This window comes from Poecilia reticulata, chromosome 22, assembly GCF_904066995.2.
Source record: "Poecilia reticulata chromosome 22, P_reticulata-male-v2, whole genome shotgun sequence".
Taxonomy (NCBI): Eukaryota; Metazoa; Chordata; class Actinopteri; order Cyprinodontiformes; family Poeciliidae; genus Poecilia; species Poecilia reticulata.
The window spans coordinates 5,916,337-6,179,495 of record NC_088851.1 but is presented as its reverse complement, the minus strand read 5'-3'; the positions used below and the strand labels follow the sequence as shown (position 1 = coordinate 6,179,495).

Below are 263,159 nucleotides of genomic sequence, written 5' to 3'. Positions count from 1 at the left end.
AACTTGATAACTACAAAAATTGTAGCTAAATTGTTAACCAGTTTCACAAAACTGCTGCTATCATATGCTAACTTAATCACCTGTTCATCCTCTTAGAGGCTAAAGCTAGCAGCTAGCCTGAGACCAAAACCAAAGGGCGGCTGAGATTGCCTTCAAACAATCATTAAACCTCCATCATGGATATATAAGATAATTTATAAAGAAGCAGGTAATTATTTCATAGGTTGATGTTACAGCACAAAAACTTAAAACAGACTTCCTATATCTGCTATAAGTTGAAAGAAACCTGATAGGCTGATCAACTTTCCCCAAACCAAAGAATGACTGAACAAAAACAGCTTATGTTGGGGTAAAAAGGGGACATTATTTCCTTCAACACCAAAGCTTGCCGTCAACAAATCAGAATGAAAAATACAAAAATGAAATGCTTAAAGAAAAAAACCTTCACACCGGATGCCGAAACTGGTTTAACGACAACTATGAAACTAAATCATGAAATAAAAAGCAAATTTCTGACCAGTCGGCAGCGGCAGATCTTCAAACACAGGCTGACCCCCCGCGGTGTGAGTGTGACAGCTATTGACTTTATTCAATAGATGTTTCCCATTGTAACCCAAGTACAGAGGCTAAATGTCACAGCAGCAGGATACTGGCCTATTATAGAGCATTATACGTCCCTGAAAGGGGATGAGAGCCCAAAGTTTAACCTCACAGTCGCTCGGCCATTGTCTCTGCTCTCAAAGACGGATGATAATACACTGAGGGGTCTCTGCAGCTGCCAGCTTCTCTTGACTCAACCACATCCTGCGCAGCTTCTTCTTCTTCTTCTTCTTTTTCTATTCTCAATGTGGGCGCGGCCTCGCCACCAGGCGGCGCCGCCATTGGCTCCGGCAGAGCGTCAGTCAGCGACGCAGCCTTCAGCCTGGCTTTTAAATGAAAGTGCAGCGACACTGAACCTGTGGAAACCGCGATGAACAGCTGATCCTCCCGCAGTGGATGAAGCCTCCCGCCGCGGTCTGTCTCCGGCCGGTCATGATGTCCGCTCCTGCGCACGGCACTATGTGAATAAGCTGTTGGACAGACAAAGCAAGGAAGTTATTACAAGAAGAAAAGAGTGAAGATATATGCACATGCATATGTGTGTTTGGGATCTCAAATTAATAATAACGTCTTAGATTTGTGGGGTTTTTTTTTTCTTCCCGGATTGGAGATACTGCGCGCTTCTCGGTGCGCCACCGGCTCTCCGTCATGCTTTTGCCAAGCGCCGTTTTCCCTTTTTCTTGCTTTTTGGCCCCGTTGCTCCTCTGCTACCTGCCTCAAGTCTCAGCACAGAAGCCCGGATCGCGGGTGAGTGGACCCACGCGTGTCTCTGCACTCTTTCAGAAAAAAAAAGTTCACACACACAGAGCCGCCCGCGCGTAAAATAGTTTATTGAATCTGGTATCTGTTTTAAATAGACATGTTTTTATTTTTATTTTTTTTTTACTTGCGGGTTAATTGAGAACACAGGTTTTTTCTTCTTACTCAGAAAATGTAATTTGAAACATACAAAGCAGATAAATAATTGATTCCCTTGCTAATAATGTGTACAAACGCCTTACAGTAAATGAAACTTTTATTGTTGTTTTTCGTCAAAAACGAGTAAAAATCCCCCATTTTAAAAAAACTTTATGTTCATTAAATACCAAATTTTGTTGTATAGTTTTCAATCAAATCTCTGTTAACACAAAACATTTCCTGTCTTCTCCGGTAACAAGCACTTCAGCTCACCCCACTGGTTTTCCAATTATTATTGATCAATTTTGTGTCTGATTAATCATCTTCCTGTTGATTTAGCAGAGTAGAAAAACTCGTTACAGATAGAATCCACCTTATTTCTATATAAAAAAACCCTCTTTGGATCGTAACAGAGTGACGTCCACTCTAACAATTTTCCCAAACCCTCTAAATTCACTTCAATTCACAGTGCTAATTTACAATGAATGTCTCCCCACTACACTTTACGACAGAAGTATGTAGAATCTAATTATTATTTCTTTTTATTTTGTAAGAGTTTGTGGCTCTAGTGGCATTTATTCAAAGTAATCAGGCAGGAAATGGAAAACATGCAGCAGCAGCAGCTCCGGATGTTGGGAATTAAAACCCTGGAGGACCAAAAAAGTCACCGACTGTGACTGGCTGCTTCGTTCAAGTTCAATCCCAGGAATAAAGCAAAGTTAATTCAGTTCATAAAATGATCCATCCAAGCATCAAGTTGCCATCGCCTGGTCAAACATTTAGGTGGTTTATTGCATTGAGTTATAAAACTGAAGTAGAAAGAATCCCACAGCATCACAGATTCATCCCCTGTTTCTTGTAGATGCGGTGCTCGTTGCCAAGGCGACCCCACCTCAGTTTCATCTGGGCCAAAGCAGATGAATCAACATGTTTACATTTGTTGCTTAATGATGTATAAAATGAGTTTCCTCTACATTGTTTCTGCACTAAATAACTTTAAGACTCTTACTACATCAACTACCAATAAACGTTTGTATTTTACTGTATTTCTTTTTCTTTCTGTTGGCTAGATGATGCATTATTCATTTGCAATCATCTAGGAGTCAGCAGTGTTTTAGTTGCTTTTGTAATCTGGAGATTTTTGCAACTGTCTATAGAATCGGCACCTGGCAATAAATCCAAGGTCTGTCCAACTTCAGTCATAACATTTTTGCGAGGTTCAGACAAACGCTGATGGCCTTGTCAGGTACCAAAAAAAAAACAAAGAAACACTCTAGGATCCAGATGCACTTTAGAGGACTTGATTTTTTTTCTTCTCTTTTTTGCTTCAGTTTTTCTGAACCTGTTCTACTCACAAGCTTTGTGTGTGTGTGTGTGTGTGTGTGTGTGTGTGTGTGTGTGTGTGTGTTATTTAAACGTTATTTTGGAAGAGAGCAGGACTCCATACTGCACCGCTGTCCCGCAGTTGGCTTTAATCGTGAGGCTCGCTCCAAAAGTGGTGTAATCCATCTAAGTGAGTAATGAGAAACAGCAACCCCAGACCCGATCCGTCTCCAACCAGGTGGATTATGAGCAGCTCAAACCCAGGAAACACTTCTCTTTTCTGTGTTTTATATACGTGGTTTTAGAGCCTACATGTCAGTGCAGTCAGGGAAAACCGAAGCGTAGTTTGTCCAGATATTTCCCCACTTCCCACAGCATCCCTGCTCCCGTTCCCTCCTCCTGTTCTCAGACAGATCTTTGTCACTGTTGTGTCTCCTGGTCCCGTTTATTCCCCCCCCCTCTCCCTCTCTCCCTTCTCCTCCCACACACTACTCTGCTTGTTCCCCCCCCCCCCCCACTTCTTGTGCTCTTTAGTTCCTTTCCAAATACCCGTGGCACCGCTGAAGGCGAAGAGGGGAAATGAGCGATGCGAACCGGAGAGGACCGGTATTGTTTCGGTTTGCTGATGCGCCGTGATATTTGCGGCTGTGTGTGTGTGTGTGTGTGGGGGGTGGGAGATGACTCACGGCAGGGGGTGAATATGTAATGCCCTCTCACATACGGGAACCGTTTCACAATGTCTTTGAAACCTTCTCAAATACAAAACGTGGTGAGGTCTGTGGGGACAGAGGCGCAGCGGATTTTGTGCTGTCTCTATCCGTTGTTTTCCTCCTGGTGAAAATAGTCCAACCGGGAGGGGGGGAGGGTTATGGTTGACTCAGGTGCAAAAAAAAAAAAAACCCAAAAGCTTTGGTTGCCTTTGGCGTTTTCCATTTTGGAATTCACTTGGAAAGTTTCACCCCAAATCTCACGCGACTGACAACCTGACCAGTTCTTCTTCTGATGAGCTGAACCGTCGTGTCGTCAGGAGGAGAGATTCTTTTGTGCCCGGTTTTAGGCAAACTTCTCCAAACCGTACTGCAATCAGTTCGACAACAACAAAGAGAAACGCAGTAAAAAGCGAGGGGCTGTACGTCTGTTCGGTGTCACTTTGTACAAGTTCCAGTCAGGAATGGTAGGAATCACCTCCCAACACATGAACTCTGCATCCATTTCGTCCTCTTGCAGCTCACTGACCACCAGCATCCACAAAGTGGAAACTTTCACCGTCATTTGTTTTCACCTGAGCTTTGAACCCGTTCCTTCTCGTTAACCTGGAGGTTCAAGAACATGCAGAAACCGAGTCTGTAATACTTCAGCAGCTAGTAGTGGTACTTACTACTTGGTATAAGGTACTCTGCCTGTTCAGTAGAGGCACAAGCACTTGATTATATTTACATATAGTTTGAACGTGATTTCTTCCTTCCTTTCTCTACAAGGCCGATCTCTCCCCTCTTCCCGCTTCTTAAAGAAGTCGTCTCTGAAAACAGCGCCAATCGGAGCACAGGAGGAACGGCTAAATTATTTTACTGTTGTAGACAAAACAACGCAGCGAAGCCTAACTCTACATACAGCTTAGTCATGACTGAAGCCACACTAAACTGCTATGAAAAGATAAAAACAAAACATGAGCAGTGATAAGTACAAAAGCAATCAAAGATGTGAGAAGTTATAACATATTCCACTTGTTTTCATCAACAGTTCTAATTGGTTTTAGAAATCATCAACTCAATTCATTTTTTAACAATTAATCATGATTAAATCTCAGCAGTCCTGATTAAAAATGGCAATTGTTTAACAACCCTTATATTTGTAAGCTATATACATATATTGATCTTTCTTGTAAACTAATGGTTAGTGTACTAACTAGAGATGTGCCGATCAGGTTTTTTCCTGCCGACACCGATACCGATCACCCATGAGGGCCGATCACCAATACCGATCACATAATTTTTTTTTAATTTTTTTTATCATAAACACTACCGGTTACATTATGTGGAAAATTGAACCATAAATTCACCTTAATTTAGACAAAAACCTGTTTTTAATAACTTTTTCCAACAAGAAAACTAAACAAAACAGGCATTTTGCAAATTGTACTGCTATCAGTAATACTATCTTTAACAGACTGAAAACATATGAAGGCTCTGAAGAGGCTAAATAATGCAAAGAGCCAAAATAAAACCTCTCAACATTGCCAAAAAAATTCAAGTATAAAACTTAACATTCAAAGGCAAATACAGGTTTCATTACAATAAACAATCCTGAGTTACTGAATGAAAACTTCCTGATAGCATGGCGGCTAGCTGATTACTGCTAGTTCTGAGTGGCTGTTTCTGACTGAGTGGAGTAATTATGCAGAGCTGGGAGAAGATCGATTCTTTTTTCAGAGATTATCTGTCTCATGTTAGGACAGCGAAAGTTTTAATACGTATGTAAAATGTATTTTTTTAGGTTAGATGCTGCAGCTTTAAACAGAGGTCCGGTGTGAGAGTCACTACCAGGTGGAGCAGAAGCGGCGCTTCGTCTGTGAAATATTACTACCTGTAGCGCGTAGCAGCGATTCAACAGCGAGAGCAGAACCAGCGTCTTACATCGCAGCTCGAAGACTTAAATAATTTTGCGGGTTATTTGTTTAGCTTTCTGACCGTCATGCTAATCCGGGTGAGTGTTTGTAGCTGTGCGCTGCTTTACCTGCTATCTGATCCTCCATATGTCATTTTTACTGCAGTGAGCCTCGATGTAGCCAAACTCCGTCAAGTATGGCATCGTTTTTATGTCGTATTAGATTCGTTGTGTTGATGCATTTTGACGTGCTTCAATTTTCCGCCGCAACACGCAAACTTCCCCATTCACTCAGTGTGTTATAGTTCCACATCGCTTAGGATTTGTTGCTGCGCGTTTGCGCAGTGTGAAGGAAAGAGGAGACCAGCTGCACAGGCAGGCTGAGAAATGAGATGCAGGTGATCGGTATCGGCAACAAAAGCCAATGATCGCCGATCACCAATCATGCACTTTTTCACGAAAATCGGCCGATTATGATCGGTGACCGATCGATCGGCACACCTCTAGTACTAACACATAAGTATATAGGTCTAGTATTCACCTTTCAGTCAGCTGACCAGCAGTGCAGAGAATTTAAAGGCTTTGTATTGCATACAGTCACTTTCTTTAGCATATGCTAAAGGACTTTAAATAGTATGACGCAAAATACTTTGGTTTTTTAAACTGTAGCTATTTACAGTCTGGTACATCAGATAGTATACAGTAGGTTTATGTTTACCTACAAAGTCAACAATAACTAATTTATTCAAAAGTAAGACATTTATGTTCATGTTTGGCAAAAGAAACCAACCAATCAGAGCATGATTCTGAAATCTGAGAATGAAACATAAACAGCTGAATTTGCTAAATCTGATATGTACGAAAAATTTCATTAAGAAACCAACTTTTTCCAACATGCATTGTTTACCCCATAATTCTCTTTAATTGTATTAAAATTAAAGACAATTAAAAACTCTGATGTTGAAGGCAGAGGAAGGAGGTGGAACTGACCCTAGTTGTACCTGTGGTCACTTCAAGGTGTTCTGTAATTGTTTTTTCCCCGTGTTCATAAACGTGGAGGTGGGAGGGGGTGAAGGGGGATGAGAGCACGGTGAGGTCGACGATAAATTTTGAAGTTAAACTTACCATGTCCTACGAGTAGATTTTAAGCACATTTTTTAAACCTTATTAACCGAGGGGGAGGATTTGCACACTAACGAGACAGATGGCGGACAGGCGCCGCGTCCGCAAATATCTTTGTCATGAATTCAGCTTGATGAGGATGTCCTACGTAGCCAAGCATCCTTAATCCTCCTCATCAAATCAACCTGGTAGTGCTCGCCGAGGGATGCAACAAATGGTCGGCGTGCATACTTTGCTGACGGCATCAGCGAGGACTCATAAACTCACCGAGCAGCACAGATGAAGAGCCAGGCCTGGGTGGCGGGGTTGGCCAGGAATGCATGCCTTCATGTTGGGAGAGAAAAAGCCACACGGTTCAGCAGGAAAGCAGGTTTTTTATTGCTGTGATGTAGATCGCAGCCTTTGCTGCAGGTGTTAGTGGTCTGCATCTGTGCGCCGATGGATGCAACGTGCATGGGTACGGCCGGCCGGTGGCTCTAATTAAGCTCGCAGCACGTAGGTCTCGGGTTTTATTGAAAGAAAGAAAAGATGTGTGAACGCTGAAGTCGATCTGAAAGTAAAAGCAGGTGTCAATGCTATTTAGACAGCTGTTATCTTATGAGAAGCACCTTTTTACTCAATTTGGCTGCGGATGTCCCTTTGCATTTCTTGATTTTGAATATGTTCAACCATCCTACCATTATCTTTCCCCAGAGGAAGGTCTGGGGAAAGATCCAGACCTTCCTCTCTTTAGCCATTTATTCCAGTTCCTTCAGAGGAATCCCCAAGGCATTCCCAGATTAGCTGAGAAACATAGTTCTTCCAACGTGTTCTGGGTCTTCCTCTGAGTTTTCCTCTGGGACTTCGCAAGTATGGAACATGCCGGAGTTCTCTTGATGTAGATTCAATAATGATATCCTACTGGATGACTGAACTTCTCACCCCATTTCCAAGGGAAACCTTTCGTATGAAACCCGTTTCAGGCTTTTGTATCTGCAATTTTGTTCTTTTGGCTTGTGACCAAAAGAAAGCAAAGGAACAGAGGGACAAACTGGTAAATCGAGAGCTTCCCCTTTCGGTTTAGCTCTCTCATCACAATGACAGACCCACATCACTTAGATGCCACACCACTACCCTTATTGATGTCCCACTCCAGTCATGAACTAGAGCCATATATACATGAACTCCTCCATTTGGGGAAAGACCGGCAGTTCAGACCAAGCTCTGGTCATGTAATGACAGTCCGTGTCAAGGGAGCCTGGTACCCCATCATCTCAAAGTTCTCCACACAAGACTTCCAATGAGACACAGTCCAACGCTTTCTCCAAGTCTAAAAAAATGTTTAGGCTAATGGTCATGTCACCCTCCAGAGCCCTGCTGCGGGTGTAGAGTTGGTCCGGTGTTGCATGGCGGGGGCAAAAACGACACTGCTCTTGTAAATGTCAAAGATTTTTTATACGTCAGAAATTGAATATCTTTTTCTTGTAATATCTGGTTACATGAGGCTCAGGTTAGATTTCCTTTCAGAATGTTAGACGGTTGTATTCATAAAGTAATAATAATAGTAAAAGAGCACATGATGCATTAAAATTAGAAAGTATTGAAAATATAGGCTGACATTTCAGGCAGAGCAATCGTGGTCTTACTCAAATTTGTCACTTTTGTGTCATCAGAGACTCTAAACATGCTCAACAAGCTGGGTAGCCCAGAGAAGTAAACTTTGTTTTATTGCTCTATCATGCTGCATGTTTGGTCATTTAGACCCAAATCTAGAAGGTCAGGGTCTCCAGCTGAGATGTTTAGACCCTCTGAAGTGAGCGGTGTGGTTGTCCAACGATAACAAACAGCAAGGAGAACAGCAAAACAAATGCAGGGGAGTTTGTGGGAATTTTGTGGGTTTGTGTTAGCCGCACTCTGATGATTTAGAGAAAGAAAAAGCAGGAAAAGTCGAGGCTTTCAAGGAATGACAGCTTGAAGAAGTCATATTTCTCAAAACAAAGATCAACAATTGGAGAGTTGAGGCACATTTCTGATCTCTGGTTTATTTAAACCTGAAGTCCGCTGACACCGGTTTTAGTAGATTGCAATTTGGTTTTTTGAAATGTTGTGAAAAGACTGTTTATCAATTATTTATATCAAAGTCCTGCAGTGTGAATAAGAGAGCATTGGCTCTGACATAAGGCTATCAGAAACTGAAAAGACAAAGTCATTTCAGTTTCCGACTTTAGCTTTTCATATTAGCCACATTAGCGTAGTTAGCATTGCTAGCTGTAAACAACAGTCTCTCTCTCTCTGTGTGTGTGTGTTGACCAGAGAATGCAGACCTTCACATCAACACAGAGTCTCCCAAAAAGCTGCCAACATTTCTAACATGTTTCAAGATGGAACTAAAAAGTAAACATAGGAACTTTGCATTCCTGGTTTCTACTGAAATCAACTCCAGGTCGATTCCCCCAACAACAGAAAGATTCAGATTTAGTGCTCTGTGGCAGGCGGTTCATTTTTGTATTTGGTTTCTGTTGCAAAAGTCTAAATGAACACCTGATGTACCTCTGTGGAAAATACAGATTATGTTCTACTTTGATTGCTTACAATAGTTATTGTGAAGGGTATAAAGAATTCTTCATTAAAATGTAAAAAAACAACTTTTTTTATTAAATGCATGCCAGTTCCCTTTGACATATCATCTTTTGAGAGATGTTTGTCTCTTCTCTTAAAAGACGATTTATTATTATCCAATCAGAAAACAAAATTCTTGATGAAATGTAAATCCTTTTAAATCTAAATCTGCCAGATGGGGAAAAAAAGCAAAGATCTTGGACAAATTTAAGTGGATTGTGATTTAACCAAAACTCACTTAAGAATCATCGTAAACCAACAGGAAGAGGAAAAGCAAAACACAGAAAAAAAATGCTTAGGATGATTGCACAGTTTCTTATTTTTTTCTTTTATAAAACATTATGTTTTTAATTTAAAAAAAACCCCAAAAGATAAAAAAAACAACAACTTAGAAATCGTTCCAGACACCAGGACTCCACTTTTATTGTATTGGACTCTAACAAATGCCTTGAACGGTCACTACACCTCTGACCAGTCATATAGCTTGCGTATGTTGATTCCCTCAGATAAGTGCATGATTAGGAAAATTCATTTCATGCTCAATTTCAGGACTTCGTAATCAGGTTAATGGAAAGCAGCCATCCTACATGAGTCAGGCCGGGAGTTCCCGTCAGGAATCGTCACGATTTTACTCAACCTTTTCTTCTCTCTGTAGATCCTGCTGATAGGTTGGGGGCGGGGGTTTGCCAGTATTTACATTTTTGTTTTAATTTTTTCCCCCTATAAATGTGAATTTGAAGTCAAGGAAACTCACGTGACGCATGTTGAATGAGTTACGGCTCTCTTTAATCCTCGAAACGGCTGCGACGTTTCCGCCTCTTTATCGGGCTCCCTCTGCAGATTTAGCCTCTGCTTCTGGCTCATATTTTTTTTTTGGTTCGCTTTGATTCGAGCAAGTGTGTGGTCCAGAGCGAACAACAGGGACTTCTAATCCGGCTGTAGTACATGATGGACGCACACACTTCTACCCTGGGCGTTTCTTCCCAGGCCGGCGGACACGGGCCGACTGTTCTGCAGCCAGGATGGAGCATTAGTGACAGAGAACGCTGTTAATCAGATTTAAAGTCATATCCGAAGAGGAAGAACATGTCTCCTTATCCCAGCATCAGCTTTGGATTTATATTTCTTCTCACCACTTCAAAAGATGCCGAGGACGTTATCCAGATCATTAATCCTGTCTTCGGTCTCGAGCGCGGATCTGTTTTTATTGTGGCCCAGCAGCGACGCAAGTCGGGATTCTTCGCCTTACATTGGATCAAAATGAAATTGGCTAGGATAATTGTTCACAACAATAGACTAAAGTGATTGCAAATGTGGCCAAAGTAGAGATTTTCTTGGTCATACTAGAGGAAGCAAAGGGACATTTCTAAAGTAATTTGTAACCAGCTGGGAAAATTGATGGGGTCAATTAAAAATAAAGGAAAAACTCCACAGATGGTAGGACAAACGGACAGTTTCTAAGAAAGTAAGGAATAACTTTTAACAATTTCCTTATCGACTCTCTGTAAATCAGTGCCTATGGTTTTCCAGCCAGCAACAAATCTAAATATTGTTCCAAAAAAATATGACAAGACCAGTTTTTAGCTCAGGAACTGTCACAGAACTTGAACTTTTAAAACTTAAAAAAAAAACAACATAAAATCACTCAACTCATTCACAACAAATAAAGTAATTGGTTTCTAGTAACAAAAAGTCCTCTATAATTAAAATTCTCGGGCAATGTTCCCTAAGCATCAAAGTCAGCTTAGAGAATGCTGATCTGAAAAAGTGGAGAACCTTTATTCGTTTGAAATCACAGGCCTCTCAACATGCTACCAGAAATGTCTAAATTTGCAGAGAAACTCATAACTCAACATATAATCGCCTATCTGAACACATACACAGCTTCCTTTCACCAAATCTGGTTTCAAAGTTCTATAGAAAATGACAAATGTTCCCTCACAGAAAATGTCAAAATATCTGCTGGACAAAGGTGTTGTGGTTTGTGCTTTTTTTCTTGATCTCAAGAAGGCATTTGAAGCCATTAAACATGACATATTACTGACCGAGCAAAGTGGATTTCATTTTTCACCTTAAAACTCATTGACTTTTATTCATGTAATGGATATGAGACAGCCAGAATCAATTTGTCCTGAGGTGTCTCGCAGGGATCCACTCTTGGGCCATTAGTGTTTTTCTCTTTACATCAATGATCTTCCATCTCAATGTCAAACATCCAACATTCGAATGTATGCAGAGGACACACTAATATACATGTATGATAAAAACGTTAACTCAAATGCCAGAAACCTAAAGTTCCTGGACCAAGAGAAAAAACGTTAACTCAAATGCCAGAAACTATATTTAATTAACATTAGTTAACATTTAATTAACATTCAACAATTGTTGAATGAATCCTGCTGAAACCTCAATGTGGCCAAAATAGTCGCTGGGTTCCACACTGGATCAAACAGATCCAATGTGGAACCTAAAGTTCCTGGACCAAGAGAAAGAATACAAGCTGTAACAGAATAATAAAAAAAAAAAAAACCTCTGATAGAATCTAAATTAACTTTTAAATCCCAGATGAAAATGGTCTTTTGAGTCAAATTCAACATTGTCAATTTACTTTCATAAGGTCACACTTATATGTAAATACAGGCCAGTGAAATATGTATAAAATGCTATGGTCATGTCACAAATCAGCTACTGTTTAGCATTAAATAGAGCCTGCAGCCTTATGAGACCTACTCATAATACATATTAAAAAACTATTGATAGTCAGATAAGCCAAGACAAATATTATGTTTTTTTTCCTATTGCTCTGACTTTATGAGCTTCTCCTCCTACTTCAGTTTCTGCTTTTCTCTCGTCTGAAAAAATATTTAGATGTTTGATTATCTTAACTGGCAGTTTTTTTTTTGTTTATTAGTATATTATCTAGTAGCTGATTATTGTAGCTCGTCTTTTCTGTGCATTCTGTACATTCTGTTCTATAGTGTAAATGCTGTTTTTGGAAACTTGTAAAGACCAGAAACCTGCAGGTGTTTACACTTTACCTACAACATTAAAGCAGTAAGTGTCTAGGTATTCACATTACAGAATTCCTGATAACTCCACTAATTAATGGATACGAAGGAAAACCCTCAGTCACAAAGGTTCAACGTCAGCCCAGACGGCGGAGGACAAACTTTCATTGGTTTGTTGTTCCTCAGTGGTGGGCTCGTAATTTAAAGAGTCCTATAAACAGTCGGAGATTATTGACAAAAGGAAGCATTTAATGGACATGTAGAAGAATGCGCGTTGTTGCACCGCTTGTTGTTGCCGTCTCACCACGATAATGAGCCTGTCGCACAATAGCGGAGATCTTGGCGCACGATTCCGACTTTCTGCAAACAGACGCACAGTCAGTGAACTTGAACGGCCCGTAATCTGCCTGAGAATAGAAACACTTCTTCCCAGCAATAGTCAAGTCAGGGTGAGACCAGCAATTTTTTATTTTTTATTTTTGCCGTAATGATGAGAGCCTGTTTTGTTCTGCTTCAGAATCATAGAGAGCAGAAAGGGGGTTCGTTAAATCATGTTTTTCTCCATACCGCCTTTGATATAGAAGATGTGAATTTGGTACTTTATGTTGGAAAATGTAGATCCTTCGGGGTGAAAAGAGACCGCAGTGATGCATCATGGCCTTTGCCAAGTTTAGTGTTGCCGTAGCACACGTGTACTGGATTCACTTTTTCCACTTTTTATTATAGTGGACACTTCTTGTTGTTGTTGTTAAAAAGTTTCCTCTCACAGTTTGTGGAAAGAATTTGTGGGAAATCTTTTGTATACAGGGGCCTGTCAGGATAACAGATTTTGCTGGATGATAAATTGCCCCAGAAGTTATTGCGATAAACGATATCGTTATTTTGAGACCGTTTTCAAGTGATACAAATGGTAGTGGCGTAGTAATGCAAGGACGCATTCTTAAATACCAAAAATCTTTAAATTTTAACAAACATTTAACGCTGGAATGGGAAGACATTTTAAATACACATAATGAACAACAGAAATAACAAATAAAATTAATTTTGAAGTCTCTGTACACAAAATAGTCCTTAAAAAAGGTCTAGTTGAGACCAAAGCACCAGACGGAAAACTTTTATCAACCAGTTTTTGGTGGAAAGAGAAAAACGATAAATCATGCAAATAGAAATGATTGAGCTCATTTTAATTTATCATGTGATTAATCGATTCATTGCTTATTGTGACAGGCCTATTTGAATATTTAATAAAATGAAGAAAAAAAATCCACAAAAAAATAAATAAAATCATTGTCCTTAACTAAGAACATTTTGGGGCACTTTGGCTGCAATCACAGCCCCTCGTCTTCTTATATCTCTACAAGCTCAACACTTTATTTTCTCCCATTCTTCTCTGCTGACCGTTTCACACTCAGATAGACTGGATCTACAGCGCCCACTAGGGAGCCATTGCTTATGATTCCAGAAATTTTCACTTATATTCAAATCCAGGACCAGCTCCAAGGTTCTTTGCTTTATTGCTGCGGGTAAATTTAGAGTCGTCCAGGTGAAGTGACTGAAGAAAAGGAATTTCTTGTTCAAGGACTCTGGTACAAAGATTGATAACTTCTGTCTCGTCTGAATTTAAAAACAACCAAGCGCAGTCATCCAGTAGTCTGCTGTGTTTTTGAGTTAAAAAAAACATTTAAAGTTGACAGTAAATTTGAAAGTATGACTAAACGATTACGTATTATTGGATGACACTATTAACAATGCCTTAACATCAACTATAAAGTCTTAAAAAAGGCAAATATAAAAAAAGTACAATTAAAATATACATATTTTTTACACTCCAGTTGCTTCATCCTATTTAAAGAGTTCTTTTTGATTTTTTACCTGTGACTTTTCACTTTATTCGCCGACATTGCTAGCATGTCGTAAGTGGTTACGGAGCTCCAGTGAATAAAAAATGTCCTCAGACTTCCTGTGCTGACCATAATGATGTCATTGTGCTTCCATCTGCTTCACCAAAGAGACTCTTTAACACACATTTGTTATCACTGTTACTGGCAGGGGTGAAAGTAGTTTTAAATTCTTGGGGGTACTATGACAAAAAAAAAAAAAAAAATATATATATATATATATATATGTGTGTGTGTGTGTGTGTATAAATAAAAGCTGGGTAGCACTTGAATTGCTACAAAATAAAGCTGTATTTCCTTCAGCACACTGGCTGCAATGTTGACACCTTGAGATGCCATGAGACCTAAATCCTTGACATCATGGCATGGAGTGCATCCCAGTTTTCCATGTCTGGTTTATAACCATTCATTTTAGCTTTTAAACTGGTTATATTGATCCTGTGTCCAGACAGAGGGATAATCAGTAGCCCAGCATCATGACCTGTTTGTTCTGAAGATCCTGCAGCTTCCACTTCTCTTCCTAACATGGCGCCTCCTCACCCTGACTCTCGTACTGATAGGAGGAACCACAGAGCTCTGTTAGGTTAAAGCTCATTTTCTTAAGTTGGGATATTTTCCTCCAACAGGTTCCAGAGGAATCACCTCAAACCAGATGTTGGACTGGATTTTATTTCAATGTCATTTGTGAATGTTAGAGCCTCATTTTCAACAGTGGAGCTATAAAGGTTGGAAAAGGTTATTATTTTGGAGAAAATATCATCAACATAAATATTTCCACTAAATAAGAGGCAAAAAAAGTGTTTGATAAAGGAAAAGCCTCTCAGACTCTAAGCCTGACAGCACCAAACATTTTTTTAATATTAGACAATTCATTTAATTTCACGTAATTATTGCGGTAGAAGCCATTTGTTTGTTAAATACTTAATGAAACTTATTTACCGTGTTTGATGTTTGTTGTGGTTGACATATACTCACAAAGAACGAGGTAATTAGTCCAAGTTTGTCGTTTATTGAACGTTCAGAAATTACAGCGGCTGTGATGCACCTAAACAAAAGTAAAACAACCTGAACAAGTGATCAACTCGAAACCACTCGCACATTTTTATTCTCAGTCTTTCTGTGATTTAAGCACACCCGTTGCCATGGCAACCTCCTGCGCTCCACAAGCCGACCAGAGATTATGTTAACAACATAACATTTAGTCCGTTAAAATATTAGGTTTGCAGGTTTGATATTTATTTTGCGATCATTAATAAGCCTCTCATGAACACAGCGGTGGTTGATTAGTTAATTTTAACCTCCTGCTTTGCTGGTTATTTTGATAATGGAACCGAAACGCACAGAATTGCGCAACACCTTGTTGAAACAATAATCACTGAGATTATTATTGCTGTTGGGTCATTAATTTGAACACGTTATGTTGACTTTTTGTTGTTGTTCTTTAATAAGGTTTCTAACGTTTTAAGCGAGCCATAGGAGGACGTGCTGCTCTCAGCCTGCTGGCGGCGTTCAGTTTGCCACTTAATGCCGAGATCGACTCAAAACCTTCCGCGATCGACGTGTTGCACTGCTGCTCTAGCAAAGCACGAACAGTTCAGAAACAATATGCAATGAGAAAAAAAGGTAGTCATTAACTGATTAAGTCGTGTTTTAAATTGTTCTTGAAAAACTAATCAGTCACGGTTAATTAGTGGGTGCACTCACGGCTGCACAGTGAACCCATTGATTCTTTACAGCAGACAGCCGCTCCTCTCTTGCAGGTACTGTGTATCCCTGCTAAATCTTTTAGGGGTACACAGTACCCTGCCGTACCCCCTTACTTTCACCCCTGGTTACTGGTATATAAAAAATACCTATAACATACAAACCGGATTCCAAAAAAATTGGGTCACTAAACAAATTGTGAATAAAAACTGAATGCAATGATGTGGAGATGGGAAATGTCAATATTTTATTCGTAATAGAACATAGATGGCAGATCAAAAGTTTAATCTGGGTAAATGTAACATTTTAAACGAAAAATATGTTGATTCAAAATTTCACAGTGTCTGCAAATTCCAAAAAAGTTGGGACAAGTAGCAATAAGTGGCTGGAAAAAGGAAATTGAAACAACTGGAAGACCAATTAACACTATTTAGGTCAATTGACAACATGATTGGGTATAAAAAGAGCTTCTCAGAGTCTCAGTGTCTCTCTGAAGCCAAGTTGGTAAGAGCATCACCAATTCCACCCTTGTTGTGCAGAAAGATAGTGCAGCAATACCAGAATGGTGTTACCAAGCATAAAATAGCAAAAACTTTTAAGTTATCATCATCAACCGTGCATAACATCATCAAAAGATTCAGGGAATTTGGAACAATCGCTGTGCGTAAGGGTCAAGGCTGTAAAACTCTACTGGATGCTCGTGATCTCTGGGCCCTTAAACGTCACTGGACCTCAAACAGGAATGCCACTGTCAAGGAAATAACAGCATGAGCTCAGGAATACTTCCAGAAAGCATCGTCAGTGAACACAATCCACCCTGCCATCCGCCGCTGCCAGCTGAAACTCTACAGTGCAAAGAGGAAACCATTTCTAAGCTCCACAAGCTCAGCCGTTTGCACTGGCCAGGAGTCATTTAAAATGGAGTGAGGCAAAATGGACGACTGTTCTGTGGTCAGATGAGTCACGATTTGAAGTTCTCTATGGAACACTGGGACGCCATGTCATCCGGACCAGAGAGGACAAGGATAACCCAAGTTGTTATCAACGCTCCGTTCAGAAGCTGCATCACTGATGGTCTGGGGTTGCATGAGTGCTGGTGGCCTGGGCAGCTTGCATGCTGGAAAGGCTCCATTAATGTAGAGAACTATGTTCAGGTTCTAGAACAACATATGCTCCCTTCTAGACGTCATCATCTCTTTCAGGGAAGATCCTGCATTTTTCAACAAGATAATGCCAGACCGCATTCTGCAGCAATCACAACATTATGGCTATGTAGGAGAATGATCCGGGTCCTGAAATGTCCAGATCTTTCACCTATAGAGAACATTTGGCGCATTACAAAGAGGAAGGTGCGACAAAGAAGGCCCAAGATGATTGAACAGTTAGAGGCCTGATGGGAGAGCAGTCCTATTTCTAAACCTGAGAAACTGGTCTCCTCTGTCCCCAGACGTCTGTTGAGTGTTGTAAGAAGAAGGGGAGATGCCACGCAGTGGTAAAAATGGCCTTGTCCCAATTTTTTGGGGATTTGTTGACGTCATGAAATTTTGAAACAACATATTTTTCCCTTAAAATGATACATTCTCACAGTTTAAACTTTTTTTTATCAGTGATTTGTGTTCTATTGTGAATAAAATATTAGATGTTGGCACCTCCACATCATTGCATTCAGTTTTTATTCACAATTTGTTTAGGGTCCCAACTTTTTTGGAATCCGGTTGGTATAAACAAAGAATACTTAGTCTGGTGGGGCAGCAAGTAAAGCCTGGTGGCCCACCAGGCTTACATTACAATAGTGGAAACAACACTATCCATGTGTTTGACTGGCCTAGTCAAAGTCCAGACATAAATCCAGTTGAAAATCTGTGGCAAGACATGATGTTCATACATGCTCGGCACGTACTCCAAGGATCTTACAGCTGAAAATTCTCTGAAAGGTGTTTGTATCTGAAAGTGTAAAAAAGAGCAAGACGTATTAATATTTTTCTTACTGGATCATAACCATGTGGCCTAATGTTCGTCAGTACTGTCCAGTGTTTCTGGGACGTACATCAGCACACATGCTAAATAACAGTCTTTTATTTGGGCGCCACCTGATAGGTGTGATAAATCTAAAATTGGGATCAGCAGTTTATTATGTGTTTATATGATTGTTTTATTACTCAGACTCCATCCAGAAGTGGAATATACTCCAAACTAATAAAGAAAGTTGGAAGGTGTGAGATTTAGATCCACTGTAGAAGGTGAAATTTGCAGGTTTTCTTACTGCCTGGCTAAAATAGCTCGTTTTTCTTACCCTTAGACTTTAACGGAGGCGTATAAAAATTATTATTTTTATAATGATATTTGCTTATCTTGTTTGAGTGCCAAAATCCAGGCTGGAACAAATTCCCTGCCAATGATGGCAAAGTTTTTTTTTTTTTGTTTAGTTTTTTTTTTTGTGAAGCTGTAATGGTTGCTCAACAGGGGTTGCGTTTCACTTATTTTATGAGTGTTGCAGAGAGAACTCAGGGGTCCGTGTTTTTCTGGCTCGAACGTGTGGGATACTGTGCATGCTGGGGGAATTTGGCTTGTTAAATGTGAGAATCTCATTGCTCATTGTTTCCCGGCCGAAACCAACCGAAACACACCATCTTGATTTGACGGAAAGAAAAGGTGACTATCAAATCATGACAGTGTCGGGAAATGCTAACGCTCTCTCTCTCTTTCCCCATTAATACGTTGTTTGTTGTTAGAAGGTACTGAGAGGGATGTATTTAATACTCTAATTTATCTTTTATCTCTTGTTTGGCTGAGCGTCACGTCAAACTTGGCCTCATTACGGTCAGTTTAACAAGTTCGGGTATCTGTGATGTTTTCCTGGCGTGTTCCAATAATTGCTCCCGTTGCATTTTGCCGTGTTCAGTCCGAATATGTTTGGTTTTGATTATGAGATTCCGGGTGGGTCTGAACCACAGTTATTGTTGGCAGAACCGGGAAGGAGCTGTTTTCTCTCAGTAGATAATAACACGTTATGTCACCTATGCTACAGCGGGCGATTGCTGCCAAACGGAAAAGGCCAAGAATTTAGCTGAAAATAACAACTTTAAGCTCCCTAATTTGCTAGGCAGGTGGAGTTTTACCACATCAGGACCTTCTGGAGAGGATTTGGTGATCCGGGAAGGAAGAAATGTTCACACTTTGAAGTCTTACCTTTTTTTAAATTTACCTTTGGAAAACAAAGGGTTTTAGTTACATGTAAATACCATTAATGATACCCTTTGATAGTCAGTCTTGCCTCCTCAGTTCGGCGGGTTCCAGTCTTTGATAATCGGTGTGAGGAAGGTTTGCCTTACTCCTCACTCTTGGCTTGAGATGTTTTACGGATGTCTTTGTGTGTACGTCCCGTTTCTAGTCATCCTACAGTATCTTAATGAGAATCAGAGCTGATCTTTGACGTTGGCCGTGACTCTCTGTTTCTTGGCTAATGCATTCCTTAAGCCAGTCCTCAGATTTACTGGCATGTTTTGGGGTCATGGACATGTTGCAAGGTCCTGTTTTGCTTTCACTTTAATGGTCTTTTACACATGATGATCTCATGTTTTCTCCCGCCGCTCTTTGATCCACGACTTAAACTCACGGTGGAGTTGATGAAGACGAGTTGGTCAGGTGCTGATGCAGCAAAGGATCCAAAACCCAAATCAGGAAACTTCCAGTTCTGTGCTGAGCAGGTGGAATACCACTCTTTTTCTTGAATATTGTGTTTGGTTTCGGCCAATTTTTTACTCCACGTAGTTGGCCCTGTCACAGTAACAAACGCTGTTAGACGATAAATTGTCCCAGAGGTTATCGCGATAAAAAAAACTATTGTTGCTTTCAAGTAATACAATGACATTAATGGCATAATAATGAAATAACACATTCTCAAAGTTCAGTAAACTTTAAATACTAATGAACATTTAACACTGGAGCTGGAATATACTTTAAATATACAAAATAAATGAACAAAACAACAAATAAAATGAATTATGAAGTCCCCATAAACAAAACTTCTTCAAAAAAAGAAAAGTGGCTAGTTGATACCAAAATACCAAACTGAAGATTTTTATCATCCAGTTTTTGGTATAGAGAGAAAAGAGAAAAACGATAAATCATGCAAATTAAAGTAATCAAGTTTGTTCTAATTTATCAGTCGATTAATTGATTTAGTGCTTATTGCAACAGGCCTACATATAGCATATATTCACTTTTAATTGTTTAATTGTTTTTGTTAGGTTACAAAGATTTACTCCTTGTACACCTCCCATGACTGTTAAACCTTTACCATCTCTCACATTTTTAAAGGTTTTTGTGACACGAGGGCCACAAAAGCCAAAAGAGAGAAGGGGAAAACATGCAGAAAATGGCCTGGGGCTGGAACTGGTACTGGGGCACGACTGTGTTGAGGATTGTAGCCTCAGCATATGACGCACTTGGTACACCCATCTCTTCCTGGTTGTATGCTTCCCTCCCAAAAATGTGCTAGTATTGACATTTCCTGAGAATTCTTTTAGCACCTTGCGGTCTGCTTTCAGGTTGAACTGGCAGCTTTGAATGTCCTCTACTTCTAGTGTATTTTCTATAAAGTCTTATTTTCTATAAGACCTGTTCCTTCACTCAGTCTTGCTGCAATCTTTCAAAGGTGCTACGGTTGTAATGTTTAGTTATGCTAGTTGAATTTCAGATTATCTTTAAAATTCATATTGAAACTCTTATGTGAATCTTTGTATGAACTAAAGAGACTAAAAAGCCAAACCTCCCCTTTCTGATTGTTTCTGCCAGTTAAAGATTATTTTCTTAATATTATTAGGAGCTACGTTTAGGTCAAAGCCATTGCAAGTGAACCTTACTCTGACAGTGTTCAAATATGAACTATGTTTCTTTGATACCAGAAGGGAAAATGATGTAAAACAGTAGTTTAGAGAGAAATGTGATAAGACGGCTGAATCTTGGCGTTGATGCAGGACAGTATCTGAGTCAGAAACACAGACCCGATAACATAAGGCTTTGCTTCGGTTGCCTTTGCTGCTCCTCTTGTACTCTGCAGGGAAATAAATTGCATAATTCACTCTGACACATTTCTATAAAAGCAACCTTCCTGCAACCGAATGAGAGATTTAGTTTGGTTCCATAGCAACCAACGGGACGAATTTACTCCCATCTCACACTGGATGAGAAACATGACGCCTCACAGTTTAGCTCTGATGTTGGTGTTTTCTTATGTTTGTCAGCTCAAATTCAATTCAAAAGTGGTAAATAAACAAGACAGTGAGTCAATAGATTTTAGTGGGGTGTTAAATGTTTTTGAATGTTAGCAACTAAGTCACCTAATTACGTTGGGGCGCCATGACGTTACGTTGGAAGTGAGGGACGGGAGTGTTGAGATTGTTTTTCTCGAGTTGTTTTTTGCCAACGTAACCATGGTTTCCACTTGTTCAAGTCGAGCTAATTTGTTTGTGTTAGTAGCACACCTAGTTCTCTTTCATAGACAGAGCCATTTCTGAAAGTTGGAAATAGCTAGGTTGGAAATTGATCCATGGCTTCCTGACGCGTCTGTTAATTTGATCAAATCACAGATTTTGGCAGAATTCATGCCACATGATTCCTACCACTTGAAAGTATGCAAAAGTCTAGGTGCTCCAAAGCTTTTTTCCCCATACACGGTACGCTTCGTTACTAATAACGCAGGTCAACAGCCAAAGAAGTTGTCTGGGGTTTTTCACGTGTTTGAGGGTAATTTTGATGAGCTGAATCCAAACATCATTTTGGTTTTGCTCAATCAGGTCAACTTTCTGAACTATGGAGCAACATCAGCATCAAAATGCATGATTTGTTCTCACATCTGGATTGGTCTCCTGACAATCTGGGATCAATGAGTGATGAGCAGGAGGAGAGATGAACTTACCCTCACATGTACTTACCCTTATCAGTGTTTACTATTCAATTTACAGAAATCCAAGTTTGTGACATTTAATTAAAACTATTATTTTTTCTCTTAAAGCCTTTCTCTGATGAGAAAATTTTAACGGAAACTAACCGATAATGTCACAAAAATTTCATCAATTATTTCAGACGCTTGGATTTCTCTAAATCAAATTAGAATAAAAACCTGACCTGATTGAGAAAAAAGGATATTATTTTTGGATTAAGTGGTGCAAAATAGACCTAATTCAGTTGAAAAAAAACAGATAACTTCCAAAAAATATTAGTTTTTTGTAAACCAGCGTAATTAGACACATACCTGCCACATAATGCAATACTGCTAATGTTACTTACCATTTTTACACTGAAATCAACTAAATAAAAGCGATTAGTCTACCAAATGTCTGCTTTTTGACAAGTTTAACAAGTTGTTATGACGTCAATCGTGGCAGAGTGGGTTGCTCTCTCAATAGCATAACATCAAATGCAAACAATCAATTATCTTGGTATGTGTCATAGGATAAAAATAACTACTTATTAAAAGGTAAGAATCATGTATTAGTAATGTTAATTCAAACCACAAAAGACATGACTCAATTTTAATTTGTGACCCTCTTCAAAACACCCAACAGTCATATTTGGTGTAAGGGAAATAGGTGTGGGCTGCATTTAGCACTGGATTTGAAGCCGTGTGGATTTTGGGTCAGATGGCGGCGTCCGTTTTAAAGCTTGGCCTGCTTTTCCCATTTCAAACCAGCTTTAATATGTTTGGGAATACCGTCCTTGTGGAACACCCAGTTGCGTCCGAGGTTCAACCACAAACCCAAACTATCCCCTAAGTTGAAAACAAAATGGTCAGAATGAGCAGAATTAGCCCAGGAGAAACTGGAACCTTCTGGAACATCGGTGAGTCTGTCCTGAGTGGGGACAGTTTCACATGGCCAAGGACTCAGAGGGTGCAGATGAAAGAAGAATCTCTGATCCAAAAACACCTTCAATTTTGTCAATATGAATGTTCTAGAGAAAAGCTACTGTATTTTTTGGATTATAAACCGCTAACCCCCCCTTGAATCATGGGGTCTATAGCCTGGTGTGGCTTTTCTGTGGATTTTTCTTCAGCCACCAGGGGGCGCTTTAGCAGGAAGTGAATCATTGGAAGTCAAAATTTGAAATCAAAGAAGAAAGTGATGATTTTCATTGAGAACAAACACATGCTAGCAGCATTCATGACGGAGAAATGTTTTCAAACTCATATGATGCAGCTTTTAAATTGAAGGCTATCAATCTGGCAGTAAAGGCCGATAGTCGCTGCACATAAGCGCGGCGTGAACGAATCCATGGTTCTGCGCTGGAGACGCAGGGCTGCGTCCTTAATAGCAGATGTAGAAAACCGAGAGCGGCGGAGATACCAACGGCTTATAGCCTTATATAGGTACGTTTCCAGTTTTTTTTTGTTTTTTTTACTTTGTGGATGCGGCTTATAGTGAGGTGCGCTCTATAGTCCAGAAAATACGGTTCATGTTCAGAGGAGGGAATGACGTTTAGTCTCAAGAACAGCTACCAGCTAAAAGTCCTGGTGCTGGAAGCGTCATGTTGTGGGTTCATTGATGCAGAGGAATAATAAAGAAATAAAATTACCTTCTATCTCTTCAAGTTCACATCAACAGCCAGGCGGGTGATGAATTTAAATACGTCGGGACCTAAAATCTGTGGTTTACAGAGTTCATATATTTGACACCATGTGAACCGGAGAAGCTTCTGTAATAAATTCAGACTTGCAGCTCCAGTTCAAATCTGAAGCTGTGAAGTGTTCTGTGCCATTACTACACAGAACACTTCACATTAATCGTTTAAAACTGAGATATATAGCTTTAATGAAAAATATATTTACATATTTGTTAAAATTACATATTTTTTTTGTGACTATGAGACAGACGAAAAGAAATCGAGCTCCTCCATCTCCTCCCAGTGCTGCTACTTGAGTCTGAAGAAATTCACCGCTCTGGATCAGAAACAACCAATCAGAGGCAGGAGGAAGGTCTTAGCGCCGTCCATCAAGCTCGTGTACGTGTTGCTAAACGTGCTAATGGCGTAGAAACAACTTACCATTTCTGGTTCTGCTTGGTTGTTCTGCTCTCATTTGGCTCGATATTTTTTCCCCCACAAAATAAAAAGTTTCGTACCCCAGCCAGCTTTAACGTTCACAATGTGAACTTTGACAAGAAGTGACTGAGCGAGCAAATGAAACATCCTAAGTGTCTTTCTCGAGTGCAAGAACACATTTGCTACTTTATATTTAGAATTTTGCACGCGAGAACTCTGCATTCCGCTGAATAAAGCTCCCATCCACACCCAAACTCTTACGCCATCGGACGGCCGTCATCTAAACAGTGAGTCAAAACGCGTTGCTCAACACCGGGACTCGCTTCTTCTTTCCCCCCTCCTAAGCCCTTTGATCTTACAATTTAAAAGACTAAAATTTTAATTTGTATTAAAGAACTCCAACTCGTGAAGTGAAGAAAAAAAAAACAAACAGCTTTTCCCCTCCGCCCCAGGCTCTGGTTTCACCTTTACAGGCAGCGAGTCTGTGGGTGGGACGGTGTGAGTCAGAAATGTGGGAGACTCGGTGAGAGGGGTTTATTTCAGCTCAACAGATAATGCCGCCTCTAAATGTCACCCGGCGCTTTGTTGTGATGAGAAAAGAGGCTGCATCCATTACGTGAGTCAGGAGCGCGGCGGACAGGTCAGCCTGTGGGAGGAGGACAGACGCCAGAGTCCTAAATCTGGACTTCTTGTCGTTTTGTTCGCATGCTTTGGACATTATTTGACCCGTTTAATATTTAATCATATACACAAACTGCTCTGCTGTCGTCTGGATCCCCAACAGGCCAATATTTTATTTATTATTTTTACCCCTGTCTGCTGTGGAAGGGATAGGTTTTAATTTTTTGGTACTCTTAAACGAATCTTTTAAAATCTGATAAATGGCAGATGCGTTCTTTTTTTTTTTCTTTTCCAGCTGGATTACATTCGTCCTCCGGTGGAGCCAAGAGGAAGAAGCACAAGTCAAAAATGAAATGCTCTGCTTTGTTTCTCCCCCGTCCGCACTTACTCACCTCGAACAGATCATATTTTAGTTTCACTCTCAGCCGTTTGACAAGAGCTTCTCGTCCTCTCCCGAATGCCAGGGCTGGAATCCTCCTTAAAACTCTGGCTTGTTCTGGGCGTACTGTTCTGGCAACTGATCCCGTCTGAAATTTTCCTTCATTTTTCTTTTTCTAAACGTATCTATAATCGAAGAACTAACTCTGGCCAAAAGGAGTTGAAAATAGGCAGAAATTTGTGGTGGAGCTGTAAAGAGCCGTAACCTTTTATCTCATCTTGCCCCCCACCCCCCTGGCCCCCCTCAGCCACCATGCTTCGCTATCGCTCGATTTAATCTGGCAGATGCTGCACCTCTTGTATCTTCTCTTTATTTCACAAAGAATCTTATCTGTGTTTCAGCTCTTTAAAGTCATTGCACGCAGATTTCTTCCCAGCAAAAACACAAACAAAACTGTGCCGTGCCACCAGCGCCTGGTAGAGTCTCGCTTTTAAGACGCGGTAAAAGACGCAGCAAAGAAGTAATTTTTAAAACAAATTTTTTTATCTCTTCCAGACATGATAAACTGTTTGGCTTCAAATGACGGCTGATCCGTTTGCCGTTAAAAAGTCATTTCTCTGTAAACCTGAGGACAGTTTGGCTGTGGCGTTTGAGAGAGTTTACTCTGTTGTTGAGGGATTTAGGCTGACGACTCTTTGCTTTGTTTTTGTCATTTTTTATTTAAATCGGTTTAATTCCACCACTTTGAAAGGGTTTGGGAGCGTAGCACAACATCTGAATCAGATTTACGTCTAGACCTTGACTAGACCACTCTAAAATCTTCTGACTTTAAATGTTAGCATTTTTTTAATTGAGGAAGCGTTAAATCCAGGGACACAGAAATATTTTTGTTATGAATTATAGAAGCAACAAAATTTGCCTCAGTGTTGTATAATATAAATGGCAATAATTTTTTTTTTTTTACTGGAACACTGTAACCTAGAAACACTGAAATACGATTCCACATGTAGACATGGCTATCTGAATATATCTTGCTAGTTTGTTGATTAATTATGAATTATTTCTGAATTTATTCATTTTTTTTGGTTCTGCGTATGATTCCATGTATACATGAGAATATTTTTGTCCTTTTTTTATTTTATGAATTAAGAATTTTTTATTAATTTATCAGCTTAGCTTAGGTCCATGTGGAATACAATTACAGTTAAATATTTATTGAAAATTATTGAATCTCTGATAAAACAATGTTGTTCCACATGTTGAAATGATGAGAATATTTGTGGTAATTTTTTGATGAATTATAGATTTTTTTTTAGTTTTTACACTTTAACCTCTTTGGTTCATCGTGGTATAAAGTGGAAGTTATTTTATTTTTACAGAGGAAAAAACCCATTAATTTATGAACATGGTAAAATTTTGATGCAATTCTACATCTACATACGACTGGCAATGTTTAGGTAATTTCTTAACGAATCAAACTTTTCAGAAATATTTTACATTTATGTCTGCATTGTTAAAAGTGTTGGTTAACATTTGTAAAAAAAAAAATTTCATGGAATATGGATTTTATATCATTTTTAAAAAATTATTTGGGTATGTAATGCCATTATTGCTTAAAACAGATACTGTTTTCATAAAGTCTAATCTAGGTACATGTAAATATTGTAGAAAGTAGTTGATACAGTCATCTGAGTATATTTTGTAGTTTTTATAATAAACTATAGATCTAAAAATAGTTTTCAATTTGGTTCTGTGTTAGAAAAATAACTCAAATGACATTTTGCAGAGTTTTTGACGTATGTTCTCTGTTACTGGTTTAAATAATTGGGTTTTTCATGTGGTTGATCACAATTAACTCAAGATTTAAGTGAGAGGTGATGTCAATGTGAAGGGTCAAGTTGGTTTTAATAGTTTTTTTTAATTGTAATACATTAAATATTTTTTTTTAAACTGCTTTTTTCATTTATCCATGTCAGTTTTCAGTGTGACAAAACAGCAAAATGAGAACTTGGTGTCATAAAGACCGCGTACTCTGAGGTCACTTCAGCTGGATTACCGACCACTTATGAAAACTTGGTGTGTTTCTGATCAACTCGGACAGAAATGTAAAAACTCGTGTTTATAGTTGCCATAATTTTCGCTGCTGACGGGAACAGTTTGACAAATGTAAAATAACGAAAAAGTCCCCTGCAAAAGAAACGATCTGTCCTGGTGCTTGCCCAGTTTTCTTACCACATTCTGGCGTTTTGCTGCATCATAAAACAACTGTTACAGTTTCCAGATAGAAACAAACGGTGAAGTTGGTCTCATGTCTGATTTCGGCTCCGTCCTTCAGCATCAGCGGGTTCCTCTTGGACGTCTCTGGGTTCCTCAGCAGGTCATCGACCAGACATCCAGGTTCTGTTACCAGACAAAAACAACATTCTGTCAATAATGGGACATTGTAGTAACATGTACTGCTTTTGCTTCAACAATGCCGCCGTGTGTCAACTCAGGCTTTGCTTCTTGTCTGCAGTCTGTTTCCCACGTGTGAAACCTTAAAGTTACGAATTCAAAAGCTTTGCTGCTTAAATGTCTCAAAAGCTCTTGAGAAATACCTTTGCAAAAGTGTTTTTCACCCTTTAAGCTACTTTTTTTTTTTTTTACATTTTGATGCATCATAGCCACAATCATCAGAATATTTTGTATTCTTTGTGACAAACACAGCGTCCACAGGACTTCAAAAAAGATGTTTTCTTTCTTTTGAAAAAATTTGGCTCACATCAGCTCCACCGTATTCAACTTGATCTGACAAAAAAACCTACAAGGCAGTCGATAACCAGAGACTGATTTCATCTGAGATTGGTAAGAGCAGCAGCAGAGAGGGCGACGATAACTCGGCAACAGGAGGAATTTGTTGGTGTGAGAACTATTTGTTGACCCGAATCTGGTCTTCATGGACCGACGGCAAACAGAACATGCAAAGAAAAGCTGCGTGGGATTGAAATGGACACTTCCAGATCACAATTAAGCCGTCATAAAATAAGTGGAACAAGGTGGTGGGAGCGGGGCTGATCAGAGCTGATGGGATGATTTTCCTTCCATCTGACTTGGTGCTGCTCTTTCACATTAGATGAAATGGTAAAACATCTTTTCTCTTCCGTTCCTCAGCGCGTACGAACTGTAGTTCTGTTCTCTGTATGTAAAACATTAAAGGGGCGCATTCTGCAAAATTCACATTTTACACAATTTTGTACTTCCATTTGAGTTTCCAGTGCGTCTAAAACAAAACAGTCTTAAACAGCACTTAAAAAACCCCCCCAAAAAAAAAACACCCAGACATTTTTTGGGAATAAGTTTATGTTTCTTGGTGTCTGGAAAATGAGCCGTTTCAAAAACCTTCTGGAATGAAACGTCACAAATCAGCAGAAACTGCCCCTCACCCAGCAACCCAAGTTGAGCACCAATATGTTTAGCCAGCTGGTTTTATTGCTGTACAATCGCTGCTTTAACAGACAAGGGTTCTGTTGTGGACTTACTATTTTGAAACCACTTGCTGCCTTCTTGTTGGCTGCGCAGGAGGCTCCGCGTCTGCTTTTCAAAGATGTACGGTTGTGTAATCGCGCAGCCATTTTCACGTGCGAGTGTCAAAACTGAGCTAGGGGCGTGGCTACAAAGTGGATTTAAAGTGACAAGAGACCCTAAAATGGCTCGTTCTGAAAGGCAGAACTGAGTAGACTGAAACCTCATCATTGAAGAATGATTCTGTGAAAAACATTTATAAAACGAGCATATTTTGTGTAGCCCATAGACCTACTCTATCTTAAAACTACGATGCAGACTGAACGGCGCTCCTACTGAATCAGCTCGTAACTTTCACACTGCTGAACCGCGATGTAATGGTTTTCACACAAATTCATGATCTGACGGATCGAATACATCAAAATTGGGTGAAACTGCAAACAGACAGAAATCAGCTGCGATGGCTGAACGGAGCGGATCATCTTTAGGAACCGCTTGCTGCGAACTCGGAGCGCAGACCAGAGCACGTCTGAAGACTCGTTGGAAATCGCTTGTGTATGAATTCCCCGTCGTGCGCCAACTCATTCGTGACATCTGTGGTTTGGCATCATTTCGATCTAAACCGTCTGATATCTCTTTTACATGTTCAGAGAAAATCCGTCTCCCAGCAACAATTTCAGATGTTTTTCCAAAACACAGCGTCTTGTGTTTGTTTGGAGCTCGGGCACCGAAGCAGCGGGAACGTCTGACAGCCAGAGCAGAGGCAGAACCTTCACATGCGCTCCTATAGCACATCGTTTCTTTCTTCTTCTTCTTCTTTTTTTTTGCAAGTGTCTTCAGATTATCTGATAAGATAAGAATGTTACCCTTTTCTTTTTTTTCTTCTTCTGCCTTTCATCTCTTTGACATCTTATTTTTCATCACCTTCTTCCCTCAGTACCTGCCCTTTATAAGATCCATTGTCAGATCCAACCAGCGCAGCCGCATGCAAATTCATACAGAGGTTTTCAAATGCAACATTTTCCCACGGGAAAACACCCCCCCCCCACCCCCCCAACAAAAAAGCCTTGTTTTTTTAATTGCGCATTATGAAACAAGGACTTGAGATTGTTTCAACATTGCTTCCAAGCAAGATGTGACAGATTAACGTCTGAAACCTAGTGAAGAAAAGCACAACACAACTCTTTGGGGGAATGCTGATGTGCTGCTACCATCGTTTGAGTCTGCCTGTCAAGGTTTTTCACTCTTCCAAAATCTTTTAGATTTGAAATATCTGGTGACTGCTTGGAGGGTTGAAACTTTTTGTTCTGGCAGAAGGAAAGCTGTCCTCCTATCGATAGATCACGAGTACCGAGAGAGGGAAAGAAGAGATTCCTACCAATCAGTTTGGCTCATCAAAGTTGAACCTGTCCTCATCAAACCAAAAGATAAATTGGCCTTAAGCTTGATCCCCCTTACTTTCCTTAAATCCCTTTTTTCTTTTTGTAGTGGCCAAAACAAAGAAAAGCAGCGGCTGACAAGTGTTGAAGGAATGCGGGACAAGTCGAGGCAGTAGTCTCGGGAGACGAGACCGTGGAGCCGCCGGAAAGCAGAGCGTCGCTGTGCTAACCTTGTTGCTTTCTCTGTGGAAAACAGTGGCTGATCGGAGAGAGAGACAACCACTGCGGGTCCGTCTGCCTGCGGACGCTCGGGAAGCCGGTGTGCGGCTCGGACGGGCGGACCTACGAGACAAACTGTGAGCTGCAGAGGGCCCGATGCAGGGACAAAACGCTGACGATGGCGCATCGGGGACGGTGTCGAGGTGAGGACAGCAAAAAAAAACAAAACAAATAAATAAATATATATTTATATTAAAAAAAGCTGCGCCGGCTGGGTTGCATCGACACAAGAACACCTTTCTGTTCCAGGGTTTTGTGTTTTAGGACATTATAAAAAGTCTTTTACGAGATTGAAATCTGAGCGCGAATCTACGGGGATGCCGCATTCAATGCTGTCATTAAGCAGCATAAAGGTAAAAACCAAAACGGAAAAACAAAGTATACACCATCAGTCAATAGCCTGCAGATCCAACATTAGCCAAATTAACTGGAGGAAATTTTACTGTTTGGCTTTATTAGTCTCTTGTGTCGCGTCACTGGTGAAGGATTTTCTTCCAGTCTTTATTGCAGCATTGCTTTGGTTCATTGAGGTTTTGCACAGCTAAATGGACTTCCAAGGTTTATCGCGATATTTTGCTGCAATATTGTGGTTACGGGAACAGTTTGACAAATGTAAAATAACGAAAAAGTCCCCTGCAAAAGAAACAATCTGTCCTGGTTATTCCATAACATTTTAATCAGTTTCTCCCCTTTTATTCTTGTTTTTGTTTAATGAATAAAAACAGTACGTAATCTGTTTTACGCTTTCGGACAATCGAAGTTAAACAAAATAATTTAAAAACTGATAATGATCAAATCATTGTTATTGCTTCTCTAATTTGCTGCAAAACGCACATTGTGACATTTAATTTATGTTTTTAGACTTTAATCAACTGCTTCTTTTCCGTTTTAGGTTATTTAAACTTAGGCATTGAATGTTACTCAATGTCATCTATGAATAAATCAGAGCTAACGCACAGGGCTAAAGGTTTGAAGGGAATTTTTAACTCGATTTTGGTGAAGATGTAAAGATGACTCCACAATGCAAACATGTTTATCGTAATCTGCAGAAATAATTAATTAATGCTAATGTGCTATATCTTTTAAATTATTGTGGTTCTCAAACTTTTTGCATGCAAATAAAGCTCTTTTCAGTTTAAACTAATTTATTTATTAATAGAGCATTCATTTCTCAAACAGTGTATCTACATATTTTTCTAAAATAATGACCAGATTTACCTTCAGTTGGTATATTCATGGTTTCTTTTTTGCTTCTGACACAAAAACTGCATTTTTTGCACTGATCACGCATTGCATTGCATTGCATGTAAAGGATTCTTTTGTCTTTCAGTGAAGTTTACGCTGCCGGTGGCTCCAGCACCAACGGCCACATCTGATGGGAGAGAGCCAGAGTCGAAGGGTAGGAACTGATGAGACACTTCAGTCTTTAGAAGCTGTGAAATTCACCCCATGCAGGGAATTGGTTCATTTGGAGGACTGCAAAGAAATGTCTTAATGAGTCAAAGGTCATAATACAGTTATAGTCAAAACGCCTCAATCATCCAAGGGCTCAAAAAGTAACATGATGAGTTAAAATCAAATAAAAACAGGAAGAATATATCCCAAAAGCAGAATTCTTTGGTGAACAGATTTGGATGTAGATGTAACAAAAATCCTTCTTGCAGCTTTAATGTGATCTATATGCATTTACTTTTCTTGCATGTATGCTTGAGAAATCCTTTAATCTCCATGGCAACCATTCAGCTGTGCATAACGCCTGGGTGAACTGAGCACCTTCTTCAAGATGCAGCTTCCACGCTTTCCCCTCACAGACCAACTCTCCTCTGTGACTCCTGCACTCCTTCAGACTAGCCAGCAGCAAATTAGCAAACACCTGGTGGAGCTGCGCGTCAGCTGAGCTTATTATACGAGCTACTTTTCAGTATAGCGCTGGTAAAAATGTTGCTAAAGGATTAATACAGGACGGACGTAATGACTTCCTGAAGGCGGAGTTTCAGAAAGAGTAGCGGTTTTTAAAGAGACAGAGGTCCAATTTCAAGGTGTTAAATTACAAAATCAAACTTCTTTTTAGTCATATTTGATATATGTAGCATTTTTATAACAACTGAAAGCAACAGTTATTTTATTGTGCTATAAAGTGGAACTTATGTGGCTGGAAAATACATAATATTGGCCCTTAACACGTCCAATCCATCACCTGGTGGTCTCCCTGCATTGCTTTGCCATGGAAACGCAGATAAGGTGAAAAGACAGAATCACATCTTGGGGGGCCAAGTTGGATCGAATGCGGACCACCTATTGAAAGTCACCTGTATCCCCTTTCACAGCACGGTTTTGTAATCAACACGCAACCAGGAATCCCTCATTAAAGATCACTTTGTCCTTTTATCACTTTGTCTTCAAAGTGACGAAGAGCGTCTGACCTTCAGGGTCATGCAGCTGCGATTATAGAAACAAATGAGCGTCGCTTCCGGCTCAGCTTCCAACTCGCCCGTCTCCGTGTGTTGGCCTTTCAGCTAAGACACTGGTGGACCGGCTAAACGTGACATCAACGCTAGCTTAAAACGCTCTTCTTGGTCTCCTGTCTTCATTTTCCCTTTGACGATATAAACTGCGAATGTGGAAAGCAATAAAACGCATTTATTTTAAAGATCACAAAGTTGCAGCTTTGAGCCGTAAAACCTTAAGGGGAAAATGGAAACTGGGGTTTGGGGTAGAAGATGTTTTTGATTTCCCAGCTCTCTGTGGGCGTGTAAGTTTTTACAGACCATGATCACAGGCTGCCCTCGACTCTGGAGTCGAGGTGTGAACCTGGCATTGGCTCCCTCGTTTCAAAGCCTGTTTATACGTCAGGAAAACTGCAGCCCGATTCCTGCAGCCCGATTCCTGCAGCCCGATTCCTGCAGCCCGATTCCTGTCTCCTCTGTTTCAGATGGGTGAATTTGATGGATTGCATTGATACATGTGTAACTGTTGGATACAGATGAGTTTGTGGATGGATGAATGGATGGATGGATGATATTGATGGACTCATTGATGGATTTGAATATTACAACTGGAACAGCCCTCCATACTTGGCTACTCACTTTGACTTTCTGCCCCTCCGTTTTGTAATGCTTGAGTTTATTTCACAATAAAAGTCCTGCGCCGCGTAAAGAAAAAGCTGGGAGAAGCTTAAATTGTCTTAGCACAGGTTTTTTTTTTTTTTGTTTTAAAACACAAAAAACAATGGGTGAGCCATAGCGATATGGACTTAAAGTTTTATCACAATATTTTACGGTGCTATTGTGATAACAATAAAAGTGACAATGAGAATGATTTATTACTTCTTTTTCCGGTAACTGTATGACCTGTGTGTTATGCTAATTATACCATTCCCATTTATAATACATTTCTTTGTATCACTAAATCGCACATGGTAACTGCATTTTTAAATTTATTGGCCATTTTTATGTTTCTGCTGAACAAACAGTGAAGAAAATAAGAAAAACTATCAATCCTGACAATAAGGAGAGTAAAGAATAAATTACTACTATTATTATTATAATAGTTATTACTATTATAAATAAATTATAATAGCAATAACAAAAAAGTTCAAGCCCATAAAAAAAAAAGACTACCCAGCTGTCTTTTGGCAACCAGTAAACATTTTTTGGCGTCTGGGAAATGAAACTGTATCAAAAACCTCCAATGTAATGTCACAAATCCCCAGAGACAGCCCCGTCACCTAGCAACCATGGCAGCGCAGCGCCAGTCACCTAGTAACCCCAGCTGAGCCCCAACACGTTTTAGTCACCACGTTTTACTGCTGTTCAATTACTGCTGGAAAAGTGTTTTGTTGCTGCATTCTTGTTGGTTGCGTAGGAGGTTCCACTTCTGCTTTTCAAAGATGAAAGGCGCTACGATCTTGCATCGGTTTGCAGCCATTTTCACATTTGAGTGAACCCATTGAGTTGAGTGGTGTGGCTAGCAGCAGCTTCTTTTGATTTAAAGTGAGAGGAGGCCCTAAAACAGCTCATTCTGAAAGCTCAAAATAGGCGGAGCTCACTAAAAATCTCATCTAAGAAGGATTTTGTGCACACAATGTAATGAAGATGTTTATTACAGCCAGTAGCACCTATAGCAACCAGTTCAAGGAAGCACAAGAGGTCAGAGAGTTGACTATGTTCACATAAGACCAAAATAAGAAAAAAATAACCACTTTTTTTGACAATAATTTATTTTTTGGTGACTGGAAAAACCTTCTGAATGTAACGTCACCAAATAAATATAAAATGTAAATTCATAGTCCATTTTTCTACATTTTACGTTTGACATCACAGTCCTGTTTTAGTTCCGACCTTATTTTCCAGACTGTCTTCTCCGGGGTTGCTTTTTATGAACTTTCACTCATCCGCTGAAGTGAAGGGTTCAGGCCACTCTGTTCTGCACCCTGCTGAGACTATATTTACAAGAACAGCAAGCATGAAGTTCAACCCCACAGGTGAACGCTGTAAAAGACAAAAAGGAAAAAAAAAAAAAAACCCAAACACATCTTGATGGGATTTTCAAACTTTAAATATGAAACCTCCTCTGTTCTTTTTTCCCCCACAATCTCAGAAATATCGCTTCACAGTAAAACTACAGAGAGCTCGGTGCTTCGCCTTGTTATGTCACATTGGAGATGTGTCAGAACCGAATCAATAAGTCGGTTCCAATTCCTCGAAATATTCTTTAATTGATTGTACATTTCACCCTCCCGTCTTTCAGTGTTCAAACCGCAGTGGGCAGCCTGCAGGTGCAACAGGGGTCTTATTGTTATTTTTTTTCTGTCTTTCCACAGACGCAGGTCAGTCGAAGTGCCACGTCGAGAGGAACCAGGCCCTGGAACAGGCGCGGAGGCCTCAGGAGTCCACGTTCGTCCCGGAATGCAACGAGGATGGAACGTTCGCCCAGGTGTGTGCTTTACTCCTCACCTTCTTTTTTATTTTCCACTAGCGTACTCAAATAAATGCAGCTGTAATAAAAGATATGTTTGCATCTGTATGTGTTTGTCAGGTCCAGTGCCACACTTTGACAGGTTACTGCTGGTGCGTCACCGTGGATGGCAAGCCAGTGAGCGGCTCCTCTGTGCACAACAGGAAGCCTGTGTGTTCAGGTACTTTGACTGGGCGGGGCGGTCTTCATCAGCCACTGTGTGGAGGAAATGTACTCGGCTTTTGCCGACTCATCCTGGTGTCCTTAGTAATCATTAAAAAAAAAACAGCAGATTATTTGGACACGTAAAAGATTTGGCAGCTTTAGCGTCACTAATACATTCGGGACATTTGGCACGATATGGAATTATGTCTCCAAAGTTGGTGTCAAACATGTTTTAGGTGGCAGCCCAAAAATGTGCCACCGCTTTTTTGTGGCGGTAGTAATTGAATCAAGGTTGAATCGAACCCCCAGACCAACAGGCTCTGCACCAGCTCTGCCACTCTGCCATGCTCTGGTTGGTCCTTAAATGTGGAAAATAAATAAAGCAAAGCTCAAAAGTCTCGGGCAAACCAACCTGACCTTTCGAAGCGAAACATTGCGAATATAAACCAATGACTGCTATCCACATATACTTTTGCAAAAACGGGGGCCCGTCCACAATCTACAAAGCCGTGGCGAAGCTCGGCTCTCCACAAATTGTGTTTTGTTTCCTTGCACAAGACCACAAACATACTCTTCCCATTAGCGCTCCTCTAATTAGACGTCTCTTTAAAGCTCCAGAACTGTTAACTCATTGGTGTTAATGTCTGGCATTAGCAAAACAGACAATTGGGAATTGCATTGGCAGCTGTTCTCGCTTGACCTGACCGCAAAACGTTTTGGACGGTCAAGTCTTGGATTGAATTTAGTTGCGATTCATGGCAGGGCAGATATGCAAGAATTAGCACAGGAGCTATGTTTCATCCTTTGTCCTCAAACGTAGATGTTTTGGCTTTTTTTTAAATTTTATTTTTTAAAGTAAATCATACTCATCAACTTGTTCTCAGATTTGAATTGTTCAGTTCCAAGAATAAAGGAAGAAGTCTTTGAACAGAGTCCCAGACTAGACTCTGGTACATGTGTAATGACATGCTACGTGTTGTCAGGTGCAGGTGCCAGGTCAACAAGAAGGCCAATAGTGGCTGGATCATGCAGGGGCCTCTCTGGTGATCTAACTGCTTTCAGCGGGACTCTGGCCGCTCGTCCTGGATGGGAACACTTTCTGATAATCGCCCTCATTTTCCTCTGAGAGATAACACTCGGGCCTTTGCCAGGACTGGATTGCACAGTCACCGGAGCAAATGGTGCAAATTTCGTTTTGGATTGTCTGGTTAAACTGTTCACATGTGCCTTTGGAGTTGTTCACGCTCCCTGTTGGCACATAGAGCAGAGATTTAACCAAGATTTGCTTACGCGGGTTTAATACAGCTTATCAAAACTTAGGGATTTCCTATCCTGAGTCTAATCAACTTCTACTTTTGTGTTCAACTGACTAATTAAAAATTGATGCAAAAATAATTTAATCAAAGCTGATAGTCACTAGAGGTGGAAAGCTCGATCCACAATATCGATTAAAAAAAAGTTGGTTTCAGTATCAGATCAATACTTTAGTTTCAGATTCCCTCTTGAAATGTTTTTTTTTTTTTGTAGTTTCTCAACTCTACATCAAAACAGATTTTATTTTGATTTGCTCTCGAATGGCATATATATATATTTTTTACTTTATTTAGAAAAAATGCAGACTAATTTGTTTTGGTTGCCTGTAGTTACTGTTTGTCAGGTCAATGTTAGGGGTGGGCATGTATTGTATCATTTATCGTGAAATTTATTTTATCGTGGTATAAATCTCAACTTATGGATGTCTCGATACATTCCAGTTATTGAAGGTAAATAAAAAAAAACTGAGATTATGATTGGAAGTATTAGTTCCACGAGAGTTTCAGTAAATATCAATAAAAGAAAAGTATGATTAGGTGCAGCTGCTGTGTGCAGTTTAGTGATAGAAATCTCACTTTATTTTAAGTAAGTGGTGTCCTAAAGAAGCCCGTTTCAAATAGAAATTATTTTCAAGAACATTATTTGTGTTTATGGCACAATGAATGCTGAACCATGCAGTCAGTCAAAGTTACCTAAAAAATAAAAGCTTTAAAAAAAACAATCTTCGTCGTTTTCAGAATATTACCACAAAATATTGCCATAAAACTGTTAGTTTGCATTGCCCACGCATGGTTAATATGTTCTAAAAGTTTGTTTTAGATACTTATAAACTTCTTCCAAATGTTGTGTGAGGTTCAAACAAAATAATTTAAAGGAAAAACTACAAAAAACACATAAGATCAGAAGTTTGACACATCAAATTAAAATAAAAAGTATCAATATAAGTATCGGTATTGGCAATACGAGCCCTCTTTTTATTTAGTATCAGATCGATATAAAAAAAATACAGAATCGCACCCTTGTATTAATCACACTGTTTTTGTAATTAAGAATTTATTCTAGCTCAAGCTTGCCAAGCAATCGAACCTAGCCGCTCAGTTTGACCAAAGTCCAGCAAATGAAATATGTGACAAAACTCCTTTGCCTAATTATCGCCTCTGACAAACAACGTCCTGGAAAACTATTCGTATTTTCTCTATGTTTCATTTGGATTACACAAAGTGGAGTCAAATGAAAGTGATACAAATAAAAACAAAAAGTCTTTACTCATAAAATTCTGAGACATCTGGCATTCATCAGCCCCGTCTAACTTGATACTCCTAAAAAAAATCCAGGGCAACTAATTGACTTCATAAGTACCCAATTAAATAAAAAAAATAATAAAAAAACGAGTCCTTCTGTGCATAATATGATCTCAGGATGCATGCAAGCTTTTTTTTGTAAACGTGTCCGACGTGTGCTAAAGAACAAAATTCATCTTGAAGACCAAGAAACGCAGCAGATCGGTCAGGCATCAGGTTGTGGAGAAGTTTAAAACAGAGCTACGAAACGATATCCAGAGTTTTTAACATTTTATTCAGCACATTGGCAACATCATGCTGTGAAATAAACAATTTCTTATTTCAACAAGAACGAGGAAGCCGGAAACACAAGGAAATGCTTTAAGAAATCCCGTTTGGCAAATGTTTACCATCTTACGTTGTCAATGGCCCTGAAGATACAGCCGGAACTACAACGGAGCGGTTTACGACCCAGTCAAAGTCTAGATCTACATCCACCTGATAACTCGTTTTAAGACTTGGATCTTAACATTTATTTCCATTCCCATTCGAGAATGGAAGTCTTTACGTTTGGAAAAAACTGGCAGAGACGTTCGCAAAAATACTTCCAGCTGCGGTCGCTGACGATGGAGGTTCTTCTGAGCACTGACTCAAGAGAGCTGAATACAAAAACACAAAGACACTGTGAAAAGTGATTTTTTTTTACCAGGTACTGTGTCTAAATCCTACAAGCCTTTGTTGACATAAATGGTTTCTTTTTTTTTTTGTAAAAGTGGTTGAAATCATTGGGGGAAAAATGTCTGAAAACCCAAATTTCTCTGCTCTTCAACCGGACACATGATCTCGATGTCCATCTTGAATAACTCTAAAACTCAGTCATCGTCACCAGCCTCCTTTCTGCCCGGCATGAGGTCCGATATCTTCATGGTTTCTTGCAAAGGTATGTATGATGGTGGGAGCAGAATCTGGGCGTAGCAAACCTGATCCTGCTCAACCGCTGCATCCGAAACACGACGCCCTCGTTTTTTTTGTTTAGTTTTTGTTTTTCCCTTCTCGATATAACTAGACCTGCTGGACTCGAACTTGACTCGATCACCCGAGTAAATCATCTCACATACGTTTGCAGGAAACTTCAGTGAAAATATGGGAACTGATGCTGGAAGGAGTGGATTCTCAGTTAGTAAGTTTTTCTTCCAGTTGCTTTCACTCAAAATTCTGCCCTTTGACCTTCTGTTGTGATTGGTTGGATCATTTGATGCATTTTCTCCGAGAGCATCCATGCATGAAACTGACTCCCTGCATGCGCCGGACCAATGCAGTGAAATTAAAATACATTTTTAACATTTTTGCCAGTAATTTTCCAGAAAATTGGTCTCTGTTGGTGTGAGGCTGATGAAACGGGTGAAATGTCTCCAATAGGATACAATCAAGTACTAACATAGGGTTTCCTCTGCAGCAAGATGTTGAACACTAGCTGCGTTTCCATTGACCATGTCATCGCGCAATCTGGCATTTCGAAAGTAATTTTGCTTAGTGGCAAAAATATAACAAAAAAACCTTGTTTTAGTGCTAAAGTGGCTGTAACAAAATTGGTTTATTTCGCAAAACTGCAATGGAAACACTTTTTTCGCATCGCACCAGTCACTCGATCGACAACCGGATGTTGCCGAAGAAGAAGACGACAGGAAGTAGTTGGAGGATGACTTATCGAGTCGAACAAACGTATTCACATGTGACTTTAATTACGATTCTTACTGAATGGAAACACAGCAGTTGCTGAAGTTGCGTTTTCTTCCGACGTCAGCAGAATATCGACAGTTTGTAATGGAAGCGCAGCTGGTGTCGTGTTTCTTCGTCCTGCGTCGACCGACAAGCTTAGAGACAATCAGAAGAATAACGAAATCCAATTGAAATATTTTAAAGTGAAGGTCCTCAGAAGAACTGTCTGTTTCCACCGTTGGAAGCGTTGCTCACTCTCTGTTGTGTCTCCAACCCCCCTCCCCCACCCCCTCCCTCCAAATGTCGCAGGGTCAGTAACCGACCGACCGCCTGGGCCCCCGAACGCGGGTAGAAAAGGTGAGCTGAGATCTGTTGCATGTCCTCTGTTTGTTTCTCTGCGTGTTGGGATAAAGCAGCTCAAAAGGTCTTTTGACCCAGTTTTGCTCTGCCTAACATGCACAAAGTCCATATTTGCACAAGTAAAAGGTGCCGCAACGGGAAGCCGTGAATCTTCACAGTTAGGATTGGTGAAAGCATGCAAAAAAAAATTAATAAATAAATGACATTTTGTACAGAAGAACAAAAGTTTTTACAGTTGATGGCTATTCTGAAGAATTAAAATCAACTGTTAGTAATTATTCATGAATGCATTTGAGCAGATTTTTTTGCTTTTCTTTTTAGAGTACAATGTAAATGAATGAAAAAAAAATCACAAAGAAATATATTTTAACTTGTCTAATTTGTGTTTTGAAGTTCCACTTGAAAGTCCTGTTGATCTAGTGTTTCTTTTGTATATTATTAGAAAGTAAACTTCTATTAACAGAAAATAAATTGAGACCTATTTTTGCCAATTTAACTTCTTTCTAAACAGGAAGACACTGTTCAAGGCTGCTATTAAGAGTTATACATTAAAATATGTATTTTAATTGTTTAAAATATTATTTAATCAGTAAAAACCCATTTCTTTTAGTATGTGAAAACCTTGACAGTTCATAACTTCTCAAAAACTGGAGGGAAGAACCAACAAATAGAAGATTTTGAGTATTTTCTTTAGTAGTTTGTAAATTATTTGAATGTGTTGACACTTGATCTCACTTTGAAGGTTTCCGCTGTGATGTTGAAACGTTTTCTGTTGTATGCTTTTGACATAATTATTTCCCAAGGAATGTTCCAGATGCTGCGAAACCGCAAACAGGGTGAGTAAACTAGGCAGATTAATTCACAGTTAAATATGATTCAGCCTGGACCAGGACTCTGCCAGCATGTCTAAATATTGATTTTAGCTCGCAGCATTATGTCAAATTACATTGCTATGCTTCTCTAAGATCAATGGTAAAGCGCCAATGAGGAAATTTGCATGAAATTATCAAGGGTATGAATGTTGTATTTAATAAGGGGGCTGTGAGGACACAATTAAACTCTTCGTTTCTCATTGTTAAATGGTGACACGACAAAAACGCTTCTAGAATTTATGGCGCAATCTTTTATAGATTCAAAATGAAATAAAACAAGCCTCTAAAAATGGTTGAATGAAGCATCTTTAGTGAACGTGAGCGAAACAACATTTCCTAACGTAATCCTGTCTGGATATTTGATCACTTTTCTTGATTTATTTTCTGATGTGCATAGCAGAGAGCAAGGCATGGGGAAAGGGTGTGTGAGCAGCGTGTACACGAGCCCGATTGACAGCCCTACAAAAAAAATATAATATAATTTTTTTAAGTTGCTGACTGTAGCTTTAAGGTGCTGGAATAACTCAAACCTCAGGCCTGCAGAAAAGTACCAATCAGTTTTAATCCAGTGAGCGTGAAACCCCGCAACAACTTGCAGCTGTAAAGTTGTTCAGATGGAATCATTCAACCCCTGAAAATTTCTGATCCCTGAATTATAGTTTTAGAAATAAGAAATACTCACGGCTCTGTGGTGAATATTTCTGTGGTGACCACAGTTTAGAGCCGTGGTCACCACGTTCTCCTGGAGATCTGATTCTCCAGGAGAACGTGTAAATATTTATTTCAAATTTGAAAAATGTATTTTTTTTTCAATTTTTTATCATTATTTTTGCTACGAAGAAAAGTTTGCTAATGTCGACGTTTGATGTGGACGGCTGTCTTTGTATCACACAGTCATGGATGCGATAACCCCATAATATTTAGCCACGACTAAATATTATGACTATACTTGGTGCTTAAGTGTAACATTTATACTACATAAGCTATGTTATTACTATTTATAACACATACATTTTCATAACTCTCGCAAATATCAAAAGAGCTGATCTGCAGTAAAAGAGAAGCTTTAACTTGGACACCAAAAAGGTCTTTGGCGCAATAACCTGATGTTTAGCTCATCACCAGTTACTCTAAATAACCTCATGTGCACAAAGACCACATTACTTCTGAAACTGAGCGCAGCCTCAGTGCCTGCTCAGCTCTAGTGTTTCGAGTCAACCAACCATCAACTGATTCCCTCGCTGTGACGATGGAAGTCGTTTGAATTACCTGCAGCTGAACGTGGATATTGAGTGGAGGTTTGAGGCCGCCCGCTGAACGCGCAGCCCGATCATGTTGTGAGTGATTTATAGACGCGGGCTTCCACAGGCACCCACGGGTGGGTGGTTGTCTTGTGATTTGTCTGTCATTCCTTCTCTCAGTCTGTCTGTTTTTCTTTCTTTCTCTCTCTCTCCGTCTGTCTCTCTCTCTCTTGGCCGGGCCATGTGCAAATCCCAACCATTCAACAGTTCTGGAGAGTAGATTGTATTAATCTCAATAATGGTAGTCTCCTTCCGTTTCTTTCTCACTCTCAACCCAGACGACGGCTCCAAGCCCACCCCCACCATGGAGACCCACATCCCCCCTGAGGGCGAAGGTAAGCTTTCCCTTACAGCTCTTCCGCCGTTACAGTACGGTCGAGACGGTCGCCTCGACGACTAAATGCGCATACCACAGACCCGTGATGGCTCTCCAGGGTCAATCGCGGCTCGCATAATTGCTCCTTTGTGAGCTCAGGCTCATCGTATTCCAGCAAATTGCAGCAGCCGTACTTTGTCAACAAGTTCATTTCCAAACCTAAGATCTATTCTCTTCAAAAACATAATAAAAGAAAAACGCCAATGGAAATATCCAGATGTCAAAAATTGCATTTCATATTTGATGTCTTTTGACTTTTAATGCTGTTTTAAGTTTGGTTTTGTGAGCAAAAGCCAGACTGCTGAATAAGTTAGACATTATATTAAAGTAAATACCTCTATTTGTGAATGCTATTGACCTCTCCTCTGTCATGCTGCCACCGCAGAGATAACTGCTCCGACACTATGGATAAAACATCTGGGCTACATGGAGAATAAGCAGAACGGCTCCACTTCCAGAAGGCAAGGTGAGACTAGAAAACACCCTCTGACAACGTCAGCACGCTCCCTTCTGTTCAGATTAGATTATTTTTATAGTATTTATCGACAATTATTGACTTAAAACAAGCTCCTACATCTTGCTGAAAAGTTACTTGTGAGTTTGTTTTCTTATTTCAAGTGCGCCAAGATATTTGCACTAGAAACCAAAACAAAACACTTGAGTGTTTTTGCATTGTTCCTACCGTGTGTGATGTGTTAAGAGTGATCTGGTTCGTTCCGATCTGAAATTGTGCATGTTGGACTGTCGATGTTCGCCAAAGACAAACTACAGCACAGCCTGTTGAATGTGATGTGTAGCCAATCATAAAGCGAGGTGGCGGAAAAACGAAGGGGGAATCTAAAATATACAGAAGACAAAACACCTGCCTTAGCACCGCAGAGAGTCAAGTGGACGTTGGAAACATCTTCGTTTTGCCTTTTCTCTGTTAAACGTAGTCCACAAACTTTCGCCATTGCTTCTTCCCAGTCTGCCATGTTCGTTTCCTGTGACCTCACATTTGTTCTCGAGAGATTTTGCGAGATTTCCTATCTGAAATCTGCATGTTGGTGGCGAGTGAAATCGGTTTGTGTGTGTTGTGTTGCTCCTGCCGTGCGACCAAATCTGACGGGTTTTGAAAATCGGCCGACAATTTTAAAATCTTGCCGTGTGAACCAGGTATTACTTTCTCACAACTTAACGGTTACTTTCCAGTAATGTCTATGAAACTTCATTCATACTTACCAGATACTCTCTGGGACCTCTTATGGAGCTTCCCAGGTACTTTCCAAAATGTGTTAGTTTTTCTATGGAAGTAATTTCTAATTGTGAAAAATTAATCTCTAGATTTTCTTAAGACTCTTTTTGAGTCCAAGAAAGTTCCGGAAAGTACCAGGTAAGTTCTGGGGAAAAAACTTTTACGAGAAACACCTGAAAAGTTTAAGAAAGTTCTGGAGAGTTTTGGAAAGTACCAGTTAAGTTCACCAAAAGTAACATTGACTTTGTGGAAAACTAAGGGCTGAATTAGTGATTGCTACTGACAGTTTCCTTTAGTCTGTTTCAAAATAGGCAAATCAAAGCAGACAAACAACAACTAATAGTTAAAATGTTACAAATTTTAAGTAACATAATATGTGGAAAACAGAGTTATATTTCAGTTGAATATCGCAGTTGACCTTTATATTCCTCACTCCTCTCTTTCTTTTCCAACATCAGCTTAATGACCTGTTTAGCATCTCAGCCACAAAGTGAAGTCAGATGTGATCAACAGGGACAGATTTTGAGATTGACTCTGATTTCAATATACATTCACTCTATCTCTGATCCACATGGTCCATTGTCAATCTGCTTGTTTACTTCCCTTCACGCAACGGATATTTTGAATTCATGATGCTGCTTTACATCTACACACATCACCTCACCCGTCTTATTTCCTTCCTGAACTCAGTTTTCATATTTCATCTCGCATTTCATGCTTCATTGCAAACAGCAGAAGACCCCAGTGATTGCGCCCTGTGTTTCTGTAAGTACTTTTGACTGATGGCAACGCAGCAAAGGAAGCTGCGGTCTGGCGCTCGGTGAAGACCTAGAGTTTCTCAGAGATATTTGCAGTGGCAGCTCTTTGAAAGCTCGGTGGAAACTCCGGCTTCCTGTTTCCAGTTAGCATCTGAAGACCTCAAAAGGACAAACGGACAAAGCCAGCTCGAGGGGGAGCTGTCATCACGTCTGAGACGCGAGCGAAGTGTGCGTCCGCATCTGTAACTCCACACTGCGCTTTGTTTCTGTTTCTTGAGTTGAAGAAGTGTGCAAAGAAGCAGCAGACGCCAAGTACGTTCGGCCACCAGGGGGGAAACATGCCAAGCGCATGGACAATTAGTGAATTTCGAAAAGTAGCGGATGGTTTAGTGATTCAGAAATTGTGCTTTGTTGAACTCAACCCATTAGCTTCTTATCGAGGTGGATATTCTTGAAATGCTTTTTTTTTTTTATCATAAGCGCTTCTGTTTATGGAATGGAAAGTAATTACTCTCAGATTATTAGATGTTAGGATGTTTTTATGAATTACCAGTAGCAGACACAGGAAGGAGAGAACATATTAGCAACAGTAAAGCTCCATGTTCAATCCTTGGTAAGTTAAGTTAGCTTAACTTACCTAAAGTAGCATCTGTAAAGATGCTGTAGTCAATATTTCTTTGATAAAGAGGTGACGCAAAAAATCTGAAATCTTGCTGTGTTTTCTTTATTTAATTTCTTTATTTGTAATTAAATTGATAAATTAATTAAATTATTACGTTTTTAAAAATATATATATAAAGAAAACATCTGCAATTTATTTTTTTTCTCCAATTTTTGCGCTGCCATATGTTATGGTATATTGGGACATTTGCTTTTTTTTCCCAGTCCCCGAACAACCTAAAAATTGTAAAATAACCACAACTTACAGTTTGCATACTTTTTTAAATCTGTTTTTCAATTGTTTAAGTTCTTAGCCAACTCTTCAGACCTTCAGATGTATTTTTAGGTATCTCCAAGCAGAAAAGGATTCGTAAACTTGAAGTCACTTGAGCTGCACTATGTTTCTGTTTACCTTTAGCTAAATAAGCGCTTTAGCTACCAGCTCGCTAGTCGCTGTGTGTGACTTGTGTTTTCATGGGAAGCTTCTTCCTGCCAGTGTTTGAGGCCAGAGCGGCTTAAAAGGGTAGACAGTCATCTGTAACGATGCTTTGCTTTCTTTGCACGGTGGAAGAATCCTCCCCGTTTCAAAGTCTTCACAGCTTTTCCCCTTTTCCTGGAAAAGCCTGAGTCTTAACCAACCAGTCAAGAGCGGCGACGTCCGTGTCTGTGGATAATCCCTCCACTGTGACGGACGGCGGAGCGGAGTAAATGTTTGCGAAGAGTGTTTGCTTAGGCAAACCGACGCAAAGTCCGTTTTTTCCCCTCCAACAGATGCGTCGCTGCCAGAATCTGATGACGCGTTCAAAGTCTGGAAAGCGCTCCGTCATTTAGGGAACCGCGCTCGCTAGCCGTGGACTTTCCCCGTCTGAGACTCGTCTTTTTCGTCTTTTGATCCAACCGTTTTTGTCTCGGGGCGGTGCCGGGGCGTTCACATCTGTTTGAGTTTTCGGCACAAAAAGCGAAGACTGAGAGACGGGGTCGGGGGGAAATAATGAACGACGTGTTGAAAAGCTGCGAAAGGAGCTGAAATTTTCCGTGACCGAACCCTTCATCGTCTCGACGCATGCACCTACAAGCCTTCCTCCGCACGGTTTTCCCCGACTGTATTTCAGCCGCTGCTGGAGGCTTCCTAGAAACAATATTGCAACGATTAGCCCACAGCTGAAAGCCATTGGAGCGGAGAGGAGAAAGTGACTGGATGGAGGGAGGAGAGCAGGTTTAAAGAGACGGGATGGAGGGAAGTGGAGGACAGAATACAAAAAAGGAAAAAGGAAGGAAGACACGATTTGTAAATAGTCTCACCTGAATGACGACCAGAGTGGGATGAATAAAACGAGCTCATTAAATGTACTTTAGATGGTCATTTTCTGCCTATTATCAACCAAAACTATGGAGCAAATTGCCCCAGTCTGTGTAAGTTTTCCTTTTTAGGATATTTACTTCCAGAGGGTTTGTATTCTCTCTTCCAGTCCCTGCTGACAAAAGAAAAACTAGAAATTGACAAAACAAGGAAAAAAATGATTGGAAATAAAGAATTTCATGACAGGCAGGGAGGATGGATATTTCCAATCCGCACAAACCCGAAGGATTTCCAGCATGAACCGTTTTTCATTTGTAAAATATGTACAGAATCTTTTAATTTTTTTTTGGCTCCAGCATAAAACTCTGTATAATAAAGTGTTTTAATTCATTACTTTGAGAATGGGGGTGTTTGACATGAGAGGCTCAACAGAACACATTCAGTTCTGTGTTGGTATCTCGCTTGGCAGCTGGGATTAGAACCGCCGCTGGACGTGACTCAAGCCTTTCCATTGCAACACTGTCTGTACAACGTCTCAGATAATAAAAGGTGGTGAAAAAGCCTAGTATTCCTTGTCGGTAATTTCAGAAAGTGAAATATAACATATTTAATTTTGATGATTGTGGCTTGTAGATAATGAAACCCCAAAATTCAGTGTTTCCAGAAAGCAGAATATAGTTAAAATGGTGTGTTAGTGCTAAAAGAGAAAACAGTATTTCTCTATAAATTGCCTTAGTTTGAAAAGTGAAAAGTCAGTTTATAGGTTGTCAGATATTTTTTGGGAAAAAAACAAACATTTCTTAGACGTCGAAAGTTTTTGGCTTTTGTGAATTCTCTGAAAAGTCGTAAACTTTTTACCTTGAAACTTAGAAATGTTCATGTCTTTTCTAGAAAATTTATTAGATTACTCAAAAAAATTCAGATTTTTTTTCTAGCAGTTTTTTTACTTTTCAAACTCAGACAATGTCTGTTTTGGCAGACATTTTCTTTTTTAATCATCAATGGCTCTAATTTGCCATCGTAGATCTATTCTAATTTCAAAAGACACTCAATTTTCATTATTTTTAAACCATGAACATACTAGATCCACTGGCAGATTATTTTACTCTTAACATGTGAAAAATATTTTGTTAAAAGTGAAATAATCTAATCTGCCAGTGGAACTAGTACTTTTTTAAAACCAATATTAAGGAATTGGTGACTTAATATAACAAGCTCCTATATTTAGCTGAAAAATTACATACAAGTTAGTTTTGACTCATTTCAAGCATGCTAAGATATTTTCACTAGAAACTAGACCAGAAATCTTTGGTAAGATTTCATGTTTTTGCATTTTATTGACCAACCTTGTTTCTCTGTTTTTCTGCTGTAACTCGTTTTCCAGAAAAGGTTCCGTCTTGTGACCAGGAGAGACAGAACGCCCTGAACGAGGCTCAGCAGAGTTCTCGGGAGTCCATTATCATTCCGGACTGTGGGTCCGGAGGTCTTTACAAACCAGTCCAGTGCCATCAGCACACTGGTTACTGCTGGTGTGTTTTAGTGGACACAGGACGGCCCATCCCCGGAACCTCAACCTTGTAAGATCTTTCAGCAAAAAGACACCGAAGAGAACAACTGGTTTGGTCTTTATTAGTTTACTGATGATAACTGTATAATTCACTGGTAAGAATCACCTGCCTGGTGTTGTGAAAGTTAAATTATGCTGTCAGCTTCAAAGCTTAAGCTAGGTAAAACAACTTTTAAGCTAAATTACTCCAACTAAACCAAAACAATTAGATTAACTGCTGAGTGAAACATGATTCACAGGAAATGATTCCCCTAAAGCCTCAGATACAAACCATCAGCAAAACACTTTTTAGATTTCACAACTAGAAAAAGAATGATAAATGTGTTGGATGGATACACTATGAGGTGGAAGCTAAGGGTTCAAAGCGCATGCGTGTTCTGTGACATGCTGAAATCACAGCGCCATCTAGTGGTCTGGAACGACGACTACAGCTGAGTCAAGGTGTCCTGGCGGTGCCGTCTAAACGTGAAACTTCTTCCCCATTCAACATTGGAAAATACAGCCAGGACAGCGGTCTTGTTTAAACATAGCCTGATAACACTATACCATGCAGATGCTCTGCCTGCACTGATGAATATTTACTCATATTGGAATGAAAATTACTCAAAGTGTCTCAAAATAATTGCAGGCGCCCCTCATTTCTGATCGACTCCCTTTTAGGTACTTAAAATTGACAATTTGTTTTTAATCCCAGGAACTTTACTTTAGCGTTGCTATTATTTTGAGAGTTTTTTCACTATGAAGCCCAAAACACTTTCACCCACTGTCAGTTTTGACTGATTTTCACTCAGTGTCTCAGTGTGGGAGCAAAGCTTCAGTTCAAAGCTGTGAATTTTGGGAATAGGACGCAAGAAAACTATCAAAATACCCTAGTTCCCGGAAGAAATTCCTGTAGTCATGGAAACATCAAGCATTGAACTTTCATCCCGAGGCAGTACTACAAAAAGTCTGAAGTAATTGACCCGTCCAGGCAGGTAGCATAAATGACACTAATTCACCCTTCATCCCAACACGCATGCACTGTTCAAAATGGCGGTAAGCATTGCCTTCTTCTCCGTTTCGACCCACATGTCGCATCTTTCAACGCGCCGACCTGTGTGAGCTGTTTTCAAAGAATCTCTTTATCAAATCTTGCTGTTTGTCATGAAAGAAAAAAATAAAAATAAACACTCCAACTTTTAGACCCAGGCCTCTCTTAAATGTTTACTTAGCAAAGTGAATAATTTCAAGCAATGATGTCAGTATTGGTTAGCTAGCTGTAAACACTCAGCCTGTGAAAGGGCCTGTGTTTTCAGTTCAGCCTCTGGTGTTTACTTTGCTTTTAGCCGTTGGCAGCGACCTATATTTATATTTTGTGTTGGTCTTTGTTAGAGGGATCTCCAAAACCAGAAATATGACGAATAATGATGCTTTAAACTAATGTTTGCATAAGCAGTGTCTTGTTCAGTTTGTGTTGAGAACAAGGATATCGGACCTCAAACGAGAAAACGAGACAAATAGATGTTTGGACAACCGTAGACGCGTGTGAGCGCACGGACACAGAGGACGGCTTGTGTTTTACAGGATAAAATAAAATGTCAAATTATACAAAAAGTAAATATTTTCCGTTTTAATACACAACGTGTCAAAGTTGTGAATCCATCTGATGCCTTTTTAGTGTCAAATGAATCTCGTGTGTCATAACTCGGACCAACGGGGCTGAATTCTTACTTTCATTTCAAGAAAACAGGAAAGAAAACTCTCCTGAGGGGATTGTTTCTGTATCTAAAGGTGCAATGCTCCCACTTCTCTTTTACTTCCTCGGTTTCTTTTCTCCGGACAGCAGTGTCCAGGGTTTGGTCGCGGGCTGTGCAGACAGTAGAAAACAGACATGACAACTCGCTGTTGATTTGAGAAAGTAAAAATGAGGCACACATGCTCCACTTCTCGTTGCATTCAAAGAAGCACTGAAAGAACAGCCAGGAAAAAACGAGTCATACCAGACTGAAAGCCAAATAGTTTGTTATGCTTCTTTAAAAAAAAAAAAAAAAAGGCTCGAGTATATTATTAAAAAAAAAAGATTTAATAAGAGGCAAGGTTAATCTTTGTCAGTTAATCCATGAGGGCATTTTAAAACATTTATTTATGTGTGCAGAACAAAGTGCAGCAAAATGAATGAGTGAGAATTATATCACGCTCGTTTAGTTTTTTTTTTTCCTTTTTGATCTGTGAGTTATGTTAAATCACTCTTATTTAATGTGTCTGTGTGAATCTATCCCCTGGATGCTTCCTTTTCTTTTTCAGTCTCTGATAAAACCCGTCTTTGTCTCTCTGTAAAAGGTTCAAGACGCCGGAGTGTGACGAAGACGCGCGGTCTTACGTGGCGGATCCGGAGGACCCGTTCCACGTCAGGCCCCTGCAAGGTTCCCTTCCTCTTTCACGCCACGTTGATTCGCTTTGGAGAAATTTCACTTCCTGACTTTTTCGACCAGATATGGAGACAAAATAATTAAGTGAAAAATTGTATTGGCACGCAAACGTATTCAAATATTTTGAACATTTTAAAGGGGCAGTATTATGTAAAAATCAACTTCATTTCAGCTTTACGTTCTGTTAAAATGTTAATCCCTCATCAAAAACGTAGCTGGAGTTTTGCTTTGATTATTTCATGCATGTTTGAGAAATCTTTGAATCTCCCGTGGCAACCATTCAGCTGTGCAGAACGCCTGGGGGGACTTTGCTCCGCCTTCAAGGACGAAGCTCCTCCTTGGACCTGCAGTTTCAAAGCTTCAGTCTCACAAAGCAGCAACTCCCCCACTCAGATCCTTCAGACTAGCCAGGCGAAATTGGCAAACAGCTGGTGGAACTTAGCATCAGCTGAGCTTGTTGTACCAGCTACTTCCCAATGAAACGATGGTAAAAACGTTGCTCAACGGTTTATAGAGGAGCCATGTTGTGAAGAAAAAACAGGAGCTTCTTAAAGAAACAGAGGACCAATTTCAAAGCTTTAAATTACACAGTCAAATTTCTTTTAAGTCATATTTTATGTATACAGAATTTTATTAACAACTTAAGGTAACATAGTTACTTGTGCTATAAAATGGCACTATTTGCCTGGAAAACACACAATGCCGCCCCGTTAAAAACATTAGCGATTCTTTTGGGCTTTCCCGAAACCATTTTATCCACCTTGGCCAGTTTCTGCGTGCTTTGCCACTACTCTCAGCGGTTTATGTGCTGTGTTTTTCCTCTAAAACAGTGAAATCTGATCAAAGCAGCATTAATCTCGTTAACCAATTTCAAAGTGGTTCACTCAAAAACAATTGTGCTGGTCTCGACTTCCAACAGCAGGAGACGGGAGGAGTAACTAGGGTCAGATTAGGATTTTGACCGACTTATTGAAAAGCATTATAAATGCTCTAAACGTAAATTAAAATATGTTTTTAGTTTAGGAGAAGTTTGTGATAATTCACAAACCTTTAATGATTAAAACCTGCAAAAAATAACCCTGCAGCTGCTGTGGTTGTCACTCTGGTGTTCAGTTGTGACCGAGGTCTTCAAAGAACAACAGGATTTATCCTGACATTAAATTACACACAGAAGGAGGTACAATGGGTAGCAGAGTAAAAGCGGACTGAATACATGTGCACACCACACTTTTTAGATCCTTTCGGGTAACCAAACCAATTCAAGAACCACGGATCGTTTTCCTTCCACTTCACAGTGATTTTCTACTTTGCGTTAATCTGTCATAAAAATAAAATTAGAAAAAGTTGAAGTGGCATGAATACTTTTGCAACATATTGATAAGTGAATTCTATGAAAAATAATAATAAAAAATGGATTTCTGGAGAGAAAAAGTCTGTAAAAAATAGGAACTTGTAACTTGCCGTCATCATCGCTGAGCTAACTCTGTTTCGCCATCGCGTAAAGCTTCTTTGGATCTCGTATTTAAATCCCCATCTGGTGGGTCTACAGAGCGGAGCAGGCTCCTGACTGTGCAGCAGATGTGTGGCAGGTTTTATGGGAGGTGGGGGTGTTGAGTTGGTAGGGGCTGCAGGGCGAAGGGGGGCGGCTGGGGGTGTTGGGGACATTTTTATGTACTGCAGAAGGATGTTATGAAGCATCACAACAAACCCAAACACACTGCTCTGCATCACCGCTCAAACCTTTATCTGATTTTAATCACCTCACAGCCACAAGCTACAATGTGTTTTATGAGTTTAGGTTTCATTTTACTGTTGAATTATGAAAATTGCACCTTCTATAAAGTCACAGTAGGGTGATATTATGCTGTGGCAGGGAAGGAAAAGTTGGTAAAAGTTCACATGAGAAGTCATTAAAAACCATGGTAGCTATGGATGTAAACAGCTACATGAACTACATTCATCCATCAGAAGAGACATCAGCGTCTTACTCAACCGTTGGAGCCGCTATACTCGAGAACATATGCGGCGTTGTGTAGTCGGCGACTTTACGCAACAGATTCGGGTTCAACATGTTTGAATGACAGACAACTTTATTATGAACGGTGGGGTCCTGTGAGAGATGGAGCCAGCTGCACACTGTTCAAAAGAGAAAAAAAAAACACAAAAAGAAAATACAAAATGACTGTCGTCTTCGTGGTTTTCACCAGTAGTAACGTCTGGCTATTGATCACCAGACTCGTGCGATGTCGATATTCATATATTTTGATTCGGCTGATAAACCACCTCATCCCAACGCAGCAACTTAACAACCACGAGTTTAATCTTTTCCATAATTGTCATGCTTCCAGAAAGGAAATTTATCTTCGCAATTTCAAGTTGCGCAGTTTTGTGATTAATGGGAAACGCAGCTACTGATGTATTTTTACATTCTTACAACACATGGCCACAGGACCTCATCTCCTGCGACTAAGGGTTTCCATTTGTCAACTTTAGTCAGTTAGTCACACATTAAGCCTCATTAAAAAAAACTCAAAAGGAGAATAGTTAAATCTACATTGAAGCAAGAAACGCTTGATTAAATCAAAAAACGATGACACGGTGAGACCTGACGTGAGAGCACCACTCAAGTGTTTTAGATACTTCCGCCAGGACTTTACCGCCCATACGCCACCCTGTGTGGCAAAGTCCTTGACATTTTGTTGCTAGTTTGTGCAACAACCTAATTTTACACTTGGATGAAGGCACAGCAAGGTACAGTGCCTCCTCAAGCTTGTTCTCTCGCGCGAAATGCTAATTGGAATCACCTGGCGGATGAACATCCTGAGCCAGAGAGAGAAACAGACAAGAGCAATCGTGGATGGTAAAAAAGATGTAGCCTTAAAAAATAAAGATAAAAAGCTTCGTACCAAGACAGATAAGAAAGAACAACACGACTAAAAATAGAGCATTATTTTTACAGTGACGCTGCGACGCTACAAAAGACAATTAGGAGGAAAAATTTTGCCCCGGTTAGGCATGCCCTTAAAAAGCATACATCTGGGTAATTAAAAGGAACTACCCGAGGTGTTTGGAATTATGTCATAAAAGTTAACGGGTCTGCGCCGCTTGACAAAAAGCTCCCACTTCCCTCCATGTGACTCGGCTCTGTTCTCTTACGAAAACAACCGGACCGTCACCTGCATTTAGCACGTGAACCTTTATTTACCTTGAGCTAACAGACGGTCTCTGTTTGGGTATCCGTCCTCCTGGTGTCGAGGTGCTTCAGCCTCACTGTGCCATAATGACCCAAATTAGCGGCGGAAGGTAATTTTAGCGTATATCTTTTTTTTTTTTTGTCTTTGATTTGTATCAGGCTGCCCGGAGGGAAAGAAGGGGGAATTCATTACAAGCTTGTTAGACGCTCTCACAACCGACATGGTGCAAGCCATAAACTCACCGGCCCCCTCTAGTGGCGGGAGGTAAGACTGAATAAAGAGCAACATAAAGATGCTAATCCTTTGCCTCGGTGTGTGTGTAGCCCTTTCACATATCTGCCTCTAATCCCCGTTAGGTTTGTTGAACCTGATCCCAGTCACACTCTGGAGGAAAGAGTGGTGCATTGGTACTTTGCCCAGCTGGATAACAATGGCAGCAATGACATCAACAAGAAGGAACTCAAACCTTTCAAGAGGTACCTGAAGAAGAAAGCTAAACCTAAGAAATGTGCCCGCAAGTTCACCGACTACTGTGATCTGAATAAGGACAAGGCTATTTCGCTGCAGGAGCTGAAAGGCTGCCTCGGTGTCAGCAAAGACGGTAAGGGAAGAAGAAGTTTCTTCCGAGAATTGGTATATATATATATATATATATTTTTTTTTTTTTATAAAACACATTGTTGGACTTCAGTATCTTATTTATATTTTACTGGTATAGATCTGTAAAGTGTGAAATAGAACTGTAGTTCTATTTTTATGGAGCTAAATTGGAGCCATAAGGTTCCAATTTTGTTCAAAAGAAAAAAAATTGAAACTAAAAATTTTGTTTGAAATCAGCTTAAAATCTTTTTCAATTTAAAATTTCTTTTTGGTTTCAAACTTTTTTTCAGTTTCAAAATAATTTTTCAGTTTCAAATCTTTTTTTTTTTCAGTTTCAAATATTTTTAACTTCATGGCCCTAAATTAGCTCAAAATATATTCGGAGGCATAATCTAAAGAAAAAAGAAACTATAAAAACAAAAAAAACATTTAGTGAAATTAGTGTTTGCTCACTTTTTACTTGAACCTTTTACCCAATAGGGGTTTAGTTTGCCTTCTCTTTTATTGCAACTGTCCCGTCACAATAAGCAATAAATCAACGTATCAATTAATCACATGATGAATTAAAATGAGCTCTATAATTTCCATTTGCATGATTTATTGTTTTTCTCTTTTTGCCAAAAAGTGGACAACAAAAGTCTTAAGTCTGGTGCTTTGGCCTCAACTAGGCCCTCTTTTTTTTCTTGAAGGACAATTTTATATCAAGTTTATAACTAATTTTATTTGTTATTCCAGCTGTTTTGTTTATTTACTTGGAGTATTTAAAATGTATTCCAGTTCCAGTTTTATATGTTTATTAGAATTGAAAGTTTATTGATCTGCGATAATGTGTTCTTGCATAATGATGCCATTATCGTTATATTACTAGAAAGTAGTTTCAGAACAGCAACATTATGTTTTATAGCAACAACAAACTATCTTATGTCTTCAAAGTCGGAGGAAGTTTGTAACATTCAGTTCAATATATAAAGATTGAGTTGTGTCCCAAACGAGCATTAACTACATGAATGCCCTGCCATAAGAGGTTTTCGTATTTATTTTTCATTTCTATCCAACTACTAACACGCTACTTAAATGAGGAATTTACTCATATTTTTAGCCACTGACAGATGTCAACAGATGTCAGCAATTTAACAATTAAAGCCGACGAGAGTTTTTGACTGTTTTAAACTGAAATGACTGAATTATAATGTTGAAAAAAATAACAACCACCACAGAAAAATGCCCTGTTCTGGTTGTGAAAACACAACCAGAATGTTCTTTGATTGTAAAAAGATTCTGCTTTATAACTCAAACTCAGTCTTAATCTGTCATCACCATGGCAACGCTTCCAGTTAAAGTTTCAGCAATATATATCATAAATCCCACATTTATCTTTGTGATGGTAGGACAAATCAAAGGCTTTTCTTTCCAATCAATTAGCTGGAATGAGGATAACGTAATAGTTTTTATTGAGACTTATGTGTTTTATTTAAATAACATGCCCTTTTTGTCTTTCCCATTCTAAAATAAATATCTGGGGAAACAAGATGACCCTCTGATGAAGCTGAAAAAAATTATTTAAAAAATCCTAATCCAAAGTTTGAATAATAACAAAAAATATTCCAGGTAGTTTTTATTTCACAGGCATTGATAGGCTGACTGGTTCTACACTAACAAATTAAAGAACAAATGTCATAAATTTGATATCCAACTTCAGGCACCACTAAAAATGCAAGTTATAATCTAAACTTTTAATATAAAAATTTAGGGGTGCACCGATTTATCGGTGCCGATTTCTTTAATTTTGGGAGATTGGTGATCGGCTGATTTTTACACATGAAGCTGATCTTATCCACCTTTTCACCTTATCTAGCTTGGCAAAAGTCTAAGAATCAACCACAGTCCTCTTTTGCTCTCCAGTGACAAAGGTTTGACTGACAGACCGGTAGTGATCCCAGTGTTGCCAACTCAACAACTTTCTTGCTGCATTGAACAACATTTCAGACAAAAAAAATGGTATTGGCCAAATTGGAATTGGCAGGTTAAGCTTTTTAAAAGATCGGTAATCGGCCAGAAAACTGCAATCGGTGCACCCCTATAAACATCTATTTGTACGAAATACGACATTCTGAGCTGTAAATGGTCATTTTAGTGGTATATTTCTCCAGTCCAGTTGCTAAAGTTACTGAACATCCTTAAGTCATTAGTTAAACTAAAAAAAAAGTTTGGAATGTTTCAAAATTATATAATGCAGCTATGTGTGCAGCGCTGCTGAATTTGTTAGCAATAATTCCTTAAGATTTAATGTGGTCCCACTAAATACACACCCTCAAATTAAAGGGATGGTTTTATAGGATGACGCTATTGCAATGACAGTTATTTTAAGACTAGCGCGTTTTTGTCAGGAGTGCAGTAACTACTGAGAGTCCTGTGTATTGTTTCAGACTGTCGGGGATTTAACCAGATAAATCAATGAGACAGGTGCCCATCGAGTTTGATTCCTTTCGTTTTCCTCTTCTTTGCAGGAAGCTCGTTGACAAGCGGCAGTCAAGGAACAAGGCAAGGGACAAAACTGTTCAGTAAGCACTGCTCTCACCAACACTGCTTAAAGCTTTAAACACATTTATACCATGTATTAAAACTGTCACTTAGCCACTGTTCATCTTTAGCTGCAAGATTATCCATCATGGAAGGACAGGGAACCCTTATTTCATAGATACATTGGTGTTTCTTTAAGTAATCAAAAGTATTCTTTGTTCTTCCAGTTCTTTGTTACAAATTAAAACTGTTTGCTACTGAATTTTGATTACTTGCGTAAAGTGCAGAAGGTTACATGCTACTTTGCCTTTAAACAGTTTGGGAAAGCACAGATGATGACGCCGTAGTTTTGTAATCTTCCGGTGGACGCCCTTCTGTTTGTGGTTCAGTTTCTCCATATTTGTGTATTTTTTTCTTTGCGGGACGAGATTCCAAATTATTTGCAAAAAATTTGCCAATTCGCAGATTTTTTTTCCATCGAGCAGATCTAAAAATAAAAATGTAAAAAATACAGCTGGGGAAGATGAAATACTTTGGCACAATGCTGCTTGACTCACTATTGGCTGGTGTTTGCAAAGCAGCCGTTCCAGAAGCACCATTCCCCTAAGAGCAGAAATAAGGAATATTGTTAGCTTCTGCCGTATTACTAAGACGGTTTCCACTGTGATTATTAATGCACATTAAGATATCTTTGAACTATTAAAATGGGCAGTATTACATGTTTTTAGAGGAAGTCTAATGTATTAATGCCACTGTTCACGGGCTTGTGGGAGCCCACAAAGACCAGGGATGAACTGTAAAGGCAAATACGGATATGTTTGAAGGAAAAACCTCTTACACTCACAAGGTTAATGTTTTGGTCAGAGCTAGAAAGATGCGCGTGAGCAAGGCATCTCACAGTCCTGACTCAGTTACAAGAGTTTTGTCAGGAGGAAATCTCCAGCAATATGTTGCCATAAATTTGTGGAGAAACTCCTAATGTTAGAAAAATGACCAAAATGACCCAAGTTAACTTGTTTGATAAGTATCTCCAGAAAAGTGCAAAACAAATGAACCGTCGAATGTTTACTTTTTAGTCTGGCATTTAGCAAATACAGTAGAATGACTTTCGGTCATTGTAACAAAGTATTGTGTTTTTTTTAGATTCTGTGTAAATGTGTATATATTTCTAGCTTCAAGTGTAAATTTTATACTCAAAGAGATTGTGATGTATTTTAGATACTTTTTATCATCACTTTTCTTGTCATGGCAGTGAACGCCACAATATATTTTGACAAAACAGAAACACAAGTCAAGTTCTTTAACAATTAGGTTAATTATTTGTTCAATTATTGACTCATTATCCCGTTATTAGCTGCTCTAACATCTCTGTAAACTTTCTGTTTCCATGTTATACTGTTGCTGATTTGACCTTGAGATGGTAGAAGTATTGAGAAAAGAGCAAACCCTGAAACTAAGAATCACCAAAGTCTTTTTTCTTGTTCCCCCCGCCACCACCACCACCACCACCACCACCTTTCCTTTTCCAAGTCATCTTCCTTAATCTCTCAATTATTCACTCCGCTTGGATTCCCTGGAATTCACATGCTGATTATTATTCCCTCCGGTGCTGCAGAGCCTGGCTACCGGGTCCGCTCAGCGCCACACAACACTGAAGTCATGTGTTTACCCTGGGCTTGGCGCGGACGGCGGCGGCGGCGAACAGCGGTTCTAAACAGGCATAACGTCAGGGTGGCTCACGAGTCGCCAGAATAAACAGCCCCAGGAGTGGAGCGGAGGAGGAGGAGGCTTGTTTTTACTACAGTCACTGAATCTATCACCTGCATGTTTAGGAGCGGGAGGTGAGCAGCCTGACGTCTTTATGTGGCTCTTATGGTACCACTCAGGCACACGGAGCCGGTGAAGGCTGTGGAGAGAGTGAGTTATGAAATAAGCAAAGGAGACGCGGAAAGCTCGCGTGGAAGAACCGGGAACATATGGCGTCCGCTCGAGGTTGACTAAGATAGACAACCTTTGTGTTCAGGTATGCTTTGCTGCTCCTCAATGGCCTGGATCGCTTTAAGTCAAGCTGCTTTTACCAGGCCGTAAATCGTGTCGTGTCGTGTCCTGTCCTGTCGCAGCTCCTGAGAGTCACGGCAACGCTGTTTGCGTGAATATTCACGACTACGTTACAGAACGTGCCTTTTCCTCGGCGTTGTGATCGTTTGAGACGCGTTATTTGTACGAACCCCATCACTCTTCGCTCGCTGGCACCAGCGAAGAAACCGATCTGAACACCGTGTGTGAGAGAGTGAGAGGTGCCTGAGAAAGTGACAGTCGACTTTCAGCAGACAGAAATCTTTATATTTTCTCTTGTGAACCTTGTGATTGTAATCAAGGAAGCAAGTACTTGGAGCGATTATTACCTGGTTGAAATTGTTGTAGAACTACCGAATACAGCTTGTAATTCCCTAGAAGTTATAGGTTACCTTACACAACTGGCCAGGACATTCCTGAAACTTTCCTGGGACTTATCAAGTGTTTCCTTGGTACTTACATGACAGTTCCTGGATATTTTCTTAAAACTTTCCTGCTATATTCCAGATTCTTTCACATCTAGCTGGTTGCTTTCTAGAATTTACCAGGTAATTTCCTGGAGCTTTCCTCGACCTTACCAGCTACATTACCAGAATCTAGAGGATTGTTTCTGGTAGGCCTCTTGCAAAAAACAATAAATCAATTAATCACATGATACATTTAAACGAGCTCGGTGATTTATTGTTTTTTCCTTTCTACCAAAACTGGTCTTCAATCTGGCCGCTTTTTTTAAGAATAATTTTGCTTGCAGAGACTTTATAATTCAGTTTATTTGTTATTTCTGTTTTAAACACATTTGAGATTCTGTTCTTGCATTATTATGCAATTACACTAACATAACTTGAAAATGGTCTCAAATTAACAATATCATCATTTATCGCAATAACTTCTGGGACAACTTATCATTCAGCAAAATTTGTTGCTACTTTCTGGATCTTAGTAGATTCTTTCCTGGAACTTTTATGGCACTTAGCAGGTATGTAGAGTTATTTTCATGAGACAGGTACTTTCCATGAACTTTCATTGTACTTGCTAGCTCCTTTCAAATAACTTGGCAGGTATTTTTCCATATCTTAAACTTTCCTAAACTTGTCTGATACTTTCCGGAACTTTCCATGTATTTTCCTGAGACTGTTCGGGAAAGTAACCAGTAAGGTCCATGAAAGTTCAAGGTAAGCTTCAGGAAATCAGCCAAAAGACTCAATGAAAGTTTTGCTAAAGTACTTGTATGTAGTAGAAGACATTCGCTAAGTTCTGTAATCCAACATCTGAAAACTAATTACCAATCCTTTTCGTATACTGGGCTTTAAGGGTAACCATTTCATGGCTCCTGAATTATTTATTTTTAATAAGAGTCATTGATTTGTAAGTATGTAGAAGTATCTGCTCAGCAGCCTTGGTGATTGGGGTTGTCAGGAGAGATGCAGAACAAACTTAGGAGACAGTGAAAATGTTTCTTTCAGCAGGTCTGAGTGTGTCTTGTATTTTCTGGCTCTATCTGGAAGGTGGAACTGTAACGACCGTGTTATTAAGTAGGTCTGGGACCAGAGCTCCGAGCCCGGAGTCTTGTCCTCCTGGAGTCAAACGAATTACTCTGCATCACTTAACGCTTCAGCTCAGTTTGACACTCTAACAGGATGAACAGGAACAGAAGTTGTCAGAGGTGAGTTTGATAAAGACAAACACTTTCTTCTTAAGATCACTGCCTGGAATCTAAATCAATCTGATTAAAAAAAAAAAACCCTAAAAATCCCCTCATCATTAGTTGGTCCTCGCCTCCATGTACTGATGCAGCACATTTCCCAGCTCTCAAGCCGAGCGTTTTTATCGGCCGGTCCCAGGTGAAGTGAGACGATTTAGCGCTAGACAGGATCTGCTTTCAGGTCTTTATCACAAGTGGGGCCAAGGTGTCCAGAGAGAGGCAGGGGAGCTTTGTGTTGTTAATGGCAGAGACAGTCTCCTCAGTGAGCGGGCAGAGAGGAGAGGGAGAGACGTTAAGCGCTCTGGAGCCTGGTAATTGCGTGGCCAATTCCTGGACACTAATGTCACTCGGCTCTGAACAACGGAGACATTTATCTGAGCTAAAGAAGGAAAGCATGACTTCAGGGGAAGACAATGTCAGAAATGTTTGCGTTTGCAGCTATGGCGTACGTGTTGCCGAGGTAAAAAGATCGCATGTTGACTTTTTTTATTTTTCAAACCACTGATCACATTGAAACTCTTTGAAAAATCTAAGCAGAACTGTTTGGGCAGCAAAACGTTTTTGTTTGTGCCGCTATCATTTTAAGGATATGAATAAATGTTTCCAGAGGTCACGAAAAGGTCAACCAGCCACTGTACCTTCTTAAAACCAAACAAAATTGGTGTCAATCAACTCTATCTCTGTGTTCGTGAAATTTTTTTAATATTTATTGCATTAATAAATATGAAAATGCAATTTCTGTGTGCAGTTTTGTGGTACAAATCAGACTTCTTTGTGCAACTGCTGAACTAAAGAAGCCTATTACAAATGGAAATACTTTTCAAGAGCATTATTTGTGTTTGTGGAGGTATAAATGCTAAGCGCAGCCATACAGTTACCTAATAAATGAAGTGGTAAATAGTTCTTATCGTCGCCTTTATCACAAAATAATGATAAAACTTATAAGTCTATATCGCCCACTCATACTTCCCTCCACAGAATATTTCCCAAAACTCTTAGGGATCATAAAGTTGTTTTTTTCCCTGCAAATATTTTGATGTTACATTCCACAGGAAAATCTGTAAACACTGAACCTTGAATAAGTAGATGGGGGTAAAAAGTGGCATATTGCTGAAAAAACTGTTGCAAAAAAACAAAAACCAAAAAAAACGCCGGTAACATAGTTGTGGCGTTTTGATCTGGAGAATCGGCATGATTTGTTTTTATGAGCAAATAGTTTGTGAGCTCGGAGGAATAAAAACTGTTATGTAAAACAGAAATGCGCACAAAATAAAATTTAGCGCTCTGGATGGAGACGCTCTCTCCTCTTGAAGTGGCTGCGCTGTTGTTCCCACTACAGGATCTGCTCCCATGGAATGCAGCCTGTGATTTACTGCGTGTGGGATGAGTTGTGATGCATTCAAGTTTAAACAGCAAGCCGAGTAGTAAATACTTCATAAAAAGTCTGGAGAAGCCCTGGGAGTGAAATCAGCTGGACTTGTAATTTACTGCGTACACGGTCAACAGTGACAGGAAGTGCACCTGCGTGACCCCCCCCCCCACCGCCCCCCACCTCAGACGCCCTCCACCCACACAAAAACGCAGTTTGATGTGTGCCGTAAGGTCGGACCAGCATAAAAAAAAGAAATGCCGAGTCGTCCTTCGCTGGCCTGATCCGACGTTAAGATGTAGTTTGATTGTAGAAATGTGCGGCCCAGAACAAATCGGAGGCCTAACATGGTCCCGTTTGACAGATGGGACATCTGCAAGCAATCTGCGCTCCGTGCCCATCTTCTTCTCTCACAAGCCTCTCCATCATTCTTTCTTCCTCTCGCTTTTTTTTTTCTTTTTTTGTACCCCTCCCCCCAACATTTCTGACTGACGGATGAGCCGGAGACGCTCCTGGGCAGTTTGAGCACTATTGCACAACAGAGCAGGGCTTGAGAGGCTCGTGAACACATGAAGGATTCACCCTTCAAAAGTGTTCATATGTCTTTAAATCTCTCATTTTATGCACAAACGTAAATGGATGCCAGACAAACTAAAGAGCTCATAACAGTGATTTTCTTGTTGTTGTTTTGCACAAATGAAAACCTTCTTATTCAACCCCATTTAATCTGATACCCCTGAAATGAAATTCAAAGCAACCAGTCCCTTTCTGAAGCCACCTAATTATGAGAATACGTCCATGTTTTATTTATTCTGAGTGTAAATCCAATGTTCTGTAAAATTCACACAGAGAGACATGGGGGATTCTTTATGCTTTTCTTCAGCAGGACCAGAGAAATATCGAGCATTTGAGAATAAAAAGCTGTTGGCTGACATGAACTGATACCAGGCTGGAGGTTCAGCTTCCAACAGGACAGTTATATGCTGTTAAATCCACAGTGGAGTGGTTTAGATGATGGGCTTATTCACTTGTCAAAATGCCCAAGTCAAAGTCTGGACTTGAATCCAATTTAGAATCTGTGGCACTACTTGGAAGTTGTTGGTCAAAGACGATCTCCATCCAGCTGCACCGAGAATCGGCAACATAGAATGTGTAAAAGTTTCATTCTCTAGATGTGTAAGGCATATCTGGAGGCATATTTCTTTTGAGTGAGGCTAAATATAAAAGCACTACGCACTTTTCAGGTTTTTATCTGTAAAAAGTCATAAAAAAAACTACTTGTTTTCTTTACTCTTACAATTAAGCACTCTTGTTTCTGTTCTGTCAAAACAAAATGTAATAAAACATTAAAGTTTTGATTTTTATATGGCAAACTGTAAAAGAGTCAAAGGGGTGTGAATACTTTTTGAAGGTCCTGTATATAAACGCAGCGTGTTGACGCTCTCATGTCGTACTCACCTCCTGAATTTTAAGTTGAATAACTTTGGTTCTAAACGGACTTTTCTTTTTTTTCACACAGCTGACCTGATGAAACACACATTTCACTTCTGTGTGTATCGTTTAAAGCAAACATGTGTCTGCTGCTCCAGGTCATGTCGATGTGACACCGTATCAGGGTTGTAAATTTGCTCCAAAAGGAGGAAGAAAAAAAAAAAAAAGAAATTTCGGAGTCTCAAAAGTCGAAAGTTTTTGATTTTTGGATATTATGAGTTTTTTGATGGAAATTTAATCTGAAATCAATTTAATTAATAAATTTAAAATCTACATTGGCCCTATTTCGCCGTTGTACGTCAACTCATGTAAAACCAACATACAGACAAAATCCAAAAAGCTGAGTCACACATGTTCTCTCTCCAACGCTCCGTCTCTGTGTCTGTCCTTCCAGTCGGCCGTCTGGCGTGAGGAGAGAACGGACGAGAAGCTGAAGACGAGAGCGGAGGAGACGCGTCTGCACGCTTCCTGACGGGAACTTAAAGACGGAGCAGAGAAATCAAGAAGTTTCTGAATCGACAAAAAAGAAAGAACAAGAGAGAGAGAGAGAAAAAAAAGCAACAAAGCGGCGCCAAAATAATTGCACTTTTTCCTCCCTATGTCTGACATATTAACTGCTTTTTTTGTTTGTTTTTTTGTTTTGTTTTTTATCTTGAAGTGACTGAGAATTCACAAAGTAAAACATGAGAATATATTTGTAAAGAGTTGACAGGCTCACCACTGGAAGAGCGTGTATGTGTATGTAACCACTCCCCTCCCCTGCTGTACGTTCAGCCTGCTGTGTTGATTTGTTCAGTCCACATGTTTCAATCCCAGGCCTGTCCAATAAAACGTTACACCACCCGACCCCCATCCTCCCCCCACCACCGTCAGACATGCTGCAGCAGCAGACAGCTCAGCAACAGACAACAATCAATCAAAAATAAAGTAAATCAGTGTGACTTACACCTGATTGGTCAGCATGAAACAATGAACCCTATGCATTCCCTTGCTCTGGCTACAGATCCGTTCTCGTAAAAAAACAACAAAAAAACCCCCAGATGTTTGTGTCGTAAACAAAAGAAAACAAAAACTAGCTGTAAGTACTTGGCTGTGCCGCCCCAAACCGATGCGAGACGGCACTAAAGAAAAGAAAAACAAAACATAAAAAAAAAAGGCAATAAAAAGCGGTGAAGTAGTTCAGGTGATACCTGCAGTGGCGTAATGCATCTCTTCTTCAGAACCCAGCGGGTGATTGGCCGGCAGCACAGCCGTCAGTCGAGCTCCACTGCTAAGCGCCGCTAACGCTCTTCGATAAACCGGCACATCCGAATATCTAAAGACACGCAGTGTGGATGTTTGTATCCTAAAAGATGAGCCTTTAAATAACAAACCTATGAATGAGGAAAATATCTTCAACAAAAGATTATTGTAATTGATCAGTTACGAACGGCAGGTCATGTGACAGGCTCTACATGGTAAGAAGTAGAAGGAAAACGATGACATGGTTTTCAATTTGTCCTCGGAAAGTGCGCGCGCCTGTTCAGTCGTCCTGGATTTAATACTTCCTCAAACAACACGTTTGTTTCTACCAGCTTTGAGCATCTAAAGATTGGACATTTTCATACAAGATTAAATTGTGAACATCTCTATCAATTTTCAAGTCTTGCCCCTTATTCTACTTTTTTTTTTCTGTCTGGCGTTACACATGAATATTATTTGATTGTATCTTGGGCTGTTTGTTTCGTGTTGCCCTGTTGGAAGGTGAGCCTACTGGCTAGATGTAAAGTGGCTCCATCAATTCGACCAGTCCCAGATCCCCACAGCATGATGCTGCCGCCACCACGATGCTGCAAACCTCAGGTCTTCAGCTGGATTCATAAATTGTGCGCAGAAAGACTTTATTCACTAAGCAGGCGACTTCTAAACTCAGTCGAATGCGCTGGATTTTTATTTGAGAGTATTGGAGCAAAGAGGGGCTGGATACAAAAAAGCACGCCACACTTTTCAGATTTTTACCTGTAAAACATTTGAAAACCATGTATTCTTATTTTTTTACTTCCACTTAACAGTGAGTCAATACTTTGAGAAGCCTGAAATTAGTGGATGTAAAGTGAAATTATGTGATTAATATCAAGCCATTTAAATGCTTACATGCAATTGTAATTTCCAAAAATGACCAATAGGGACAGTATTATGTAAGAAAATAGCCATAGCTTCATCAGGTAGCATGATGGTGGATTAACAGTCATCTGCAGAGCTAAACATCAAAACGGCTTTTAAAGATGATGAGGGAGAACAAAGATTACAGTTTGTTGTTTGCTGTTGATTTGGTTAATTATCTGGAGTCTCTTTCAACGAACGAAGATTCTGGTTTTAAACGCAGGAAAAAAATAATAATTCAAACAAAATGTGGCACAAATTAAAATTTCATAAAACAGACGTTTTCTGAGCATCCATGCCGTTACCGTTTGTTCCTCCGATGCCTCATGTCGGCGTTCATCTCTGAAACAATCGACAACGTCCACCTCAAACTCGCCCCACTTCATCTGATCCCGCTCTAGACGCAAAAACACAAAGCCAAAGAGCAACGAGCGAAGAAATATTAAATCTTGCAGGAATGTCAAGTATAAAAATTCCTCCCCACATTTGGGAACAATTGGGTTTCAAAGTAGGAGAAACAAGCTTTCGCTGCTGGAGCCTGGACACTCATGTATGTGTGTTTGGAGTTTTTTTTTTTCCCCCACCACAAATATCTGCAGCGGCTCATGGACACGAAATGCTTTTTGTTGTAAATATGTACGATAACCTTTTTGTTTGACGGTTTTACTAAATCCCACTACAGTGGCATGATTTTAAATGTACTTCACTGTCAGCGTAGCTTCTTGTAAAACACATTCCCTGTTCTTCTTCTTCTTCTGTTTACCAAGTGTCAAACATTTTGACTTGTTGAGAAACACATTCACGCTTAAATCTGTAGACTGGGCTGTTTATTTTTTATTTTATTTTATTTTTTTATTCCGTGCTCTGCTTCAGTTTGTGTCTGCCTTCATCACTGAACACCAGCAGGAATGTAACACAGCGTCTGGTGCTTACAATCAGAAAGTCCGGTTATTTCTATTCTAACTTAAACTGAACATTTGTGCCAAGAACGAGAGAATAATCCCATCCTTCCTCGAGTCCTGTGCAGTTTCTCCTCCTGAGTGAACTTCACTTTTTTTTTTTTTTTTTCCCCATCCAGGTTAGAAACACAAAGCTTTTGTGTGTCTGCCGAAGTGCTTCCAGACGCAGGCGAGCTGCAGATTGTTCGGAAACATCTTAAAAACGAGCCAACAGGCTGACAATCAGCACAGATGGCGATGGGATGTGTGTGTGTGCGTGTGTGTGTGTGTGTGTGTAGAGGGGGGTGCTGCAGCTGGCTGTCACTCTGACTCCAACTGTGTTTCAAAAGTGATTTTTTTTTTTTAACTAAAATTTGAAGAATGAGATCCGACTCAAACCCAAGGCAATTCTTGATAATTGCCTTGGGTTTTTTTTATCTTGATAAAATGAGGCTCAAAAATAATATGTTCTACTTATCATAATGTAGCAAAAAAATTATAATGATAAAGAAAAAGAACAAAATGATCTTATAAAGTGAATCCTGTCATTAGGCAGGAACATATAAAACTCATTTCAAGAGCTTTGTTTCTTTCCTGAATGTGCTTTTATGAAGAAGAAGAAAAAAAGTTTTGGCCTTAAATTTAGAAAACAAACATCTGAACAGGTGTGGCATCCTTAACTTATGACAAAAACTGTAATAATACAATGTTGTTCATAACATCTGTTCAAACCGACTAGTTGAAAGATTCTCACAGTGGAGAGAAGGAGTTTTACACTGCCCCCACATGGTGAAGATGGGTAACTGCATTCATAAAACAATTCAAACAGTAAAACTGGCAATTTGCTTCTTGTTGTGTGAAGTCTAAACCGTATGTCTTTATGTAATACACATCAGAATTATGGTAAACATCCAAAAGTCTAATGTATGAAAATATACCTACTCAAAATAAAGCAAGAATTTAACCATTACTGAATATTTAATTTACACACTAATCTGCTTGATTAAAATTTCAATACATTTCTCGACTATGTTCCTCAATATTAATTTGTGTAGCGTATAGCACTATATTCCTTTTTTGTGATTTTTTTTGTCAAACGTTTTTTAAATATCACAAAATATTTTTAGAAAATATGGGGAAAAAACCCCATTGGGTAGCACTGAAACGAAAGATTTTTAGAGGCAATTCAAGCTTTATATTATAAAACACTTTGTATTTACATCATATTTATAAGAAATAATGTAAAATGGCCAGCTGCTCCAAGGCTGACGGTACTAATGAAGTAAAAGAAATGCCACAAAAAATTTCACATGTCATCCGTATATGAATACAAAAAATAAATGAATGAATAACCCAGACTCTTATGATTTAGTTTAAATTAATTGGTGCAATATGATGATAAACATAGAAAGCCCCTAACGACTCATTGCAAAAAAACAAGTTGTTTTTTTTTCTTTTTGACCAGATTGTTTGTTCATCTGATTTAGTGATGAGACTTCAAAGGTGCGGATGTTGTCTGTGCGTGATGGAGCTGAGGTTGCTGAAGAGGGCCAGTGTGTGTGTGTGTGTGTGTGTGTGTGTGGGTGGAGGGATCGTAGATGAAACCAGAGCCAGGAGGCAGCTGCAGTACATCTGTCTTGCTCTAACACATGTGGCATTTGACTTCTAGTGTGAAGTTCAAAAGAGCTTTATAATGACGCAGCTGCTTTAGGATCTGTGTGTGTCGGGCTGGGGCTGTGTGTTCTTATTCGTTACCGTTTGGGTTGAGGGTAGGCAGGTTGTGGAGGGCCTTCAGAGCTGACTGGTGAATTTGGAGCATCAATAGTGATGTATTGGCAGTGCAGGTCAGCATGATGGCTCACACACACTGACCGTGTCACATCAGCAGGTTTTGGAGCAAAAACCTGTTTGCTAAAACAACAACAGCAAACGTCAAACACACCGTGTACGCATTGATACACACCCTGTACGCATCGATACACACCGTGCACGCATCGATACACACCCTGTACACATCGATACACACCGTGTACCGCATCGATACATACCATGTACTTATCGATACACACCGTGTACCGCATCGATACATACCATGTACTTATCGATACGCACCGTGTACTTATCGATACACACCGTGTACGCATTGATACACACCGTGTACCGCATCGATACATACCATGTACTTATCGATACGCACCGTGTACTTATCGATACACACCGTGTACGCATCGATACACACCGTGTACGCATCGATACACACCGTGTACGCATCGATACACACCGTGTACGCATCGATACAGAAGTTGTATGTTGGCCTGTCATAATAACAAAGTTTGCCGGGTGATAAATTGTGCAAATAATTATTTTGACAAATGATATTATTGTCGTCAAGAGACCATTTTCAGGTAATAAATGGTTTATTATACTGATAACAGTAAAATCATGCCAGCACACCAATAAATTGAATTTTGTAAAGAACACTTAACACTGGAACTGGGAGATATTTTAAATATCTGAAGAACCAAAAACAAGAAATTAAACGGAAATAATTAAAAAAACAACAAATAAAACCAAAAAATATAATGGATTATGATTATCAAAATTACATATTATGAATCATGAGTAAAAATGATCAAGCTCAGTTTAATCTGTCACGTGTTTAATAGCTTATTGTGGCAGATTTTGCTGTATGCCGTTTGCTCTACTTGCTGTAACCTGAGAAACTTTTCACTTTTTTTCACTTCGCCACCACAAACTTTAATGTAGTTTATTGAGATATTATGGAACAGACCTGCACTAAGTAGTGCTGGATTTTGAAGTGGAAAAAACTGGCAAAGAGTCTTCAAGTTCTCATGACAAATACAAACCTGATGAGTGTGAACTGGGATGAAGAATGTTTTTAAAAGCAGCGTAAGGTTACAGAACAATATTTGAAGCTTTGACAACTTTTTTAATCCTTAAAATGTAGCGTATGGAACAACCATTGGAGAGATTTGGCAAGAAACGCTGCCAAAAAGAGACTCTGTTGACAAGACAACGGTGATCCAACGAGACCAAAACAACATTTTTGACCTGCTTATGACAGGCTGTACATGATGGAAAGCAAAACATCACCTGTATTGCTGCATATCCACAGTGAAACACGGTGGAGGCAGCATCATGTAGCATCAGCAGGGACAAGGAAACTGATCAGAGTCGATGCTCAAACAAATCGAGTTAAATCCACAAAAATTCTAGAGGAAAACCAGTCAAAAAACCTCAGACATCGAGCATCATGACGTCTGGGGACGGTCGTTGCAAATTAGCCGTTGCTATAAGTGCTAATGCATATAAAATGTTAAATACATGTTTGTCACTACCAAGAAAGAAAAGTCCCAACTCTTTAGATGTATAAAACAGGTTAGAATATACTCTCAATAACTGGTATTGAAATAAAAAATCAAATTGAACAAAAATCTGAAGTCAAAGGAGCTGAATAGTGAAGTGTGCCACACTTTCCAGTTTTTCTTCAGTAAAGATAAAAAAAAGAAGAAAAAAAACCATTCACTTCACAGTGAGGCGCCATGCAAATGTTAGGCTGTAAAGCTGCAAAATGACTCATGAATACTTTAGCAAAGCATGTGTGACCGGACAAGCCTCAATAACCTAATTGGGAATTTAAAAAAGAAAAAAAAAAATGACATGGCAACTATAAAAATAACTCGGCAAACGGCGTGTATAAAAACACAAGGTTTTATGTTACACCAGAAGTGTAACATAAAACTAGAAGTGCGTTTCAGCTCATCTGTTTAGAATTTAGTTTTAATTAAACGCAACGTTCACCGACTCTCCAGATGTTCTTGTGGTGATGAGCAAAATTGCTTCATAATTTCCTGAGTTTTTTTTTTTTTAATCTTTAGGGTGCATTGAAACACTTAGGAACAGATCAGGAACCCCATTACAGGTAATTTGAAGAGAGCCATTAGTCTGTGCTGAGGTGGGAGTATGAGGGGGGAGGGAGAGGGGGTGTGCTAGCTATGCACTGCTCACCATTTGTGTCTGGTGCCCTCTGTGCCCCCCTCCCCCCACCCTCCCCGGCGGCAGCACCTGCCCAGCTGTCGGAGCTCGGTGGGGGTCACAGGGGGTCAGGGGGCTCGAAGGGTCACATTCCAGACAGGCGTATCCAGACCCTGATTAAGAACTCAGCTGCAGGATCAGAGCCTGCAGGTGGATGGTGCATTAAACCTCCTAAAGCAAACTACTCTTCTTCTTTTCTCTCTTTCTTTTTGTCATGTGAAACTCAAATGATGTGTATATGTACATCGTCTCTTTCGTTCTTCTGCCGGTTTTGTGCCAAACGTGGATTACTGTGCTGAACTCGCGTGTAAAAAAGTTAGTTCAAAGTGAAAGAATTTCAAAAGGCAAAACAAATTTTCCTGTGTCAAGTTCTGAACTGTATTTCCTTTAGTCATAACATTGTAATATTGATGTTTTCGAACTGTGTGGCTCACCTGTTAAAGCTACTCATGTCTTTGAGTTTGAATAAAGTCAGAAATGGTTAATGATGTCACGTCCTTCACTCTCCTAAATGAGACTAAAAGTGTCCAAGTTTCAAGAATATGAGAAGACCCATTCATGAAAACATGTATGAAATATATTAACGCCAAGAAAACATGTTGTTTACATCTTAATCAGAAAAATAAATAGGGAGCCTGTCGTTTTCACTGACTTCCAGCCACATGGTGCCGTTTTACAGCACAATCAAGTAGCTATGTTAACTCCAGTTGTTAGAAGAATGCTGCATATATCAAATGTGAGTGAAAAGAAATTTTACTTCACAATTTAATGCATTAAAATTGGGTCTCTGTGTCATTAAAAACAGCTGCTCTTTCTGAAACTCTGCCTTCAATAAGTCATCACAACATGGCTCCTCTATTAACCCTTTAACAAAGTTTTTACCAGTTTCCCTGAGAAGTAGCTCCTATAATGAGCTCAGCAGATGCTCAGTTCCAGAAGGTGTTTGCTAATTGCTGCTTGCTAGTCTGAAGGAGCTGAGTGGAGGAATTGTAGAGTAGCTGTGCTCTGCGAAATGGAAGCTGCAGCTCAGAGGAGGAGCTTTGTCCTGAAAGGCGGAGCTAGGTCCACCCAGGCGTTTCGCACAGCAGAATGGTTGCCATGAGAGATTAAAGGATTTTTCAAACATGCATGAAAGAAACAAGGCAACTCTCCAGGTATGTTTTTGATGAGGAGGTAGCATCATGATATGATGTAAAGCTCACAAAAGACTTCATATTAACTCAAACACTTCACCGTTCCAGTTTACTTCATGTTGTCAGAAAGACTCTACTGTGGCCATCAGTTCCCAAAAGTACGTGACCTTGTAAAAGCGCACGTGGAGTCAGTACAACCCCGCCGGACCTCGCTCAGGGTAAAAAGCTCACGTGCTACAATGGAGCACCGTCTTTTAAGACCGCGAGAGAGTTTAAAGGTTTACAGTAGTAGATTTGCTAAACTTTTGCTACAAAGTTGCAGCTCAGCGCTTCAAATCGATGTCCAATGTGCTTGACTGACATCTATGAGAGTTACAAGAATATGCTAATTTTCACATTTGTCAGTCTCTGGATCACTCTCCCCGTCTAGGAGTGTGAAGTCTGTTTTTAATTGAATCAAACCCTCAGCATTCAATATTCTTAGAAAGAGATACGATCCTGTGGAGCCATGAAGTTCTCTAAGAATTCCCATCTCAGCTAACAATATTATCATCAAACTGCAACAACCAACCCACCCTCACCCTCACCCACACACACACACGCACGCGCGTGCACACCCACACACGCACACACCTTACTCTAATGTCAGTGTTTTTCCCCCCTTCTAAAATGCCTCCTCTGTCCTCCAAGTTCATTTTCAGCTCTGACCTCAGAACAGTTTGTTTTTTCCCTCGTCCCAAACTCAGCCGCAGGCTTTGATTCGTACAGACGGATCCTCTGTCAGCTGGAGAGCGGAGGAGGCCCACTGGAACCGTTTTACCAGGTCCGCTAGAAATGCATCGGCTGGGTGTGACTGTGTAAGGGGGAAACCTGCAGGTCCAAAATATACGTGTGTGTCCTGAATAATGCACTGTCATTTCAGAAACGCAGGGGAACAAGAAGGGATCATTACGGTTATGAAGCAGCTATGAATTATGAACTCATCTCATTTTAACTGAAACAAGCATTTGGTGCTAAGGAGATTCAGACAAATTAACGCTACAGGATAAAAAACGAGAGATTTTTCAGTCCCCTGCTCTGGTAAGTTGGTTTAAGATGATTGAAATGCATCTGTCACTGTTTTTATGATTAACATTCAATGAGTTGTATTTTTGTATTTTGATGCAGCTCAAAGGCAGAGTGTGTAACATACTGAAACACTGAAACACATCAGGGGATTTAGTCACTAAATCCAGGTTAAAAACAGAAACAGCTGTTTTTTATTGCATTGAGTTTTAATGCAATAAAAACATCTGTTACTTTTTTTTGACTTCTTGTACTTGAACTTTGCAAAAGTTTAAAAACAATTCTCGTTTTTTAAAACTTTTTCCTTGTGATTCCTGTCTCAAAGACACAATTTGTTGTCATATATGAAAAGTAACATCGATGACATAATTTCAAAACACAAAAATGTAGTTTTTTTTTGTCGTGTCTGCTCTAATCCATTACATTTGTTTTCATCTTGAAACTTGTCGTGTTGGTATATTTTTTCATGACTTTGCCTGATAACCTTACATAAAACATGTATATTTGAGGTTTTATTTTAATTTGTTTCCATTTATTTGTGTGGTTCTACACACACACTTCTGAATCGATGTGTTGTAGAATCACCTTTCACTGTAATGACAGCAAATCTTTCTGTACCAGCCGCACACATCGGAAAACGTCTCAGCCAGAAAATAAGTAACGTTTAGATCTCGTGTTTATTACAAATATTGCTGATTGTTTCTTCTCTTTTAGTTTTGCTTAAGTAAATCAGGCCACACGGACATTTCACTACATATTTAGTCTGACAAGTGATTCTGTGTGAAACTCACTAAAACATTTTGATAACCACATGTCATATTTCTTCTTCTTTTAAAATGTTCATGATAATTCCAGGATTACAAGAAAGTGTGTGTTTTTCCAAAGAAGAAGAAATTATAGATAAAATCTGATGCTAATCTTTTGTGTTCATTTACTTTCAGAAAACTAGACAATAAATGCTCCTGCTTTCCAGGAGAGATATTCTGTCTCACCCCAACAGATGGCATCCAAAGAGGTTAAGTTGTGGTATTCCTATTTTATTTATTTATTTTTTTTTTTTACAAATCAACACAAAAATTCACTTCAACATGCCATTTGAATGAGAAGTATTGGTTCTGAGCAGTAACAAATTGTAGTTACAAGCTACAGTTGTTTTATTATTTTCTGGTCACATTTTTAAAGAAGTTGAGGTGAAATATTTGTGAAAATGCCCGGCTTGTTGTTTCAGAGACATCTGACAGCAACACTCCTGGCCTCCATCCTGGGAGCCGTGCTCGGCCCCCTGCAGATCGGCTACCACACTGGCAACGTCAACGCTCCGGCCAGGGTAAGAGGACGGCCAGATGACAGCATCTGTCCATTAGCATCCATGTAATTTCACTAAATGGTCACAAGTGAAACCAGGGGTGAGCGATAACTGCAGAACCAGAAAGAAAAAAATATTTTTTTTTATAATGAAATCAAGCTTTTGTCCTGATTTCAAATTATATAACACATTATTTAAATGTTTCACAATGGATTGAAATTTTACACTTTAAAAGTTCAATTTACATTATCTGCCACTTTCACTTATAATACTTATATTTTTCAAAATAATCTGCTAATCAAATGAGTAATTTTTCATTAATATAAAACAATTTTTTACTTAAAACAAGCTCCTATTTTTTGCTGAAAAGTTATCTATAAGTTAGATTTTGGGTTTTTGTAACCCGCTGCACATCCCAGGTGTCTACTTTACCAAGTCATAATTGCTTCATCCCCACAAATAAGGCCAGTTCATGAAGAAAAACATCAAAAACACAGAACAAGGTGGTAGAGAATGTAATGTCTTTAAGGTTTGCCAAATAGACGAGCCAACAATCTCTCTACATTGTCAAATAGTGAACATAGTTATGATACAGACTTGCTACATCTCCATGTCCTGTTTTTCTTTGTCTTCTGTCCCTTTATAATTACAAAATATGGAATAAATTAAGTAGACAACAAATCAAATGCCACTCCATGAAAAAAAGCGATGAGTCCAAAAGCAACCCAAACGGTCAGCCAAGTCTTGGGAATACTTCAGAGAAGCCAGACAGCAGGCAAACTGTTAAACAAATATCACACAGCCTTGTGAAGTTAGCAGCTGCCTAAACCTCAGTGGCTCGGGCCCTGAAGGTGTTTCCCACAGTCAGCAGAGTTTCACACTGCTGAACGTACACCAACACCACAGACTGTCTTCATATGGGACGTTCAACTGCAGCACTTCTCGTGATTCATTCGCACATCGGCATTGGGTTACATGGTCCAAGTTTTCCCGTCTTTTCCTTTTATCGCTGGTCTTCAGATCATCGAAGAGTTCTTCAACAGCACATGGAGAGCCAGACACAACCAGTCGATGACGGATCACAGCCTGACCCTGCTGTGGTCGCTTTCCGTCAGCATCAAGGACTTTGGAGCGTTGCTGGGATCTCTGGGGGTTAAACACCTGGCGGATTCATACGGCAGGTGAGAATCAAGAAAATAAGCGAAACGGAACTCAACAGCAGAGCTTCTACAATCTACTGACAAGCGTTTGTTTTTGCTCTCCCTGTGAAGACGAAATTCCATCCTGATCGCCAACTGTCTGTCAGTGGCAGCGGCGTGTGTTATGTTTGCCTCTAAAGCCAGCGGGTCGTTCGAGGTTCTAATCCTGGGACGGCTGGTGTTTGGCCTGTTCTGCGGTCTTGTGATGAGTCTAAACCAACTCTACATCCAGGAAGTGTCCCCTACCAATCTGAGAGGAGCCTTTGCCACACTCAACCAAGTGTCATTAGCCTCTGGCATCCTGATAGGGATGGTAAGGACGGTGCCGGTGATCTTTGGTTTGGATAGCTTAGCTCGTTCGTGAACGTCTTACAAACTATGAAGGGTGTAGAATAATGTATTTACCGTTTGCTACAGGTGGCTGGTCTGGAAACAACGCTGGGCACAAAGAGCAACTGGGCGATGATGCTGTCCCTGTCTCTCATCCCGGCCCTGACGCAGTATCTGGTTCTGCCTTTCTGCCCAGAAAGCCCTCGCTACCTCCTAATGAACCAGGGAGAGGAGAGGAAAGCAGAAACCGGTGGGTTTCTACTTCAATAGCCTCAATTAGGAAATCACAGGAGATGAAGTCAACCCAGAATCTACAATTGTCACAAAAAAAAAGAGTTTAAACACCTTTTACGATTCAGTATTTTGTTTGACAAGCTGAACATTTTGGTCAACCAACAGTACAATGACGCCAAATTACATACAAGGTCGATAAAGTCAGTGTTTTGAAATGTGGAAAAATCACAAGTTCAATTTGATTCCTGCGTTGGAAGGAAATTTATATAAATTACTGAAGTACAGTTTCAAAAAAGCCAATAGCCAGTGCTGCTGGTCATTGATCTTGAACCATTTCAAAACATTTCAAGGTTCATCATTCAACTCTGGGAACAATTTAATCAGTCACCAACCTTTATAGGTTTACAGCACAACTCAATGCAAGTTCAAGATGATCTCAAACTGTGAAAAAGAGATTTTAAAACCCAGCTATCAGTCAGTCACCACAACAGACTGTTAGAAAAAGACAGAACAAATAAAGATAGTTTTTGTATCTACAAATCTACAGCAGTTTGCCTGAGATGATCTTAGTTACTAATAACCCATAATATTCCAGTTTTAATTAAACTAAAATTGGGTGTGAAAATGGATGGCCACAAACGTGGACAAAATGAAGCAACTCTATGAAAAAGTGAAAGATGAAAAACGTAACTCGGTTGCGACCCAAAATGGATTTACAAGCAACTCAGTCATCTGGTGGTTTAGCTTTTCCTCTCACCGCCTCTTCAGGCGAGCCAAGAATATTTTTAATGGAGTCATATTAGAGGATGACGATGAGATGTTTAGCTGTTTGGGTTGCATTTATCCAATTTCAGCACCTAGAAAGAAATCTTTTGTATGTCTTAGTACATGAACGCATACGGCTTAAAAAATGCTGATAGGCAACTAGGTTGTGTTGACAGGACAAACTTTAGCCATCGAGAAACAAAATGCATGTAAAACACACAAATTCCACCAGCTCTATGAAAACACATCGTTGTTGTTTTCAACCTGCAGCCCTGTTGAAACTGCGAGGCCACGCTGACAAAGTGTCCAGTGAGCTGGAGGAGATGAAGGACGAGGCTGCACACATCCTGACCCGCTTCACCGTCCGGGATTTCCTCCAGAAACGGAGCTACAGGCAGCCGATCCTCATCGTTCTCCTCGTCAACTTAGGCAGCCAGCTTTCTGGATTCAATGCAGTAGGCAAAAAAAAAAACTTCCTAAAAACTTAAAGACATTACTTTTACTGGATTTGCAAATAAACAAGGCAATGCATGATTTCATTAACCCATCTTAAAGAAACACATTTCCCAGTAATTCTACTCTTTTATTCCAGATTATCAACTACTCCACTAAAATGTTCCAGGCCAAGTTCGATGGGGCCAAATATCTGACTCTAGGTGTGGGAGTTGTCAATGTCATCTTCACTTTGGTTGCAGTGAGTACAAATCATCTCCAATTCATTTGAACTACAGCAGAAAACACAGCAGCTGCATCAGAGGTCGGGATAAAGCCGACGTGTTGCTTCCAGGAAATGTCGTTCTTACTGCTTTTTATTTACAAATCAGGAATCTAATGTAAGGACACTGGGATCAGGGATAAAAAACTGGTGTAGATTTGGGTGAGGACAACATTATAAGGTCATTTCTACACTGCAGAGCAAACTACTGGGTGGAGCCAAGCCAAAGTGATGCTGCACAGCAGAGCTCATTCAGTGTGGTGGTGTTTAGCCAGTTAATAACATACAATCCATCTTAACGCACTAATTGTTTTTCATCTTTACAAACATATCCCACAATACACAAATAGAATCTTGCTTTGTAAAACTAATAATAAATTCTCAGAACTAATGTGAGATCTGAGCCAACCAAATTTTCATGGACATTTTGATGCAAACCAAATTCATTGGCCGTTTTTTCCTCCGTCTCATTATTTATCCCCAGTTCATCTTGATGGAGCGGGCCGGGAGGAGGAAGCTGTTGCTGACTGGTTTCCTCTCCATAGGAGTTTGTAATTTCCTTATGACCATAGTGGACTCTGTTCTGGTAAGTCCATCATAGTTTGGTCGTTTTCATGCTCGTTGGAAATGTGTCTTTAAAAGCAAGCAGTGAAAAACTTATGTTTTCTTGTTTCTTCTTCTTTTTAATCCTTTCTTTCCAAACACTGGACGTCAATAGATCTATTTGTATGGCTATCATTTTACTTCAATCAGTCTTTGGGTCTAGAGTTGTTTAAGGACAGATTTTGGTTAGCCGATTAAATCAACAGACTTTGACAAACAGGCTCTTCTGAACTAGCCATTAGCTTTAGCCTGGGAACCAACTACTTTCCAAATGATGAAAGTAGTCTGGGTCATTTAAGGCTGACCAGCTAGCCTGGAAAAACATTTGCTGCGGTCTGGATTTATCATCAACAACGACGTTGAGTTGCTGTCCTGGTTTGACATCCGCTGATGTCATTGTTACAACTAGAACCTCAGATTGTCCTGATGGACGTCAACATCCTCATCTCTGTACCTAACCAATCAAACTTTCCTTGACCTTGGGGCAAAACGCCACACCTGAGGCGTAAGAGTGACTGTTACTCCCTCTCTGCAGCACCTGGTCCCAGAGCTGCGGAGCCTGCAGGTCCTGCTGGTGTTCTGCGTGGTCTCGGCCTACGAGCTGGGCCCCGGCCCCATCTCCTGGTTCATCGCCGCCGAACTGTTCGACCAGCCCGGTAGACCGATCGCCATGGCTCTCACCAGCATGGTCAACTGGGGAGGGAAGTTCGTCCTCGCCCTCCTCTTCCCTCCGCTGCTGGTGAGTTTACGCGGTCGGACTTCTGAGGAAGCTTTGTGGGAGGCGAACGTCTTGTTTTTGTTGGTCGCCTAGCGCCTCGGAGACGTTGCTTTTAAACACAGACCGTAAAAATCCCCAGCCTGCTTTATGCCAGACATGCGTACTCGACGTGAAATGGAAATAAATTATGTACAGTTGTTGTTTAAGACGCATAAATCTCTCTCTAAAAGCTCGAAGCGAGGCTGAGATCATTGACCGAGTGATTGAATTGTCAGCTGTGGAGGGAAAGCGTAAGCCAACAGAGATCCGTTTTTTACGGCCTTTTTGGTTTTATAGCATCAAGTTTAAATCACGAGAGACCCATCAGGTTTTTTTAAGCGTAACATGGAAAGCAATAAATATGGTAGTTTTGTTTCTCTCCCTTTTTTTTTATTTGTATCCCTCCAAATCTCTTACAGAAAATCTGCGGGGCCTACGTCTACTTGATTTTCACGGCTGTGGCTCTGCTCGCCTTCGCCGTCACGTGGCTCCGCCTCCCGGAGACCAAAGGTCGCACGTTCGACGACATTGCGGAGGAGTTCAGAGGAGCGGAGGGAATCCCGCTGCATAACAGCGGCGGATTCAACACTTTCACCTGAGCATCAGATTATTCCTTCTCCAGCAGAAACTGTTCCAGCCTGCCAACATAATAATAAAGAAAAGATTCTTAAAATATATATTTTGTGTGTTAGCTACACCACACCTCAAATTTAATTTATCCTTTTGATTAAAATCTCAGAAAAAGAAATGTACAGCTCTAGACGAATGCCATCTGAAATAATCATGATCCTTAAAAGAACATTTTTAAAACATTTTAGATGTTTTTTTTTTCATTATTATTCTTAGTGGAAAGATCTGATTTATACAGCATTTGTAGCCACATTATTCTGTAAGACACACAGATGTTTAAAATAATGTTAAAATGTAACCGGATCCCGGTTTTATGTAACGTTAATGAAATTAGTACCATATATTTTGTTAGACTCTGTAACTTTAAAGTTCTGTCATATATTGAACTATATTTAATCATTATTACACTGACCTCCTGGTTGTTTTTTCCTCATGTTGAGGTTCACTGGGTGAAACATCTTCTGTTATGTTACAACCACCCAGGGGCGGATCGAGAAAAATATTTATGGGATGGCAAGAGGGTGGCAGGGATATTTTCAGGGGTGGCAGCATATGTCAGTATGTGTGTGTATACACACACACACACACACACACACACACACACACACACACACACACACACACACACACACACACACACACACACACACACACACACACACACACACACCACATATATATATATATACACAGGGGTGAAATATATATACATACATATTACTTCTATGTGCTTTGGAGTTTCTGTCCTGATAATTTTTTTGCGAAGCAATAAAAGCTGGTAGCTCTTGATCTGCTACAAAATAAAGCTGTATGTCCTTCAGCCCACTGGCTGCAATGTTGACACCTTGAGATTCCATGAGACCTAAATCCTGAACATCATGGCATGGAGTGATCCTAGTTTTCCATGTCTGGCATATAACCAATCATTTATCTTTTAAACCAGTTCTATTGATCCTGTGTCCAGACAGAGGGATAATCAGTAGCCCAGCATCATGACCTGTTTGTTCTGAAGATCCTGCAGCTTCCACTTCTCTTCCTAACATGGCGCCTCCTCACCCTGACTCTCGTACTGATAGGAGGAACCACAGAGCTCTGTTAGGTTAAAGCTCATCTTCTGAAGTTGGGATATTTTTCCTCCAACAGGTTCCAGAGGAATCACCTCAAATCAGATGTTGGACTGGATTTTATTTCAATGTCATTTGTGAATGTTAGAGCCTCATTTTCAACAGTGGAGCTACAAAGGTTGAAAAAGGTTATTATTTTGGAGAAAATCTCATCAACATCAATATTTCCACTAAATAAGAAGCAAAAAACTAAATTGTTTGATAAAGGACAAGCCTCTCAGACTCTGAGCTCGACCGCATCAAACAGAGATTACGTTAAAAATATAACATTTAGTCCGTTACAATATCAGGTTTGCAGGCTTGATATTTATTTTGCGATCATTAATAAGCCTCTCATGAACACAGCAGTGATTGACTAGTTAATCTTAAACTCCTGCTCTACTATTTATTTTGATAATGGAACCGAAATGCACAGAATTGCACAACACCTTGTTGAAACAATAATTGCTGAGATTATTATTTTTGTTGTGTCATTAATTTGAACACGTTTTGCTGACTTAGTTGTTGTTGTTCTTTAATAAAGTTACGAACGTTTTAAGCGAGCCATAGGAGGACGTGCTGCTCTCAGCCTCTTGGCGGCGTTCAGTTTGTCACCTAATGCCGAGATCGACTCAAAACCTTTTGCGATCGACATATCGCGCCGCTGCTCTAGCAAAGCACAAACAGTTCAGAAACAATATGAAATGAGAAAAAAAGTTATTTATTAACTGATTAAGTTGTGTTTTAGATTGTTCTTGAAAAACTAATCAGTCACGGTTAATTAGTGGGTGAACTCACGGCTGCACGGTGAATCCATTGATTGTTTTACAGCAGACAGCCGCTCCTCTCCCTTGCAGGTACTGCGTACCCCCGCTAAATCTTTTAGGGGTACGCAGTACCCTGCCGTACCCCCTTACTTTCACCCCTGTATATGACGTCTCACTCTCACGTTTAGCTTACACAGACCTAACATTGGACTTAATTTACTTGATTTACTAGTTGCAAAATGTTTTAACTTGCATTCATGTAGCACTGAGGATTAAATATAATTTCTTAATATAGTATAGTTAATTATTTTTATGTCTTTCATACTCCTGCTAATTGATATGCATTACTGGATTGGACAGTGCCTTTTAGTGACTATGTGATTCATTGAGTTATGTCCAGAAAACCATTTTATCCCAATACAGGACGAGCAGAAATCTGTCACAAAAATATTTGTAGCGCCATCATTTGTATTTTTTTTTTATAACTTTATTTTTATTTTTGTTAATGTTATTAGAACACAATCAAAAAAAAAGATCAAACAATAGAAATTATAAAACAATAGAGAGAATAGAAAATATAAGAAACAAAAAATACAGAATAAAAACAAAAATCACATCAGGGGGGACTCATTTTTGTAACTCAAAACAAAAACAGAAGGGGACCATTCCTATCCAAAATTAGTCCTGTCTCGATGTGAAGTTTGTCCATTTTTCCCATTTGTCCATGCATTGCTGTTCCTGTGTCCTCAGTCTATATGTTAGAATCTCCATCTCAAATAATGAGTTCACAGTCTGTATCCATTCCTTTGTGGTAGGAGGTTCAGGTTTGCACCACTTCCTGGTTATGACCTTTTTGGCTGCCACCAACAGAATTTTTAACAAATAACAATCATAATTAAGTACAGCATTGTCCAAATAACCAAGATATAAGACCAGGCCAGACTTGGGTATTGAGTAACCCAAAATCGTTACAATCTTATTGTGTATTTTGTTCCAGAACTGTGTAATTCTAGGGCAAAGCCAGAAAATATGCGTGTGATTAACATTAAGAGCTCCACAATCTCTCCAACATGGTTGGTCTCTAGATTTGAATTTACTAGTAATTTGAGGTGTTCTAAAAAATCTAATTATATTTTTCCAACAATGTTCTCTCCAAATTCTGGAAGAGGATGTTGTAATTTGAGTCTTCCAAATATTCAGCCAGCCATCTTCAGTTAGCTGAATACCAAATTCCTTCTCCCATTTTGTTTTAATATTCAATGTATTAGTGCCTCTATTTTCTAACAAATATTTATAGAGTAAAGACACTATTCTATGTTTTTACCCTTATAGGTCTCTATCAGCATTTTGACAATCCCATTTTCATTTGGGTCTATTTTTTGTTTTATTTCTTTGTTATAAAAGTCCCTTAATTGTAAGTATCTAAAATGATCTTGAGTTCTTAGAGCAAACTCTTGCTGTAGTTCATGGAAACTTTTAAAGTGTCCATCTTTAAGGACAACGCATAATGCTGTTAAGTCTCTTTCTAGCCATTGTTTAAATTGTGGGTCCTGAATAAAATATTTATTGTAGGCTGGCCACTGGATCAAACATAATTGTTTCTCTAATTTGTATTTTCGGATTATATATAACCATTTACCCAGTGAAAACCTAGTAATAGCATTAACATTCTTAAGTATATTCTTAATGGTCTCAATATCTCCAATAATACTTCGCAATTCTCTTCCATTGACTTTTTGTTCAATATTTTTCCATTTCGCTTCATAATTTTTGGCGCTTATATTTATTATGGGAGCTATTTGGGCAGCGTGGTAATATTTTCTAAAGTCGGGTAATGCCATACCTCCTTTCTCTTTTGGTATTTGTAAAATTTCAAATTTTATTCTGGGTTTTTTAGCGTTCCATATGAATCTAGATATAATCTGGTTCCATGTTTTAAACTGTCTATCCGGGATTTCTATAGGTAATGCCAAGAAGAGGTACAATAACCTTGGTGACACGTTCATTTTTATCGCTTCAATTCTGGAGCTGAAGTCTAGTGTTAGGACATCCCACCTTCTAATGTCCTTCCTAATTTCTTGATCCACTTTAGTAAAGTTAGCTTTATATAGATCACCTCTGTCTTTCGTTAATTGTACTCCTAGGTATGTCATCATAGTAGAGCTCCAATTTAAGTTATATTTTCTACGTATCATTTCAGATGGAGTATAACCAAATGTCAAAACCTGTGTCTTTTTCAAATTTAATTTGTATCCTGAATAAAAGCCAAATATCTCTAACTGGTTGATTAGACAAGGCAGCGAGTTTTCAGGGTCTGATAAATAGCAAATTACATCATCTGCAAACAAACCTATTGTATGGGACTCATTATGTATATCAATACCCTTAAGATCCTTATGTTGTCTTATATGTTGTGCGAGTGGTTCAATATAAATTGCAAATAAAGTTGGTGATAAACAGCAACCCTGACGTGTAGAACGTTCTAGTTTTATATTGTCAGTTAGATTTCCATTAATCTTGATTCTGGCCACTGGTGATTGGTATAAAGTCCTCACACACTGTACAGCTTTTTCATTAAAACCAAATTTTTCGAGTGCTTTATATAAGAAGTTCCAGCCCACGCTGTCAAAAGCTTTCTCTGCATCGAGACCAATTAAGATAGCTGTTATTTTTTTATTTTGAGTATGATCTATTATGTGAAGTGCCCTCCTGATGTTATCTCGCGTTTGGCGACCTTTAATAAATCCTGTTTGGTCCTCGTCTATGATATCTCCAATGAATTGCTCAAATCGTTTTGCTAAAATAGAGGTATAAATTTTATAATCCATGTTTAGAATAGATATAGGTCTATAATCAGAGCATGTTTCACTCCTCCTCTTTTTTGGAATGACTGTTATAATCGCTTCTCTCCAAGATGGCGGCAGCACTGCATGTTCCAATGTATAATTAAATGATTTTTCTAGTAATGGTAGAAAATCTTCACTAAAGGATTTGTACCACTCAGATGGCAGTCCATCACTTCCTGGTGTCCATCATTTGTATTTTGTTTCTGTTTCTGTTAGTTCTGTCAATATGCAAGAAGGATCAAATGTATCTTATATTGGTCAATCGTTTTATTTTAAATATGCTGTAGGAGCCATAGTTTGATGATTAGTTCAGTTTTTTGTCGCTTGTTTAACTTTTAGGAATTGCAGTGGCTGCAGACAGTGCGCCACAATAAAGGCACAATAAAGCTGATAAACAGGTGAAGAACCAAACACCACTTCTATTCTGGCTTTCCTCGCTGTGTGTGTCGGCTTTACGCGAACCCGTTGCCATGGCAACCGACAGACAACAGCTCACCGAGCAGATGGAGCAGAGATTACCGATCAGGGGAATCAACACCAAAAAACAAAAAATTTCCCACACAAAAAAGAAGCAAAAACACCAAAACATAACATTCAGTCTGTTACATTATTCCGTCAGGTTTGATGTCTATATTGTCATTATTAATAAGTTTTCGCCCGACTACCGCTGTGGTTGATTAGCTGATTTAAACAGCCGCTCTACTGATGTGACCTGATTCAGTGCTAACGGAACCAAAACACACCGAACTGCGCAGCACATGTTAATGTCAATAGAAGGCTAGCAACAGTTAGGCTAGCATAACTGACCCACTACTCCCTTATTCAATGTTTTCTTTAAGTTAAAACTTTTTGCTCACCTGTTAAATCTGAAGCCCTTGTTATCCAATTCATAGAGTTGAATTAACCGCTAAATATTGCGTCCATTTTTCTGATTCTTTGTGTGACTGTGGTATTTTCTGACCACCCATAATGTTGACTCAATGGACAGCAATGGTGCATGTGTGGCGCACGATAAGTTATGTAATGTCCAGTCCAGTAATATATCCATCAATGCTGCTGCCTCGCGCTACTCAGCAGTAGGTGTCAGGTTACGTTGTGTTGCATTCAATGTTGTCGGAAAAAAGAGATTCGTGCGCTTAATGTCCGATTTCCCATAACTATTTGGGGTGGCAACAGGGGTGGCAAGGCTCTCATTTGGGGTGGCAACTGCCACCTCATGCCACCTCAGTAGATCCGCCCCTGCAACCACCACATGTCAACTTCAAAAAGTTGTAAATATTAATAATTAGAAATGCCATTATGAACTTCAGTACTCGCTGTCTCTGGAAAATATTCATGATTTACTTAAAATGTCTGATCTATAGCAGTAAAAGTTTCCATTCTAAAAAAAGGGGGGGGGGGGGATGATAAAAGTTCATTTTATTTCCATCCCAGTAATGCAAAAATATATTTGTTCATATTTCTGTGCATTGTTAGAAAAAAGGTTTTGTTATCATATCCAAGATTTGGACAGCAGAAAAAGATTTCTTTACCTTTTAGAAACAACTTAGTGTCACATTTTTAAGGTACTTCGACACGTTGTAATAATATAACACTTGTAAAAACATTGTGCGTTCAAAAATTCCCAATTTTGAGTGGAAATAAAAAAAATGCAGTGAGAACAAAGATCGCTCTATTCAACTTATTGTGTTTTCATAAACAAAGCCGCACTTATCCAAAAAGTACATAAACACACACACCCCACCACCCCCCAACACACACACACATGTGCACACGCACACGCACACACACACACGCACACACACACACACACACACACACACACACACACACACACACACACACACACACACACACACCCACGCACACACACACACACACACACACACACACACACACACACACACGCACACACACACACACGCAATAAAATGTCAACGGACACAGACGGGTCAATGTAAATCACAAATCCAGCCACTAGGGGGACCTCAAGAACCATTTCTATCAGTCAGACTGCTGGTTTTAAAGGGTCACACCAACACAAATATTGAAAATATATTTTGAAATGTTTTTTTCAATTCATTGTTAGGCTCACAGTGTCTTTCTGAATGAACGTGGGTGTTATGACGTCAGGTAATCCACATGTCTGGAAAAAAAGAATAGAGCTCCAACCTAAAAAAAACATGAGTTAATTTGTTACATATAATCAAATTCAGTTCGTTCAACTTCCATTAGTTACTTGATTTGCCTAACATGACAACTTTACATTATTTACTTGGGTAAACATAATTTGATTACTTGTTACAAATTAACTTATTTTATTAATAGTTGGATCACCTATTTTTTGGGGGGGGTTTTCAGAGTGGAAACATTTTTGTTACTAAATTTGGGAAATGTTATTTAAGATAAAGTTAGCACAGCTGTCTGTGTGAAGGCCCAGGTGACGGTGCAACTAAAGTGCTTCATGTTTCCAAATGTTCTGGTATGAAACACGTCTGAAGGAATGATGAGGCTCTTTGTGTTCAACAGCCACCGAAAAGAAGCACAACTTTCAACATTTCAGCACCAACCAAACCTGATGACGGTTTGTGTTTCTGTGATACGGGCAAAACCAGAAACTGAGTCACATGACATGTGAAACTGAGCTGAACAAAAACCCACCTGCAGTTTATTTCCTGTAGAGAAGCGGGCTCACTACAAGAATCTAACAATCCCAAAAACAACCGTCTTCCTTAAAACACGTCGAATATGGGTTTGACTGTGATTTAGAGATAGTAAGGGGGGGAAAAACAGCTTGACTAACACATAATGTGGGAAAACCTTTGTGTTTGTAGGCTACTAGATTGAAAAATATTTGCTCATGTCTTAAAGCTGGAGTAACTTAGGAAACATGTTTTTTTTACATATTTGTTGAAAGTGTTACTATGTTGCGACAGTATGGTATGAGACAATTTGTGGGAAAAAAAACAATCAAGCTCCTCCGCCTTCTGCCACTGTTCCCGGTGCCAACTCGAAACAACCAATCAGAACCAGAAGGCGGGATTTAGCTCTGTCAATCATTCCCATGTGTAAGCCACGCCCACTCCAAATCCAAATCTTGATAGGTCTAAGTAGCTAACAGTTTTAACAAATATGTAAAAAACAGTTTGTTTGAGGTTTTTAAAAAAAATAAAAGTTACATACTGCCACTTTAATAAAAAAAAAAAAAAAAACCCTGAAAAGAATAAAAGTTCCTGCAATCTCCACATTTGTGTTTCCTGTTTCTTCTCTATCTGAGACTCAGTGATGCCGTCGTGTTTTTTGACTCCTCCCCTGTCGTCACATCCAGAACCTGATCCTGCTGCTAAACAGACTGGACCTGCAACAAGAGCTGCTAAACCCAGAGGATCACATCACGGCTGCTTCAATATGATCTTCATGGTTTTCATGTTTACTTTTTCATATTTACATGTAATCAACGGTAAGAAGAAGAAAAAAAAAAAGCATTCTCCAGACAAGATAAAACAAAGATGAAAATGTCTCCTTTTTTTTAAAAACATTTTTCTGCTTCTCTACAGGAGCTTCTGACTCCAAACATGTCGGCCAAACTCCTCCTTCCATCATTAAGAAAACTGGGGAATCTGTGGACAAAGAGATCAGATGTTCCCACAGCATCCCGAACCACGACGTGATTCTGTGGTACAAACAAGACGAGAACAGAACCCTGCAGCTCCTGGGATATCTGAATCTCAACTATGTCACTGTTGAACGAGATGTGAAGAAAACAATCAGCTTTGAAGGAGACGGGCGCACGCACTCGGACCTCACTGTGTCTGATCTGACAGCAGACGACAGCGCCGTGTATTTCTGTGCTGCCAGATACGCACAGTGCTGCAGCTTTACTGAAAGTCAATGCAAAAACCCCCATCAGTCACCAACAGAACACCTGCAGCCTGATTCTCTCACCAGTTTCCTCCTGTGGTCAGACTGGGATACGACAAACTGCTTTGGCAGGTTAATCAGATGCAAAGCTAAGTGCAATTTTTTTGGTCCCCATGTTAAAAAAAAAAAAAGATGCAGAAACACTTCAATTAAATTCATGATTAAGTGGAAAAGGTTCTTCTTGGCCAGTGTGAAGCTGTGGGTCAGTTTCTCTGAGAACGATATGAAAGTCCACAACTCAGCGAGGGGATTTGAAACGGCAGAAAGATTTGAAATAAGAATAGAAAATGAGTCACAAATTCAATTCTGTTCATTTATGCAGCGCCAATTCACAACGATCTTTTTCCAGAGGCGCCAACCAGTTTGTTCACATCTGTAGTTTTAAGTATCAATAAAAAAAAACAAACATGCAACCTCCCTGTATGAATACACAATTTGAAAATGAAGCTGTAATTATGAACTTTAATTTTAATAAAGTTCTAAAGCAAGAAGATATTCAGTTCACATGGACACCAAATTTTCATACATTATTTTGTCACCTTCCCAAAATAATGGCCTAAGTCTTTCTTTCATTTTTATTACTTTTTTTGGCAAAAAAAAAAAAATCATCTTTTATTGTTTATTTATAAATAAATAAATAAATAAATAAATAAATAAATAAATAAATGAATGAATGAATGAATGAATGAATGAATGAATGAATGAATGTTAACATATCACTTGTTACTCATTACAAAAAAAAGTAAAACACACACATTAAACCCAGAAATGAATAAATGATGATAATACTGAGTCTCTCGCTGAGGGAAAAACCTTTCAAAAAATGTGAAACATTTTCTATAGTAAGTATTTTTTCTGAATCCTTTTCTTTTGGATTAATATTTCAGCAAACTCTTAGGTATCTACAGGAAATGCAGGAACGGGGCGGATCTCTTTTCCGTCCTCTAGATGAGTTTTAGACTGAAGGTGTGAACCTCCTCCTTCCTGCAGGTTTTCTATCTCTGCTGCTCAGACAGATGGACTTTATGAAAGATGAATAAACTCTTCAGAAAACAACTTCTGCAATTTCTGGCCTCTTTCCTGTGGATTTCAGGTGACGTTCAATTTAAAAGGCTTTTATGACAGTCACATCTTTATTTATGTGCAGCATTTACCTCATCATGCACACAGGTTTTGCTGGTGGGAGTGATGTCACCCAGCCCGCCGTTTTATGGAAGAACAAGAGTGACGACGCGACAATCGACTGCAGCCACAAAAAGGGCGAGTTGTACTTCCAGATGTACTGGTTCAGGCAGCTGCCGGGGAAAACGATGGAGCTCGTCGTCTTCACCACGGCGGGCAGCAGCAAGCACGACTTCGGGAGCTTCAGCCAGGAGAAATTTTCAGCCACCAAAGCGAAGGCTGAGAGCGGAGCGCTGACGGTGAAGAGCCTGGAGCCGGCAGATGAAGGCCTGTACTTCTGCGCCGTGAGTTCAGCACAGTGGTGCAGACGGCAAGAAGGCTGAACAAAAACCCTCACAGGCAACAGAAGCTTACTGTGTTTGGACAGCAGGGGGAGACACACCCTTGTCCCCTAATGGGGTTGGAAGGGTTGCTGGTGCCCATCTCCAGCTAACGTTCCGGGCGAGAGGCTTGGTCACCCTGGACAGGTCGCCAGTCTGTCGCAGGGCAACACAGAGACACACAGGACAAACAACCACATACACACAGACTCACACCTAGGGGCAATTTGGAGAGGCCAATTAACCTGACAGTCATGTTTATGTTCCATATCAAAAATTTTAATGTTCTTAAAGGGCCGGTTGCGCCAGAATGTTTTGATAAATCCCATTAAACTGTTAAAATATCAATAAATAGCTGGGGGGGGAGGAGGGGGGTTAACAGTCAATAACTGTTTCTTAAAATATTGATATATATGTGATCAGTGTGAATATAGTTTTCACACTGATCAGTCCCTCCAGGATCTTGATTGTTTTTGTATTTAAGAAAAATTAAAAATACAAAAACAATTAGATTTTTTTTAGAAACATTTGTGAAATATTTTTACCATATTTGCACTAATGTTCGATATTAAAAGTGACTTTTTATTAATCGATGTAGTGGTCATGAAGTATAATGTCACATCATCAAGTAAGGCTGAGGCAGCAGTCACTTAAATCCAGTGTTTTTGGCCAATTTTGAGAAAAATTTGCAATGAAAAACAGAAAATTTTTGGATTTTTTGTGAATTTTGTGGATTTGTGGAAAACTGGAGGAACATATTAATCTATTTTAAAGGGCCACAAAAAATGCTCAGGCAGACCAGTGTTGGCCCCCCAGCCACGAGTTTGACACATGTGCTCTACAGTCTCTTATTATTATACTATTGTGTCTATATGCTTTTACTTACTTTTGCAACGCCTGAATTTACCCACAATTCAATTCAATTCAATTCAATTAAAATGCTTAAGACTGTCTTTTTATTCATAGCTGACCACTATTTCTTTCTTCCCCCCCTTTGGATAAGATTTAAAAGAAAAATCTGACTAAATAAAAAAAAAGTTAATGAAAAGAACTTCGATTTGATCTCATGAAGAATTATTATATGCTAAATCTTTTCCTGTTTTTGATAAGTAAAACCATTCTTGTAATGAGGGAATTTATATAAAAATCCAAATAAATATGGCCAAGTGTGTTTTCAGAGATAAGAACATGACCATGTGGTAACTAACTGATAGTGGAGAAATAATATTTCATCTTTTTACCTAAACTAACTTAAAAAAGGCAATTTATAAGCAGGTTCAAATTGTTAAAAAGTCCAGTAGAATCCAACCATAATGTGCTGGTGAAGCAGCCTGATGTTACTGTCCACATACAGTGTTGTTTCCTGCAGTGCTACACACAAAACATTTTCCCTCTCTGTATATTTTAGTTGTGGCCAGTAGGTGGCAGCACATGTTCAGTCAGATCGCGACACTGAACCAGTTCTAAGAGGTTTTGGTGACGTCAGTTATATAACATACAAGGAGGAGGATAATCTGATGCTTCCTTCAAACGAAGAAACAAAAATCAGTATATATTCTGATGAAGTAAGGAAAGTGTGAATTACATCAGTGGCATTGTTATTTACCAAAGAATACTCTAGTTTAACTATCATTGTTTGGAGAGCAAGAAAATGCTCATCTTTTTTTCGCTTTGCTTAAGTTTAAGCAATCTCCTGGTTTCAGGTAAAAATCTTTAAGATTTAAAATTTCAGTTTACTACAAAATGTTTCTGAGTTTGCATCTGTTTCATAAGTTTTATTTGTTTTCCCAAAGGTTCATCTCCAAACGACAAAGTCCAGCAACATCCAGCCGACATGTTTAAATCTTCTTCTGACAGTGAAGCTGAAATTCATTGTTCACATAGCGACGATAGCTTCAACCAAATCCTCTGGTACAAGCAGTCAGATGGAGACCTGCAGCTCCTGGGGTACATGTATGCAGGGAGTGAAACTATTGAGAAAGATGTTAAAGTGAACGTTGATGGAGGAGCAAACAAAGAAGAAAAGTGCACATTAAAAATCAAAGATCTCAACCTGAACAGCAGTGCAGTTTACTTCTGTGCTGCAAGATACCACAGTGCTGCATATCTCTGCTCCCTAATACAAAAACCTCATCGTTTCAGATCTGTTTGTTTTTTTAACTTCAGTTGAATCCCCTTGCAGCTGCATTCTCACATTTATCACAGATTGAAACAGGAAGTTTTTACACCAGAACAACAGGCTAAGCCTTCCTACACTGCAAAAACACAAAATATTACCACATATTTTTGGTCTATTTTCTAGTAGAAACATCCCAGTTCACTAAACTAACTTCCAAGTATTTTTTTCAGCAAGATATAGAAGCTTGTTTTTGGTCAATAATTCCTTAATATTGATGAAAACGTACAAGATCCACTGGCAGATCATTTCACTCATAAGTTTTCACCATAAGTGAAATATATCTGCCAGTGGAACTAGTAATTTTTCACCAATACTGAGGAATGATTGACTTAAAAAAAAGCTCTTAAGTCTTGCTGAAATGTTACAAAGTCAGTTATTTGCACTGGAAACCAAAAACACTTTGTGTTGTTGTGGCAAAACCGACTTCAGAATGATGCTGTGGTATCAAAGACAACCTGGAAAAACCTCCTTGAATCTCATCGGATATCTGAACTTCCAAGCTGCCACAATGGAGGATTTATTCAACAAGAGTTTCAGCCTCCATGGAGATCTGGGAGGAAGTGGTGCAAAGAACGGCTCTCTGCTCATCCAGAAAGTGGAACAAGAACACAGTGCAGTTTATTACCTTGCTGCTAGCAAAGCACAGTGGCAGAAATCTCTTCTGGTCTTTACAAAAACTCACTCAGATGTTTTTTTTTCTCCCACCGAAATGCTGTGGTTTTCCAAAAAGCCGCCAATGCAGCTGCATTCATCAGCTCTTATCTATGTTTTCTCTCCTTGTCTGTTATTGATTCACATTTATTCTGTGGCATCGGACCCTCAGTCAGACCTTTATGTGAACCAGTTCAGTGAGGCGGATAACCTAAGAGGAGGAGGATCAACTTTGACCCCACCTTCAACAAGGACACAACTAAATCATTAGACTTGAACTTAAACTCTCACTCTACACATATCTAAATTTAACCAATAGAAGAAAACATGCTGATCTATTTAATTAGCTTCATCTATGACCACAATTTTTTCCCCCTTTGGATAAGACTTAAATTTAAAAAAAAAACAAGTTAATGAAAAGAACTTCGATTTGATCTCATGAAGAATTATTATATGCTAAATCTTTTCCTGTTTTTGATAAGTAAAACCATTCTTGTAATGAGGGAATTTATATAAAAATCCAAATAAATATGGCCAAGTGTGTTTTCAGAGATAAGAACATGACCATGTGGTAACTAACTGATAGTGGAGAAATAATATTTCATCTTTTTACCTAGAGTGACTAAAAAGGCAATTTATAAGCAGGTTCAAATTGTTAAAAAGTCCAGTAGAATCCAACCATAATGTGCTGGTGAAGCAGCCTGATGTTACTGTCCACATACAGTGTTGTTTCCTGCAGTGCTATGCATAAAACATTTTCCCTCTCTGTATATTTTAGTTGTGGCCAGTAGGTGGCAGCACATGTTCAGTCAGATCGCGACACTGAACCAGTTCTAAGAGGTTTTGGTGACGTCAGTTATATAACATACAAGGAGGAGGAGGATAATCTGATGCTTCCTTCAAACGAAGAAACAAAAATCAGTATATATTCTGATGCAGTAAGGAAAGTGTGAATTACATCAGTGGCATTGTTATTTACCAAAGAATACTCTAGTTTAACTATCATTGTTTGGAGAGCAAGAAAATGGTCATCTTTTTTTCGCTTTGCTTAAGTTTAAGCAATCTCCTGGTTTCAGGTAAAATCTTTAAGATTTAAAATGTCAGTTTACTACAAAATGTTTTTGAGTTTGCATCTGTTTCATAAGTTTTATTTGATTTCCCACAGGCTCATCTCCAAACGACAAAGTCCAGCAACATCCAGCCGACATGTTTAAATCTTCTTCTGACAGTGAAGCTGAAATTCATTGTTCACATTTCGACAATAGCTTCAACCAAATCCTCTGGTACAAGCAGTCAGATGGAGACCTGCAGCTCCTGGGGTACATGTACTACGGGAGTGGCACTATAGAGAAAGATGTGAAGGTGGACATTCTTGGAGGAGCAAACAAAGAAGAAAAGTGCACATTAAAAATCAAAGATCTCAACCTGAACAGCAGTGCAGTTTACTTCTGTGCTGCAAGATACCACAGTGCTGCATATCTCTGCTCCCTAATACAAAAACCTCATTGTTTCAGATCTGTTTGTTTTTTTAACTTCAGTTGAATCCCCTTGCAGCTGCATTCTCACATTTAATCACAGATTGAAACAGGAAGTTTTTACACCAGAACAACAGGCTAAGCCTTCCTACACTGCAAAAACACAAAATATTGCCAAATCTTTTAGTCTATTTTCTAGTAGAAACATCCCAGTTCACTAAACTAACTTCCAAGTATTTTTTTCAGCAAGATATAGCAGCTTGTTTTTGGTCAACAATTCCTTAATATTGATGAAAAAGTACAAGATCATTTCACTCATAACATGGCATTTTTCCCATTTTTCCATCTGCCAGTGGAACTAGTAATTTTTCGTCAATATTAAGAAATGACTGACTTAAAAAAAGTTCATAAGTCTTGTTGAAATGTTACAAAGTGAAATATTTGCACCGGAAACCAAAAACACTTGGTGTGGTTTTGTGTTGTTGTGGTGAAAAATCTTTTATAAACAGCAGAAAGTTCAATTATTTCAATGAACATTGGAAATGGCCACTGTTGATGCTTCTCTTATATAAACTTGTGTTTTTGAGGTTAGAAGATATAAGAGGGTGCTTCAATAATCCAGTAACCACTGAAAGAAAACTCAAAGTTTTCGCATGATAGTGATATATGACAGTCAAATTTCACTCTACGCAGATGACATTGTGTTTTTTCTGAATTCTTCAATAACCTAATGCCACTTTGTAAAGGCCACATGTTTTGGTCATTGCCAGGATGTGACAGCAACCAAACACTCAGGAGTCAGAGATGAAAGTGAGACTGAAGCTGTGAAACATTCATGGAATGATGTCAGTGGTGTGTATTCCTGAGCTGTCAGCAAACACACTAATGTGAGACGCAACAGCAAAATACAGTTTTATATCAACTATAAGGAAGGTGTAGAAGAAATAGTTTTTGCTTATATTTCCACTAGATGGCGCTGGAACTCTTTAAGATTTTTCTGATTTAAATTTCCTGGAGACCAAGATCTGAAACACACTGGGTGTACAAAAGGGCCTGGCTGTGTGTGTTACAAAACCATGAAATATAAAACATTCAATGTTACTGAAGATAGAGAGAAACAAAGAATGGCTTTCTGTTCACATATTAGTGATATTATTATAGGCATAAAGCTTGAATATACTACAACGTACAACTGGGAAACTAGCTATTCAACAACAGCAAACCCACTTTTCTTCATTCAAATGTCTAATTTGGTCATAATCATTTACAAGCACGGTTTCATTAAGCTCCGCCCACATCTTGTTTTAATGTCATCTGTCATCCATCGGGTTTGACTCTTCACTCAGTTATCTCAGCTAAAGATTAGCTCAATGGTTTCATAACAGGATCAGACAAATCTGATTTATACTGTTAAATATTTATCATTCTTAAACCGTTCAGAGTAACTCTTTTTAAGAGGCAGTTAACATGATTTATTTACTGTTTTGTTTGTGTGTCACAGGTAAAAAAATAGTGAATTTCTATACCTTCATTTTAGACTTTCTTTCTTTCTTTCTTTCTTTCTTTCTTTCTTTCTTTCTTTCTTTCTTTCTTTCTTTCTTTCTTTCTTTCTTTCTTTCTTTCTTTCTTTCTTTCTTTCTTTCCTTCTTTCTTTCTTCCTTCCTTTCTCTGAATTATTTATCTAAACGTTTCCTCCATGTGTCCAGGTGTTGCTCTGGGTCTTGAGGTCCGTCAGTCCCCCTCTGACCTCATCAGAAATCCCGGAGACAATGTCCAGGTTTTCTGCAGCCACGACAAAACCGACTTCAGAATGATGCTGTGGTATCAAAGACAACCTGGAAAAACCTCCTTGAATCTCATCGGATATCTGAACTTCCAAGCTGCCACAATGGAGGATTTATTCAACAAGAGTTTCAGCCTCCATGGAGATCTGGGAGGAAGTGGTGCAAAGAACGGCTCTCTGCTCATCCAGAAAGTGGAACGAGAACACAGCGCAGTTTATTACTGTGCTGCTAGCAAAGCACAGTGACAGAAATCTCTTCTGGTCTTTACAAAAACTCACTCAGATGTTTTTTTTTTTTCTCCTACCGAAATGCTGTGGTTTTCCAAAAAACCGCCAATGCAGCTGCATTCATCAGCTCTTATCTATGTTTTCTCTCCTTGTCTGTTATTGATTCACATTTATTCTGTGGCATCGGACCCTCAGTCAGACCTTTATATGAACCAGTTCAGTGAGGCGGATAACCTAAGAGGAGGAGGATCAACTTTGACCCCACCTTCAACAAGGACACAACTAAATCATTAGACTTGGAGACACACTTAAGGAACTCTCACTCTACACATATCTAAATTTAACCAAAAGAATAAAACATGCTGATCTATTTAATGAGCCTCAGCTTAATCACTTTCCCAGTTTCAGGTAATTTCAACTTTTTAAACATAGTTTCCAGCTTTTTCTTTCTGCTTTCCAAATCTGTTGTGATATTTTCTGATTTCACAGTTGTTTCGTAAACTTTTTCCGACAGGTTCTTCTCAAAGTGACAATGTCCATCAGCGTCCAACGGACATTTATGCGTCACCTCCAGACACGGAAGTCAAAATTCATTGCTCACATGAGCAAAACTTCGACAGAATCCTCTGGTATAAGCAATCAGGGAGAGACCTGCATTTCCTGGGATACCTACTTGGAGGCGGTGGAACTCCAGAAAAAGACGTGGATGTGGCGATTGATGGAGGAGCAAATAAAGGAGAAACCTGCACACTAACTATTAAGAATCTCAACCTGAACAGCAGTGCAGTTTACTTCTGTGCTGCTAGATACCACAGTGCTGCAGATCTCTGCTCCTCAATACAAGAACCTCCTCATTTCACAGTTGTGTGTGTCTGCTTTGGGGTTTTTTTTTTCACTTCAGTTGCTTTCACTTGCAGCTACGTTCTCACCAACATTTAATCAAGCACTGAAATTGGTTCTTACTGCAAAGCAATGGCTTCAACTTTACTATCTTTTGCAAGTTAAAACATTAACATTCAAAATGGCCACCGTGCAACACATCCATTATATACAGTCGAGATAGTCCTGTTATTGTGGCTGGAAGATACAATAGACAACACAATATGATTTAAAAAAATAATCCAGTAAATCATCCGATAAAAACAAAAAATGGCCACATATATAAATAATTTAAAGCAGTATTTTACTCTATGCAGACGAGATTGTGTTTTTCCTGAATGCTGTAAAAACCTAACGCCACTTTCTAAATAATTCAACACATAATTACGATAAACTCTAGGTTTTCTTGTCACAGGTCATGGCCAGGATTTAACTCAGTAACCTGAGATCTGATGTGGTTCTGTAGAGCAGACTGCAGAGACTGCAGAGACAAAGACCATTATTGTGCTGTGAGTAGCAAGAAGGGATTCCTCAAATCAAATACTTGGTCAAAGAAAACATGGAGACCTGAAATATCAATGTAAAGAGTTTAGAAGTTAGTAACAGTGGTGTGAATTTCTATTCTGTTAGCAAACGCAGTGATGTGAGGAAATGCAAGAGCTAAAAAAAAGTACATTTTACTTCAAGTGTTGGGAGGATGTAAAGAAAATCATTCCTTTTTCACTTTCCAATAGATGGCGCTGGTGATCTATAGAGATATCTCAGCTTAAACTGCTTCCTGATCGCCTGGAGACCATTTGTGTTAGAGAAGCAAAGATCATGAAAGAAAACATTTTGAAACTATTCACCTAATAATAACATTTATTAGCTGTCAGTCATAACCTTCCACTGAACCAGTTCTGTGAGGTGTTAGTGACATATATATATAAAAAAAAAAAAAAAATTCCCTTCTCACCCTCTGCGGGTGGTCTGTTTCATCCTCTGAGCTCGGGTCCTCTACCAGAGGCCTGGGAGCTTGAGGGTTCTGCGCAGTATCTTGGCTGTGCCTAGAACTGCACATTTCTGGACTGAGATGTCTGATGTTGTTCCTGGGATCTGTTTGAGCCACTGCTCCAGTTTGGGGGTGACTGCCCCGAGGGCCCCAATGACCACAGGCACCACTGTGGTCTTCACCTTCCAGGTCTTTTCCAGTTCCTCCCTGAGGCCCTGGTATTTCTCCAATTTCTCATGCTCCTTTTTCCTGATGTTGTAATCACTTGGTATTGCTACATCCACCACAACGGCTTTCCTCTGTTCTTTATCCACCACCACAATGTCCGGTTGGTTCGCCATTACCATCTTGTCTGTCTGGATCTGGAAGTCCCACAGGATCTTAGCTCGGTCATTCTCCACCACTTTTGGGGGTGTTCCCCACTTTGATCTTGGGGCTTCCAGTCCATATTCTGCACAGATGTTCCTGTACACTATGCCCGCCACTTGGTTATGTCGTTCCATGTACGCTTTCCCTGCCAGCATCTTGCACCCTGCTATTATGTGCTGGACTGTCTCAGGGGCCTCCTTGCACAACCTACACCTTGGGTCTTGTCTGGTGTGGTAGATCTGAGCCTCTATTGCTCTGGTGTTTAGGGCCTGTTCCTGGGCGGCCAGGATGAGAGCCTCTGTGCTGTCCTTGAGTCCAGCTTTCTCCAGCCATTGGTAGGTTTTCCTGACATCAGCCACTTCAGTTATTTGTCGGTGGTACATCCCATGTAGGGGCTTGTCCTCCCATGATGGTACTTCCAGCACCTTGTCTTCTGTTCCCCATTGCCTGAGACATTCGCTGAGCACATCGTCTGTTGAGGCTTTGTCCTTGATGTATTTATGGATCTTGGATGTTTCATCCTGGACAGTGGCTCTCACACTCACTAGTCCTCTGCCTCCTTCCTTACGGCTCGTGTACAGTCTCAGGGTGCTGGATTTGGGGTGGAACCCTCCATGCATGGTTAGTAGCTTCCTAGTCTTAACATCCGTGGCCTCACAGAACCAGTTCTGTGAGGTGTTAGTGACATATATATATATATATATATACACTGCTCAAAAAAGTAAAGGGAACACTTAAACAACACAATATAACTCTTAAGTAAATCAAACTTCTGTGAAATCAAACTGTCCACTTAGGAAGCAACACTGATTGACAACGGGGACCCTCGTCGGGTCAATCAGTGTTGCTTCCAAAGTGGACAGTTCATGCAAGGCGTTAGATTGGTGACTCCCAAAGTTTGGGTCAAAACACAACAATTATTTGAATTGCAATATTATAGAAGGATTTCTCATAACATATTACCAGATAAATATTAAGTTTCGATAAATAAAATATTCTATTGGTGGTTGGGAACGCCTGAGGTGTCGTCATTTCCTGTTTTTTACTGAGTTGTCAACAATGTTTGAATCCGACTGTCTTTAAAATCACCTAAGTGACTCCGCCCTCTGAATGTATGTTTAAGCAGTGACGCGTTCTTCTTCACTGGTTTTGAACAATCAGGAGAAGAAATGAGGGGCTTCTTCAGACGATCCAATCTCATCACCTTCAAAATTATTTTTATGATCTGCATATTTTTCTTCTTTCTTTTGCCAGGAAGCAATGGTAAGAGAAGAAATACAAACAGACGAGACACAAAGATGAGAACTTTGTAATTTTAAGATCATTTCTGCTTCTCTACAGGAGCCTCTGACTCCAAAGACGTCGACCAAACTCCTCATTCCATAATTAAGAAAATTGGTGAATCTGTGGACAAAGAGATCAGATGTTCACACAGCATACCGACCTACCAAATCATTCTGTGGTACAAGCAAGACAAGCATAAAGCTCTGAAGCTCCTGGGATTTCAGAATCTAGAATATCCTACCATTGAACAAGATGTGAAAGGAAAAATCAGCTTTGAAGGAGATGGGCGCAAACAATCCAACCTCACTGTTTCTGATCTCACAGTAGACGACAGTGCTGTGTATTTCTGTGCTGCCAGTCGACACAGTGCAGCAGAATCTCATGAAGTCAATACAAAAACTCTGCAGAAGGAGAGAGAGCACCTGCAGTCAGCCTCCATGTCAGACTCACATCGACGCTGATGGGGTTGGATCAGCGTTGACCAATCAAAACTCAAGCTGTGAACGTGGTTATATGAGTCACGGTTGAGATTTTTCATTCAGCATCTAGAAATAAAAGCTGTTTAGCTGACGTTATCAGCCTGAAAATGTAATAAAAAATAAATAAAAAGAGTTTATATTTCAAACTGCGATTGTCTGTAAAATGTTCATTTGAATTTTTTTTCTTCAACATGAAAAACATGCATTCAGTAAACACATTCCTCAGGATGTTTTTCTTTCCTCATCCTACCATTATTTATTGATTACACCAGAAATGACCAGCAGGGGGCGCCACATCACCACTTTTGTTATCATCTGTGCTGAAAGCTGCATCAGCACTCCCATCTTTACAAACCCTACAATAGAGACTTCAACCGTTTTTGCTCAGCAGAACATGGACTTGATCACCAGGCAGGAACTTGTGCTATTAGTGAACTTTTTTCTGTGGACCTCAGGTAACTTTCAATCAACTAGCTTCTATTTTTACTAGTATGCTTACTATAAACCTAAATGAAAGCTGAATCTTCCCAGTAAATGCTGAAGTGATCCTCCTGAACCTTTTCTTCTGACATTCAGGTGTGACTGCTGGCAGTGATGTCGACCAGCCGGCCATGCTGTGGACAAACCAGGGTGACAACGCAACTATCAGCTGCAAACACTCCAAGGGTGCTAGCTACTACCAGATGTACTGGTACCGACAGCTGCCTGGGGAAATGATGAAACAAATAGTTTACACTATTGCAAACTCCAAGCCTGACTTCGAGGCTGAATTCAAACTAGATGAAAAGTTCTCAGTCACAAAGCCTGATGCTCTGAGTGGGACGTTCACCGTGCATAAACTGGTGCCAGGAGATCAAGGCCTGTATTTCTGTGCTGTAAGTGAGCACAGTGATACAAACAAGCTGAGAGGATGAACAAAAACCTGTGAGCTGTTGGCACACGGATCACGTTTTATCTCGTGTTTCGTAGGGGGAGGATGGCAGATACCACAAATGTTCAACTCCTGTTTTACTCATCACTTTGAAGCCCATGTGTAACCGTTTGTCCCCCTCCTGCAGGTGGGGAATACATGTCTGTTGTTTCAAAACACAAACTCTGCAAAATATGGTTGAATGTAACTTCTTGATATTTTGATAACCAGGGGTCTGCAACCTTTATTTTTCCAAAGATTTTTCAATTAAAAGCCCTTTAAATTAAAAGCTAAATAAAAGTTATTTAGAGCCACAAATATTACATGGTCTTTTGTAATAAGATGATTTTTAAAAATCATTTCTGATCTACTTCAGGAAATTGGTTATTTTTAATAGAACAATACTTTCATTTTTCTATTTTTAAGTTTTAAGAAAATACAGGATTTTTTTTTTTTTTTTTTATTGAATTTTTCCAAATTGACATACAAACATTAACATAACAGATCAGATTTCCACCCATCCCCCACCCGCACCAAATCGGCACATCAGAAAACACTTACATAGTCAAGACAATATGATGAATACACCACAAATTGATCCAAATCATTCAATAAGCATACAAAAAAAAAAAAAAGACGGTTATACACGCTGCTAAACAATGTCATTAACAGTCTTTCTTTGAAGGAATTTTAGTACAGGGCCCCATATTTTCAAAATACAGGATTTTTAAAACCAAGACCTGAATATAATCTAAGTTAAAGCTGCAGTTATGTAACTTTTCCAAAAATATGTTTTTTTTCATATATTAGTCAAAATTATCACCATGTATAAAATTAGACAGATAACCTGTGAAAAGATCGATCTCTACCTCTTCCCAGTGTAGAAATGCACTTCTCTCTGTCAGAAACAACCAATCAGGGCGAGGAGTGCTGTCAATAAACCTAGCATTAGCATTACGTGCTAATGGTGGAGAAACATCTTACCGTTTCAGGAAAACACTTCATCTGCCGTCATTGGTGGCTATGCTAACTAGCCATAGCATTCGTAGCAGGCTCTGTTGTGTTGAAGCAGCAGTAGTGTAGCAGAGAGCAAAGGGACAAGTTGATTGACATCGCTAAGACCCTCCTCCTGGCTCTGATTGGTTGTTTCTGACTGAGCTGTGTGTTTGTTCATATGACAGTAGGAGAAGTCAGAGGGGCTTGATTTTTTCACATATTGTCTGTCTCATGTTATTCCATCACGACATGGTGACAGTTTTAACAAATATACATATATAAAAAAAACATGTTATAAAAGTTACATTTTGCAGCTTTAAAGCACATATTTTGAATTATTCCTCTGTCATTTTAACTATTTCCATCAGGTGGCAGCATTTCCTCAGGCAAACATTTTCACCGAACAGGTTCTGTAAGGTTCTGGTCGAAACAATGTGGGTCATAACTTAAGAGGAGGAGAATCAGTTGTGACACCGCCCTGTAACGATAACTTTAGGAGGATGCAAACCAAATCATCAAAACTGATGTAATGAAGAAACTGTGAATACCATCTCTAACACTGTTATCGGACAGAATTTAACAAAATGTTCAGAGAACAAATGTTCAGCTTCTTTATTTGGTTCAGCTGTAGCACTTTCCTGGTTTCAGGTAAGTCCTTAAGATCATTCGGTTCATCTAGTTTAGGAAACAATAAAAAAAGAGCTTCAAAAATAAACTCAAATTTCTTAAAATAACTCTTTTTGCCACTGCTAACAATACTGTCCTTTTTCATTCCTCAGGTTCCTCCCTAAGTGACAAAGTCCGACAGAACCCAGCAGAACTCTTCAAATCCTCCACTGACACAACAGCTGAGATCAGCTGTTCACACAGTATTGACAGCTACAACCGAATCCTCTGGTACAAGCAAACCGACAGAGACCTGCAGCTCCTGGGGTTGATGGTAATTGGTGGTGAAACTCTAGAGAAAGGAGTAAAGGCCAAGATTACAGGGAACGCTAACAAAGACAGCGTCTGTACATTGACAATTACAGAACTGAGCCGGAACAGCAGCGCAGTTTACTTCTGTGCTGCTAGTCTGCACAGTGCTGGATAACTCTGATGCTCAATACAAAAACCTCCTGAGCCAGCAGTCGTCAAAATCAGTATTAGAGTTCATATCGTCTTGCACCTGCATTCTTCTCACCAATGTTGGCATTTTTTCTGATCTAATCTAGGACTGAAGTGGGAGGGTTTTTTATTGCAACGTAATGACATTAACCATCCTATTTTACTCCTCAAGTTGCTGGAAGCCACAGAATTACATTTTGAGCATTACTGCTCTATGTCAGCATATATTATTTTTAGATTAATTCTTAGTTGTGGTTATAAGGTTCAAGAGTCAAAACATTTAAATACATTTGTAATTATTTAGAAATCCACTGATTGGAGTTCAAAATTTGACTCAGTATTTCACTCTATGCAGATGATAGTTCCATTTCTTTAAATTGTCCACAAACTTAAACATATAAGACAACCTGTTGTGTTAAACTCTGGGCTTTCTTCTCACAGATTATTACCAAGATGCGTCCAGGGGTGAAAGTAGTTTTAAATTCTTGGGGGTACTATGACAAAAAAAAAAAAAATGCATGTATTGCATATGTATATATTGCTTCTTTGTGTGCTTTGGAGTTTCTGTGCTGATTAATTTTTTTGCGAAGCAATAAAAGCTGGGTAGCTCTTGAATTGCTACAAAATAAAGCTATATGTCCTTCAGCCCACTGGCTGCAATGTTGACGCCATTAGATGCCATGAGAACTAAATTCTGAACATCATGGCATGGAGTCATCCCAGTTTTCCATGTCTGGTTTATAACCATTCATTTTAGCTTTTGAACTGGTTCTATTGATCCTGTGTCCAGACAGAGGGATAATCAGTAGCCCAGCATCATGACCTGTTTGTTCTGAAGATCCTGCAGCTTCCACTTCTCTTCCTAACATGGCGCCTCCTCACCCTGACTCTCGTACTGATAGGAGGAACCACAGAGCTCTGTTAGGTTAAAGCTCATCTTCTGAAGTTGGGATATTTTTCCTCCAACAGGTTCCAGAGGAATCACCTCAAACCAGATGTTGGACTTCTCATTTTCAACAGTGGAGCTATAAAGGTTGAAAAAGGTTATTATTTTGGAGAAAATATCATCAACATTAATATTTTCACTAAATAAGAGCCAAACAAAATTGTTTGATAAAGGAAAAGCCTCTCAGACTCTGAGCCCGACAGCACCAAACTATTTTTTATATTAGACAATTAATTTAATTTCACATAATTATGGCAGTAGAAGCCATTTGTTTGTTAGATACTTAATGAAACATATTTACCGTGTTTGATGTTTGTTGTAAATGATGTATACTCACAAAGAACGAGGTAATTAGTCCATGTTTGTCGTTTATTGAAAGTTCAGAAATTACAGCGGCTGCAATGCGCCACAGCAAAGGTGAACAACCTGAACAGGTGATCAACTCTAAACCACTCACACATTTTTACTCTCCGTCTGTCATTTAAGCACAGCCGTTGCCATGGCAACCTCATGCGCAACCACAAGCCGACCAGATATTACAATAAAATTATTAATTGCGATTATTAATAAGCCTCCCTGAACACAGTGGTGGTTGATTAATTAATTTTAAACTCCTGCTCTGCTGGTTATTTTGGTAATGGAACCGAAACGCACAGAATTACGCAACACCGTGTTGAAACAATAATCACTGAGATTATTATTATTGTTTAACACGTTTTGTTGTTGTTTTTTTTGTTGTTGACGTGCTGCTCTCAGCCTCTTGGCGACGTTCAGTTTGTCACCTAATGCCGAGATCGACTCAAAACCTTCCGCTATCGACGTATTGCGCCGCTGCTCTAGCAAAGCACTAAGAGTTCAGAAAAAATATGAAATGTGGAAAAAATTATTTATTAACTGATTAAGTCGTGTTTTAGATTGTTCTTGAAAAACTAATCAGTCACGGCTGATTAGTGGGCCAACTCACAGCTTCACAGTGAACCCGTTGATTCCAGCAGACAGCCGTTCCTCTCTTGAGGGTACTGCGTACCCCCACTAAATCTTTTAGGGGTACGCAGTACCCTGCCGTACCCCCTTACTTTCACCCCTGGATGCGTCTCAGAAACATAAAACAGCTGGTGTTTTCCGACCCAGTCTGCAGAAATAAAATACAGGCACAGCAGAGTGATGTCACAACCAAACATACAAAAACAGAGACTTTTAGCAAACATGTACATCATTATTTACACTGACTGATGGGCAGAGGGTACAAAACCTGACACTCAGTTCATCTCAGCATATAGTATGTTACACTCTCTTTTTGAGTTTAAGTAGATGGCGCTAGCTTCATATAAGGACTCATCAGCGTAATGTTTAAATCCTGCAGTCGTGAAAGGAAATCCCCCTGTGATCCCTCCCATTGTTACTTCATTCAAACGCCGCCGCATTCTTCTTCACTGCTGCTGAACAAACAGAAGCTGAAATGACAGCTGCCTTCTTTAACACGGTTTTTATGATCTGCTTCCTTGTTTTCTTTCAAATGCCAGGAAATAATGGTAAGAGGATGAATACACGCATTAGAAAAGGTTCAAAGATGATCCATTTTTTATTATTTTCTGCTTCTCTACAGGAGCCTCTGACTCCAAAGACGTCGACCAAACTCCTCCTTCCATAATTAAGAAAATTGGTGAATCTGTGGACAAAGAGATCAGATGTTCCCACAGCATACCGAGCTACCAAGTCATCCTGTGGTATAAACAAGACAAGCATAAAGCTCTGAAGCTCCTGGGACATCTGAATAATATCTTTGCTAACATTGAACAAGATGTGAAAGGAAAAATCAGCTTTGAAGGAGATGGGCGCAAACAATCCAACCTCACTGTTTCTAATCTCACAGTAGACGACAGTGCTGTGTATTTCTGTGCTGCCAGTCAACACAGTGCAGCAGAATCTCATGAAGTCAATACAAAAACTCTGCAGAAGGAGAGAGAGCACCTGCAGTCAGACACATACCAATCAAAAAGAAAAGAAGTTGCAAACTTGTCATCAAAAGCTTTTTTTTTTACTTTGTTTTTTTTTTACATTTTCAGCTTGAATTTGTTTTTTCTTTCATTTTGATTAGAGGAGTTGTTTGTTTCCTCCACCGTTATTGTGATGGCAGCTTGGCACAATTCTGAAAGTAAATAGAAAAATCCTACAGCCAAAAATTAAACAAAACAAATTGTTCATTTATAGTGACGGTGCAGCTAAATATTAACACTGGATTGATCAGAAAATATTTCATTTCTGAAGACATAAAATCTAGATAAAGTCCATAAAATGTTAGAACAAGTCTAAATAAGTTGTCCAAGACACAAAAAGTTACATTTCTAGTAAAAATAATTTTAAAATGAATTTGAGTGTCATTAACAAGTGTTAAACCATTTACTGGTTTGAAAAGTCCTTAATTATTTAAAGTATATCAAGGATTTCATTATAATTAGTCCTCTTGCAAGTATTAGTCTCAGTGCTGTAATATCAAGGAACTGAAGAACAAAAAAATTACTTGAAATATCTTTATTTAAAATAAATAATTGAAAATGTGTTAAAATGCTAAATTTTAACACAACCCTCAATGTTGCCTTTGTGTTCACATTTAACATTCACGTTAAATGTGAATGTTGTTTTGCATGCCTGCTATTTTGAACATAATTTTAATGATGCAGCTCAAACAAAAACGTTTCATAATTTAGGAATAGTTTCTATTTTATATACTTTTGACTTTCAGGGAGCAAAATCCTTCAGCCAGATGAGACCACGGTAAAATAATTAATGGTCTTCACTTTTATGCTGCGTATTAGTATTAATATTACCATTGAAACTCGTCTGGAAGTTGATGTTTGGTGTTTTACATGACGACACGTTGACCTTCAAACTGATAATATCTTAACTATTCAGCTGAAGGAGCTAAACTCCCAATTTCAGATCTTTAACCATATTGCCTACAGTGACATGTTTGCACCTGTGAGAAACAAATACACACAGTAATAAAGTATTTCTGAATTGAATTGAATTTAACCGATTTTGATTTAACTGGATTTAGCTCAAAACTCTTCTTAAATACAATCTTTTGCTTTTGAGCTGGTGGTGACCACAAAAACAAAATAAATGTATTATAACGCTTAGCTGCAAAAACCTAAGATTATGAACCACTAGAGGGAGACAAATCATAAAAATTGGCAAACTAAAAACTTGTTCACTCCTAGAAATGAAATGGTTACTTTGGTCTGTAAATCAGCCGAAAGTTTCCATTTGTGACACCAACACTGTAGCTGGAGATGACAACTCGTCCACAGCAGTGAAAAGCAACAGCCTGGTCTCATCATGTTGAACACCTTCTTCCTGGTCTGTGTTTTGTTTCAGCTCCAGCTGCCAGTTAATGATGGTGAGGATTCAGAAACGACCAGACAACAAACAATTATTGTTTAAAATTGTAATTTTCATGCTGCTTGTTCTGTTTTTCCCCACAGGAGCTCCTAGTGCTTATGAGGTTCTCCAAACGCCTCGTTTCGCCGCTCCGAAACCCGGAGGAACCATCACGATCCACTGTTCACACAGCGTATCCATTTTCGACTGCATCCTTTGGTACAAACGAGAAAAACACGGAGCTCTGAGGTTCCTGGGATACATGAACAGGAACTTCCCTAACCCAGAGGGTGACGTGAAGGACAAGATGAACTTTGGAGGAGACGGCAGTAAACACGCGACCCTGAACATTTCGACTGTTTCGGAAAACGACAGCGCGGTTTATTTCTGCGCTGCCAGTCGACACAGTACAGCAGAAACCCTGTCAGTCAATACAAAAACTCTGCATGAAGATAGAGATCTGAACACCTGCAGTCAGCCTCCATGTACGACTCACATTGTGACTGACTGGGTTCGGTTTACCACTGACCAATCAGATCACTGGAAACTCACAGCCACCATTAAGGTTCCATTTAAACAATCAGAGTAACATGAAGTAATAATAAAAAAAGAAACTTAAAAAAGCCAGTCAGAAAATTATCTTCTACTAGACATACTCCTTAAACCTGTATATATGTACACTTGCCTCCTATTATTATAAGCAATTTTTTTAATTTAACATAAAAAAACAAACAGTTCATGTTTAAAATCCATGTTTCTTTTAACTTAACCTATATCTATGGATAGTATCAGTGATGGCCTGCAGGGGGAGCAAGATGAGCCATCTGTGCTTCAACTTGCAAGTACACTCCTATATATTTTTACTATGGACTTCACTACCAAACAAAGATTCATCATATTACTTTCCTCCTGGTAATTTTTAATTTTTATGAATTAAAAAAGATCAAACTAGTCATCAATCAAAGGTGCTGACTATTTGCAGATGCCCTGGTACAGGCAACTGCCTGGAGAAACCATGAAACTAATTGTTTTATTTATATTTATGACCCATAGGTGGCAGTATGACTTCATCCAGAATGTTGCACTGAACCAGGTCTGTGAAGTTAAGAGGAGGAGGATCTACTTTAACTCCACCCTGTAATGATGATTTGAACAAGGATGCAACCAAGACATTACACTTCCTGATGCAACAAAGAAAAACTGACTTCTATAAGTGACATAGTTATCTAAGTCTGAATTCTTTAATTTTCTAAATGTTTAAAGGACAGGAAATGCTCATCATTTTTATTTGCTTTAGCTGCAGCACTTTCCTGATTTCAGGTTGTGTGTTTAAGCTTTTCAGTTGTTGTGGCTGAGTTTAAACAAATCAAACTTTTTCAGTTTTCATTTTAGAAACGTGATATTTATGGCACTGTTTTTCTCCCACAGGATCTTCGCAAAGCAGCAAAGTCCACCAGCATCCAGCGGATATTTACAAATATCCTAATGAAAGCAAAGCCGAAATTTATTGTTCACATGACGACAATACCTTCACCAGAATCCTCTGGTACAAGCAATCAGCCAGCAAAGGCCTGCAGTTCCTGGGTTACCTGTACGGAGGCACGGGATCTCCGGAGAAAGACGTGAATGTGGCGATAAACGGGAAAGCAACTCAAGGGGAAACCTGCACATTAACAGTAGAAGGACTCGACCAGAACAGCAGCGCGATTTATTTCTGTGCTGCTAGTCTCACAGTGTTTCATATCTTAGCTTCTCAATACAAAAACGTCCTGATATAACAGCTGCGTTTGCTTTAACATTGCTTTCCAGCTCACATCCCCTCGCACCTGCTTTCTCACCACTGTCGGTGTTTTCTCTGATTTAATCAGGGATGTGAGGTTCTTACTGCAGAGCAATGAGCTTTAACCTTTCAGCTTACTACTTTTTTAAAAACAGTAACAAACTTTCAACTGATTGTAAAATATCACAATGTTATGATAGCTTACATATTTCTCACGTTTCATCTACAGTCTATAATGTACAATAACTTGTGGGTTTACAGCAATCAGACACTTCTTATAATATCCAAGAGCTGTTTGCATGTTTCCACTGGTATTTTGATGATTAATCTGATGATAAATCTTCAGGCTGGAAGGCATCACTGACCTTCACATTACATTAATTCTTTACATGGCGTGCCACTCTGAAATGTTAGCATTATTTTAGTGTTAGGAGAAAGAAACATGTTGATAGAATTCAAAGATTACATTAAATATCCTGTTGCCTTGCAGCAAGAAGGTTCTGGGTTCGATTCCCGGCCCCGGTCTTTCTGCATGGAGTTTGCATGTTCTCCCTGTGCATGGTGGGTTTTCTCCGGGTACTCCGGTTTCCTCCCACAGTCCAAAAACATGACTGTCAGGTTAATTGGCCTCTCTAAATTCCCCCACGGTGTGTGTGCATGGCTGTTTGTCCTGTCGGTCTCTGTGTTGCCCTGCGACAGACTGGCGACCTGTCCAGGGTGACCCCACCTCTTGTCCGGAATGTTAGCTGGAGAGGCACGAGTAACCCTCCCGACCCCGTTAGGGACAAAGGTGTAAAGAAAATGAATGAATGAATGAATGGATGGATGGATGGATGGATGGATGGATGGATGGATGGATGGATGGATGGATGGATGGATGGATGGATGGATGGATGGATGGATGGATGGATGGATGGATGGATGGATGGATGGATGGATGGATGGATGGATGGATGGATGGATGGATATTAAATCTCAATCATCCAGGGGTCTGAATCATTTTCAGTTGAGCTGAGAATGGTGGGCGACCTACTTTCTCATCCTAGATTTTTGATGAAAAATTTAACAAGGGAGACATTTCTAATAATAATAATAATAATTTTCAAAAACTCGCAAGTAACAAAATTGTAATTGTAAATTTCATCCAAACATATTATAGAAGAGTTGATAGGAAACATCTGATCTTTTTATGCATCTTCTCAGTAAAATCAATGTTAAACCACAGCTCAGGATTTGATTCAATAACATGTTGTTTTATTTCTTACCACGAGGTGGCAGTATCTTCACAGTGTATAGAGGTCATTTACAACCAGAACAATGTATTAAGGCCCCACCCGCTCCAAGAAGATTAGACATTACAGAAATGCAACGTGAATAATCAGTAGTTGTTCAAAGTTGGCAACAATAACAAGACATCCTTAAAGTTAGCCATGAAACACCACATGATTATCACAGGCTTTTGTTTGACATTTATGATCACTGGACTTTCAGGTAACCGGGAGAAAAATCTAGATTTAACTCTCTGTTATTTGACAACTACTGAAGTTAAAGTCATGCTTTTGCTGCTTCCTCTACAGGTGCTTCACTCAGTGACGAAGTCCATCAGACTCCATCTGACTTGTACAAAAAACAGGAGCAAACAGCAGAAATCGATTGCTCGCACAATATCAACAACTACGATCGGATCTTGTGGTACAAACGGACAGCCGACAGGCAGATGGAGTTTCTAGGATACATGCTAGCAAACATCGGCTACCCGGAGGAAGGAGCAAAGGTGAAGATCGGCGGGAACGCCAACAAGGGCCAGACATGCACGCTGACGATAGACGGGCTCGACATGAAAAGCAGTGCAGTTTACTTCTGCGCTGCCAGTTACCACAGTGCAACATGCAAAAAGTCCTCAGTGCAAAAACCTCTAGCTTTTGTTTCCCTGTCTCTCAGGTCCATGCACCTGTCTGCTCTCAACCGGTTTATCGAAGTTTGGATCTTTCTGTTGAGGCACTGAGGTACATGAGGGAGGTGAAAACATGCTGCGGTTTGAATTTTTGGTAGAGGAGGAACCTCATAGACACCACCCACGTGTTGACAGAGGAGGAAATAGCTCAAAAGGGACATTTGGAGACTCTTTTTCAGTCATAAAGCAACAAAATGATCGCGGTTCTCTTTTGTATTACTTTGAGCGCAGCAGCGTCAGGTAAATAAACAATTTTCAAAACCAAAAAACATTCATAAACTCTGAATTGTTTCGACTTTGATTGAATACATTGAGTCCTTTCCTTCAGGTTCACTTCATGAGAAAGTCCACCAGAATCCGCCTGACATTCACAAGCATCCCAGAGAATCTCCCAAAATCCGCTGCTCGCACGAAATCGACAACTACGATGAAATTCGTTGGTACAAACAAACATCCAACGGTGGACAGCTGGAGTTCCTCGGACGGGTGGAGAACAGCTTCAGGTACCCGGAGACAGACATGAATGTGTCTTTGGAGGGAAGTGCAGATAAAGGCCAGATCTGCACCATAACAATCGAAGGACTCACCTCCAGGAGCAGCGCGGTTTACTTCTGCGCCGCTCGCTACCACTGTGCTGAGAGTTATTGTTCCTTAACACAAAAACCTCAACGTTACCACTTTGTATTATTTATATTCAGCCATTAGGTGGCAGCATTTCTCCAGATTCAGTTGTCTGAGGTGTCGGTGACATTGTGGGAAGTAACTTACGAAGAGGAGGCTGACCTGTGACATCACATGCCTGATGAGGGTATATAATGTGTTTGGTATTGTAGAAGTGAATCCTTATATATGTGATGTAAAGGGAAACAGTGAATTATATCAGTAGCATTGCAGCGTTTTATTAACCAAATGTTTTGGGATCAAGAGATGCTCCTCATCCTTTTTATTTGCTTTAGTTGGAAACCTTTGCTGGTTTCAGGTAATATCTTTAGGGTATTTCAACTCTTCCATTTGCTTGGTTGTGTTTATGATGATATCAATGATACAATGTTGGTCTTTTTTGGTCGTAGGTTCCTCTCTAAGTGACAAAGTGCAACAATCTCCACCAGATATCTACAAATCTTCAGAAAAGGAAGCTAAAATCGAGTGTTTCCACAATATTGACAACTACAACCGAATCCTCTGGTACAAGCAGACGAGCAGAGACATGCAGCTTCTGGGGTACAGGTTCGCAGGGTCTTCGACTGTAGAGGAAGGAGCAAAAGTAGAAATTGGAGGGGGAGCAAATAAAGAGGAAACCTGCACATTGACGATTAAAGAACACAGCGAGAGCAGCAGTGGAGTTTACTTCTGTGCTGCTAGTCTCCACAGTGCTGCAAAACTCTGATCCTCAGTACAAAAACCTCCTGATCTCTAAATGTTTTTTCCCCCCCAAATCCGTCGTACATTTCACACACCCTGCTTTGCACCTGCGTTTTCACCAGTACTGGTTTCTCCTCTGATTTAATCAGGAACTGGGTAGCACCCTTCCTTCTTAAATAGCAGCACGCTCAGACCTTAGGATGAACATGGAAGAATATCACCCTGTGATGAGATGAATATTTCTAACATTTACAGTCAGGATGATGTAAATTCAAAGTATGAGAAAAACTATATTCTAGCATACTAAGCGGGATTAGCATTTAAATGTTGAGTGTTTCACTCTATGCAGATGATATTGTCACTTTTTTTTTTCAATTGCATACGCCTAAAGGTAGGAAGTGAAGCGACACCAGAAATAAGGGTCAAAACCAAAAGTACTGGCACAAGGCGTACAGGAAAAGAACATGAACCTCCCTGTGTTCACAGCTTTTGGTCAACAATCAGACGAGAGAGAAACTTCAGACCAAAAGTTCAGCAATCAAGATAACTTTGAGTGAGATCTAACAACTGAATAAGAACTCACTGACAGATCATCTGTTGAAAGCTTGTAAGTAATCTTAAATAAAGGTTTGATTTGAAACTATAAGATTATTATGAAATGACAAGATTGGTAAAAATAGAGAAATAAAAAAATGACAATTTCTTACCAAGACGTCCTTTCACTTTTCTAAAACACCACGAGCTGTCTTATATACACCTAACAAAAATTTCAGATGTATGAGGTTCAGATTTACTTGTTAAAGAAACAAATACTAAAATGTATATGAAAAAGGAACTGGATTGAAAACAAATAATTTTTTTTGTTTGTAGAAACTTACAAAAATAAATACATTTTTGACTCAGTGGTTACGACATGTTGCTAATTTATTCCAGCAGGTTACAAAGACATTTGTGGAAAAAGACAGATTTTTGACTCAAATCTCAAAGGATAGTTTAGAATTGAATTAAATTATTTGAATTCAATTTCATCAGGTGGCAGAATCCATTATGTATAGTGATAATATACAAAAAGCACATAGAATTGAAGCCCCACCCACTCAAAGAACGATATTGTGATTAATGGCACAGAAATGTGTAAAGAATCATGTGTAGTTTAAATTTAGTCATTAAACAACATATGGCAATCAGAGACTTTTGTTTGTTTCAATTTGCCTTATAGTTCATATCTGCTTTCATCTGAATTCACACCATTATTTGTTCCCTCCTCTGATTTAAACAGGGATCAGAATGGGAGGTTCTTACTGCATTTAACCCTCCCATCTTCCTCCTTAAATAACTACAGGCTTAAACATGAGGATGGTCATTAAACACCATGTTGGGTTGCATCTTTCTCACATTTATACATGTGTTGTTTTGGCAACAAGGTACAAAAGACCAGCAACAAAAAATATTTCTAATGGCTGATGACACTCAAATTTCAGAGTGAATTTAACTCTACGCAGATGATATTGTAGTTCATCCAAAATTTACAATTTGTATTATACTTCTTTCTTTTCACAGGTCATTGCCAGGATGTGACTCAACTACCTAAAATCATCTGGAAGTCCGCGGCCGAGTCCGCAGAGATGAACTGCAGCCACACCAGAGACAAAGGTTATAACCAGATGTACTGGTACCGACAGCGTCCTGGGGAGACCATGACCCTCGTTGTGTACACGGTATACGGTGGGCAGCCAGACTATGAAGGAAACTCCAAGACCAAATACTCAGCAGTCAAAGACACCATAGAGACCGGAGCTCTGACTGTGAAGGACCTGCAGCCTAATGACAGCGGCGTGTATTTCTGTGCTGTCAGCAACACAGTGATGTGAGGAAATACAACAGCTGAACAAAAACTGACTGCCAATAAAACAGTTAATCAGAAACCCATGTCTGCACTGCTGTGACTCTCCAGTAGATGGCACTGGAGATCCATCCATCCATCCATCCATTTTCTTGCACCCTTTTTCCCTCAGTGGGGTCGGGAGGGGTGCTGGTGCCCATCTCCAGCCAACGTTTCGGGCGAGAGGCGGGGTACACCCTGGACAGGTCGCCAGTCTGTCGCAGGGCAACACAGAGACACACAGGACACACAACCATGCACACACACACTCACACCTAGGGGCAATTTGGAGAGGCCAATTAACCTGAGAGTCATGTTTTTGGACTGTGGGAGGAAACCGGAGTACCCGGAGAAAACCCACGCACGCACAGGGAGAACATGCAAACTCCATGCAGAAAGACCCCAGGCTGGGAATCGAACCCAGAACCTTCTTGCTGCAAGGCAACAGCTCTGCACTGGAGATCCATGAAGACTTTTCAGGTTTAACAATGATGGTTTGGCATCGTTGGGCGTGTTCATGAAAGAGACTAGAACCTAACTAGAATGTTAGACACATTTTTCTGCTCAGAGAGACAGAGAGTAGATCATCATGCTGACATTTTCCCTTTTGTTTTCGTTCATGGGTAATCAACTTCTTTATTTTTCATTTTCATGAACCATAATTTATATTTCCCATACACTTAAGTCATAGATAGATAGATAGATATCTGATCTCTGCAGATCAGATCTATATATATAAAGAAAAGTCAAGATGAAAAGTAAAAACAATTGTATTTCAGTTAGAGGGATTCAGGTGTGGAATAATTGTTGTGAGGAGTTAAAACTGTTTCTCACTATTTAATTTTTTTTTAGCAAAAACTTTTGATAAAAAAGTACAATAAGGTTTTTATTATGTCTTGTTTTATGAGTGTGTCAACAGACTTTGTGGGAACTCCTTATGTTTTTGAAAAATACACAAGAAAGTTTGGTGCTTTGATTATGATGGTGATTTATGAATAACAATGTGAAAAGAGACATAATAAATGTGTTTACTGTATTTAATCTTTTTATTCAGAAATACTGTTTATTTCTGTAGTAGTTTTGTCTTGTGTTTTTCTTCAGCATTGTGTGTGTATGTGATAGGTATTTTCCTAGAACCTACATAAAAGAACCACAGACAACGTATATGAATTTATGACAAACTTTGCAAAGGAGAAGACTCTATCAATTGCTCCTCCGAGCTGTTCATAGAGCGTTCTGAAAACCTTCAGTTTGTTTGTCTCTTTTATTAGCAGGGGAGAGAAAGGTGTGAACAGGAATGGAGGGGGTGAAACCCACATCCTATATTCATAGTAGGATGTGAATTCAGACAGACAGAGGGGAGACACAGAAACTAAATTAACACATACTAGGTTTTACAGCTCAGGACTTTCCCAGGAAGATCTAAGTCACCATCTGTACAAACATGCTTGATTAAGGAAGATTTAATTTTGTCTCCCAAGTTTCAACAAGTTTGAACACTAAACCTCTAAATATAAACTAGTAACATAAACTTATAAATATAAGAATGATAACAAACATAATAACTCTAACATTATGATTCAACTTTTTTGACTTGTATGAAAAAGTTTAAAGATGACCAAAAATATATATATTTTATTGAATTGAATTTTCTTTCAATATTCAAGGCGTTTGTCTGAGCGTCGAGGTTCATCAAACTCCTCCAGCAGCCCTGAGAAAACCTGGACAGGTCTTCCAGATGGTCTGCAGCCATGGAAAGACCGACTACACGCTCATGCAGTGGTACCAGAAATCCCCCGGAGACAAAGCACTGAAACGCATTGGACACTTGAACTACGGCAACAAAGAACTTGAAAAACCTTTTGAGGGACATTTTAAATTTACCGGAGACTTGAGTGGAGAGATGGCAAAGAACGCCTCTATGATAATCACGGACCTGAAGCCTGAACACACTGCGGTGTATTACTGTGCAGCCAGCTATGCACAATGACAGCAAAGCCAGTGTTGTTCATACAAAAACTCAGACCGGTTTCAGCTGAAGTCATTGGTTTATGTTTGAACAAGCCCCGCCCACGTCTTGATTTAATGCCGTCAATTTTTCTCCCATAGTTCAGTCGACTATTAGAATCAGAATCACAGTCTGATAGTATTTGTTACACTTTTAATATTTAATGTCACCAATCGGGTTTTAACATGATTCATTTTCTCTTTTTTTGTTACATAACAGGTATTCACTTGTGAACAGGAGAAAACTTTGAACAAATTCTCCACATTTCGAGATAATTTATCAATTTTTGTTGCCTTCCAGGTGTTGCTTTCGGCCTTGAGGTCCATCAGTCCCGCTCCGATCTCATCGTGAAACGTGGAGAAAAAGTTCACATCTTCTGCACCCATGAGAAAACGGACTTCTGGACAATGCTCTGGTACCGGCAGCCGCCTGCGGACACGGCTTTGGAACTAATTGGACATTTATACACGAGCAGCATCAAGATGGAGGATGAAGACGATCAAAACGTCCGAATCGTCGGAGACTTGAGCGGCAGCACAGCAAAGAATTCCTCTCTGGTGATCAACATCGTGGAACAGAAACACACGGCCGTTTACTACTGCGCAGCGCGAGAAGCACACTGATGAAGAATCCTGTCTGCGCTTTACAAAAACTGCTTTATCATCATCATCAGTGGTTTGGCAGAAAGATTTGGGAAAAAACTGCTCTCAAGCACCTGCTTCTCTGTTTTTAATTGAGCGTCTTCATGCTAAAGTGACACTGTTTCATTAAAAATAAATAAATAAATAAATAAAAAAATCCCAAAAACAAAACTTGCCCATGGATAGTGGCTAATAAATTAGACCTAAGCTTTCCAGAGAATTAGGTTAGTAAAAGTTTATTTCTAAATTTAAAAAGTAGAGTGAGATTACTTTTTCACAAAGGTTCAGGGGTTGAATTTTTTCCCCTTAAAAATAAAATCAACATACAAAAACTACATTTGATGTTGTCTCTGGTTCTTTTTGTTTGACATTAAAATGAGTTTGTCATGAATGTATAAAATCATATTTTGGTTATAGACACATTTGAGGTGATTTTATGTTGCGTTGCTATTATTTAATTGGCTTTTTGAGTTGAAAAGTTACCGAGCCACTGCTTCTGTTAAATCTTGATGAATAACACACACCAATTTTTAAGGGTCTATCTCAAAGGATTTCATTATTTTATCAATCACTGAACGGCTTTAGCACCAAAACACATTAAAGATCTGTTGCTGTTGTTGTTGCTGTTGTTGTTGTTGTGTCCACCTTCCAGTCCTCTGAGCTCTTCTGTTCTGCCTCTCCAGAACCAGAACCAAACATGGAGAAGCAGCATTCAGCTTCTATGCATCACAAATCTGGAACAAACTTCCAGGAAACTGTAAAACTGCCGAAACAGAGTTAATTAAAATCCTTTTTGATGATGGCATTTGACAACATATAATGCTTTGTTACCCATTTTGTTTCAAAATGGGTAACTGTGAAGTTTTTTATGATGTAAAAGAAATTTTAATTGTCTTGATGCTAAAATGTGCAATATAAAGGCCTCATGTATTCATTGGTGTTTCTCTGTTCATACACTAAGTTTGTCTTTTTCATTCATCAAATTATCCAAAGGCATGTCATTTGGTTTTTAAGAAAACATGACAGTTCTCCTTAAACAATTTTTTAAAATAATTAAAAAAATAATTTATTAAAATATTTCAGTCTGGTGTTCACTGTATACAGCTCTGGCAAAAAAAAAAAGAAAGGGAAAAAAAAGAAGAGCCGTCTGCACTGAAGGCCATTGAAATCCTTCTGGTTATTCCACCTAATATTGATTCTTTTCCTGAGTTCAAACATCAGTATTGTTATGTCTAAATGAATATGAACTTGTTTTCTTTGCATGATGTCTGAAAGCACTGCATCTCTTTTGTTATTTTGTCCATTTCTCATTTTCTGCAAATAAAAACTAAAGTTTTGCTTTGAATTTCAGAGACATGTTGTCAATAGTTCATAGAATAAAAGAGCAACATTCATTTTATTCAACCATGAACTTATGAAATCAGAAACTCTTTTTTCCAGCTGTGTATGAAGTGACTCCACCCATCTGGTGACATCACAGTGATGAAGAAACACCAACAACTGACACAGAGTCAGTTCACAGGTACATGTAAAGCAAACTGCCCTCATCTCAGTGAAAATGATTTTAATTCTTTTTTGCCATTTCCTTACAGGTACCAGCTACTTTATTCTGGAATAACATGTAAATGTTCCTGCCCTTTTTAAGTCACTAATCTGTAAAAACACAAACTTTCACTGCAGCAGGTTTTTCTCTGGGCGTTCAGGTCCATCAGTCTCCTCCGGCTCTCCTGGGAAGAGAAGGACAAAGCGTGCAGCTGGTGTGCAGCCATGAACACGGAGACCTCAGAGTGATGCTGTGGTACCGGCGCCGACCTGCCGAAGTCGCCCTGGAGCTCGTCGGCTACGGATACGTGGAGTTTAAAGACGACAGCGTCGAGGAGGCTTTCAGGCAGAAGGGCTTCAGCCTAGCCGGAAATCTGAGCGGAAACAACGCCAAGAACGGCTCGCTCTTCATCAGGAGTCTGAACGCGGCCGAACACGAGGCCACGTATTTCTGCGCCGCCAGTAAACCCACAGTGGATCAAACATCCACCTGCTCCTGACAAAAACCTCTGCAACTCTGCTCTCACTTCAGCCTACAAGGACTTTTGTATTTGGAAGAACAAAATGCCACTGAAGCGATTCCATCTGCAAACGGTGGAGATTTGAACAAGTGACAAATGTTTTTGTTTTGTTTTGTGGTTGAAGGTTGGAGCAAAACATAGACAAGACCTAGGAATGTGCCCAAAGTAGAGGATTAGGGCCACTGGAAAAAATAATAATCATAATAATTCTGTTGTTTGTTTTTTTTTAGCTTTATTAGTTTTCATGGAATGAATTTTGATCAAAGCATGTTCATGTGTTCGAATGGCCCAGTAAAAGTCTAGACCTCAAGCCAAAATGAGAACCAATGTAACGCCGTGATATGGATTTAACATGGCGCAGCCTGAACTCCTCGGAACAAAAATGTGAAAAAAAGTTTAAGCGGTGTGAATACTTTTTCAGTTTTATACAGCGAGGTCACTTCCTGCTCCGCCTTCCTGCTCAGGAAGCCCTGCAGAGATCAGAGGGCCACTCAGTTCCAACATGAAGCTTCATCATCTCACAGTGTGCATCGTCACTCTGTGCTGGATTGAAGGTACCCCCTAAATTTTCACGTCATTTTTGCAAAAAAACAAAAGGACTACATAATTCATTTTTAAACAGTGTATCTTTTTTTTTTTCCTGCAGGAGTTTACCCGAGCAAAGAGAAACTTGTGTTTCAGTCTCCACCCGACCTCCTTCTGCAGCTACACGATGCAGCCAAGCTGACGCTGACGCACAAGATACAGAGCTACGACACGATCCTCTGGTATCAGCGCTCACCGGGAGACACTTCCCTGAAGCTGATCGGCTACATGTCTTATAAAAATCCAAACATCGAGGGCGGATTTGTCGGCCGCTTCGAAGTAAGCGGAGACGGAGAGAACACGGCTCATCTCCACATCCTGAACCTGACCGGCGCCGAGTACAACGGAGAATATCTTGGAGCGGCGAGTATGCACAGTGGAGAAGACGGCGGCGCTCTCATACAAAAACCCCCCATGAGCCGCAGGAAACCAATAAAACCACATGATGCCTGCGGAACAACGCCGGCACAATACAAACAGGTGTACTGAAAAAAATAAAAATAACAATGAAAACATCTAAATCTCAACACTCCAAACTATAACTGCACTTGAAAAGTGAAAGATTTAATTTAAAGTCAAGTTTATTTGTGGTGAACATTTCAGCAACAAGCCAGTTCAAAAGAGCTTTAAACTAATAAAAACAATTATTATAAAACAAGCAGTAAACATTACATTTTGTCAAAGGCCAGAATGAAAATCATCACAGCTATGTCGATAAATGTTCCACTATAGCGACTCAAAGAAGATGGGTCTTTAGTCTAGATTTAAAGGAAATCAGTGTTTCGGCTGTTTTGTAGTTTTCTGGGAGTTTGATCCAGATTAGAGGATCAATGTTGCTTCTACATGTTTGGTCCCGGTAATGCAGAGCAGAACCAGAACCAGAACCAGGAGCTGCTGGAAGGTTGGCGTAACATCAACAACAACAACAACAACAACAACAGATCTTTAACGTATTTTAGATGCTTAACTGCTTTGGTGCTAATAACTTAAATACATTCTAAGTGAGGAAAGAAATCAGCAGATTCTACTTCCTAATAGACATGTCTCATTTAGTACATTAATTACGATTAATCAATGAGTTGAAAATCCTCTTTTAGAAACTTTTCAATGATAATTATAAAATTGAACAGAAAGACGTGAAGGCTGATCAAGTAGCAAAGTTTTCTTTTCTCATAAAACAATGAATAAAAATAAAATTATGATTTAACAGATACAAAAAAGCAAAAACTATTTAATAAGACAAAATAATCACCAAACTTTGAATTTTTCCAAAAGTTTTAATTATTTTAGACATAATAAAATAATTAAAACTTTTGGAAAGTTTTAATTATTTAAAACTTTCCAAAAGTTTTGGAAACTTTTGGAAGTTAATGGCAACTTAATGTCAGTGTTGCCATTAAGTTGGCGGCTGATGTGTTGTTTTAAACCCTGACCAGCAGAGGGCAGCAACAACACATGGACGATTTGATCTCTGTAAGCTCCTCCTACTTTAAAACATACAATAAATGGTTTCCCTCCAGTTTGCTCGTTCACAATATCTCTGCATGTTTGTATTTTCAAACAAATTCTATAGACGGAAATTAAAAATAAAAAAAATCTAAAATGTCAATCAGTGTCCTGATGTTTCTGTTTTTGTTTGCAGGTGAGTAAGAAGATGAGTTCAAGTTTTCTAACAAACATTTATGCTACTTTCACTCTTATTTCATTTCATTTTTTTGTCTTGTAGACATCGTGGCGTCACAACCCATCATCCAGCAGTCGCCTGCCTCCATCCTGATAGAGCCGGGACAAGCTGCCCATCTCCACTGTTACCACGGCGATAACAGCTATCCCTACATGCTCTGGTACCAGTCGGCGACGGGAGGCGGCCGACGGGCCATGGACCTGATCGGACTGCTTCACTATGAAAACCAAAGTCCCGAGAAGGCCTTCGAGAGTCGCTTCAACATGACGGGTCATTCCAAAGGCAAAGCTCAGCTGATCGTCTCTGACGCCAAACCAGGAGACACAGCAGAGTATTTCTGTGCAGCTAGTTAACACAGTGCTTCATTTCCCCCAGCTGCTGCACAAAAACACTCCAGCTCACACCTGCATGGCTGAGAGATAAATGTCTGGTAAGAGGTGTGCATAAGACACTGTCATAAACATGAAAGAGTCTTTATGAATGTTTATGACTGTTGTCATGAAGCGTCATTCGGTAAATAATGAAACTTTTAATGCAAAGTTGCTTCAAAAGGCCATTAAAAGTGTCAACTTTGCATTAAAGTGTCATTACTTACCCAGTAATTCAAAGCTGGTCCTTTTAAAGGACTTTAAATGCAACTTTTAAAGCATTAAAAGTGTCATTATTTGCCAAATGACACTTCATGACACCAGTCATAATCATTCATAAAGACTTCTCCATGTTTGTAACATAAAGAAGTTGATTGAGGGAAACTCCTTCATGTGTTATATCAAGTTTATGACTTGAAGTTGTTTGAGAAAGGGGTGGGATATTCACAAATGAGCTTCTCTCCATCTTTCTTTCAGAAGTGATGTCACTTCCCCCTGATAGATGCTAACCTCTCGGCTCAGTGAAGTTAAACCTTTTTTGCTCCTCTGAGGACAAAATGACTCCAGGTAGCATCGCATGGGCATGTTTTATATTTTGGACCGCAGGTAAAGTCAGCACAGTTTCTCTTATCATAATTAATAATTAGCAAAGCCACCATCGTTAATTATGATTTTTTTCCCTCTTTTTCTTCCAGGTGTATGCGAGTGCGTCCTGATCACACAGTGGCCCAGAGGTATCATCAGTAATTTGAGCGCAGAAATGCACTGCTACCAGAACGACACCGACTATGAATATCTGTACTGGTACCGACAGCTTAGCGGAGGACAGATTCAGCTCATTGTGTATTTGCTGGCTGGAAACCCGAACTTTGAGCCAGACTTTAAATCCGGCTTCAAAGCAGAGCGCTCGCACACGAAGCAGTGGTCTCTGACTGTCTCCAGCGTTCAGCAGAAAGACGAGGCTGTGTATCTGTGTGCTGCCAGTCACACAGTGCAGCAGCAGACCTGGAGACTGTGACAAAAACACACACAGCAGAGAGGATGGCTGCTCCCTCACCTGCCACACTCAGAATTACCATCAGAGAGATTTCTAAGCTCCGCAACAAGAACATCATTATCGCCTAAATTCAGGGCCGGATTTACAAGAATGTGGGGCCCTGGGCCCGAAACTGCTCCGGTGCCCTGTATGCAAAATAAAATATATTTTGCTATTGCTATTATAGTAAACTATCAGTCAATCAATCAAGATTATTTGTATAGCAGTTCAAAGTGCTTTAAATGATAAAAACACAGAAGAAACTTAATCTGTACTATATATGATGATGGTAGGTTTAATATATTCTGCGGCCAATAACTCTGTGTTGTTACCCTAATAAAAAAAAGTGCTTTAACTTTAATCATTTTCAAATACCTGAATATTTTTTTACACACATAAATATCCCAAAATATTATGACAACTCACTCGATATGGCCATATGAATAAAAAAATAGAAACAATAAATGAATAGAAATAGAAATCTGTAAGCTCTTTCTAAAGTGATACTAGCCTAAATTTTAATCAAAACAATTTAGGACATGTTACCAAAAAAAATAAATTATAGAATAAACATTATTAATGTCAGAATTTAACCAACATTGAAAACTGAAGCAAATCTACTTTGTATATATTCAACTAATTTTAATTTCTGATACTTGATTCACTTCAAAATTATTTTACAGTAAAAATCTAGAAACGAAATGTAAATACAGAACGTGCCGTTACTTAATTCATTTCTTCCTAAATCGATTTTGTCTCACTATTTTCACAACAGTCAGATGCAGAAGTGTGTGACGAAGCTGTCCTGTGCTCATGTTGCCAGCAGGTGGAGCCACAGCACATGACATCCTGACATGCCGCCTCCTCCAATCGGATGTGTTCATGGTTTGACCAGGTTGCCTCCTGTTCCACCCGGCGGACTCTCATCCCTTCACCTCATTGCTTCACAATGTCTTCACCTACACAGACCTTCAGCTTCCTCCTCATCTGGTTCTCAAGTAAGATCTCAAATCCAAGTTGACATTTATTGCAAATACTGACCTGACCTGTTGTTTTTTTCCCCTACAGATCAGGTAAGCGCTGCAAATTTTCGCCAGTCTTCTCCTCTCATAGTTGATGAGAGCAGTGAGGTAGAAATCACCTGCAGCCATGACGATAGCTCTCTTATAATGATGCTCTGGTATCAGAATAAAAAGGACACAAACTCAATGACCCTCATCGGATACGGATATGAAAACTCCCCAAACTACGAGGGTGAATTTGAAAAGGAATACAAGCTGACAAGAAAAAACACAGTCGAAGGAGCCTTGAAGATACTCAAAGCAGATCCGTCCCACTCGGCTGTGTATTTCTGCGCTGCCAGCACACAGTGATGTGGTTTATTGGAACTCCCTCACTAAAAACCCCGATATGTTTTCCTCCTGTGCAGGAGGCAGAGACGTTCACATTTCTAAAAGTCACGTCTTTTTACAGATCCTGACGGGAGCAGCGGAAAAAACCTGCAGGATGCCGACAATGATTATCCTGTTTCTCCTCATCTTGCCTCAGTGTAGGTTATGATGCATTCAAAATGTAAAGAAATTTCCATTTTACTTTTTTTTGTTTTTTTTTTAAGTGTACTCATTTGTACGGATTAGGGTCATAGGAGAGAAAAAAATAATTCTGAATAATCTCAAAATTCTGAGATTAAAATCATAATTCTGACTTCTTAAAATTAGAATTCAGATTTTAAAATAAGAATTCTTATATTAAAGTTTGAATTCTGACATTTTCTCAGAATTTTGAGAAAAAAAAGATCAGAAATCTGATTAAATTCTGGTTCTTTAAATTCAGAATTCTGACTTTTTTCCAAAATTCTAACTTTAATATAAGAATTCCAAGATTAAAGCCAGAATTCTGAGGGGAAAAAAAGTCAAAATTCTGACTTTTTTCAGTGACCATAATCCTCTTCAGTACATTTGCTATCAGACCTAACAAACAATCCATTTTCCCCACAGTTCAAGCTAAGAATGTGCAATTTCAACCAACTGATCCCAAAATAGTCAACATGGAGGACAAAGTGGATTTCCACTGCCATCACGACGACAGCAGTCTAAATGTTATGCTCTGGTACCAACAAACAGACACTGGTGCTATAGAGCTGATCGGATACAGCTACGTCGGGAGTGAAGCGGTCCATGAGAAAGACTATGAAAGCAGGTTCAAGATTACAAGAAAAGACACCCAGACAGGAGGCTTGAACATCGACGGAGCCATTGCCTCAGACTCCGCCGTGTATTTCTGCGCTGGCAGTACACAGTGATGTGGTTGAATGAAACCTCATGACTAAAAGTCCTACCGTTTCATTCTGATGCGTTTAGAAAAGCTTCAAGTTGGGTTGCTTTTGTCTAATGAGAACCGATTTCTATGAAATCACTCGACTGTATTTATGATTTTAGGAATTTTTCCTTATATGTTCTTTTTGTTTCACTATTTTGCTTTTATTATAACATAATAGTTGAAGTTCTTAAAGCACTTTGACATCCTGGTGACGGCCAAACTCAAATGACTGCCATGTTGAATTTACTGACATTTTTGCAAAGATGAGCAGTGTGAAAATCAACCCATCGGTTAAAGATATGATCTTTAATTCAAAGGATCTTGACATTTGTACCATTTCAAGGAAATGCTATTTTCTAAACATGGACACTGGTGTCTTTTTGAACATGCTACTATTAACTGCGTGTCCATTTCAAATATGCACAAAACTTTGTCAATATGTCACTAATGTAAAAAAAACAACAACTACAATTTACCAACTGCGGTGTTTCCGATAAATGAGAAGCACAAATAAAATCACACATGAAGAGGTTTGTTCACGCCACGACCCCCAAACCACAACTACTTGACCTCTTCTTCATGGTTTACGCCAGTGACAACATTCGGTTTGTGATCATGTGACTCACATGATGTGAATATTTTTCTTTTAAGAAATAAACCAATTTTAATTCGGGGAAGAAAGAAAACATGCACCTCGTCCCAGCGCCAAAGGCCTTCTTTCAGAAAACAAGAGTGTTTCCCAAACTGCCATGTTTCCATTGAGCGAAATTATTTTCGATTTTCCGCACAGGAACTGATTTATGTTTTCACATAAAGTCACATCGGCATGAATAGCTTTTTTTCCCCTTTAGCAAATCAAATTAACATTTAAAAACTGCATGTATTTTGGGAATTTATCTTTGGTTATTATTGTTTGATGGTCTGACAGGAAACAAAAACAACAGAAATCTGCATCTGATTTCACATAATGATAAACTACAGACCACCTTAGGTTAGATTAACAACACATTCTCAGTGTTGTTAATCTAAGCGGATTAACAAGCGGATTATTAATCCAATTCCTGGATTAATAATAAATAGTTAATTGTGACTCAACTTGAGACACTGACTGGAGACATGTGATCATGTGACCACCTCCTCTTCCTACTTCTTCTTCTCTTTCCTCTGAACAGAGCGGCTCTTCCTCACTCAGCCCAGCGCTCCTCCTCCGACAACATGCTGATCACAGCTTTTCATCTTCTTCTGCTTTTACACTTAGGCGAGTTCAGCCACACCGAGAGAAACCGTTCATGTTCAGGCAGCCACAACGTAGACGTGCATTTGACCTACATTTCACTGTAATGATTCAAACTAAATATTTCATCTTTCTCAGGTCTCACTGTTGAAGTCCTCCAGCCTGCGGATGTCATTTCTAATGAAGGAGACCAGGTGACGTTTGAGTGTAAGCTGAGTCACCGTTTCATGAGTTATCACACCATGTTCTGGTACCATCAGAAGCACCGTGGAGCTCAGATCGACTTCATCCTCAAAGAGTTCCAGACAGATGTTGGACACTTCCAGTCGTCTGTCGATCATGACAGAAACAGCTTCACTCTTAGCATATCCAGGCTGCTTGTGAGCGACAGCAGCACCTACTACTGCGCTGCCCGTCACAGTGATGCAGACAAACCACAACCTGGTACAAATAGCAGGTCGTGTCCCAGATGTGTAAGAAAGAGCTGCGGCTGGTTTGGTTAGCAGAGTCTTTAGCTGATCCACAGCACAATGACTTCTTCTTCTGCTCAAACACACGGGGCTCCAGTTTGTTGACGTTTAGCTTCAGTTTTAATGGAAACTCATTTTAGAAAAAAAATAATTAAAAAAAAAAAAAAAAAGCATTTTAGTCAAAAATGTAATTCTGTACTGTTGATGAATACAACAGCCACTAGAATTTCAATGGTTCCTCAGATCCTAATGGACTGAAGTCCTGCAGATCCCTGAAGAGATGACAAGTAAAGGAGAGAAAAGACAAATATTGATGGGTGAAACGTTAGGATTAAGATCTGATGCGACAAATAAAAGGTGTCTTACAACAAAATGAATGCATAACCACATATGAAGCATTATTAGGTGGATGAACTTTAAAACAAAGCATAAGGAAAAGGTATGTATAACAGAATATTTTTAAGTGGCCAGTTTTTACTTATCTAGACTCACAAATGATTTTACTGGTTTTCTATAAGACTGCATGAGAATCCTACTCAAAGTGTTTTATTGTGAGTTTATGTGACACAACAACACAAAGTAGTGCATAATGTAAAAGAAGAAAAATACCAGATGGTTTGGTTCTGTGACAGATTAAAGCGTATATCTGAGAAATGACAGAGCTCACTATATATAAGCTTCATATATTATAAACTTTTTTATTATTCCAACCTTAAACCAATTAGCTAATGCATTAATTCTTCAGCATCACTTTTGAACTGGACATCATTAAGCTGGGTGATGTTGAGTATGTTTAATTGTAATCTATGAAAACTGAACATGAGACACTGACTGGTGACATGTGATCATGTGACCACCTCCTCATCCTCCTCCTTCTTCTTCTCTTTCCTCTGAACAGAGCGGCTCTTCCTCACTCAGCCCAGCGCTCCTCCTCAGACAACATGCTGATCACAGCTTTTCATCTGCTTCTGCTTTTACACTTAGGCGAGTTCAGCCACACCGAGAGAAACCGTTCATGTTCAGGCAGCCACAACGTAGACGTGCATTTGACCTACATTTCACTGTAATGATTCAAACTAAATATTTCATCTTTCTCAGGTCTCACTGTTGAAGTCCTCCAGCCTGCGGATGTCATTTCTAATGAAGGAGACCAGGTGACGTTTGAGTGTAAGCTGGGTCACCGTTTCATGAGTTATCACACCATGTTCTGGTACCATCAGAAGCACCGTGGAGCTCAAATCGACTTCATCCTCAAAGAGTTCCAGACAGATGTTGGACACTTCCAGTCGTCTGTCGATCATGACAGAAACAGCTTCACTCTTAGCATATCCAGGCTGCTTGTGAGCGACAGCAGCACCTACTACTGCGCTGCCCGTCACAGTGATGCAGACAAACCACAACCTCGTACAAATAGCAGGTCGTGTCCCAGATGTGTAAGAAAGAGCTGCGGCTGGTTTGGTTAGCAGAGTCTTTAGCTGATCCACAGCACAATGACTTCTTCTTCTGCTCAAACACACGGGGCTCCAGTTTGTTGACGTTTAGCTTCAGTTTTAATGGAAACTCATTTTAGAAAAAAAAATCATTTAAAAAAAAAAAAAAAAAGCATTTTAGTCAAAAATGTAATTCTGTACTGTTGATGAATACAACAGCCACTAGAATTTCAATGGTTCCTCAGATCCTAATGGACTGAAGTCCTGCAGATCCCTGAAGAGATGACAAGTAAAGGAGAGAAAAGACAAATATTGATGGGTGAAACGTTAGGATTAAGATCTGATGCGACAAATAAAAGGTGTCTTACAACAAAATGAATGCATAACCACATATGAAGCATTATTAGGTGGATGAACTTTAAAACAAAACATAAGGAAAAGGTATGTATAACAGAATATTTTTAAGTGGCCAGTTTTTACTTATCTAGACTCGCAAATGATTTTACTGGTTTTCTATAAGACTGCATGAGAATCCTACTCAAAGTGTTTTATTGTGAGTTTATGTGACACAACAACACAAAGTAGTGCATAATGTAAAAGTAGAAACATACCAGATGGTTTGGTTCTGTGACAGATTAAAGCGTATATCTGAGAAATGACGGAGCTCACTATATATAAGCTTCATATATTATAAACTTTTTTATTATTCCAACCTTAAACCAATTAGCTAATGCATTAATTCTTCAGCATCACTTTTGAACTGGACGTCATTAAGCTGGGTGATGTTGAGGATGTTTAATTGTAATCTATGAAAACTGAACATGAGACACTGACTGGTGACATGTGATCATGTGTCCTCCTCCTCCTCCTCCTCCTCCTCCTCCTCCTCCTCCTCCTCCTCCTCCTCCTCCTCCTCCTCCTCCTCCTCCTCCTCCTCCTCCTCCTCCTACTACTACTACTACTACTACTACTACTACTACTACTACTACTACTACTACTACTACTACTACTACTACTACTACTTCTTCTTCTCCTCTTTCCTCTGAACAGAGCGGCTCTTCCTCACTCAGCCCAGCGCTCCTCCTCAGACAACATGCTGATCACAGCTTTTCATCTGCTTCTGCTTTTACACTTAGGTGAGTTCAGCCACACCGAGAAAGACTTTCCCAATCAGGGAGCAACAACGAATGGATGTATTTGACCCATATTTCACTGTAATGATTCAAACTAAATATTTCATCTTTCTCAGGTCTCAGTGCTGAAATCCTCCAGCCTGCTGATGTCATTTCTAACCGAGGAGACAACGTGACGTTAGAATGCTTGTTGGGAAAACGGTACATGCCTCATTTAACCATGTGCTGGTATCAACAGAAGCACCGTGGAGCTCAGATCGAGTTCATCCTCAGAAAGAACCAGACGAACGCCGGACGCTTCCAGTTGTTTATCGATCACGAAAAAAACAGCTTCACTCTTCGCATATTTGGGCTGCTTGTGAGCGACAGCAGCACCTACTACTGCGCTGCCCGTCACAGTGATGCAGACAAACCACAACCTGGTACAAATAGCATATCAGAGGAAAGCAGGGAGGAGATTTGATAGCTTTGGTTTGGTCTTTGAGCTGCGCAGAGACTGTCCACTTTCATGATATGGACATAAAGTTTAATACAATATTCTGAGCTAATATTGTTACAACAATAAAAGTGATAAGAACTATTCATTACTCTGTGAATAGTTCTTATCACTATTCACATTGTGAATAGTCATTAGCTGTGATTGCTAATGATAGCAATCACAGCCACACAAACAATGCTATTATATTCCCATTTGCACTTTTTTAGGACGCCACTCAAAGCAGTGTGATTAGTATCACTAAAACACATGCAGTACTTAGATCTAATCATATTTTCTATTTTCAAATGTATTGATATTCGAAGTCTTACTGTGGTAAGAAATTTATTATGATAAATCATAAATGATGAGATAAAAGCCCACCCCTACAAGCACAGGGGGAAATTGTTTATATGACAAACAATTGATGTAGAGTGAAGGAAGTAATTAGTTCCTCTGCTCTAAATGGACCTCCAGTTTTTACTTCTAACTTCATCTTAACCGTCTCACGGTCTTAAGATTCGGTGTCCACTGGACTGTGGACACCGGAGTCACACTGACCCCACTTGCACTTTTACAAGACTTTTTTTAGTGTGTGGTTTTGGGAACTGACAGTCTGGCGGTACAAATTACACGGAAATTAAAGTTATTATTCTACATGCATAAGATGAATGCTGCTGTGGTTTCTCTTTTTTTCCCCTCTTTCTGCAGGTTTAGCGGCAGACTTTTAGAGTTGACATGTTTTCTCGCTGTGCTGCTTTCTCTCCTCTACTCCCATCTCTTTTCTTTTTAAACAATTTCCCCAACTTTCTCCTTTTCTTGTTCATGTCTCTGTCCATTAAAATTGAAATAAACCCAAAGAAAACTCTAATTACGTTTCATTTATATGTCAAGTGGCTCATCGTGGCTAAAGTTCTAATGCTCCACATGTGAAAAAAAATCTCTCGGGCCTCAACTTGACAACCAGTCTGAGTGCCGCACTGCTGGACAGAACATAAAACATAACTAAAATAACATTAAAAAATAAACCAGAATATTATTAAAAAGTTAATTTATTTCAGTAAGTACATCACAAAGTGAAACACATTTTATAGATTAACTAGATAAAAACTGCTTTAACATTTATTCCACTTAATCATGATTAAAATTAGACAGCACTTAAAATCAGAAAAAATATATATTTTTTAGTTATATATATATATATATATATATATATAAAAAAAAAAAAAAAATTCCCTTCTCACCCTCCTCGGGTGGTCTGTTTCATCCTTTTGAGCTCGGGTCCTCTACCAGAGGCCTGGGAGCTTGAGGGTTGCGCAGCATTCACCCTCATATATATATATATATATATATATATATATATATATATATATATATATATATATATGACATGCATTTGTTTTGTTATACTGCTCCATTTAAATGTAATCTCCAGTGAACCCTCTAGAGGTCAGTGTGTGATCACATCTTAAACATGATATAATCGGCAGGAAATCCAAAAATGTGGGATGAATGAAAATTATATTCATGTTTCAAATAGAACTTTTAATCTGACAACCAAAACTCATCAGGACTTATATTCTACTTTTCTACTTTATTGAACACAACTGACTGAACTTGATCAGCACAGCTGTCTAGTGATGCTACTTGTCAGAAAAATGTCTATAAGTCTATTCAATACATACTTTAAGCTTGAACGTGCTCAGCAGCAGTTCCCTTAAAGCTCAGGCCCATCAGACGTGGAGGCGCAGTTCCCTCAGGCTCCACTAGGAGACGTTTGCTGCAAAGAAAAGACGGAGCGAGTGGAGATATTCTGAGAAGCTCCAGAAGCTGCAGGCTGAGCTGTTCAGCTCTGCTGCAGACATTATTTGAACTTCACCATGACGACGACAATAATAATAGTTCTGACTATCTTGTGTACGTTTCTCTTTACTTTAATCAGTTTCCTCCACTCCTGTAGCATTCACCACGTGCACAACATGTTTTTATGACATTTCCTTCTCTCGTTTTGCAGCTTCCTCCGTCTGCATTGAAATCATTCAGCCGCCTTTCGCCATTAGCCACGAAAACGAGCCGTCCGTCACCCTGACGTGCGAGCAGGACGACGACCAGCACTACTACATGTACTGGTACAGACGGAGGAGCTCAGGCGGGCCGCAGCTGGTGGCGCTCTCTCTCGGTAAAGACACGTGGGACGTGGAACCTCCTTTCAACAAGTCCAGGTTCGCCATGCGGCGACCCGCCATCCTGAACTCCACTCTGCACATCCAGCAGCCCGGGGCGGCGGACTCAGCCGTGTATTACTGCGCGTCGAGAAGAGCACAGCGACTCAGAAAGCCTCCGCTGCTCAACAACAACCCGGAGAGATCACAGGAGGAGGGAGGAGGGGGGAGGGGGGGAAGATTGGTGGAAGGAAAAACTCCGGCGGATGCTCAGGATGTAGTAAAAACAAGAAACAAACTTTTAATGTGAAAACTAATGAAGACGTTGTGTTTTTTAGTTGTAGAGGTAAAAGAATATATATTTATGTTGGTATTTCCTTTGCATTCAGCTCTAAAACACCACAAAGCTGATCTTTTCTGATTGGGCTGCAGGTGTTTGCAGGGTTAGCCACGCAGAAATACTGACTTGTATACTGTCCTCAGTTTCCCTTTAAATGTTTCCCCTTTAAATGCCGTTTCATTTTTGGATTTCCTGCCGATTATATCATGTTTAAGATGTGATCACACACTGACCTCTAGAGGGTTCACAGGAGATTACATTTAAATGGAGCAGTATAACAAAACAAATGCATCTGTCATGTGTATATATATATATATATATATATATATATATGCATTTTTTATTTATTTATTTTTTTGTTATGTGTTGTCTTGTCTATATAACCAACAGAATGGTGGGTCTGGTTGCCCCACAGTGTCAGGACAGGTTAGCTTTACAGAAAGGGGAAAATGGACCATTCATTAGATCCACTCACGAGTGATTACTGGCGAAGATAGAGAAAGCAAAGAAAAATTCAAAAATTGATTAAAAATTATATAAATTAGTTCAAATATTTGTGTCCTGTTGAAGTGGGTCAGTCAGGAAAAGGATCACAAACCCATTTTGGAGGCTTTGAGAATCCAGAGAAAGTCAGAGAAAGTTATTAAGCACAAAACAGAGAAAATATGAAACTTCACTGCAAAATCAGCTCAACAACTCAGACAGGAGGTCACGACAGAAGATGAATTATTCAAGAGGGTTTTAATAGTTATTTGTACAACATTTTAATTGTGTAACTACTTGCAATTGTTATATAAACTTTGGAGCCTCTTGGCCAGAATGCCTTTGGAAAAGAGGTTTTTAATCTCAATGGTACTTTCCTGGTTAAGAAAAGGTAAAATAACTAAAATAAATAAATAAAATGGCAGTGTTCATGTTGAGCAATAAAAGAAGAAAAACAAAAGACCTCGACAGGAGAGTTCCAATGTCAAACCACTGCTGACCAAAAAGGATTCATATCTCACATTTAGAAAATAATATTTTGATTTTGAAAGTCTGGGGAAATATTCTGTGTTTTGACATGGATATTTTTGTCTGAAAGGAATGATTTATGCTCTATATAACAGTGTTTTGAGTCAAACTCAAAAACTCAAAACCCTGTGAACAAGTTTAATAAATGCATAAAATATCCAAATGTGAAACTCAAACGTGGACAAAACAAATGCTTTGTGAGTTTTGATCAGGGTGATGGTTTTAACGGCGGGTGATGGGTTCCCTTATCACATCCTGCCCGGGGCCTTGGATCACTTTGGACCGGCTCTGATCAGTTAGCTGCGTCACGTTCTTATGGTTATGGTGGGAATACATACTGATAAAAGAAAACATATCAGGTCTCTCTTGTGAACAAGACGAGTGTCAAGAAATTTTTCTGTATAAAGAAATAAAGAATAAAATCTAACTGGAGAGATTAAGAATGAAGCATGAATTAATGAGAATGTAGGAATGATTTTTGATGTTGCTGTAAGCATAAAGCTGCTCTGTTGTTGATCAGAACCAAACATGGAGAAGCTTCATTCAGCTTCATGATTCTCCAGTCAGAAACAAACTTCCAGAAAACTACAAAACTGCAGAAACACTGAGTTCTTTCATAAATGCTAAAAACCATTTGATTCATAATAACTGGAACATTGACCAACGTATTTTATGTGCATTTGCTTGATAATTTTGATGATGTCATTTGACAAAATGTTTATTCCTCGTTTCATAATTGGTAACTGTGTTATGTCTTTATGATGTAAAGAATTTTTGCTGGAATTTGCCAGACTAATAAACTTGACTTCATATTTCTAATCTCTTTTCCTCAAATTTCCAAAACTTAAAATCGTTACACATCTGTCAGTGAACCTCTTGTCTCTCTGCTGACTGATTGGCTCCAGAGTTGTGACCAGCTGACTTGTCACTTCCTGTTTACACCTCCAAACAAACAAAAGCAGCCAGCAGCTTCCTGTCCTCTGCTCTGCCTTCTTTTATTAGCCGTCCCAGAAATAGCAGCAGGCAGCTTGGAGCTGCTCCAGCGTCAAGTCGGCCCGACCTCCACAGCTGCTCCCACAGAGACTCACAGATGGAGGCTGAGATACGGAGAGGCTGGCTGAGGGGGGCGGGGAGCGGGGAGAGACGGAGGCAGCAGGTTTTTGTGTGATGCTTTTTCACCGTGGGGACAGGGGGCCACGGTGATACAATCCTATAGAGCCGCCGTACAAAAACCTCCTCGCATTAACATCCATCATGTGGACGGCTGAGTGCAGCTCAGAGAGCAGCAGCAGGAAGCAGGTGGAGGTGGACAGGGTGGAGGCTCAGCCAGACTTTAAGAAACACTTTAATATGTAGAACATGAACCAGAAACAGCTTTTATTAACACGTGTTTGAGTTTATACATGGAGCCATCGGGTCATGTGTTCCTCAGGGTCAGAAGTCACAACTTCTTTAAACGTTATGAAGCTCATCCTGCAGGTTTAACCTTCCTGATGATCTGGGTAATTACAGCCGGTCTGAAGGAGAAGATTCTGGAAAGTTTGGAGACTTTTTGGTCCAGGAGAGATTCAGTGTGACACTGGAAATGAAGCTTACTTTGGAAAAGGAACCAAACTCACAGTTTTAGGTAAGTTGGATTCTCACATGTTCAGGTTTAGATCAGATTTAAGTTAAAGTAATTCTTAAATTGAAGTAAAATAAAAATTTGTTGAGCTTAAACACTCTGACATATTGAGTCAAACTCAAAACACTGTGAACTACGGAAATCCTGCTTACTTTGGAAAAGGAACCAAACTCACAGTTTTAGGTAAGATGGATTCTCACATGTTCAGTTCACTGAATCAGGTTAAATTAAATTCAAAGCTCTTGGATGAAAATAAAGAAAAGGTCCTTAGAGTTTAAAAGTTTGGATGTATTAACCTGAAGTTGAATCACTGTGACCTACACTGAACCTGCTTACTTTGGACAAGGAACCAAACTGACAGTTTTAGGTAAATATTCACTTTATTGCAGAGTTTTAATGAATAATACTTTGATTAGGACCTCTGTACAGACAGACGTGTCTTTGTAAAGTTAATTCTGGTAGAAAAACAGGTTCATGTTCAGTATCACTGCACTGTGACAATGCTGAAGCTTACTTTGGTCAAGGAACTAAACTCACAGTTTTAGGTAAGTTTAACTCTTCACATGTTCAGTTCTCTTCGTTATGATGAAACTGAACAGTTCAGTAAAAAATGAAGGTCGAATCCGTCCAGTTTAAGTTCTGACATATTGAGCTGAACTCAGAGCACTGTGACCAACAGAGAACCTGCTTACTTTGGACAAGGAACCAAACTGACAGTTTTAGGTAAATATTTCAGAGTTTTAATGAATAATACTTTGACTAGAGCCTCTGTAGGCTTTATGAAGTTAAATCTGAGAGGCAAACAGGTTCATGTTCAGTATTGCTGCACTGTGACAACGCCAACGAAGCTTACTTTGGAAAAGGCACAAAACTAACAGTTTTAGGTGAGTAAGAGTTGCATTAAAAGTAGATAAAATCACCAGTTTATGACAACACTAGCATACAGAGTCTTGTAGTTATACCTGAAGTTCAACTCGGCACTTTTTGACATTAAGCCGAAGCTCTGTGCCAACTTTGAAGCTTATTTCGGACAGGGAACAAAACTGACTGTTCTAGGTGAGTAAAACACAAAAACGTCACTTTACTGACTCACATAAAATACGTCTTGTAATATATGTAATATACATTACAATGTAATATATGTTTTGCCATTGTAAGAAATATATAATAAAAGTGAAGCTGTAGAGTTAAAGAAAGAGGAAATAGTGATTCAGATAAAACAGCCAGCTTAGCTTGTTTTGAGCGCTGATCTGCTACACTGTGACTCTGGTGCTAACGAAGCTTACTTTGGAAGTGGCACTAAGCTGACAGTTTTAGGTGAGTAACAGGTTAAAATAATTTTAAGTGACAAAAATTGAGCTATTTTTTGAAAGAAACTTACTTTGAAAGTGCGACAAAGCTAACTAGTTTAGTTGAGTAGCACCTAAAACAAAGCTTTAGCTAAGCGCTAATTCATGTTCTGCTTGTTTTTGTTGGAATGAATCCAGGAGACGTTGCTGGTTTGTATGACCTAAATTGATGAATAAAACTCTCTAGCTTCAAATATTTGTACACTAGTTAAAAACCAGGATCTACTTGTTGGTTTTAAATATATATAAAAAAATAAATAGTGAAAGAAGAGAAGGTAGAAGCTGAACGATCAGCCGTTACAAGCAGTGATCTTTTATGCTGTGCCACTGGTGGCTACGAAGCTCACTTCGGTGGAGGAACAAAGTTAACGGTTTTAGGTAAGAGAGTCTGCAAATATTAGAGAAAAGCTGCAAATTATTCACAACGATTCTTCAAATTATGAAGATTCTACCTGATCGGCTTGCTTTGAAATGACAAATACAGAATAAGTTTAAGAACGTAGGTGACACAGAGAGGCAGGAGGACGAGGTTTTGTCGCTGTTCAGAGTCTCTGTGCTCCTACGATCAGGCTTACTTTGGAGCTGGAACTAAACTCACCGTTTTAGGTAAGAAAAGTCTGGAGAAACGGAGCCGACGCTCCAACAACCTGGTGGTGATTTTGTTCTTGAGTGATTTGAAATAATTACACTACACTTGTTGAAATAAAAGTGAAATGAGGGAAATAATTAGACTTTCCGAGTAAAAAAGGGTAAGGGGATTTGCTTTAAAAGTTCATTTGTGAGAGTAGAAACAGGTGTTCTCCACGTTTGTTCAGCTAAACCATGTTTGGCTTGAAGCCCAGATTATTAGCCTGTCAGTTCTTATCAGCTCTGTGAAACACTGTGACTCCCAGTCTGAAGCTTACTTTGGAGCTGGAACCAAACTCACGGTTTTAGGTAAGAAACTCAAAAAATATTCACAATAAATAAACATGAAAAAAGATCAGATGTAAAGGAAAATTGATTTGGAAGTTCTAAAAAATAAATGAATAAAAAACATTTAATCTTCAGCTCTAGTGTAGATGTAAAAAAAAAAAAAAGAATAAAAACTAACAGAGTTGGTGAAAGAATTAGTTTTTGATTTAGTTTTTCTACAGAAGTTGTTTAGTTCAAGTGTAAAAAGGCTTGAAGACGGCGGCAGCTTTTCCTGCAGCCGTTTATCAGTGTGAACAACTTCGATCCTGCTTACTTTGGAGCTGGAACTAAACTCACCGTTTTAGGTAAGACAAAAATTTAAAAACAAAAATTGTAGCTCCTGATGGGATCTAAATGTGAAGACAAAATAATACATCATTTTCCTGATCATTCATTGTTAAGAAGTCAGATAGTTGTTTAAAAGATGTCAGATTTGTGATTTGTCCCCAAAAGAACGTTAGAATCAAATTAAATTCTTGTTAAAAAGAAACAAGAATAAAACTATAATGTCAGCGCTCTGGTTCATGTAGAAAACAAACTATAGAGTGTTGGGTTTTCTACCTGTGACTGAGTTCTGTGCTCCAGCACTTATCCTGCTTATTTTGGAGAGGGAACCAAACTCACAGTTCTTGGTAAGATCACAGAAGAAAATATTAATAAAGCATCTGGTTTATATGGAGAAAACCTGAAATGATTTCTAATAGTGTTTCAGATTTTAACCATACAGATCAGAGTAAGTAACTTGCTTTATCTCCTCTTGTTTTAAAATAAACAGCTGCAGGGGCAACGGTCACTCAACCAAAAACAGTGAGAATCCTTCCACCTTCACCCCATGAGTGCAGAGACCAGAAGAAGAAAGAGGGCAAAAGGAGGAAGACCCTGGTGTGTGTGGCATCTGGTTTCTACCCGGATCATGTCACCGTGTTCTGGCAGCTCAACGGACAGAACATCACTGATGGTGTGGCAACTGACGCCGCCGCCAAGAGGAATGAAAGAACAAAACTGTACTCCATCACCAGCAGGCTGAGGCTGCAGGCCAAGACCTGGTTCAATCCTGACAATGAATTCAGTTGTCACGTCACATTCTATAATGGAACAAGCTACGACAACTATAGAGAACTTATTAAATGTACGTAACTTTAGAGAAACAAACATTTTTAAGTGACTTTTAATGCCTCAGGTTTAGTAATGATGTCATCTTTTTCTTTGTTTTCCAGCAAATGAAACGGATAGAGGAATGACACGAGGTGAAAAAAACTAACAAAAGAATCACTATGCATTTTTATACTCAAACAGGTGAATCTGGTGTCAACAGGTTGGCCATTAGCCTCCACAGCTCTAACGTTTCTCCATCTCCCCAACAGAAAAATACCTGAAAATTACCCAGCATGCCAAACTGTCCTACAGCGCCCTGATCCTGAAGAGCTGCCTCTACGCCGCCTTGGTCTGCTTTCTGGTCTGGAAGCTTCAGGTTGGTCCTGCAGAGTCTGCAGCTTTAACATCTCCATCAATATTAAAGAGATTAATGTGGGATTAAGTATGTTTTGTTGTTGTTGTTGTTGTTTTGCAGAGTTCACCAAGAAAACATCAGAAGTGAGCTCTGAACTGACGCCTGAGCAAAGTGCCGATCTTCAGGAGAAACTCTCTCTTTCTGGTTTCTGTAAATAAAATCTCCAGAACACAGAACACACAGTTTGAAGACGTTTGTGTGTGTTTGTGTTTTATTTGATATGATCTGATGTGCTGCATGATTCAATTCTAAATATCGTGAGAGTCTGAAGGACTTTGGATCAACGGAGATCGTCGTCATATTGTCACCTTTCTAAAGTAATGATCTAAGTTTTTTTTAAGTTTTTTTTTTTGCCAGAAGAGATTTTCTTTTTCTTAATCTTTTGGCCAAAAACCCCCACCACCTCTTTTTGACAAAAAATGACTTGGGCCATACTTTTACCACGGTGATGATCGAGTTCTCTGTAAAGATTCCCGGACTTGACTTTAAAACAGCTGAAAAATCGTCCTAACCTACATAACATTTACATATATTCTTGTTAAACTGTAAACGTGCTTATGTTTCATATCACTGTTTTTTGTTTAAGCTTTTTTATCATTTTTGCAGCTTTCTCAATAAAGATGTATAAACTACATATTAGGATTAGCATCTTTGTCATTATTTTCTGCATTTTCCACATTTCTCTGCACTTCTTACAGATACAATTTCAGACGTGTTTTCTGTGAAGTCAGATTCATTTTTTCCATCACAAAATTTAAACAACTCAACTCAGATTTGAGTCATAAGATTTTCCACAAGTTTTTTATTTTTTTTCCCATTTTGAATCTATTAAAAGGTAAAAAAAATGCTGCATTTAAATCTTATGGAATGATTAATACAGCTTTAGCTTTACTTTCATAGTAGTATTTTCTCAAAATCCTCTTTACATGAACAAAGAGAGATGGTTGTCACGGTTTCCATCCTCTGGATCTTTGTCAGAGAGAGCGTTCTGCATGTGAGAACAGGAAGTCGGGGTTCTGATCGGAGCAGAGAAGCAGGTCAGAGCTGCTGCGGAGCGGCAGGATGCGGTCGCATGGCGGCCTGCAGCTCCGCCTCTCTGCTGAGAAACAACCGAGGTGAAACCTTCGACCTTCACCGCAGCATCCGGCTCCACCATCGCACCTGCATCACCCCCACGCATTCACACTGCTGCCCTCTGAGCAAACAGCTGCTGCCGCCTCCCTTTCTGTGTCAACTGAAGCTAAAAACCGAACGGGCGTCTAACAACAAACAGCAGCTGCTCACTGTGATCTGGAGCAGGACGTTTGCAGCTAAGAGCATTTAGGTTGAGGGAAGCTCCGTTTATTTTTTCGGTCTCGAAAGAACCTGCTCAGAAACAAAACAAACAAAAAAAAGAAAGAAGAAGAAGGAATGTTTATAGTGATGGCATTTTTATTGCACTATTTACCTTCTTTATATAAAAAAATACAGAAAGATAAAATAAGAACTTCAATTTAGTGCAAAATTCTTCGTTTTGTTTCATTTATCTGAAAATCATGTTTTTATTCACCCAGTCAGACAAACAGGAAACGGCAACTGTGAAGCAAAAACAGCCTGAGTGTTGATGACATCTGTGTTTGGATCATATTTCTGCTTCTCCTTGTAAAAAAATTAAGAAATAAAGGATGTACACAGATAAATTCCAAGAGTTTTTTTATTATTCTGATGTTAGTTGTCATAAATACTGAAGTAAAAAAGTTCTTATTTAATGTCACAACTTGGAAATATAATTGGTGTAAAACAGCTGTTGCTAAAATTCCTGACTGGTGGCTTTGTAAGAACTAAGTTATACATTTAAACTAAAATTGTCTTAATGTTTTCTGAACAGACTGCTGTAGATTTTGTTCTAAATCTACTTATCTGGTTAAATAAATGTTAAACAAAGTCAATAAAAAAAAACAAATTGATTTAGTCATTTTATTTATCAAAACCGAGGAGCTGGTAGTTACAGACGGAATATAAAATAACTATTTTTTTTTTTATGTCAGAGTTTTCAGTCGATTATCACCAACACACTCACAGCTGTTTGTAAAAAGTGAAGAAATCTTCAGGGTGGCCAAAGACAACAAGTCAGACAAAACCCTCAGTTTTTGCTCATTTTGCAATTTAAAACTATCTGTGAGAAACAATGTTATAATAGTAGATGTTCAAGAGACTGTTGGGAAGTTTGTCGCCATTTCTCAGCCGAACCAACATTCCCTTTGTGACGTTAGCAGAAGCTGCTAACGTAGCTGAGAGAACATCCTGTTAGCTGTAGCTCAGCAGTTCGTACCGAGATGGTTCACGCCCAGGACGGAGGGAACAGGATGTCGTTACCAGCAGCTTTTATCCACCGTTCATGTTTGAGTTGTGACATGAACGTTGATCAAACTGCATCGGACCGTCTGGACATTAACAGTTTCAGTTCATGTCGTTTAAAACAGCTGAAATTAGCTAAACCTGAGGCATCTGTTTGACTTACTGTCGGCACTAAAACCAACCAAATATGACATCTGTGTGTCAAAATAGTTCTGATCAGAATCTTACTTTATATGAAAAAAATATCTACTCCTTTAAAAAGATGCACATAAAAGCTGCTTCTGTTAATTATTAAACAAATATGGAGATTCATGGTTTACTGCCCAACCGTCCCTCTCAGCATTGTTGGGTTTTCAAATGAAGCCGTTTTCATCTCCCTGCTCCAGCTGGATGTCAGGCTTTCATATTTATATGATTTAAACAGAAAGACATGAATTAATAATCACATTTTCAAGTTGATCGGAGGGTCGAAAACTTTTACAGTATGTTAAGTAATAAAAATGCAGGATTTTGAATAAACCAACAAAAATAAAAAAGACCCAATTGTATTAAAATCAAAGGTGGGTGTTTTTGGAAACATTTTCCCTATAAGATTAAAGTAGCTTAATAATACATAAGATAATTTTAGTTTTTGTTTGGGTTTTTTACACATCTTTACCTTGGCTACCAATAAGTTTAGGGACACAGTCATTTCAACCAGCAGTTGGAAACATTTGTCATGTTTAGCGACCCCTTGTGGTGAAAACTGTGTGTTGCACCACATTATCAAACTTCAAATCAGCTCAATTTTTAAACCAAAAAAATGAGAGTGAGTTGAGACATAAACAGCATTAATGGCTGTTAACCACACATAATGGTTTTATTTAATATAGCTATATTTAAAAAAAAACTAATCGTAGATATTGCTAATATGAATTTTGCGTATACACATAGGAATGGTAGAATTTAATAACTTTAATTTAATGAATTTAATTACTTGCCCACAACTGCACATAATAGTAGATCAACCCATTTTCCAGTCTCGTATAAGTCTGTTTAAAAGGGCTTTAAGATAAAATTACAACTTTCTGAATTTTAAATCCATTCTGGTTTGTTATTACTGTATTTCAATTATGACCTAAAGTAAAATCTGAAATCATAAAATCCACATGTTCATGTTCTGACCAATAGATGGTGAAATGTATCAACAGGAATCTCGATCGTGTTAATATTGGGAGCAGTTTGAAGCGCTGTCAAACAGACAAAAAAATAAATAAAAATCATGTTCAGAAGCAGGTAAGTGCGCCACCTGCTGGCTGGACCGGGAATTCAGCTCTCAATCAGAGCTAAAAATCTCTGAACTTGGATTGGTTTTTTTTAAGAAACTTTTCTAGATATAAAAAGTAACATGGTAGACTTTACTGCACCTGAATATATGTAACCTCTGCCTAAATAATATGCAATCCAGTCGTTATTGTTGTCAAACTTAATGCCGTTGTGATCTGGAAAGAAAAATATGTGTAATATTCTGATTTTGAAAAATCTGAACATTTTGAGGTGAAAATATTACATCTGAAATAAATATAACCTGAGTACTTTGGTGATCAAACAAGTCATAGTGGTTTTTTTCCACATGTTGCATGTGAAACATGTTAGTTGAACTGTAGAGGGCTCTACAGTACAATAGACAAATAAATGGCAGATTAAAACACACACACACACACACACACACACACACACACACACACACACACACACACACACACACACACACACACACACACACAGACACACACACACAGACACACACACACAGACACACACACAATTCTGTCATACAGTGAACGTCACATGTCTCTCCCACCTGCAGCTCATAAGTACTGAACACTCTGATCACCATGAAACATGGAATCTGTCAGACTGAAACACAGTTTCTTCATGTTATCAGTCCTTCTGCTCTGGCTATCAGGTAAATAAAAATCATCCATTAAATTTGCTTTTAATGTTGGATCAGAGCTCCATGTTTATGCTTTGTTAGGTCAATTTTTATCTAAAAAATGGTAGAAGAAAAACAAGAAAAAAATGTTTACCATGGCATATTAGGGCCATTTTAGATTGGCAGAGTAAATATCTGTCACAAAAAACAAAACAAAACAAAAAAAAAACTCTGAAATGTTGAAATTAAGCTCAGATTTTAATATATGTATACAAAAAACTTGAAAATCTCTGAGATTCAAAAAATCTGAAATTTTGAGATTAATCTCTGAAATTTTCTAGAAAAAAAAAGGAAGTTTTGCATTTCCAAAAGTCAAACATCTTTGGCTTTTGGAAATTTCCTGAGTTTCAAAAGTTGATTTTTTTTTTTTACTTTTCAAACAGAAAAATTCCAAGTTTTTTTCTGGATCATTTTTGAGATCACAAACTTTTTTTTTTTTTTTTTTTTTGAGAGAAATTTACTAATCCTCTCTGTCCATCTACAATGGCCCTAATGGGCCACCATAACACTCATATTGACGTCCCATAATTTAGACCCAGGCTGTCCTGCTAGCGGCGAGCCGGTGACCCAGACTCCCACGCTGTGGACAAATCAGAATGCCAACGCCACGATGCAGTGCAGCCACACGAAGGGCAGCACGTACCGCCTGATGTACTGGTACCAGCAGCTGCCGGGTCAGAACATGAAGCTAATCGTTTTCACCACGGCGTACAGCACACCCGATTACGACCCGGGCTTCACGGAGGAGAAGTTTCTGGCACAGAAGAAGAATGCGGAGACGGGATCTCTGACGGTGAAGAAGGTGAAGCCTGAAGACAGTGGAGTGTATTTCTGTTCTGTCAGTGAGACACAGTGATGCAGACGATTAAAGGAGCTGAACAAAAACCCAGCTGAAGCACAGGGAATGGAAAATATTGTTTTGAGCTAACTGTAGAGGGCGCTAAAGACCACGCTACACATCACTAATACCTTCTAGGTAACTGACTAAAATGGGATTATTTTGACTGTATTTTTCTCTATATGCTATCAAATATACATTACTGTATACATATATTACTGCCAATAAAATACAGCAATCCAAAGTGACAAATGTGACCAAGTTAATCAGGTATGAATGCTTTTGCAAGACTGTAATCCGTGCTTTCTTTTTTCAGATTTTGCTTTATTTGGTTGCTGGAGTTGTTTCTTTCTTTTTAAGAATGAAATCCATAAAAAAAAAAAATAATGGCGGCCAACAAAAGTTGCATCATGGGAAAAAAAAGAAAAAAGAACTTTCAGGATGTAATGGGCTAATAAGCATGTTTTGTGTTTTTATTTTATTATCATGAAACTTTTTCTAGTTTTTTTTTCACTTATTACAAAATACACAGAGACTATATTATGTATTAAACAATATGGAGGTGGCTCGAATCAAATGTTGCTATGACGATCCCATTTAGTGTCTCCTCCCCTCTGATTTGATCCTCCAACATGAGTTCAGCTCATCAGTCGCAGCCCAGACAAATAGGAAGATAAAAACATGATCAGCATCATCATCTCTCTGCTGCTGCTCTGCTTCTGGGGTACAGCGCTTTATTTCCTTGCCGTTGTATAAATCAAATTCATATCTTTGTCCAACTATTCTTAATTGAATCTTTTTCTTAATCCAGATGCGTCTCTGAGCAAAGACGTACATCAGGATCCTCCATGGACGCTTCAAGTTCCTCAGAGTTCTGCAACAATCAGCTGCAGCTATTCAGTCATCGGATACAACCAGATTCTATGGTACAAAAACCCAACCAGCGACTCCACCCTCGAGTTAATTGGTTATATTTACTACACCAGAGTAACTCTTGAGAATGAATTCAAAGATCGTTTCAATATAAGTGGAGACGGCACGAAGAATCTGAGCTCCGTGTGGATAAACTGCAGCCAGAAGACGGCAGCATGTATTACTGTGCAGCTGGTCGACACAGTGGCTCAGTTTGTGCCTGTCTGCTACAAAAACCCTCTGTGATGATCCAGCAAATAGACACGCACCGAAGAGGAACACAGCTGCAGCAGAGAGCAGTGAAATACAGCAGCAAATCAAAGATGAAAGCAAAAAAAAAAAAAAAAAGAAACCCTTCTTCCTGTGCCAACTGTCAGGGCAGGAAGTCGGTCCGGTAGATGTAATAATCCTGGTCCTGTTCAATCCTAAGCAAAGTGAAGCTCAGAGCTGCATGAAGAATTAAGTTTAAAAACTGACACTGCTGGTTGGCTGAGTATCATCACACAAATATGATAATCGCTTTTTGCCACGAGTAAGAAATAGGGGCTAACATTTATCATATATCGTTTATCATTTATCGTGATAATAATCTGGATTCATCGTTGTTATGATGAATTCCAATTAATGTTTAAACCCCCGAAGTTGCCGGGATTGTTAGTTTCAAGTTTTTCTTCACTGTTTACTCAACAAGAGTATCATTACAGATCATTCATTTTGAAAATATGATTAAACGTCGATGCTGTGATACAAATCACACTTCTTTGCGCGATAAGGAAGAGTTTTCACTTCAAATTCAAATACATTTGCCGTGTGTACACCAGGGGGAGCTCCTGTCCCATTTTTATGCCAGAACTTTGTCAAATACAGTCATGTTCCAAAATTCTGAATAAAGGTCCCGATGAGTTTCGCTCGTTAGATTAAAGTATATTTTCAAGCATATTTTTCAGTAAGTCTGCATTTCTGTTTACAAAACTTGCTGGTCTGATGAAATATTCTAAGGATAAATGTTGTCTTTTCATTAACTGTTGGGGAAAAAAAAGAATCATCATTATTAAGAGAATTAAAATTCTAAAAAATAAGTTTTTTGTCTAATTTATACAATGTTTTTCATTTGGTCTTTATAACTTTATAATTGTGTGTTTTTATTCTGTAAAGCACTTTGAACTGGCTTGCTGCTGAAATGTTCTATACAATTGAAGAGAACTGATCACGAAGTTAAGAAATAAATGAACTTTTAAATTATTTCTTGAACGAGTCAGTGTACTAAAAACTGGAAATGGCCTGAAACTTGCAGTTTGAGGTTCGCAGCAAACAACCTGCAAGCAGAATATAAAGAAAATGTTATATTTCTGTCTAGTGAGTGAAAACGGTGACGCAGACAGACGGAGCAGCTGAACATGAACCTCTGCTCACTGTCCACCTCGGCTCCAACCACACAGTGACAGTAACCAGACCCTCCCATCTCTAGTGATGTCAGAGCTCCATCACTCTGAGTTCAGTCGGCTCACAACACAGTCATGATCCCAGCTGCCGTCATAAAGCTCTCTGCAGCTCTGCTCTGGCTTGGAGGTACGTCACGGACTTTACGTCCATCATTATGTTGCTACTTGTCTCGACTTTTGTTGGATTTTCTGTAACATGATGCGATATCTGACCACTGCAGGTCCAACAGACGGCAGTGATGTCACTCAGACTCCTGTGCTGTGGGCCAAACAGAGTCAGTCTGCCACCATCAACTGCAGACAAAATATAGATGTTAATCATAACCAGATGTACTGGTACCAGCAGCTGCCGGGTCAGAACATGAAGCAAATAGTTTTCACCACATCGTACAGCGCTGCACAGTATGAAGAAGGCTTCAGCAAGGAGAAGTTTGAAGCAGAGAAGAAAGACGCTTACAACGGATCTCTGACAGTGAAGCAGCTGCAGCCTGAAGACAGTGGAGAGTATTTCTGTTCCGTCAGTAAACACAGTGATGCAGCCGATTGAAGAGCTGCACAAAAACCCCAGAGACAGTGAAAGAAAACGTATTTGTTTTAACCTGTAGATGGAGCTAAAGAGCAGAGTAGACGGTTTATATTATATACACACATGTACATCTGAAAATCTTTAACATGTTTCCATCTATTTAAAAAAAACTAATAAAAAAGGTTTAATGTGATGTATGTTAATTAATATTTCTGATTAAAAATTTACTTCAAACACACTTAATAGCCACAATGATAGCAGTTTTCAAAGAACGTGCCTGGCATCTTGATACGAGTTCTGTTTGATTGTATATTTGTGGTTTGGTATTAGCATCATTTCCGTTCAAGTTTGTGTGTGTGTGTGTGTGTGCGTGCGTGCGTGTGTGTGTGCGTGTTTGGTCAAACTTTAAATAGTTTAATGGATATTCAGACTCTGAAATACATTTTAATTGTGCAATTTTACACATGCACACAACACCGAATGCAAAAAGATAATATTTTTACATGCTATCTGTAGCTACGCTGCTGCGGTAGAATAATTCCGTTAACTAAGTAACACCTACATCTTTCATTAGTTTAGTGTGGTGCGCCACAGCAAAGAGGAAAATAACGCAGAAAACCCGTCGAACAACTCAGAACCATTTTTTTCCCTCACTTTGTGTTGGCAAAGCTTCATGCAAATCACAGCAGTTTAATACAATCATATGGAACCAGAAGAAGAAGAAGAAAAAGAAGAAGGGCTCTTTTTGAGGATCTGTGACAGGAGGCAGAGATAAAAGATAACATTTCTGTCTAGTGAGTGAAAACGGTGACGCAAACAGCTGAGCAGCTGAACATGAACCTCTGCTCACTGTCCACCTCGGCTCCAACCACACAGTGACAGTAACCAGACCCTCCCATCTCTAGTGATGTCAGAGCTCCATCACTCTGAGTTCAGTCGGCTCACAACACAGTCATGATCCCAGCTGCCGTCATAAAGCTCTCTGCAGCTCTGCTCTGGCTTGGAGGTACGTCACAAACTTTATGTCCATCATTATGTTTCGACTTTTGTTGGATTTTCTGTAACATGATGCGATATCTGACCACTGCAGGTCCAACAGACGGCAGTGATGTCACTCAGACTCCTGTGCTGTGGGCTAAACAGAGTCAGTCTGCCACCATCAACTGCACGCACTCTAAAAATTTTGATTTTGACCAGATGTACTGGTACCAGCAGCTGCCGGGTCAGAACATGAAGCAAATAGTTTTCACTAGAGCGTACAGCGCTGCACAGTATGAAGAAGGCTTCAGCAAGGAGAAGTTTGAAGCAGAGAAGAAAGACGCTTACAACGGATCTCTGACAGTGAAGCAGCTGCAGCCTGAAGACAGTGGAGAGTATTTCTGTTCTGTCAGTAAACACAGTGATGCAGCCGATTGAAGAGCTGCACAAAAACCCCAGACAGTGAAAGAAAACGTATTTGTTTTAACCTGTAGATGGAGCTAAAGAGCAGAGTAGACGGTTTATATTATATACACATATAATAGTCTTTAAAATCGAGCTATTTCATCAATAAAAAAAAATAGATACATGGAGAACAATAAATCTACATACTGATACAACAAAATGTTGGAATTGAATCAATAAATCAGTTCTGTTGGGGTGATATTTGAGTATAGATTATTACCTTTAAAAGCACAAACAATATATTTAAAAGTAATATAAATAGTAATTAAATTACTTGAAATACAACCAAACTAAAATAATGAAATTCGGAATAATTATTAGAATTGTTTTTCTTATCTGGATATGATTTCAGTTTTTTTTTATTTAGTTCCACTTTGGTTTAACTTTCACATAAAAATAGAAAATATGCCTTTTTTTTTTTTTTTTACGTTTTTCTGTTATTCTATTAAATTGGTTCCAAACACGTCTTGTGTTTTGTGTCACACATTTTGTTTTAAACAAACCATTTCAGTTCTTTTGAAATTCGTCCACTTACATAGAAACAGGTTTGGATCGGAACATTTTCTGAAAGACCCAGCCAGTTCAACGGACATGAAGAAATGTTTGTTGTTGGCATGACGTTCATTTTTTATGATAAATAAAAAATGGACACTGTATAAATGCATGTAACCAGGATGTGAGGTGAACTTGATGTTTGTACAGTGAGCTCAGTTCGTGTCTCCTCCCCTCTCGGTTTAACCTCTAATATGAGTTCAGCTCGTCAGTCACTGAAGAGACGAAGAGGAAGATAAAGACATCATGATCATCATCATCACTCTGCTGCTGCTGCTCTGCTTCTCTGGTGGGTTTGATTCTAAATTTAGTCAAATTTAAGGAACCTTCTCTTTTGTCTAATTTTAACCCATTCTTTATTTCATTGCAGAACTGTCACTGAGCAAGGAGGTGCATCAGCATCCACCATCAATACTAGGAAGTCCTCAGAGTCCTTCAACAATCAGCTGCAGCCATTCAATAAGTGGATATGATACTACACTGTGGTACCAGATGCCGATTAATGGCTCTGCTCTTAAATTAATTGGTTATATTCTATATACCAATCCAGTCCTGGAGAAGGAATTCGAAAAACGCTTCAGAATAGGTGGAGACGGATCAAAGAAATCTGAGCTTGAACTGCCGAAACTGCAGCCAGAAGACAGCAGCATGTATTACTGTGCAGCTAGTAGACACAGTGACTCAGTTTGTGTCTTCCTGCTACAAAAACCCTCTGTGATAATCCAGCACACAAACACACACTGAGGAGGAACACAGCTGCAGCAGAGAGCAGTGAAATACAGCAGGAAATCATCAGATATCAGCATTAAACTGTCTCTACCAGTGGCGACCCCAGGAGGAGCTCAGGAGGGGCCCATGGCCCCTCTAGAAAAATGTTGAACCCTCAACAGAACCATGTTCAGGATGTAGAAAGGCATATTTAGACATTTTCTTCAATCAAGATGTAAATGTAAAACCCAATAAATAAATACAAGCTTTTAACATTCTAAAGTTAAATTTAAAATGTCTTAAGATACATTAAATAATTAGTTTAATTAAATGTATTTATTTTAATTGTTTTTAGCTGTGCTCCCTAAAATATTAATTTTATTAAGAGGGATCACCCCTGTCCACTCCCTCCTACAGGAAATCGATGTCTTGTTGATTATGACCCCACATGATGTCGACCCCGCCTCCTCCTTTTCATGTACACAGCTTTACTCAGTCTGGCAGCATCACTGTAGCTTTGGATTCATCTGTACCAGGATCATGTTCAAACTCTTCATTGTTTTGGTTTCTCTGCTCTTCTGCTCTACAGGTACATGCAACTCATGAATCGCTGTTTATTGTAGATTCTCTGCTCTGAATGTGTTTTTTATTTTTTTTCAGCAGACCCATCAAAAAACAGCGTCCACCAGACTCCAGCTGCGTTGATTAAAGAACAAGGAGAATCAGTCCAGATAAACTGCAGTCATTCAAACACCAACTTCTACATGATCCAGTGGTACAAACAGCCTTCTGGGAAAACCGTCATGACTCTCCTAGGTTACGCTCGTTATACTTCACAAACTGTTGAAAATCAGTTTCAAAACTTTTACAATGTGACCGGTAGCGGCCAGAGTCTGTCGTCTCTTGTCATTCCAAAGCTGAGGCAGTCTGAGGACAATGCCGTGTATTTCTGTGCTGCCAGTGATGCACAGTGCTGCATGAAGCCTCAGGCTACAACAAAAACCCTCACAGATACCAGAGGAGCCATCATTCACCTGCTGATGGCAGCAAGAGATACAGGAAAACCTCAGAGGAGGGACTGATCACCCAGCTGTGGAGCTATACGTCCACTAGGAGGCAGTGTTTCTCAAAAAATGCTCTCACACAGAAGCAGTTCAAATCCCAGCATGAAGTTTTCCTGCATGAACAATTTGTCTCCAAATTTACCTTAGAGTGTGTGTGTGCATTCGGTTATTCTGTGTTATCCTGTCTTGCATCCCAACTCCTGGAGATTGGCACCAGCTCCCCTTCTGACCTTCAAGGATATTTGGGGTAAAATAATGGATGGATGGATTATAAAATAATATACAAAAGAAAAATTCATCAGTTTTAAGATATCTGTTGAGCTGCTGGGCACAATTTCACAATTGTTTTTTGTGATTTTCTTTTTTCGCAATCAAAATTACTGGTTTTGTGCAGCTACTTTGAAATATTTGCAAGTAATTTTGTGATATTTGTGCTCATATGTGACAGTAAATGTGAATTTTTGTGACTCGCCTCATGGATCACGGACTGCAACATGACTTCGAGTGAGACTGAGGCAGCAGCATAGGAGAAGTAAGAAACACTGCCACCTTCAGGTGGGAGTAGACATCACATAAACCCAACGTTTTTGAAAATGTTTGAGGGATATTTGCAACAAATAATAAATCAGTGATTCTTGAGAATAGGGACAAAACAAGTCCTATGGATAAAGCACAAAATTTGAGTAAAATATACACAAAATATATTTTTTTCAAATATCTGACTAAACTAACCTGGGTCATGTGAGCACAACAATGTATATTTTCCAGGTATTTGCTGAATATTTTTTTTTATTTTAAACATTGTAGTCGGTGGATGATGCCTGTAAAAGCCCTTGTCCAGGAGCAGAACTCAACACATTGTAATAGTTTTAAACAATTAAAGAAATACTAAAATTATATATTATGATAATTAAGTATACGTAGTCATATAAATAATTACAAAAGTATCAATAAATTGAATTAAAAATAATTTGTATATATTTTCCAACTCTATTGAAATTTGTCCCTAATTTTTGGCAACACCGTCAGACATGAAAAGAATGTAAAAAAAATCAGGCATTATTGGGGGCACCAGAACTTCTGAGGACCCCATGACCACTTCCCTTCTCTTCCTTTTCTAAGAGGGCTAGTTAGCTCTAGTTAGCTTATGTTATTCTTTAGTTTTTTCTTCTCTTTATTCCTAAATTGTTTGTCACAACCATAATGTGCCAACACCATAACTGTCAATTTACAAAACTTTGATAAAATTTTGTGAAATAAAAGCTTAATTTTGGTATATTATGAAGATTTCATGGACCTGATGAGCTACAATATGTCTTCCTTCAGAATAACATCATATAAATTGAGGTAGTTTGGCTTTTTGTCAACTCCATCAGAGTTTTTCTGACTCTTTCAGTGAAATTGTTGTCAAATCTCACTTAAATGTGCAATTAATTCATTTTAATGTATTTTACATAAATTGCATTACTTCACATGTATCACTTTTTTTGATTTTACTCACTTGTTTGTCACCACCTTCAGTTCTGCGTCAACTCCGACATGAAGTGTCAACTCCGTCAGATGGACTTTTTGTTGTTCCATCCATCCATCCATTTTCTTGCACCCTTGTCCCTTAGTGGAGTCGGGAGGGTTGCTGGTGCCTATCTCCAGCTAACGTTTTGGGTGAGAGGTGGGGTCACCCTGGACAGGTAGCCAGTCTGTCGCAGGGCAACACAGAGACACACAGGACACACATCCATGCACACACATACTCACACTCACATTCACACCTAGGGGCAATCTGGAGAGGCCAACTAACCTGACAGTCATGTTTTTGGACTGTGGGAGGAAACCGGACTACCCGGAGAAAACCCATGCATGCACAGGGAGAACATGCAAACTCCATGCAGAAAGACCCCAGGCCGGAAATCAAACCCAGAACCTTCTTGCTACAAGGCAACAGCTCTACCACTGTGCAGCCCACTTTTTGTTGTTTTTGTTTTAAATAATATTTGTTTCTTGAGAAGCATTTGTCTGTAAAATGAGTAAAACTATCACTAATAGGGTCATTAAAAATGATTTCTTATTTATTTTTGTCAGATGGTGATGACAAAGTTCTGGGTCAGGTCGATTAAAAATGTTTTTTTTTTTTTTTAATGTTGCAACTGGGAGCCTGTACCTTAGTATCTTTACATTTCCAAAACATTATTTGTCATATTTGCATACATAGAGAAATAACAAAAAAAATCATGGGAAAATTAAAAATCATGGGAAAATTAAAACCCATTTTGTCCCTTTTCTCAAGAATCACTGAAATATATGTGGGGATCTGCAGAAATTTACTAAAAATTAACAATCGCAAAATCATCAAGAACTGGAGGGACTGTTTATTGCGTTTCTAAAGATGCATCAAAAAGGCAGAAGACGTTAAATAAGACATCTACAGAATTTTGGGGGGAATTAATTGATTCATCATCAGAATAATCGATTACTAAAATAATCATGGCTGCACCCAAAACTCGTTCCCTCCCAGTGGGCGGAGTCACATCATGCAGTTACTCTCAGATCTCACACAGGTTCAGTCTGAGAACATGACTCCCCTCAGACACAGCTTGTTTCTTTTTGCTCTCTGGATTAAAGGTTGGTTCCTGTAACATCAGAATCTGTCGCTGATTAAACTGCTGAGAATTTCAACTGATTCAATTTGTGTTTTTATATGTGCAGGTCTAACAAATGGCATTGTGGTCACTCAGACTCCTCTGCTGTGGGTCCACCAGAGTCAGTCCACCACCATGACCTGCAGTCACACAGATATTTCTTCCTTCCAGATGTACTGGTACCAGCAGCTGCCGGGTCAGAACATGAAGCTAATAGTTTTTACAACAACTTCTCCTCCATTCCAGTACGAAGAAGGCTTCAGTGAGGAGAAGTTTCCAGCAGACAGGAAGGATGCTATGAGTGGATCTCTGACAGTGAAGCAGCTGCAGCCTGAAGACAGTGGAGTGTATTTCTGTTCTGTCAGTAAACACAGTGATGCAGCCGATTGAAGAGCTGCACAAAAACCCAGCTGCTGGAGACACAGTGAAGTTACACTGGATCATCAGCAGGGGGAGCTCTCAATTCAAACTCTGCAGCATCTCAACACATTTACAAAGTGCTCAGTATTTAATCTTCTTTCTTCTTTAAATATTCTCCAAAATGTGGAAAAACATTGTTTTTGACAGCAAAAGTGATTATTTAAAAAAAAATGTAAAAAAAAAAAATTAATAAGTGAAATGTTGTCTTTTTGTGTTGTTCAGTCAGATAATGGCATTTTTTGGGTCTGTGTTTCAACAATTAGTGATTAATTAACCACTAAATTACAAATATTTCAGTAATTGATTAATCACGATTAATTCAATTTCTCGTTTCCACCCTAAACTACATGCTTATGAAATGACTCTGGTTTGTGTCTCCTCCCTCTCATAGTTGATCCTCTAACATGAGTTCAACTCATCAGTCTCTGCAGAGACAGAGAGGAAGATAAAGACATGATCAGCATCATCACTCTGCTGCTGCTGCTCTGCTTCTCATGTAGGTCAAACACTATTCCAGCTACAGGATTAAATCTTTGCTAATATTTATTAATGTAGCTGTTTTTTTCCCCTCAAGACAGATCTTTCATTGAGTAAGGATGTGCATCAGGATCCACCATCGATGTTATCAAGTCTTCAGAGTCCTGCAACAATCAGCTGCAGTCATTCAATCAGTGGATATTATGTGATTCTGTGGTACCAAAAGCCAATTGGTGGATCTGCTCTAAAATTAATTGGTTATATTGCAAACACAAGCCCAACACTGGAGAAGGAATTCGAAGATCACTTCAAAATAAGTGGAGACGGATCAAAGAAATCTGAGCTCGAACTGCCGAAACTGCAGCCAGAAGACAGCAGCATGTATTACTGTGCAGCTAGTAGACACAGTGACTCAGTTTGTGTCTTCCTGCTACAAAAACCCTCTGTGATAATCCAGCACACAAACACACACTGAGGAGGAACACAGCTGCAGCAGAGAGCAGTGAAATACAGCAGGAAATCTTCAGATATCAGCATTAAACTGTCTCTACCAGTGGCGACCCCAAGAGGAGGTCAGGAGGGGTCCATGGCCCCTCTAGAAAAATGTTACCCTTCCAAAAGAATCATGTTCTGGTCATAGAAAGGCATATTTAGGCATCAAAAAAGGCTTAAGAATTTATCGATTAATCATCAGAATAATTGATTACTAAAATAATCATGGCTGCACCCATAACTCGTTCCCTCCCAGTGGGCGGAGTCACATCATGCAGTTACTCTCAGATCTCACACACGTTCAGTCTGAGAACATGACTCCCCTCAGACACAGCTTGTTTCTTTTTGCTTTCTGGATTAAAGGTTGGTTCCTGTAACATCAGAATCTTTTGCTGATTAAACTCCTGAGAATTTCAACTGATTCAATTTGTGTTTTTATATGTGCAGGTCTAACAAATGGCATTGTGGTCACTCAGACTCCTCTGCTGTGGGTCCACCAGAGTCAGTCCACCACCATGAGCTGCAGTCACACAGACGCTACGTACTACCAGATGTACTGGTACCAGCAGCTGCCGGGTCAGAACATGAAGCTAATAGTTTTTACAACAACTTCTCCTCCATTCCAGTACGCAGAAGGCTTCAGTGAGGAGAAGTTTCCAGCAGACAGGAAGGATGCTATGAGTGGATCTCTGACAGTGAAGCAGCTGCAGCCTGAAGACAGTGGAGTGTATTTCTGTTCTGTCAGTAAACACAGTGATGCAGCCAATTGAAGAGCTGCACAAAAACCCAGCTGCTGGAGGCACAGTGAAGTTACACTGGATCATCAGCAGGGGGAGCTCTCAATTCAAACTCTTAACACGTTTACAAAGTTTACAAAGTGTTCAATCTTTTTTAAATATTCTCCAAAAAGGACAAAGAAAACAACAACAGAGAAAAACAGCTTCTTTTTGACAGTAACAGTGATTTTATTTTTTATTTATTGATTTTATTTGTTGGTGAAATATTGTATAAGAACAATCCTGGCCAGGTTAAGTATCAAAGTCATAATTCAAAATATACAACAGCAACTCACAAAAAATGCAAATACCAGTATGAATTGAAGTACATTAGAGATGCAGCAATATATATTTTTAATAATCATTTATTCTGATCATCAATGGATTAATTGGTCTTAAAGTTTGGAACATTCTGCAGAATTCTCATTCAAGCACTAAAGTTGCTTTTACACAATGTCAGAAATACATTAAAATATGCAAAATGCAAAATTCAATTACTTTTTTGAACAATAAAACAAAAGTTTTATTGCTGAAATGCAACAACATAGTGTTCCTTTGCTGTATGCTTCATTATTTGTAATCAAGGCTGCATCTGCACTTCGAAAAATACTGCCTTCTATTCTGTTGACTATTTCTTTAATAATTGACAGATAGCAAAAAGGGCTTAATAGGACATTTATTTATTCATCTTTTAATTTTACAGAACCGTGTTTCGCTAAAAATGCCAACTGAGTAGTTCAATGTATTTACAGACGAAACAGGTCTTACGTCTTAAATGCAAACTCTACCTATTTTTGTACTGTTTTGTTCCAACTACTGCTCTGAGTGAGTTCTTTCAGAATAAATGTTAAACGTTAACCTTTTACTAAAACAGCTGACAAATATTTCAAAAACTAATTAATCACGATTAATTCAATTCCTTGTTTCCACCCTAAACTACATGCTTATGAAATGACTGGTTTGTGTCTCCTCCCTCTCATAGTTGATCCTCTAACATGAGTTCAGCTCATCAGTCTCTGCAGAGACAGAGAGGAAGATAAAGACATGATCATCATCACTCTGCTGCTGCTGCTCTGCTTCTCATGTAGGTTGGACAATTATTACTTGCATTTCAATTACAACTAAATACAATATATGATAATATTTATTAATATAGCTGTTCTTCTCCCCAACACAGATCTTTCACTGAGTAAGGATGTGAATCAAGATCCTCCATCGATGTTATTGAATCCTCAAAATCCTGCAACAATCAGCTGCAGCCATTCAATCAATGATTACTATACAATTCTGTGGTACCAAAAGCCGATTAGTGGCTCTGCTCTTAAATTAATTGGTTATATTCAATATACCAATCCAGTCCTGGAGAAGGAATTCGAAAAACGCTTCAGAATAGGTGGAGACGGATCGAAGAAATCTGAGCTCGAACTGCCGAAACTGCAGCCAGAAGACAGCAGCATGTATTACTGTGCAGCTAGTAGACACAGTGACTCAGTTTGTGTCTTCCTGCTACAAAAACCCTCTGTGATAATCCAGCACACAAACACACACTGAGGAGGAACACAGCTGCAGCAGAGAGCAGTAAACTACAGCAGGAAATCTTCAGATATCAGCATTAAACTGTCTCTACCAGCGGTGACCCCAAGAGGAGGTCAGGGGGGGCCCATGGCCCCTCTAGAAAAATGTTGAACCCTCAACAGAACCATGTTCCAGACGTAGAAAAGCATATTTAGACATTTTCTTCAATCAAACCAAAAATGTAAAACTCAATATATATATATATATATATATATTGATAAACTAAAATAAAAAAATTAATAATATAAATAATCAGTTAAATTGTAATTATGCATTTATTTGTTTCTTATTTATTTGTTTTAGCTGGACATTTTTACTGGTCTGGTCCTTTATATAAATTTTCTGGGGTCACCCCTGTCCACTCCCTCCTACAGGAAATTGATGTCTTGTTGATTATGACCCCACATGATGTCGACCCCGCCTCCTCCTTTTCATGTACACAGCTTTCCTCAGTCTGGCAGCATCACTGTAGCTTTGGATTCATCTGTACCAGGATCATGTTCAAACTCTTCATTGTTTTGGTCTCTCTGCTCTTCTGCTCTACAGGTACATGCAACTCATGAATCGCTGTTTATTGTAGATTCTCTGCTCTGAATGTGTTTTTTATTTTTTTTCAGCAGACCCATCAAAAAACAGCGTTCATCAGACTCCAGCTGCGTTGATTAAAGAACAAGGAGAATCAGTCCAGATAAACTGCAATCATTCAAACACCAACTTTGACATGATCCAGTGGTACAAACAGCCTCCTGGGAAAACCGACATGACTCTCCTTGGTTACGCTCGTTTTGGTTCGCAAACTGTTGAAAATCAGTTTCAAAACTTTTATAACGTGACCGGTAGCGGCCAGAGTCTGTCGTCACTTGTCATTCCAAAGCTGAGGCAGTCTGAGGACAATGCTGTGTATTTCTGTGCTGCCAGTGATGCACAGTGCTGCATGAAGCCTCAGGCTACAACAAAAACCCTCACAGATACCAGAGGAGCCATCATTCACCTGCTGATGGCAGCAAGAGATACAGGAAAACCTCAGAGGAGGGACTGATCACCCAGCTGTGGAGCTATACGTCCACTAGGAGGCAGTGTTTCTCAAAAAATGCTCTCACACAGAGGCAATTATTTTCCTACCTACCATACCAACTTTATTTATAAAGCACTTTAAAATAACCATAGCTGATACAAAGTGCTGTAAATTAAAACACAACATAACAATAAAAATAAATAAATAAATACATAAAACAATAAAAACTCTTACAACTCTTACCTGTTTATAGAGTCGAGCAATACAATTGATTACACAGAATAAACACAGAGTTATTAAATTTATTTGAAAATAACTCAAATAAGTTTGTCAATGTATTTGATATACGGACTAATAAAAAGAAAAACAGAGCACCTCTTTGGATTACAAAACTCAAACCAAAAAACTTAAACTCTCCCCATAAAGCTTTGAAGCAACTTATTCAATTTAATACACATACAGTCACATTTGTTATGATGATGATTTAAAAACCAAACATTTTGCTCTGTGGATTTACTCCATCTTTGAGTTTTGAGTTTGACTCACCATTCAGGACTCAAACAGTGCATTCAACCAGCTAATTATAAAGTGTCTTCTACAATGTGCTACTTCAGATTGGCACATTATAAATGCATACCTTTTTTTTTTTTTACTTTTTATCACACAAAGTTCCAGTAACACTCTCTGAAGTTTGTAACAAAAGTCTGGTTGCAGTTTGCAAACCGCCTCTTAGAAGTACAAAAACATATTTTTTTCAATTATTGTGGATCTGTTGTGACTCCGCCCTCCTACAGGGCGTCTACTTCTTTTGCAGATCAGATTTTTTTTTTTCTGAGACCAGAGGCTCTAAGCACACAGACAACAGCAGAATGATCACAGAACTGTTCATACTTTCTCTCAAAGCTGCACTGGTTTTAGGTAATCATTATTTTTTTACTTCAAAACAATACATTTCTCTGCTACTGTATCTACTTTGGGCATTTCCGTACACCTTATAATTATGTGTTGCTTTTCTCTTAAGGAGCTTCTCTCAACGATCAGGTTCATCAGACTCCGTTTGACATTGTGGCAAAGCGAGGAGGAGAAGCCAGAATCAGATGCTCTCACGAAATCCAGAGCTACAATGTAATCCTGTGGTACAAGAGACTAGAGGACAAACAGCTGCAGCTCCTGGGGTATATGTACATAGACAACAAAAATCCTGAACCTGGAACTGGCGTGAAGATGGAGTTAGAAGGAAATGCAAATACAGGAGAGACCTGTACTTTAGTAATAAAGGAGCTGAATGAGAACAGCAGCGCAGTTTACTACTGTGCTGCTAGTTACCACAGTGCTGAATATCACTGCTGCTCTGTGCAAAAACCTCACATCCTGCTGCACCTGCATGAACTCTCCACTTTCAGTCATTTCATTAGGGAGTATTTTGTCTAAACAGGATGTTGTTATGGAGGCGAAATTTTACGATACTGGACAGAAACTTAGCTTTTGTTTGTTAGAACTGCTTTGGAGTACGACTGGCCAATAAATGTATAATATATAACTCAACAGACAGTGATATCAATAGATAATATGTCTGATAGAACGTTCAATAATTTCACTGAACTCCAATCCAGAACCTCACAGCTTTCTGGAGGATGTAGACAGAGAAAAGGCGTTACACACAGCTTTTATCATAAAAGTTTTATTTAAATGGTCATGTAGAATCCAGAGGGTCAAATAATTTAATAATTATTCGTTTGTATTTATATGACTTCATACATGCATGCATGTCATTTTATTTAAAGATGTTTTTAAAATAAGTCTGTTTTTGTATGTGTTGCATATTCAGACAATATTATACCACAACTGGTTAAAAACACGATTCACTTTTGTGTTAATTCAAGTGAATTGATCAAAAAGTATCTACATTTTACACAGAATTTTGTGGACTTTATGGAAAGAAGATTTAATCGACTACAATGATATTATAAAACTAGACTAATACTGTTGATGACTAAAACTAAATATTTTAGTCAAGAGACAAACACTAGAGGGCAGCATATGGCTACAGACTAAAAGGTGTTCAGTGAGTTGATTGGTTTAGGAAGTGTGATGTCACACATCCTTAAAAAAACACCCGTTTATGTTAGTCATGTAAAGGTTTCATAATTTTAGGAAGAACAGCAGCATGTACGTTAAATAGTAACTTCAGCTGGATTGATCATTCAGAAAACTCAATATGATCGTCATCTTCTGCTTAATGTTCAACATGATTCAAGTTTTAGGTAAAATCACTTTTTGGTTCATTTAAAACCTTGTTTTACATTTCTACTCTTTTAATCATTCTGGATAAAGGAGTGTTTTTACGCTATATTTAGTCTCCGCTCATGACATTTCACATGTTTCAACAGGCTCTTCTCTCAGCGATCTGGTCAATCAGACTCCGGCTGATCTGTTCCAGGAGCCTGGAGGAACCGCCGTCATCACCTGCACACACAACATTGACAGCTACGATGTTATCCTCTGGTACAAACACTCAACAAGCAGCCAGATGCAGCTCCTGGGATATAACGATGTTGTAAACGGATACCCAGAGAAGGATGTTAAGGTGAAAATCAGTGGCAGCGCAAGCAAAGACAAGATCTGCACTCTGACGGTGGAGGATCTGAGCGTGAGCAGCAGCGCCGTTTATTTCTGCGCCGCTAGATACCACAGTGCTTCGTATTAATGCTCCCCAGCACAAAAACCTCCAGTTTAATCTTTTTTGTTGTCATATCTTATTGCAGCTGTTTTGCTTCCTTTCATGAGGTGGCGATGTATCGTCACAGACTGCCTCAGCGCCTAGCAGAAACTGAAGCTCCTCCTTCTTCATGGTGGTTTGATAAAAGGAACATCTGATAAAACACATATCATCCGTCCTCTCAGATTCACTGACAGCACCGTTCAGCCTATTTAAAAGATGGAGACCGTTCTTATTTTGAGCATTTATTTGATTCTGTTTCCAGGCGACGCTACAATCAGTCCAGGTTCTTCTGGCCGGCAGGTCCGTCAGACTCCAGCTGAGATCTACGGCTCAGAGGGAGGAACGGCCAACATCTACTGCTCACACGCAGTTACAGAATACAACCAGATCCTCTGGTACAAGCAGTCGGACAGACAGCTGGTCCTCCTGGGGTACGTCTACTTCGGCGGGACGTTTCCGGTGGACGGGCTGGACATAAAGATGGGTGGAAGCGCCGATAAGGATCAGAACTGCACGTTAACGGTGGAAAGACTCGGCCGGAGCAGCAGCGGGTTTTACTTCTGCGCTGCCGGTCGCCACAGTGACAAAAACAAAAGGCTGCCAGTGCAAAAACTCTCAGAGTCTCTGAGCTCATTGTCTACTAAATAAGGAATTATCTTTGCAATTAACTTCTTATACATTACATGATCAAATGTGGGTTTTCTGAACAGATTGGAAAAGAAAGGCAGAGTTTTGCCAATATTTAAATGCGAAGCAACTGATCTGGCAGACAGATCAGCTGCCAGTCAGGTTTTTCCTGCAGTATTGGGTGTTTTACAGAAGGTTGTAGCCAATAGATTGCTGAGATACTTTGAAATAAACAATAAAACCCTGAACAGTTTGGTTTTGTCCATTGCACAGATTTCTAATTTCTTCTTTACTGAACATAAATCAAATGATCAGCTCCTTCCATGACATAGAGCAGCATCTTACTGGACAAAATAATAATCTCTAGGGGGCGCTGTGACTCCGCCCACAGAACGTGTGTCGATGCTGATTGGAGGTTTTAAAAGAATCATTACCACAGAAACACTGAACACCTTCAGTACCTACAGTCAACATTACAGTCAACCTACAAACAGCAGCATGATGTTAATCCTGCTGGTCTTGATGGTTCAGATCCTTGTTGTGGTTTCAGGTAATCAGTTTTAATACATCAGTCATTTACTCTGCTGTCATTTCATTAGTAGATGTGTTTCTGACTGTTGTATCCTGATGATAAATAATATTTGATCAGTTCCTGTGTAATCAGTGTTCATGTTCTTCACAGGTTCTTCTCTCAATGATCAGGTTCATCAGACTCCGTTCAACATTCTGGAAAAGCGAGGAGGAGAAGCCAGAATCAGATGCTCTCATGAAATCCAGAACTACAACATAATCCTCTGGTACAAAAGACTAGAGAACAAACAGCTGCAGCTGCTAGGATATCGATTAATAGACAACACAACTCCTGAACCTGGAACTGGCGTGAAGATGGAGTTAGAAGGAAATGCAAATACAGGAGAGACCTGTACTTTAGTAATAAAGGAGCTGAATGAGAACAGCAGCGCAGTTTACTACTGTGCTGCTAGTTACCACAGTGCTGAATATCACTGCTGCTCTGTGCAAAAACCTCACATCCTGCTGCACCTGCATGAACTCTCCACTTTCAGTCATTTCATTAGGGAGTATTTTGTCTAAACAGGATGTTGTTATGGAGGCGAAATTTTACGACACTGGACAGAAACTTAACTTTTGTTTGTTAGAACTGCTTTGGAGTACGACTGGCCAATAAATGAATAATATATAACTCAACAGACAGTAATATCAATAGATAATATGTCTGATAGAACGTTCAATAATTTCACTGAACTCCAATCCAGAACCTCACAGCTTTCTGGAGGATGTAGACAGAGAAAAGGCGTTAGCCGCTGAACCTCTCTCGGCTAGCTAAGCTACAATGCCAGCTCATTCACTTTTTGGTTACCTAGCAACAACTTGTTGAGTAATAGTTTCAGCTCTTGCCGACGTCCCTCATAATTTCTTAAAAATAGAAAACAACGTGGAGTGAGAGCAGGAAATGAGTTCAAGAAGAAGAAACTGTGAATTAAACAGAGAACATGTCACCAGCTGGGCAGCATTTAAGATATTTAAAATATAAAACACTAACAAATAACGATCAGCATTGACTAACATGAAACACTTCATGATACGTTTTTCAGCCATAATCGCCGAGATAAAAACAGCTTTTATTAGACTCATAAAATAATATTTAAGCACACAGCTTAAATATTCTATTTTATTTACATGGCCATTTAGATTCCAGAGGATCACATAAGTAATTTAATAATTATTAGTATGCATTTAGAGAACTTAATGCAAATGTGTGCCATTTTATTTAAAGACGTTTTTTGTTTTTGTATGTGTTGCATAGTTATGTAACAACTGGTTAAAAACACGATTCACTTTCGTGTTAAGTCAAGTGAATTGATCAAAAAGTATCTACATTTTACATAGGATTTTGTTGACTTTATTGACAGTAGCTTTAATCGACTAAAATAATATAAAACTAGACTAATAATTTTGATCCTCACACACTGTCTAACAGGCCAATTTAACTCCATTCACAACAAAATTCTCCTAACATATATATTTATTCCTAATTTCTTCAGATTTTTATTATAATTATTATTTTTGCTGTTTTTAACTTTGCAAAACTTCCAGTTGATAAGCTTCACTGTGAATTATTATTTTTGCCCAGTAGGAGGCAGTGTTTCCTATCACACAGGGGCACATCCAGTATAAAGAGTTTATAATAACAGGTTATACCAGGGGTCCCCAAACTTTTTCCTGTGAGGGCCACATAACTTTTCCCTTCTCTGGTGGGGGACCGGAGTCAGTTTGTAACAGAAAAGGTGTGACGATTGCAGGAGTGCCTAAATGTAAAAATTTATTGTTTTCCAGAAAGCACAATCAAATAACATTCTCTGGGTTCTTCACAGAACAAAAGTCAGGAAATAAATAATAACACTATTAATGAAATAAATAATAACCAAATAACCCTCTCTGGGTTCTTCACAGAAAAAATCCAGGAAGGATTATAGTCCGTATTTTCCTAACTATGAGCCGCACCGGACTATAAACCACAACCCCAAAGTTTTTTTTAAACCAGTAAACATACACATATAAGCCGCAGATATCTCTGCCGCTCCAGGTTTTCCACAACGATGCAGCAGCAGCAGCAGCAGCAGCAGCAGCAGCAGAGGGGGGCGGACACCCAAAATTTTAGTCATAACAGGTCATTTGAATATCACATTTATTACGTCGAAAAAGAAAAGTTGCCAAGTTTAGATTTAACTGAACTAATTACGGTAGTTTCCGAACGGTAACTGTAACAGTAAAAGTGTTGATCCTTTGTGTCTGCTACTAGCATGTGCTAAATGAAAATGGGCGCTTTCTTCTTCTTCTTTAGATTTCAACAGCAGCTTGCATCCATTATTGTTGCACTACTGCCATCTATTGGATCCTAATATCTATACCTCAAATTCTCATAATGATCCCAGTATTATTTAAAAAACAGTTAAAAAGCCTTTCCCCTCAATGCAGGTATTTCCAAAATTAATTCAATAAACAAGTTACTTTTATTATCATATGTTAACATAAAGGCTCGTTTTGAAGTATCAGCTGCTTACAGGCATTGCTTCGAAGAACTCTACCTGGAATGCGGCGTTCATAACAGACAAGCGTGTTCATCTGTTCTACCGCTAGCAAACAATCGTACTGATTAAATAACATAAAAGTCAAGCAGTTCCCTAAAAGTCCAACAGATGGCAGCAATGCGCCATGCAAAACAAAACACACACACACACACACACAAAAGGACACAATTCCTGCTAAAGAGCCCCCTGGTGGTTCAAGGAAAATCCACATATAAACCGGAAAATACAATATATGAAAAAAAATCTGAATGCTCTCTGGTATTGTTCAGGGGGCCGGGCAAAATGTGGAGGCGGGCCAGATCCGGCCCGCGGACCGTAGTTTGGGGACCCCTGGGTTATAGTTTGCAACTAGATTTAAACTGATTTTTTAACACTAACTGTTATTTTTAGGATAATATTTACTCTTTAAGAGTTGACAGAGTGTTTTTCACCTCTTAAAGTGAGTCTTTTTTTAAATCCCTGATGTGATATTTTATGCTAAGAAGTGGAGCTAAGGTGACTCCGCCCACCTGGATTACTTCATATGCAGCCATAGCAACATAACCAAAGACAATCTGACTGGAACAAAATGATCCTCCTCATCCTCTGCTGCTTAAGCCTGCATATCACACTTGTTTCTGGTATGAAAAGTCTTCCAGAATGTTCTCTGGTTTTTAACTCAAACGGATCAAAACTCCTCATTTCTTTAAGCCTCACATTTGATTTTGTGTCCCCTGACAGGTTCGTCTCCAAGTGACCAGATCATCCAGATTCCTGCTGACATGTTCAGAAACCCTGGAGAAACGGCAAAGATCAGCTGCTCTCACAGTATCCCAGACTACGACCGCATCCTCTGGTCCGCATCCATGAGATGAAGCTCCTGGGATACATGCTGGGAGACGACGGATATCCAGAGAAGGAGCTCAACGTGAAGATAGACGGGAGCGCAAACAAAGACAAAAACAGCACTTTAACCGTGGCAGAGCTCAGCCCAGACAGCAGTGCAGTTTATTACTGTGCTGCTCGCTACCACAGTGCTGAATATCACTGCTGCTCTGTGCAAAAACCTCCTCACAGGTGCAGCTGTGTGAACTCTGGGCTTCTGATAGTTTTAGATTTTTCATTATAGATTAGTTTTATTTTGTTCGGACTGCTTGTTCGTCTAATTCAGTTAGTTTTAGTTCATTTTTAGAGTTTACTTGTTTTTCTGAGCTGCAATTAGTTAAATATTGTTCAGTTTCAGTTGAGTTTTTATTGAAGTAGTTTTAGTTTTTTCATACCTTCTATTTATTTTAGTTCTTGCCATTTTGTAAGTTTTTAGTTAACTACAGTAACTTTGTCAGCCCCTTCCGTAGCATAAAGCAGCATCTTACAGAACAAAATAATAATAATCTCTAGGGGGCGCTGTGACTCCACCCACAGAATGTGTGTTGATGCTGATTGGAGGTTTTAAAAGAATCAGAACCACAGAAACACTGAACACCTTCAGTACCTACAGTCAACATTACAGTCAACCTACAAACAGCAGCATGATGTTAATCTTGCTGGTCTTGATGGTTCAGATCCTTGTTGTGGTTTCAGGTAATGTTTAATATATCAGTCATTTACTCTCTTGTCATTTCATTAGTAGATGTGTTTCTGACTGTTGTATCCTGATGATAAATAATATTTGATCAGTTCCTGTGTAATCAGTGTTCATGTTCGTCGCAGGTTCTTCTCTGAGTGATCAGGTTCATCAGACTCCGTTCAACATTGTGGCAAAGCGAGGAGGAGAAGCCAGAATCAGATGCTCTCATGATATCCAGAACTATGAAGTTATCCTCTGGTACAAGAGACTAGAGGACAAACAGCTGCAGCTCCTGGGATATCGGTATAAAGACAACACAAATCCTGAACCTGGAACCGATGTGAAGCTGGAGATGGACGGCGGTGGAGATAAAGGGGAGAACTGCACTTTAACAATCAAAGAGCTGAATGAGAAAAGCAGTGCAGTTTATTTCTGTGCTGCTCGCTACCACAGTGCTGAATATCACTGCTGCTCTGTGCAAAAACCTCCTCACAGGTGCAGCTGTGTGAACTCTGGGCTTCTGATAGTTTTAGGCTTTTATTATAGATTAGCTCTATTTCATTGGGATTCTTTGTCTAATTCAGTTTGTCAGTTTTTAGAGTTTGTTTACTTGTTTTTATGAGCTGCAATTAGTTAAATATTGTTTAGGGCTGTTGTAAACAAATATTTTAGTAATTGAGTCATCTATCGATTATTCTTACGATTAATCGAGTAATTAAAAAATTGATCAAATAAAATATTGGTGAATCTGGCATAATAGCAGTGTTACTATCGGATATCAATATCAGTCCAATTTTTCATATTTGAGCATGAGCTTAGAAAGTTAACCTGTAACAATAATAGCTCACTTTCTAAGTTAACCTGAAGAAAAGTTATACAAAGATCTGAAATTATATTCAATTTAATAATAAAAAGGCAGGCTCACAAATACACTTATAAAAATGTCTATGCTCCAGCTTTTAGTTTATGTATTCATCTTCAGTGAGTTTAATAGATGAATTCTCACCTTGCCCCACACCTGTCACGCTTTGGGCTTGAAAATACGGGAAATGTCACCTGGAGTGGTGGTGGGGAGGGGAGCGGGGAACAGACGGACGAACGAACTTAAGATGGGGGGTGAGACACGACCTGTAGACCAGGGGACGAACGTAAGAACGGGGGGAACAATACGGGATATTTACGGCACCTTCGTTCGCCACATTCAGAAACTCATCTACCAGCCATGCAACGTCACGATGATTTCCGCCACCCGTTTGTTCAGACCGGGATGATGTGAAATTTATTGTGCGGTTCGTCCGTAAAGCTACACTTACACTGTAACCATCAAGTACTCAGCCGCCCGCCGTGTTCAGTCTATATGCTTACCTGTATAAATACTCCTGCAGCGCTCTTCCTGCCGTTCGCTCTGAACCAGCAGCTCCCGGAGGAGAAAGGCTGACAGACATCGCGCCAGTCATTTTAAGGATGTTTATGGGTCTCCCAAAGACGGTGAAAACCCGGGCACTATCATCAATCAATAAAATCCCCATGGGCTGAACTTAAAGATTGGACGTTATGCCGCTAACACTTAGCATTCGTCAACAACTGAGAGGCGGAAGTCAGAGCTCCGCGCACCACAAATACATTTTCCTCGAGGAATTTTAGAAATCAAGGTACTCGAATCACTCGAGGAATCGTTTCAGCCATAGTTTAGTTTTAATTAGTAGTTTTAGTTTTGTCATACTTTATTTATTTCGGCTTTTGTAATTTTGTTAGTTTTAGTTAACTACGGTAATCTTGGTTAGCTCCTTCCATAACATAGAGCAGCATCTTACTGGAGAAAATAATAATAATCTCTAGGGGGCGCTGTGACTCCGCCCACAGAACGTGTGTCGATGCTGATTGGAGGTTTTAAAAGAATCAGAGCCACAGAAACACTGAACACCTTCAGTACCTACAGTCAACACTATAGCAAACCTACAAACAGCAGCATGATGTTAATCCTGCTGGTCTTGATGGTTCAGATCCTTGTTGTGGTTTCAGGTAATGTTTAATATATCAGTCATTTACTCTCTTGTCATTTCATTAGTAGATGTGTTTCTGACTGTTTTATCCTGATGATAAATAATATTTGATCAGTTCCTGTGTAATCAGTGCTCATGTTCTTCACAGGTTCTTCTCTGAGTGATCAGGTTCATCAGACTCCGTTCAACATTGTGGCAAAGCGAGGAGGAGAAGCCAGAATCAGATGCTCTCATGATATCCAGAACTACGATGTAATCCTCTGGTACAAGAGACTAGAGGACAAACAGCTGCAGCTGTTGGGGTATAGATATATGGACAACACAACTCCTGAACCTGGAACTGATGTGAAGCTGGAGATGGATGGGAGTGGAGATAAAGGAGAGAACTGCACTTTAACAATCAAAGAGCTGAATGAGAAAAGCAGTGCAGTTTATTTCTGTGCTGCTCGCTACCACAGTGCTGAATATCACTGCTGCTCTGTGCAAAAACCTCACATCTTGCTGCACCTGCATGAACTCGTGCCCCCCCAAGGTTTAGCATTGACTATTAGTCAAGTTATTATTTATAATTATTGCCTTTTTTTTAAGACTTTATAGTTTGTGTTTAGGTATTAATCTTCCAGTCTTCAAATAACACATAACTATCGAGTGATATTTTCAAATTTCATGCATTTCTTGTCAACTTAAACTTTTTTTAACTCAAAAACATGGCTGCCGGCTGGATGACTTCCCTAGCGCCCTGAGCACCGGGCTCAGCAGGTTTTCTTGGGGATACCCTGATGTAGGCTTCAATTGGGTAATGAATGCTCAACAGGAGATATAATGGTTCAAAAATGTATTCAATTATTGTTGAACAACAAACTGACACCGTTGTTTTCTCCCAACTTTTACTGTTGCCATTTTACAGACTAGCATAAGCGTCGCCAGGAGGAGAATGGAGTACCGTAATCTGCCGACAGCTGACGTGAACTGCTTTAGTTGGATGGCAAAAAAAAGAAAATAAAAACATTTTCACATCAGTTTGAAAGGCTAACAAATAGACTTAAAAACAAAAACTGTTTGTTCTGTTTGTTTTATTTAGTTTTGCAAACACGCAGTATAATTACAGGTAGTTATAGTTTTCCCCCCATTTTTATTTACTGAAGTTTTTGCAATTTTGTTAGTTTTTAATTAATTACAGTAACTTTGTCAGCCCCTTCCGTAGCATAAAGCAGCATCTTACAGAACAAAATAATAATAATCTCTAGGGGGCGCTGTGACTCCGCCCACAGAACGTGTGTTGATGCTGATTGGAGGTTTTAAAAGAATCAGAACCACAGAAACACTGAACACCTTCAGTACCTACAGTCAACATTACAGTCAACCTACAAACAGCAGCATGATGTTAATCCTGCTGGTCTTGATGGTTCAGATCCTTGTTTTGGTTTCAGGTATCAGTTTTAATACATCAGTCATTTACTCTGTTGACATTTCATTAGTAGATGTGTTTCTGACTGTTGTACCCTGATGATAATATTTGATCAGTTCCTGTGTAATCAGTGTTCATGTTCGTCGCAGGTTCTTCTCTGAGTGATCAGGTTCATCAGACTCCGTTCAACATTGTGGCAAAGCGAGGAGGAGAAGCCAGAATCAGATGCTCTCATGAAATCCAGAACTACGATGTAATCCTCTGGTACAAGAGACTAGAGGACAAACAGCTGCAGCTCCTGGGATATCGGTATAAAGACAACACAAATCCTGAACCTGGAACCGATGTGAAGCTGGAGATGGACGGCAGTGGAGATAAAGGGGAGAACTGCACTTTAACAATCAAAGAGCTGAGTGTGAAAAGCAGTGCAGTTTATTTCTGTGCTGCTAAGTTACCACAGTGCTGAATATCACTGCTGCTCTGTGCAAAAACCTCCTCACAGGTGCAGCTGTGTGAACTCTCCACTTTCAGTCATTTCATTAGGATCTTTCTGCATGGAGTTTGTGGGTTCTCTCTGCAGCTTCCTCCCACAGTCCAAAAACATCATTTAGGTTCACTGGTCTCTGTGAATTGTCTTTATACGAGATTTATAGTAGATGTGTGCGGATTGATCCTAAATATCAACAATATCAATATTGTTGAGGTGTAAGGTATCAGTATCAGATTGATTCTAATATGGTAAGATCGATACTTCAGTTTTAGATTCCATCTTGAAATGCTATTTTATTATTGCACTGTAGATTTATCTCTACCCAATAAAAATTTTTTGTGATTTGCTCAGATGATTTTTGTTTTTGCACCGTTTATAATGTTAATATATTATTAAGGTAATCTGTACAAAGCTATAAGCTTGGTCTAAATTCTGTCCTCGGTTTTCAAAGAAAAAAAAAACCACATCAGAAGTTTGTTGATATGCCAGATTTAAATAAAAAGCATCAATAATGGCATCATTGCTGGTATCAGCATCTTCGATACTGACCCTTATTTACTTAGTATCTAATCAATGCCAACTTGTTATCACAAAGACCAAAGAACACAGCAGAAAGGTCAGGGAGGAAGATGCAGAGAAGATTAAGAACATTTAGGTTATAAAATAATATCCAACAGAGCTCAGTTTGGTCCAAAAGTAAAGACAACATTTATCTAAGAAGCAGCCAAGAGGCCCATGGTAACTTTGGAAGAGTTGCAGAGATCAAGTGGTCAGGTGAGAGAATCTGCTGTTAGGAAAACAATTAGTCATGCACTCCACAAATCTAATTTTTAATGGTAGAGTGGTAAGAAGAAAGCCAGAAGTGTGTGGGTGCAGCAAACATTACCAATATGAAACCGTTAGAGAATGAGTTGAGACTCAGCAGAGGTCTGACTTCCTGCAGGACAAAGAACTACAATACGATGGTTGACAAATGATGTTCAAAGATGGTCTCTATTTAGTTTGAACTTTTGCTACTTTTCAGGAGGAGCAACCAAAAATGCTAGTTTTACATGAATACTGTACTGAAGGACTCGAAGTGCTCGAACATTGTAGTGCTAAACCAGAAATAGAGAGATGTGAGAAGAGGGCTGTAGGCGATTGGTTTCTGTGTTTAGAAGAGGAGGAGACATCATGATTCAACCCAGTTTGAAAGTTTTGTTTTGTCTGAAAGGTTTTTCTTCCGGTGTATAATGTTAGGGAAGGTAACTGTCCTGACAGAAAATGATCATCTTCATCTTTGCTTTAACTTTTGTTTCTGTTTCAGGTAAGGCAGGTTTCTTGCTCGAGAAAGAGTGAGCTCACCATCTGAAGTATTTGACTAAAAAAAATCCTCCTTTCCCGTTTTTAAGTTTGATTTTAGTGAAGTAAATCTTTTCAACAGGTTCTTCTCTCAGTGACCAAGTCCACCAGACTCCTCCTGACAAGTTCTGCTACCGTGGAGATAAACCCCAAATCAGCTGCAGACATGAAATTCAGGACTACACAGTAATCCGCTGGTACAAACAGTCGACGGACCACCACATGCAGTACCTGGGGTACACGAACGTCAACGATGGCTATGCAGAGACAGGAGTGAACGTGAAAATAAATGGAGGAGCAACTGAAGGGAAAACCTGCAGTTTAACGATCGAGGGAGTCGACACGAGCAGCAGCGGCGTTTACTTCTGTGCTGCTAGTCAACACAGTGCTGCATGTCTCTGCTTCTCTGTACAAAAACCTCCAAACTGCAGATTTCTTTCATCTGAGGCCAGCAGCTTACTGATCGGTACAGCTGCTTCATTGTCTCTTCTTCGTGGGGTTATTTTGATTCCAGTTTTTTCGGTTCATGTTGGTGTTATTTTACATGATTATCTTTGATGTGGACAGTTCGGTTAATATTTCAGATAGATTCCTAGCCATAAAGTTCACTCTGAAATTATGGTCAGTTCCTCTTAAAATGATCAAATATAAAGTAAACTAGCATGTTGTAAATAAATCACTGTAAAATAAAAGCTGCCTGTAGAGGCCGCCTGAGGTCTGATGAGGGTGGATCGTTTTTATGTTTTGGTCTGATCTCACCTAGACTGGCCTTGATAAGTTCCAGGTTCCTGAAAGTAATCTCAAAGTTACTTTCAGGAACTTGGAGTTACTCAAGCTAGCTAGTTAGCTGGTTGGTTAGTTAACTAGCTAGATAGAAGACATTCAGCCTTCACATGTAGCTTTAGTGCGATGGGCTTTTATAGAACTCTGGTTTGGACATTTGAAAAGTTAATTTTTTTTATAGTATGAAGTTGATGTATGTGGATTTTGACATATATTTCGCTCACAGTGATGCTGGAAAATAATTTTTCTCTACATTTTCCGTGCCAGAACGTGACGCTGCCGCCACCATGTTGAACGGGACAGACAGTCCATGTTCTTATTATCAGTAGGTGGCAGCACAGCCTCACTGTTTCAGCGTTCAGTAGTTGCTGGGATTCCAGTAACATTCAGAAGGAGAGCAGCACTTCAACACAACCCACTTTGAAACTTTCCCAGCTCAAGCGCTTTCCTCAGAGTCAGAGAGTGATGTTAGACGAATTGAGTACACACACCTAAACTGCTGTGAGATTTGCTCTGACAATGATCCTTCTACTTTATATAAGTTTTTGCTTATTTTCCCTTCCAGGTAAAATATGTTTTCTGTCAGTTTGCAGCATATCTGAAGAACCTGTTGCCTCATTGAAGGTTTTCTCTCTCAGACGCACACAAAACCTAACTTTCTCCACTGCTTTTCTTTTTCCAGGTTCTTCGCTCAGTGACCAAGTCATTCAGCTTCCAGCAAACATCATTAAAAACTCTGGAAAAGACACTGTAATAAAATGTTCACATCAAGCTCCCAACTTTGATAAGATCCTCTGGTATAAACAAACCGAGGACCACCAGATGCAGTACCTGGGGTACATGAACGTTAACACCGGCTATCCAGAGACCGGAGTGAAAGTGAAGATAGACGGAGAAGCAACTGAAGGGAAAACCTGCAGTTTAACAATCGAGGGAGTCGACACGAGCAGCAGCGGCGTTTACTTCTGTGCTGCTAGTCAACACAGTGCTGCATGTCTCTGCTTCTCAGCACAAAAACCTCCAAACGGCAGATTTCCGTCATCTGAGGCCAGCAGCTATCAGATCATTGCACCTGCAACTCTTTAGACTAGTACCAATTTTAGTAGATTAAACAATAGAAATCAAATTAAACTGTTTCACTACTTGTACATGCAGCTATTTTACTTTTTAGTGTTTTTTTAATTCTTACATACCAGCTTGTTTTTACTCCAAATTACTTGAGTTAGAGATTGAATTAAAGACTCGACTCTCAGATCAGGAGTCTGAAATCTGGTTTTGTGAATTGATTCTGACTCTGGTTTGAGGTTGAAAGTCAAATCACCATCAAAGTGATGAAACATGAGAGAAAAGGTAAGCAAGCAGACTGTTTAAAACCTGATCACCAAGTTCACTGTGAAAAATGATTTCATTATAACACTTAGAAATGCATAATGTGCAGATTTCTGATGATAAATATCCTCCTTAATGTTTGCTCCTCTTCATTTACCTCTAACCAACTTTATTTTGCTCAAGTTCTGATTTTTAATCCTCATTAAAAAAAAATTTTTATGTGGAACTTTGTCCACAAGGGGGCAGTGTTTCTCAACCAGTTTTACTCTATGGATAATCAGCACATTGCAGGAAACGAGTGAAAGTTTGACTGAATAATGAAACTTATCAGAAAACAGAACCACAAAGAAAATGAAATGATTTTTATCATTTGCAAACATGAATCCGTTTTACAAAATTACATTAAATGACTAACAGCATGTGTCAGTGTTTAACATAAAGACGGTTCCACCATGTGTCATAGTTGGTGGGTGGAAGTGGTGAGGAGAAACGCCGAGACCCAGGTTATGGTGAAGATGATGATGTTTAATGATAGATGTAGCGGCACGGAACAACGGGGAGCACAAGGAACACAGGGAAACAGACGGGTACACACGAGGATCCGACAAGCACACAGACAACAGGTGAGACTAAATTCACATGGGGTAATCAAGGGAACGAGACACACCTGGGAGACAATCAACGGGGAAGACGCAGAGACAGGACTCACAGGGAACAGGATCACAGAAAAAAACTCAAAAACACACACACAGAAACACAGATTATGACACCATGAACTAAAAATGATCACAAAGAACTCAATATTTTTATAGTGCAAGAACAAGAATATTCATGGCAAATGTTGCACCATAACCGTATGGAAAGCACAAAAGACAAAAGCATAAACACAAATAGAAAACTTAACTGAAATCATCTTTTTTGGCTTATTTAAAGTTTTTTTTATTTGTCTAACTCAGAGTTTATAGAGTCTTTGACATCTCCAGCTGATCTAACGCTGATCAGCTCAGATATCTCAGTTTTATAAGTTCAGAAGAAGCCGAGGGGAAACGGCCACGCCCACTTTTCTGCCTTTAAATGCAGCAAGGAAAACGGAAGCAGAACCATTTTAAAGTGAGATAAGATGATGCTGTTCATCCTCTGCTGGATGAGCTCAAACATCTTACTAGCTTCAGGTAAAAATGATATGAAGAATCAAATTCAAACTATGTATTTTCTTTATAAAGTAAAGAGATTCACTTATTGTTTGTTTTTCTTAATCCAGAGAAACAAAACAGAGTCCAAATTCGACTCATCAGAATGGACACTGTTGGCTGTTTTTGTTGTCTTTTCCTCCAGGTTCCTCCCTGAGCGACCAGGTCGTCCAGACTCCAGCTGAGATGTTCCAGAAAACCAGAGAAACAGCCAGAATCAGCTGTTCTCACAGCATCCAGACCTCCAACCAGATCCTCTGGTACCAACAGACTGAGCATCAGATGCAGCTGCTGGGATACATGACAGGAACCAGTCCGCTTCCAGAGGAGGGAGTGAACGTGGAGATGGCGGGGAGCGCGAATGCAAACCAGATCTGCACTTTAATAATCAAAGAGCTGAACGTGAGCAGCAGTGAACCGCAGCACTGTGCTGCTAGCAGCACAGTGCTGCGGTTCACTGCTGCTCAGTGCAAAAACCCAACATCAGTGTTTCTGTAATCTGCGTCGCAGCTCACCTCATCCTGCACCTCCAAGGAAGCAGCGTGATTCATCCCACCGGGTTTTATACTTCAGTTCATTCAAATGTTTTACATTTTGATTAAGAGTTTAATCAAAGAGCGAGATCAGGAAACTGCAAAGATAAAGTCTGACCAAGCAAACTAAAGTTAATGTGGAATCATGAGTATCAGGATCAGTTTTGTAAGTAAATTCAAACTGATAAAAAAAGAGAAGATATTAGTATTTTTTTTATTTTTTAACAGATAAAATCATTTCAGTTCAATTTCAAATTCAACAATACTTTGCTTTCAAAGGGAAATCAAATAATATAACTCAAGTCATTCAACATTTTTAAAGAGTTATTGTAGATGGAGATGGTGGGACAGATCTCCTGCAGCAGTCCGTGTTGCAGTGAATTTCAAAAAGCCTCTCATAAAAGTATAATTTTCAAACTCCAACAGAGAAACTAATGTGTTTACTGTAAAATATTTACAAAAGCAGCACTAAAAATTATAACCTATATTGTAACCTGTAATATAGGCCCTTATGGGACCCCCGGCTTGGGGCCCCATAAGGAGAAGTCAGTCCCCACAACATAGTATTTCTTAGAAAATGGTCCTTAAACTGTATCGAAAACAAGGCCACAGAATTAAACACACCTTCATCCCTGTACTTCCAGCTGGGGACTTTTATTGATTTCCATTTATATTCATAACTGCATTTATGTCTAACCCAGACATTATGCCTAATACATTCCTAACCTTAACTTAAGGATATGGTCTAAATCAGGGGTGTCAAACTCCAGTCCTGAAGGGCCGCTGTCCTGCAGTTTTTAGATGTGCCACAGGTACAAAACACCTGAATCAAATGGCTTAATTACCTCCTCAGTTCTCCAGAGCCTTGCTAATGACCTAATTATTCTATTCAGGTGTAGTGCAGCAGAGGCACTTCTAAAAGTTGCAGGACCCCGGCCCTCGAGGACTGGAGTTTGACACCCCTGATCTAAATCTTACTGAAATAGAACTGAAATAAAAGAATATCCAAACACACACAGAGACAGTGAGAGAGAAGAGAGAAGTAAAAAAAATTGTGTCTAATTTCAAATTGTGTCAGCACTCGGTGAGTCTTTACAAGCTAGCAGTCAATAATCTAATAAGGGCCATTAATGAAATACCTGCTAAAAACCAGACTGCTGATCAGTTTTAGTGTAATAATATGACTTGGCAATATAGAAATAATTTATATAGTAAATTACATGGTAACAGTAAAGTGAAAAAGTACATCACTGACTGGTTAACAGTTTGTTGGAGTAGCTTATGAAACCTGTTGGAAGAGGAGGAAGTACTTAGAACACGTCACTGTTTTCTTCCTGTGGGAGTTTCTACAGACTCTCATTCTGAACAGACCAGCAAATGATGGGTGTAGAAACACAAAATCATCTGCCTATAACAGAACCTGCAATGAAATCAATCATCAGCGTGAGATAAAACACCAAATTACATTTATCCTAAGCTTAAGAAAAGACAATGATCATCATCTTCTGCTTACTGACCAACGTTGTTCCAGCTTTAGGTAAGATTGTCAACTTTGTTCATATAAAAAGGTATTTCTATGTATTTTACCACCGCAAATCTTTATCTAAAGACCACGCTGAACTACTTTCTTGAAATTGATTTTTTAAGGTAAATTGTTCACATGATTTAACACTAATATTACATCTTTGACCCGTTTCAACAGGAGCTTCTCTCAGCGATCAGGTCCATCAGACTCCGGCTGATATGTTCTACGAACCAGGCCAGCCTGCCGTTATCAACTGTTCACACAGCATTGATGGCTACGATCGGATCCTCTGGTACAAACTCTCAAACGGCAACCAGATGCAGTTCCTGGGATACATGAACGTAATGTTTGGAACTCCAGAGCCAGGAGTCAAAGTGAACATCAGTGGCAGCGCAAACAAATACGATCTCTGCACTCTGACGGTGGAGGATCTGAGCGTGAGCAGCAGCGCCGTTTATTTCTGCGCCGCTAGATACCACAGTGCTTCACATTAATGCTCCCCAGCACAAAAACCTCCAGTTTAATCTTTTTTGTTGTCATATCTTATTGCAGCTGTGTTGCTTCCTTTCATGAGGTGGCGGTGTATCGTCACAGACTGCCTCAGCGCCTAGCAGAAACTGAAGCTCCTCCTTCGTGAAGATGGTTTGATAAAACAGGCACTCAATCCAAAATCAGTAGCAGAGCAACCGTCACCAAACGACAAAGAAATGTTGATCACCGTCATCCTGAGTATTTATTTCAACTGGGTTCTGCTTCCAGGTGATTTTAAGATTTTAATATCTACATTATCTGTACAACCAATTCATTCCAACAGTGTATTACAGTATCATTTCTCTTCTTTTTCAACCTTTCCAGGTTCTTCTCCGAGTCAGCAGGTGTTTCAGACTCCTACAAACATCTTAAGTGGATCAGGAGGGATAGCCAACATCAACTGTTCACACAATGTTCAGAACTACAACCAGATCTTCTGGTACAAGCAGCAGGCCAGCGGGCTGCTCCTGCTGGGATACGTCTACTACACGGACCTCTACCCAGAGAAAGGGCTGGACGTAAAGATGGCCGGGAGCGCAGATAAAGATAAGCAGTGCATGTTGACAGTAGAAAGACTCGACTCCAAAAGCAGTGGGGTTTATTTCTGCGCTGCCAGTCGCCACAGTAACACAATCCATCGGTTTGTCAGCACAAAAACCTCTCAACCAGGTCTGCATGTGGGCCCCCAGACTCAAAGCCACGGAAACCCAGAATAACTAATTTGGCGTTTCATCTCACATTGACAAACTATTTCACTGGAGGTTCTCAAATTAAAGTGGTTTTAAGATGTTTTTCAAAGAAAATACGTAAATATATTATGTACTGGTTGAGGCAGTTCAATAAGTACACGTTTAGTTTAGTCCTAAAGATTTGTCTGTTCTAGAAATAATAAGAAACTGAATAGCTGTGCAGTGATCTTCCTGTATCTCAGAGAACACACTTTAAAATACGTTTTTAGTTTCTAAATTACCAATTAGCTTAGCACCAAAAAACATAAAAGACTTGTTGTCATAGCGACCTTCCAAACCTCTCAGGTTTTCTGGTTCCGGTCCACTCTGCACCCCAACCAGAGCCAGACATGGAGAAACAGCATTCAGCTTCTATGCAACACAAATCTGGAACAAACTTCCAGAAAACGGCAAAACAGCTGAAACACTGAGTTCTTTTAAATCGAGGATAAACCCACCTGTTTATAGTTGCTTTTGTCATGATAAATGGAATATCGGCAAAGATATATTTGATCTATATTTACTTGATTCGACCAAATGCAACATTTATTGCTCGTTTCAAAACTGGCGACTGTATGGTGTCTTTATGGTGTAAAGGACTTTAACTGCCTTTTTGCTCAAATGTGAAATACATGTAACCTTGACTTGTTGATCTGTGATTGGTTTCCTTATTTGACAGAGGAGGAGCCACAGTAACTCCTCTCACCGTCTCAGACTGGAACAGGTCTTCCAGGTTTGTTGTGATCCAGATTGTTTGAGCTACTAAGATTAAACCAACAGAGAAAAGTAAACATCATGATCGTCATCTTCTGCATAATCTGTCATCTTATGTTTGTGTCAGGTAATTTTTTTCCCCCGCTTACAATCATTCTGATTTAATGTGTGCAATTACAGTTTTATCAATTAAAATAAATAAATTAAATCAACAGGTTCTTCTCTCAGTGACCAAGTCCACCAGAATCCTTCTGAAAAGTTCTACAAAACCGGAGATAAACCGCAAATCAGCTGCAGACATGAAATTCAGGACTACACCCGGATCTTCTGGTACAAACAGTCGACGGACCACCAGATGCAGCTCCTGGGGTACATGAACGTCAACGATGGCTATCCAGAGACAGGAGTCAAGGTGAAGATAAATGGAGGAGCAACTAAAGGGGAAACCTGCAGTTTAACAATCGAGGGAGTCGACACGAGCAGCAGCGGCGTTTACTTCTGTGCTGCTAGTCAACACAGTGCTGCATGTCTCTGCTTCTCTGTACAAAAACCTCCAAACTGCAGATTTCTTTCATCTGAGGCCAGCAGCTTACCGATCGTTACAGCTGCTTCATTACATCCAGTTAACGTTATCCTGCATTTCTAAAGCAGACATGCAGAAGGTGTTAAACAACAACTATCACTAGGAAAAATAAAACTGAATAGTTTAGATCTAAATCCAGTTTGGAAAGACTTAAAGGCTTTCCGCAACTCCACTCCATCCAATCTGACCAAGTTCAAGGTATTTTGCAAAGTTGATCAGGAAAAGATTTCAGTCTCCAGTTGTTTAAAGCTAATAAAAGCCAGAGGTGAGTACTCAAGAGTAGCACTACTTCAACATATTTTTACTCAAGTAAAGGTGAAAAGTTGCAAGAAATTCAAGTAAAAAAAGTGTTTGGTAAAAAGGCGACTCAAGCACTGAGGAACTGATCAAAGCATTTGATTTAATATTTGGAAATTGCATCCTCAGACGGACCAAAATATAAAGTTAAGGGAAAATTTGGGTGTTTTAAGGATCAAAATGTAAATAATAAACATTACAAAATAATATTTTTTTCTATATCAATGTATTTGAATATTAAACCATCGGTGTGTGTCTGTGTCTGATGAACTTTTGGTTAAGACAAGTTTGCTCTTCATTCAGTGAAGTTACTCACAGTGGGTGAGAGAACCAGAAATGTTATTAGAAACATGGAGGCAGTAAATAAAGTTACCAAACAGAAGATGGGAGTCCAGTCTGTTTTATGAGTGAAGTGTTTGCACTACTTTGTGTTGCTTTATTATATAAAATCCCAATTAAACACATAAAATTTTTGTAGTTGTAGTTTGAAAAAATGTGAAAAAGTTCACCGGACATAAATACGAGAAATGCGAGAAAAGTTTGTTTTGCAAATATATGCCTTTAATTTGGAATTTTACAGCGATAATTTATGTTAAACTTTATGTAGTTTCACATCCTACCACTAGGTGGCAGCATACTACATTGAGGCAATACTGCAGTTTCAGTGTTGAGAAGAACAGTAGACAACTTGCCTCTTCTGGGCTTGGATGCCTTTAGGTTGACGTTGGATTTATCGTTGCTGTATTGACTTGACCAATTACAATACAATGATTCTTTTCTTTTATATCAGCTTCGATTTTTTTCTACTTTCAGGTAAAATAGTTTCTAAATTTTGCTACAGATATTTTACATTCTGTGCTGTGACGTTTAAAGACCTTTCAGCTCAAGGTTTCCGTCTATCAGTCTGGTTTTGTTCTCTTTCCCCAGGTTCGTCTCTCAGTGACCAGGTCTACCAGGTTCCTGATCACATCCTTGGAAAGCCGGGGGAATCTGCCATCATACGATGCTCACACGCTATACCAAACTACGACCGGGTCCTCTGGTACAAACAGTCGACCCAGCTCCAGTTCCTGGGACACATGTACAAAAACATGGAAAATCCCGAAGCCGGGCTGGGTGTGAAGCTGGGTGGGAATGCGGAAAAAGACCAGAACTGCACATTAACCCTCGAAGTCCTCAACCCAAACAGCAGCGGAGTTTACTTCTGTGCCGCTCGCTACCACAGTGCTTCAACTTACTGCTCCTCAGTACAAAAACCTCCCCTTGTTTCTCTTTATTATTATGACTCACACTGTCACACAACTCATTCTAATGAAATGTCTCTCTCTCTCTAAAAGGGGAGGATCTTCTTGAAGCAACAGTATTTAACCTCCCTCAGAAATTCAGTGCACCATTCTTAGACCACATGAATGGAAGCTGACAGATGGAATTCAAAATGATATCTCAAGTTCTCATCATATTTATATTCTTTTTTTCAAAGAAGCAAGGTATTACTCCGAAGCATCCGATTGGACTTTTACGTTTGTTGATTCAAACACTTAAAGAATTCCTGAATGTCCTTCTGTCTCCTCACAGTTCACTGCCAGGACGTCACCCAGGAACCATCAATCAGCTGGAGTTTTAAGTCCAAGTCCGCAGAAATGAAATGCAGCCACAAAAAACGTATCACTCATACCCAGATGTACTGGTACCGACAGCGACCAGGGGAGACCATGACCCTCGTTGTGTACATGGTGTTCGGTGGGCAGCCAGACTACGGAGAGAACCCGCAGAGCAAATACTCAGCAGTCATAGACGCCATAGAGACCGGAGCTCTGACTGTGAAGGACCTGCAGCCTGATGACAGCGGCGTGTATTTCTGTGCTGTCAGCAAACACAGTGATGTGAGGAAATACAACAGCTGAACAAAAACCGACTGCCAATAAAACAGTTCATCAGAAACCCATGTCTGCACTGCTGTGACTCTCCAGTAGGTGGCAGTGAGGCTCAATAAATGAGCCTCACTGCTCATACAAGAAGAATTGAGACACTTTTACAAACATACAAACTCTCAACAGGAAGGGTTTCAGATGGATTTGAACCACAATTTTCAGCTATAAACGGCCTCAACTATTCAGGAAAGGTTTGGGGAATGTTTGTGATCAGTCTCTAATGTTGGAACAGAAAGCTTGCCGTTTCCACTCCGATTTATCCCAAAGGGGCTCCACCACTCTAAGTTTAAGTTCAAGTTCATTTCTATTCACTTTAAATATCTGGAGAAGAAATTTGCAACACACAGTATTTTTATCCTATTTTTACATGAAGATGATTACCGTTAAAGTTTATCAGAAGGTGAAGAAAAGATGGATGTTGTTTTCTGTTCTTATGACTTTACATTTTTCGGCTGTTTTCATAAATCAACATGGCAACAAACAGCCGCATACAAATAATAAATTTAAATAATAAATATTTAAAGTTTTATTATTGGAAAACACATCATACAAAACACATAAGTTTCCATTTACTTTGTTCAAAAAACATCGGCATTAAGCTTTGAATTTAAACATTCTCTTCCTGAACTTTGATCGACTACTTTGACTTGGTGAGGTGGGACTCGTCACTTCCGCTTCCTGTTGAGCTACAGGTTGACTCCATCACTATAAGAACATCATTCATCATCACCTCTGAAACTCCAGAAACCATCAGCTACACATTCAACAGCTGTTCAGCAAGAACCATCCAAACAAATGTTCATTTGAGCAAGAAAAATGAACCGGATCTTTATCTTCTCTTTCCTTGCAGGTAAGTTTTTCTCCAAAACAGGAACATCTTACGGTTTGTTTCCCCAACAAGAATAATCAACATCTTCTCTCCCATTCTCAGGTCTCAGTTTGGGGCTTGAGGTCCATCAGTCCCACTCTGATCTCATAAAAAAAACTGGAGATAAAGTTCACATTTTCTGCACCCATGAAAAAACCGACTACAGAGTGATGCTCTGGTACCAGCGGTTACCTGGAGACACGGCCATGAAGCTCATCGGATATTTGCACTACGACAAGCCATCTATGGAAGACAAAAATGAAAAGGACTTTGAGATCTCTGGAGACCTTGGAGGGGATACGGCGAAGAACGGATCCCTGACGATCCAAACTGTGAAACAGGATCACTCTGCCGTTTACTACTGTGCTGCAAGAGAAGCACAATGGCAGAAATCCTCTCTGCACCTCAACAAAAACTGAGCTGTTTTATCATCAGTGGTTGTTATAGAAAACTGACACCTGCTTGTGGTTGTAATAACTCATAAAACTGCGTGAAAGCAGAGGATTTAGATTTTCTGTTCAGAATAAAAACAGTAGAATAATCCCATCATGGCTTCAGAAAAGCCTCAGAATTGTCTGTACAAAACTTAGGAGTCTTCCGACCACAATCACGTTATATCTCAACTATCCCTTCAAAATAAAGGGACAGTTTACAGACCTTAATAATCTCTAACTTTGATTATTATTCTCCATTAAAATTTTTGAAATCACATCTCTGCCTCCGGTTCTTCCTGCATTTGGGTCCAAATCCAAACCAACCATGAGACCAACACAAATGTACATGATACTTGTCAGATTTATTATATGCCTGAAAAAAAGTGTTTCATATGTTTCTCACATGACATAACAGTGACATCACATCCAATTTTGTACTTGTAACCTGACAAAATGTGAAAAAATGCAATGGATTTGCTACACATTACCTGTCAAAACAGGATAAGTTGATTGTTCTGAACTGGCCTTTGCAGTGAGAGTGTGCATGTGCTGTGTCTCTGTAGAGACGTTTCCACTGGCCTTATAATTGAGCAAATTGGAATTATGAAAAAAAAATTTTTAGTGGAAATGACAATTTCAAAGAAGCTTACGTTTTTTGATAAATTTATTGCGCTATCAACATTTGTATATTTTGCAAAGCTGCAATGGAAACAGTTTTTTCCCACCACACAAGTCACATGATCAACAATCAGATGTTACTACTGGCGGAAACGACAAATGGAAGTGGTAATATGATGATGGCGCAGCACATTTTAATAACTTATCGCCTTAACAGACTTATACACGTGTCATTTTAACTACGTCTCTTATTTAATGGAAATACCATAATTGAGATTTTTTTTTTTTTTTAGATCAGCAGAATGTCAACGTTTTGCACACATCTGTAATAGAAATGCAGCTAGAGTTGCCATTCAGACTCTCACCTCTACTGTCACCTAATGACTGCTGCAGACAGACATCCTTGAACTCTACAAGAACAAACAGGACGATAAATTTATCTCTCGCTGGGGTTTGACTGGTAGGAGATTCCTTACAGTCCAGATCAACTGAATAAACTCTGTTTTCTAAAAATCCTGGGCATTAAGATTTGAAATTAGATTTTATAGAGAAATCTGCTCGAAAGTTGAACTTTGAATCTTTAGACTTTAAGGGGTGGTGCTTCATCATCGCTTCCGTTTCCTCTTGAGGATGACTATCTCTGTCGAACAGCAGCAAACCTTTCGGCTGCACACCCGACAGCAGACCCGAATGCTGTAGGACATTTCTAAGCAGTTCCTTTAAACTGAGGAGGAAACATGATCTGCATCTTTGTCTTCTCATGTCTTGCAAGTAATTTTGCTTCAGGGTATCATCTTAAATGATTGTTTCCTTAGGATGTGAAATCAGTTGTTAAATCTCTCCAAATTCTCTCCTGTTCTCAGGTCTCAGTTTGGGGCTTGAGGTCCATCAGTCCCACTCTGATCTCATCAAAAAAGCTGGTGATGAAGTTCACATTTTCTGCACCCATGAAAGAACCGACTACAGAGTGATCCTATGGTACCAACAGTCACCTGGAGACACGGCCATCAAGCTCATCGGATATTTGTACTTCAAAGATGCGACTATGGAAGACGGATACAAAAAGGACTTTGGGATCTCTGGAGACCTTGGAGGGGATACGGCGAAGAACGGATCCCTGACGATCCAAACTGTGAAACAGGATCACTCTGCCGTTTACTACTGTGCTGCAAGAGAAGCACAATGACAGAAATCCTCTCTGCACCTCAACAAAAACTGAGCTGTTTTATCATCAGTGGTTGTTATAGAAAAATGATTAAACGTCTTTCAAGCACCTGCTTCTGTGGTTGGAAAGAAGGAAGAGTCAACACACTGACTGAATATCTTGAGTCACTTTGTTTGAATTAAACATTTTTACCACCGACTGAAAACCTGCTGTTGCTCGCTACACACACACAAATACACACAAACATTTATATACAACTACATCACTGCATTTATGCGAGTTTTTTAATCATTTTTGCAAATGAAGGCTTCAAATTTAGTAATTTGAAACAAATGTTAGAAGCAATTTTTAGTATACTTTTTTTTATTATTAAGACTATAAATTATATAATTATGAGATATATTTATGCAATATTCCAAACCAAAGTTTATGTATTTATTTGCTCTGATGTTTACTTTTGATCCAGTTTCTTTTAATACTTTTTTTCCCCTTTACAACATCTATTAATTATTACTTTTATTATGGTTATTACATTTGACCTTTGTTTTATTTTCTGTTTATATGTGTTTACGCCAGTAGGGGGCACTATAAAGCAAAAATAAGGCACAAGTTTTGTGTGGCCTTAAAATTTTGTATAAAGATTTCTAATAAAAATATCTAACACTATTTAAAGAAACATTTTGTTCATTATAAAGCAGGAACCATAAAAGTGTCTGCTCAGTCATGTGACTCTGATGTCATTTCCTCAAGCCTCTTCCTGATCCTCAGGTGCTCTCATCCAACTCATCATCATTTCAGCTAAATCAGTTTCAGGAGCAAAATGATTTCATTTTTAATTCTCAGTTCCCTCACCGGTATTGTCTCATCTATCAGTTTCCCCATAATATCGTCAGTAAGACAGGGACTGATGCTCAGTTTTTTTGCTTTCAGGACCCAGTGGATTACAGAGTCATCCTGTGGTACCAGCAAATTCATTTTTCCATTGGTTTTAGCATTCAACAATTTTCCAATAAACAAACTCTTGTACTGCTTATTGTTCCCTGCTGACCATTCATGCCCCTCTTCCACTTGTACCTACTCAGCTTGGTTCTTCTTGGTTACCAGAGTTTTATACAAGGGTTAGAGTAGGGTTAGGACCAGAGACTGGTACGTTGTACCTACTTTGCTGGCGTTCCAAACACGATGAACTGGGCTGAAAACGTGACATCAGAAGACCAGTTTCTGATCGACTAAAAGGCGGAGTCACTGGTTCTGTCACAAGAGAGACTCCCTCACCAGAATCAGATCCGATTCAACAACGACAGAGTGAATTTTGGAGCTTAGTCCAATGCAAAAACCCCCCAAAAGCTCATCACTTTCTGTCTCTCCTTCAAGGTAAAGACAGCTGGTTTCTGGCATCCAACATGAAGCCATCTGTTGTCTTCATCACCATCACCTTCTGGATTGAAGGTATTGCTTGTTTATTAATCAAAGCAGTGTTCTGATTTTACCGTTTTAACTTGGTAAGGTAAATGAGTTGATTCAATTAACTCCTAAAAATCTAAGCCTTCAATCTTTTCTCAGGAGTCTACCTCAGCAAAGAAAAGCAAGTGTCTCAGTTTCCGGCGGACGTTCTGGTCCAACCGAACAACAAAGTCAACCTGACCTTCACTCATACAATCAAGAGCTACGACACAATCCTCTGGTATCAGCGCTCACCGGGAGACACTTCCCTGAAGCTGATCGGCTACGTCTATTATTCAAGAGTCACTATGGAGTCGGAATTTGAAAGCCACTTTCAGGTGAGCGGAGATGGAGAGAAGATGGCTCAACTTCACATCCTGAACTCGAGGCACCCAGAAGACAGCGGAGAATATTTTGGGGCCACACGTATGTACACAGCATTAAAAGAGAGAGACTCTCCCATACAAAAACCTTCAGAGTTATCCAGCTGGTAACCGCAGCCCAGCAGGAAACCAGAGACATGTGACAGCAAATGAAAGCTGAAGGGGGGAAAAAACCCAACAAAAACCTCATGCCATGAGTACCAATACCACCTAGAATCGGTAGATAGAAGACATTTGTTCATTGTTATGCAGATGATGCCATTATTGACTGTGTTCTTCCGACAGGACACTCATCCTCCCACAACCAGCTTTTAACTTGGTGTAGAGCAACTTATGCAGAACTCCTTCTGAAAGCAGATAAAACCAAGACGATGTCCTCCACCATTCTGCAATATTTAATATTCAAACACAAATATTTCAGTGATATAATTAATAACTGAACCACATATTCTGCTCTTGTTGTACAACGTCCGCCTTCATAAACTCTCTTGCAAAATAGTTGGTAAATGTCAGTTTCTTCTACAAACACGATGGTTGAAATGCTGATGGTATCAATTGATGTGTGACTGATTTAGTGTCTCACTGAAACTCTGTAATTTAATGTTGGTTTTTCATCTATTTAAGTTGTGAATAAACTCTTTTAGTAGTTATTAACTTATATGATCTAAAACAGACACATAATAAAAATGACTAAAAATGATTCATATGCAGTGGATTGAAAAGGTGCAGACTGAACTACTCAGCTTATATATACCTAGTTTATCCTTTTAAAATTCAATAAAAAGTAAATTGCTCCCAGGTAAAATCCACAAAAAAATCTCAGATTGGCATTTTGAAGTATTTTTGAATAAATGTTTTTTGTCATTTTTTGTGTTAAATTTGAAATTATTTGGATCTGGGTTTCCGTTTCCTGGGTTTATAAATCAATAACAGCTTTTAGTATCATCTCCTAACATCAGCTACCAAAACTCCTGCTGTTATAGGCTCTCAACCAATATTTCCTTAATTTTCTCATTTAGACCCATGAAACATTTTCTTAGCAGCTTGAGGATGATGATTCTGAATTGACTAAGTTGATATAAATGATATTGTCTTATTGTCAAACAATGTTGAAAATGTGGTAAAATTGACTAATTTGGATTATTACACACAATTCAAAATGTGTCTGTATAAGATTTGTTGGAAATTTAGCTGTTAAATCTGCACATTTCTAGTCAGAAAAGTTGATTAAAGTTTACCAAAATGAAATAAATCCATATTATCATCAATATTATTGGTTAAAATCAGTCGACTTCATCAGTGGCATGTTACTTGCTAAAACTTCATTTTGATTTTGCTTGTATGTTGGAAGAAAAGATACCAAGTTTGCAGAAGACAAAACCTTGTAAAAATGCAATAAATGTTTCAGTTCATGCTGGTAAAAATAAATTATTTGTTTAAATTCTGAGCTGGTGTTACGGCAGCGGCAGATTTTACTTCCTGTCATGTGGTCATATGACTTCTTGTTCAGTCGATCTCTGCAGGCATTTCAGTCAGATCAGCACCACCGATCGGTAACATGCTTCTCACGGTTATTTTTCTGTCCCTGTTGGTATCATCCGGTGGGTGCAGATTTGGATTTCATTGAAGAATTCATCCCTAAATTGAAATACATTTATTTATCCGAGCACGTTGAAACTCTCCTCTTCGTTTGCTGCAGGTTTCTCTGTTACGGTGCTCCAGTCTGCAGATCAGATCCTTTCCTCGGATGCTGATGCGACGTTGGAGTGCAGTGTGGGTGCCGGGTACTCCATGAGCAGCTACACCATGCTCTGGTACCGACAGAACCGCCACGGGGCTGAAATCCAGCTTCTTCTCACTGAATTTGAAACAACGGCTGGACGCTACCATTCGTCACTCGATGCTGCGAAAAACCATTTTTCTCTCCGTATTCCAGAGCTGACAGTGAACGACAGCAGCATCTACTACTGCGCTGCCAGGCACAGTGACGCACGCAGACCCAACACTCGTACAAATACAAGGGTGGCTGCGACCGAGGCAGGAAAGAGCTGTGGCTCCACTCATTTGGTTTCATGTGTCAGGACGTGATATAGGATATCTGTTCCTAACCACGCTGTAAAGTTATGTAAACCCTAACTTAAAGTGTGCAGAAACACTTTGTTGTAGATTTGCAGCCATTTTTAGGGAGAAGTGTTGCATGATGCAGTATTAGCTAACCTTTACCTGTCATACTGATAACCTTACATTTCACTTTTTTCACCAATTTTTAAATTTGGTCACATTAACATGTTTCAGATCATCAAAAAACATCACACAACAATAACCTGAGTAAATAGATAAAACAGTTCTCAGATTATTTAATTTAAGTAAATAAGTGTGTCCCGATACAACTCCCTCACTTCCAATACGATATCAATACTGCAGCTTTGAGTGTCGGCCGATATCGATATTGACCCAATACGATATCAGCATGTGTCTTTACTTTTATACTTTTATCAATGATTTTGTAATCTGTAATGCATTGATAAAGTGATATTACTCAGAAAACAATAGTTAATGGTAGGTATGAGAACACTGAAGTGCTTCTGAGATTTTAATGAAATAATTAAAAACTCGTTTTTTGGGTGATATCAGACCAATTTCTGATATCGGATCGGGACAATCATAAGTATAAATCATCTTTTCCATGTCTGTTTATTTTCTAGGGTTTTGGACTGGACTACAAGATCAAGGTATATTCTCTAATTATCTAGTAGCTGCAGAAAGCCATTAATGCAGAACAAACTTCTGTTCTGGAAACGTAACGATCTCATGTCGCGAATCCAGATTCTCATCATGCTATGTGTGACTTCTTCACACCCCCAGTTAATAAGGAAAGCATGTTGATTTTAGTGTGACGAAAGTCTTCTCTGAACCAATATCCCAGAGGTTCAGCTGAAGAGCTTTAGCTGCAGTTGCAGCTTGTTGGCCACTAGGTGTCTCCAGCTGAGCAAAGGAGCCCATTAAAGGCTCTCTGGGAAGGAATGAGAAGAGTCAGAGGTTATGTGAGCAGCAGAGGGTAAAGCTGAAGCGGTCGGCTCTAATTTTGTATCTCTATAATGAATGCAGCAAAGAATTTGGTTTTCTTCACAGTAATAATCTGTGCTGGTAAGAATATCTATGTTAAGCAGTAGAACAGCTAAAATAGTCTTTGATTCTTTAAAATAATTGTATTCTTTTGTTTTGCAGGTGTTTCCATTTGTCTTATAATTGATCAGCCTCCGTCTTTATTGCATAAAGTTGGTCAACAGTCTGTGAACTTAGAATGTAAACAAGACGATGATCAATACCTCAACATGTACTGGTACAGACAAATAAGCAATGGCAGCACTGAATTAGTGGCATATTCTGTCGGTAAAGATATTTCAACCATCGAAGCTCCATTCAAGGACACTAAATACTCCATGTCCCGTCCGTCAACGCTGAGCACCACGCTGCAGATCAACCAGGCTGAGCCTGGAGACTCGGCTGTGTATTACTGTGCTTCTAGTAAAGCACAGAGCTTCAAAAAGCATCGAGAGCAATACAAAAACCTCAGGAGAGCATTTCTATTAATGTCGATTCAAAATATGAAAGAAAAAAAAACATGTTCCTTTATGCACACTGTCATGTTTCTGCAGCACCACAGAGCAGATCAGATATGACGGCAGGTGTCAACTCTAACATTCAGAAACCTCCTTGACGTCTTACATAGTCATTTCATTTTGCTTTTCATGCTTTTCTTTTTATTCTTTTCTTAATTTGGTAGGGGATTAAGCTCAACAGATTATCTCACAGTGCCCTCTTCTGGCTTTCTGTATAATTACAGTCAAGGTAAGCAACTCGTTTTGGTGCTTTTCAAGACTAGAATGCCATATTGAAACAATTTCTCATTCAATTCGATTCAAAAATACTTTTTAGATCCCAAAGGGAAATTAAATGTTGCTCTAACTCATTTTAATTCAAGATTCTTCAAAGAGTTATGATAGCCAGTTATGAAGAGGACAGTCAGGGATGTCCATAATTTTCATGGTTTTATGAAGACTCTTCCTTTGCATCTTCATCTTTATAGGTCCCACAGGCGTCCCCAGAACAGAACCAGAACAGAACCAGCCTTTTTTTTTAATCAGCCTGTTGAGCCTTTTCAGGTCCGTACTTCTGATGCTGCTGCCCGAACAGATATGCTCTCAACAAGACTTATAGATCTGCAGCATCTTGGTGCAAACCTTGAAGGACCTTAGCTTCCTCAAAATGTCATCCGCTTCACTGTTGCATCTCCAGTCCAGTCTGTTGTCCAGATGAACATTGAGGTGTTTATATTCCTCGACCACCTCCACTTCTTCTCCCATGATGGAAATAGGTTTTGATTTCCTGTAATCCTGTTTCGCCTGAAATCAACAATCACCTCCTTTCTTTTGTTTATATTGAAGATGAGATGATCGTTCCCACACCATGACACAAAGCGGTTCACCAGATCTCTGTATTCAGCCTCTTGTCCATCTCTAATGCAACCAACAACTGCAGAGTCGTCCGAGTGCTTCTGTAAATGACAGAAGTTTATTTGTGCTGGAGGTCTGAAGTGTACAGAGTGAAAAGGAATGGCGAGAGTACAGAGCCCTGTGGTTCTCCTGTGCTGTTGATCACCAGGTTAAACACACAGCCTGTACCCTTGGCAACGCCTCCAAATTTATTCAAACGGTTTATGGATTAAATAACTGTAGGAATGTAATTATGAAATTATAATTTATCAGTATTGTGGTCAGGCTACTTTTCAAATATATAACGCATAGTTAAAGGGATGAGCGAATATAATTTAACAGTGGATTGTCAAAGCCAGAACACAGCATGTTCTGTGAAAAACTCTCTCAAAGTTTCTTCATTTTTGGACCCACTGACTGTATTACGTTATAGAAATGTTCTGTATTAATAAAAATCAGATTTTTTTGTCAAATGTTTTACTTGGCATCACTCTAACCCAGGGCTTTTCAATTCCAGTTCTCAGGCCCCTCTGCTCTGCATGTGCCTCTATTCCAGAACAGTTGATCCAAATGATTGCACGACCTCTTCTGCAGCCAGCAAGTACTGCAGAAGCCTGTTAATCACCCACAGATTCAATCCAGGTGTGTGGCAGAAAGGAAACACCTAAAACATGCAGGGCCGGGGATCCTGAGGACCGGAATTGATAAACTCTGCTTTAATCAGGTATGGTGCTAAATTGGGGCCATAAAGTTTCTAAAAAAAAATAAAAAAATTTGAAACTGAAACAAAAATTGAAACTGAAAAAAAAAGTTCAAGACTACTTTTCAGCCTCAATTTTATTTTCAGAATCAAATCTTTTCAAAGCAAAAATTCTGTGCAAATGTTATGGCCCCAATTTAGCTCCATACTCAGGCACCTACTTCAACCTCCCAATTCCTCAGTCTCTCATTTCTTTAAAAATAGAGGTTAGATATAAAAGTAAGTGAACCTGTTGTCTCTCTGCTGACTGATTGGCTCCAGAGTCGTGACCAGCTGACGTGTCACTTCCTGTTTACACCTCCAAACAAACAAAAGCAGCCAGCAGCTTCCTGTCCTCTGCTCTGCCTTCTTTTCTTAGCCGTCCCAGAAATAGCAGCAGGCAGCTTGGAGCTGCTCCAGCGTCAAGTCGGCCCGACCTCCACAGCTGCTCCCACAGAGACTCACAGATGGAGGCTGAGATACGGAGAGGCTGGCTGAGGGGGGCGGGGAGCGGGGAGAGACGGAGGCAGCAGGTTTTTGTGTGATGCTTTTTCACCGTGGGGACAGGGGGCCACGGTGATACAATCCTATAGAGCCGCCGTACAAAAACCTCCTCGCATTAACATCCATCATGTGGACGGCTGAGTGCAGCTCAGAGAGCAGCAGCAGGAAGCAGGTGGAGGTGGGCAGGGTGGAGGCTCAGCCAGGCTTTAAGAAACACTTTAATATGTAGAACATGAACCAGAAACAGCTTTTATTAACACGTGTTTGAGTTTATACATGGAGCCATCGGGTCATGTGTTCCTCAGGGTCAGAAATCACAACTTCTTTAAACGTTATGAAGCTCATCCTGCAGGTTTAACCTTCCTGATGATCTGGGTTATTACAGCCGGTCTGAAGGAGAAGATTCTGGAAAGTTTGGAGACTTTTTGGTCCAGGAGAGATTCAGTGTGACACTGGAAATGAAGCTTACTTTGGAAAAGGAACCAAACTCACAGTTTTAGGTAAGTTGGATTCTCACATGTTCAGGTTTAGATCAGATTTAAACATAATTTAAATCTCAGATGGGAATAAAGAAAAATATTTAGGGTTTAAATTTCGGATGTATTAACCTGAAGTTGAATCACTGTGACCTACACTGATCCTGCTTACTTTGGACAAGGAACCAAACTCACAGTTTTAGGTAAGTTTAACTCTTCACATGTTCAGTTCTCTTCGTTATGATGAAACTGAACAGTTCAGTAAAAAATGAAGGTCGAATCCGTCCAGTTTAAGTTCTGACATATTGAGCTGAACTCAGAGCACTGTGACCAACAGAGAACCTGCTTACTTTGGACAAGGAACCAAACTGACAGTTTTAGGTAAATATTTCAGAGTTTTAATGAATAATACTTTGACTAGAGCCTCTGTAGGCTGTATGAAGTTAAATCTGAGAGGCAAACAGGTTCATGTTCAGTATTGCTGCACTGTGACAATGCCAACGAAGCTTACTTTGGAAAAGGAACAAAACTAACAGTTTTAGGTGAGTAAGAGTTGCATTAAAAGTAGATAAAATCACCAGTTCTCTACAACATTAGCATAGAGACAGTGTTGCTAGTTATAGTTCAAGTTCAACTCGGCACTTTTTGACATTAAGCCGAAGCTCTGTGCCAACAACGAAGCTTATTTCGGTCAGGGAACAAAACTGACTGTTCTAGGTGAGTAAAGCGTCATTTTTAAGATAATTTTTAAAATCATATAAAGATCAGGAAGTAGTAAGCTTACAGATACATGTCTCAGATTGAAGGGAGGTTTAAATTTTAGTCAGTGAGATGAACAGTTGAATCCATTTCCATAGTAACATCCTGCACTGATCTGCTTCACTGTGATTCTGGTTACAACGAAGCTTACTTTGGAGCAGGAACTAAGTTAACCGTTCTAGGTAAGAAACCTCAAATAATTGAGGGTCTTTATAATAAAATATGCTTTTAAAATTTATGTTTTTGTTGTTCAAATTAGGTTATTTGACAGAACAAAGTCAGGAGAGTTTGAAGCAATTTGATAAAAATGAGGTCGCTGTAGCTTTAAATAAAAGCTCGAGGTTAAGAAAACTCCAGAAGGAGCCGATGTCAAATCAGAAACTTGAGCGGTTTTAGGTACTGATAGTCCACACTGTGACTCTGGTTATGAAGCTTTCTTCGGCGCAGGAACAAAGTTAACCGTTTTAGGTAAGAATCATCCTGAATAAGGTCAATTAAAAGTTAAAAAACTCAAGAATCACAGTGAATATAGAAATCTGTTTGGCTGGAAATAATCTGAATGAAAAGAATCTGCTGATCCGGCGCTGTGGAAAGTTTCAGCTCTGTGCTTTTTGGCGTGAAGCGTAAACACTGTGTCAGTACGAAGCTTACTTTGGTCAGGGAACCAGACTGACTGTTCTCGGTGAGTGAAACGTCTCAAATCCTAAAAACATGTTTAGATTTCTCTCATACCGAGGGATGCATGCCAACATTATTCAGAGTAGTTGTTGTTTAATGCAAAGGAAAAAGCTGCATTTGTTCCATAAAGGAGATAATAAAGATGTAAATTCACACAGCTGATGAGTTTTTAACACAGAGGAACAAGAAAACATGTTAAAGTTCATTCAGAGTTAATTAGAAAAGAAGTTGTAGAAATGAAGTTCTCCTCCCAAAAATGCAACTTGTATGAAATCAGAGTTTTCACATGATAAAAATATAAGTATTGGAAGGATTCATAGAGGCAGCAGGAAGAGATTTTGTTAGGTTTCCCTGGGGTTTTAGCTGGTTCTAAACTCACTGTTTTAGGGAAGAAACTCAAATGTATTATTTTTTTTTTAATTACTTAATTTGGTGGGAAATAGTTTAAATGGCACTTAGAAAATACTCTGATCTGGAGGGAAAAATACATTTTGGTGATAAAGAGTTTGTTTTGGGTCTAAAATTATGTTTGGGTGTAAAAGAGGTTAAAGACGGCAGCAGCTTTACCTGCAGCCGTTTATCAGTGTGAACAACTATGATCCTGCTTACTTTGGAGCTGGAACTAAACTCACCGTTTTAGGTAAGAAAAAGGGAAAAAAAAGGCCCATTTATATAAGTGTACAAATGATATCAATTAGTTTGATTTCTAATTCTTGTTTTTGGTATTTCTACATGAGTAGAAAATAATTGACTTCAATACAAAAAGACAGAAAGAGAGAAATATTTTGCCATTAAAAAAAAAAAAAACATCCATTTTATTCATGATTGATTTAAAGTTCCAAAGACGTGAAGGGATATGTCAAGACAAAATGTGAAAATAAAACGTCAAAGTGAGATAAATTAAGCGTTCTGGTTCTGGGTTTTCTACCTGTGACTGAGTGCTGTGCTCCGGCTCTTATCCTGCTTATTTTGGAGAGGGAACCAAACTCACAGTTTTAGGTAAGAAAAATTACCAAAAAGCATCTTTAAGTTTAAAAAAAAAAAACGGATATTAATCAAATATTATTTTAAAATTTGCTTAAAACAGTAGAAACTAGTAGATTTCGGTGAAAAAAGGGCACAGTTTTCATCTGTACTAACGGTTGTTAACCTTGTGACTATGAAATCTTAAGATTTTTGCCTTTTAAAAAACATCATGAATTTTACTTTTTTTTCCTCTGAATTAAAGTCCCAAAGGTGTGAGGGAATATGCTGAAAGAAAATCTGAAAACATAAGAGAGAGATACATTTTGTGTGTGAGCGTTCTGGTTCATGTAGAAAACATAAACTAGAGAATGTTGGGTTTTCTACCTGTGACTGAGTTCTGTGCTCCGACTCTTATCCTGCTTATTTTGGAGAGGGAACCAAACTCACAGTTCTTGGTAAGAAGAAAATACTAATAAAGGAGAAGACCAGGAATGATTCCTGTTATTGTTTCAGATTTTGACTGTTCAGATCTGAGTAACTTGTTTTATTTGATCTTTTAATAAACAAAAGATGGAGTGAATGTCACTGAACCAACGGTGAAACTCCTTCGACCTTCACCCGATGAGTGCAGAGACCAGAAGAAGAAAGAGGGCAAAAGGAGGAAGACCCTGGTGTGTGTGGCGTCTGATTTCTACCCGGATCATGTCACAGTGTTCTGGCAGCTCAACGGACAGAACATCACTGATGGTGTGGCGACTGACGCCGCCGCCAAGAGGAATGAAACCTCAAGACTGTACTCCATCACCAGCAGGCTGAGGCTGCTGGCCAAGACCTGGTTCAATCCTGACAATGAATTCAGTTGTCACGTCACATTCTATAATGGAACAGACTACACAAACCATTCAGCGTCCATTTATAGTACGTTATTTTCAGAAAATGAACCTCCTTCAGTGACTTTTTATGCTTCAGGTTTAGTAATGATGTTGTCATTTTCTTTTTTTTGTCTTTCAGCAAATGAAACAGATACAGGAATGACAAGAGGTAAAAAAAATAAAAATAAATCACTTTAAGTATGTTTACATTTGCTAACAGGTCGGCCATTAGCCTCCACAGCTCTAACGTTTCCTAATCTCCCCTAACAGAGAAATATTTAAGGATCAGCCAAAACGCCAAACTCTCCTACAGCGCCCTGATCCTGAAGAGCTGCCTCTACGCCGCCTTGATCTGCTTTCTGGTCTGGAAGCTTCAGGTCGGTCCTGCAGAGTCTGCAGCTTTAGCTAAACTTCCCCAATATAACCTGAAATTAGCTGTTAATGGTGTTAGTTTGAAACTGATGCAACCAGATTAGATTAGCAGCAGGACGGATGTGGAAACAACTGTGAGACAACAAGAAGAACAGAAACAGTGATCACCAATATAACTGACTGCAGATGAGAGGATTGAGTAAAAAAAAACAAACCATATTGGTGTATTCACATGAAGCCGTTGTATGATTTGATTCATAGAAAAGATCAAAATAAATAAATGACGTAGAGACAACAGTGGAACGACCAGGTTGGTGGATGGGCAGTGGTACATTATTCAAGTATAGTTTTACATAGGTGAAAAATAAATAAAAAATTTAAAATTGCCAAAAAATTTGCAAGAGCTTCAAAGATATTTCATGATATCTCAAATCATAAGATTTTTTTTCTACTTTCAAAAGAAATTCTAAAGAGGATTAAGATTTTTATTTTTAAGTTGACAGCCATTTTGATTGTAATTCATCTTAGGATGCAGCTTCTGAAATTCTGTTCTGGCTTTTTGGTTTTGGTGTGATAACCAGTGGTGGGTTTGTTTCCTGTTTGTTTTGCAGCGTTCACCAAAAAAACGGCACGAGTGAGAGACGAGGGAGGCGAACCTTCAGGAGAAACTTTTTTCCATTGTTATTTTTAGCTTCTGTAAATAAAATGTGTGAAAATGGCAGGTGGAGACGCGTTTCTGACCTGAACATCCTGATTGTTAAAAACATGCAGGTTTTCTTGGTGACATCAAAAAGCTCTCTGTGTTTTTGTTCAGCTTTTTCCATGTAATCTTTTCATGTATTTTCTCAATAAAGACACGCAAGCAATTCTTTTTGTTATTGTGATGATTTCATTCTCTCTCTTCTCATCACTTGTTCCAAAGATGTTGTCAGATATTTTGACTGTTTTCCAAGAAATCTTTTTTTTTCTCAGCATGAAGTTGAAACGTTTCAAAGAAATTCTGTTTAGTTTTTTAACTGAGTCATAATGAGATTTTTTGTTTTTTTTTTCAGCTTTTTGACTACTTCTTCATATTACATCTAAATATTCTAGTTTTCTCTGCATATAGTGAGATGGTTGCTATGGTTTCCGTTCTCTGGAGCTTTGTCAGAGAGAGCGTTCTGCATGTGAGAACAGGAAGTCGGGGTTCTGATGCGAGCTGCTGCAGAGCGACAGGATGCGGTCACAGAGCAGCCTGCTGAGAAACGAGCCTCGCAACCTTCGACCTTTACCACAACCTCCGGCTCTGTGACTGCACCTGCACCTCCTACACACACACACACACACACACGCTGTGTGTGTTGGAGCAAACAGCTGGCACAGGCTCCAGTTCTGTCTCAACCGAAGCTGAAAACCGAGCAGCTCTCTATATGTGTGTTACAGCAGCTGCAGTTTAAGGTGATCTGGGGTGAAACCTTGAAATGAGTTCATTTATTTTAAATGAATTTTTTTTATATACATTTCCCACTGTTTTGTGTGTTCAGAATAAATCCTAGAGATACATCTGTATATTTAACAGCGATAAACGATTTAATTGTGATGGAAAAAAATCAAAACTATTAACTTCAAGCTGTTTGATGCAAAGTTGCAATAAATAAATTGGTGAAAACTGTAATTTGTATGTTTTACATTTGCATATCCATTTTATTCATAATTTTTTTTCAGTAAGCTGAAACATTTTTATTTTACATTAACACTCATTTTTTACCATAAAAATCAATGACAATGTCATAAAAAAAAAAATTACCCGTAATTTTACAGCGGACTATATAATTTAGGATTTTTTGTTTTGTTTTAATTAACTTTTTTTGTTTTTTGTTTTTTTACAGTGTAGCTGTAAGACAACAGCAGCATTCTGCTGCCCATTTATATTTTTTGAATCATCCTTAAACATTTTACTTTATTTGTACTCATTGTGAGTCAAACCAAGAAGGAAATATCTGTTACAAAAAAACATGTTTGTTCTGAAAAAACAGGAAACAGATGTGAGGCAGCAACAAACTCAGGTTTTCTCTGACATATAGTCTAAATTATTCTCCTCCTACTAAAACCATCACAGAATATCCCTCCAATTCACTGAAACCTTATCAAGATTATTTGTGTAGCAAATTTCAGCAGGTCAAAGTGCTTTACATCATAAAAACATCATAATGTGAAAAGAATTATGAAAAGCAAGCAATAAATATTAAATTTTTGTCAAATGCCAGCATCAAATTCATTAGATTACAGATTATATTGCAAAACATCATTGTTGTTAAAATACCATGCAAAATAATTCACGGCCCATTAACTTTTTCACTTTTTGTCACATTATGCGACTTTAACATGAAGTGTAACGTTTGTAAAACATGCACGGTATATACAAAAATCTTTTCTTTTTTTTTTTTGGACTGGCTCAGCTGCCCTGATCAAATGAAATAAAATTTGATCTTTACTTTACATACAAACACCCAACATGTGACAGAAACTAACTGAAAACGTTTCTTCCACATGGACACGAAAGCTGGTTTAAAAATGTTGCAGAGTGCAAAAGCATCGAGAAAAGGGGTTGGACAGTGACTTTAAAACAACAATATTCATGTGTTAGAGTTTCCCAGTCAAAGTCCAAGTTTGACCTAACTGAGAATTGATGTTTACAGTTCAGATGTTTCACATACGGTAAAAACAGCTCACCAACCGTCTCACTGAAAAATGGGTTAAAGTTACAGTAGGTGTAAAGAAACGGACCCAAGAAGCCTTGCAGCTGCGATTACAGGAAAGGGTGGAGCTGCAAACAGTCTGTTCAGAGGAGGATGGATGCCAATTTGTTTTTTTGTAGAAAATGTTTTAAATCATATATTATTTTTCTCTCCACTTCACTGTAATGTCCTATTTTGTGTCGGCCTGTTGCATAAAATCCTGTAAGATGCATACAAAAACAGAAAAATAAAGGGTATTAATATTTTTGCAAGGAAGTATAATAATTATAAATCATTATGTAGTTTAATATATATCATGATGCGTCAAGAAAAAAAAACATTTTTCAGCATGTAACTAACATACATTTTAACTACAAGCTGCAGTTTCAATTGTAATTCTGAGTTCTCGTTACATTACTGATTTCTGTCACATCTGTGTAAAATAATATAGTTATATAGTTAAGAGTTTCATCAATCACAAGGTTACACAACATAGAAATTTTAATAGTACCATTGGAGCTAATTCTGAAGAATTTTGAATTAAATTTTCCTTTGGGATCAATAAAGTGTTGTAGCTTCATAAATTAGATATTTCACATGTTGAAATAAATAAAACTAAGTAAATCATGTAAATTTGGTTAAACTAATTCACTGCTACAAAACAGACAAAAGCAGCATTTAGAGTCTTACGAAACATAGGCGTGGTCTAAATAAGTTCACTTACTAACAGCTCAAAACGATTAAATTGGTTTCATAAATCCATTTTTAATTAAGTTGTATAAAAAATGTTTTGGCCGTGGCAACATGCATGTGATACATTCCCTCCTAATGGTTTAACCCCATATAAAAACAGGAAATCCATCAGTTTGAGCATCAACCAGTTGACACATTATAATAAAACAATCTTTAAAGATACTATTAAATCTCACTTTTGTAGTTGTTAATGAAGACATTTAGAAAAGAGCTTTAACTGGACAGATGTGGCAACTACTGTTGACGTTTGTTAGTGTAAAATAGTCAGATCAGCCTTTAGAAAAAAAAACAGGAAATAAAGTGAACTGTTCCATGTATTCTGGTTTTATATTTTTCTCTGCTTCCTTCACATGAACAGCGACCATTCAGAGCAACGGGCGCCCTCTGCTGGACAGCCTGCAACACTGCCGTCAATCAGAGCAACAAATCTCTGAACTTGAAGAGATTTTAGGTGAAGCTTATTTGATTTAGAGATGAACAAACTCACAAAAAGGAAATTCAATGCATCAGGAAGACAAGCATAATAAAAATAGTAACGTATCTCCAAGCACCAATAATAATATTTTACGATGTAATTGTTTACTAAATAAAGCTCTGCTACTTTCTATCACTTGTTTTTGTTTCTGTCGTCTTCAACATTTATATCCAAAATAAAAATGTTTAATCTGGTCAGGAGTCAATATATCACAATGCTAATCGCTTAACAGCCTAAAGCCAAAAGTGATTTTTTTTTTCTTAGATGTTTTCATTCTTCTCAGGGCAACGCTGGTAGAAATTTTGTTAAAGAGTTAATAGAGGAGCCATGTTGTGATGACTTCCTGAAGGCGGAGTTTCAGAGAGCAGGAGCTTCTTAAAGAGAGAAAGGGCCAATTTCAAGGCGTTAATTATGAAGTCAAATTTCTTTTAAGTCATATTTGCATTTTTTGTAAATGAAGGTAATAGTGACTTGATTGTGCTTTAAAATTGCACTCTTTGGAAAATACATGATACTGCCCCTTTAAAGAACTTTAACTTCTAAATTGTTTTCTCCAGCTGTTTGCCCACAAATCCTCCTTAATTGTGTAACGTCTATATATGCACCTTATTTTTACTCTGAGTCTGAAAAAAAACAAACATCAAAACAATTTTTTAGATGATAACTAAAAGTCAACTTTCTATATTTTTCTGCACATCATTGAACTGGCACAATTACAGCCATCATAGTGGATGGATGCTACAGCATACTGACAGCAGACCACAAAACCACATCACACAGAGCTACAAGGTGGATGTCTGGTGATTCTCCTCCCTGCAGCTCATAACAGCAGCTCCACACTATGATCAGGCAGCAAAACATCCTCGTCTCGGTTTCTGTCTTTCTCCTGTGGACATCAGGTGATTGAAAAGATAAAGATTTTTAAAAAAGAAATTATGTTTTGATCAACATTTTGCGAGACATTTCTGCTCTGTTCAACCCCAGGTTTTGTCGGCGGAAGCCATGTTTCCCAAACCCCGATGCTGTGGAAGTCTGTGGGTCAAGATGTAACGATGGAGTGCAGTCACACCAAGGGTGCTGGCTATTACCAGATGTACTGGTACCGACAGCTGCCTGGAGAAACCATGAAACTCGTCGTGTTCACGTCGACGGCTTCAAAAGACCACGACTTTGGAGATTTCAGTAAAGATAAATTCTCAGCGTCCAAGACTGAAGCCGAGAGAGGATCGTTCACAGTGAAGAACCTGAAGGCAGAAGACAAAGGCTTGTACTTCTGCGCTGTGAGTCAACACAGTGATGAAACCACATGGGAGAGACGAACAAAAACCTCCGAGCACTTCTCACCTCAGCTGGAACCACACACAGTCTCAGCGACACACTCCCGTATCCGACAGTTCGCATCTCTAGTGATGAGCTGACATTACACTCAGAGTTTAACTCACCGTAATGGAGTCATCTGGTTTTTGTTTTTTTCACTCACACTGTCGCTGTCTAATTGGAAACGTCTGCTGAATGTACGATGTCTTTTTTGTCATTATTATTACTCCTATAAACTCACTATGAACAAAGTGAATTTGGTAAGAAATCCAGAAAAACAAGGCCTTCGATGTTGAATTGTGTTTTGAAGTGCTGAAATTTCCATAATCACTACATGGATGAAAAGACGGTAATAGGAGGTTATCTGTTTGGAGAAGTAAAAATGGGTCATAAACAAAAGAGCATTATGATTATATTATGTTAAATGAGCAGTATTATGTATTTTCTAGCCACATAATACCATTTTATAGCACAATCAAGTAACTATGTTACCTTCATTTATTATAAAAATGCAATTATATAAAACATTACCAAAAAAATGATTTTGCCAATTAACGCTTTGAAATTGGGCCTCTGTCTCTTTAAGAAGCTCCTGTTCTTTCTGAAGCTCCGCCTTCAGCACACAGCCCATCACAACCAGTAAAATGTGCTGAGCATGTCAGTCCCTGTAGAGACAAACAGGAAGCTGCAGACACCATGACAAGACACCTCAGCAGCATCACTCTGCTGCTGCTCTGCTGCTGCTGTAGGTTGGACTCCAAACGTTTTATAGATAAGTTTATTTTCACGTCCATCTTTCTTAATTTTTTTTTTTCCTTTCAACACAGATTGTTCTCTGAGCAGTGATGTCCAGCAGGATCCACCGTCAATATTAGGAACTCTTCAGGGTCCTGCAACAATCACCTGCAGCCACTCAGTCAGCTCATACAACGTGATTCTGTGGTACCAGAAGCCGACTGGCGGCTCTGATCTCAAGTTAATCGGTCATACGTTGTATGAAAGTCCAACAATGGAGGATGAATTCAAAGGTCACTTCAGTATAAAAGGAGACGGCTCAAAGAAATCTGAGCTCCGTGTGGAGAAACTGCAGCCAGAAGACAGCAGCATGTATTACTGTGCAGCTAGTAGACACAGTGACTCAGTTCATGTCTCCCCCTCTACAAAAAGTCTGCGTGATGCAACATTCTAGGTTACCGAGGGAACCATCGTTCACCTGCTGATAACATGATACTCAACAAAACCACATGGGAGGAGAGCCTGATCATAATATGAGATGTGTAATCTCATTTTGTCCACTAGGGGGTGGTGTTTTCCCAAAGATACTGCTGTGAAGAATTTTTATTTTGGTTACAGTTTAATTAAAAAAATGTTAACTCATCACCAGAGTATGACATTTCTTTTACATAATAAATATTTGGTCCGAGTGTATGGTTAGAAAGCAGTATGGTTGAGAAAAAGAATTAAAAATAATTGGAAAAATAAATTGTTACACTTCTGTCAGTAATTGCTGTATTTTAAAAATAAATTATAGTTGAAATGACTTGTTAAGCATATTACTCCAGAAATTTAACATCCATGAAGGTTTAATTTGAATAATTTCAGCTATTTAAACACTTAGCTGTAATATTAGTCTGTTGAGGCAACCTGTGAACAATAGAGAGGTTCTCTCTAGCCAGAACTTTTCATATTGGGCTTAGCAAGTTTTTTGTGGGAAACCTTGTTGTTGTTTTCTGTGGAATCCAATTCTGAATCTGGCAAGTTCAAGATTATTATGAATGTCCATCCATCCATCCATTTTCTTCCGCTTATCCGGGGTCGGGTCACAGGGGCAGCAGCTTCAGAAGGGAGGCCCAGACTTCCCTCTCCCCAGCCACTTCTTCCAGCTCCTCCGGGGGAATCCCAAGGCGTTCCCAGGCCAGCCGAGAGACGTAATCCCTCCAGCGTGTCCTGGGTCTTCCCCGAGGCCTCCTCCCGGTGGGACGTGCCTCACCAGGGAGGCGTCCAGGAGGCATCCTTACCAGATGCCCGAGCCACCTCAACTGGCTCCTCTCGACGTGGAGGAGCAGCGGCTCTACTCTGAGTCCCTCCCGGACTATTATGAATGTAAAAATGCAAAATCAGAGCAGTTTGACTTTTGGAAAGAGGAGGAGACATGGAGGCTCCTCCCATTTTAGCTTAGTTCTGTGATTTACAACAGAGCTTCAGGGCAAACTGGCCCCAACCAGAACCAGCAATGTTCCTCCTCTGCTGCATAAGCCTGCAGGCCCTACTGGTTTCAGGTAAACTGCTGATTTTGAGGATGAATTTTGACTTTTTCTTGAAAATAACATAAAATTTTCTTTGGTTTGAACTCGTGCTTCCTAGTCATTTCTTGTTTTTCGTTGCCTCTCCCCCACAGGCTCCTCTCTGAGTGAAAAAATCATCCAAGTTCCTGACCACGCTTTCAAACACCGTGGCGAAACGCTCGCCATCAGCTGTACCCACAGAATTCAGAGCTACGATCAAATCCTCTGGTACAGGCAGACGGACGACCGCGAGCTGCAGCTGCTGGGATACATGTACGGAACCGCTTCATTCCCAGACAAGGACCTGAACGTGACAATAGACGGCGACGCCAACAAAGACAAAACGTGCACCATAACCATTACAGGACTGAGCCCAGACAGCAGCGCGGTTTACTTCTGTGCCGCCCGTTTCCACAGTGCTGCATGTCTCTGCTCCTCAGTGCATAAACCTCCTCACCCTCCCGCGCAGCTGTATCACCTCCTTTGATGAGGCGAGGCCATGTGTCATGACTAATGCGATAATATTCAGGTGTGGTCTAACCACGCCCACCTAGCAGGGGGTTGTTTTGCTGTCGCCTCAAAGGAAAAGACGAAGAGCAACTTGTTGAGCTGCTGAGAGCATCACACAATAATAACCAGCAGAATGAGAGTCAAACTCTTGATAATCGCTCTCAACGCTGTGCTGTTTGCAGGTGACCACAGCTTTCGGTACAGAGGTCCACTGTTGATGTTTTAGTTGAATTTTCTGACTGTAATTTGGGACTTCTTCCTCTACAGGAGCTTCTCTCGGCGATCAGGTCCGCCAGACGCCGTTGAACATTGTGGAAAATCGAGGAGAAGCAGCCAGAATCAGCTGCTCCCACAGTATCCAGATGTACAATATGATCCTCTGGTACAAGAGACTAGAGGACAAACAGCTGCAGCTGCTGGGGTATCGATTTTTTGGAGAAACCCTTCTAGAACCTGGAGTGGCTGTGAAGGTGGAAGGGAGTGCAGACAGAGACCAGACCTGCACTTTGATGATTAAGGAGCTGAATGAGAGCAGCAGTGGGGTTTACTTCTGTGCTGCCAGCTACCACAGTGCTGCACAGCCACAGCTCATCAGAACAAAAACCTCACCGTCTGCCGAACCAAGCAATTTATAATTAGGTTATATGTAGGTTCAGTGGTACATGACTATATGGGTTGTGATACAGAACATTTGAGTAAAATGTTTACTTTGCTGCTCAGTTAACGTTTGACAGATTTCCGCCTGGATCGACTCGTTTTCATCAACCTCTCGTTCTTCTCTCTCAAAGGGGAGGAGCTTCTGTGAAGCGACACGTTATTTATCCTCCCAGAAATATTCAGCACATCTCTGTTGGACCACAAAGCGACAGATTCTAAACACTGAATATTTAAAATTAAAACGATGTTGCAAATTCTTATCATACTTCTACTCTCTTCATTGAGAATTCAAGGTAAATTTAGAAGTATTGAATAGATTTTCTTGAATTTAGTCTTTCAATAAAGAAATTTAGTGCAAATTAACTTGATTTTATTTTAAATAAAAGATTGTTTTTTCTTTTCTCGACAGTTTACTCCCAGGACGTCATCCAGGATCCCACCATCAGTTGGAGGCTGAAGTCCGAATCGACTGAGATGAAATGCAGCCACAAAAAAGACATTTCTCATACCCAGATGTACTGGTACCGACAGCGACCAGGGGAGACCATGACCCTCGTTGTGTACACGGTGTTCGGTGGGCAGCCAGACTACGGCGAGAACCCGCAGAGCAAATACTCAGCAGTCAAAGACGCCATAGAGACCGGAGCTCTGACTGTGAAGGACCTGCAGCCTGATGACAGCGCCGTGTATTTCTGTGCTGTCAGCAAACACAGTGATGTGAGGAAATACAACAGCTGAACAAAAACCAACTGCCAATAAAACAGTTAATCAGAAACCCATGTTTGCATTTTTAAAAGTCTCCACTAGGGGGAGCTGGGAATCAAAAAATGATTTGTGATTCAACGTCTCTAAAGTTTGATCAGTTTCCCTGGAACCACAGGAGCGTCAAACTCGGCTTGTGTTTGAATTTAGCTTCAAGTAGAAACAGAAACTAGTGGTGAAAAAGGCTGGGATGATTTCTCCAGTTATCTATAACATGATCTGATTGCTTTTACTTCAAACAGAATAGCAGCTGTTCGTCCTACTGCTGCTCAGATGATGATGATCACTAAGATGCACATTTGTTTATGGTTTTGCACAATTGATAATGTGATAGCAGCTGGTTAATCCACTCTGCTAGCTAGCCTGCTGCTTTATTGTGGTTGATGCATGTATAGGTGTTGACCAGTCAGTCTTATTCAGTACTGCATTGTTAGCAGGTTTTAGTTTATGGTGATTTTGGCATGATGCAGCCATCACCATGTTTTACCATGGGGATGGTTTGATCAGGATGATGCTGTGGTTAGTTTTCTACCATCCATGAACTTGCGATCTAAAAAGTTCAGTTAGGGTCTCACCTGATCAGATCTTATTCATTTATATTTCATTTTGTCTGCCACATGATATTTATTAACTTTAAGTTGGATGTCCAGTGGCTTTTTTTCATCCTTCAGTATCAATTTCTGTTGTTCCATCATAAATCCCTATTTAAAACATTGAAATTTGCCATTGTAACATGACAAAATGTAAAAACAACAAAACAACAAAAAAAACTCGAGGCATAATATGAACTTTTTGAACAGAAAAGCAGCTGAACCTCAACTGAAACCTTTGACTTCAGCTGTGTGCGTTGAGGGTTTGTGTTTCTTCGTCACTTCCCTTTCCTCTGCAGGGTTCAGTTAAATCCTCGTCCCTATCAGCAGCCCATTCACTTTCATCGCTGGTTAGATTCCAGCTGCCAAAACCTAAACGCTTTCTGTCTGCCCTGTGGTGGTGGATTTTTAGCAAATGCTTAACTTATAGAGGTAAAATGAATCCCATAATCATCCTTTCTTACTTTGCAGGTAAACAAAAATTATTACAATGTAGATAAGTTAACATTTCATGCCTTTTTACAATCAAGGACTAAACATTTTCTCGAACTTTTAGGTGTCGGTCTGTGTGTTGAGGTCAATCAGTCTCCCTCTGATCTCATCACACACCCTGGTCATAAAGTTCAGATTTTCTGCACCTATGATAAAACCGACTACAGGGTGACGCTCTGGTATCGGCGCCCAGCTGGAGACACGGCCATGAACCTGCTGGGGTATCTGAGCTACAAAGACGCCACCATGGAGGAGACGTATAAGAAGGACTTCAACATTTCTGGAGATCTGAGTGTGAACACGTTGAAAAACGCCTCCCTTATAATCAGTGCTGCAGAGGAGAAGCACAGTGCTTTCTACTTCTGTGCAGCAAGTAAAGCACAACGACAAAAAAACACCTTTGAACGTTACAAAAACTGTTCAATGGTTTTATCATCCGTGGTTTCCAGTCTTCCATGCACATGCAGGCTGTTTGTGGTCGATATCTGCATGAGGGTGTTTTCAAAGACATCTGTTTGTTCTTTTTAGTATTTGGTTCTATTTAAATAATCAGGAAGACAACCAGGCAGAGGGCCTCAAGTAAGTTTCATTTACAAAGTTTTATGAAAGCTTCTATCCTAGCAGCAATGGCACATCTTCACCATCTCACTCTATGAATGCAGTAAAAAAAAATAGAATGTTAATAATAAAGAAGTGGATGAATTTACAAAATCTTGGGATTGTGTGCATATTACTCAGTCTCACTAGCCTGGAAAGCTATACAAAAAAAAAAAATTATACATCCCAAAAAATAAGATTATTGAGTGCAATTACAGCACTCAACAGCAGAGGGATTTCAAAGACCTGTTTTTGATTTTTATCTGGTGCATAGCTCTATTGAATGTTTTACAACCCTGTCACAGACAAACATCTGTTACTTTTGTTATCAGAGATGCAAAGTTTTCCATCTGTCAATCTAGACAGCTAACTAGTTAATTATCTGTCTACCTACAGAGAAAATAGCTAGCTAGTTAATTATCTATCTAGTTATCTAGCTAATTATCTATAGACTGCTAGCCTAGCTAGCCTAGCATGTCTGTCCATCTGTCTGTCAAAATGTTTTTTTAAATGAAATTCTTTTATCAATTTCTTTATTTATAAGTTCTTTTTGTCATTTTATTGCTTGCCGATGCTTGATGGTCTTCACTTCTCGCTGCTGATAGGAGGTGGTGAATGTCAAGAAGCAGCTTCTCGCCTTTTACCACGTGACTGATATCATTTCCTCATTTGTCTGCTTGTGTTTTTGTGTTCACCATACTCATCGCCTTCATCATTATCACTCCAACAAAATCTCCATCAAAATAACGAAATGATTGCCATTTTAATTTTCTGTGGCCTTACAGGTAATTTCAATTATTTGTTCAGCTACATGCGTTTATTTAGCTGTTTTAACAGGTTTTATTTCTTGTTTTTGCAGGTTTTTCTCTGGGGATTGACATCCACCAGTTTCCCTCGAATATCGTCAGGAACACCAGTGACGATGTTCAGCTTTTCTGCGCTCACAAGCAGTCGTCGTATAGAGTGATACTCTGGTACCAGAAGACTCCTGGAGACCAGGCTCTGAACCTCATCGGATACGGATACGGACAGATCAGCAATGACAGCGTGGAGGAAAAGTTCAGGAAACATTTTAGGTTAGGTGGAGATTTAGCGGCACCCGAGAAGAACCTCTCTCTTTCCATCGTCGGTCTGAAAGCCGAACACACGGCGACTTACTTCTGTGCTGCAAGGGAAGCACACTGCGCCAAACATCCAGCAGCCCTGAACAAAAACCTCCAACCTACGGCCTCAAGTTATCTCCTCTCTGGATCTAGACAGAGCCCAGCAGCCATCACTATCGAGACAAGATGACGAGTTCAGCACATTTCAGCAACAACGCAGTTCAAAGTGCTTCATATCAAACATTCAATTATGAAACGAGCAAAAAACCTTAAATTTTGACAAATGCAATTATTCAAATCATCACACCAATACACATCAAATATATTGATCAATGTTTCACTTAACGCTAATCAAAGGCAGCGCTGATGGTTTTTAGCCTTTATTTAAAGGAACTCAGTGTTTCGGCTGTTTTCCGGTTTTCTAAAAGTTTGTTCCAGATTTGTGGTGCATCCATGTTTGGTTCTGGTTCTGGGAAAGCAGAGGAGAACCAGAAAACCTGAGAGGTCTGGAAGGTCTTAAAGTCTGCAGGGAGCCAGTGTACGGACAGTAGAACTGGGCTGATGTGCTCCATCTTCCTGGTTTTAGTGAAATCCCAAACAGCAGCGTTCTGCATCACCTGCAGCTGTCTGATCAAAGTGATTTAAAGCTTTATATTCCACATGTAAAAAAAAAAATAAAGATAAAAATAAAAAATGTTCATAGCATGTGAGTTTAGCACGAGGTTTCATGTAATTGGAAATTTTGTGAATGAATACTTCACATCCTGTAGCGACAGGTGATCATGTGACTTCCTGGTTTGCTGGTTTTCAGAGACATTGTTTCATCGCCTCCTCCATTCAACTGAAGCCAGATCATCGCCGACATGTTTGTGACCGTCTTTTATCTGTCACTTTTGATGCACTCAGGTAGATTTCTGAAAAATGTGCAAACAGCAAGAATAGCTGAGATCCAATCATTTATTTTGCCTAAAAGTTTGTTTATGTTGGTTTGTCTGTGAATGAAACGCTCTGTAACGTTACTTTTCACATCCTGCAGGTTTCTCTATTGTAGTTCTTCAGTCTCGACATCAAATCTCTTCCCCCGGAGACAATGTGACATTTGAGTGCAGGTTGGGAACAGGCTACAGCATGGGCAGCCAAACCATGCTCTGGTACCGGCAGAGGAGCCACGGGGCCCAAATGGAGTTCCTCCTCAAAGAATACGAAGAAACTGTTGGACGTTACCGGTCTTGGATCGAACCGTCGCAAAATCTGTTCTGTCTTCAAATCCCAAAGTTGTTTCCGAACGACAGCAGCACCTACTACTGTGCCGCTAGTCACAGTGATGCATGCAGATCAGACAGTCATACAAATAACGAGGCCGTCTGTGGTACGCAGGCAGGAAGGAGCCGTGGCTTGTCTGACTATCAGAGAAAGTGTCATAAAAATTATACATTTTACATGAATGGAAGTTGAACTGCAGTTCCACATGGATTTTAGATATTTATATAAACAGGAAGAAGGCTTTTTGTTGTTGTTATAAAAGAATAAGTCATCTGGGGGCAGAGTTGTGATACATTCTTATTAAAATGAGGGTAGTTCTAAAATCAGTGTAATTCTCATGACATTTTTGTAGTCAAGTCCACCAAACCCGAGACCAAGTCAAGATCCGGACCAGAGCTCCGGGCTACATGACAATAAAATGTGAAATATGATCAGAATTACTTAAATTGATCTGAGAGATCCACATTCCAATAAAAACACCCAAATACTAAACACAGTAAATTTAACCAATATTATTATCGACTCAAACTCGTCTATGTTCTGCTTTGCTTCCACCTCAGAGCCACAATCTGCTCAGTTTGGACACGGCGCAATTAAACACTGCCGTTTGATAGCCAATAGGAATACAGAGACCTGTTGAGGAAAGCTATTCCCATGGAAACGGACTTAAATACCAAATTATTCAGCTCCCATCAGTCACCTATAGTCTTGTAGTATTGATGAGTCTTATGGCTCTTTGGAAGAAATTTACAAGGTTCTGTTCACTTCAAAAGATCCAGTTCTGAAAATATACATCTTTGACAGAACAAGCCATTTTAATCCCAAATATAGATTTCTAGTTGTTTTTGTGGTTGAAGTTTGCAAAAAAGTTGAATCATCTGTAATTAAAGCACAAAAATTAAAAAATAAATGGCCAGTTTTATTGTGATAAAAAAATATTGTTCTTCTCAAACCATTTTCAAGTAATATGATGGTAATGTTATTACTTGAAAATGTAAGAAAAACGCAAGAAAACTTTCTCAAAGATCAATAAACTTTAAATTCTAATGAACATTTAACACCAATGCAGTGTTTTACAGTGTTGTGCGTATTGATAAAATTTTAATGCCATCTGCAACATAGTAGCAAAATAAAAAATGAAAATATAACAAATAGTGGAAAAAAGTGAACCTGAGTTATATATAACCAGGGAATGTGAGACTACTAGCACAAATTGCCTGGACCTCTGTTCAATTAGGTCAGTGGATATTTTTTGCAATTATTTATTTCATGTTAAATGTTTTAATTTGTAGAGATCATTTTTAATTTTACATTAAAGTCATATTGTAACATCTTTGTAAAAAAAAAAAAGGTATTTCATGATTATTGATTTCTAAAAGAAATAAAAAGGGGGTGAATATTTTTTATTGGCGCTGCGCAGCTTTCATTTTGTCTGATTAACTTTTTAACAGAACCTCACTTCAAAAATCTCAGTACTGTCTCTTTAAGACGGCCTCTAGGAGACAGCAGCTACAGAGAAACTCATTCAGATCTGTAAGAAGAAAGGAGGAGGGTCAGATCATCTTCTGTTGCCTTTTTATTTCACACGTTAAACCAGCAAATTTAGTCCAGAAATGAATTTGGCTTTTATTGCAGTTTTATTCTTGCTTGGTAAGAAAACCACTCTAGGAGAAAAAAAAAAAAGCAAATATGGTTCCTATTATTTAAAAAAACAACATTTGATCGTGTTTTTTGCTTTGTTTTCTAGATTTCTCTGTTTCTGCTGTGAACTTCCAGCAGCTTCCATCTGTGTTCGTCAAAGTCGGCGATCAGAGCGTCACGCTCTGGTGCGACCAAGACAATAATCAGAATTACTACATGTTCTGGTACAGACACCCAGCAGGCAGTGGGAAAATGGAGCTGGTCGCATATTCAGTAGGTAAAGACGCCGCGGCCATTGAAGCTCCTTTCAGCAAGACCAAATACACCTTGACCCGTCCAGAAGTGCTCAGATCCTCCCTGCAGATCCACTCTCCTGAGGCTGCAGACTCTGCTGTGTACTACTGTGCTTCCAGTCTAGCACAGTGCTTCAGGCTGCCTGAGCCGCCTAACAACAACCTCAGGAGGAGGAAACACTGAAAAACTTCAATACGAGACTGTGACATGAGGTATGTTTTGAAGCAAAATAAACTTTTAGAAACTCAGGATTATGTATGGGTGTTGCACTCTTTTGTGGTGGGATGGTCAACATCCTCACTTTTCATAAAGTTTTGCTCAAAACCCGCTTTCCTTTGTGTCAGTGGTATGAGTGTGCGCCGAAACTGATGTGAGTGAATATATATCTTTATAAACAGACAATAATTTGTGGTGTTGAGTGTTTACATCTTTATACTGGATCGCTAAATTCACATCTGTTTATATTCACACAAGACTGCTCCCTGGAACCAGCCTGTAGGGAAAAGTTTCACATTTAAACAGTATTGGCGTTAACGCTGAGTCAGCTGTTGTTGTCACGCCCGGCCACTAGATGACACTGTGACTGTAGCATGTCATCGAAGGCTTTGCTTCCACCTCATTATAAACAGTAACCCGGCTCCATCTCCTATGAAGGAAACGCTCATCTTACACATACCTCATCAGAAACTGTGTTAAGATGAACAAGTTAAGCAGCACAAAGCCATCTGCCATTGTACATGCGTAGAATGAACTCTACAGCTGTGTGTGTGCACCTTCACACCTAAACTCCGATGTGCCTCCTCATATATGGAACACCAACAAGGACAAAAAGGTGAAATTTCATGTGTCTTTCATACGCAAAGTACATTACTAACTAGAAAGCAACTGCAATGGAAGTGACAGTTTTCATCCAATCAGCATATTCCTTAGATGAAAAAGAACCAATCACAGCCAACAAGTCAAAGTATTCCAGGAAATGAGAGTAATTACAAATCTATAAGAGTGGGATGCCCAAGGTGGGTGATCTTGTTTCATTCCACGAATGTAGGGAATTCACAATTAATTCCTGATTTTTTACATATCAAAGCTTCTTAAAGCATATTTATTTAGGTACAAGACAAAATGGTTGTTTAATTACCAAAGTTGAAAAAAATAAAAACAGGATTTAAACAGCAACTGTTGAAGACCCTGTTCATATTTTTTTTAAAACAACCATGATTTACAGATTCATTTTCTACCAAAAAAAAGCTACTTTATTAAAATATTGTCTATTTAGAATATTAAATGTATTTAAATTGTCTATTTATTCATTTAATGCATAATAACAACAACAACAATTGTCTTAAGTAATAAATGTGGCTCTCCTCTCAATTTGACATTTTTGGCCCTAATAGAAAAAACGTTGGACACCCCTGCAGTAGGATTTAATAAAACAAGAAAACATATTAATTCGGTATTGTAGCCTAAAGAAATTTAGATGAGTTTTTAAAACACTGCATTTCAGGTAACTTATCTACATGTGGTGATGTGATCCTTCACCACAAACCGTTCCCAGTCAACTCATGTTCCTGCACTTTTGAAAAGTTCACTACATCACTGGGATCACAGGGTGAAACCTCCCTCTGTCTTATTTACTCAAAGCTGATCAGGGAGCAGCTGGCAGCAGAGTTCAGTTTTCCCACTCTGTAATATGACCCTGAATCACTCCTCATGTCTGCCTCATGTTTTTCCTTAATCCTGTATTCCCATTGAGATTAGGAAATTTAAATTACAATTCTCATCTTATACTGACCTCTACTGGCCATGTGTGAAAAATACAACTTTAACTTCCAACTATTATACAATGAGTTAGATTTTCAACATGTACAGAAAAATGGATTCTATCATGACAACTAATCTTAAAATAAAATTATGGTAACAAAGTAACAATTAACAAATTTTAAGAACTTCAACCTTCAGTAAATGGGATGGGATAATCTGTTGCTATGACAACTGTCCACTCTACAAATAAGGTCTTTACAGAAGAATGGCAATAAAATAAAAAACGCATAGAAAGTTTTGTATTAATTTTGTCAAGTTATTTATCATGGAGGACAAGTAGAGGAAGGATATGCCTTAGTCTTAAGAGACCAAAATTTCACTTCAAATCATACATACAAAATGTTACATGTGGCACCACACAACTATCTGTGACAAATGACAGAGGTTTCAGAAAATCAGTTATAAATAAAGATGATACTTTACCAAATGCAAGTCAAGTTTACTTTAGAAAAGGAACAAAGTCCACAGTTTCAGGTAAGTTGAACTTCTCACATGTTCAGTTCGTTGGATCAGTGGTTTACTTTGACAGGGAACTTGAGGTGAAGTTTATGAATTCAGTCTTGGTAGGAAAAGTTGTGGAGGCTGCAAAACCTTTACCCTCTAGTACAGGAAGAACTACAAACATGTTTATGTTGCATATTCTTGTGTTTGATTGGCCCAGTTAAAGCTCGGAGCTTTTGACTGGGACTGGACTCAAACTCGGACTGAATTTAAGCTATTTTGCAAAGAAGGACAGACAAAACTTCTGTAGATATGCAACGCTACAGAAAGGCTCATATAGAAGAACTAATGTTAACTTTCAACTTTGAAAAAGTTTTATTCAGACTCTGAAAACATTGTTTCTGTCATTGGCGACTTTATCCTTGGATAATCCAACAACCTTAAACTTAAAAACACACACATCAGTGAATGTTCTCTCTGCCGACTGATTGGCTGCAGAGCCGTGGCCAGCTGACGTGTCACTTCCTGTTTACACCTCCAAACAAACAAAAGCAGCCAGCAGCTTCCTGTCCTCTGCTCTGCCTTCTTTTCTTAGCCGTCCCAGAAATAGCAGCAGGCAGCTTGGAGCTGCTCCAGCGTCAAGTCGGCCCGACCTCCACAGCTGCTCCCACAGAGACTCACAGATGGAGGCTGAGATACGGAGAGGCTGGCTGAGGGGGGCGGGGAGCAGGGAGAGACGGAGGCAGCAGGTTTTTGTGTGATGCTTTTTCACCGTGGGGACAGGGGGCCACGGTGATACAATCCTATAGAGCCGCCGTACAAAAACCTCCTCGCATTAACATCCATCATGTGGACGGCTGAGTGCAGCTCAGAGAGCAGCAGCAGGAAGCAGGTGGAGGTGGGCAGGGTGGAGGCTCAGCCAGGCTTTAAGAAACACTTTAATATGTAGAACATGAACCAGAAACAGCTTTTATTAACACGTGTTTGAGTTTATACATGGAGCCATCGGGTCATGTGTTCCTCAGGGTCAGAAATCACAACTTCTTTAAACGTTATGAAGCTCATCCTGCAGGTTTAACCTTCCTGATGATCTGGGTTATTACAGCCGGTCTGAAGGAGAAGATTCTGGAAAGTTTGGAGACTTTTTGGTCCAGGAGAGATTCAGTGTGACACTGGAAATGAAGCTTACTTTGGAAAAGGAACCAAACTCACAGTTTTAGGTAAGTTGGATTCTCACATGTTCAGGTTTAGATCAGATTTAAGTTAAAGTAATTCTTAAATTGAAGTAAAAGAAAAATTTGTTGAGTTTAAACACTCTGACATATTGAGTCAAACTCAAAACACTGTGAACTACGGAAATCCTGCTTACTTTGGAAAAGGAACCAAACTTACAGTTTTAGGTAAGTTGGATTCTCACATGTTCAGTTCACTGAATCAGGTTAAACTAAATTCAAAGCTCTTGAATGAAAATAAAGAAAAGGTCCTTAGAGTTTAAAAGTTTGGATGTATTAACCTGAAGTTGAATCACTGTGACCAACACTCAACCTGCTTACTTTGGACAAGGAACCAAACTCACAGTTTTAGGTAAATATTCACTTTATTGCAGAGTTTTAATGAATAATACTTTGATTAGGACCTCTGTACAGACAGACGTGTCTTTGTAAAGTTAATTCTGGTAGAAAAACAGGTTCATGTTCAGTATCACTGCACTGTGACAATGCTGAAGCTTACTTTGGTCAAGGAACCAAACTCACAGTTTTAGGTAAGTTTAACTCTTCACATGTCCAGTTCATCTGATCAAATTTAAACTAAAGTAATTCTTAAAATAAAGTAAAATTTTGTGAAGTCAAACATTTTGGCTTATTGAGCTGAAGTCAAATCACTGTGAACTACGGAGATCCTGCTTACTTTGGAAAAGGAACCAAACTCACAGTTTTAGGTAAATATTTCACTTCAATACTGAAATCTAATAGTTTACACTTAAGCAAGCCTTGAGGTTGACGTTGTGTTAAAGTCATTTGAACATAAATATTACGGTTAAAGAGGTATTTGTTGAGTATTGCTGCACTGTGACAACCTCAACGAAGCTTACTTTGGAAAAGGAACAAAACTAACAGTTTTAGGTGAGTACAGTTTGCAAAAATGAACCAAATTTTAAGCCGTAAAGGTGCTTGAATAAGCAGCAAGTAAGCAGGTCTTTCTAGTTAGAGTCCAGCTCGGTACTTTTTGATATGAAGCTGAAGCTCTGTGATGACAGAGAAGCTTATTTCGGCCAGGGAACAAAGCTGACTGTTCTGGGTGAGTAAAGGTCTAAACAAAGTAAATTTGAGAGCCAAACTGATGTATCGGGGAATGGTTTTAGATCCTCAGGCTAAAATCTGCAATCTTTTAACTATTTCTGAGGAAAATCGACTAATAATAGGACAAGGATATGAAATATAAAGCTGCATGTTGGGAGTGTTTTACACATTGAATCTGTTCACTGTGCCACTGGTGCTTATGAAGCTTACTTCGGAGGAGGAACAAAGTTAACAGTTTTAGGTAAGAGATATGAAAATATAAATGTTATTCAGACATGTTTTTAAAAAACCTTTAAAAACAAGAGCAAATACAGAAAGATTTCCAGTGAAAGTTGAGCTGCTCGCTGCCTGAGCTCCAACTTTTTGCTCTGAACTTTAACCGCTGTGCCAACTATGAAGCTTACTTCGGCCAGGGAACAAAACTGACTGTTTTAGGTGAGTAAAACTGTGAAATGTGATCCCTGTGAAAGCAGCTAGAGCAGTTTTACTAAACTGAAAAATGTTTAGCTTTATTTGAAATTAAATACAAGTTTAAAAAAAAAAAAAAGTTAAACGTCTGCATCGTGGCAACACAAAGAGCGGTCCAAGATAGAAAAAACACCAAAAAATAACTAAAAAAGTAATGCAGCAAAAAGAAAGAAGCTGAGGTTGTTTTGGGCACTGATGGGGCTCACTGTGACTCTGGTGGTGGAGCTGAAGCTTACTTCGGAGCGGGGACAAAGTTAACGGTTTTAGGTAAGAAACTGACTCAAAAACAGCAAGAAACACAAACACAGATCAGACTTTAACCAATTAACCTAAACTGTATCAGAAAGAAGCTCATTTCATGACTCAAGAAGGGACATTTCTGTGTATATGTGAGGTTTTGTCATGTAACGTTTGCTAGTTGTAAAAAGAAAATTTGACTTAGTGAGAATTTAAACGACAGGAGAGCAGAGGAAAGCAGGTTGTGAGCACTGATCCTGCTCACTGTGGCCAGTACGTCTGAAGCTTACTTTGGTGGAGGAACCAAACTGACTGTTTTAGGTAAGAAACGTTTCAAAATCTAAATTATTAAGTTATATGACATGATTTACAGCAGGATTGGTGCTAAAAGACCCCAAAAAAAATTGTGTGAAAGTTGTTAGGATGCTTACGCCAGGGTAAATAACTTGGCCCAAAGTGTTGGCAAAAATTTAAAAAACATTGAGATAGTGTCTGAAAAAGTCTTTAAGATCACAGGAGAAGTTGGTGAAGTTGGGAAGGTTTTCTAACTGGCTGAGCAGCAGAGAGTTTGTGTTGCAGTCTGGAGTCTCTGTGCTCCTTGGGCAGTGAAGCTTATTTTGGAGCTGGAACTAAACTCACCGTTTTAGGTAAGAAACGTTTCAAAATCTAAATTATTAAGTAATATGACATGATTTACAGCAGGATTGGTGCTAAAAGACCCCAAAAAGTAGTATGAAAGTTGTTAGGATGCTTTGCCAGAGCAAACAACTTGGCCTAAAGTTTTGGCAAAAATTCAAAAAACATTGAGATAGTGTCTGAAAAAGTCTTAAAGGTCACAGGAGAAGTTGGTGAAGTTGGGAAGGTTTTGTAACTGGCTGAGCAGCAGAGAGTTTGTGTCGCAGTCTGGAGTCTCTGTGCTCCTTCGGAAATGAAGCTTATTTTGGAGCTGGAACTAAACTCACCGTTTTAGGTAAGAAAAACTCAAATAGAAGCTGGAAAAAGCTTCGACATCATTTAGGATATATGAAGCATCAACTGAGCTTTTTCTGAAGTGTAAAAGACATTATGTCAAATGTTATCTAGTCAAAGTTGAGGAGCTATTAAATGTTTGGCTCAAAGCCCAGATTATTACCCTGTCAGTCAGTTCTCATCACCGCGGTTAAACACTGTGACTCCCAGTCTGAAGCTTACTTTGGAGCTGGAACTAAACTCACTGTTTTAGGTAAGAAACACAAACAATATTCACAATAAATCAACCTAGAAGATCAGATGTAATGGAAAATTGGTTTGGAAGTTATATACATATATAAAACTGTAAAAACAAATTAAATCTTGAGCTCTAGTGTAGATGTAAAAAACAAAAAAGAATAAAAACTAACAGGAGTAGGTGAAAGAATTAAGTTTTTGGTTTAGTTTTGCTACAGAAGTCGTTTAGTTCATGTGTAACAGAGGTTAAAGACAGCAGCAGCTTCCAGCAGCTTTTCCTGCAGCTGTTAATCAGTGTGAACGACTTCAATCCTGCTTATTTTGGAGCTGGAACTAAACTCACTGTTTTAGGTAAGACTGCAAAACAGGAAAAATCTGTCAATATTGGAGTGGTGTTTTTTCTCCAAAATAGCCAGCAGTCTGTCTCCTTTGCCAATCATTTTCTAATATAAAAGTCAGCCTCTAGCTTTCAATACCAGCAGCTTTTCCTGCAGCTGTCTGTCAGTGTGAACCAGTACGATCCTGCTTACTTTGGCAGAGGCACCAAACTCACCGTTTTAGGTAAGACGACAAGAAAAACTGAGGTTTTTGGAACAAAATCAACACTGTTAACAGGAAAAAGCCCAGATGAAAGCTAAATTTTATTCTCGACAGGAAGTATTTAATTAATCATCTGAAAAAGTGCAGAAGCTCAAAGTTTGGACTCAAAACTAATCATTTTCAGTTCAGTTGTCTCCATAGTGAGTTTGAAACAGAACGTTTCAGGTTTAGTGAAATAAGGCCAGTAAATGCGGTCGTTGGCTCTCAGCAGCTTTTCCTGCAGCTGTCTGTCAGTGTGAACAGCTACGATCCTGCTTACTTTGGCAAAGGCACCAAACTCACAGTTCTAGGTAAGAAATCAAGAACTCTTGAGAATTATTTTACCATAAAGTTCACTTTAAAGAAAACTACTGGATAGAAAACGAGCTGTAGCGCAGAGGTTTGTGGTGCATCTGCCTGCAAGTTTTTAAATTTATCTTCACAAAAGAGGTTACAAACCAAAATGTAGGACTTTTAAAATAACTGATTCAATATTTTTGTCCTGCTGCTCTGCCTGGGATCAGTTGTGGTTAAAAACAGTAAAAGTTAGCATTTAGCTCGTCAGGTTCAGCAGCTTTTCCTGCAGCTGTTTCTCAGTGTGACGAACTACGAACCTGCTTACTTTGGCAGAGGCACCAAGCTCACAGTTTTAGGTAAGAAAACAAAGAAAATCAACTACCTATTTCTTTACAAAATGTACTTTTTAAAAAACTGCGAGGTTTACTGCTTTGAGGTCAAGTAATTTGGTAGACTGAAGATCAGCTAATATCTGATCTGAGGAACTAAAGCTGGTTGAGAACTTTATAGATTTGGAAAGTTGAAAAACGAAAAAACATTTGTTTTCAACTTTTGTGACTATAATCTGTATAGCAGATAACTGTAACCAACTAAAATAGATTGCTGAAACATTAAGTTACAGAGAATTATAGACCTGATAGATCCGAGTCGGGTTTTGTTGTTGCGGCTGAGCGTTGTGCTCGAGCTCATACCCTGCTGAGTTTGGAGAAGGAACCAAGCTGACAGTCCTGGGTAAGAGCTTCTAAAAAAATATATATATATATATAAAATATAAAACTAAGTTGATGGTAACCATGGATTTAATGTGCTGACTGTGTAAAATAATAATGTCATAATTCTGGGATTTGTCTACTGAAGAATGTAGAGGTAGTCAGCTTGCTTACTTTTATCTCTGCACATCCAAACATTCACACTTTTTAACTTTACACTGAAAAAAACAAAACCTTGCAAACTAGTTTTGGTCTAGTTACTAATGCAAATATCTTAGTTCTGTTTTAGTTCAGGTGCACTAACTTAAGAGTAACTTTTCAGTAAAATATAAGAGCTTGTTTTACGCTAATATTGATGGAAAAACTGCTTGTTTCACTAGCAAGTAATTTCACTTATACCAAGAAATTTCTGCCCATGTTATAAGTTAAATAATCTGCCAATGAAACTAGAACTTTTTCATCAATATTAAGGAATTTTTAACTTGTAACAAACTTCTGTATCTTTATGAAAAGTTACTTGTAAGCTAGTTTTGTCTTATCTCACGTCTACTAATTTGCTTACACTAGGAATTAGACCAAAAATACTTTGTAAGATTTTTTGTTCCTAAAATATATTTTAAGTTATCTTTCAAGATTTAAAATAGACATAAATGTCAAAAGCCAAAGTAAAATTCAGGCATTAGATTAGCAAGACCGACAAAAGGTTCATAAGTAACGTCACGTTTCAGGTCAGAATGTAAAAACCAAGATGAGTTTAGAATGTTTTTACTTGGGTTTGCTGCTTGTTAATTGATATTATATTTAGTAGGATAATTGCATGTAACTACTATAAAAGAAAATTAGCAGTGTATTATTGCACTGAAGCGGATCTTCAGTCAGCTTCAGTGTAAAAGTCTATTTATGTCATACTGTTGGCAAATGAGGTTGATTTAAACCAGTGAAGAAAAACTTGATAATTAAAGTAAAACATGTTTGGTTAAGTCACACTTAACAATAATCACGTAAAGCAGAGACGTATCAAACCCATTTTCATTTCAGCTGCCATCAAGTCCATAAATATGATAAAATTATATCTAAGCACACAACCTATCTTGAAGTTGGACTTATGTTGCTATCTACACTTTTAGGGGCCAAACCAACAACTTTTGGTCTGCAGGACTTGAGCTTGACATGTGTTGTGAAGAACATCAATGAACGATAATCTTTCTTTTTGGTCCAAATTTTTTGCAACTTTTCAAACTTGTTCTAACCACACAAAGGCCAGAGGAGACGGTTTAAATTGATCATTTTCTTGGGAACAAGAACTTCTTTGTGGGACTCCCTCTTTGGGTCTATGATCAGCACATGTTAGACCCAACATGTTATAAACTATATTCTTGAAGGTTTATTAAAATTTAAAATTGAAAGAAAATCATATACGTCCACACATTCACATGTACAGATGTTCAGATTTGGGTGAAGGAGTTTTGACTGAATTGTTTTATCACTTCTTTCAGAAAAAGATAATATCACTTCCCCGACTGTGAGAATTCTCCAACCTTCAAAAAAAGTATGCAAAGACAAAAACGGGGAGACGAAGAACAAGACGCTGGTCTGTGTGGCCTCTCGTTTCTACCCAGATCATGTCAGCGTGTCCTGGAAGCGCAACAACAAGACTACAACTAATGGGGTGTCCACTGACGCCGCCGCCACCAAAACCAAAACTGGAGAAACATTTTACAAAATCACCAGTCGGCTGATGGTCAATGAAAGTGATTGGCTTATACCGAAGACTAAATTTGAGTGCATCGTCAGCTTCTATGATGGCAAGACTATCATCAATAAAACTGATACTTTTACAAGTATGTTCATTTAACAAATAATTATCCTAAACTTACTAAAGTTTGTAGCTATACTAATAGCTATATTTCTAACGATGTCCCTTCTCTTTATTCCTCCAGTAAAAAGCACAATGATCCCAGGCATGACTCGAGGTAAACTGCAACATTTCACTCTTAAAAGCACAGAAAACATAGTTGGCAGCATGTTTATGGCTTTGAGAAGTTTTCTTTTTCCTTACGCTAAACATTTGAACTTCCTACAGAGAACTACATAAAGATCAGCCAGTACGCCAAACTGTCCTACAGCGCCCTGATCGTGAAGAGCTGCCTCTACGCCGCCTTGGTCTGCTTTCTGGTCTGGAAGCTTCAGGTCAGTCCAGAAACATCCATGTTGGTTCTGATCAACTACCAGAACCAAGAAGGTTCTGATAGTTGAGCTTCTGATGCTGAGGGATCTGTTTTGTTGTCTTTTTCAGGGAAAACGTGGAAAGCAGACCAAGTGAGAGCAGAGCTGAAGCTTTGAATCTTCCTCCTTGTACATAATAAACCTGATCTGCTGTTATTCTGCACAGACGAGATAATCTTTGGATATTTCATGTTATTTTACAGAATTGATAAAACTCAAAATCTCACCAAGTGGTTTTAGTCTAGTATCTAGTGAAAGTATCTTGAAGACAAAAGTAACTTTTCAGCAAGATATGAGTTTGTTTCAAATCAATAAACCTTTATTGATGATAAACTAGTTCCATTAACAGATCAATTTATAACGAGACATTTTCTCCATTAAAAATAATCTGCCAGTGGACTAGAACTTACTTCTATATTAAGACGTAAAACAAGCTTCTATATCTTGCTGAAAAGTCACTTTTAAGTTAGCTTCGTTTTATTTCAGGTGTTTTAAGATATTTGAACTAGATACTAGAACAAAAAGTAAGATTTAGTATTTTTGCAGTGTATTATTGTATTTTTTCCAGCTAACATCTAAGTGCGTGCTTGTTTTTATTCATATGATCTTAATAGTTCTTAATAAATCTTAATAAAAGTGTTTTAAATTATGCCTGACGTCATGGCTGTTCTTTTTTTTTTCCACACTTTGTTTGGGAAATGATTAAGAAGTTTTCATCTGGCTGTCCAACTTGTTTTTTATATGCATTAAAACCACAAAATTACACGAGTGTGTTTTTAATCAGACGTGAAAGCAGAAAAATTGACTGAAAATGAAAAGATACTGCCAATAACCGTCGTTTTACTCCTTCATCACTTTTTCCAGAGATGCTGTCAGATATTTTTAGTTGCCTTCTGAGAAAGCCAGCTCATTTTCTTTCCACATCTACATGAAACATCTCAGTTTCAGATCGAGACTCTCCGTTTCGCCAAGAGGCAGTTCAAGCATTTTTAGCAGGAGAGGAAGAGCGCGAGAACAGGAAGTCAACGTTGAGCAGAGAAGCAGGTCAGAGCCGCTGCGGGGGAGCAGAGCGTGGCAGGATGCGGTCGCATGGCGGCCTGCAGCGCCGTCTCTCTGCTGAGAAACAACCTTCAACCTTTCCCACCGCATCCGGCTCTACGATCGCACCTGCATCTGTGCAAAAACACCTCCACATAAACACACATACACGCAGGCAAGCAAACACACACAGCTGGTAAACACTCAGTTTCTGTGTCAACTGAAGCTAAAAACTGAACGTGTCAACACGTGAAAAACGACAAACAGCAGCTGTTTGCTGTGACCTGGAGCTGGAATAGTTTGTTTTGTTTTTTTATTTTGTAGCAAAATGCGATGGGTGTAGATTTGTTGCAAAGATCAAATTAAATGAGTTTAGTTGTGTGAAAAAGAATAATTTCTAACAAATTTCTTCTGTTTCTGCTTCTCTGTCAGACACTGCAAAAAACTAAATCTGTACCAAGTATTATATATATATATATATATATATATATATATATATATATATATATTAGTTCACTTGAAATAAGACAAAACTAGCTTACAAGTAACTTTTCAGCCAGATACAGTAGCTTGTTTTAAGTCGATAATTCTTTAATATTGATGAAAAAACTAGTTCAGATTGGCAGATTATTTCACTTAAAACAAGGGAAACTGTTTTAACTGAAGTACTGTTTCATTGCTATTAAGAAATTACTGACTTAAAACAAACTACTATATCTTTCTAAAAAGTTACTTGTAAGTTAGTTTTGTCTTATTTCAAGTATAAAGATATTTGCACTGGAAACTGGACACAAATATTTGGTAACATTGTGTTTTTTTGCACCTACATTGTTTCAGATCATCATATTCAATATAAAATGTTTAACTAAACTGGCTCTATGTGGAAATATAAAAGCTCCTGTTAAAACATGAATCAACTGATTAAGGACATTTTGATTCAATTCGATCAAAATACCAAAGTCTGATTACTACTGATTACTAAAAATCTTCTAGTAGGCTCAGCAACCTCAGAACGATTCAATGGGGGGAAAAAAATTATAAAATAAAATAAAATAATACTAGATCAGTGTGGAAAAGGTCACAAAACAACCAGCAGTGGTCACCCAATCAGAATGACCCCAGGAGCAGGTCAACAGGTCGCCCAGGAGGTCACAGCAGCGTCCAGCTGACTCCCAGTATGAGGTCAGCACAAACACTGGCCAACAGGATGTTTATGATCTCCAAGACGTTTGAGAAAACGTCTTAAAACTTTTAAAAACCGTGTATCTCGTTACATTTCTAAAAGAAATTAGGTGTGACAAAATAAACAAAAAAAAAGAGGAAACTGTCAGGAATCAAAAGCTTTATCATATCCGAGTGTTTAAATTAATTGTTTCCATGGGATTTCTCATGTGAACTATGAAATAACAGACATTCCCTTTGTAATTTACCGCAAGCAAAATTATTTTTGTCACTTAATAACATTTAACATGAATTTAAATGTCTAAAGAAAACTCTTAGCTTTCTTCAGCCGTTTCCTTCAAATCATGTCAGGAAAAACAGAAAACATCTGTGCAGCAACAGAAATACGACACCTGGGAATATAGAGCACAAGCCTTCAAACCACAAGCCTTATATCTGTTTAAATATTGATTCTACGACTTAGTTTAACTCGATAGAGCAAGATGACTAATTAATTTATTGATTTATTTAAAACCTCATGTGCAACAACCAATAATAACTAATGATTCATCACTTTCTCTGGAAGAAACGTTGGTAGTGAACTCGGCTAAATAAAGCAATTTTTTAGAGAAACCTGCAACCCATATTCTGTTGTTACGCAGAACAAACAGAAAAAATGCAAACAAAAATTCTAAGAAATAAACATTTTTAGACACTATTTGCAGACACTGTTTGTTTTTTGTTTTTGTCAAATCTGACTTGCAAGACTTTATGTCTCAAACCTAACATTAAATGTACAGAAATCTGTAATTCATTAAAATACTGTGTTTTTATATTCAAATGTCAACCTGGACAAGACAAAAAATATACACAAAAACTTGAAATTATATTCAATTTAATAAATATAACAAACATAAATGACAAAGCAGCAGGACGTTTGTTAACACGGCGCTAAACAGTAATACATAATGTAACGAAGCTTCTAGGCAGATAATTTGCCTTTTAAGTTGGTTAAAAGTAATCCAAGTAAACTAAAGCAATGCCTCACACTGAGGATGCATGTAGTGACAGTAGAGAGGAAAAAACTTCCCTTTAACAGGAAGAAACCTCCAGCAGAACCAGAAACTGGCTCAGTATGAGAGGCTGTCTGCCACTGCAACCCGGGGGATGAGGCAGGACAGAGCAGAGAAAAAGAGACATATAGGAGAAAAGAGAGTTCGGTGCAGTAGAAACTCCTTTGGTGGTTTTATGACAAACAGTTTAACTCAGCTGACTGTAAAGGCTGAAGGGAGTTTAAAAAAAAGCAGTCGGCTCCAACAAAAAGTTAGCTAGTAGCTTTATGTAGAGGAGACGCACTGAAGGAGGTTTTTCTCAAGAAAAACATGGAGTTTTCGGCAGCATCAGCTCAGGAACGCCCCCTGCAGGACGAACTTTTCACCATGTTAGGTTTCCTTCAATAGTTTCTAATGTTCTCTAAATGGAGTGAGGTGTGAAAACAGGTTCTAAAGAAACCATGAGGAGAACACAAATAACTTCAGTTTGAGAAAGTTCTATTCTACAAAACAGTAAATAAGCCAATCAGATAGTGGACCATGACAGTGTAAACCTCATCTCTGTGACCTTTGACCTGCAGCTTCAGCAGATCTCTCCATTAGCCGACAACATGCAGAAGAAATGGTGTTTCATGAACAGCGCGTTATTTCAGCACAAAAATAAATTGGTTCTCATGTTTCAATTTAAATAACTAATAAGTTTTTATTATTGATAACTGTGGTAGATGATACTGATGAGTACAGATAAAGTAGATGCCAAAAATAAAAAAGGGTATTCTGTGTTTCAAATACTTCAGTTTGTATGTAGATATGTTATCAAGGTTTATTATAGTGATCTGAGCTGAATCACTTCCTTCTGCCTCTTAAATAGCCGAAGCCTCGGCAGCCATCTTTCTTTCACATCACAACAGAATTTCAACCATGAACTTCAGATTCCAACATGTTAGCTGATTTTTTTTTTTAAATCCACAGGTCACATGACCAAAGCAGCCACAACCTGCTCAAAAAACCTCAAGACAAAAAGATTTTCAACACAGCAGAATCCTTCTCAACACAGCGACTTTCAGCAGAGAATCAAAATAAATCAGCAGAGCAAAAGCCAAGAGCTTCGGCCTTCAACAGCTTAGCATCAAAAAACCCACAACAGCTCTTACTTTGAGACGTCTTCTGGACGCCCTGGCAACAGTTGCTTGACCTACCTTTGATGTATGGGGGGAGGTGGGGGGCATCCTCAGCTACATTGTGCTGGTCGCCTCAGTGTCCATGTCAATCTGTTGGTGGTTCCAGACGCCATTTTTCTCCTTGTCAAATGTCTTAGGGACACCAGTAGGGAAACAACCCGCGGCTGAGGCCATGGTCCGCCGTTTCTTGTCTGCTGCTCTGCTTACACACAAAAAAATGGCTTCAACAACTTCACCGGGGAAAAAACAAACAACTTAAAGAAGGTTTCCGAAAAATAACTTACCGAAAAACAATCGCAGCGATTTCAAAACATGGCGCCCCAGTACGGAGCCCTCCAGGGGACATGGGGATTTTTTTTTCTTTTGCGTTCCCTCGCAAAAGTTTTGCGTCCCCTCACAATACTTTTGCGTCCCCTCGCAAAACTTTTGCGTTGAGGGAACGCAAAAGTATTGCGGCATAATTGATACTGTAAGCCTTTCTTACGGTGGCCGCCATACTTTCTGCTTTAATACAATGTTATACAAGGTTTTTCCATGAATGTCAATATATAAGTGGGAAAGAAATAAAAATACATCTAAACTATTTGGACTATTTCTGAGTTATTATCGCGGGGTAATAAGTCATCTGACAGTTTTGATTGTGTCTCTATTGTGTTCGTAGTCTGAATGGTTTAAAGGGCTGCTTTCAGTGCCGTTCCATCTGAGCCTTAACAAACATAAACATGCAGTAAATAAATCGATTTTCAATCAGTTTTTTGCACCAAAGCGTTAATAATATTAAACACTTTTTATTAAAACACAGCAAACTAATGGTGGTAGAGGGCCGCACTGGGTCAACTCGGGGAATCTCATCTGTCCGTGTATCAATCAACTCCAAACCTCTTCTTTGTTCTGTCACAATTATCGATTTATTTAATTTTGATTATCATGCTCCAAACTTTACAAGGCTGACCACCCCGCTCACCCGCTTCCTCATACTCAGAGCCAGCAGCCAGTAACCTTCCCATTCATACTTCATGACAGTCACGCCCACATCGACACCCACCATCAGGTGTCAAAGCCGCTGCTTCTGTCATATCAATAATTACTTATTTAATTCATATGGCTCTTACAGAGCCTCAGTGAAAACGTGAATATTATTAACTCTTTGGAGTAGAAAACTGATTGAAAATCGATTTATTTCCTGCATGTTTATGTCTGTTAAGGCTTAGATGGAACGCACTGAAAGCAGCCATTTAAACCATTCAGACGAACACAATAGACACAATCAGATGACTTATTACCCCAAGATAATAACTCAATAGTCCATGGAAAAACCTTACATAAGCTTGTATTAAAGCAGAAATTACGGCGGCCATCGTAAGAAAGGCGTACAGTATCAATTATGCCGCATGCACTGAACAATAGATTATTGCGAGGGAACGCAAAAGTTTTGCGAGGGAACGCAAAAGAAAAAAACTTCCCCATGTCCCCTGGAGGACTCCGTACCCCAGAGGCCTACCGCCCCACTCTAGGCCTTGATTGTCAGCAGGTGTGTTAATTCGCCAAATTACAAGACCTCCTTCAACACGGAGAGTGCACGTGGCTCTGCAGGAGTTTTTAATCATTTATGCTGGACCTCCACGCAGACGCGGTGTCTTGGAAGACCAGAAATTATTAACCGGGTTCCAGAGTTAATAAATAGAACGTTAGTTTCATGTTTCCGAAGCCAGGCGACATATACCAGCCGCATCCTCGATGCGAAGTGTCTCTGTTCCGCATGCGCAAAAATCTCATAAATAAACATGGCGCTGTTCGGCAGGGTTGCCAGATCTGACCGTTTCCAGTCCAATTAGTCAAAATCTCAACCTCTAATAATACCCATGTAGCTATATGTTTAAAATCTAAGGTGTTCACTCTTTCTCTAAATTATTAGGGATCAACTGGTTTGTTCTTGTAAAAACGTATTTTTCCAAATTTCGAGCTTTCCAAATTACAATAAATAGCTCATTAAATATTTTAAATGTGTCCATTTATTAAAACTCCTCACTCGTCAGTTTCTGGGTTTTTTAATTAATCTTTAAATAATATAAATTTATCCATGAATTACTTATTAAGAAATGCAATAAAACTTTCTCAAATATGTTTTTATTTATTTTTAGATTTATTTATGCAAAGATAAGTCAACAGATCTCAATTAAATGTTTGTTTTAGATTTAATTTCAAATTAAAATCATAAACTTTCTGTTGTTCTGTTTCTGCTGCAAAAAGCTGGACCAGAATTGTATTTCCTTGTCAGGAGTTCTTCATATCATCGCCGATTTCAGATGTTGTAAAATGCAGCTGTGTGTGTTTGATGGCTCTGAATCCAGCCTGATCCACAGCAGCTTCTGGACCTTGGGAACCGGAACCAGAGTGCACCTCAGACAACATCAGCTTCTGGACAGGGAGCTCCTTTTAAAACCCACAGATGATGCTACAAAGTATGTAAAAATAAACAACTCTTTCTAAACTTCTTTCACTAGTCAATGTGTTTCACATAAATGCTGCCTCATACCAGCTGAATTTAGTACTCAGGGCTTTTAGCAGCCGGTTTCTCCACAGAAGAACTGCTGGACGTTTCCTTCTGTCGTTTCCTTGTCAGAAACTTTTCCATTTCTCTCTGCCTATAGCATTAACACTGAAAGAAAAACAGAATATCAAGAGTATGAATGCTTTGCCTTAAAGTATTTCACATTAATGAAACCTGGTGAAAACAACTTACAAACTGTACATTTGCACACAAAAGAAAGAGAAGCTGCCAGCTTTGCTAGTTGGGAAGCTTATTTGTCACACGGAGTGCCCCCATGTGGTGGAAACAGGAACATCAACTCAAGCTACACAGAGGTTAGCAAAATAGGTTTATTACATAAAAATATACAATGAAAACGCAACAGAAAAATAAAAAATGGTGAATTTGTACACATTTTGATTCAAAAAAAAGAAAGGTAGTCAAAATAATGAAGCGAACAATAAAATTACATTATATTAGATTATTAGATTCTCTAAAAAACAGAGAAAGCATAAGTCCAGTGAGTAGATAGCTTATTTTCAGTGCCTCCTCATGTCCACAGGTCATATTATGGGATGTTTCATGTTAAGGTTTCATGTTGTTTAATGCAGAAGGCAATCTGAGCAAAGTGCTGACTGTCGAACTCCTCGTTCGTTGGGTCTTTTCTAAAATAAAAATAACTCTGCGCAGTCTGGTCCCTGTTTTTAATTCCATTTGGCAAATGCAGAAGTTCAAAGGTGAAAGGTCAGCGCATCAAAAGACGTGCCGACCAGTCCTGCCATTCTTTGGCGGGTGCCTGGCACAGCTGGCGCAGCAGAAGCTGGAGTAGTACTGATGGTCGCACAGGCGGGCGTAGACTATAAGTTTACAGTTGGCGAGTTCAGGCTGGTCCACACAGCCTGGCGGCACATCAGCGCCTGAAACAGCACATTCAGTAAGAATATTATTCAGAACTTTATTAAGTTAAAACAGGTTTGCGCTTACAAATAGGTTGAAATTATAACTTCTCATCTAAAGGCAACAGCCAAATGACATAGATTTTAAAAAAAGCTCTACAAGAACAGTTTTCATTTTAATATATAATTCTTTTGTTTGTATAATGTCCTTTGAGAAACTTTCAACTGATGCGCACTTTACACAATGTTTAAAACAGGTGAAAAGTAAATTGCATTAAAACACTTTTCAATCTGGATAACACAAATAAGTTCCCAATTCTTCTAAATCAGGAATCTTCTCTTTTTATTCTTATTTTTTATTATTATTATTTATTTAAATATAATGGAATAAAAAAAACATCTACATTTAATAATAATAATAATAATAATAATAATAATAATAATAATAATAATAATAATAATAATAATAAAACATATATTTTTAAAGAAAACTTGGGGAACTTCTCTCTAAACCACCAATAAACAGTGGAGTGCCTAAAGGCTGTGTGCTGAGTCCTCTGCTTTAGTCTCTGTTCACATGTAAGCCTCTCTTCTTCTTGTCGTTCCAAGGTGATAGTCAAACACTTAACAACAGTGTAGTGGTTGTGCTTAGAGTGGATGATGAGGCAGCATCCAAGGATGAGGTTCAACACTTTATGTCAAACAAATAACTTGCAACTTGAAAAGCCAAAAGACTAACGAGAATTTTGCTGACAAAAAGAGAAACCAGTCAACTATTCTCACCAATACGTCTTAAATGGGATTTGTGTCAAGTGCTAAATTGATTGAGGATTCGCGTTACATGGAGTCTATATTTCAGCTCGTCTATTTTGGTTGAAAGTGCATATTTACTATAGGTCTGCATACAACTATGCACACTTTCTTAAAATACTTTATTTTAAAATATTTTTGTTTCATTCTTACCTACCATATTCATCTTTTTTTTTTTAAATCTACATAGTTTTTTTTACTTATTTATTGACTGAGCAAAATCAGCATGTATTGGAATCTAATCTAAATCAGATTACAGAACATATTAATAGAGTAATTTATTCTCACCTTCTGCGTCTTTTATCACCCTCACTTCAGCTGTGGCACTCACAGAATAAATGCCTGTGTAGGCATTGCAGGTGTAGGTTCCCTCATCGGAGGTCTTCACGTTATTGATCATCAGGCTGCCGTCAGATGATACCAGGATGTTACGGCCATCTGGACGCACTGGCACTCCGTTCCTGCCAACACAAGCAGAAGCTCAGTGAGATTTCTTTAGCTGCTGTGCAAACTTCCTCCGTCAGTCTTCGTACTTTCTGATGTTTGAACTGCTAATCAAACGGGAAAAGAACAGATCCAAGCAAACGTCTGGTTTAATCCACCTTAAAGGGAGAAAATGTCATTAGTATTTCTATTGAAAAGATATTTAAAAATATACTTAAAAAATGTTCATTGATTTTAAACTTCTTTAAATAATTTTATGTTTCCTAAATGTTCTTGTTCTTATCTTCACTCAAATTCATTTTGAATGCCCTTTCGCAGTAAATCCATTGAGAGACGCTCCAGAGTCCAGGTTTGAATCTGATAAACTTATGGAAGTAGCTAATTATTAGGGAGATGGCCAGGAGGCATTTCAACCTAATAAATCTAGAGAAACCCTGATCGAGGCCCTGTTTTAGCAAACTCAAAGGAAAAGAACAGAACAAAGGTTCCAACTAACCCTGTCTGTTAGGGAATGTCTTTTAAGTGTATAATTACCAAGTTCAGCCTGGAGGAGTATAACAGATTCAATCTAGGACCTGAAAAATCTGAGAAATGGCCCCTTAATATAATGGAATTTACCAACTTTCAAAAGAAACATGGCTGCCTTACACTGTGCACTGAACAACCGAAAATCTGCGACGCCACCCATGACATGACGCCCTGGGTAGTGAGCCGTGTGGTCAAAAATTGCTACTGCTTAGAAATGATCAACAAAAGTCAGCTGAATAGATCCCAGTTGAAACATGCAGAAAAAGATCAAAAAGGGTTCGATTGCAGCGATATCGTTGATAATTTATTCACTGTGGTTCTTTTTGATCATTTTTGGAACACTAAATGCATAAAAAAATCTTTAAAATGAGCTTTAATAATAATCAGATTCACTTAGAAACTCAACTATTCAGTAGAACAATGGCAACTTTTACCTGGACCAGCCGATGTTGACGTTGTCTCCGGACACGACGCAGGGCAGCACAGCTGTGCTGCCTTCAGTCACCTGGATGTTGTTGGGAGCTGTGGTAATCTTCAAGTCAGCTAAAATAATAATAAAAAATAGAAAAACAGAACTTTTTATATCAACTTTATAAACATATAAATATCCTAAAAAGGTCGAGAATGTTTGGAGTATCAAATGACATCTACTGCCTCCTGGTGGTGAATGTTTGAAACACAAACCATACACATTTAGTGCTCGCGTATCATCAGGATGATCAGAACTGCATGTGAATGAGGTGAAAAAGGTGTTTGAACATTTTTACCCTGGACCCTGAGCTGCAGCTGCCTCTGCTCCAGCTGCTGCTGGCTGGCAGCCGTACATGTGTAAACCCCGGAGTCGTCAGACCTCAGAGGGCTGATCACCAACGTGCCTTCAGTGTGCTGGGTAATCCTGAAACGACACCGAGCAGTCAGAAAATCTGTTTACTGCCAAGAGATTAATAAAAAGAAATTGGATTTGCTGTTTGACTGAGAATTCCCCACAGAAATAAAAGAAATGCATTTAATCCGTCAGCGGAGGCAACAAAGTCGCTGGTTTATTTCTTTAATATTTTTGTTTTTTACTTCTATTTGACTGCATTATACATTAAATACAATCATAATAGCTACGTAAACAGCAGAATATAAATGGAAATCCACAACAAAATAGCAGCAACTTCTGATTGGACTGTATTATTGCTCTGGTTTTTGCTTTTTGGGGTGCCTCTGGGGTCAGTACTTGGCCCTCTTTTGTGTTTCTGTTCACATTTTCCCTGTATATACATTTTATTCTTCATAAACTCTGTGGATCACAAATGCAGCAGCTCTACACTTGTTCTTCAGGTAGACCTTTAAAAGTTTAAAATGACCAGATATTGGATCTATACCTGGAGTCACTGAGGGTTTTTCCATCTTTGGTCCACTGAATACTGACAGACTGCAGAGCTGCAGCTGGGACGATGGTGCAGGGGAGTCTCACAGCTTGACCTGTTCGCATTTCTACTGTCAATGGGCTTGACTGATCGATGCTGAACCTGAGAAACGATACGGAAACAAATCTCTTGACGTTCACGCCCCAAATGTGAAACCAAAAAGATATTAGAAGTACAGCAGAACACAGAGGTACACTGATTTTGTGTTTGGACGTTCTCACCTGGGGATTGGGCCATCTTTAGGCAGCAACGTTGGGAAAGGCTGAGATGGAGCATCTGTGTAAAACACACATTTTGACAATGAATGAGCACTTGAACAAATTCACATTTGAACATCGTCACGTTCCTAAAAAATTTGGCCAAAAGTGATTTTTGCAAAAAAAATCACCGTACCTAAATAACTCAAGTCCAGTCAGACTGAATGGAGAGCATCTGAAAAACATCTACAACACATTCTTAATTTCATAAAGCCCTGGACTTTGACTGGGCCATTCCAAAACCTGAATAAGCTTTAATCTAAATGCTCCATTGAAGTTCTGGATTTACATGAAGGGTGGTTTTCAGTAGAAGATGAACCTCCACCAAACTTTTGTAAATTACAAGAACAGGGGTGCTGTGGTGGCATAGGAGTAAAGCACAACCCACATATGGAGGCCTTAGTCCTCGACGTCGCCTCATGACCTTTGGCGCATGTTTTACCCCCTTTCCCATTACCCCATTCACAAATAAAGGCTGGCTAAAGTCATAATACAAGTAAAATCAAGACACAATGTTACGAAAAAACATTGTAAAATTACTAGAAAAAAAGTTGTTTTATTGAGAGCAAAACTTCGACCAACTCATCTAGTCAGTTTTTTCTCTGTTGTTTGCACAATGGTTTCAAAGTCCTTCTATTGATACAAATTTGATGATAATGTAAATATTAAATATGTCCCATTTGTGAAACCGATGCCAAAGTAAAACTTCATAAGGTGCTCAGTATTCCTCATTTAAATTTTAGTTATTATAAAATTGGTACTTCACTCTCCTAATTTTACAACTTTATTCTGGTAATATTATGACTTAAGTCTTGCATTATTATGTCTTTTTCTTGTATTGTTACAATATAGTACTTTAATCTCGTAATTTATTTTTTTTGTTGTTGTTCTTGGCCCTAACACTGTCACAAGTTTGTGTCAAATTCTTAATTTGTTTTTGTTTTTTGTTTCGGTTTTTTGTGAGTACCTGAGACAGACAGGTAAATGTAGCGGTGGTCTCTCTCCCGTTCTCGAGTGACAAAGCACAAGAACCAGCCAGAGTCTGACGTCATAAGAGGACCGACCAACACTGAGCCATTGGGCTGCTGGTGATGTCTGGGGAGAAACAGAAACAATTCATGACACAGAGGAATGAGACGTAAACGGATCCATTTAACCTGTTCTGGAGCTAACCTTTGAGCCGACAGAGGGATCCCGTCTCTCCTCCACTCCACGATGATGGTCGATGACGGCGGAGGGCTGACTCTGCAGGGCAGCACCACCGTCTGGCCGACTAAGGCCTCCACTTTGTCTGGGTCGCTCTTATCAATGCTAACACCTGCCAGGGTCAAACTGAGGAAACATGAGGAGATACGAGGAAAGACGACAGAAAGGACGAGAAGAAATGAAGGAAGTAGAGAGAGGTTTGAGGAGAAGAGAACAAAATTCACTTTATGCTCTACTGTTGGTGGACAAAGCAAGCATAAAGAGAGCCCCCGACCTGGCTTTATAGGCATGTCAGGAAACAAAGACAAGGCAAGGAAAAGGATGGAAAAAAGATGCTCATAAAGGAGCCATGCAACTTGACAATCATCACGACATGAACTGTGCTCCTACAGTTTAAGACATCAGATCTGAACACGTTAAAACCAACAATTATGACGCCCCACATGAACACAAACACAAAAATATTTCTGAAACTTCCAAATGCCCCCAAACACTACACCATGACACACACATACGATGACAGTATCACAATTAAAGCTTTATTAGTTTGATTTTTGTCCAAACAAACAGAGCCCAGTAGTGGTAACAAGTGACACAGTGAGTTAGCAGACACAGAGAAACACCAACATTAAATCAGACAAATACCAAAGAATCAACAAAGACTTTAACACCCGAACAGTCCACTTAGACGTAGAGTCAATGAAAGTTTTGTCCCCCAATATTTTTGGGGCTATAGCAAGAAATAAGGCGCCACTGTGTAAGCAGAAAAAAAAAACCAGCATGTGGAGCTAGAAGCAGCTGGAAAGAGTGAGTGCTGATTATATTAGCGTCACAAACGCATATAAAAAGGAAAGCGGTATAAAACAATGTACAAAACAGGATTTACAGGAGTATATTGTGCATAAAATTGAGGTACAGTTGATTTATATACTGATTTTCTTGATATAAAACAGGAGAGTACCTCTACAATACTGTATCACTCTGAGAATAGATCACAATGTTATCTGCAAACAACATAATCTGTGTGAACTGCTGCTTCAGTTCACTGAGTTAGTGGCTTTAATACCAGGCAGAAACAGGCCAGTTCATCATTATTTTAACAAAAATATCTGTTGTGTTTCTGAGATGTTTAGATAACTGGAATTAAAGGGATGGCCAGGATTTTTTTATGTTACGTTCTGTGAAGATGTTATCGGTAATCGAACATTTACCTGAAAGATGTCACAAAAAGTAAATCAGTAGAAAGATGGAAGGCTAACAGCTAACCAATCAGGGGTGACATTTAGCTTATCTTAGCCATTTTGCATTTTCAAATTTCTTGCTTTTTTCTTAACCTTCCTGCTACCCCTAGGTTTTTAATCAACCTGATAACTTGGGGTAGTTTAATTGGAAAAACTTAAAATTAAAATTAGCAAGACTCATTTAAAAGTGTGAGCATTTACTATTTGCTAAGATAATATTGTATCATATGGGTATGAACAATTTTTATTGATCAATTTTTAATGACCAAATCAGCTCAAATGGGGATCTGTCTGACAAGCTGTTAGACTTCAATTGTTCTGTGACTTTCTTTATGTATCTCTAAACTCCACAAAATAAAAAAAAAAATCTGTCTACTACCGGTAAGATAGTTATTACCATTAATATCTCTACAGCAAAAAATTCACACCAACCCTTTATCCATATAAAATCGGAGATAAGAAAGAGGTAGGACATAGAATTACCATTTTAATTTCAGTATTTGCCTCAAATCTGGAGGGTAGAAAGTTAAACATTGTGTACTATTTTGATTTTTCTTGTGTGCTTTATTTTTACTTCAGCAGTAACTTCTGAATTTCACTGAAAATAACTAACGTTCTAAATTATTATTACTACTTTCATAGAATTTAGTTCTCTTTATAGTTGGCCTTTATTTGGGATCAAGAATACATTTTAAAGATATTTAGACCTTTACATGCATAAAACACAAACTTCCTCATTCTAATCCAGAATGATACACAACTTTGGAAACTTTCTTCCAATCTCCTCCGTTTACTCCTTGGCTTTATAGCACCAAGTGAACTGGAGCTCCTTCAGCAGCGTCTAGAAGGCTGTCGACCTAGTGAAGCCGGTGGCGATGGTGGGACTGGAGTGCGGGTTTCTTACCTGGCAGCTGGCCCGGTCATCTGAGCTCGCGCTCCAGTCGAAGGTCGGCGCGTCCTCAGATACACCCGAGCTCTGTGAGCGTGTCTGGCTGCACTGGTGCCGTGTCTGCCGGAGTCGCTGGGCGAGCCGCCCTGCGCTGTGAAAGTGCGGCCCACGTCAGGTGATTGGGTGTCGGGCGACCCTCTGGGCGCGGTTCTTTCGAGAGCAGATTCCCTCGAGGGGGTCAAGGGTCCGACAGGCGCGACCGGCTGAGGCTGCTGCTGGTTGGGCGCCGGCACCTGACACGCCCGCTGGCACTCTGCCCGGCTCATGAAGTTGTTGCTGTTGCCGTGGCAACCGCCGTACCAGAAGTGGGCGCACTTGGAGGTGACGACGTCAAAGTGGTACCGTGCCACCCAGCTGCTGCAGGAGCCGGCGGCACGAGGCAGGGAGCAGATGGACCGCTCGACTGCAACAACAAAAATTTTCCTTTACGAACCACAAATAACAGATTAACAGTTATTAATCAATAATTATACATATCACGATTGATGCGTGATCAATATCAGTAGATAATGTGTCTGAAATCAATTATTTCACTGAAACTGGATCCAGAATCGCAGAGCATTCTGGGGAATGTAGGCAGAGGAACAACTTTAGCCTCTCAGGGCTAGCTAAGCAAGGTTGGTAACTCAGCCTTGTTTGGTTACCTAGCAACAACATGCTGAGTAACTTTTGCAGCAGCAGTTTAAGGTTTCACCTCATAACTGCTTAAAAATAATCAACTGTGGTGTGGAGTGAAAACTGTGGAAAAAACAGGAAAGGACACGCCACCAGCTTAGCCGTATTTCAAAGTACTGCGTTTCTAAGGCGGAGCTAGGTCCACCCAGGCGTTTTGTACAGCTCAATGGTTGCCTCGGGAGATTAAAGGATTTCTCAAACATGCATGAAAGAATCAAGTAAACACTCCAGGTATGTTTTTGATGAGAGAATTTACTTAAAAGTCCCCCTTTAAGAAAACTGGGGCCAATTTATCGGTGCACCCCTAGTCCAGGCAGTAACTAAGCATTGCATTGTGGAAATCAAGATTATAAAGTTTAGCTTAAAAAAAGAAAGACAGGGAGAAAGAAACAGCTTATCTTCTCAGACTATAACTTGCTCTTTTCTCCATCTTTTTCAGAGATTGTTGGGGAAAAGTCGCCAAACCTCCTCAGTTTTATTCATGACTTCAATAAACTTTTTAAATGTTTTCTTCTGGGTTCTAACCTGAAACATCACAACTGTTCTATAGCAAACCTCTTCATAAAACATCTATAATTACTATGATTATAAGTTACTAATTTAATATAATTTACTGACTGGTGACATTTTTTAGTGGCATCCGAGTAATGGAGGCAAAATAACACTAAATACAATCATGGATTTTTATTTGTTGGATCATGTGTTGATTTCTGTTCGGTTTTCTGTACATTGTACGAGAGCAATTCATGATCTTCTTACTGTGGTTGGGTGGGTTAGGGCAGCCCTCGCCGTTAGGGCCCCCTGCTGGTGTCTTGCGATCATAGCAGCATCCATAAGTGGTGATGCGGCACTCTACAGCGTTCTCTGTTGGAAGAGAGGCAACCTGAGGATACAAGATTTTTAATTTTTAAAAAAATGTGTTTTAAGAACAAACAATGAAGTTTTATAAGCTAACAAGTAAAGTAGTAGTTGATTACCGTAGGCGCAGGGGCCACATACTCCAAGCAGCCCTCTCTGTTGGGGCCCTGAGCAGCTCTCACACCATCCTGGCAGCAGCCATAACTGAAACACAAAACAGGAAACAAGCACAAACAATTGAGCAACAAGCACTGAATGTTCTTATCAAAAATAACGAAAAATGTGCAGAAAAACAGATTTGTGCCTATTGTGGTATGTGGGGGATTTATTTTTGTATTTTTTGCCTTGCATGACGTGTGGTTTGTGTGGTAACGGAGTCATAAAAGTAACACCCACAGAACCAGTTTAAAAACGGACTCCGTCCACATTGTGAGCTAAACCACGGTGGGTTGAGGGCGCATACCTTGTCTGGTCGCAGGAAGACGGGCCAGGAGTGGCAGCTGGAGTCTGCGGGCAGCCCAGGCCCTGGGGGCCCCTGGCTGAGGTCCGTCCGTCTGGGCAGCAGCCATAGTTGGACTGGCTGCAGTGGAGGGCCGGGGAGAAGTTGTGAGGGTCTTGCACCGTGTTCCTCTGGGTGGGGTCTCTGGTCTCTGGCCTACGAGCTGAGACCAGACCAAAGAATGTCTTCGTTGTAAACGCAAACAAGACAACACACAGTTCACCTTGTTTGCTCCGTCTAATGGCTCATACAGAGCTGGATGAAAACCGACAATGAGTGACAACCCAGCGATTGGCTCCAGTGATCAGAAACAACGGCAAAACAAAAACAAATGCTTCAAATTCCTCGAGCTTTGGAGCAGAGATTGGCGTCGAAGAAAACATTCCTGTACCACTATGGTCAGAAACGGCACAGTTCACCGCTTCTGAAATATTTTAATCAGGCCAACAATGCTCACGGAGTCCCGAAAACATGCCAATCAGGCCTGGATAATTAGAGCCAGGGAGAGGACGGACGGATGGGGGACGTCAGAAGCATGGGGGGAACAATTGGGGACAGTCGCCATAGAAACACAAAGGGATTAGATGGAGAGGCAGTGGGGTTGAAATTTAAAACACCCCACATTTGTCCGTCACTCTAAATCAAGATGGAAAATGTTGACTTTAAAGGTAGAAAAAGATAGATTTTTTTTTTTTTTTTTTACAGTTTTCTGTTTGGTTTAAAGACTTTATTCATAAGAGAACAACAAACATCCCAGAGAAGAATATTAGAAAAAGAAGGAAAAGAAGAAGAAGAAATGTCACCTGTTGAAAGATCTGGCACGTAGGGCTGGAAGCTAGTCTGAGTGCTGTCGTGTCCTCGCGGGTTCTGGATGCTGGGGACAACTGAAAACAACAAGAGAAAAATCATTCAGGGTAATTGTGGTGTGGCCCTTTTTTATTAGAGAACACAACCTTCAGACACCCTGAGTGAGCAATGATTACACAAACCGAAATGATTTTATAGTTAGAGCGAGATTTTAGTCAGTGAGTGTCAACATAAAAAGTCCCAACATGACACTTAGATTCAGACATATCTTAGTGGTTTATCATCACCAACATGTCCGTCGCACCTGGTCTACATCTAATAAACGATGACGATTGGTCAAAAGAGAACTGGTCATAGTGAGGCACATGGACTCATGGCAAGACTAAAAGACCTCATCATAGTTTGGCATAGAAATTAGTTGCTGCATTGTTTTTGGCAAATTCACAGTCACCAAAACAGTACCATGTCCATACAAAAAATGCGCTGCTTCCCACAGCTGGGAAGCAGCGCACACGTCCTCAGATTGCTCATAGACCTGGAGTTGTTCAAACACGATTTAATTTGTATGTTTTATAGGCTGGAGTTTAAAAAGCAGTCCGACCAAAGGGCTAACATCCTGTTTAGAGAGGAGGAGGGAGGAAGAGGAAGGAAAAATTACAACGCTGATTAATGGTTCCGACTAAAGAGCCTTGCCTTCCACTCTAATGTGCATACCTTCCAACACCTGCTCATTAAAGTACTGTGCTTCCAGAATAAATTGAGATTATGAAAATACTACAGGGGATTCACCTTGCACAGTAAGGCACAGAAACCTCTTAAATTAAAGGAAATTCTGAGGCTTGGGAGGAAAAATCCTAATGTAGATGTGGTAGTCATGGTGATAACACTGAGATAGAATGACCAGGAAAACAGGAAGTAAAATGGATATTAATGATATAAAAAGCAGCATTTCAACATGCTAATGACAGCATGTGACAGAATATGAGGGGCTTTGGTATAAAAGTCCAATTCAAACGTTTGGGAGGCTCTTACCCTGTGGACTGAAGCATAGCTGGGTGTTGCAGCGCTCCATCGTGGAGGGTTTGGGGTGAGCGTTGCATTGGTCCACATGATACAGGTTTCTCTCCTGATCCGAGCAGATCACCTGGCGCTCTCGTGATCCAGAACCACAACTTCTGGAGCACTGCAGGAAAACAAACGTAGATTGTAGTTAGCCATTCATTTTCACATTTAAACACAAAGTTTCTTTTTCTTTTTTCATAAATGTGGTGTACTTTTGTCTCTAGTCAAAATTTTATTTTAGGTCACAGATCAATGAATTTTAGGATAAAATAGTGATGTGGAATTAAAGTGATGCATTCTTCTTAAACATAAAAAAAACACATTTTTGTATATACAAAAATATTGCATCTATGCTGTTTGTATTTGGCCCCTTTCACATTAGATGTGTTTCCTTTGCAAATGTGTGCAAAACTGCTAATGCTATTTTAAAAACACTATCTATTGTTGTGTTCTCTGTAAATAAGAAACACAACTAAAATCAGACTTGAATAAGTTTGTTCACATGATAAGTCACTAAAAAACATGTCACGCCATCAATCTCTAGCTACTTCCTGCCATCTTCTTCTTCATGGTTTGTGCCAGTAGTAACATCCAGTTGAAGATCAAGTGACTCCTGTGATGCGGAAAAGTGATTCGATTACAGTTTTACGAAATTAACTAATTTTGATACTGCGAAAAAAAAACACTTCATGCTAAACCTTTGGATCAAGAAAACAAGAGCTTTTATTTAATTGGAATGTTTCCATTAAGCAAATTTGTTTTTGCAATGCCAAATTGCATCTTTTTTTAAGGTTTTATCGGCTCTAGTGGCCCCCATTTGATAGTTAGTTGACAGGAAGGTGGGTAATGAGAGAAGGGGAAGACATGTGGCAAGGGTCGCCAGGCCGGGAATCGAACCCGCGACGGCCACTTCAAGGACAGAGGCCTCCATATGTGGACTGTGCTCAACCCCTGCGCCACCACACCACACACCCCAATTTGCCATTTAATTTGCCATTTGGTACCTTTACAAGACAGTTAAATTTGAGATGACCAGTATCTATGAGAATGTGTGTATCCAACTCACCAGCCCCCATGCTCCCACATGCCAGTGGATCTGTCTGGGACAAACGGGCATTTCACACGGCTGGACGGAAGGTGGGCGGAGCAACGTCCTGCAGGAAGCTTCTTCTAACATGGTGCCACTTGATCCCACACAGGTGACCTCTCTAGTCTGTTCGCCTGATCCACAGCTCACTGAGCACTGAAAAGCAACACATCAATCATCTATATTTTTAAAAAAAATGTTGCGTACAAAAGTACTTATTTAAACATTTTAATTTCTAAAGGTCTGTCCTGCTGTTTGGTCCTGCTTTACTCACTGAGCTCCATCCGGTCACGCGGTACTCTGCGCATTTGTGCATGTTGCAGGTCCGCAGAGAGAGAGGAGCGTCTGCGTAGGCAGCACAAAAGGCGTCCTCCACCACCCGAGGGCCGGACGCATCGTGCAGTATGCACTGCACGGAGCGCAGCTGAGAGCCCCCACCGCAGGTCACAGAGCAGGCGTTCCACTCCCCAGTTCTCCAGCTGGGAAAGCCGCCGTAAAGATGGACACAAGTTAGCCTCGTCACTCCTCATGTGTAGTTACTGAAACACTGAAGATCTACTGCTAAAAGGGATTTAATTAAAGCTACTAGAGTAATGTGAGATTGACTGTAAAATGGACTTTCTCATGCAAAACTAATCTATAATCTATCTATCTATAAGCAGTGCCTATACAAGCGTGATTTACAGCACTAAGAGCCTCCTCCTGGCTCTGATTGGCTGTTTCTGACCGGGAGCGGTGCATTTCTGCAGATGGCAGTAGGGCCACAGGGAGGATGCAGAGGAAATCTTTTTTTTTCACAGATTATCTATCTCATGTTCTACTGTCAGGAAAGAGTGACTGCTTTAACAAATCTGCATAAATGTTTAGCTAATGTTTAGCTTTAACTCTAAACATTAGCCACTTTGACCAATGTTTGAGTTAAATACCTAATCCAGTATGTTTTGTTAACTCAGCTCAGGGTTGGATATTTGATCCAGGAATTGGTTAGTGAACTGACAAAAATCGCTCTGTTCTACGTAGACGGACAAAACAGCAACATTTTAAGACAAACTATGAGCTAAGAACAATTCACAATACATTGCTACGTTAATGGACAAGGACAGACGGCTGCGTGATTTATTGTAGCAATGAGTCCAGCTCAGAAATCAGGTGTGGAGGCTGCAGGCTGGGGGTTCACAAGGTCAGAAGTGTCAGATCTCCATTGTATGTTCCTCAAGAGGAAAGGTAAGCAGATCCAGTGTGAAAGAGGATCTCTGAGCAGGACAGATGCCACGTAACTTTGTTCTTACTCTACATGCAGGAAAAGGCTTTTGCACTACATGCAAACAGGAGCGAAGAGAGATAATGTGATTCTGAATGGAAAGTTGAGAGATTTATGAATCTGCTTTGGCTAATTCAGCACATTTTGTAGATCTGAAGCCAAATATTAACCAAAGTATCTCAAATTTACGAAGAAAATGTAGACTAACTAATAAGACTGCGAAAAAGGAGATGTTTCATCTAGAGGTGGGCGATATGGGCTATGACATTTTGTCACGATATTTTGTGATAACGATAAAAGTGACGATAAGAAATATTTCTAAGATCTTTTTTAGTCAATCATGGTCAAGGTCTTCTTATAGTTGTGTTACAGCAACTACAGCCCCACCAAAAAAAATTTGTAAAGTGCTTTTTTGGGACAGCAGTGACGCATAAAAAATAGTGTGATTTGAATCATTAACTGATTTATTGGTGTTTATTTATACTTTTATTTAACAAACAGTGGGGATAATAGTAAAACTACCAATCCAGACAGAACAGCTTTGTGGAGATTTAGACTTCATTAATTGGAATTTATCATGACAACCATAAATCAAAACTGTTATCATGATGAGAAATTTACCACGATAAATGATAATACAATGTGATAATTGGCCACCTCTAGTTTCATCTCCCTCTTGTGTTTGCAGTCAATTTGAACGTTGCTACGACTACCGACCCTGAGTTACCTGAGCACCCTGGGTCTGATGGAGGTTCTCCACAACTGTGGTGGATACAGGTATGCCATCCTTTCAGACAGCCGTAATAATAATAATGAAAAAAAAAAGGAGTCAAAAAGCTGTCTTGGGAGATTATTAGTTGAAATCTGGATGACGATTCATCTGGGATCCGCTGCCAGAAATGTGCCTGACATGTTTTCAGTCAACTAACCTTTGGGTCTGTGGGCATGGATGGGGGTTGCAGGTGCGGTTGGACTGTGGCCTTGGCAGAGAAGCACAGAGGTAGTCGGGATAGGCTTCGTTGTCAATCGAGCAAAAGACCAAGCGGGACTGATAGCCTGATGGAGAACCAGAGGGATGAATTGTTTCTTTTCAGAGTATTTGAGCTGGGGAATCAATCCAAGTTGTCCCTCCAGTCTGACCTGATCCACACTCTTTGCTGCAAGAAGACCAAGATCCAAAGCTCCAGTAGTAGCCCTGCCTGGAACGGCCGTTTGGAAGGTAATACTCGTACTCGATGCCGTGGTTCGGCTCTTGGCTGATCAGCTGAGAAGGTGGAGTAGCACATAAATAAGGATCAAACAACCGATCACTAAAGACTATTGGTGACAACAAAATTCCCGGAGGAGGAAAAAAAATAAAAATAAATCACCTCAACAACAAGTGGTTCAGTGGTAGGACCGCGACCGATGACAGTTTCGGGAACGTTTTCGCCCTCAGCGCCTCGTTGGTAGTAGAGCATGGTCCCGGCAATGGGCGTCGCCCTGGAAAATTCAATTACCCAGTGGCCATTGAGGTAGTACTCGCCACGCAGGTTCTTGATGGCTGATCAAGGATAAATAGAAAAGTTTGAGTTAGAGGTGAAACGATTAATCAAATTAATCATGACTAATCAACTCTTGGAATAATTGTCAACTAATTTAGTAATCGATTAATCGCTAACTAGAGTATTCAGACTCAAAAACAGACCATTTGGTGAAAAAAATCAACATAATGAGAGTATTATTTAAGCCAAAACATTTTGCATTTAAGATAAGATCCAAAAAGTCAGCACGGACTCACCAAGGTAGTTCCGCGAGGCCGTCGTCTCTCTGATGCTGATGGTTGTGGCTCCGACAGGGATGATGAACATCTGGTTGTAGCCTGGGACGAAAAACACAAACTGAGGATTCTGATGCAAATGCATTGAAGAGAATTTACCACAAAGATGTTTTTAGAGACAAATTCACTTTTTCCTCACATTCCAGTTGGACCAGGCCTGAAATGACTAATTGAATTGATCACGATTAATCGATTACAGAAATAACTGCCAACTAACACTAAAAAAGGAAATTTGATGAAAGAACAACACAGTCAGAGAAGCAATTGAGACAAAACTGTACAACAAATACATCTGGTTGTCTAAGTTTACTAAACTGTGGGGAAGAAACAGAGTAATCTCAGTTCTTTGACCTTCAGCTTATTCATCCCTGACCTCCTCCTCACTTTATTCTTTTGTCCTCCTCACTCTTTGGCCATAGCCTCACATAAACCCTAAATAAAACATAACAAAAGGACATTTGGATTCAGATTCCATCTATAACACGCACGCAGACACACACAAGCACGCACACAGTTGCCTCCGGCTACTGCCTCCTGAACAAGCAGGGTTCACAGATAAGGGACGAGGCTTTAGCTTAAGTACTTATCATGACATAAACAGAAAACAATATCCAATTGAAACAGGCTGTAATTTTTCGTCTGCCTTCAACCTCACTTGCGCTCTGTCTTGAAGAAGGAGTCTATCATTTCCTCTGCATTTTTCTTTTCTGTATCGTACAGACAGGGCTAAGTTTAATAGCAACCTGGCTCTGGGTGACTGGACTGTGAGATCGCTAAACTGTACTTACTTACGCTAGCAAATCTACAAAAACAATATTTAGGCTTTGCATGAGCCCTTCAAGGTGAACGAATGCGCACTGGCCTTCCACCCCAGGGAACTCTCGAGGCACAGAGGAACCAGATTCTGTCGGGGGATGAACCTTGGCATGACAGCTGTCTGAAACAAACAACCAAGCTAGCTCTCCGCACCGTTAAACAAACACAGCAGGAGAGGCAGCAGCTAGTCATCAGCTGGTCTCGCTTCAATTAACGCGGAAGTGAGGTATTTGTTTCAAGTAGGTGACCCAAACACCAGGTGGAAATATTTGCCGACAGGGCAGCTATTCGCCGTACAATCAACAAGCTTTGTTTTTTGTTGTTGTTGTTGTTTTTAGGCATGGGGGCAAATAGGCAGGAAGCTTCAATTAGTCACATGTTTTACATGTAGAAGAAGGTCTGGCAAATCAGGACAAGCTACAATTAGGTGCAAACACAATCAAACCAGTTTTTGAGCAACAAAGTCCCCCAAATTTAGATTTTGACTCAATTTGTGATGCAAGAATTAAGCGTGTGTTCGTATGAGAAATCCCAACTTCGTACCAGCTGGCAGGTCGCGAGCGGTGAAGGTGTTTTTGACCAGGTGGCAGGACTGGCCGCTGCCCCCACACTGCAGGCAGGGGTCTTCCTGCTGGGAAGACTCTAGCATGTTGTCGCAGCCCAGGTGCTGAAAAAGGGAAAAAACACCAACTTATACGAACATGGCAACCTCAGCCTGATTCAAATTTGCCCAAAGTTGCCAAAGATGAGGTAACTGAGTGATCAAAAAATGGATTCTGACAATTTGACCCACATCTTTGAACATGTACCATGTGTGCAAACACCACTGAGGATGGCCAGTCACATGCGTTCCTGGGCTTTAATGAGACGTAAAATGACAGAGACATTCATTAGCAGTTTGGGTTTTTTTCTCCTTCACAGTTTTAATCCCATGTCCAGTGAACACATTGGCCCAGATGGGTCCCATTTGGCCTCCATTCAAACGTTTTAATGAATGTGGCCATTACATCGAGTGAACCCTGTGACTTCATTTTTTAATCTATGCCTCTAAATTTGAATTTCAGTGAAATTTTATTTTATTTTATCTCTTTACATTTTGAAGTAATAGTAAAGGTCTGAGTTAATGTAAATGTTAAATGTAAATTGTATTTTGCAGTGCTAAACGAAGAAAAACAATTTACCAAAAAAGTCAACTCTACACATCAGAAATAATATTTCTGTATTTCCTTGATTCACACAGGGGGCGCTGCTTTTGGTTATGTTATGAAAACAAGCAGCAAATATGGGGAAGAAACTCTTGATCGCTCTACAAGCCAAATACTTCAAATACGTTCCCGAATCCAATCAAGGTGAACTAAGTGAGTGTGACTGAACCAATTATGAGAAGGATGGTGACACTGAAATTTTGCCTTTGTTTTTTATATCTATTTTTAGTTTGTTGTATGTCAAAAAGCGGTTTTTTTTTCAGACAAAAAAAAAAACGGTGGAGGGAAAAAAACATAAGTTTCCTCCTCTGAAGCAGTTGCTCCACTTGCTCCTTTGTTCAGGCTTGCATGGTTGTTACTATGACAACAACAGCAAAAATTGTACAGTTTGTAATGAGAGCTGAAGCTGATTGAAACCGACAAAATATATATTGAAATTTTTGTTGTTTTTCGTTTTGCAGGAGCCCGTTTGGTCTCAGGGTGAGTTTTTCCTGGTGGGAGCTTAAGGTGCGATGAAGCTGATGAGGGTTGGTGAGCTGGAGTTTTGATTCCATGAGAAACAGGTGAGAACAGGACAAAGTGTTTGACGTTACCACATAGCGAAGCTAATCTTCAGCCCCGCTGCTCGGCTCCTCTGAGTGTGTCGCCTTTCATTAACAAAGCGACGCTCTCAGTGAGGAGTTCCGAGCAGAGAGATCAGTTCCTGCTGTGACTGTAATTCACTGAAAACATCAGAGGAGCAACTATGATGCTATTAGACAGTTTGATGTTTGTTTGATTTTCCAGTCAAATCTCTAAACCCTAGCAGGATTTTATACATACTAGTGAATTATTTAATTATTATTATTTAAGAATCATACAGTTACCTTTTTTCCACGTTAAGTTTAAACTATAGAGAGAAATGGGTTTTTTTTAAAGTGTGAAACTTGAGCTTCCTGCATAGTTTGGAGCAGGCAGCACATCACTGTTATCGGCTAAAATGCCCCTCTGGCTGAAGCCATTAATCACAAATGAACTACAGACGTGAACATGATGACCTCTGCTGAGAGACGTCCTTTAACCTGCTGAAAAATGTGGCTCTCATCAGATGGGCTTTGTTTCTTAGAAACAAAAAAAAACAAAAAACAAGAAAGAGAGCAAAATTCTGAATTGAAAGGAAAATGATGAGAGATTTTCATTTGGTTTTACAAGTTTAAATCTGAGAGTTTAATATCTTATGTTTTTCCACCAGTGGCAGCAGCATACTTGGTAAAGTTTTGTTTTTGGAGTGTTTTATTGGTAAACAAAAAATATATATCTCTCAGAGTATTTTGTCTCAATCTTGAATGTATTTAATGTGGAGTTTAATATGACACATGGCGGATTAGCAACCTTTTCTATTTAAACTCTCACTTTTGCCTCTGCTGCAAAAAAAAGATAGAATATATAAATATGTACTAAATGAAATGTTTTATTTTGAAAGATACAGAAATGAAACTAAAACACATTTCCATTTTTATATTTGAAAACAAAATGAATCAGTTTAAAGTAAAAAAAAAATAAAAATACTTCTAAAACCCCTTTACCATTTTGTTGCAGATATTTTACACAGTTACTGCATAAATTTCTTTTACCTGGTATAAAATTAATATAGAAATAATTTTTCCATGTGTGATGGCATTTAGTTTGTATTATTCAATGTTATTTCAAATATACATATGTATTTTATCATGCTGGCTTCGTGCTCTTGGGGTCCCTCTGGTGGTGTGGGGGTCCTAAGCAGCTGCTTAACTTGTGATACTTTAGGCCAGCTGTGGATGTGCATTTGTAATTTCTTAAAATTGAAAGAGGTTTGCATAATTTTGAAAAGTTCTCGGTTGATGAAAACGTTTGCAGAAGTTTTATAGCAATGTTTTTTTTTAGATAACATTTAATACTGGGAAGAAAAGGTTGATATCCAAATGTAACAAAGTTCCCGTCTCCCTCTTTGATTTGCTCATCTGTTTGATCTGTACAGGAAGTTACCTTACAGACTCCGCCCACACAAATATCCCTCCGTCCCGGGTGGCAGGGGGTACCGTCAGCGACGGAGCTGCGGTGGCGGTAGTAAAAGTTTTCCCCTCTCGGCATGCAGTTCAGCTCGCAGGGATTCTCCGCTGTTAAAAAAAGAAAGAAAGGAAGAAACAGAGAACTTAGTTTCACATTACAACTGAGAAATTCAGTCCAGCTCCTTCTAATATCTGTGGTTTTCATTTCAATGTAATGTCCCAAACAGAGTAACTCTGACCTCCGTAGTACGGGAGCCACTTGTAGCGTTTTCTCTGGAACTCAGTCCCATCAAACTGGGAACATTGTTCTTCCCGAAAGTCTCTAGATCCCTCTGGACAATCCTGATTGGAATAATGAAGAGGAAGAGAGAGGCTGAAGGTTAATTATCCAGAAATAATTTGTGCTTCAAAAACATTATATCTATATTTAATTTTTTATCAGTTCTCCTGTCAGTTTTCTTTGTTCACCTGGATGTTGCAGATGCGATAAGACTTGTCTGGTCCCACACAGTTGTGTCCACCGTCTGTCCTGTGAGAATAGGAAGTGAAACAAAAGACCATCTGACACTTTGAAAATGTTTTGCTTGATAATAAGGATGCACTGATTTACTTTTTTCACTTCTGATACCGATGCAGATATCTGAGGCTTAGTATCGACCGATACGAAACAGAAAAACAGCGCTGAACTGACTTAAAACTTTTCTTCTTTAAAACACAAACATAAACGCACTGAATTGTACATTTATTTATGATTTTGCACCAGTACAGCACATTTAAAAACACCAGTAGCTTCACAAGCTTGGCCATGTCTGTTTTTTTTTTTTGTTTTTGTTTTTTTTTAAAACATGGCAAGTTATTCACCGAGACAGTTATTATGCACAGTGCCTTGGAAAAACATTCACATAAAAAATATTCAAAAGTTTTTTGTTTTTCAAAGAAGGACTGCATTATCCCAGAAAAAAAGCTAATTCAAAACTTATAAGATCAGAACAACAAGATGTTTTTTCTGTTTCAATCTGTGCTGTGAAACTATGGATGCGTTTCACTGTGGAATTTAAAAATGTCCAAATAAACAATTTCAACGACACCAATTACTAGAAATTATCTTGGTATATTATATTATTGATATTATAGCATTATTAGCATTATTAACATCAACATTATCATTAGTATTTTTATTAATACCACTGGAATACATTATCTGTAAGCTATAATTTTCAGAAACATTGAAATATAGAAAAAGAAAAAGCCTTGTGTGATTTGGATTTGTGGCCCCAAAGCTAAAACTGAGTTTCTGGTGTTGTTTTACGGACATTTTAAAAAAGCAAACAAGGAGTTGAAAGTTCAAATCTCAAGTTAAGAGACAAAACAAAACAGAGGCGATTCTTTAAATCAGCCAAAGAAGGAAAAGTTTAGAGGTTCTCACAAGCTAACTACCAACTTAATACAAGTCCAATTTTCCATCTCAGCTTGCCAAATTTTGGTAGCACCCTCTTATTTATCACTGCGAGGCAAATGGGTTAATGACCAGCTGCAGAAGCCATATAAAAGCAGAGTTCAAGTAGACTCAAAGTGCAGAAATAGCTACTTTCAGCTCTAAATATCATCTGCAAGGCCTCCATTCCCGCTGCGCAGCGAGCGCATGATTAGGCCACCTTTTTTTTTTTTTTTAAAGTTCCTGCCCTCAGGCTGGCAGGAGCAAGGCACGCTCCTGTCAGCAGGCCAGATCTAAGACTACAACACGTCGAAACAACCATTTTTCTTCACTGAAGAATGCAAAATCTGACTTGCGCAGCTCAAAACGTGGCCTTTCGCTCTGACATGATAGACGACCGAAATAATGGAGGAAAAGTTTTGTTTTCACAGGCGAGCCTGAAATGAACGTATGGCGAAACGGGAGTTGTTGTTGTTAGAGCATATCTAAACTAATTTAGACTCAGCGAATCAAATCACTGTGTTTAAAGGAGTGATTCAGGCCAACCCAGCAGACACGGTATGGCAGAGTTCATTTGGGATGCGAGCAGATGGGCAGGGCACCTTGTTTTGTGTGATCACCGAGGTATAGAGGGGAGTCACTCACTTAACAGACTGTCTGACTCACTGACTGGCTGCACGGACATGTTGGGAAGCGGTAAAATTGTTGGTTTTATCAAAAAAAAGTCCCACACAGAGGGATTGCTCAATTACTGAGACGCATCAACGCTCTTGATATCTCATCGGCGTGGCCCAAAGCGGCAGCAGGCCGACACTAAGTACAATGTAATACTGATTTATTTATGTTTGAAAAATTTGCGTGATTAACATCTGAGCAGTGCGACGTGCGCTCCTCCACACGCTCAGTCAATGCTTTGGGGAACCAGAGTTCAGGGGTGTGACAATTACATCTACAGATCGACGTTTTCCTCCTTTGTTCTCTTCAAAACAAATCAGACTGGATGGAGAGAGAATCAACGAACATTTATCTCCAAGCCTTGACTCGGTTTCTCAATAGGGTATAGTTCTGAACTTTGACTGGGTCATTCTAACAGAGACCATGATACTGTGAATTAAACCATTCGGTTGTAGCTCTGGTTGCATGTTGGTCTCTGCAATGGGCCTCTTGGCGCCTTCTCTGACTAATGTCAGTTGTCTCATACGCTTTTCATGATCTGATGATTGATTGGATGAAAGCTGGGGGGGTTGTTTTATAACCCAGCCCTGCTTTAAACACTACAAGTTCTGGGATTGTTTTAAAAACAGAACAGATGTAATTTTTACTGAGCTAAAATTATTGAAAATTAAGCTCCATACATTATAGTTAGGTGATGTCTAAGAGCAGTTGGTTGTGAAAGGATTTTATTGGGGTATCAGAGTAAAGAGGATTTAATACAAATCGGCAATATTTCATTTTCATTAGGTTTTAAAATTATGTGCTACTTTCTGTTTGTGCATCAAGTCAAATTTCAATCAAATCCATTAAAGTTTGTGGTTGTAACGTGACAAAACATGAAAAGGTTCAGCAGCTATAAATACTTTTGCAAGGCACTGTATTTATTGTTTATTGCTATTATGCCGATAATCAGTCTTTTTAGATGATTATTAGCCTACATAACCAGAAAGTAAGCCAAGTTTCACTCAGTTTAAAGCATCAAGCATCCCGATGTGAGCGTATCTTTATTAGTGTGGACAACATAGCATAGAGGATCATGTTAGTGCTGCAATATTTGAGTCACAGTTATATGGAGCAACAAAGTAAACAGCCCTGCAAGAAGGACATGTAAACTGTAAAAGAATCTGCCAGTGAAACTAGTACATTTTTCATCCATATTAAGGAATTATTTACTTAAAACAAGCTCCTATACTTAGCTGAGAAATTACTTACGTTAGTTAGTTTTGTCTTATTTCAAGTGTACTAAGATATTTGCACTAAATACTATTAAAAAAAATACCCGGTAAGATTTTGTGTTTTTGTAGGGTGCTGAGTTGGTGAGGAGAAAACACAATCTTGATCTTATGAGATCAAGATTTAAGGATTACATGAGGCAAGATGCCAGTTGGACACCAGCAATAACAAGCTGTGAAAACGACGTTCTGGCAACAACACCCATCATGAATTAATATACCAAACTATATCCCGATGCAGTGAGAAAGAGGAGAAGCAGCTTGACAAACAAATAAAAACAAATTAAAGACCTAAAATTATCAAAATGATACCTTAGAAGCCTAAAAGAACCCATTCAGGACAAAACTTGTGCAAGTCAAAAGTGCATATTGACGCCAAACTGATCCTTTTCAGGAGCCAACGCCCAACTCAGGACAAGAATCTCTGCTGAGTTCATATATCGCTCTCTTCCCATCATAATACTGACTGAGGATCACTGTAGTACTCAGGGGAAAACAGCAATATCTAAATGATATGGGCGTCTCAGTAGAGCCAAACTGCAATGTGGGACTTTAGAAACAGGATTTTTTTAAAAAAAGGACCTACCTCTGGGTGATGCAGCGTCTTGTTCTCATGGTAACGCCGCCGCCGCAGCTCCGACTGCACTCGCCGTAAGGACCCCAGGAGTCCCAGTAATCCACACTGGGCAGCTGGATGCATTCAAAAACAAGGATTTATTGCAACTAACTCTAGATGAGAACATTTCTGAAGCTTATTTTTATTTTTTATTTTTGCATTTAATTACATAACAGACTTTTGGTTTACTAAAATTCAACAGAAAAGATTTTTAATAAAATTCTATTTATTCTTGAAAATGCATTTATTTCTAGTGTGCTCTTTGATCATTACATGGCCTTACAAAATAAATCATACAGTAGCTATCAAAGCAGTCAACCATAAACTTTATTGTATTTCATGGAGATTTTAGGTGAGAAACCAACAAAAAGCATTGCATAACAGAGAAATGGAAGAAAAACAATGCGTGACTCCTTCCCAGTTATATGACAGGAGCCACATTTCACATCAGCATCAAAGTAAAATGATCATATAAGAATGCCACACCATTTTTATTTGTTAAAATGACATAAATTATTTTCTTTTCATTTCTTTGCATTGATTGTAAAGCAATGCAATGCATAGCTTTACAATCAATGCAAATTGATTGTAAAGCTATCAATTGATTGTAATTGATTGTAGAGCTATCAATCAATGATCAATGATCAATGATCAAGCTAATTAAAATTAGCTTGATCATTTTCATTCTGATGACTAACATTTTTTGAAGGTTTAGTTTTGTTCACAGATTTCATAAGAAATTTAATTTAATGTTTTCTGTCACGTGTGTTTTTTTATTTCCTTTTTATTGACCGTTGTTTGGTTGTTGTGTTTTATTTTGGGTAATATGTAAAATGTCTTCCTTTTCCGCTGTGAAGTGTTCTTTACAAAATTAAGTTTACTAGTTTTTGAGAGAGCAAACTTACGTTATTCTGCCATTGTCATCATATTTCAAACAGTCTCAAAACAACAATATTATCATTTATCAGAATCATTTCTGGAACAATTTATTGTGACAGGCCTAGTTGGTGCTTCACATGAAATACTAAAAACATCCACTGGTTTTTAAAGCTATGGGACAAAATGTGTCAAAATCCAGAGGTAGGAATACCACACTAGAAGATCTCTAAATGTAACCAGTGAAAGGGGGAGACTTGGTTTTGAACTCATTGCTACTTTGGATCCAAACCTCCTCTGTCTTACTGAGCCTTTATTTACAACAGAACCACTTTACCATGAATGCCGGAGCCAGAAGCAGCTGCAGGATTATCAGGGGAAGTAGCATCTTCGCTGAACCCTGTCAAAAAAAAAAAAAAACAAGAAAAAAAAACACAAAGGATATAAAGTTACTTAGTCTGGCATGTCCGCCAGAGCAACTAAAGCATCCCAGACATTGATGTAATACATGACTCTCTGGCCAAAACGTTCAAAATGAAACCAGAGAGAAGAGTCTGCATGAGGTCCTTGACTGAACCAGCTTTGGTTGTGTTGCCCTGCAGCGTTTCCCAAACCCTTTCCAACTGTGTAAATCAGCTTGTGCAGCGGCGTTATCAAAGCTTTGATCGTCAAACTGGATGAGAAGCTGCACTGTTGGCGAGTGAACATCTAAATCTAATCAACTCTACGGTTACTACGCCGTGTTTATCAATCCATTTTGGATTTGAAAAAATAAAAAAAACGTAAACATTACGTCTGTTTTGCATCTGGAGACATTTAAAAACAATCTGAGAAAAACTGAATAAGAGGATTTCAAAAAGACGTGGTGGTAAAATGAATCAATTTGGGTCAAAATATTTGGGACATGTCAGTTTTAGAGAAAGGTGATGAAGCTGCAAATGTCTTTTATTTTGGTTACAATTAGTCATTTTAGCTTTTGTTTAGTTTTTAGTCGACAGTATCCTACACCAAGGTGAACCATTTCTCCTAGGATAAGACAGGACTTTCCTTTTCAAACATTAAATCATACATGAATGTATGCAAAGATTAATTACATTCATAAATACTTTATCAAGTCTAGAGGGAAACCTCATATTATCTGTGGTTTTTCAAAGAGTTGATGAAGAGGTTGATGACTGTGAGCAGGAAGGATCTCCTGTAGCAGTCTGTACTGCAGTTGTGTGAAACGAAGCTTCTGACTGAAGATACTTTGTTCTCCATCTTATTGACTGTGTAAGGAGTAATCAACAGAACAGAACCAGGCTCTAATGCTACCACGCCAAAAGATGATGATGGCAAAACAAATTGAAATCAAGTATCACTAACTATTTTTCTAAGTCATCTCAAAATCTTTTTGAGATACTTTTTACAGTTTCGGTGATTCCGTGCGGGTTTTATTTTGCCATCATCAGCAAAAACTAATTTAGCCAACGTCGACTTTGCTTCACTGTTTCTGTTACATTAGGAGCTCATTACAGCGATCCACATTTTGAATTTAGACACTTTGTAAAAGTTTAATAAAGCCACATCTACACTCATTTATTATTTCTTACGCTACTGCTTAGCGGATTAAATTAATTAAACATATTTTTCTTTGTTGCAACAGGGAGGACTGTTTGTTTATTCATGGCTAAACAGAGTTTCCTGCCTCTCCTGAGATGAGGGATGAGGGTCAGCTGGGGCTGCTGAACGCCACCCGACCTGCATGTAGCGACCACCAAACGCCCCCCGCTGAGAGGACAGTTATGCCCCCTCCCCCGTTTTAAGGATAGCTGACACCGAGTCACTCTGAACTGTTACATAAAGTTTAAAAAGCCAATATCAAGAAAGTCTAAATAACTGACATGTAAGCAGCTACGTATTTATCTATTGAGTGTTTGCGTATGATCAAAACCAACGTGTACATTTATAGGGCGAGCCATTACGCCCTCAACTCCCTCCACTCACTGGTGGGACCACTATCCTGTTACCCCTCTCCAAAACAAAAAACAAAATCAAAGTGTGGCCATTTATTTGCTTCATAGAAAGATTTCAACAGTGAACTAACATGACGAAACCGGCCCAGAGTGGGACTGAACACATATGGATCCACACTGTGACATGGTGAGAAAGGTCACGCAAAACAATCAGTTCCTTAAATTTGCAGGAAGCCTGGAAACCAGGAGGAAAGTGACATCAGTTTGACTGAAGACTCCTAAAAAAATCCCCTGGAGGCACTGATCGGCTAGACTGATGAATCATTGAAATTTCCTGTAAGGTTCATGTGTCATCAATGCACCAGCTCACAGAGCCCTCAGGTCACTACCTGTTTGCGTTTATCAAACTAAATTACCTATTATCTATTATCCTGCTCCTAAGTCAGCAGGACAAGCAGTGTCTTGTGCCCCGTGCCAGGTGAGAGTCTGAAGCTAGCCAGAACTTAATAAGGAGCCTTTAATAGTTTTGCTTGGTGTTTATTAGTATTATTAGACTACATATTTATATCCTGTAAGCCCCTTAACTGTCATGATGACACCGGTGTCCTCATTGACTTATGTATGTGTTTTTGGGGGGTGACAGTTAAGGGGTCCCACTTCACAAACAAAAAAGAAATGCTAGTTAAAGATGTGTCTAAAGATTTTTGGATTATATAAAATAAAATAATTCACTCACCCTGTTCAGTGTTATTTATTTTTAAAGGAAGATTTCTTCTCGTGTGGACGCGGCTCAGCTGCCAGCGGAGGACTGGCTCGAAGAGTCCGAAAAAGAGTCGCCGTGTCCTGGGATATGTCTGCCCGGAAGCCTTTGTCTCTTTCCTCCTCTGTGTCCCACCAGGTAGCCGACAGGTAGTGGAGAAAGTGTCGCTGGTTGAAACTCTTTGCGGGGCGTCTGCTCCGCGCCTTTTAACCCGCAGCTCTCGCAGCCCAATTACAGCCCCTCCTGGCAGACCCGGGGATGTTTCACGCCCACTGTGTAATTTCAGACTACACAAATAACAGTTAGCGCGAGCTTTCGTTTTGTGTTTGGCTCTCCATAGGTATGCCACAGACATAAAAGGAGGGTTGGGGGCGTGGGGGGAGAAAAAATGTTTGTACAGTGAATAGGAGTTATGTAATAGCAGGGCAATCATGCAACGCCATGTGCGTCTAATGTTAAGGCTCCGTTACAGCTTCAGCCGCAAATGAGTCCCAAATGTTACCTTGGCAACTCGGAAGCATTTTTACGGTCATGTTTTATTTTTAAGTCGAGCATCATTAATAAGCCCCTAGAGGCAAAAGAGGGTCACCTCATCTATCTATCTATCTATCTATCTATCTATCTATCTATCTATCTATCTATCTATCTATCTATCTATCTATCTATCTATCTATCTATCTATCTATCTATCTATCTATCTATCTATCTATCTATCTATCTATCTATCTATCTATCTATGCAAAAAGTTGTTTAATATTCCAGCTATTCCTCCAAAAATGTAGCGATACTTAAAATGTACCTGTAATAAGGGGTCCCCAAACTTTTTCCTGTGAGGGCCACATAACTTTTCCCTTCTCTGGTGGGGGGTCGGAGTCAGTTTGTAACAGAAAAAGTATGACGTTTGCAGAAGTGCCTAAATGCAAAACTATATAGTTTTCCAGAAAGCACAATCAAATAACCCTCTCTTGGTGTAGGTTCTTCACAGAAAAAAATCCAGAAAATAACACTATTTATTAAATAAATACTATTTTCTGGACTATAAACCGCACTGGACTATAAGCTGCAACCCCAAAGTTTTTTGTTTGTTTTTTTTTAAACAGTAAACATAACATTTTTGTAAAAAAAATTTTTTACAAAAAATAAGCCTCAGATTTCTCTGCTGCTCTAGGTTTTCCACGGACCAAATGTGGAGGCGGGCCGGATTCGGCCCGCGGGCCGTAGTTTGGAGACCGCTGCTCTAATACATTTTACAAAATAAAAATATTCACATTACAACTGAAGTGACAGTTTTAAAAAATATGCAAAATAAATAATTATTTTGCATATTTGTTAAAACTGTCTATGTCTTGACAGCATAGTACGACACAGATAATCTGTAAAAATAAAAAACTCAAGCTTCTCTGCCTGCTCACTGCTCAGTCAGAAACAACCAATCAAAGCCAGGAGGAGGGTGTTAGTGTTGCCAATCATGCCTGTGTACCTCTTGCTCACATCCTCCCCCTTCCACTCTGCACTACAGTTTCTAAACAGTTTTTCTGTAATGCTAAGTTGTTTCTCAGCCATAATTGGCACATTGAGCAGTGTGTACACAAGCATGATTGACTCTCCTATTGGATGTTTTTGAGCAGGTGTCACGACACGGTGACTCTTTTTAAAGATACATAAAAAATACACTACATACTGCAGCTTCCAGTGAAAGCTGTTCTATTAATTCCCTATAAAATGTAATCTGACGCGCACTCCTTCAGTATGCATCATAACACCATTTGTGTTTATGGCCTTGAACTGAATTGTCACCTAGAGTGCAGAATTCATGAGTTCGTCATTATGGCAAGACGTTCAGATCCTGGACAAACGCAGCACACATCACGCTACCACCAGTTGCATTTTGAGATTTTGCAGCCTGGCCGGTTTTGTTCAAGTGTGATAAAAATGGAAAAACAGAAGAAATCCGGAAAGGGGGGCAAACATTTTTCAGGGAGGCGGGTTGTCACCAATATTGACTGATTTACAGGCTTCAACCTTCTGATTACATTAGTTTAGAGTTTTGTTGGGAGCTAAAAGGGAACCAATAAATAATCAAAGCAAAGACACGTTCTCCATCTAACGCTGTTTCAAACATTACTTAAAACGACTCATCAAAGGCAATACGCAACCCAGTAGTTCTTATAATAGATATTTACAAGGCCATCTGAAAAAACATGTCAGGACTACATGTAAACAACAAGAAGAAAAGTTTTTATTTTGGAGCTTTTAAAGGGAAACCACATCAGCAAAGCTGTCTTTATATATCTGCCAAAATATTTCTTTAGAAGAATGTCTTCTTTCATTTTAGACGTGAGGCTTTTTTCTCCCCCCTCAACACCTCAATCATCTAAAATTATCTGTTGAGCAAAACCTTCAAAAGCAACTACATATTGAGTTTGACATGCATTTTTCTTTCACCAATTTTTTTGTATGTAATATTTTTATGCTTGGAACGCTTTTAGAAATAAATATACAAGAAATTGGTGAAGCAGCGGCGAGCCACCGCGGCCTTGCTGAGACTCTCTGCAGACGTCGGTGAACCAAATGAAAACTGTTGAATTGAAAGTTACCCATCAGAACCTCTCATTTACAAGTTAGTTGTGCTTCTCACAGCGTGAGATTTTAGTTTGACCTCAGTTCTCACCACTTTTCGATTCAGCTGAACGACTCGTAGTAATGGGCAGAATCACTGTTTACAATTTGACATGATCAAGCTTGTTTTGGGTCAAAGTTCATGACGTTAATACTGGGGTATTATTTCATGATTAGTGAGACGAAGTATCAAAGGAAAAGAAGAAAAGTTCAAAAGTCAGAGCAAGTGATTAACACTGAGAAACGTGAGGTGCATCATGCTTGTGTATTCACTCCGATTGACTCAATACTTTATAGAACCAAGTTTTGAGGAGTTACAACTTCAGGTGTTTTGGAGTATACCGTTTTTGGACATCTAATGACTGAGCAGGTTTGCTAATTCTCCTATGTAAAATAAATCAGGTTCAGTCAAATTGAGTGTTTGTCAATTTTAAATTCTTCAAGGACTTTGGGGAATTTTAACACACGAATACCCTTTTAAAAGTCGATCTTGCTGTATTTGGTGTGACTTTCTGTCTGAAAGGTGAACCAGAATTCTCCCAGAATTCCCCTGGTGGTAGAGATCCATGCATGTTGAGGTTCAAGAAAAGCCTCCCCACAAAACGACAACGCCACAACCATTGGGTGTGCATCTTTAGCTTTTTACTTTTCTTTTGTTTTGTTTTTTTGCATGCTTGTAGCATGTCGGCAAAAAGTTATAAATTTGTGGTTTTTTTAGGCAAGCCACAAACAGATATCTTTTGGTTTCCTCTCAAAATTAGCCATATCTGTTGAGTGAGGAATATCTGTCCAGTCAACAGATAACCTGACTTGAGCTTCGAATCTCTGCAACTCCTCCAGAGTTGCTACGGCCCCACAGGCTACTTCTCTGAATAACTCCATCTTATTTGGACTGGTAAGTGAATTGGCATGGGTGTAGGATTAACTCAATTGCACAGTTGCGTCTGATTATCCCATAGCACAGTCAGTGTGACTGCTAACGGTTTTCCAACTAAAACACAGCAGAATCACCTTCACATCATGATGGAGCAACAAAACTTGATGCTTCAGATCTACTTTGTTATTCATGGATCCCACACATTTCCCCATACGAGACTCGAACCCATTTCATGCATTTGTAGGCGAAGACCAAATGTATATCCAAAAAAATACGCGATAATTACTTTTCAACTTTATTGCACATATATGAGAATTCATTTTAAGATCGCAACAGCAGAATGTTGCACAAACGATTCGAATTAAATTCCGTCTAGAACTTTTTGTTTTGCACGTGGCTTCCGTTTCAGCAAAGTGTGGCTGACTCGCGGTCTCAAACCTCAAGATGCTTGAGGGTAAGGACGGATAATCAGGTATTTTTAGTGCTCTGATCTGCAGAAGACCAAAAATAGATGACCACCCACTTAAAAAAAAAATCCAAGTTGGCATTTACTAAGATCTTTACAAGGTTTTGCATCATATGTTTCAGGAATAGTGTTTTTATTACCAAAGCCTAATGAGTACAATGCTTTGGATGTTGGAAAAAGAAACTATTTTTTTTAACCAGAGTTTACATTTTCCACAACCAGACCTTCTGCTTTGATTTCAGGTCATTAAGTCTAGCCATAGCTTTAAAAAGAGCTCTAAGCCACAGGATTTAGGTTCAAATTACTAAGCTTTTTACATCCATCCTTACAATGAGTCAAAGAAAACCCTCTACGTGTTAAAGAAAACAGCTGCGCTCAGTTTAGCTTCCTTGGCCACCCAGTCTTTTGAAACCTTGTGCAACATGTTTTTTTTTCTTTCCCCTTGTCCTCCGTCTCTAGTTGTTTTCCGTTGTCTGCCTTCATCCTGCCAGGTTCATACTCCCTGCCAGTCAAGCCTCCGTCGGGGCGTGCCGGCCCTCAAAGCTGCCGGCTGAGCTTCTGCGCCTGCCGCTCCTTGGCGTTAAAGGCGTACTTTGTGTCCTGCAGCTGTTCTATGATCTCCTTGGCCTCCTTCATCTCCACGCTGAGCTGGTTGTACTTCTCGATCAGCTCCTGGTTCTCCCGCCGGAGCTCCACCACCAGCTGGCTCAGCTCCTCGCTCTGCTTCCCACAGTGCAGCTTCAGCTGCTCCATCTCCAACAGAGTCTCCTCCATGCGCTTCACCAGGCTCTCCAGCTTTTCCTTAGACATCTTGATTTTTTTTTTTTACGTGGAGGTGTTTTTGTTCTTTTCGGAAAGGCTTTCCCTCGGGGGTGTTCTGAGGTGTCTGAGCTCGATGCTTGTCTGCAGCGATCTGTAGAACCTAATCCTCGCTGCAGGTTGGCTGCAGGCCTCACATGGAACATACGTCCCTCCCTGCTCGGTTAATCCCCTTAGCAGATTTATCCCTGGAAACCCGTAACGCGCATAAGAGCTACACACAGCGACAGCATCTCGTGCATAAGCCCACTCCACGGAGGATGAAAGTGATGGGCAGATTACCTCAGTTCACTCAAGTCTCAAACAAGCTTAAAGGCCTACAAAGAAATATGACGTCGGCTGAAAAGTCGTCCTCCTCTCATTGTATTCATCAATCTTACTTCTTTCACATATAGCAAAATTAAGTGGAGGGGATTTTAGGACCAACACTTAAGGTGGTGGATAATTGTGAAATGAAAAGAAAATTAAAGTCTGCAAACCTACCTAGACTTGGCCTGTGGTACCTCTGGAGGAGCAACAAAAATCCACAGCTCAAGTGGGAAAATATGACTTATGGAAAAGGTGCAAGAATAAAGACATTGCTGCAAAAAAGTCATAAGAAAATCTGTTTATAGTTTGGGATGGCTTGTAGGGAAAGTCAGCAAACTCTGGTAAAATGAGACGTACAAAAAGCTGTGTGTGTGGAAAACCTCGTAATGCCACCATTGTCTTGAGCTCCCAGTCTCTGGTGTCTCACATAATCCAAACAGAACACGTTCTGTTTGGATTCTGTTCTTCTGCAGGGGCAGGAAAGATGGTCTTAGTTGAGGGGGATGATGGGTGGACATAAGTACGGAGTAATCCTAGAAGAGAGAGACTGGGGTGAAGGTTTACCCTACAGCAGGATAACAACCGTAAACATACAACAAGAGCTACATACAGCCATACATTATCATCCGCTTAATCTAGGGTCAGATCACGAAGGCAGCAGTCCAAAACAGAGGGGCCCAGACGTCTCCAGGGCAAACTCATATTGAGAAATAACAAGGCCAGCTGAGAAACATACTCCCTACAGCGTGTCCTGGGTCGTCTTCTTGATTTCCTCCCTGTGGGACGTACTCAAAACGCCTCAGCAGGGACACATCCAGGATCAGGCATCCCAACCAGATGCCTGATCCTCCTCAACTGGTTCTTCTCGATGTGTAGAAACAGCGACTCTGAGCCCCTCCCGAATGACCGAAGTTCCCACCCCATTTCAAAGAGAGAGCCCAGAAACCCTTTGGAGGAAACTCGCTTATATCCTGGAACTCTTTTCTGTTTGAAGATAGATCAACTGGAAAATCTAATTTGTGAACAAGACGCAGAGACACTTCAACTCCTCCACTTGGAGCAGGAGCATGTCGCTGACCCAGTACTGACATTATTCAAGTCCTTGAATGGTCCAGTCAAAGTTCGTGTTTACAGTTGATGATCATTTATTAAGAATGGAAACGTACCAAATATGCTTAACATCTGCTAAAAGTAAAAGAAGTGGGAGATTTTGCTACAATGCTTTCTAAGCATTCTAGCAACCCCATGTGAACCAGGAGTCTGGAAAGGAACCGTGTAGCTTCAGAGTTCACGTTCCACACAGAGGCATCGCTGAGGACTAGGCAAGTCACAATATGAGCCGAAACATTCTGGGTAAGCTGCCCTAAGCTGCCAGTGTGCAAGCCAATGAGGCTAAACAGTTCCCATGGAGACAACCAAAGTGGCTAGCACTACAGGCAGAAGGAAAACTGCTGCCATCAGCCAGCTGGCACCAGGAGATGGTGAGTGAGGAATGCTGGTGTGACAAATTACCAAGGAATTTTCACAATTTTCCACATCGTCTGCTTAGCATCAGGTCCAAATGTCACTGCATTTTGTAACTGTGTAATATGACAATTAAACTGGCCTATAGGCTGCTGAGTCGTGTCGCAGCCTGACCTCCGGTCTGTATGCTATAGGAGAACAAGGAGCGAATAGCTGAAATAAATGATAGCTGAATTCACCAACCACTGGATTAGGTACATCTTGCTAGTAGAAGGTTGGACGCCGTTTCGCCTTGGGTGATGGTGGCCATAATGAAGAAGTTTGTCTTGTAAATGGTGGTTTGCAGGTCATTGTGTGCTTGGGCAAGACACTTCACCTGCCTCGTCTGCTGGTGGTGCTCACAGTGTCGCCATGTGTGGGTTGCTGTGGCTACAATCCAGCAGCTTGCCACCATAAGATTGTGAATGTGTGTGTGAATGGACTACATAAAGCGCTACACAAGTACAGGCCTTAAGATTGCTCATTGTTGGAAAAAGTTCAAACCGCAATATGGTACCTGGGTCAGTGAATCACTTAAAAGCCAGCATCAGTAAATGATCAGGACCCCATGATGGTCACAAATCATTTCAAGTAGATTCAGAAACTTCCGGTTTATTGTTGATGTGTCAGAGATGTTGTTAAACTTTTTTCCTCATTAAAAAAAAAAAAATCAAGATTTTGTGCAATCTAATCCCTGATTTGCTCACCAAGAGAACAAGGCACTGGGTGGAAGTTCGGTTGGGTTGTCAGGAGTTAGTGGCATCGTTTTTCGTTAACATGAAAAAAAATTACTGTTTATTTTCTTCACCGTTAGCTCAAGAAGATTAATATTTATACATGAG

The 263,159-nt window shown here is 39.3% G+C and overlaps 9 protein-coding genes, 1 long non-coding RNA gene and 9 gene segments (V, D, J or C); 18 read left to right on the top strand and 1 right to left on the bottom strand.

Annotated features, from left to right (window-relative positions):
- The first annotated feature begins 876 nt into the window (after positions 1–876).
- Positions 877–67,297, top strand: smoc1 (SPARC related modular calcium binding 1). Of its 9 annotated transcripts, XM_081602917.1 has the most exons (16): positions 877–1,347; positions 29,931–30,096; positions 31,284–31,352; positions 34,776–34,888; positions 34,991–35,090; positions 38,795–38,848; positions 39,697–39,744; positions 40,551–40,583; positions 42,199–42,255; positions 42,682–42,762; positions 47,633–47,825; positions 50,135–50,217; positions 53,576–53,681; positions 53,774–54,018; positions 56,525–56,558; positions 63,570–67,297. In XM_081602917.1, the coding sequence occupies exons 1-16, from the start codon at positions 1,249–1,251 to the stop codon at positions 63,607–63,609; spliced, it is 1,521 nt and encodes a 506-aa protein (XP_081459043.1). In that variant the 5' UTR covers positions 877–1,248; the 3' UTR covers positions 63,610–67,297. The 9 variants fall into 9 exon arrangements, with proteins under 9 accessions (XP_081459043.1, XP_081459042.1, XP_081459048.1 ...); XM_081602916.1 differs by lacking the exon at positions 40,551–40,583 and having other exon boundaries at positions 878–1,347; positions 42,166–42,255; XM_081602922.1 differs by lacking the exon at positions 38,795–38,848 and having other exon boundaries at positions 879–1,347.
- Positions 67,298–73,450: 6,153 nt separating this feature from the next.
- Positions 73,451–79,450, top strand: slc2a1c (solute carrier family 2 member 1c). 2 transcript variants are annotated; one of them, XM_008398885.2, is made up of 10 exons: positions 73,451–73,535; positions 73,738–73,836; positions 74,836–74,996; positions 75,087–75,327; positions 75,432–75,594; positions 76,614–76,798; positions 76,936–77,037; positions 77,543–77,644; positions 78,197–78,400; positions 78,838–79,450. In XM_008398885.2, exons 3-10 carry the CDS (start codon positions 74,887–74,889, stop codon positions 79,015–79,017), a joined length of 1,287 nt encoding a protein of 428 aa, XP_008397107.2. In that variant the 5' UTR covers positions 73,451–73,535; positions 73,738–73,836; positions 74,836–74,886; the 3' UTR covers positions 79,018–79,450. The 2 variants fall into 2 exon arrangements, with proteins under 2 accessions (XP_008397107.2, XP_017157878.2); XM_017302389.2 differs by lacking the exon at positions 73,451–73,535 and having other exon boundaries at positions 73,549–73,836.
- A 9,042-nt stretch (positions 79,451–88,492) lies between these two features.
- On the top strand, positions 88,493–89,508 carry LOC145549991 (T cell receptor beta variable 7-2-like). The segment is given in 2 exon segments: positions 88,493–88,778; positions 88,856–89,508. Coding segments are annotated over 2 exon segments (396 nt in total).
- A 29,340-nt stretch (positions 89,509–118,848) lies between these two features.
- On the top strand, positions 118,849–119,746 carry LOC145549990 (uncharacterized). Its single transcript, XM_081603188.1, has 2 exons — positions 118,849–119,089; positions 119,182–119,746. The coding sequence occupies exons 1-2, from the start codon at positions 119,038–119,040 to the stop codon at positions 119,607–119,609; spliced, it is 480 nt and encodes a 159-aa protein (XP_081459314.1). The 5' UTR covers positions 118,849–119,037; the 3' UTR covers positions 119,610–119,746.
- An 840-nt stretch (positions 119,747–120,586) lies between these two features.
- On the top strand, positions 120,587–121,398 carry LOC145549992 (T cell receptor alpha variable 23/delta variable 6-like). The segment is given in 2 exon segments: positions 120,587–120,762; positions 120,847–121,398. Coding segments are annotated over 2 exon segments (351 nt in total).
- A 208-nt stretch (positions 121,399–121,606) lies between these two features.
- On the top strand, positions 121,607–138,417 carry LOC103458275 (M1-specific T cell receptor beta chain). Its single transcript, XM_081603189.1, has 7 exons — positions 121,607–121,778; positions 121,868–122,155; positions 135,225–135,290; positions 137,485–137,838; positions 137,927–137,956; positions 138,074–138,180; positions 138,280–138,417. Exons 1-7 carry the CDS (start codon positions 121,730–121,732, stop codon positions 138,304–138,306), a joined length of 921 nt encoding a protein of 306 aa, XP_081459315.1. The 5' UTR covers positions 121,607–121,729; the 3' UTR covers positions 138,307–138,417.
- LOC108165841 (uncharacterized) lies at positions 130,911–132,083 on the top strand. Its single transcript, XM_081603187.1, has 2 exons — positions 130,911–131,186; positions 131,284–132,083. The coding sequence occupies exons 1-2, from the start codon at positions 131,150–131,152 to the stop codon at positions 131,739–131,741; spliced, it is 495 nt and encodes a 164-aa protein (XP_081459313.1). The 5' UTR covers positions 130,911–131,149; the 3' UTR covers positions 131,742–132,083.
- A 3,304-nt stretch (positions 138,418–141,721) lies between the features above and the next one.
- LOC145549967 (T cell receptor beta variable 29-1-like) lies at positions 141,722–144,288 on the top strand. The segment is given in 2 exon segments: positions 141,722–142,504; positions 143,065–144,288. Coding segments are annotated over 2 exon segments (387 nt in total).
- A 242-nt stretch (positions 144,289–144,530) lies between these two features.
- Positions 144,531–146,620, top strand: LOC145549969 (T cell receptor beta variable 29-1-like). The segment is given in 2 exon segments: positions 144,531–145,850; positions 145,945–146,620. Coding segments are annotated over 2 exon segments (378 nt in total).
- Positions 146,617–149,716, top strand: LOC145549968 (T cell receptor beta variable 29-1-like). The segment is given in 2 exon segments: positions 146,617–147,255; positions 147,340–149,716. Coding segments are annotated over 2 exon segments (378 nt in total).
- Positions 149,717–158,051: 8,335 nt separating this feature from the next.
- On the top strand, positions 158,052–161,004 carry LOC145549970 (uncharacterized). Its single transcript, XM_081603025.1, has 4 exons — positions 158,052–158,325; positions 158,429–159,671; positions 159,798–160,057; positions 160,173–161,004. The coding sequence occupies exons 2-4, from the start codon at positions 159,626–159,628 to the stop codon at positions 160,191–160,193; spliced, it is 327 nt and encodes a 108-aa protein (XP_081459151.1). The 5' UTR covers positions 158,052–158,325; positions 158,429–159,625; the 3' UTR covers positions 160,194–161,004.
- Positions 161,005–175,625: 14,621 nt separating this feature from the next.
- LOC145549971 (T cell receptor beta chain MC.7.G5-like) lies at positions 175,626–196,437 on the top strand. The gene is made up of 8 exons (XM_081603026.1): positions 175,626–176,026; positions 176,192–176,349; positions 178,361–178,496; positions 191,883–191,948; positions 194,898–195,245; positions 195,339–195,368; positions 195,470–195,576; positions 196,183–196,437. The coding sequence occupies exons 1-8, from the start codon at positions 175,981–175,983 to the stop codon at positions 196,207–196,209; spliced, it is 918 nt and encodes a 305-aa protein (XP_081459152.1). The 5' UTR covers positions 175,626–175,980; the 3' UTR covers positions 196,210–196,437.
- On the top strand, positions 185,033–186,987 carry LOC145549966 (uncharacterized). Its single transcript, XM_081603024.1, has 2 exons — positions 185,033–185,332; positions 185,447–186,987. Exons 1-2 carry the CDS (start codon positions 185,287–185,289, stop codon positions 185,818–185,820), a joined length of 420 nt encoding a protein of 139 aa, XP_081459150.1. The 5' UTR covers positions 185,033–185,286; the 3' UTR covers positions 185,821–186,987.
- Positions 196,438–202,487: 6,050 nt separating the features above from the next.
- Positions 202,488–203,957, top strand: LOC145550005 (T cell receptor beta variable 12-4-like). The segment is given in 2 exon segments: positions 202,488–203,112; positions 203,232–203,957. Coding segments are annotated over 2 exon segments (420 nt in total).
- On the top strand, positions 203,762–204,263 carry LOC103458228 (T cell receptor beta variable 18-like). The segment is given in 2 exon segments: positions 203,762–203,810; positions 203,896–204,263. Coding segments are annotated over 2 exon segments (417 nt in total).
- Positions 204,261–206,327, top strand: LOC145547512 (T cell receptor beta variable 7-2-like). The segment is given in 2 exon segments: positions 204,261–204,578; positions 204,695–206,327. Coding segments are annotated over 2 exon segments (378 nt in total).
- A 1,735-nt stretch (positions 206,328–208,062) lies between these two features.
- Positions 208,063–221,915, top strand: LOC103458274 (T-cell receptor beta chain C region-like). The segment is given in 7 exon segments: positions 208,063–208,735; positions 208,866–209,150; positions 214,444–214,509; positions 220,583–220,927; positions 221,027–221,059; positions 221,170–221,276; positions 221,383–221,915. Coding segments are annotated over 7 exon segments (906 nt in total).
- Positions 221,916–228,610: 6,695 nt separating this feature from the next.
- Positions 228,611–256,004, bottom strand: paplna (papilin a, proteoglycan-like sulfated glycoprotein). The gene is made up of 27 exons (XM_081603004.1): positions 255,701–256,004; positions 253,347–253,409; positions 252,104–252,207; positions 248,605–248,665; positions 248,376–248,478; positions 248,114–248,244; positions 245,448–245,571; positions 244,050–244,130; positions 243,640–243,812; positions 243,410–243,533; positions 243,199–243,325; positions 241,283–241,487; positions 240,988–241,164; positions 239,892–240,042; positions 238,856–238,936; positions 238,017–238,215; positions 237,673–237,757; positions 237,455–237,578; positions 235,976–236,423; positions 233,798–233,956; positions 233,592–233,719; positions 232,589–232,643; positions 232,323–232,469; positions 231,720–231,847; positions 231,387–231,495; positions 230,269–230,441; positions 228,611–229,191 (listed from the first exon to the last, which is right to left on the bottom strand). The coding sequence occupies exons 2-27, from the start codon at positions 253,395–253,397 to the stop codon at positions 229,028–229,030; spliced, it is 3,612 nt and encodes a 1,203-aa protein (XP_081459130.1). The 5' UTR covers positions 253,398–253,409; positions 255,701–256,004; the 3' UTR covers positions 228,611–229,027.
- Positions 236,836–237,203, top strand: LOC103458223 (uncharacterized). Its single transcript, XR_532558.2, has 2 exons — positions 236,836–236,926; positions 237,135–237,203. It is a non-coding gene; the product is annotated as an uncharacterized LOC103458223 (long non-coding RNA).
- Positions 256,005–263,159: the final 7,155 nt, after the last annotated feature.

Excerpts from the sequence above, each read along its gene's own strand:
- LOC145549966 (XM_081603024.1), top strand. The coding sequence starts at position 185,287 with ATGAAGCCATCTGTTGTCTTCATCACCATCACCTTCTGGATTGAAG. Across the intron at positions 185,333-185,446 it reads CATCACCTTCTGGATTGAAG|GAGTCTACCTCAGCAAAGAA; the intron begins GTATTGCTTGTT and ends ATCTTTTCTCAG.
- paplna (XM_081603004.1), bottom strand. The coding sequence starts at position 253,397 with ATGCTACTTCCCCTGATAATCCTGCAGCTGCTTCTGGCTCCGGCATTC. Across the intron at positions 240,043-240,987 it reads ATGTGGGAGCATGGGGGCTG|TGCTCCAGAAGTTGTGGTTC; the intron begins GTGAGTTGGATA and ends GTTTTCCTGCAG. Across the intron at positions 238,216-238,855 it reads CGTGCCAGATCTTTCAACAG|CTCGTAGGCCAGAGACCAGA; the intron begins GTGACATTTCTT and ends GTCTGGTCTCAG.
- slc2a1c (XM_017302389.2), top strand. The coding sequence starts at position 73,717 with ATGCCCGGCTTGTTGTTTCAGAGACATCTGACAGCAACACTCCTGGCC. Across the intron at positions 73,837-74,835 it reads ACGTCAACGCTCCGGCCAGG|ATCATCGAAGAGTTCTTCAA; the intron begins GTAAGAGGACGG and ends GCTGGTCTTCAG. Across the intron at positions 78,401-78,837 it reads TCCTCTTCCCTCCGCTGCTG|AAAATCTGCGGGGCCTACGT; the intron begins GTGAGTTTACGC and ends AATCTCTTACAG.
- smoc1 (XM_081602917.1), top strand. The coding sequence starts at position 1,249 with ATGCTTTTGCCAAGCGCCGTTTTCCCTTTTTCTTGCTTTTTGGCCCCG. Across the intron at positions 34,889-34,990 it reads AGGATGGAACGTTCGCCCAG|GTCCAGTGCCACACTTTGAC; the intron begins GTGTGTGCTTTA and ends TGTGTTTGTCAG. Across the intron at positions 54,019-56,524 it reads CCTCGGTGTCAGCAAAGACG|GAAGCTCGTTGACAAGCGGC; the intron begins GTAAGGGAAGAA and ends TCTTCTTTGCAG.
- LOC145549990 (XM_081603188.1), top strand. The coding sequence starts at position 119,038 with ATGAAGCTTCATCATCTCACAGTGTGCATCGTCACTCTGTGCTGGATT. Across the intron at positions 119,090-119,181 it reads CACTCTGTGCTGGATTGAAG|GAGTTTACCCGAGCAAAGAG; the intron begins GTACCCCCTAAA and ends TTTTTCCTGCAG.
- LOC145549971 (XM_081603026.1), top strand. The coding sequence starts at position 175,981 with ATGATCATCATCTTCTGCTTACTGACCAACGTTGTTCCAGCTTTAG. Across the intron at positions 176,027-176,191 it reads CAACGTTGTTCCAGCTTTAG|GAGCTTCTCTCAGCGATCAG; the intron begins GTAAGATTGTCA and ends CCGTTTCAACAG. Across the intron at positions 195,246-195,338 it reads CCATTCAGCGTCCATTTATA|CAAATGAAACAGATACAGGA; the intron begins GTACGTTATTTT and ends TTTGTCTTTCAG.
- LOC145549970 (XM_081603025.1), top strand. The coding sequence starts at position 159,626 with ATGATCGTCATCTTCTGCTTAATGTTCAACATGATTCAAGTTTTAG. Across the intron at positions 159,672-159,797 it reads CAACATGATTCAAGTTTTAG|GCTCTTCTCTCAGCGATCTG; the intron begins GTAAAATCACTT and ends ATGTTTCAACAG. Across the intron at positions 160,058-160,172 it reads TGACGGTGGAGGATCTGAGC|CTGTTTTGCTTCCTTTCATG; the intron begins GTGAGCAGCAGC and ends ATCTTATTGCAG.
- LOC103458275 (XM_081603189.1), top strand. The coding sequence starts at position 121,730 with ATGACTCCAGGTAGCATCGCATGGGCATGTTTTATATTTTGGACCGCA. Across the intron at positions 121,779-121,867 it reads TTTTATATTTTGGACCGCAG|GTGTATGCGAGTGCGTCCTG; the intron begins GTAAAGTCAGCA and ends TTTTTCTTCCAG. Across the intron at positions 122,156-135,224 it reads TGTGTATCTGTGTGCTGCCA|TATTGCTGCACTGTGACAAC; the intron begins GTCACACAGTGC and ends GTTCATGTTCAG.
- LOC108165841 (XM_081603187.1), top strand. The coding sequence starts at position 131,150 with ATGACGACGACAATAATAATAGTTCTGACTATCTTGT. Across the intron at positions 131,187-131,283 it reads AATAGTTCTGACTATCTTGT|CTTCCTCCGTCTGCATTGAA; the intron begins GTACGTTTCTCT and ends CTCGTTTTGCAG.